Raw genomic sequence first — 265,825 nt, forward strand, 5'->3', positions numbered from 1 at the left:
ACCTCCTGGAGCTGCCAGAAGAGATGAGGTACCTTTTCAAAGTGCAGCTGAGAGTGAGAACCAAGTGACTCTCTAGGCTTCGGACACAAATAGGCTCCTCTACACCTGAAGACAAAGGCAAAGTCAAATGGGGACCAGAATAAATCTTAGACCCCACAGTCCTTCCCATTTCCAGCCCTAATCTACAGACAGGAATGCCCTTCAGGTTTCTTCTCTCCCCCTCTTGACCTACCCCAGATATTTGTGTGGCAGAGGAGGAATCACCATTTACAAGGTGGACAAATGCTAATATTTTTATCTAGAAAGAAGAGTGAGTGTTAACTTTTATTTTTTTCCTTCTGGGGAGTCTGTTGACTCCTTTCTTTTGGGTGCTGCCTATAAATCTTGGAGGAATCATTTCTCCTCCTCAAAAACTGATTCAGAAACTGACTTGGGGAAGGAATTTAATACTTTGAAGTCATGAGATGCATCATCAAGGCTACCCCCAAGAAGGAGCAGAAGAGAAGTTGGTGATGAGAGGGGATTAGAGGTCCTCCCTTCAGTAGGCCTGTGAAAGCCTCATCACTGGAGGTAAAAGCACAAGCAATGCCTGTGGACAAGATGTCATTCATTCACTCAGCAAATGTCCATGGATCACCGGCTACCAAGGTACCAGGCACCATGCTAGGTATTGGGGAAGAGAGACTGAAGTCACAACCCCTGACTGCTCCTCAAAAGCTAGCGGTTGCACCTCCAAGTGGCTGGGTCTGTTCTTACTCTTGGAGGGAATTCTGAGAAGATAACACAGAATTGTAAACCTTCCCTTTTGACCCTTTTGGATTTTATCAGGTGTAAACAAAAAGTAGCTGAACAGTTACTTCAAAGATATGTGTGTATATTCAGTTTTTTGTTGTTAAGCTGATATTTTAAAGATGTCTGAGCTAGCACGCATGTGGGAAGGAAGGCTCTGTCTTCAACTCTTTGACCCTCCATGTGTACCATAGAGGGGGGAAAAGTGGTATTTTCACTTTGATGAGGTTGGTAAATGTTTTTAGATCTTCTGGTATGCATTATGTTTGTTATTACATATTTATTAGAGTGATGTTTTAAGTTAATAAAGTATTAAGAGTATTACAGATTGCCTCTCCTTTAGGCAGGGAATTTGGGGCAGACCTTTGTTTTAGTCTGTAGGGGAAAGCTGGCACTGAAGGAAACTGCAATGGAGGATAAAAGTGAAGCAGACGAGCTAATATCCAGAAGAGTAAAATCCAGTTGCTCTGGTTTCCATATACTTTCTCCTTTGCTCCTACACCTCAGAGATACTTCTTTCATAAGAGAAAAACTAGGAGGTGTACAAAACTAAGCTACTACCTTGTAGAGCCCCTGATGGTTCCACAGGCACATAAGTAAGCTCTTTCCTCTGAAAATGTCAACATATTTTTTTATGGGCCTGAAGGCTTCCAGATGAATAAAGAAATCACAGGTCTTAAGTCTAGGTTTTAGTTTTAGTCACAGCTCTGTCACCAACACATCATGTGACTTGTGTAAATCTTTTGACTTCCCCAACACTGGTTTCCTTGATCAAGTAATATGGAGACAGCTCTGTCATTCCAGTCCAACCCTGACTGCTTTGATTCTGTGGAGACTGGAAAGGAGAAAAAGTGTGAGATTGGTTAGCTGCCTCTCCTAATGCAAGTCACAAATCTAAAGGCCCATGAGGATCTGGGTTATTTCTGGTTCTGTCCCACCTGTGGGAGCTTTTTGCATAAGTCAGTCCTTTAAGAGAATGAAACCAGAATAAAGTCCTGGCCAAAATCCCTACTACTAGTGCTTTAACACCTCCCAGCCAGACATTCAGGGTATGCATGCCCCATGGTGAGTACCAGCAGATTGCCCATTTACAACTCAAATTGATTTCACACATATAATTGAGCACCCAGTATGTGCTGGGCACTCTTCTAGGGGGTGGAGATATAGCAGTGAGGACAATGTCTTACGAAGCTTTACTTATTCATTGTTGAATCCTCAGTTCCCAGAATAGTGCCTGGCACACAGTAGGAGATTAATATTTACTGAGATGTTAAGTGAATAAACAGAAAATAAGCTCCTGCTTCATCCTAGGGGCTGGCTCTGCTCTCTACAGCACAAAGGGAAGAGAGATTGCTTGACAGCCTGGGAAACAAATAGAATCCACACGACTTTCTCTCCAGGTTGGCGGGGAAGGGGGGCTTGAATGCTGCTTTTCTCCGGTTTCTCCAAATCTCAGTCCTTGGCTGTGCTCACCTGATTTCCAGCACCATGTCTTTCCATGTCAGTTTACTCTCATTCACAATTTAAATTTGTTTACTCTGTAATGGAGTTTAAGATAGCTTTTCAGAACTGATGGATGATGAACAGTTGCAGTGTCCAGGAACCACTTCCTAGTGTCCTGGGAGACAAACCTCCCAGTGAATAAAAATGACAAAAACATCCTTCCCACAGAAGTCACCCTGTGTACTGGTTGGTTATTTCCAACCTGGTTTGAAAAGTAAAGAAGTTGCACTGAGGGGTAAGTAGAACTGATTAAAATCTAGGTGCCTGTGTTGTCCTGCTCTTCCCTTATGACATTTAGAACATTTGGTCCATTTTTGTTATCCCTGTGTATGCTCTAAGTGAGGAATTGTAATTTTGATGTTAACTGTATGCCTTTTTTTTTTTTTGGTAAAAAAATGTATCTTGATATCCGCAGTTCAGAATCAAAACAAATTACTGTGCCTGTTACCGTGTGAAATTTGAAGATTGCAAATATCTCTCTTAATGTTATTACTTGACTCTATTAAAAATAGATTGTGAATATTCCATGTCACATTATTCATGAGGCAGGCTCTATGCCTTTTGTCTGCTGGAGTAACAGTAGAAAGGGTAATAAGAGACACCAGAGCACACCTTTGTTTCTTTCACTAAATTTTTAATAACACCTCCAGCTAGCCAGTTGGTGAAGCTCAGCTCTTGCATAAAAGTGGAAAAGCACAGCTATCTCTGAGAAGACCAACTCTTTCAGCAGCTAATTTGAGTTTGTGTTCATCTACACCAGACGTGATTAAATTACCTATCAAGTGTGCTGAGCTATCAGGATTCAGGCCACGTAAAAGGTGAATTTCATCTGATTGATTTGAGACACGAATGGAACAATTGAGTTTTAAAAGCCCCGCCTTAATTAAAGGGATAGAAGAGTATCACTCCCTGGCGACTTCTTGACTGCCATTGCCCTTGAAAACTGGGTGGTGATAGTGATTTGACCCAAGTCACTTTGTTGTGTGCGTGTTTGTTCAACCTGATCATTTAACAGAAAGAAATGAACTCAGAGGAAAACCTGAAAGGACTTCACTACTTTTTACTGGGCATTTCTAGAGCACTGTTTAAATCTGTGCTGCCATATTATTTCTACAGAAAAAACTTTTTAGGAAGTATATAATACATTTATTTTAACCCCCTTTTCCCATTCATTAAGTCAGATTTTAAAAATTAAAAAGTTTAAAGAAATTGCACCCTAAATCCTTCTAGCTTAAAAGCTTATGTTCTTTTTGTATGCATTCCTTTCTAGTTTCTTCCTTTCTAGTCTTTAGGCACATGTGCGTATATTTATATTTTATAATTTTTGTCTATATAGGTCTTTTATTATATGGACACATACTTAAAACAGATATTTCACAATGAGAATTTGGAGAATTTTATAACCAAATTTTATTGAAATCTTAGTATTTTGTTGGGAATCTTATCAATCATTGAGAAAAAGTCTTTTCTGAAGTTTAATGTTAGCACTTTTTGAATAAAACATTTTAGACATACTGGAAATTGCAGAGAATAATATCAGTGTACCCACTGTTCTGCCATATTTACTTCAGATTTTATTTTTGAAATAACCTGTTACAGGTATAGTTGAATTTCTTCTCGGATATGTTCCTCTCTAGCCCCATTTCCTTTCTTTTCTCCTCAGAGGCATCCATTATACCAAAATCAGTATATATAATTGCCATGAATATTTGTATGCCTTTAATTTTCATAATACCATAAATAATATAAAATTATATAAATATATAATATAATATAAATATACAATTATATAAATATATAATTTAGCATATTAACTTCATGTAAATGGAGTATAGTTTATACTTCTGTACTTTTCTGTTTTTTTTGCCTAACGCATTGTTTTTGAGATTTATCCATGTTGATATGTGCAGTTTAGTTCCTTTATTTTAACCACTGCATATGGAATTCCATGGGATGAATGCTTGGTAATTTATTCTCCTGTTGGGAGAGTTTGGGTCATTTCCAGTTTTTCCTATTACAAATGATTCTGAAGCAAACAACCTTTTATGTATCTCTGTTGTGAGAGATTCTTTAGGATGTATTCCTGGGAATGAAAATGCTGGATATTATCAAACTGCTCTTCAAAATGATTGTTCCAATTTACAGTCTCCCCAGCAATGTAGAATTCTTGTTACTCCAAATCTTACCAACACTTTGTATTGTCAAACTTTAAACATGTCTGCCAATCAGATGGATGTGAATGTCATTGTAATTTGCATTTCCTGATTCCTAGTGAGGTTGAGTATCTTTCTATAAGTTGATGGGCCTGACAGATTTCCTTTCCTGTGAAATGCCTCTTCATGTACTTTGTCCATTTTTCTGTTGGTTGTTTGCTTTTTATCAATTTGTTCTTTAAATATATTCTAAACATTCACTGTTATGTTAGTTAAATGTGTTGCATACTTATCCCAGTCTATGGTTTGCCTTTTCACTTTGAAGAGAGGATTTGTTTACTTGTTTTGCTTTTGTGTGTAATCAAATGTATTAGTCTTTTCCTCAATGGTTTATGCTTCTTACATATCATTTACACTCTTTCCCTAGCTGGTGGTCATTAGATTCTCTATATTTTCTTCTAAAAGTGTTTAAATTTCTGTTTGTAATATTAGGTTTTCTTCTTTTTTTTTTTTTTTTTTAGATGGAGTCTCACTCTGTCACCCAGGCTGGAGTGCAGTGGCACAATCTTGGCTCACTGCAACCTCCGCCTCCCAGGTTCAAGTGATTCTCCTGCCTCAGCCTCCCAAGTAGCTGAGACTACAGGCATGTGCCACAACACCTGGCTAATTTTTTATTTTTAGTAGAGACAGGGTTTCAACATGTTGGCCAGACTGGTCTCGAACTCCTGATCTCAGGTGATCCACCCACCTCGGCCTCACAAAGTGCTGGGATTACAGGCGTGAAACATTTGCTTTTTAATCCACTTGTGTGTGTATAGTATAAAGTAGGACCTAATTTTAAAAATTTTCTTCACCATTAGTAATGGATAACCAATTATCCCAACATTATGTATTGCTATTTTCATCCTTTTCCCTCTGATTGTAATGCCACCTCTGCCATATGTCAAGTTTCTATTTCTGTATGGTTCTGTTTCCAGGCTTGCTGATCTGTTCCACTGGTCATTTTGTCTATCTCTATGCCAAAGCTGTAGTGTCTTAAATAATTTAAGTTATAATAAACTCTTAATAGCTAGTAGGGAAGGCTGCCTTGTGACCTGTTTCATCCTCTTGTGACCTGTTTCATCCTCTTAAGGAGTATCCTGGCTACCTTTGGCCCTTCGTTCTTGCATGTGAAAAACTCTATTGGAATTTTGGTTTGTATTACATTTATTATTTAATTTGGGGAGAATTGAAATTATTTTGCTATTGATTCTTCTTATACATAAATATATATTGATTACTTATTTAATCTTCTTTTATGGCTTTCAATAACACTTTGTCATTGTCTGCATAATTTAATTACTTTTTAAACTTATTTTCTTATTTCTTTTTTTGAAAATTGAATTTTGTAATTGCTGATGTATGGGAACAAAATTAATTTTTCTATATGTTGATCTTGTATCCTGCAACTTTGCTGAACCCTCTTTTTTGGTTTTTGCAGATTATTTTAGATTTTCAGAGTAAGATAGCCATAAGATATTCAAGTGATAATAGCTTTATTTCATTCTTTCCATCTTATTCTTGCCTCACTGCACTGGCCAGGGCTGTATTGAATAGGGGCTGAATAATAGGCATCTTTGTCTTATTCCCTTATTCCAGGGAAATATTTTTAGTTTTTCACAACTTTATGTGATGTTTTTGGTAGATAACTTGTTGAAAATGAGATTAGGAATTTCTGTTTCTATTTGGTAAGAATTTCCACTTGTGTATGTGTGTTTTTAATCAATGGGTATTTAATTTTTTTGTATGATTTTTCTGCATCTATTGAGAGAATTAATATATTTTTAATCTTTTATCCTTTAATTTGTCAACATGGCAAATTATAATTTTCTCTAATGTTTTAAATTATCCTTGTATTATTTGGGGAACAAACCCCACCTAGAGGGAACAAATTCCAACTTAGTCATTTAAACAACATTGCTGATTTGGTTTGCTGACCTTTACTTAGGATTTTTGCATTTACACTTACTAGTGAAATTGGCTTATAATTTTTATTTCTTATACTGCCCAAGGTTTAACATGTTTCAAAATGAACAGGGTAACATTTCTTCTTTTTCTGTTTTCTGGATCAATTTGTGAAGGACTGGAATTATATGTTCTTTGAATGTTTGATAGAACTCACCTGGGATTTTTTTGATGAAGATTAGCAAAGAGGAGGGTATATTTAAATTTTAGTTACTATAGGTCTATTCAGGTTTTTAATTTTTTCTTAAATATGCTGTATCACGGCCAGGCACGGTGGCTCACGCCTGTAATCCCAGCACTTTGGGAGGCCGAGACGGCTGGATCACGAGGTCAGGAGTTCAAGACCATCCTGGCTAACACGGTGAAACCCCGTCTCTACTAAAAATACAAAAAAATTAGCCGGGCGTGGTGGCGGGCGTCTGTGGTCCCAGCTACTTGGGAGGCTGAGGCAGGAGAATGGCGTGAACCAGGGAGGTGGAGCTTGCAGTGAGCCGAGATCGCGCCACTGCACTCCAGCCTGGGTGACAGAGCGAGACTCCGTCTCAAAAAAAAAAAAAATGCTGTACCATATATATATATACACATACACACACTATATATATATATATATATATATATATACACACACCATATATACCATATATATATACACACACCATATATATACCATATATATACACCATATATATACCATATATATACCATATATATATATCAGCATATTTATAAGTATCCAAATTAATTCTTCTAAGTATACAAATTAATTGCCACAAACATTTCATAGAGTTCTCTGATTTTTAAAAAATGTCTACTCCACCTATAATTATGTTCAATTTTTCTTTCCGATATTGTTCATTTGTACCTTTATCCTTTTTCTTTAATATTGCCAAAGGTCCCTATTTTATTAGTTTTTGCAGCATATTTTCATTGTCATTCATTTCTATATCTTATCTAACAATACTTCTTATTTGACAGATGTATTATTTAGAAGTACATTTAAAATTTCTAAACATCTCTGGCTTAGAGTTGCAAAATAAAATTCTAAACATGTTTTTTCAGTAATTTTTGTAAGTGATTTATAATTTAATTATATTTTGATCAGAGAACCTGACTTGCATAATATTAATTCTCTAATATTGTGATTTATTTTGTGGCCTTCTCCATGGTCAATTTTTATAGATAATGTGTGCTTGAAAAGAATGTATATATTCTAACTGCCAAGTGCAAGTTCCACTGTGATTAAGCTTGTGATTATATTGTTCAAATTTTCTATATCCTAAATAATTTTGGTCTGCTTAATCAACCAATCACTTAGATAGGTTTTACTCTCTCATGGTGATTATTAAGTTATAAATTTCTCCTTTGAGTTCTTTTTTTCCATGTGAACTTGAGAAAAATCTCCTTTGAATTCTGTTAACTCTTTTTCTTTTACCTATTTTGAGGGTTGTTATTAGGTGCATAAAATTTTGAACTAATATGTATTCCTGGTGAATTATTCCTTTTTAAATCATCATTCTATTGTACTCATTGTCTTTAGTTTTTTGTTTGGTTGGTTGGTTGTTTTTTAAGTTTTTTTTTTTTTTTTCTTAGAGACAAGGTTGCCTAGGCTGGATTGCAGTGGTGCTATCTCGGCTCACTGCAGGCTTGACCTCCCTGGCTCAGGTGATTCTTCTACCTTAGCCTCCTGAGTAGCTGGGACTACAGGCACATACCACCACACCCTTCTAATTTTTGTAGTTTTTGTAGAGGTGGGGTTGCACCATATTTCCCACACTGGTCTTGAACTGCTGGGCTCAAGCAATCCATCTACCTTGGGCCTTCGAAATGCTGCAATTACAAGTGTGAGCCACTATGCCTGGCCTATTTTTACATGGTATTTTTAATGTCCTTTTATTTTTAATCTTTTTATATTCTTGTGCTTTAGGCATATATCTTTGTAAATAGCATTAATTCAATATTATTTACCTTTTTAAAGTCTTTCAGACATAAGTAAAATAAAATTTCCAATTGAAAATATAATTTCTGATACCGTTTCACTATATGTGTGTGTGGTGTACATGTATCTGATCTTTTCATCTCTAAGCAACTTAATCTAATAGGAGTCTGTTGCTGTTTTCTCATTTCCAATGAGCTTTTACTGATAAAAAAAATTACACACACACACAGGAGAGAAAAGTACTCACTCTGCCCAAAACAATATGATGCTTACTGCTTTACTCTGCTAGCCCATTTTTTGATATTCAAGGAAGGATTCTATCTTGCAAGGTTTTTTAAAGCTTGCATTTGTTTTAACTGTAGAGGAGACCCAAAAGCAGGAAGTTAGGTTTGTTTCTTGATGCTAGCTTTACAAACTTCATTGAGAAGTTTTTTAATTTTTGGTAAAGTAGGAAGCCTAGTTTCAATTCTGTCTTTTAACATGAATTAGACAATTTCCTAGGTTGCCCTTTCTGAAAACTGATTGGCATGCCTTTATAAGATTTGCTGCAATAGCAATTCTTCAGTTTTTCTTAGAGTAAGGAAAATATGAGTGGATGCCTCTTGTGACTTTTTGAGAGAGCCAGAAACTATTCTTTCATTAACCTTTAGTAGAATTGTCTGTGTTTCACCTCTTGGATATACCTTCCCAGAGACATCACACAAACTCAACTTCCTCTTTCCCTGTACTAAAAACCACTGTTCATGGGACTCTAATAAACAAGAGTAACAGGTTCTTAACTGGGCTGAGGGAGTCCCACCACAGTGTAATATTTTTGCCTGCCATCTTTGCATGGTTATTGTTTACATCGTATGTTTAGGTACTATATAAAATAACATATAAAATAAAAAGTTTAAAATAAAGGTAGAATCAGATGACCTTCAAAACTCTTTCACTCCAGGAGCTGGGCATTGTGGCTCATGCCTGTAATTCCAGTGACTTGGGAGGCTGAAGTGGGAGAATTCCTTGAGGCAAAGAGTTCGAGACCAGCCTGGACAACACAATGAGACCTGGTCCCTGAATTTTTTTTTTTAATTCCCTGGGCAACAAATTGAGACCCTGTCTCCAAACAAACAAACAAACCAACCAGTGGGCAGTGAACTGGAAGACTCTTTGCAATCCAAATGCTAGTGTCAAAGGTTTAGCTGATCTGATTTCAGGGCACCGACAACACTTATGCTTTGTACATCACTAAGGACCCCTTGGGGTCTATATGGAGGTTTATTTTCCACTGGTCACTGTTGGTCCAAGACTGGCAGGTTCCAGGTGTGAGAAGTGGATCCGAACTTTCGTAGGGAACCTTCTATTAGCTTGGAGAAGCAGAACTGTTTAGTTAAAAACTGCATTGAATTTGGAGGTCAGGGGATCCTTAAATATGGTATATTGATTACTTATCTGCATATAGTTCCAGTTCAAGACCAGGAGAAGACAGAAAGACGGATGTCCCAGATCAATCAGTCAGACAGGCGAAGTTCCCTTTTAGCCTTTTTGTTCTATTCAGATCTACAATTGATTGGATGAGGCCCACCTACATTAGGGAAGGCAGTCTACTTTACTCAGTCTACTGATTTAAAAGTTAATCTCTTCCAGAAACACCCTCAGAGACATACCAAGCAAAAATGTTTAACCAACTGTCTGGGCACCTGAGGCCCAGTCAAATTGACACAAAAACTAACCATCATGGTCTCCAAATTGCCAGTGTATTTATCAGAGTAAAGAGCACTAGTGCTGTAACGAATAACTCCAAAATTGCAGTGGCTTACATAATAAATAAATAATTAACATATCACAGTGAATTTGAGTGTGTTCAGGCTGCTTTCTTCACTGGTGATTGAGAGCTCACAATTCCATCTTGTAATGCTGCCATCTTCCAGGGATTTCTTGTTCTCTCCTGCATTGTCTGCATTTAGCTGGCTGATAAATGAAGACAGAAGGTGTGTAGATGGGATCTTTGTAAAGCCAGACTGGGCAATGTATAGATTACTTCTGGTCACCTTCTTTTGATCAGATCCCAACACAAAATCCCAACCTTGCTGCCAAGAATGCTGGGAAATGTAATTTTCCTTTTTTGTTAAGGAAGAAAAACTGGTGAGCATCTAGCCAGTCTTGGCCAGAGCCCTAAGTAGCTTTTTTTTATTTTTTTTAAAGAGACAGGATCTTGCTTTGTCACCCAGGCTAGACTGGAGTGACACCATTATGGCTCACTGCAGCCTCAACACCCTGGGCTCAAGCAGTCCCCCTGCCTCAGCCTCCCAAGTAACTAAGACTACAGATGTGCACCACCATCCCCTGCTAATTTTTTTATTTTTGGAGAGACAGGGTCTCCTCTTGCCCAGGCTGGCCTGGAGCTCCTGGCCTCAAGCAATCCTCCCACCTTGGCCTCTCAAATTACTGGGATTACAGGTGTGAGCCACCATGCCTGGCCCTTAGCTAGATTTTAAACTTGGGGTTATCCTCTCTCTGAGCTTGTTTTCTTCTTTTTAAAGTGAGGAGGATGTGTCAAATGCTCTCGAAGGGACTTTCCAGCTCTGACCATCTAAGTCCTATGATTCTATCAAAACCTTGGCTGGGCCCTGGAAACACCCAGCTTGGAGGTGGTCTCTCCCAGCCCAAGAGGGAAGAACAAGAATCAGAGTTCCCCCAAGGATTTTCTAACCGACACTTGCAGTGCCTGGGAAATTCATTCACTTCCTCAGGTTCCCAAGAATCAGGATGACAGCCACACCCCTACAGAGTATAGCCTTACCCTAGGTCATAGTGCCGGCACCCCTTCCTGGGTGTGTGTGTGCGAACACTAATGTGGCCATGACACTTCCCCCTTATTTCCTCTCCTTCTGATTCTCATGCTGTGAAAATCTGTCCCCTAGGGCTCCTCCCCTAAGATGTTAGCGTACCATCTGAGAGGGACCGAGACTGTATACATCCTGGGCCCAGATTAGCCTGGAAGAGGGCTTCACAAAAGGCTGGCTTGTGTCAGAGTCATTGTGTTCACAAATTGCCTTCCTTTCTGCATTTTCTGACGATTTGTGATTTACTTGTTTTCTTGTTTATAATCGGACTTCCCATGAGTCAGAGATCATGTCTATCTTATTTACTACTGCATCTCTGGGGCCTATAAAGCAAGTATTTTTTAAATGAATAAATATTACTTAAATGTTGTTAAATTTAGCCTAAGTTCAGTGCAATAGGATTTTGGCTGGGGAGGTGGGAGTACGTTTAAATTCATACATATATTTATGTACTCAGTAATTTTTTTCTTTTCTTTTTTTTGAGACAGAGTCTCACTCTGTCACCCAGGCTAGAGTGCAGTGGCGCCATCTTGGCTCACTGCAACCTCCACCTCCCAGGTTCAAGCGATTCTCCTACCTCAGCCTCCTGAGTAGCTGGGATTACAGGCATGTGCCACCATGCCTGGCTAATTTTTGTATTTTTAGTAGAGGTTTCACCATGTTGGCCAGCCTGGTCTCGAACCCCTGACCTCAGGTGATACGCCCACCTCGGCCTCCCAAAGTGCTGGGATTACAGGTGTGAGCCACTGTGCCTGGCTAGTAATGTTTTTATCTTACAAGGTGGACACTATAAATTTCAGAATAATATGAGAAACAGGCCAACAACAGACTGTATTATCCTAAGCTTGGGGCTCAGAAAGGTTAAAACTAAGAATGCAATTGCTGTTTCTCCAAGCCAGGAAGCATCTGCCATCAGCGTTCAGTTGGATTGCACTTTCTCCAATTATCTTAGAGATATGCCATACTGTACTTACATTAGATGATGATCAGTTTCAGAGTATGAACAGCCATTTCTAAACTGGAGAGTGTAGCTGTCTCTTTTTAGTCCAGCAGAGTCTAAGAGTTACTCCGTATGTGTCTATCAAATAAAGAAAATCTGGATTCCTGAAACTTGTCCCTGAAAAAAGGGCGTAATTGATCTTTCCTTAATTTATGCTTTCAGTTTCACTGTGATCATCGTCCCTTTGAAAAGTCTGGTTTCCTTTGCTCACCACCTCACCTTAAAAATTAAACCCAATTTGTAAGGTAAATCTGCAGCAAAAAATATATATACCATATCATCTATGTCAAAAGTCTGGTGCAGAGTGGGCACTCAAATAACCTGCTGTCATGAATATTTTTATCATTATTGATATCTTCTAATATGAATAACTACCACCACTTATTAAGACTTTGCTCTATGTTAAGAAATGGACTAAATGCTCTGCATACATTTTCTCATTTAATCCTAGCAATATTCCTATGAAATGAAATATCTATCATTATTATCAACATTTTATAGGCGAGTAAACTAAGGCACAGAAAAGCTAACCATCTTTCCAAGGTCACATAGTGAATATGCGACACAGTTGGAATTGAACCCCAGGCAGTCTGGTTTTCAAGGCTGATCTCAGATTATTTGTACTATTTCTTTGGGGTCAGCTCATGTCACTGGTTGATTTTATTTCTCAATTAGGTCATGACAAATTTTTATTCTGGAAACCCTGATAATCTTACTATTCTTATCCTTATTAAATCACATACATTCAATTAAGTCTATCCTGGTGTATTTTTTTTCTCTTAAAAATTCACAAGGATATTTAAGAAATTAGCCACTCATTGCTGATGGCAGCAATTTACAGACCACCTCTCCCAAGCCCAGGACTATTCCATTGCCTGGTGCCCTTTGATGCCATAGCCCAAGTTGTTTCCATCTGCCTGATGGAGACCAGCCTTATTGACTCTAAAATCAGAAGTGCAAATATGTTTTCTGGCAGCATTTGGAAAGTGGGATTACACATTTCATTTTTGATTGCAGATAGAACTCCTTGCAGATATTGATTATTCTTTTTTACTGTAACTTGACCACCTATTTCAAATCCACTTAGAAATTTTTATTATGTTGCCCGAGCACAGTGGCTCATGCCTGTAATCCCAGCACTTTGGGAGGCTGAAGCAAGCAGATCACTTGAAGTTAGGAGTTCGAGACCAGCCTGGCCAACATGGTGAAACCCTGTCTCTACCAAAAATACAAAGCCAAGCGTGGTGGCACATGCCTATAATCCCAGCTACTTGGGAGGCTGAGGCAGGAGAATTGCTTGAACCTGGGAGGTGGAGTTTGCAGTGAGCTGAGACTGTGCCATTGCACTCCAGCCTGGGTGACAGAGCAAGACTCCATCTCATAAAAAAGAATTTTATCAATACAATTGACTCTATCAATACAATTGACTCTACCTGTATACTCCTGCCCTGGCCCATTCCCCAGCCTCACTTTTTATTACTTCTTTTATTTCTGTACTTTTTTTTTCCAATAAGACTAGAAAGACCTGAAATGTTTTGTGACTTAAAAAAAATAGTTCTAGTTCTCTCCACAAATTTTGAAATAATAAGCATGATTGCCATGGCAGACAACCCTACCCACCTAAACCCTTGCTTCCCGTACACTTAAATATAGGCTACAATTATTACTTCTCTATTTAGAGATTATTGTGGTTTCAGTTTTCATTGTGTCCTTGTGGGGTTTGCCTCTTTTCGTTGCCATTATAAATGTCTCTTTTATTCCCCCATGTGGTCACTTTCTTAAATACCTTGTTTAGCACATCTTAAATGGAGTGTGGTTTGACTGTGGTATCTGCCAACCTTAGGGATATTCTACTACTTTTGTTCCCTTCCAATTATAGAAAACATGCGATAATAATTTCGGTTTTGTGAACTGTCGGGGAAGGGAAGAGATCATACATATCTTAAACACCTATTATGTGTCAAGCGTTTTGCCAATATTTTCCCAACTTAACATTCCTGTTAGATGATTGTCATTACACCTGTATTATACATGAGAAAACTGAAACTCAGAGAGGTACTAAATGGTGGAGACAAGATTTGAATCCGGTCTTCTGGGCATGTGCTGGTGAAAAGGCATGAGGTGTGTGGACAAGTTCAGCCTCATGAGGATCAGGCAGTCTCATTCCTAGATATCTGGTTCTTCTGCTCTTCTCTCTACCCCTAATCTACTCCTAACTGAAATAAGGGGTTTCAAGTGGAAATGCTAATACCTATCCTATTCACTTCACAGGGGATGTTATGGGATTTGGTGAGGCAATACTTTAAATTTCAGAGAACAGATACTATGGTTGTCAAAGGCATTATTTATGCTATTTTCTGATAGGCAGTGAGTTGACATTTTGTTCTATATTACTGTTGTTTGTGGAGGCTGGCAAAGCTGAACACCTCTAATTCAGACATCATCCCAAACCTCAGGCCACCCTGTTCTCTCATTTTCATTTACCAAATCTGCTTACACAGACTCCAACTTGTGTATTTTCCCCTCTCCTACTCCTCTGAGTTCTCTCACCAACATGAAACAAAGACAGCACTCTGGGGATGAAGGCCCAGAAACTAGACTCCTAGCACACAAACTTAATAATAAGCTCATGAAACTTTTAATAGTATTTAAAATAGTATTAAAATTTGTGTCAATAAATATAAAAATAGATTAATTCATCAGAGAGTTCCAAGGTGTACCCAGCAAGGAAATAACTTTTAAATATAGAGTGATAGGGTCAAGCACAGTGACTCATGCTTGTTATCACAGCACTGTGGGAGGCTGAGGCAGGAGGATTGCTTGAGCCTAGGAGTTGGAGGTTATAGTGAGCTATGATTGCACCACTGCACTCCAGCCTGGGCAACAGAGGGAGACCCTGTCTATAAGTCAAGAAATAAATACAGAATGATGGTTACAACTTTGGGAGCATTTCACAAATGGAAAAAACTTGTGTATAATAAGTGGCTCTAGGTCCGGGCACAGTAATTCCAGCACTTTGGGAGGCCAAGGTGGGTGGATCACTTGAGGTCAGGAGTTTGAGACCAGCCTGGCCAACACTGCAAAAACCCATCTCTACTAAAAATACAAAAAAAAAAAATTAGCTGGGCATGGTGGCACATACTTGTAAGCCCAGCTACTTGGGACTGAGGCAGGAGGATCACTCAAACACAGGAGGTGGAGGTTGCAGTGAGCTGAGATGGTGCCACTGTACTCTAGCCTGGGTGACAGCAAGACTCCATCTCAACAAAAATAGGGAGGGGCACCTAACAATGTCCATTCCTGACTTATTTATTTGGTCAAAGGATGTGAATATTTTAAAATGATTATTCTTCTCCAGCTTCTCCCTTTGCCTCTGCTATTAGGTTGGTTTCCTTCAACAGCCTGCCAATTGGTCATGGCAAAGAGAAACTGTGCGTGTTAGCATTCTGAGAGTGGTTTGGAGATTTACTCCCACTAAGTTGATAAACTTCCTCCTTCTTAACGGTTTTCTAGACTCTAATCCTAATCATTGCCTTCTTTCCAAATTCTCCACGAATGTTGCTCAGGAAGCACAAGTAGCTGTAAACCACAGAGGCTGGTTCTTACCAACTGTTGGATTCAACCTGAAGCAAACTGGACAGAGCACAACCTATCCTTTCAAGAGCCCAGAGCAACTCCTAAGTGAAGAAAGAGAACTCAATTTGTATTGTGTAAATTTTACCCAGAACAGTCTCAGGAAGTATCACAGCTTCCTGATTGCAAACCTAGATAAAGTCTAAGGCCACAGCTGCTAAGGACAAAAGCCACCAACCCCCCAAAATGAAGAAAATGACATCTAAAGTCTGTATTTGAGAGAAAGTCCTATTAGATATGTGAGCGTTTAAAAGACAATTCAGATGAAGGAACTGGTTTTGTGTCTCAAGCAAACAAAGATCACCTCTGGAAATAATAGAGAACAAGGGAGATCTGAGAGTTCTGACTGCTAATATCATGAAGTTGGTTTCTGCACGATTATTTCATTATAGAGCATTCTGAATCTGATTAAACCTATCATGGATATGGAGTGAGCTGATGGGAGCCCATGTGTTGGAACTCTGAAGTGGAAAGACTTACCCCATAAAATCTCTTCTCTGCTTACCTTGCTTTCAGTGCCTCCTCTAAAATATGAAAGCCACTGTGTTCCATCAATATTAAGAAAAACGTCTCTGTGGCTTAAAAAGTAGATCAGGGCCGGGTGTGGTGGCTCACACCTGTAATCCCAGCACTTTGGGAGGCCGAGGCAGGCGGATCACCTGAGGTCAGGAGTTCAAGACCAGCCTGGCCAACATGGTGAAACCCCATCTCTACAAAAATACAAAAAAAAAATTAGCTGGGAATGATGGCAGGTGCCTGTAATCACAGCTACTGGGAGGGTGAGGTGGGAGAATCACTTGAACTTGAACCTGGGAGGTGGAGGTTGCAGTGAGCTGAGATCATGCCATTGCACTCCAGCCTGGGCAACAGAGTGAGACTTCGTCTCAAAAAAAAAAAAAAAAAAGAAAAGTAGATCAAGATTGATTGCAAAGAGCAGAATTCAAATTCCTTTGCTGACTAGTGTGCCTTTGGACAATTTAATCCTAGTCACTTTATCTGTTGGGAATACATGGGAAGAATAATTCCTGCTTGTAGGGTTATTGTGAGGATTGCAGATACTTGCAAGATGCCAGGCCCAGAAGAAACAACCAACATATAATAGTTATTATCCTATTATTCTTAATCAATGACTTTGAAATGTAACAGGGCTGGCCAGGAGCAGTGACTCACACCTGTAATCCTAGCATTTTGGAAGGCCAAGGCGGGTGGATCACCTGAGGTCAGGAGTTCGAGACCAGCCTGGCCAACATCGTGAAACCCTGTCGCTACTAAAAATACAAGAATTAGCTGGGCGTAGTGGCGCATGCCTGTACTCCCAGCTACTCGGGAGGCTGAGGCAGGAGAATCGCTTGAACCCAGGAGGTGGAGGTTGCAGTGAGGTGAGATGGAGCCACTGCACCTCAACCTGGGTGACACAGTGAAACTCTGTCTCAAAAAAAAAAAAAAAGAAAGAAAGAAATGTAACAGGGCTGGAAACTCCCATTTCTGGCAGTATCATAGATTAGATATCCTGAATAACTCTCTAGATTAAAACAACCAAAATTCTGGGTAAACTATTCTTACATAATTATAAATAAATCACTGATCTGTCACCAAAATAAGGAATTTGTTGATTTCAGAAACAGTAGTGAAAGTAGGAAATCTGGTTGGGGAAACAGGGTTTTTTCAAATTCTGGAGAGTCCTTCCTTCTTTGAGGCTGCATGAAACTGTATGAAGGAGGCACAGAATCAGGAGTTAAAGCTTAGGGCTGACTAAGGTGGAGAATCTTAGGAAACTCACCCTTCTATACCCTCAGTGTAAGGATGAATAGGAAGTCACTCTGCACAGAAGGAGATAATGAAGAAATGCCTATTTCCACCTTGGCGCTGGTGGAGGGGATGGAAATCTTCCCTAACAGTTCGTAAAGCAAGTTGGCCTTCATGTGTGTTTGTGAGAATTCAGTCTAAAATTTTAAACTAACTATAGTTTAACTATAGTCCCAGATTGGTAGCACCTGGGGCAATTGATAGAAACAAAAACAAATTTCTCTGGAAGGATTTCACTTTAATCCAGACCTCAAAGAATTCCTACAGGTTAAGTTCCAAGGAGAACAGACAGCTTATATTTAAAAAAAAAAAAATCACAAGACATACAATGATGTAAACAAGACACCATAAATGAGAATCAATATAAACAAATTTCAGCAAATATAGACTCACAAATATTTCAGATGTTGGAAAACAGATATGAAATAATCCATTATGTTTAAAGAGAAAAAATAAGTGCTTAAAAATATGAGCAGAGAATAATGACAATAAAGAATGGCCACAGAGGGCCAGGCATGGTGGCTCACACCTGTAAGCCCAGCACTTTGGGAGGCCGAGGTGGGCGGATCACCTGAGGTCAGGAGTTCAAGACCAGGCTGGCCAACATGGTGAAGCCCTGTCTCCACTAATAATATGAAAAAAATTAGCCAGGTGTGGTGGTAGGCACTTGTAATCCCAGCTACTCGGGAGGCTGAGGCAGGAGAATTGCTTGAACCTAGGAGGCAGAGGTTGCGGTGAGCCGAGATTGTGCTATTGCACTCCAGCCTGGGTGTCAAGACCAAGATTCCATCTCAGGGAAAAAAAAAAAAAAAAGACCAAGCAGATTTGAAAGTAAATATAACTTGTAGAAATAAAACCAGTACAGATGGGACAAATAGAAAATAAATGGAGAGGTCAGGCACGGTGGCTCACGCCTGTAATCCCAGCACTTTGGGAGGCCAAGGAGGGCGGATCACTTGAGGCCAGGAGTTTGAGACCAGCCTGGCCAACATGGAGAAATCACATCTCTACTAAAAATACAAAAATTAGCCGGGCATGGTGGTGCATGCCTGTAATCCCAGCTACTCAGGAGGCTAAGGCAGGAGAATCACTTGAACCTGGGAGTCGGAGTTTGCAATGAGCCTAGATCGTGCCATTGCACTCCAGCCTACATGTCACAGCAAGACTGTCTCAAAAAAAAAAAAGAAAGAAAGAAAAGAAAAAGAAAAGAAATGGTGAAATGTTACAACTCAAACCAAACCATATCAATAATCCCCATTACATATAAATGCAAATGACTTAACCAGTGCTGTCCAATACAGTAGCCACTAGCCACATTTGGCTATTGAACACTTGAAATGTGGCTGGTGTGACTGATTTTAAAATTGTGTTTAATTTTAATTAATTTAAATTTAAATAGGAATATATGGCTAGTTGCTACACATATTGTATTGGACATGACAATTCCAAACACCCCAATTCAAAGTCAGAGATTATCTGAGTAGATAAAAAAGCAAGATCTAATTATATGTTGCCTTCAAAAAAATTCATTTTAAGAATAGAAACAAAGAGATTAAAACTAAAAGAATGGAAGGAGATATACCATGATAATACTAACTGAAAGAAAGCTGGCCGGGCGCAGTGGCTCACGCCTGTAATCCCAACACTTTGGGAGGCCAAGGCAGGCAGATCACAAGGTCAGGAGTTCGAGACCAGCCTGGCCAACTTAGTGAAAACCCATCTCTACTAAAAATACAAAAAATTAGTTGGGCATGGTGGCATGCACCTGTAGTCCCAGCTACTCGGGAGGCTGAGACAGGAGAATCACTTGAACCCGGGAGGCAGAGGTTGTAGTGAGCCCAGATCGTGCCACTGCACTCCAGCCTGAGTGACAGAGCAAGACTCCATCTCAAAAAAAAAAAGAAAGAAAGAAACCTATATTAATGTCAGTCAAAACAGATTTCATAGCAAAGAATATACCAGAGATAAAGAAGGTCATTTCAAAGAGATAAAGGCGACAATTCTCCAAGAAAATGTCACAATCCTATTTTTTGTTTTTTTTTTTTTATTTTTTTTTTTAGACAGGGTCTCATTCTGTCACTCAGGCTGGAGTGCAGTGCTGTGATCATACCTCACTATGTAACCTCAAACTGCTGAGGTCAAGTGATCCTCCTGTCTCAGCCTCCCAAAGTGCTGGGATTACAGGTGTGAGCCACTGCACTCTGCACAATCCTAAATATTCTTTAACCACTTTATTGAAGTACAAAAAGCTGTATGTATTTAACGTATCCAACTTGATGAGTTTGGGGATAAGTATATACCCATAAAAACATCACTATAATCAATGTCATAAACATGTCCATCACTTTCGAAAGTCATTTCCTGCCCTCTTTATTTATTATTATTATTTGTGTGTATATATGTGTGATAATACTTAACATCTACTCTCTTAGCAGAGTTTCAAGTATATAATACAGTGCTGTTAACATAGGCACTATGCTGTACAGTAGATCTCTAGGATTTATCTTGTATAACTGAAACTTTGTACCCTTTGACCAATACCTCCCCATTTTTCCTTGTTCTACCAAAAATTTACAGAATAATACAAATTCTATAAAAACTCTTCCAGATAAGTGAAGAGAAGGAAATATTTTTAATCACAATCTATGAAACCAGCATTACCCTGATATAAAAACCAGAGAAAGGCATTACAAGAAAACTTCTCTTTTTTTCTCTCTCTCTCTCTCTGGTTTTTGAAACAGGGCTTTCTCTGCTGGAGCCCAGGCTGAAGTGCAATGATGTAACCATAGCTCACTGCAGCCTCAAACTCCTGGGCCCAAGCAATCCTCCTACCTCAGCCTCCTCAGTAGCTGGGACTACAGGCTCATGCTGCCACACCTGGTTAATTTTTAAAATGTATTTTTTATAGAGACAGTGTCTCACTATGTTGCCCAGGCTGATGTCAATCTCCTGTGCTCAAGCAATCCTCCTGCCTCAGTCTACCAATATCTTTCATAAACATAGATGCAAAACTTTGTAACAGTTGTAACCAATCAGATTCAACAATATAAAAAAGATTATACATTGTAACCAGGAGAATTTTATTCCAGGAATGCAAGCTTGGTTTAACATTTAAAAATTGCAGGCCAGGTGCGGTAGCTCACGCTTGTAATCTCAGCATTTTGGGAGGCCAAGGTGGGTGGATCACCTGAGGTTGGGAGTTCGAGACCAGCCTGACCAACATGGAGAAACCTCGTCTCTACTAAAAATACAAAATTAGCTAGGCATGGTGGCGCATGCCTGTAATCCTAGCTACTCGGGAGGCTGAGGCAGGAGAATTGCTTGAACCCAGGAGGTGGAGGATGGGGTGAGCGGAGATCGCATCATTGCACTCCAGCCTGGGCAATAAGAGTGAAACTCTGTCTCAAAAAAAAAAAAAAAAATTTAAAAATTAACTAATATAATTAACCATATTGACAGACTGAAAAACAGAAAAACTATATGCTCATGGATCAGAAGACTCTGTCAGCCAGGCATGGTGGCTCACGCCTGTAATCCCAGCACTTTGGGAGGCCAAGGCGGGCGGATCACCTGAGGTCAGGAGTTCAAGGCCAGCCTTACCAATATGGTGAAACCCTGTCTCTACTAAAAATACATAATTAGCCAGGGGTGGTGGCACATGCCTGTAATCCCAGCTACTCGGGAGGCTGAAGCAGGAGAATCTCTTGAACCTGGGAGGCAGAGGTTGTGGTGAGCCAAGATCATGCCATTGCACTCCAGCCCGGGCAACAAGAGCAAAACTCCGTCTCAAAAAAAAAAAGAAGATAACGATGACTCAGTGTCATTAAAATATAAGTTCTCCCCAAATTGATTTATAGATTCAATTATGTCCCAATCAAAATCCCAACAGGCTTTTTTGGTATAAATCAACCTACTCATTCTGTAGTTTATATAGAAATGGAGTTTATATAGACCTAGAATAACTAAAACAACATAAAAAAAAAACCCCACAAAATTGGAGTACTTACACTGCCAGATTTCAGAACTTATTATAAAACTACAATAATTAAGACAGTATAGTCTTGGTGTAAAGATACACAAATCAATCAGCGTAAAAGAATAGAAAGTCAAGAAATAGACCCAGGCATATCTGGTCAGTTGCTTTTCAACAAACTACCAAGGTAATTCAATGGGGGAAAATAATCTTTTCAACAAATGGTGTTGGAATAATTGATAGCCACATGGAAAGATATCAACTTTGATGCTACATCCTGCCATATTTAAAAATTAACTCAGATGAGGCGTGGCGGCTCATGCCTGTAATCTCAGCACTTTAGGAGGCCGAGGGGGACAGATCAGGAGGTCAGGAGTTCAAGACCAGTCTGGCCAACATAATGAAACCCCGTCTCTACTAAAAATACAAAAAAAAATTAGCTGGGCATGGTGGCACATGCCTGTAATCCCAGCTACTCGAGAGGCTGAGGCAGGAGAATCACTTGAACCCAGAGGCTGTGGTGAGCCGAGATCATGCCATTGCACTCCAGCCTGGACAACAAGAGCAACACTCCATCTCAAAAAAAATAAATAAAAATAAAAATGAACTCAACACTGACCTAAACATATAGAATCAAAACTAGGAAATTTCTGGATGCAAATGTACAAGAAAATCTTACCTTGAATTTGTCAAAGATTTTTAATAGTGTGACACAAAAATCATGACTATAATAGGAAACATAAATAAACTGGACTTCATCAAGATTTAAAAGTTTTGCTTTTCGCTGGGCATGGTGGCTCATGCCTGTAATCCTAGCACTTTGGGAGGCCGAGGAGGATGGATCATGAGGTCAAGAGATGAGACCATCCTGGCCAACATGGTGAAACCCTATCTCTATTAAAAATACAAAAATTAGCTGGGTGTGGTGATGCATGCCTGTAGTCCCAGCTACTCGGGAGGCTGAGGCAGGAGAATCACTTGAACCAGGGAGGCAGAGGTTGCAGTGAGCTGAGATCTCGCCACTGCACTCCAGCTTGGCGGCAGGGCGAGACTTCGTCTCAAAAGTAAATAACTAAATAAAGTTTTGCTTTTCAAAGGACACCATTAAAAAATGAAAAGGGGGTGTGGTGCAGTGGTGGCTCATGCCTGTAACCCCAGCACTTTGGGAGGCCAAGGCAGGTGGATCACCTGAAGTCAGGAGTTCGAGACCACCTGGTCAACATGATGAAACCCTGTCTCTACTAAAAATACAAAAATTAGCAGGGTATGGTGACGGGTGCCTGTAATTCCAGCTACTTGGGAGGCTGAGGCAGGAGAATCACTTGAACCCAGGAGGCAGAGGTTGCACTGAGCCGAGATCGCACCATTGCACTCCAACCTGGGCGACAAGAATGAAACTCCATCTCAAAAAAAAAAAAGGAAAAAAGAAAAAAAAAAGGAAAACTACTGAATGGGAGAAAATATTAGCAAAATATATATCTAAATTCTTATATCTTGGGTGAGTAGGGAAGGTGGGGTGAAAAAAATAAATTCCTACATCTAGAATATATAATTATTACAACTTAATGAGAAGACAATCTAATTTAAAAATAGTCAAAACATTTGAACAGACATTCACCAAAGAAGATATGATTGGCAAATAATCACATGAAAACATTCTCAACATCATTAGTCATTAGGAAAACACAAATTAAAAACACACTGTTATATGCCAGTAGAATGGCTGCAATTAAAAAGTTTCATAAGGCCGGGCATGGTGGTTCACGCCTGTAATCCCAGCGTTTTGGGAGGCCGAAGGGGCAGATTGCCTGAGCTCAGGAGTTCGCGACTAGCCTGGGCAACACAGTGAAACCCCGTCTCTACTAAAATACAAAAAAATTAGCCGGGAGTGATGGCATGTGCCTGCAATCCAGCTACTCGGGAGGCTGAGGTGGGAGAATCACTTGAACCCGGGAGGCAGAGGTTGAAGTGAGCCGAGATGGCGCCACTGCACTCCAGCCTGGGCGACAGAGTAAGACTCCGACTCAAAAAAAAAAAAAAAAAAAAGGCTTCATACTACCATGTATTGGCAAGGATATGGAAAACCCTCATTAACGGCTGGTGAGAACGTAAAATGGTATTAACACTTGGAAAACCCTTTGGCAGTATGTTAAGAAATAGTTAAACAGGCCGGGCATGGTGGCTCACGCCTATAATCCCAGCACTTTGGGAGGCCGAGGCGGGCGGATCATCTGAGGTCAGGAGTTGAAGACCAGTCTGGCCAACATAGTGAAACCCCGTCTCTACAAAAAATACAAAAATTAGCCGGTCAGCATACAGAGTGCCTGAAATCCCAGCTACTCGGGAGGCCAAGGCAGGAGAATTGCTTGAACCTGGGAGGTGGAGGTCACAGTGAGCCGAGATCGTGCCACTGCACTCCAGCCTGGGTGACAGAGCGAGACTCCGTCTCAAAAACAAAATGAGACCAAAAAAAAAAAAAAAAAAATAGTTAAACACACACCTATTATATAATTCAGCCATTTCATTCCTACATATACCCAAAGAAAAATGAAAGCACATGTCTATAAAAAGATATATACATCTAGGCTGGGCACAATGACTCACACCTGTAATCCCAGCACTTTGGGAAGCTAAGGTGGGCAGATCAGAAGGTCAGGAGTTCAAGACCAGCCTGGCCAATATGGTGAAACCCCGTCTCTACTAAAAATACAGAAATTAGCTGGGCATGGTGGTGGGCACCTGTAGTCCCAGCTACTCGGGAGGCTGAGGCAGGAGAATCATTTGAACCCAGGAGGCGGAGCTTGCAGTGAGCCGAGACTGAGCCACTGCACACCAGCCTGAGCGATAGAGTGAGACTCCATCTCAAAAAAAAAAAAAAGAAAAGAAAAAAAGTATATACATGTAAAACGCTTCTGCACAGCAAAAGAAACAATCAACAGAATGAAGAGACAACCTGTAGAATAAAAGAAAATATTTGCAAACTTATTTATCCAGAAAGGAACTAATATTCAGAATAGACAGCAAATTCAAACAACTCAACAGTAAACAAACACATAAAAAGCATTAAAAAGTGGGCAAATGATTTGAATAGACATTTGTCAAAAGAATACATATAAATGGCTAACAGACATATGAAAAAAAGCTCAACATCAGTAATCAACAGGGAAAGGCAAATCAAAACCAAAACGAGATATCATCTTACCCCAGTTGGAATGGCTATTACCAAAAAGACAAAAAAAAAACCAAAAAACAAATGTTGGCAAGGTTGTGGTTATAACGGAACTCTTACACACTGTTGGTGGGAATGTAAACTAGTACAGCCATTATGGAAACAGTATGGATGTTTCTCAAAAAACTAAAAATAGAACTCCCATATGATCCAGTAATTTCACTACTGGATTTTTATCCAAAGGAAAGGAGATTAGTAAATTAAAGGGGTATCTGCACCCTTGTATTTATCACAGCACTATTCACAATAGCAAAGATATGGATTCAACCTAAGGGTCTATCAACAGATGAATGGATAAAGAAAATGTGGTATATATACACAAAGGAATACTATTCAGCCATAAAAAGCCATCATTTGCAGCAACATGGAAAGAACTAGAGATCATTATGTTAGATGAAATAAACCAGGCACTGAAAGACAGATATTGTATATTCTTACTTATATGTGGGAGCTAAAAACGTAGATCTCACGGAGGTAGAAAGTAGGATGATAGATACCAGAGACTGGGATGGGTGTCTGTATGGGGGTAGGGGTGGGGTGGAATTAAGAGAGGTTGGTTAACTGGTACGAACACACAATTAGATAGAAGAAATAAGTTATAGTGTTCGATAGCATAGTAAGGTGACTATAGTTAACAATAATTTATTGTATATTTCAAAATAGCTAGAAGAGAAGATTGGAAATGTTCCCAACAGAAAGAAATGATAACTGTTTCAGGTAATGGATACTCTCAATACCCTGATTTGATCATCACACATTTTATGTATGTATTAAAATATCACATGTGCCGGGCACGGTGGCTCACGCCTGTAATCCCAGCACTTTGGGAGGCCAAGGTGGATGGATCACAAGGTCAAGAATTCGAGACCAGCCTGGCCAACATGGTGAAACCTTGTCTCTACTAAAAATACAAAAATTAGCTGGGCATGGTGGCAGGCACCTGTAATCCCAGCTATTCGGGAGGCTGAGGCAGGAGAATCACTTGAACCCGGGAGGTGGAGGTTGCAGTGAGCCAAGATCGCACCACTGCACTCCAGCCTGGGTGACAGAGTGAAACTCTGTCTCAAAAAAAAAAAAATAAATAAAAATAAATAAATAAATAAAATATCACATGTATCCCATAAATATGTACGATTATTATATACCAATAGAAAAATTTAAAAAAAAATTTAAAGATCTATGTGAATGTTTATAGCAATTTTATTTGTAATAGCCAAGAACTGGAAATGCCCAAATGACAAGACAAACTGTGGCCTATCCATACAATGGAGTACTATACAGCAATAAAAAGAAATGAGCTATTGATAAACGCATGAATAAATTTTCAAATAATTTTGCTCAGTGAAAAAAGTCAGACCAAAAAAAGAAGTTTTATTGTATGATTTTGTACTATACAATTCTAGAATATGCAAAGTAATAATGACAGAAGGCAAATTAATAGTTGCTTGGCAGGGAGTGAGGGTAGGGAAAGATGAGAGGAAAACATTAGAAAGGGGTATGAGGAAACTTTTGGAGGTGAAGGATTTATTCATTATCTTGGTTGTAGTAATCGTTTCATAAGCACATTCACATATCAAAATCTATCAAAATGTACAATTTAAATATGTGCAGCTGATTTTATGTTGATGCCTCAATAAAGCTGCTTTTAAAAATCTCAATGCACTAAAAAGAAACTAAACATAGCTGAAGAAAGAATTAAAAAACTGGATCTAAAGATATCCGCATGTATTAGAGAGAGCTAGAAAGAAGGATGTGTTACAAAGAGACAGACTAGAGTATGAAAGTCAGCAAACAGTTGCAGAAGGAAATAATAATGAGAATGGAAAAGAACAGTATTTCTCAGATCCAGGGAACCCAGTGAATCTCAAGCAGGATATATTTAAGAAACTTTTCACCTAGAGACATTATAGTGAAACTGCAGGATATTCACATAAACGAGAGTGAGAGAGAGAGAGAGGAGAATTGTAAAAGCTTCCAGAGAGAAAAGACAAATCACCTACAAGAAAATGGGCAATTAGGCATATAGTTCACTTTTTAAGAGCAACTAAGAGAATACAATGTTATAATTTCTTTGATGTGTTGAGAGAAAATAGCTATCAACCTAGAATTTCACATCCAGTGAGGTTATATTTCAAGAAAAACAAATTATATAAAGAATATTTTCAGCCCAACACAGTTTCTCATGCTTGTAATCCCAGCACTTTGGGAGGCCGAGGCAGGTGGATCACTTGAGGTAGGGAGTTCAAGACCCCATCTAGTCAAAATACAAAATTAGCCGGGCATGGTGGCACATGCCTGTAATCCCAGCTACTCGGGAGGCTGAGGCAGGAGAAGCACTTGAACCTGGGAGGTGGAGGTTGTGGTGAGCCAAGATCGCACCATTGCACTCCAGCCTGGGCAACGAGAGCGAAACTCTGTCTCAAAAAAAAAAAAAAACCAGGATATTTTCAGGCAAACAAAACAGAGAAAAACAACGAACACATCTGCCTCCCCAATAACTTGAAAATTTACCACCCAAAGAGATTCATTAAAGGAAATCCTAAAGGATATACTTTAGCAGAATAAAAACTGAAAAGCCCAAGATGCAAAAAAGAGTGGTGAGTGGATGGACATGGTGGCTCATGCCTGTGATCCAGTGCTTTGGGAGGCCAAAGCCTGGAGAATCACTTGAGACCAGAAGTTTGAGACCAGCCAGGTGAACATAGTGAGACCTCATTTCTTAAAAAAAAAAAAAAAAGATGTGGTGGCGCCTGTAGTCCCAGTTATTCGGGGGACTGAGGTGGCAGGATCACTTGAGGCCAGGAGGTCAAGGCTGCAGTGAGTCTGTGTGCACCACTGAACTCCAGCCTGGATAACACAGTGAGACCCTGTCTCAAAAAAATAAATAAATAAAAAGGAGCAGTGAATATGGAATATGAGGGCATATCTCAGCAAACATTGACTATGGAACAACAAACTATAACGATGTTCAACTTTTGGAGGGAAAAAAGAGAATTAACATACTGGGCTTATACTAGAATTAAAGTTGTCCAAAGTTCTTGATTATTTAGGAGTAAGGTAAAGATATCAACTTCAGATTTCACCTTAGGTCAGAATGCTAAACAAGCTAGTGTAACCCCTGAAATAAGAAACACAATGCATATACTTTCCAAACAAGTTAAGGGAAATGAAATTGGAAAAAAAAAATCAATTCACGAGAATGCAAAGCAAGAAAGAGAGAAAAAAGCAACAGATACTAACAGGGTCTAGAGCACTTAGATCAGTGCCTGGCATGTTATCATTATAATAATAGTTATATTAAAAAATAAAAATATATTACATATATAATAATTTATTATTATTACTGTTATTTCTTTTTGATAAATCTCTCTCTGTGTCATTCAAGACAGGGAACCTTTAATAGGCAAGGCCTTCTTGTTCTGATAGCTCCTGATGTTAACGAGTGGATGATACTAATTCAAAGACAGGAAGGAATGTGGAGGAACCAAAGAGCTCTATTACTCACAAAGTGTAACCTGAGGCTAGTCATTTCATTATTTGGCCCCAGTTTCCTTGTCTGTCAAATGAGAGGGTTGGAGAAGTTCAAATTGGATGATACTGTATTTTTAAATCCTCACGAACCCAGAGAAAGAGGAAATTTGACTAAAGCCAAAAAAAAAAAAAAAAAGAAAAAGATCAGAAATGGTTACAACATCATAAGCACTCACAAGTTCAGAAGTTCAGTGCTCACCAAATAGGAAGCAGGGGCTCTTCTCTCTCATACCAGAACCTGACCAGTTTGGAGGCTGGCTGAGCAGGGACAAAGCAAACCCCCGTTCAGAGGAGCCTTGCTTGGGAAGGCACCCTTCCAGCCAGTCAGAAGGAATTCCAGAGGCTCTCCAAGGAGCCTGCAGGCTGAGAGCTCTGCATGGAAGCACAGGGTCTGGGCTGCTAGATGGATGCGAAGCTGCCAACCTTTCTCCTAATTATATGAAGAGTTTTCGAATGTACCCCCACTTCGCTGCCCCCCCACCACCACTGAAAGTCTTCAATGTTGAACTTCTTGATTCCTCATACCAATCATCCTTCTAATTCACAGATGCGATAGCCTGCCCTTTATGCATTTCACACACATTGTGATATGATAATGCCCTCCAGATCTAGGTGTTGCAGAGAGAACTGGGTATGGAAGATAACTGGCTTGGTTTCCAAAGATAAATCTGGTCTTTTGTGGTGGCTGCTGAGGGAGGAGGGCAGAGAGCTGGGTTTATCCAAGCCTCTGGGAAAGTTCCCTTGAATGTGGGTGTGGTGGGATTCCTTCTGCTGTTCTCAAGTATGGTTTATCTAATCTGCCTTGAAACTACTCTGCTGACTAACTGCTTTAGCACTGAGAAATCCGCTGAATCTTCTCCTCCACAGCTTTTGAAGATGGAGTCTGCCCTGTCTGAAAGTAATGTCATAAGCAAAAGATATAATACACAAAGATGTTCATCAGAGCATTATTTAAAACAGTGAAACCTTGGTAATATCTGCTCAGCAAAGACATGGGCACATCCGTATGTCATAATGCTAGGGATTTGATATGTGGCAAAGCAAGTTCCCGAGTGGTAAAAATCAATGATACAATAATAATGTTAGCATACATAGGAAAAAAAATCGGAAGAACATACAAGTACACCAAAATGTTAACACTGATTACTTGGGGATGGGCTGAAGTGGGATGGAACTTGGGGAGATTATGGTATATGTGTTATGTACTCTGCAATGTTTGAATTTTGTATAACTTTGCATTACTTTTGGTTCAGAAGGAAGGAAAGAAGAAAGGAAAAGGAAGGAAGGAAGGGAGGGAGGGAGGGTAAAGAAAGAAAAGAAGGAAAGAAAGGAAAGAAAGAAAGAGAAAGAAGAAAAGGAAAGAAGGAAGGGAAAGAAAGGGAGAGGAAAGGAAAGGAAAAGGAGAAAAGAGAAAGAAAGAAAAGAAAGGCAGTGTTAGAAACATTTCTTCATTCCTAGCCTCACTGATGCTTGCTGTGCCCTCTCACTAGCCAAAGTGAAGATTTGGTGCTGATTCAAATTCATGGTCAAATGTTTTCTTGAACCGGGTGCAGTGGCTCACCTGTAATCCCAGCACTTTGGGAGGCTGAGGTGGGTGGATCACCTGAGGTCAGGAGTTCAAGACCAGCCTGGCCAACATGGTGAAATCCTGTCTCCACTAAAAATACAAAAATTAGCCAGGCATGGTGGCGGGTGCCTGTAGTCCCAGCTACTCAGGAGGCTGAGGCAGGATAATCGCTTGAACCCAGGAGGTGGAGTTTTCAGTGAGCAGAGATGCGCCACTGCACTCCAGCCTGGGAGACAGAGCAAGACTCTATCTCAAAATAAAAATAAAAATAAATACAAATACAAATACAAATACAAAAATTAGCCAGGCATGGTGGTGGGTGCCTGTAGCCCCAGCTACTCAGGAGGCTGATGCAGGAGAATTGCTTGAGCCCAGGAGGTAGAGGCTGCAGTGAGGCAAGATCTTGCCACTGCACTCCAGCCTGGGTAACACAGCAAGACTCCATCTCAAAAGCAAAAAAAAAAAAAAAAAAAAAAGTTTCCTTGAGACCCAGAGACACTTTCTTTCCATAACTGCAGGTCTTACTCCACAGTGCTCAATAGCAGCTTCTTGCCTTCATTCATTTGCAATGACTATTTCCAACCAGGCATGTACCTGTAGATATTTATATATTAAAATACTTGAGGTAGCTTGGTGTCATATTTGACCACTGAATTTGAAATTTATTTATATACCATTTTCAGTTAAACTAATAAAGGAGTCATACTATTTTTGAAATTTTAAAGTTTCATTTTTTTAAAAAGTATTCAATATGTGAGGATATTTATTCAAATAGGAAGAATGGAGAATTTCAAGGTGATGAGATTAAAATCCAATGTAAACTATCCATTCAAAACTTTAAGATTCCTATGGGTTGTCTTTAAATTTAAACATATCTACACATGTACAACTGGAAATCTTGGCCCCAAACACTGGCTCTGTTTCCTGGATGTTTCCAGGGAATGTATGTCCTTTGACTTTATTTCTAGGGACTCAGCCTAACGAAACTTGGCATATTTTCATAGGCTTTTTGGTTTGCAATTTATTTCATTCATTTACTTATTTAACAAACATCTGTAGGCCGGGCACGGTGGCTCACGCCTGTAATCCCAGCACTTTGGGAGGCCAAGGTGGGTGGATCACCTGAGGTCGGGAGTTCGAGACCAGCCTGACCAATATGGAGAAACCCTGTCTCTACTAAAAATACAAAAAATTAGCTGGGTATGGTGGTGCATGCCTGTAATCCCAGCTACTCGGGAGACTGAGACAGGAGAAGTGCTTGAACCCGGGAGGCGGAGGTTGCGGTGAGCCGAGATCGTGCCATTGCACTCCAGCCTGGGCAACAAGAGTGAACTCTGTCTCAAAAAGTAAAAAACAAACAAACAAACAAAAAAAACAAAAAACATCTGTTATCATCATTAGTATTAAAAATAGTAGTTTACAATTTAATAGGTATTTATTATTTGCTGGTAGCTAATATTGGTTAACATTTAATATCCATTTATTACCTGCTGTTATTTAGTTAAATGGCTTCTTTTAACCTGGCATTGGGGAAGATACAAAGATGACCTAGACCCTGATGGTATGTAAATAATCCAAATATGGCTCTGTGCTCAAAAGGGGGTAGTGGTGCTGATGTCAGACACCAGGCTATGCAATTCCTCAGCTGAATAAATGACTTCCTATCAAGGAAACTGAGGAAACTTCCTGGGGGGTTGGCAGTATCTTTGAGTCTTTAAGTGAAGGATTTGGTCATCTGGAGAAGAAGGAGCATTCTAAATAAAGGCAGGAAGTCAGAAGTGGGAATGTTCAGAGCACGTGAAGTGTCCTGGGTTGTGTAGGGGCCAGAGCATGTGGTACATGAAGGGAAGACACAGGAAAGAAGGCTAGAAGAGCAGATGCCAGGAAAGTTCCAGTTATAAAGGGCAGTAAATCATTTATCCCAACACATTCATTTGACAGATGAAGGCACTAAGGCTCACAGAGACAGGGGTCCTCTCAGTTATTCAGTGGTGGGGAAGGAATTGGACCTCAAGCTCTCCTGGCTCCCAGCTTGAGCTTTCAGTTAGGTTGGGACAGACCAAGGAGTGTTTTGAATGCCAGGCTAGAGTTAGGCGATTGTCTCATCGCAGAGGGAAGCCACTAAAAGTTTTGAGCAGGATGTGAGTGGCAAAGGTAGGGCAGAAGCTAATTTCCAGGTTTCTAGGCCAACTGACTGGGAAGCTGGAAATTACATTTTGGTAACTGTAATTTCATATTACATGGCTTGTGTAAACAGAGTCTGTTCTAGAAAAATTATTTGTTTAATTAAAGACAATCAGTTGTTACAAAGTAACTATTTGATTGGAAAGTAACCTCTTAAAACAAAAGTCATGTCTTTAGACACAGATCAGTTTTAAAAAGCACACTAGGGTTGGAGAAAGTGGGCACATTCTGTTATAGGTGATTTGCCTTTTTTTTTTTTTTTGAGACAGGGTCTCCCTCTGTCACCCAAATTTCAGTGCAGTGGTGCGATCTCGGCTCACTGCAACCTCCGCCTCCTGGGTTCGAATGATTCTCCTGCCTCAGCCTCCTTAACAGCTGGGACTACAGGTGACCGCCACCATGCCCAGCTAATTTTTGTATTTTTAGTAGAGACGGGGTTTCACCATGTTGGCCAGGCTGGTCTCGAACTCCTGACCTCAAGGGAGCCGCCTGCCTCGGCCTCCTGAAGTGTTGGGATTACAGGTGTGAGCCACCGCACCCGGCCTGCCTCCTCTGAATCTTTGTCTGCCCTTAGGAAATAAAATTTCTATTGAGTCCATGCCCCTACAAACTTTGTATTCTCTTTACATTTGAAAACAAAAAAAAAAGAAATAAAATATTCACTTTTTTTTTGGTGGGGCGTGGGGGACAGAGTCTCACTCTGTCACCTAGGATGGAGTGCAGTGGCGTGATCTCGGCTCACTCCAACCTCTGCCTCCTGGATTCGAGTGATTCTCCTGCCTCAGCCTCCCGAGTAGCTGGGATTACAGGCACCCACCACCGCGCCCGGCTAATTTTTGTATTTTTAGTAGAGACAGCGTTTCCCCATGTTGGCCAGGCTGATCTCAAACTCCTGGCCTCAGGTGATCCGCCCGCCTGGGCCTCCCAAAGTGCTGGGATTACAGGCGTGAGCAATCGCACCCGGCCCACTTCTGAGTTCTTTGCTAGCAGCTTATTGTAGTTGCATTTGTTTTATTTTTAGTTTTATTTTCCTCGTAAGCAGCATCTCCCAGCACTGCATAGTTAACAACAAGGATCAGCGAAAGAGGTTACCTTTGGCCACAGACACACAGTGTCCCAGTCAGCAGCATGAGTCCCACTGCCCTCATGTGTAGAACTACGGGACCTATCACACAATCACGGGGACTCTCAAGGGGTCCAGAGAGAGTCTGAGTTCCAATCCCAGCTCTGCCACTCTCGAGTTCGGAGATCTTGGGCATATTTTGCTGTGGCTCAGAAACTGATCCTCATCTACAAAATGGAGCTAATGATAACTCATCTTGGGTTTGTGCTGGCTGTGAGACTGCTAGACAATGCGCCAACCGAGGTGACCACATTGCTAGGTACGAAGCAGTAGGCATGTTGGACAACACTGAGCTGTATGAATTGGCTCACCAACACCTCAGGAACAGACAAGCCACTCAGAGAACAGCAGCATTTCTGAGTGGTGCTGTTGGTTTCCTAGTAACAAGCGCCTTTATTTCAGATGAGCTCTACAATTGTATGTAACAAAACCACTTCACAGTTTATCTCCAGAGAGTCATTTGTTTTGAGAATATTACAAAGAACTTTTTAAGGAAGATGTGTATTCTCACATCTCTGATTTATGTAAAACCATCCGCCCCAAACCAAAACAGACCCTTTCTCCCTCTGGGTCTGGCCTGCTTCCCAGCTGTTCACCTTCCCTCCGGGATTGTTAGAAGCTCCACTCCGAGTAAAGTAAACAGCTCCGCCAGGCAGGGGCCCCACCCACCATTTTATTTTGCTAAATCACTCCTTTAGCTAATATTTCAGGGACAGACACGCGACGCATCTGGCTCCAACCAAATATTTTCAGTCACTCTAATCCCAAGGCAAATATTTGCCAGTTCGATTGCAGTAACATTGGTAGCATGAAACAGGGAGCCACTTATCAACTTTCAATCCGGACCGGCGCAGCTGCTCGGGCGTCCCGGACCCGCCCCTTTCCCGTGAGCCCCCGCGCAGGCACCGCCCCCACGCTTCCGGCCTCGAGGCCTGCGCTTCTGGGAGGCGAATGCTTGAGAAGGGAGGCAGCGTTCTTGCTGAGTTGCTGGCTTCGCGGAGCTAATAACCTTTTCAGGCAGGTGTTGCTTTTGCTTACGCCCCACGACCTGTCAAAAGGGTGTTGACTGTGACCATCTGGAGGTGTCGTGACATGCCAGGGAAGGGTTAGGAGGCTTCCAAGGACGCATGGTGACAGGCGTGATTTGAGGGGAAAGGCCGGGAAAAGGCCTCCTAAGGCATGTGTCCATTGCTTTAATTGCTACCCTAGGAGACTTTCCATTGGCCCAAGGCTTTTGAGCTGCCGTGAATAAACAGTGCTCTGGGCTTTGTGTCTTATAAAGTCATTTGCATTTCAGTGGGAATGCATATCTTAGCCTATTCCTTAAATTTTCCCGTGTCTGCATTCCCTACCTAAAAACGTGCAGGGCGGTACGTTGTAAGGCGGCACGTTTTAGGCTGGGAATGGAGACATAGGAAAATTGGGGAGGTAGGTTGAGAGTATTAGAAGCAAACTTAATGTCTCATTCTGTGGCAGCATTTCTTAACCTTTTTGGGGTCTTTTGAGATTTAGACGAAAACTAAGAGCCATTTCCCTGGGAAGAGAAGTGTCAACACAGTATTTTGCCTGTAATCAGAGGAACCCATCTACAGACCCCCAGGTTAGGAAACCTTGGATTCTAGATACAGCATGCCCTGATGACCTGGGCTTGAGGACCCAGAATTTCTTGTCGTGCCCAGAGATAGAACTAGGTTGAGGAGAGTCCAAATTATGCGTTGGATACACAATTTAAGGGGCCATACAAAAGTATGGAAATCAAGATGGATAATATTTTATTTATTTATTTATTTGAGACGGAGTCTCTGTCACCTAGGCTTGAGTGCTGAGGTGCAATCTCGGTTCACTGCACTCTCACCTCCCAGGTTCAAGTGATTCTCCTGCCTCAGCCTCCCGAGTAGCTGAAATTAAAGTCACGCACCACCACACCTGGCTAATCTTTGTATTTTTAGTAGAGATGGGGTTTCACCACGTTAGCCAGGCTGGTCTCGAACTGCTGACCTCAAGTGATCTGCCCGTCTGGGCCTCCCAAAGTGCTGGGATTACAGACATGAGCTACCCGGCTGGGCCAAATGGATAATATTTTAATGTAGCATTTTAAACAATCACGTCTGCAAACCGTGGACTGTTGCCTTTTTATTGTAAACAATCTTTTGTTGGAACTAGGGAGTATAGTGAGATGGGTGAGACAGGATTGTCCAAGTGCAGGGTCAGATCTTGTCTTTGATTAAATTTTTATATTTTGTATTTTGTTCATCATGGATTTTAAAAACATTAAATAGTGCATTATAGGTTGGAGTATCCCTAATTGGAAAATCCAAAATGCTCCAAAACTTTTTGAGTGCTGACATGACACCACAAGTGGAAAATTCCACAATTGATCTCGTGTGACAGGTCACAGTCAAAACACAGGCACACAACACACAGTTTATTCAGCATCCCCAAGGGAGTGATGGCGATGCCAAACAACCACAGATTGTCTACATGGGTGCTGAGATAGTGACACCTTTGCTTTCTGATGGTTCCGTGTATACAAGCTTGGTTTCATGCACATTTTAAAAAATATTGTTGGCCGGGTGCGGTGGCTTACGCCTATGATCCCAGCACTTTGGGAGGCTGAGGCGGGTGGATGACCTGAGGCCAGGAGTTTGAGACCAGCCTGGCCAACATGGTGAAACCCCATCTCTACTAAAAACACAAAAAATTTGCCAGTCGTGGTGGCGGGCACCTGTAATCCCAGCTACTCAGGAGGCTGAGGCGGAAGAATCACTTGAACCTGGGAGGTGGAGGTTGCAGTGAGCCAAGGTCGTGCCACTGCACTCCAGCTTGGGCGACAGAGTGAGACTCCGTCTCAAAAACAAAAAAAATTGTATAAAATTGCCGTCAGACTATGTGTGTAAAGTATATATGAAAACATAAATGAATTTCCTGTTTAAACTTGGGTCCCATCCCCAAGATACCTCGTTATGTATACGCAAAACAAAACAAAACAAAACAAAAACCAACCAACCAAACAAAAACCCGTACTGAAATCCAAAATATTCCTGGTCCCAAGCATTTCAGATAAGAGATATTCAACTTGTAAAATATTATTTGTTTTGAATACTGAGCATTTTGCTCCCTGCCCTTTTTAAATTTTGTACTTGACACAGGTGCTTTATTGCCTCACTTTAGTCCCAGCCCTGCTTGTGTCCAGGATGCTATTTTACTAAAAACCTAATGTAACTGATCACTTGCTGTGTGCTAGGCCCTGAGCCCCACACTTCCAGATAACAAGGGTAGTGGCAAAACTCTGATCTGTCAGGAGACATGAGGTCTAGTCCCATCTCTGCCACTTCCTGGGTGGATGACCTCAGCCAGGTTAGTTAACCTTTGTGAACCTGCAGAATGAGAGGGCAAGAGTGGGTACTTTCCAGTTTTGACAATCTGTGGTTAGAAAGAAACATCTACATCAAACTGTTCCCTAGAGAACAGAATCCTTGATAAGCACTCTATTCTACATTTCAGCCCTCTGGGATTCCCTTGATTTGCTTCCTTGATGGAGGGGTTTTACGTACATACCACAGCCCTTCATTTGCCGTAGTGTGAGGGGCTTGACCAGCAGCTATCTTCTGAACTTGAGTACTAATTGTTAAAATCAAAGATTTGGGGAGCTAATGGGTGTGAAGTGCATGGAGATGATTTTATTTTAAGGAAAATGAGACTCAGGCAGATGAAGTCACTTGACCAAGGTGGCACAGTGACAGATTTAGAACTAAAACCCTAGTCTGTGACTCCCATCCAGTGTTCTTTTCACTTCACCATGATGAGATATGATGCTTGACTTCCAACTTTCCTGCAGAGAATTTCCTAGAAGTATTTAAATACATTTTTGTTTTGTTAGTTTCCTTATTATGATGCTACTCCCCTAACAACTCTGGAAGGGACCTAGGCCTGAGGGATTCAGAGCCAAAGTTCCTGATCAGTTTTTTATCCTCAGGGTCTTCCCTCTCCCAACCTCATTTTGGGTGATTTAATTTCTATGGGGATTAAAAAACAAAACGAACAAACAAACAAAGAAACCAAAAAAAACTGTTACAAGGTATATAATCTTAGAAAGCTAATTTCTTCCTTGTTTCTTTTGAAAGGTGTATTTAAACATGGAGAGAACAACTGACGCGTAACAACTCTATGAGGTAGGTACTTTATTATTCCTATTTTCTGATGAAGAAACTGAGGCAAGGCTGGGTGCAATGGCTCATGCCTGTAATCCCTGCACTTTGGGAGGCCGAGGGGGGCAGATCATGAGGTCAGGAGTTCGAGACCAACCTGGCCAACATAGTGAAACCCGTCTCTACTAAAAATACAAAAATTAGCCAGGCATGGTAGTTTGCACCTATAATCCCAGCTACCTGGGAGGCTGAGGCAGGAGAATCACGTGAACCTGTGAGGTGGAGGTTGCAGTGAGCCAAGATTGTGCTATTGCACTCCAGCTCTGGGCAACAGAGCAAGACTCCATCTTGGAAAAAAATAACAATAATAAATAAACCGAGGCACAAAAAATGTCAAGTAAACTTGCCCAAGGTTTCCCAGCTATATATCAGAATCAGGATTCAAATCCAGGCATCCTGGCTCCAGAGTCTGTGCTTTTAACCAGCACAATGTGTGGCCTCTCTTGTAAGCCATTTGGCTTCAGCTTTAACCATTGCAGTGATGGGAAGCTCACTGTCTCAGAAGATTCCTGGTTCTGTTGTTGGGCAGCTTCATCAGTTAGAATGTCTTCCCTTTATTTGTTGGTTCAAGCCATAGACAGTTGTCCAAAATGGTTTCCTGTTATCTAAACAAGAAAGAGGTTCAAAGAAGAGTGATGAGCACAAAGAATAAAATCCCTTAATCTACTCTGCCTTCACTAAACATTCCTGACCCACCTCCAGTTCTGTGGGCTTCCTGAAAAGACACAAAGTTCCCTCTTTGTCTTGTGTCTTTTGAAAGTAAAGTTCTCACTCTATGTGTTTACACTATGTTACAAGATGAATTAAGAGGGCCTACATAGATTATAAAAACAATTAAATAGTACAAATTAAAAGTGTATGACATGATCCAGCAACTTCACATCTAGATATTTGTTCTTCAGAAATAGTCATAGAAGGCCATCTGCAGTAGCTCACACCTGTAATCCCAGTACTTCAAGAAGCCAAAGCGGGAGAGTCACTTGAGGCCAAGTGCTAGAGGCCAACCTGGGCAACATAGTGAGACCTTATCTCTATAAAAAATAAAAAAATTAGCCAGATATAGTGGTGCATGGCTGTAGTCTCAGCTACTTGGGAGGCTGAGGTGGGAGATTGAGGCTACAGTGAGCCATGATCACGCCACCACTGCACATTAGCCTGGGAGACAGAGAAAGACCCTGTCTCTAAAAAATAAAATAAAATAAAATAAAAAAAGTCCTAGGTGCTTACAAGTGTAAATATTCAAGTGCTTTTATTGTATATTATAGGCAATTTAAATGTCCATCAATAAGGACATGCCTAACTAAATAATAAATAATAATGGAATACCCTCACTTTGAAATACTCTGTAACTGTTAAAACAAAAAGGTAGATCTTTATGTAGTAACATAGAAATATGTCAGTAACATAATGTGGAATTTAAAAAGTAATTTTTGAGCCAGGCGCGGTGGTTCATGCCTGTAATCCCAGAGCTTTGGGGGAGGCAGGGGGATCGATCAATTGAGGCCAGGAGTTTGAAACCACCCTGGGCAACATAGCAAGATTCTGTCTCTAAAAAAATATTAATAATAAATAAAAAAATACAAAAAATTAGCCAGGTCTGGTGGTGCTTGCCTGTAGTCCTAGCTACTCAGGAAGTTGAGGCAAGAGGATTCCTTGAACCCAGGAGTTTGAGGCTGCAGTGAGCTATGATCACACTACTGTACTCCAGCCTGGGTGACAGAGCAAAATCCTGTTTCGAAAAGATAAATAAAAATTGAAGATGGCCGAACAGGAACAGCTCCAGTCTACAGCTCCCAGCGTGAGTGACGCAGAAGACAGGTGATTTCTGCATTTCCAACTGAGGTAATGGATTCATCTCACTGGGGCTTGTGGACAGTGGGTGCAGCCCACAGAGTGTGAGCTGAAGCAGGACAGAGGGCATCACCTCACCCAGGAAGTGCAAGGGGTCAGGGAACTCCCTTTCCTAGCCAAGGGAAGCCATGACAGATGGTACCTGGAAAATCGGGACACTCCCACCCTAATACTGTGCTTTTCCAATGGTCTTAGCAAACAGCACACCAGGAGATTATATCCCGTGCCTGGCTCGGAGGGTCCCACACCCAGGGAGCCTTGCTCACTGCTAGCACAGCAGTCTGAGATCAAACTGCAAGGTGGCAGCAAGGCTGGGGGAGGGGCGTCCACCATTGCTGAGGCTTGAGCAGGTAAACAAAGCAGTCGGGAAGCTCAAACTGGGTGGAGCCCACCACAGCTCAGGGAGGCCTGCCTGCCTCTATAGACTCCACCTCTGGGGGCAGGGCATTGCCAAACAAAAGGCAGCAGAAACCTCTGCAGACTTTAATATCCCTGTCTGACAGCTTTGAAGAGAGTAGTGGTTCTCCCAGCATGAAGTTTGAGATCTGGGAACAGACAGACTGCCTCCTCAAGTGGGTCTCTGACCCCCGAGTAGCCTAACTGGGAGACACCTCCCAGTACGGGCCGACTGACGCCTCATACAGCCAGGTGCCCCTCTGAGACGAAGCTTCCAGAGGAAGGATCAGGCAGCAACATTTGCCGTTCTGCAATATTTGCTGTTCTGCAGCCTCCACTGGTGATACCAAGGCAAACAGGGTCTGGAGTGGACCTCCAGCAAACTCCAACAGACCTGCAGCTGAGGGTCCTCACTGTTAGAAGGAAAACTAACAAACAGAAAGGACATCCACACCAAAACCGCATCTGTACGTCACCATCATCAAAGACCAAAGGTAGATAAAACCACAAAGATGGGGAGAAACCAGAGCAGAAAAACTGAAAATTCTAAAAATCAGAGCACCTCTGCTCCTCCAAAGGAATGCAGCTCCTCGCCAGCAATGGAACAAAGCTAGATGGAGAATGACTTTGATGAGTTGAGAGAAGAAGGCTTCAGATGATTGGTAATAACAAACTTGTCTGAGCTAAAGGAGGATGTTTGAACCCATTGCAAAGAAGCTAAAAACCTTGAAAAAAGATTAGATGAATGGCTAAATACAATAAACAGTGTAGAGAAGACCTTACATGACCTGATGGAGCTGAAAACCATGGCACAAGAACTACGTGATGCATGCACAAACTTCAGTAGCCGATTTGATCAAGTGGAAGAAAGGGTATCAGTGATTGAAGATCAAATGAATGAAATGAAGCGAGAGGAGAAGTTTAGAGAAAAAAGAGTAAAAAGAAATGAACAAAGCCTCCAAGAAATAGGGGACTATGTGAAAAGACCAAATCTACGTTCGATTGGTGTACCTGAAAGTGATGGGGAGAATGGAACCAAGTTGGAAAACACCCTTCAGGATATTATCCAGGAGAACTCCCCCAACCTAGCAAGGCAGGCCAACATTCAAATTCAGGAAATACAGATAATGCCACAAAAATACTCCTCGAGAAGAGTAACTCCAAGACACATAATTGTCAGATTCACCAAAGTTGAAATGAAGGAGAAAATGTTAAGGGCAGCCAGAGAGAAAGGTCAGGTTACCCCCAAAGGAAGCCCATCAGACTAACAGCTGATCTCTTGGCAGAAACTCTAGAAGCCAGAAGAGAGTGGGGGCCAATATTCAATATTCTTAAAGAATTTTCAACCCAGAATTTCATATCCAGCCAAACTAAGCTTCATAAGTGAAGGAGAAATAAAATTCTTTACAGACAAGCAAATGCTGAGAGATTTTGTCACCACCAGGCCTGCCTTACAAGAGCTCCTGAAGGACGCACTAAACATGGAAAGGAACAACCAGTACGAGCCACTGCAAAAACATGCCAAACTGTAAAGACCATCGAGGCTAGGAAGAAACTGCATCAACTAATGAGCAAAATAACCAGCTAACATCATAATAACAGGATCAAATTCACATATAACAATATTAACCTTAAATGTAAATGGGCTAAATGCTCTAATTAAAAGACACAGACTGGCAAATTAGATACAGAGTCAAGACCCATCAGTGTGCTGTATTCAGGAAACCCATCTCACGTGCAGAGACACACATAGGCTCAAAATAAAGGGATGGAGGAAGATCTACCAAGCAAATGGAAAACAAAACAAAACAAAAAGTAGGGGTTGCAGTCCTAGTCTCTGATAAAACAGACTTTAAACCAACAAAGATCAAAAGAGACAAGGCCATTACATAATGGTAAAGGAATCAATTCAACAAGAAGAGCTAACTATCCTAAATATATATGCACCCAATACAAGAGTACCCAGATTCATAAAGCAAGTCCTTAGAGACCTACAAAGAGACTTAGACTCCCACACAATAATAATGGGAGATTTTAACACCCCACTGTCAACATTAGACAGATCAACGAGACAGAAAATTAACAAGGATATCCAGGACTTGAACTCAGCTCTGCACCAAGTGGACCTAATAGACATCTACAGAACTCTCCACCCCAAATCAACAGAATATACATTCTTCTCAGCACCACATGGCACTTATTCCAAAATTGACCACATAGCTGGAAATAAAGCACTCCTCAGCAAATGTAAAAGAACAGAAATCACAACAAACTATCAGACCACAGTGCAATCAATTTAGAACTCAGCATTCAGAAACTCACTCAAAACCACACAACTAACTACATGGAAACTGAACAACCTGCTCCTGAATGACTACTGGGTACATAACGAAATGAAGGCAGAAATAAAGATGTTCTTTGAAACCAATGAGAACAAAGACACAACATACCAGAATCTCTGGGACACATTTAAAGCAGTGTGTAGAGGGAAATTTATGGCACTAAATGCCCAAAAGAGAAAGCAGGAAAGATTTAAAATTGACACCGTAACATCACAATGAAAAGAACTAGAGAAGCAAGAGCAAACACATTCAAAAGATAGCAGAAGGCAAGAAATAACTAAGATGAGAGCAGAACTGAAGGAGATAGATACACAAAAAACACTTAAAAAAATCAATGAATCCAGGAGCTGGTTTTTTGAAAAGATCAACAAAATTGATAGACCTCAAGCAAGACTAATAAAGAAGAAGAAAAGAGAGAAGAATCAAATAGACGCAATATAAAAGATAAAGGGGATATCACCACTGATCCCACAGAAATACAAACTACCATCAGAGAATACTATAAACACCTCTACACAAATAAACTAGAAAATCTAGAAGAAATGGATAAATTCCTCGACACATACACCCTCCCAAGACTAAACCAGGAAGAAGTTGAATCCCTGAATAGACCAACAACAGGCTCTGAAATTGAGGCAATAATTAATAGCCTACCAACCAAAAAAAAGTCCAGGACCAGACGGATTCACAGCTGAATTGTGCCAGAGGTACAAAGAGGAGCTGATACCATTCCTTCTGAAACTATTTCAATCAATAGAAAAAGAGGGAATCCTTCCTAACTCATTTTATGAGGCCAGCATCATCCTGATACCAAAGTCTGTCAGAGACACAACAAAAAAAGATAATTTTAGACCAATATCCCTGATGAACATCGATGCAAAAATCCTCAATAAAATACTTGGTGAACTGAATCCAGCAGCACATCAAAAAGCTTATCCACCACAATCAAGTTAGCTTCATCCCTGGGATGCAAGGCTGGTTCAATATACACAAATCAATAAATGTAATCCATCTTATAAACAGAACCAAAGACAAAAACCACATAATTATCTCAATAGATGCAGAAAAGGCCTTCAACAAAATTGAACAGCCCTTCATGCTAACAACTCTCAATAAAGTAGGTATTGATGGGACATAGCTCAAAATAATAAGAGCTATTTATGACAAACCCACAGCCAATAGCATACTGAATAGGCAAAAGCTGGAAGCATTCCCTTTGAAAACTGGTACAAGACAGGGATGCCCTCTCTCATCACTCCTATTCAACATAGTGTTGGAAGTTCTGGCCAGGGCAATCAGGCAGGAGAAAGAAATAAAGGGTATTCAATTAGGAAAAGAGGAAGTCAAATTGTCCCTATATGCAGATGACATGATTGTATATTTAGAAAACCCCATCGTCTCAGCCCCAAATCTCCTTAAGCTGATAAGCAACTTCAGCAAAGTCTCAGGATACAAAATCAATGTGCAAAAATCACAAGCATTCCTATACACCAGTAACAGAGAAACAGAGAGCCAAATCATGAGTGAACTCCCATTCACAATTGCTACAAAGAGAATAAAACACCTAGGAATCCAACTTACAAGGGATGTGAAGGACCTCTTCAAGGAGAACTACAAACCACTGCTCAACGAAATAACAGAGGACACAAACAAATGGAAGAACATTCCATGCTCATGGATAGGAAAAATCAATATTGTGAAAATGGCCATACTGCCCAAGGTAATTTATAGATTCAATGCCATCCCCATCAAGCTACCAATGACTTTCTTCACAGAATTGGAAAAAACTACTTTAAAGTTCATATGGAACCAAAAAAAAGCCTGTATAGCCAAGACAATCCTAAGCCAAAAGAACAAAGCTGGAGGCATCACACCACCTGACTTCAAACTATACTGCAAGGCTACAGTATCCAAAACAGCATGGTACTGGTACCAAAACAGAGATATAGACCAAGGGAACAGAACAGAGCCCTCAGAAATAATACCACACATCTACAACCATCTGATCTTTGACAAACTTGACAAAAAGAAGAAATGGGGAAGGATTCCCTATTTAATAAATGGTGCTGGGAAAACTGGCTAGCCATATGTAGAAAGCTGAAACTGGATCCTTTCCTTTCACCTTATACAAAAATTAATTCAAGATGTATTAAAGACTTAAATGTTAGACCTAAAACCATAAAAACCCTAGAAGAAAACCTAGGCAATACCATTCAGGACATAGGCACGGGCAAAGACTTCATGTCTAAAACACCAAAAGCAATGGCAACAAAAGCCAAAATAGACAAATGGGATCTAATTAAACTAAAGAGCTTCTGCACAGCAATAGAAACTACCATCAGAGTGTACAGGCAACCTACAGAATGGGAGAAGAATTTTTACAATCTACCCATCTGACAAAGAACTAATATCCAGAATCTATAAAGAACTTAAACAAATTTACAAGAAAAAAACAAACAACCCCATCAAAAAGTGGGCAAAGGATGTGAACAGACACTTCTCAAAAGAAGACATTTATGCAGCCAACAGACACATGAAAAAATGCTTATCATCACTGGCCATCAGAGAAATGCAAATCGAAACCACAATGAGACACCATCTCACACCAATTAGAATAGTGATCATTAAAAAGTCAGGAAACAACAGGTGCTGGAGAGGATGTGGAGAAATAGGAACACTTTTACACTGTTGATGGGACTGTAAACTAGTTCAACCATTGTGGAAGACGGTGTGGCAATTCCTCAAGGATCTAGAAGTAGAAATACCATTTGACCCAGCCATCCCATTACTGGGTATATACCCAAAGGATTATAAATCATGCTACCATAAAGACACATGCACAGGTATGTTTATTGTGGCACTATTCACAATAGCAAAGACTTGGAACCAACCCAAATGTCCAGAATGATAGACTGGATTAAGAAAATGTGGCACATATATACCATGGAATACTATGCAGCCGTAAAAAACGATGAGTTCATGTCCTTTATAGGGACGTGAATGAAGCTGGAAACCATCATTCTGAGCAAACTATTGCAAGGACAGAAAACCAAACACCACATATTCTCACTCATAGGTGGGAATTGAACAATGAGAACACTTGGACACAGGGTGGGGAACATCACACACCACGGCCTGTTGTGGGATCAGGGGAGTGGAGAGGGTTAGCATTAGGAGATACACCTAATGTAAATGACGACTTAATGGGTGCAGCACACCAACGTGGCACCTGTATACATATGTAACAAACCTGCACATTGTGCACATGTACCCTAGAACTTAAAGTATAATAAAAAAATAAAAATAAAACATAATAAATAATAAAAATTAAAAAATAAAAATTTAAAAACATAAAATATAATTTTTGTAACTATATTTGTAAAAAAAGTATTTTTATATGGTATGCATTGCCAAATGATTTGGAAGCATATACTTCAGTTTATTAACAATGGTTATCCCTGGGGTGGAAATGGTGATAGAAGAGTGAGAGAACTCTCAGCAGTCAAGATCCACCCCCTTACATTTTAGGCTCAAAGGATAAGGGTTTTCTGTGCACCGAGGCTCAGGTCTGGCACATCCTGGATGCTTAACTAATGTCTGTTAAATTGATTAAGAGAGACTGGATCATGTCTTCAGTATGTATTATGTAATTTAAAGTTTATTGCTGGGACAGTGAACAATCATCTTAAAAATCAAATTCCAAATCAATCTTCCCCAAAGTATCAAAATTGCTTGTCTGCTCTTCAGAATACTTTTAACTGTTTTAATGCATAATATTAAGATAAACTCCATATTTGTTCTGGAGAAGATCATTATTGGCATTTTAAAAATTGGTGCTTGAAGAATCATTTCCATTGTCATCCCAGTGGAGAGACAGCAGTTAAAAAAACCCAAAACTTGGGGGCTGTGCACATGTGGGGCAGGGGACATATAAGAAATCTCTCTACTTTCTGCTCAATTTTGATGTGATCCTAAAACTGCTCTAAAAATAAGTTTGTGTGTGTGTGTGTGTGTGTGTATGTGTGTAAAATAGCTTATATATATCTACTTTTAAAATAGGTTATACATAATCTACTTTTAAGGGGGGTGAGGTAGGAAAGAAGAAGCTGTACAATCAAATAAATATAATTGATATGAAGAAAAACCCCAAAACTTTTTCCCCCTCATTTTAAAAGCTCATTAAGAAAATGTAGAAAATAAGAAAAAGTATAAAGAAGACAACAAAGTTGCCTGTAATCCACACTCCAAAGATAATCGCTGTGAAGCTTTAAATGAACTCATTTCTTGTCTTTTTTGTTTTATCTGCAGCACTTTTTTTTACTACATTTTTAAATTATGATAAAATATACACAGTGCACCAGCTGGGTGCGGTGGCTCATGCCTGTAATCCCAACACCTCATTGAGGCCAGGAGTTCGAGACCCGCCTGGCCAAAATGGCAAAACCTCGTCTCTACTAAAAGTATTAGTACCAAAATTAGCTGGGTGTGGTGGCACGTGCCTGTAGTCCCAGTTACTTGGGAGGCTGAGGCAGAAAAATCACGCAAAAAAATTATATGTACATACGCATACACATATATACACAAACACACATACAATGTAAAATTTACCGTTTTAATTATTTCTTCTTCTTTTTTTTTTTGAGACAGAATTTCGCTCTTGTTGCCCAGGCTGGAGTGCAATGGCATGATCTCGGCTCACTGCCACCTCCGCCTCCTGGGTTCAAGCAATTCTCCTGCCTCAGCCTCCCAAGTAGCTGGGATTACAGGCATGCGCCACCACGCCCGGCTAATTTTGTATTTTTAGTAGAGACGGGTTTTTTTCTCCATATTGGTCAGACTCTTCTCCAACTCCTGACCTCAGGTGATCTGCCGCCTCGGCCTCCCAAAGTTCTGGGATTACAGGTGTGACCACCACGCCCTGCCATTTTAATTATTTCTGAGTGTACAGTTCAGTGGCATTAAGTGCATTCACACTGTGGTGCAACCAGCATGGCTATCCATCTCCAGAACTTTTCAACATCCCAAAACTGAAACCCTGTGTCCATAAACAATAACTGCCCATTATTCCCTCCCCCAGCCCTGGAAACCACTCTTCTACTTTCTATCTCTATGAATTTGACCTTATGTCTCTAAGTACCTCATATAAGTGGAATCATACAATATTTGTCCTTTTGCGTCTTGCCTATTTTATCTTTTTTTCTTTTTTGAGATGGAGTTTTGCTCTTGTTGCCCAGGCTGGAGTGCAATGGCACGATCTCGGCTCACTGCAACCTCTGCCTCCTGGGTTCAAGCGATTCTCCTGCCTCAGCCTACCGAGTAGCTGTGATTACAGGCACCCGCCACCACACCCAGCTAATTTTTTGTATTTTTTAGTAGATACAGAGTTTCACCATGTTGGCCAGGCTAGTCTTGAACCCCTGACCTCAGGTGGTCTGCCTACCTTGGCCTCCCAAAGTGCTGGGATTACAGGTATGAGCCACCATGCCCGGCCATCTCTTGCGTATTTTACTTAGCATTAAGTTTTTAAGGTTCATCCCTGTTGTAACATGTACCAGAGTCTCCTTCCTTTTTAAGGTTGAATAATATTCCATTATATGTATATACTACATTTTGTTTATTCATTCCTCTGTCAGTAGACATTTGGGTTATCTCTACCTTTTGGCTGTTGTGAATAGTGCTGCTGTGCACGTTGGTGTACAAATATCTGTTTGGGTCCCTAATTTGAATTCTGTTTTGAAAATACCCAGAGTGGAATAGCTGAATCATGTGCTAATTCAATGGTTAATATTTTGAAGAACCGTCATACTGTTTTCCATAGCAACTGCACCATTTTACATTTTTGTCAGCAGTGCACAAGGGTTCCAATTTCTCCATATCTACTTGTTATTTCCATTTTTTTTTTTTTTTAAAGAATTGAAACAGGGGTCTCGCTATGTTGCCCTGGCTGGTCTCGAACTCCTGGACTCAAGCAGTCCTCCCACCTCAGCCTCCCAAAGTGCTGTGATTATAGACGTGAGTCATTGTGCCCCACCTATTTTCAATTTTTGATAATTGCTATCCTAATGGATGTGAAGTGGTATCCCATTGTGAGTTGTTTTTTTTTTTTGAGACAAAGTCTCACTCTGTCACCCAGGCTGGAATGCAATGGCACGGTCTTGGCTCACTGCAACCTCTGCCTCCTGGGTTCAGGCGCCTCAGCCTCCTGAGTAGCTGGGACTACAGGTACATGCCACAATGCTCAGCTAATTTTTGTATTTTTAGTAGAGACGTGGTTTCACTCTGTTGGGCAGGCTGGTCTTGAACTCCTGACCTCATGATCCACCTGCCTTGGTCTCCCAAAGTGCTGGGATTACAGGTGTGAGCCACCGCACCCGGCCCTCATGGTGGTTTTGATTTGCATTTCTCTAGTGATTAGTGATGATGAGCATTTTTTCATGTGCATATTAACTCTTTGTATGTCTTCTTTGGAGAAATATCTATTCAAGTCTTTGGCTCATTTTTTAGTTGGGCTATTTGGTTTTTATGTTCTTGAGTTACAGGAGTTATTTATATATTCCAGATATTAATCCCTTATCAGATAAATGATTTGCAAATATTTTTCCCCATTGTATGGGTTGCCTTTTCTCTGTTGATAATGCCCTTCGATGCACAAAAATGTTTAATTTTGATGCAGTCCATTTTTTCTTTCGTTGTCTGTGCTTTTGGTATCTAAGTATACTCTGCCAAATCCAATGTCATGAAACTTTTTCCCTCCATGTTCTTCTAAGAGTTTTATGGTTTTCGGTCTCATATTTAGGTCTTTGATCCATGTTGATTTAACTTTTGTATATGACATAATGTAAGAGTCCAACTTCATTCTTGTGGTTGGGGACATCTAGTTTCCCTGACACCATTTGCTGAAAAGGTTTTCCTTTCCCTATATGCAGCACTTTCTTGATGCCAAATTTATTCTGGCTGGAGCCTAACTAAGCTGCTTCTCTGGGCTGTCCTCCTCCCCAGTGATGTGTGCTCGAGGGATTGCAAAATTATTTGATTGGGAACACAGAGAAAACATAAATTCAAATCTAGGGGGGAAGCATGAAAGCCCAGTAGATCCTAGTGAAAGTGATTACTGAAATATTGACTATAGAGAGCTTACTGGAACCTTGGGTAAACCAGTTTCATTTGTTGTGAAGTAAGGATGATGATAAGATCCACCTTATTTTGTCAAACAATATCATAAATGCTAGTATATTATTATGGCTAAATCATTATTGCAGCTAATGCTTATGCTAAGTATACTATGTGCTAAGTGCTGTGTGTTAAATGCTTTACAGATGTTACCTCATTTAATACACACACAGTTTTATGAGGCAAGTACCATCATTTTTACCATTTACCACCTCTGAGCTTCTTCTGTCATCTGTAAAATGAGGTAAATTATATCTACCTTCCAGAACTGTTGTGAGGATTACATACAAATAATGAACATAAAGGGCTGAACAAAGAACATGCACATAGTAGGTGCTTAACAGATGGTAGCTCTTTTCCTTCAGTCCAGGAAATAATTTCCTTAAGCACAAACTACATTATAAGAGAATTCTGCTTGGTTGCTAGCAATCCTGAATTTCTTCATACTCTTCCTTCCAGGTGAATTACAATGATTATACCGGCCAGATTGGAAAAATCTGGGTATCATTTATTTATGTGACTAGAATCCCTTGTAATCACCTACTTGTAAGGCCAAAAAGCAAAGCAAATTGTTTACTATCAGACACTAGGAAGGCTTCTACAAACATTCATCTAGATGCGAACAAGCACCAGCAGCCCTGAAAACAGCTTTGTCTTTTTTTTTTTTTTTTTTGAGACGGAGTCTTGCTCTGTCGCCCAGGCTGGAGTGCAGTGGCGCAGTCTCGGCTCACTGCAAGCTCCGCCTCCCGGGTTCACGCCATTCTCCTGCCTCAGCCTCTCCGAGTAGCTGGGACTACAGGCGCCCGCCACCACGCCCGGCTAATTTTTTTGTATTTTTAGTAGAGACGGGGTTTCACCGTGGTCTCGATCTCCTGACCTCGTGATCCGCCCGCCTCGGCCTCCCAAAGTGCTGGGATTACAAGCGTGAGCCACCGCGCCCGGCCAGCTTTGTCTTTTGGTCGAATGTGTTAGTGGTGTTTTGACACTTCTTCATTTTGGCTGATAAAATGTCATTTTCTTAAATTCTTTCTCATTTTACTAACTTTGCTCACCTCTCTTATTTATTTTTAAAAATAATAATTATAGTGAAGATGTACAACTGCCTAGGACCAAACCAGAAGAAGGAAGCAGCACTTAAATTAGTTAATATGTTAGTATAGTCCTTAGTGATTGTAGTTATTCCGGGTCACATTTTCTGGATATTTTTTGGACATTCATTGGATGGATCCAGGCCACATAGCTCCTCTTTAGCTGCAGTTAGTAAATTAACTGGCAGTGGAATCAAGTCCTGCTCCTCAGTGGCAGCTGGGCCCTCCCTTGGAGCCTTTCTGCAATCCCCTTTTTTATTGCTAATTGACTTCCTAATTCCTCACAGCAGCTGTTATAAACCTTTTCCACTCTCCTCCATCTCTTTAATCCCCTCCCTGCTCTCAACACAGTGGCAGGTGATCATGCATCCGTGAAGAGTTCTCTTTTCTGCCGCCTTTGGGTTCTTTGCCATCCTCACCTCATCTCCCTAGGGCCCTCATCCCCAGGTCCCCTCTTCTCTGCCCAGGGCAGGCTTCTCCCATTATTTCCTCTCATATAGCTTCAATTTCTCCCCTCTTTTCCCTTGACCCATAAACAAGCTCAAATCTTCCTCGAACTATAGAAGCCTCTACCATGTTTCCCTCAAAGCTAATCCCTTCCTCCTTTCTCTATTGTCAAGCTCTTAGTATTTTTCATTACAAAAGTAATATATATTTATAGTAGAAAAATGGAAAGTACAAATAACATGTTTCAAACACTTGTAATCACACTTCTGGAGGTAACTACTGAGGTTCACATTCTGGTTTATATCTTTCAAATCTTGTTTCTAAGCATATATAATATTCATTTATTTCAACATTGAGAGCATTCTGGATGTTATATTTTGTAATGTGACACTTTTACTGTACCAGTAAGTATTCTACCACGTTATTTTTTAATCATGGCGTTAAACTTTTCATTATATGGATGTATTATTTATTTAGCCATTTTAAACCATAACCACAAGGTTATTCTCAATTATTTGCTATAATTAATAACAGTACAACCTTTGTGATACATCTTTGCACATATTTCTGATTATTTCTTTAATATAAGTTTCTGAAGGGGAATTACTGAGTGCATATTTTAAGTATTTGGATACATAGCTTTTGCAAAACATAAATATTTTGAAAGAGTAGCCTACTGTCATCCCTTCAACTTTAAATCCCATTCACTAAATTCCAAGCAAACGTAACCCTTTCACTATCACTGAAATCGTTCTGTCAGAGTTCAAGGTCAATATTAATTACTAATCACAAGTCTTCTCAGGAATTAGCCTCCCTAATCTCTTTGCAGCAACTGCCACTTCCTATCTTTCCCTTTTAAATGTTTTTCCTTCTGTTTTACTTGGTCCTTCCACCTCTATGGTAACACCTTTTCAGGCTTTTTTCTTGTTCCTTGTTTTTTTGCCTGACCTTTTCCTTATGCTTTACCCTACCCAGATCTTCAACTGTCGAGTTTATGTCAATGCCACTTAAATCTTGGCATAAATGTCAGCACGGCCTGATTTTGGGGTCTGCCCACCTCTCCAGCCTCGTGTGTCACCACTCTCTCCTGACTGCTTCCTCTTCTCCTTGGCTCTTGCATGTACTTTATGGTCCAGTCATTCTCAGCTGCTCCCATTTTCTTGAGATTTTTATGCTTTTGCTGATGTGCTCTGTGCTTAGAAATCCCTTCGTCCGTCTACATTTGATAAAGCTTTACTTATCCTGCAAGATTTCACTCCCTTCTCCTATGGGAGGCTGTGTGTAAAAAATAATGTAAAAAAAAGTTTAAAAGATTTACCTCTTTTGGGAAGTTCCATGACAACCCCCCACTTTCACTCTTTTATGACCCTTCACCCCATTGGAGTGGCTGAGCAGGAGGAGCTCCTGTGTGTTTTCAGGTTCATGCTTTTCTCCTTGCGCTGTATTATAACTGTTGCCTCATCACTGTTCTCCTGTGAACTCCTGGAAGGCAGGAATTGTGTCTTTGAACATTATGTCTCCAGAATGTAGCATGGTGCTTGGTGTCTAATAGAGACCTGTAGTAAACATCTTCCACCCTTTTGTCAAATTATATCCTGATCTTCCTCTGGGGACCTGTCCACTGTCTTCCGTTGAGACATAGGTTTGGATGGGACTGACCTCATCCTACCTCCAAGAATAGGTTCCTCCAATTACAGCAAGTGAGAAGAAAACATACTAAATATTTTTTTAATGAAAAAAAAATACGTTTCTAAACAGGTTCTTGCTGTGTTGCCCAGGCTGGAGTGCAGTGCCCATTAGTGCCCATTCATAGGTGAAATCCCCTACTGATTAGCTTGGGAGTTTTGACCTGTTCCATTTTGACCTGCTCTGTTTCTCCTTAGGCAACTGGAGAATAAACATTTTTTGGAGAGAAAAGCTTCCTTTCTGTTCTGTGGCAGCAATTAGAAGCGATGTGCTTTTGGCTGGGCACGGTGGCTCACACCTGTAATCCCAGCACTTTGGGAGGCTTGAGGCAGGCAGATCGCCTGAGGTCAGGAGTTCGAGACCAGCTTGACCAACATGGAGAAACCCCATCTCTACTAAAAATACAAAATTAGCCGGGTGTGGTGGCACATGCCTATAATCCCAGCTACTCAGGAGGCTGAGGCAGGAGAATTGCTTGAACCCGGGAGGCAGAGGTTGCAGTGAGCCAAGATTGCACCATTGCACTCCAGCCTGGGCAACAAGAGCAAAACTCCATCTTAAAAAAAAAAAAAAAAAAAAAAGGAAACCACAGCCTGTGATCTCTGAATCTCTGAGCAAGCTTTTACATCAGAAAGCCAGATTTTTAAAATTTAATTTAATTTTAATTTATTTTTTTGAGGCAGCTTCTCACTGTGTCACCCGGGCTTGAGTACCGTGGGGTCATCATGTCTCACTGCAGCCTCAATCTCCTGGGATCAAGCAATTCTCCTGCTTCAGTCTCCCGAGTAGCTGGGACTACAAACATGTGCCACCATGCACAGCTAATTTTTTGATTTTAATTTTGTGGAGACAGGATCTCACTATATTGTCCAGGCTGATCTTGAACTACTGGGCTCAAGCAATCCTCCTGCCTCAGCCTCCCGAAGTGTTGGTATTATAGGCGTCAGCCATGGCATCCAGCCAGGAAGCCAGATCTTTTTTTTTTTTTTGAATCGGAGTCTCACTCTGTCGCCAGGCTGAAGTACAGTGGCACGATCTTGGCTCACTGCAATCTCTGCCTCCTGGGTTCAAATGATTCCCCTGCCTCAGCCTCCTGAGTAGCTGGGACTACAGTTGTGCACTACCACGCCTGGCTAACTTTTTGTATTTTAGTAGAGATGGAGTTTCATCATGTTGGCCAGGATGGTGTCCATCTGACTTCGTGATCTGCTGGCCTCAGACTCCCAAAGTGCTGGGATTATAGGAGTAAGCCACTGCACCCGGCCAAAGCCAGATCTTAAAATGCTCCCTGCTCAGAAAAAGCTAGGCTGTCTCTTCGTGGGGTTTATTGGATCATGGAATATGAGGATTGGGAGGGGGCCCTTAAAGATGATTCCCTCTGACCCTCTTAGTTACTAATGGGAAAACTGAGGCCAACAGAGGAACTATGGCTTACTCAGGGTCAAAAAGAAAGTTAGGGATGTGCCAGGATTGGCGCCTTTTTCAGGATGCCCAAGGTGGTTCGCAGCCCTTTCCATTTGAGACTTCCTAGAACTCAGAATGTACAAGGCCAGACTAAGTGTAGTGATAAGGTTTGGGTCCTGCATTATTGGATTAAGAAAGGAAAAGGCAAAAGTCAGCTCACACATACAGTCATTAGCAGGATGGAAGCTCCAGTGTCTGCCCTTCCTACCTAGGATTATTCGGAGTGACACTCCCAGGAAACCCAGAGGTCCTGATGGACATGTCAAGGTCACTTTGAGACCTCATCTTCCTTGACTTCTTAGAAGTATTTGACACTGGTAGCTATTCCCTCTTCCAAACCATTTTTCCTCCAAGGAAGCATAACCTCTTGGTTTTCTTCCTGCTCCTCTGGCTGTTCTTCCTCTGTCACCGTGGATTCTTCTTCCGCCTGATTTTTCTTTTCTTTTTTTTTTTTTTTTTTTTTTTTTTTGAGACAGAGTCTCACTCTGTCGCCCAGGCTGGAGTGCAATGGTATGATCTTGGCTCACTGCAACCTCCGCCTCCTGGGTTCAAGCAATTCTCCTGCCTCAGCTGCCCGAGTAGCTGGGACTACACACCATGCCCAGCTAATTTTTCTATTTTTAGTAGAGACGGGTTTCACCATGTTGGTTAGGCTGGTCCAGAACTCCTGACCTCAGGTGATCCACTCGCCTCGGCCTCCCAAAGTGCTGGGATTACAGGCATGAACCACCACGCCTGGCCTCTTCTGCCTGATTTTAAAGGCTGGTGTCCATCCCAGACCCTCTCTTTTTCTTCTTTGCCATATTTTTCCTGTGCAGTATCATCTGTCCTCTTGGTTTTAATGATTTACATGCTGGTATGTCTCAAATTTACATTTTCTTCTTGTCTCTTTTTTTTTTTTTGAGACAGAGTCTGGCTCTGTTGCCCAGGCTGGAGTGCAGTGGCACTGCAACCTCGGGTTCCCTGGTTCAAGCGATTCTCCCGCCTCAGCCTCCTTAGTAGCTGGGACTATGGGCATGTGCCACCACGCCCAGCTATTTTTTTTTTTTTTTTTTGAGACGGAGTCTTGCTCTGTCACCCAGGCTGGAGTGCAATGGCATGATCTTGGCTCACCGCAACCTCCATCTCCTGGGTTCGAGCGACCTCCTGTATCAGCCTTCCGAGTAGCTGGGATTACAGGCATGCGCCACCATGCCCAGCTAATTTTGTATTTTTAGTAGAGACAGGGTTTCACCATGTTAGCCAGGATGGTCTCCATCTCCTGACCTTGTGATCTGCCCACCTCGGCCTCCCAAAGTGCTGGGATTATAGGAATGAGCCACCGTGCCCAGCACTTCTTGTCTCTTTTTAAACATCAGACTCATATAGTCAAGTTACCAGCTGGGTATCCCATGAGCACCACAGCTCCTACATGGACAAAACTACTCTCATTGTCTCTACCTCTCCTCCCCTCCTAACCCAGACCTGTTTTCGCTCATGGTCTCTGTCTCGGTAAAGGTACCACCACACACACAGCTGTACAATCTTGAAGCTCTTGACTTTTCCTTCTCCCAACCCCCATAGCTACTTCTCTGGTTTAAGACTCCTTCATCAGCCGGGTGCGGTGGCTCACGCCTGTAATCACAGCACTTTGGGAGACTGAGGAGGGTGGAACACGAGGTCAGGAGTTTGAGACCAGCCTGGCCAACATGGTGAAACCCCATCTCTACTAAAAATACAAAAAAAAAAAGAAGACTCCTTCATCATCTGCAGTAGCCTTATAACTGGGTCGCCCTGCTTCAGACTTAGCCCAACTCCAACTTGTTCTACACATTGCAGCCAAAATTAACTTTTTATTATTTTCAAAAAAGTGTTTTTTTTTGTTTTTTTTTTTTTGAGGTAGAGTCTCACTCTGTCACCCAGGCTGGAGTGCAATCATGCGATCTCAGCTCACTGCAACCTCTGCCTCCTGGGCTCAAGCAATTCTCCTGCCTCAGCCTTCTGAGCAGCTGGGATTACAGGTGCCTGTCCCCACACCTGGCTATCTTTTGTATTTTAAGTAGAGACGGGTTTTCACCATGTTGGCCAGGCTGGTCTTGAACTCCTGACCTCAGGTAATCCACCTGCCTCAGCCTCCCAAAGTGCTGGGATTACAGGTGTGAGCCACTGCACCAGGCCAAAAGTGTATTTTTAAATTATAAAATTGATACATGCTTGTAACAATTTCAAACAACATGGTAGTGTATAATGTGAAAACTGAAGGATCCCCTTGCCTCCTGTTCTTAACTTCATTGTATTGAACAGTTTGATGTATTGTCCATCAGTCTCTTTCTGTGCTTACCCAAACAAATATTAATTGGCCATCTACTGTAGGCTATGTGCCGCTTTATTTTCCAGCAATGCAGAACTGCCCATGTTTCTTTGCACATGCCAGGCTCTAGGTCTCCTCCTTGATTTTGCTCATGCTTCCCCTCACCTTCCCTCCTCTAGCCAGTATCTACTCATCCTTTAAGACTCATCTTGTGTGTTGCTTCCTCCTAGAGGCTCCCACACCCAACAGGTAGGTCCTTCTTTGCCAAAGTCACTGCATTCTTCCACAGTGTTATTATGAGCTCTTTTGTGCTGGTGTCTCTCACTGGGATGGAGCTTCATGAGGAACAGACTGCCTTATTCTCCTTGGTATTTCCTTCGCTTAGCGTAAGACCTAGCATAGAGTGCTCAATTTGCATGACTGAATGATTATGGCTCTTTTTACTGCCAAGTCTTCTGAAGTGCAAGTGCCTTGGGTTGGGAGGAAGTTAATCCAAGAGGACAGCACTATGAAGCTTCCTGACAGTCAGTACACAGCAAGAATAGGAGACAAGATGGATGGGTGCCAAAGAATAGGAGAAAGAACCCAAGAGTAAGGAAAAAAGCCTGATAGCAACAAAGGAAGGAAAGGAACTAATATTTATGAAGGATGTTCATATTTAGCACTTTGCGCGCGCACACACACACACACACACACACACATATATTTTCTTTTTAAGATGGAATCTTGCTCTGTTGCGCGGGCTGGAGTGCAGTGGCCTGTGATCTCAGCACACTGAAACCTCCGCTTCCTGGGTTCAAGTTATTCTTCTGCCTCAGCCTCCCAAGTAATTGGGATTACAGACACATGCCACCATGCCTGGCTAATTTTTGTATTTTTAGTAGAGACGGGGTTTCACCATGTTGGCCAGGCTGGTCTTGAACTCCTGACCTCAAGTGATCCACCTGCCTCGGCCTCCCAAAGTGCTAGGATTATAGGCATGAGCCACCACTTTTGGCTGCACTATGCATATGTTTTCTTATTTAATTCTCAGCATTGCCATCCCCAGTTTACAGATGAGAAAATTGAAGACGAGGATGTAAAGTACCTTGTCCAAAGTCAAATATGGAATAGCAGAGCTGAGGTTCAAGCCTATTTCTGTGAGAGTTCCAAGTACAAGTTCTTTTTTTTTTTTTTTTTTTTTTTTTTGAGACACAGTCTCTGTTGCCCAGGCTGGAGTGGTGGCGCGATCTTGGCTCACTGCAACCTCCAGCTCCCGGATTCAAGTGATTCTCCTGCCTCAGCCTCCCGAGTAGCTGAGATTACAGGTATGCGCCACCACACTAACCCAGCTAATTTTTGCATTTTTAGTAGAGATGAGGTTTCACCATGTGGACCAGGCTGGTCTCGAACTCCTGACCTCAAGTGATCCGCCCTGCTTGGCCTCCCAAAGTGCTGGGATTACAGGTGTGAGCCACCGCACCTGGCCTCCATGTACAAGTTTTTATGCACTGTGCACACTGATGATCAGGCAGGTATAATGTGGTCAACACCTACCAATTCCCTAGACCCTTTAGGGATGCCTGAAAAAGGTCTGTGTCCAGCAGCTTCTGAATAGAGACACCTGAAGGCCTTCAGCCTCTGGGGAGATAGATAGTGACAGATTTGACATCCAGATCTTCAGACATGGTGATCCTTTTCACTTCCAAATGCCCTGAAAGGGGTGCTAAGATCCCAGAATATATACCAGTAAGAGTTAGTCTCCTAGGCTCTGGAGGAGGCCAACAAAAACCACCTTTGGGATGTCTCACTCAGCCAAGCTTTCTCTAATCTTCCTCAGGCAGCCGTGTCCTCCTTGGTCTCTTGGTCCCTCCCGAGCCCTGGTTGCTGTGCCATTTTAGGACCTGCCAGCCAGAGTACACATATGGGGCAGAGTCCGTCATCTCTGCAGGCCCAACAGCCTGGGGTCCCAGTCTATTGATACCTGTGCTTGGGTATTTCTTGGCAGTTGTGAGCACCGTGAAATTGAGGAGGACACTGCAGAACTGGGGTCAGGGGCTAAGGAGTTGCTGGAGTATGGAGCTATGTACAGGGGCAAGGCTGATTCACAGGGGATGCCAGCCCTTCAGTCCACAGATGTTTACTGATACTACTTAGGTATTGTTTGGTTTTTGAGGGCAGGGATGCCAGGCCTGAGAGAAGCACTGATAATAGTAACAGTTTCTTTTTATCCAGACTATCTATATGTCAGATACCATACATATACCCTGTTGTATAACCCTTCAACAACTCTGAAAAAGAGCTATTAATAGCTGTATTTTATAGATTATAAAATTAGACGTTAAAAAAACTGAAGCTCAGAGAGGTTGTCCAAAATCATTGAGGGACAGTGTTGGGATTTGAACTCAATCCCACGTCTGTTTATCTGAAGCCTGTGCTAAACTGCCTAGGAGATATAAATTCCATCCCATCACCAAAGAGCTCACAATCCTTGTCTGCTCTCTGCTCACCCATTCAGCATGTTCTCTTGTCATCTCTTATCACTCTGTGCACTAGGCATACTGAAATCCTAGCAGTTCTTGCATGCATTATATTATCTCTTACCTCCAAGCTTTGTACCTTTGTTCCCTCTGCCCAGAATGTCTTCTATCCCTCTTTTCCTGTTAACTCCTTTCTCACTTTCAGGTCTCAGCTTGGCTGTGACCTGGCTGTCCAGTTCTGGGTACTTCACACCCATGTGTAGGGGGCATTTGCTAGTTAGCTCCCTACTTCTATTTCCCTTCTTCTATCTCTCTCTCTCTCTTTTTTTTTTTTTTTTGAGATGGAGTTTCACTCTTTTCACCCAGGCTGGAGTGCAATGGTGTGATCTCGGCTCACCGCAACCTCTGCCTCCCGGGTTCAAGCGATTCTTCTGCCTCAGCGTCCCGAGTAGCTGAGATTACAGGCGACTGCCCCTGTGCCCAGCTAACTTGTATTTTTAGTAGAGACAGGGTTTCACCATGTTGGCCAGGCTGGTCTCGAACTGCTGACCTCAGGCGATCTGCCCGCCTCGGCCTCCCAAAGTGCTGGGATTTACAGGCATGAGCCACCTAGCCCGGACTTATTTCCCTTCTTCTCTTGCAGGCAGTTCTTGGATTCCCATTTTGGAAATTCACTCTACCCCCTCATTGGTACGACTGACTCTCCTCCCCAAGCTCCAGGCAGGGGTCTGATTGTTTAAGCCAATCAACATATCCCATTCTGCCTGTCACTGTGATCAGTTCAGGGACAGAGGTATACTCACAACTACTGAAATGAGGAAAAACTACAGATTTTGAGAGTTAGTTACCGAAAGAGTCATCTTCTTTTCTATGAGACTGACTGAGATAGGATGTAGATATTTGGACTGGCTATGGGCAATCCAGAATTTAACAGAGGAGGGGCTTAAGGAGTGACAGTCTGATGGTAGGGGAATCAGCCACATCATTAAAAATAGGATATTTTGGGCCAGGTGCAATGGCTTACACCTGTAATCCCAGCACTTTAGGAGGCCAAGATGGGAGGATCACTGAGCCCATGAGTTTGAGAACATCCTGGGCAACAAAGTGAGACACCCGTCTCTACAAAAAAAAAAAATTTTTTTTAAATTAGCCAGGCATGGTGGCACGTACCCATAGTCCCAGCTACTTGGTAGGCTGAGGCTGAGGATCACTTGAGCCTGTGGGGGCTTGAGGATGCAGTGAGCCGTGATCACAACACTGTAGCCTGGGTGGCAAAGCAAAAATCTGTCTCAAAAAAAAAAAAAAAAAAATGGCCGGGCATGGTGGCTCACACCTGTAATTCTAGCACTTTGGGGGGCCAAGCTGGTAAGGTCACTTAAGCTCAGAAGTTTGAGACCAACCTGGGCAACATAGTGAGACCCCGTCTCAAAAAAAAAAGAAAAAGAAAAAAGAAAAGAAAAAGAAAAAAAGGATATTTTGGACCTGTATTTATTCATTGTTTACTCTCAACTTTTTCAGACCCTTGGGCAAGGAAGAAGGGTGCTACTTATTCATGGAAGACTTCTTCAAGCCCTAACACACACACAAACACACACACACACACACACACACACACACACACGGTTTTGGGGTCATGCTAATATACTCGTTGGATCACACTTATCTTTTTTTTTTTTTTTTTGAAATGGGGTCTTGCTTAGTTGCTTGGGCTAGAGTGCAGTGGCATGATATGATTGCTCACTGCAGTCTTAAAACTTCTGGGTTCAAGTGATCCTCCTGACTCAGCCTTCCAAGAATGTATTGTATTCTTTTAGTATTTTTTTTGAAGACAGGGTCTCGCTGTGGCACCCAGGCTGGAGTGCAGTGACGAACACAGCTCACTGCAGCCTTGACCTCTTGGGCTCAAATGATCTTCCCACCTCAGCCTCCCGAGTAGCTAGGACCACAGGTATGTGCCACCACGCCTGGCTATTTCTTTTCATTTTTAGTAGAGACAAAGTCTCACTATATTGCCTAGGCTGGTCTCAAACTCTTGGGCTCAAGTGACCCTCTCACCTCTGCTTCTCAAAGTATTGGGATTACAGGCATAAGCCACTAAGCCTGGCCTGTATTCTTTTTTTTCCTTATTTTCTGAATGATAAGTGTCTTATTTATTTATTTATTTATTTTTTTGAAATGGAGTCTCGCTTTGTCACCCAGGCTGGAGTGCAATGGCACAATCTCAGCTCACTGCAACCTCTGCCTCCCAGGTTCAAGCAATTCTCCTGTCTCAGCCTCCGGAGTAGCTGGGACTACAGATGCCTGCCACCATGCCCAGCTAATTTTTGTATTTTTAGTAGAGACAGAGTTTCACCATATTGGTCAGGCTGATCTTGAACTCCTGACCTCAGGTGATCCACCCTCCTCAGCCTCCCAAAGTGCTGGGATTACAGGCGTGAGCCACCGCACCCAGCCATAGCATCTTTTTTAAATTTAAATTTTATTTTAACTAGAGACATGGTCTTGCTGAGTTGCCCAGGCTGGTCTCTTACTCCTTGACTCAAGCAATCCTCCTGACTCGGCCTCCCAAAGTGCTGGGATTACAGGTGTGAGCCACTGCACCCAGCCATGGCCTGTATTCTTGAAAATTACTAAGAGTGTATATTTTAATATTCTTATTACAAAAACAAATGTTAAGTATGTGAAGTAATGGGTATGTTAATTAGCTTGATTTTGCCATCTCACAATGTATACAGATATCAAAAGATCACATTGTACACCATAAAAAAAGTAAACTTTCTTTCCTACCAAATTAGACTTTCACATGCATCATGGTAACTTTTCATAAATACTTCTACTGATTGTGGATTTTGTATTTTATTTTACTGATCTATTTCTCTATTTCCGTTTGACTTTATAATATGTTCTGGTAAGGCAAGTCCCCTTTACTGTTCTTTTTTTATAATTTTCTTAGTATTTTCAGTCATTTATTCTTTTCAGGGATCTTCATAAAATTCTATTAAAAACATTGTTGGGATTCTAATTGGAACTAATCACACACACACACACACACACACACACACACACGCACATTTTGAGGAAACTGACTTTTTTTTTTTTTTTTGAGACATGGTCTCACTCTGGTGCCCAGATTAGAGTGCAGTGGCGTGATCACAGCTCAACCTCCCAGGCTCAAGTGATCCTCTCACCTCAGCCTCCTGAGTTGCTGGGACTACAGGTGCATGCCACCACACACCCAGCTAATTTTTGTACTTTTCATAGAGATGAGGTTTCACCATGTTGCCCAGGCTAGTCTTGAACTCCTGGACTCAACCTATCTGCCTGCCTCAGCCTTCCAAGGTGCTGGGATTACAGGCATGAGTCACCATGCCTGGCCCAAACTGACATTTTTTTAACCTAGTAGGTCTTCTCCAAGAAAATGCCATAGCTTTCTATTACCCAGATTTTGTTTTATATCTTCTAATACATGTTCTTCATTTAGGTTTCAGTGTCTTTGTATTAAATAGATCTCTAAATTTTGGCTGCCTAAATGCAATACTTTCCCCGTTTCCTTTGCTAGTGCTTGCTGCTGGAATAGAGAAAGGTTATGAATTTTAAAATGTTTATCTTGTATCTAGCCACCTAACTAAAGACTGGAAGATCACTTGGTGAGATTAGGGAAGGGGTGGCAGTTGAGTGTGTTGAAAACTGTGAGACACTGTCTTGCCCTAGAGCCTGAGTGGGTCAGGAAAGGAAGCAGACTAAGGAAAAGCAGAAGAATTGACTGTGTGTGTAGGGCATTGTGTTAGTAGAAGTCAGTTCCATTGTGAGGAGCTGTGAGTAACAGTGACCTAAAAACAGTGGAGATTAAACAGAATGACATTTCTTTCTTTCTCATGTAAAAGAAAGCCTACTGTAGGCAATCCAGGTTCTACAGTTCTGCGGAACCCAGACTGCTTCTAGCTTTCCATTCTGCCATCCGTCAGGTGTGACCCTTATACTTATGGTCCAGGATAAATTCCAGCCATCATATCCATGTTCCAGGAAGGATGGAGGAGAGGAAGATGAGATGAAGGGTACATTCTGGGTGTATTTTAAAGAAATTTCTCAGAAGCTGCCACATAATAATTTTACTCACATCTTACTGACCAGAGCTGAGTGATGTGGCCATGTTTTGCTCTAAGGGATGCTGGGAAATATTTTTATTCCAAATCAAGATCCTAAGGTGGTGGTAATAGACATATTAGGGTTGGTAGTCAGCAGTCTCTGTGTAGGCACATTTGTGGGGTGGTAGAGGCACGTGATTTTCTTCTGTAGCTCTTCTTAGCTACCAGTAGAGAAAGGAGAAGGCAAACGGGACATGGTACAGGGGGTTGGGGGGCAGCAGAATATCAGTACCAGGCATGGAGGGTGTGGATGAGAGAATAGTTTAAGCTGTGTTGGAAGGGAGAGAATGCTGTTTGGGGGATGATAGGCTGGGAGAAGGAGGAGGGATCAAGGGACTAGCGATCTCAGAGGGATTAAAAACCAGATAGTGTGGCTGTGGCAGTGGGTGATGGATATGGAAGGGAGATGAGGGTCACTCAATATAAGGAGGGTAAGGCATGGCCTGGGAGGGTCCTCCCACTGCAGACTGGACTGCAGGAATATGGCAGGAGACATAAAATACAGGGAAGCTGGTGTAGCCAGATGGTGTGATCCCCAAGGCAGTTTCCTGAGGGAGGAGAGTAATGGTCTAGAGGAGCACAGGAGTGTGAGAACACTGACCTTACCTGCGGGCCTAATCTGCTGACCCAGGTAGATACACAGGTGCAGCAGAATAAAAAGCCATCACTGAAGATAGCTGATAGTCACACCTGTGACTGGGGGATGACCAGGCCTTAGGGAGGGCAAGATGAGGAGAGAGCATTCTGTGAGAAGATGAAGGACGAAGAGGATTGATTTGCCATGGAATGAGGATCCAGTGTGCATAGATGAAAGCCTTGCAGGGAAAGGGAAAGGGAGCAGCTGTTGTTTGGGAGAGGACACAGAGCAGTGCGGTGATGAGAATGTGAGAAAGAACAAATGCAAAGGCTTATATTTTGGACACTGACTGAAGACTACAAAATGTAATGTCTGGGCTGGGCACAGTGGCTCATGCCTGTAATCTCAGAACTTTGGGAGGCCAAGGCGGCAGGATCTCTTGAGATGAGGAGTTCGAGACCAGCCTGGGCAACATGGTGAAACCCTATCTACAGAAAATTTAAAAATCAGCTGGGCATGGTGGTGCATGTCTGTAGTCTCAGCTACTTGGGAGGCTGAGGCAGGAGGTTGCTTGAGCCCAGAAGTTCAAGGTTGCAGTGAGCTATGATTGTGCTACTGGACCCCAGCCTGGGTGACAAAGAAAGACCATGTCTCAAAAAAAAAAGAAAAAGAAAAAAAGAAAGTAACAAATAACATCTGGATGTGAGGGGTCCATATAGATCTCTAGGTTCAAGTTGTCTTAGAGAAGACCCAAGCTGTGGCCCCAGAGCAACAGACAGGTTGAGGCAGGGCTGCTGCCTTGTGGGCAAACTCAGGGATGGGCTATCAGTGGTCAGCAGCCATACCAGGGATTTCCAAAGGTCTGAATGTATAGCAGTTTCAGGCCATAAAGAGATGCTTTCCTTCCTTGGAAGCCTTCATTGCCTTACCCCTAAGGTATCCAAGATGAAGTTAGCCTCAAAACAACTACTACTCACACTGTTAGCTGCTGGAGACAACTCCGGCTGCTCAACAATGCCAAGAATCATGCTCTTCTAATATCCATTTTGATTTGAAATCTTTTATGTTTGAGATGTACTTTTCTTTGTTGACAATGGGCTGGGTTTGGCCTACTCATTAGGTGTGGAACTCCCGGCTTGTGGTAAAACCTGATTGGAAAACAATTTAAACACATTTCCTGGTAAATGTATAAATATATATAGATGTTAGTTGTTCCCCTCCCCACCACCAGCACACACTGAAGAAGAAGCAATTTGAAGCAATTCAGACATGCTCAGCATCTGGCCCTCATAAAAGGCCTGGGGTGAGTCATGACTGTGCACCAATAGAGAGGGCTTGTCTTCCTTGTGGAGAGGACCGTATTTACCTCCCATTCTGCCCATGGCCCTTTCTATTGCTTTATGATGATAAGTCTGATTTGTGAGCAAAGAGACTGGTAAAATAAGAATATAGGGAAAGGGAGCAAGGAGAAAAGGAAGAGGACCCAGACCGCTACCTATTCAAGGCAAAATCAGCAGTTTTGGGGAGAACAAACTGTTTTTGCTTTTGAGGAGCCAGATAAAAGGCAGCAGAAAGAGCCTTGGCTTGTGAGTTAAGGGATGGCACGCTTCTTCTAGCTGTAGGCCACTCAACCTATTGGCACCTGTTTGTGCATCTGACAAGTGGGACCAATAATGGTTGCCCTATCCAGTTGAGAGGAAAGGAAAACTCTTGTTTAAAAACACTGTTAGGTGCCAGTTGTGGAGTGAGCTCCTTAAACATGGCATCTCATTTAATACTGAAGATAACTCCCATGATGTCATGAAACCATTCTTTGGCTGAAGAAACTGAGAATTGAGAGGCTATGCTGCTTGTCCAAGGGCACAAAGCCTGTCAAGACTCAAACCCATGTCTGTCTGTCTCCAAATTCTGTGTAGTTCCTATTACTTCATACTGATGTTGATGTCGAAGGATACATTAGGATCTCCCGCTGGGAAGGGGAAAAGCACAAGGTAGCAACCCAGTTCCAAGGCCTGGGGGCATCCCTGTGTCCTTGGCCCCCACAGAAGGCTGAGCCCAGCCCAATTCTGTTTCCTTAGAGCACTGGTCACTGCTGTGGGAGCAGGTGGGTTGTTAATCTGATAAACCGCTTCCTGCCAAGGTGGGAGGGGGAGCTAAAGTGTTGCTGTATTGCCATCCCAGTGGCAGGTGGAAGACTCCAGCGACTTTGCTCACAGAAGCACTCTAGGCCTACAATCTGAAAGGATGAGGGCTTTGGGGTCAGTCAGCCTTGGGTGGGAGTCCTGGCTCTGCTTCTTCATAGCAGTGTGACCCTAACTCATCTTACCTTCATTTTCTTCATCAGTAAAATGCAGATAAGAATGCTCCCCATAAAAGGTGGATGTTGTGAATATTAAATGAACTGCTGTGGGAAATGTGCTTACTACTGTAATGCACAACTGAGAAAAGGCAGCTGTTATTCCATGGAGGTGGTGAGCAGACCTCCAGAGGAGCTGCATAGGCATTGAGCAGTTTTTGTGTCCCATCCCTAAGTCCACATCATGGTCAATCATTTGTTTAGTGAATGCATTCTAAACACTCACTGTGTCAGCTGCTGGGGACAAGCAGGTATGAGACAGCATCATCCTTGCCTTTGTAGAGCTCACAGTTGAGCTGGAACCACATGGCAGGGTAGTATCTGTTATAGTCACAGAGGTGACAGGGCCTGGAAATGTAAGCTTGACCACCTCAATGGGGTCTCTTAGAGAGTCTGGCATTTTAAAATCCAAGCCTCCTCTCCAGGTGTAACAGGGGCCCTTTCGTGGAGTTGTGGGACACACACCTTCCTTGGTGGAGACAGGAAAGGCTGGGCTGCCAGCCTGCTGGGTGAGGGGTGGGGGGGGGGGAAGGAGGAGGAGGAGGAGGAGAAGGAGGAGGAGCAGCTGCTGCTGCTGCTTTGGGGGTGGGTGGTTGAACAGGCAGCCCTGGAGGTGCTTCCCACCTGATGCTGGAAAAAACTCACCACCTTTGGCAGAGACAGACTGATGCCTCCATAGCTTAGAGTTTATGGGATACTTTACTTGTTATCTGAGGCATTTATAGACTGTTAGGTGTTGCCATATCTGCCAGGGTTGGTAAATGTGACAAGGACCTGTTCCAGTTCCAAGCCCACTGACTCACCAGTCACCCTGACATTGAGCAGGTCAGTGATCACACTGAACCTCTCCTGAGGCAATAAAGTGAATGGCTGGGTCAAGGAATAAAACTTGGAGAAAGGGCTTAATGCCAGTCAGCTTGATAGGAAGCCTATGGTAAACCTCTCTGGGGATTAAGTAGAGGGTAGGTACAAGGTTCACTCATCTAGGCTTTCCAGATCTACTACATCCAGGCTCTTCCCATCTCACCTTATCCTATCATCCTGCTTGTTCCTCAACAACCAATACCCACACCAAGCTAGCAGGCAGGTTCCTCAAGATCCCCCAAACACATGGAAGGTCATTTCCACCTCATTGATTTTGTTTAAGATCAGATCCCTACTGTTTCACTTTTCTTCAGCTATAATTAGCTCATCTCTCAAGCTCAGCTCTCATTCTGCCTCCCCTAGAAAGCATTCCTTAACTTCCACAGCACACACTGACCTTTCTCCTCTGGATCACCCCATTTTAGTAATGATTCATTAATGGACTCTTTGATTAATTCAGTCAATGCATGGCAAGCCTTACCTGTTCTATATGAAAAAATACTTCCAAAATCTATCCACTTCTCTCCATCTTCACTGCTTCCACTCTAGACATCTCTTGCTTGGATTATTAAAAACCCTTGTAGCTGGTCTCTCTACCCTCACTCTGCCTGTCTCCAACCCCTGCATACTCCATGCACTATCCAGTGGTCTTTTATGAAGGTAAATTAGCTCCGGTCACTCCCCTGCTTACAGTCTTCTAGTAGCTTCTCAAAGTCCTCGCCACAGCCCACAAGTTTCTGCTAATCTAGCACTTGCCTGTATTCCCAGCCTCTTCTCATTCCATCATTCCTTTTGCTCATTCTGCTTCAGGTACCTCAGCTTTCTTTCAGTTCTTCCAAAAGGCCAAACCATTGCTATTGCCTTAGGGCTTTTGCATGTACCGACCTTCTACCTGAAATGGTCTCAGCTCCTCAATGTTTGCCTACTCCTCATCACTTTTTTCTCTGCTCTCAAATGTCACCTCATCAGAAGGTTTTCCTTGAGCACCCATCTGAAGTAGCTCTGGCCCTCTTGAAGTCACATCTTATATCACTATACTATTTCCTTTTATGTCTTAGTCTGTTTTGTGTTGCTATAACAGAATACCACAGACTATGATTTATAAAAAAAGAAATTTATTTCTTACCATTCTAGAGCCTGGGAAATCCAGTAACAAGGTGCTGGCATCTGATGAGGGCCTTCATGCTATATTATTCCATGGTAGAAGGTGGAAGGGCAAACCAGTGTTTGAGACAGAGAGAAAAAGGGGGCCAGCTCCCATGATAAACTCTTTTGTGATAATGGCATTAATCCATTCATGAGGGCAGAGCCCTCATAATGTCATCATTTCTTAAAGGTCTCACCTCTTAATACCATCATAAGTTTCAACATGAGTTTTGGTTTTGCTTGTTTTTTTGTTTTTTGTTTTTTTTTTGTGTTTTTTTTTTTTTTTGACACAGTCTTGCTCTGTCACTCAGACTGGATTGCAGTGGCTCAATCTTGGCTCACTACAACCTCCACCTCCTGGGTTCAAGTGATTCTCCTGCCTCAGCCTCCTGAGTAGCTGGGACTACAGGCGTGTGCCATCATGCCCAGCTAATTTTGTATTTTTAGTAGAGATAGGGGTTTCACCATGGTGGCCAGGCTGGTCTCGAATGCCTGAGCTCAAGTGATCCACCCACCTTGGCCTCTCAAAGTGCTGGGATTACAGGCGTAAGCCACTGCACTGGGCCTTAACATGAGTTTTGGAGGGGACATTCAACCATAGAACTTTATATCACTAATATTTTTTAACTTGTATTTCCTTGTATTGTGTGCTTTTCACCACTAGAGAGGAAGTACCTCCAGATAGAAACAATGTCTTTTCACTGCTATATCCTCAGAGTTTAGAATAGTGCTTAACATATGAACAAAACCAATAAATATTGACTAATCATTTATTAAATGGTTATTAAATGCCTTCTATGTGTGGAGCCTTGAAAATCAGTAATTACTACGACTGATTAGAGATACGAATGCCTATCCTGGAATATGGTTTCTCAAAGGTTGTCCACAAAACTCTGGTGGTCTGTTAAGGAGTTTGCAACTGGTTTGATAGTTTCAGACTAAAGACCGATAAAACAGTTTTGTTCATATACACTTAACTATTTAAAATCTAAGATTAAGGGCTGGGTGTGGTGGCTCACACCTGTAATCCCAGAACTTTGGGAGGCTGAGGCAGGTGGATCACCTGAGGTCAGAAGTTTGAGACCAGCCTGGCCAACATGGTGAAACCCCATCTCTACTAAAAATACAAAAATTAGCCGGGTGTGTTGGTGCGCACCTGTAATCCCAGCTACTCGGGAGGCTGAGGCAGGAGAATTGCTTGAACCCAGGAGGCAGAGGTTGCAGTGAGCTGAGATCATGCCACTGCACTCCAGCCTGGGCGACAGAGCAAGAGTCTGTCTCAAAAATAAATAAATAGCCAGGCGCGGTGGCTCACACTTGTAATCTCAGCACTTTGGGAGGCCGAGGCGGGCGGGTCACGAGGTCAGGAGATTGAGACCACAGTGAAACCCTGTCTCTACTAAAAATACAAAAAATTAGCCAGGCGTGGTGGCGGGTGCCTGTAGTCCCAGCTACTCGGAGAGGCTGAGGCAGGAGAATGGCGTGAACCCGGGAGGTGGAGCTTGCAGTGAGCCGAGATTGTGCCACTGGTCTCCAGCCTGGGTGACAGAGCAAGACTCTGTCTCAAAAAAAAAAAAAATAAATAAATAAATAAAATAAAAAAATAAATAAATAATAAGATTAAGATTTTCTGGCTGGGCGCGGTGGCTCACGCCTGTAATCCCAGCACTTTGGGAGGCCAAGTCGGGCGGATCACTTGAGATCAGGAGTACGAGACCAGCCTGGCCAACATGGTGAAACCTTGTCTCTACTAAGATAGAAAAATTAGCTAGGGATGGTGGCGCATGCCTGTAGTCCCAAGTACTCGGGAGGCTGTGGCAGGAGAATTGCTTGAACCCAGGAGGCAGAGGTTACAGTGAGCCGAGATTATGCCACTGTACTCCAGCCTGGGCGACACAGCAAGACTCTGTCTCATTAAAAAAAGTTAAAAAGAAAAAGATTACCACTATCATAGAAATTTTATTATTTTATTAATAATTGTTCCATGACATTTACTGCAAGGACTGTATTGGCTAGTTCATCATAGCTAATTTCAGTTATTATAGTTTATTTTGAATATGTTTCACATTATTAGTGTTAAAATCTTAGTCATAAAAATCTATTTTTTTTTGAGACAGGGTCTCTATTTGTGACCCAGGTGAGTGTGCAGTGATATGATCACAGTTCACTGCAGCCTCAACCTCCCAGGCTCAAGTCATCCTCTCACTTCAGTGTCCTGAATAGCTGGGACCACAGGCACAAGCCACCATGCCTGGCTATTTTTTTTTTTTTTTTTTCTGAGGCAGAGTCTTGCTCTTGTGGCCCAGGCTGGAGTGCAATGGCACGATCTCAGCTCACTGCAACCTCCGCCTCCTGGGTTCAAGCAATTGTCCTGCCCCAGCCTCCCGAGTAACTGGGATTACAGGCGCCTACCACCATGCCTGGCTAATTTTTTGTATTTTTAGTAGAGACGGGGTTTCATCATGTTGGGCAGGCTGGTCTCAAACTGCTAACCTCAGGTGATCCACCCGCCTCGGCCTCCCAAAAGTGCTGGGATTATAGGCGTGAGCTACTGCACCCAGCTGGCTGGCTAATTAAAAATAATTTTTTTTTTTTTTTTGGTGGAGATGGGCTCTTGCTATGTTGCCTAGGCTGGTCTCAAACTCCTGGACTCAAGCAATCCTCCTCCCTCAGCCTCCCAAAGTGCTGGGATTACACATGCGAGCCACTGCACCCAGGCAAAATCTACATTTTTGTCGTTACTATTGTGTTGCATTATTTCTCATGATTCAAAAGTAGTTCATCAAAGAGTGAAATTAATGATGAAGAATAATATTGTCAGTAGTGCAATAGAGAATAATGTAAGTGTAAATACTTAATAGGGTTACACAATGAATATATACCATGAATCTTTATGAGCTAGGACAATATAATCAGCAGGAGTGCTGATTTGGTACAGTAGCTGAAAAAGAGGAGTTCAAATAGGAAATATAGTGCTGAATATCTGAAAATTGGACTTTATTGGGTTGTGAATGGTCCCTAAGGATATTGTTTCTTGTGATGCTTTGTCCGATAGTGGCAAAGGCCATCAAAGTTAAAAAATTTATGGTTACTTCTCTGGTAAATCAATGGACATTTTCCAGAGTATGTGTAGCATATGGATTAATTTTGTTAATAAAGGTAGAGCAGAGACCAAAATTACAGAGGTATTACTTAAAGTTGTACTTAGAGCAAAAACATATAGAAGTCATACTACTGTAAGGATGCTTGAATAGTCAGCTTAAGTTAAACTAATGACAAGCATAGGGCTTGGAGAGAAGGCACAACAAACCTGGCATAGTTCTTTTATCAAAAGATCCTGTTGAAAGTAAGTAAAGAAAACAACTGGATGTGGAACTGACTTACGGCTCAAGCCAATCCTTATCAAGATGACCACAGACACCTTGGCAAAAAGTTGAGAACAATTTTTTTTTTTTTTTTTTTTTTTTTATGAGACGGAGTTTCACTCTTGTTGCCCAGGCTGGAGTACAATGGTGCAATCTCGGCTCACTGCAACCTCTGCCTCCCAGGTACAAGCGATTCTTCTGTCTCAGCCTCCCAAGTAGCTCGGATTACAGGCATGCACCACCATGCCCAGCTAATTTTTGGTATTTAGTAGAGATGGAGTTTCACCACGTAAGTCAGGCTGGTTGTGAACTCCTGACCTCAGGTGATCCACCTGCCTCAGCCTCCCAAAGTGCTGGGATTACAGGTGTGTGTCACCATGCCTGGTGAAAATAATCTTATTCCTCTGTTTTGGAATAATTACTAATTTGAAAACTATTATGTCTTATGTTTATAATTTTAAAAATTGACGTAGGCTGGGTGCAGTGGCTCATGTCTGTAATCTCAGCACTTTGGGAGGCTGAGGTGGGGGGATCACTTGAGCCCAGGAGTTCAAGACCAGCCTGGGCAACAAAGTGAGACCCTATCTCTAAAAGAAATACAAAAAATTAGCCAGGCCTGGTGGTGCACACCTGTAGTCCCAGCTACTCAGTAGGCTGAGCTGGGAGGATGGCTTGAGCCCTGGGAAGTTGAGGCTGTAGTGAGCTGTGATTGCATCACTGCACTCCAATTTGGTGACAGAGTAAGACCCTGTCTCAAAAAAAAAAAAAATTGAAGTAGAATTCCATTTAAATGTGGTAGACAGAACACATATGTTTGCTCCATACTACCTTCCAAAATTTGTTGGTAATATTTTTTTTTTTTTTTTTTTTGAGATGGAATCTCGTCCTGTCACCCAGGCTGGAGTGCAGTGGGGTGATTTTGGCTCATTGTAACCTCTGCCTCCTGGGTTCAAGCAATTCTTGTGCCTCAGCCTCCTGAATAGCTGGGACAACAGGCACAAGCCACCATGCCCAGCTAATTTTTCTATTTTTAGTAGAGTTGAGGTTTTACCATGTTGGCCAGGCTGGTCTTGAACGCCTGACCTCAAGTGATCCACCCACCTCAGCCTCCCAAAGTAAATACTTTTTTAAAAAGCATAAATGACCTTTGGCTTTAATCTATGATGAAGTATTACGGACAATATTTATCCTGTCAATGTAAACAGGAAGAAACAGGACAAGATGTATGAAACAGCTGTTTTCTGATATTGAATTAGAGGTAGCACAGGATTGTGATTCTTGAGACAGGAGAAACAAATGAAGTGAGCTTTATTATCACCTAGGTTTCTATTTGGAGGCACATTCCAGACCATGGAGCAAGGAGAGAGAACCTAAGCAGAGCACAATCCTCTCACTGAGTTGAAGAGAGAGAGAGAGGCAGAGAGAGAGACAGAGATATTGGAGTAGTTCAGGGAGGCTGAGGCAGCTGAAAGTTGGGAAAAAATTCAGATAAGGGGGTGTTATGCAGAAGTGCTCCAGAAATCTGCACTGGGGTCTCATTAAGTTTTTTTTTTTTTTTTTTGAGATGGAGTCTCACTCTGTCACCTAGGCTGGAGTGCAGTGGTGTGATCTTGGCTCACTGCAACCTCTGCCTCCCAGGTTCAAGCAATTATCCTGCCTCAGCCTCCCAAGTAGCTGGGATTACAGGTGCCCACCACCATGCCTAACTTTTGTATTTTTAGCAGAGATGGCATTTCACTATGCTGGCCAGGCTGGTCTAGAACTCTTGACCTCGTGATCTGCCCGCCTCGGCCCCGCAAAGTGGTAGGATTACAGTTGTGAGCCACCGTGCCTGGCCTCATTTTCTGAATGCTAAGAAATAATACTGGCTGGGCACGGTGGCTCATGCCTGTAATCCCAGCACTTTGGGAGGCTGAGGTAGGTGACTCACTGGAGCCCAGGAGTTCAAGACCAACCTGGGCAACATAGAAAGACCCCACCTCTCCAAAAACTACAAAAAATTACTCAGGCATGGTGGCACGCACCTGTAGTCTCAGCTACTTGGGAAGCTGAAGTGGGAGGATCACCTGAACTCAGGAGGCAGATGTTGCAGTAAGCCAATATCATGCTACTGCACTCTAGCCTGGGCAACAGAGTGAAACCCTGTCTCAAAAAAAGAAAAAGAAAAGAAATAATACCAAGATGTGATGCTGAAAAATTTTCTACATTTGATGAGAATGCTAATGCAAAAATTCAAGAAACTCAATGAACCCCATGCAGGATAAACCTACACACACCAAAGCATATAATCAATTTGCTGAAAAACAACTGATAAAGAGAAAAATTTTTAAAGCAGCCAGAGGAAAAAAAGATACAATATATACAGAGAAACCAAGATAAGAATTACTGCATACTCATTGTCTAAAGCTATGCAAGCCAGAAGACAATGGAATGGTATCTTTGAAGTGCCAAAAGGAAAAAAACCAGGACAATTTGAAAACAAGTGAAAATATCCTTCAAAAATGAAGGCAAAATAAAGTCTTTTTTTTTTTTTTTTTTTTTTGAGACAGACTGTGTTGCCCAGGCTGGAGTGCAGTGGCATGATCTTGGCTCACTGCAATCTCTGCCTCCCAGGTTCAAGCAATTATCCTGCCTTAGCCTCCTGAGTAGCTGGGATCACAGGCACCCGCCACCATGCCCGGCTAATTTTTGTATTTTTAGTAGAGATGGGGTTTCACCATGTTGGCCAGGCTGGTCTTGAACTCAGCCTCAAGTGATCCACCTGTCTTGGCTTCCCAAAGTGCTGGGATTACAGGTGTGAGCCACCACACCCGGCTCTTTTCTTTTGAGACTGATGAAGAGAAAAGAAGACTCAAATTACCAGTATGTAGAAAAAGAGATAACACTGCCAGATGCAGTGGTGCACGCCTATAGTCCCAGCTATTCAGGAGGCTGAGGTGGGAGCACTGCTTAGCCCAGGAGTTCTTGGCTGTAATATGCATGCCAGTCAGGTGTCTGCACTGTTTGGCATCAGTATGGTGACCTCCTGGGAGCATGGGAACACCAAGTTGCCTAAGGAGGGGTGAACTGTCCCAGGCTGGAAATGAAGCAGGTAAAAACTCCTGTGCTGATCAGCGGTGGGATTGTGCCTGTGAATAGTCACCACACTCCAGCTTGGGCAATACAGTGAGACGCTGTCTCTTAAAAAAAAAAAAGAGAGAAAACACTACTAAGATTCTACATTAATTAAGGGGATAGTAAGAGGATATTGCGAATGAGTATGCAAATACATTTGAAAACATAGATGAAATGGAAGAATTCATTGGAAGAAACATGTTTCCAACAATGACACAAGAAAAAACATTCCTAAATATACATATTTTAATGAAAGTATTTAAAGTCATAATTACAAATTGTCTCATAAGGGAAATTCACAGGCTGAGATGATGTCACTGGTGAATTGTATCAAACATCTAAGGAATAAATAATAGAATCCTTCATCCATGCAGAAGTTTCAGAAAATAGAATTGGGCAGTACACTTTCCAACTCATTAGGCCAGTATTACTTTGATTTCAAAACCAGACAAAGATGTGACAAGAAAAATTACAAACCAATGTCCTTCAAACATAGGCAAAATCCTGAAGAAAATAAAATGAATACAGCAATTTACAAAGAGGAAAATGCATCATGATCAGTGGGTCTTATCCAGGAACACAAGGTTAATTTAACACTTAAAATACCAATGAGTATAATTATACAACTTTAGCAGAAATAAGGAGGAAAAAAAACTTGGGTCATCTCTATAGATGCATTAAAAGCCTTTGGCAAAATTCAACACCCATTTATGATTTAAAATGACAAAAACCTTTTAGCCAACTAGGAATACCAGGGAACATCTTCAAGCTGAGGAAGGGTCTCTAGGAAAACTTACAGCTGACATTGTACTTAATGGCGAAAGACTGAGTACTTTCCCTCTAAAATTAGGAACAAGGGGAGGATATGTGCTTTCACCACTTATATCCAGTATTGTTCTGAAGGTCCTAACCAGGGCAGTAAGGCAAGACATATGGGTTGGCAAAGAACAAGTACAATAATCTTTATTTGCTGATGACATGATTGTGTATGTAGAAAGTCCTAAGAATTCTACAAAAGGGACTAGAACTTAGTAGTAGGGAAAGTATTTTAGTCTTTCTAAAAATGGTCCTTATTCCATAGATACTTTTACCTTTATTGCCAACATGAGTAGCTGTCTTTCTTGGGGTGTTGTTACTTTCCACAAAAAAGTCAAGGCATTAATCACAAGTAAAGCAAAGTATGTGTGTTTGCTGGTTTTATTGAATTGATCTTTACGGAAGAGAGTTAGAAAGGTCTTCAGTAATAGTTTTCTCTTGATAATGGTCTGGCTGTGTGTCTCCACCCAAATCTCATCTTGAATTGTAATCCAAATTGTGATCCCCACATGTTGGGGGAGGGACCTCGTGGGAGGTGATTGGATCATGGGGTGGTTCTCCCATGCTATTCTCGTGATAGTGAGTTCTCACGAGATCTGATGGCTTTATAGGGGCTTTGCCCCACTTTGCTCTGCACTTCTCCTTCCTGCCCCCCTGTGAAGAAGGTGCCTTTCTTCCCCTTTGCCTTCTGCTATGATTGTAAGTTTCCTGAGGCTTTCCCAGCCATGTGGAACTGTGAGTCAATTAAAACTCTTTCCTTTATAAATTACCCAGTCTGGGGTATTTCCTTATAGCAATGTAATAATAGACTAATACACTCTCCCATTTGGTAAATTTTCCTTCTCTGCCCTAGAGGATTTCCGAGAGAAATTCCTAAAGCAACAGAGTTCTTTTTCCAAACTCTTTTTCCAGCCTCTAAAGGGCTGCTTGGTGGGTTCACGGTCTCTCAACCTAAAACTAAGTGTGAAGGCTCCAAACAAAAAAATTCTGGACCTTAAAACCAATGCGTGGCTGGCCACAGTGGTTGACACCTGTAAGCTCAGCAATTTGGGAGGCCAAGGTGAGAGGATTGCTTGAGGCAAGGAGTAACATAGTGATTGAGACCTGGGTAACATAGTGAGACCCTGTCTCTACAAAATATAAAGTTAAAAAAAAAAATTAGCTGGGTATGGTGGTGCGTGTCTATAGTCCCAGATACTCTGGAGGTTGAGGTGGGAGGATTGCTTGAGGCCAGGAGTCTGAGGCTATAGTGAGCTATGACTGCCACTGTGCTCCAGCCTGGGTGACAGCGAGACCCTGTCTCAAAAAACCCCACAAAACCAAACCAAGGTGTACTCTGACTCCAACCAGGATCCCCTCCGTAAACTCAGCTCTCCCTCTGGCGGTGACCCTTGTTCTGCAAAGGAAGCCAGGGTGAAGGGGAGGGAATCTCAGTTTAACTCACTCACAGAGGGTGGCCTCCCTAATCCCAAGTGGGTTTTGATTGAGTCCTGTTTTAGCTCCCTCTCTCTCTCCAGACCTCATTGGGCTTTTTGCTGCTTAGTTAGATGAGCTATAGACAAGGAGTTTGAGACCTGGGTTTTAGCAACTGCTCTGCTAAAACTGGCTGATCTTGTGGAAGATAAACCTCATTGAGTCTTAGTTTGTGCTTTTTTAAAAGTGAGATATTTAGTTAGACTAGTGATTTTCAAACTCTTTTTTCCTAGTAGCAAGACTCTTTGTACGAAGAAAATGTTATCTGGATGCCCAGCCCAGAGAAGAGAGGTTAGAGTCATTCTGGTTGACTTTGAAGGTGGACTGTCTTTTCTCCCATTGCGGCCATAGTGAAAGTGACTCTGTCTAAAATTTAGTGTCTTTATTTTTTCCCCCCAAAGATGGATAATGTGTTAATGGGATGATGTGAGAAGGATAAAAGGTAAGGATGTGGGAGTGAGCAAGGCGACAGATCATAGGCTATGCTTTTGCATTTAAAAAATGAAGATGGGTATTACAGAAGATATTACTAAATTGTTTCTCTGAAAAGTCTTATAAATTATGACATGAAATTACATTAAATTATATGTGTATCAACTTCAAAACATTACAGTACCTGAAGTGGACACTGCCTTGGCTGTATGACCCCAGTAATGTAGGGTCAGGTGGGCATCCAGGGGACTGGCTTTTCCTGCTCATCTAAATGATATAAGTTTTCACTGTTGTTAAAACTTCATTTTATTGCTATCTTATTTTTGTCACAAGTCCTTATGAGCTTGGCTGGGTGAAGGGTCACCCAGAAAAGAACCAGCTTCCACTTTCTTTAATTATGCAAACTAGAGCTAGGTGACTGAGAACTTGCTTTTGGTCTGCAAGACATAGGGAGTTTTGCAAGCCCCAAGGGAGTCCAGAATTTCCTCAACATGTTGCAAGGTGGCTGGATGGCTTTCTTCTGAAGTCATGCAATATTGTCCTTCACTTTGGTTATGACTGCAGAGGTGCTGGGAAGCAAAATGAAAACTGTCACCTCGAAGCAGGCTTTTCTTCATAGGCCCCACAGGTGAGGCCAGCTCATTTAAAGGGAATGGCTTGTGCTGCTGCTTTCATCTAAAGGTATTTTGATCCAATTCCACCTCCCAGCTCCTTTATTGGTAATGTTTTCCAAAACACAGTATTTTTGCTGAGGGAAGGACAGGCAAAGGCCTGAACATTTAGAGAGTAGAAAACTGACTGGCTGTGGACATTTCACAAAAGTTCATATTTTGCTAGTTTAATTTGGAAAAGGACACATGAATTCTCACAGAAAATGAGCTTTATTGGGGAACAATAAATTTCATCAAGGCATTTCTTTATCAGGAACCACACAGGCAGCCCCACGCAGTCACTGCCCCATACCTTATCCTTCAGCTTGTGCTGCACAGGAGAGGAGTGGCTGGGATTCCTGACTAGGGCTTTGATGAGAGTGCATGCACACTGGAGCATGCTTCTTGGCCTGGATGGCAAAGTCCCAGGAGCCAGTCCCAACTCAGACTCTGGCCTGTCTAGGTACATTTCAGATGAAAGTCACCCCTGCTCCTTGCCCCACCCTCACTCCAACAAAAATGCGCTTCTAGAAATGCTTACTTTTCTTTTTCTACGAAGGGTTTATAATGTGAGGCTACTAAAGATTTTCAAATTTCAGAATAGTACCACTTACCTTGGGCTAGGTTAATTTTTTAGAGAATTGATCTTGTCCCCTAATGAGTAGGAAGATCAACTGGTTTTTGGACATGACTATAAGCAGAAGATGCCAAATAATACCTTAAAAAGACTCCACTGGCCAGGTGCGGTGGTTCACTCCTGTAAACATTTTTTAATTTTTGTGGGTACATAGTAGATGTATATATTTATGGGTTAAATGAAGTATTTTGGTACAGGCATGCAATGTGTAATAATCACATCAGGATAAATAGGGTTTCCATCATCTTAAGCACTTATCCTTTGTGTTACAAACAATCCAGTTATATTCTTCAGTTATTTTAAAATTTTATTTATTTTTTGAGACAGTCTCACTCTATTGCCTAGGCTAGAGTGCAGTGCCACAATCATGGCTCACTGAAGCCTTGACCGCCCGGGCTCAAATGATCCTCACCCTCCTGAGTGGCTGGGACTACAGGCGTGTGCCACCATGTCCGGCTAATTGTTTACTTTTTTGTAGAGATGGGATCTCCCTATGTTGTCCAGGCTGGTCTCAAACTCCTGGGCTCAAGTGATCCTCCCACCTCAGTCTCCCAAAGTGCTGGGATTACAGGCGTGAGCCACTGTGCCCAGCCAGGGAGCTCTTTCAGATTGGCTCCTGGGTCTGTCTGACATGCTTCTATCCTTTTGTTTTTGAGCACTTGCTTAGTTTCTGGTACTACAAGATGCTCCAGGCTTATCTTGCATTTTCTTGGCTCTAGCCTTAGAACCTAGCCTTTTTCCCAAGAAGCCTGGGTTCTTTTTTATTGGAAAATATTTAGAAACCAAAATCCAGCACAGTACTTTGAACTGAATTCTGCTTCAGTCCTCCCAAACTAATATAAACTTGGCAGGAGTGTGTGGGAGGCAGATGCAGCACCCTCCCAAAGCAGCTGGCCCTGTAGTGACTTGGTGGCAGTTGTCCACTTGGATCCTTAGTTTCTATACTGAGCTACTGGCTCCTCACCTGAGGTCTCTAGACCTGTAGGGCATGTGAGATAACTGAAGAGATATCTCTGGGACAGAGAGGGAAGAAGTGGAGATACAGCAGCTTCCCTCATTTTTTAATTTTTAATTTTTGAGACAATGTCTTGCTCTGTCACCCAGGCTGGAGTGCAGTGGTGCAGTCTTGGCTCCCTACAACCTCTGCCTCCTGGGCTCAAGTGATCCTCCCACCTCTGACTCCTGAGTAGCTGGGACTCCAGGCATACACCACCATGCCTGGCTAATTTATTTTATTTTTGGTGGAGACAGGGTTTTGCTATGTTGCCCAAGTTGGTCTCAAACTCCTGGACTCAAGCAATCAGCCCATCTTTGCCTCCCAGTTAGGCTGCTCGGGGGTCAGGGACCCACTTGAGGAGGCAGTCTAGCCATTCTCAGATCTCCAGCTGCGTGCTGGGAGAACCACTACACTCTTCAAAGCTGTCAGACAGGGACATTTAAGTCTGCAGAGGTTACTGCTGTCTTTTTGTTTGTCTGTGCCCTGCCCCCAGAGGTGAAGCCTACAGAGGCAGGCAGGCCTCCTTGAGCTGTGGTGGGCTCCACCCAGTTCGAGCTTCCTGGCTGCTTTGTTTACCTAAGCAAGCCTGGGCAATGGTGGGCACCCCTCCCCCAGCCTCGCTGCCGCCTTGCAGTTTGATCTCAGACTGCTGTGCTAGCAATCAGCGAGACTCTGTGGGCGTAGGACCCTCCGAGCCAGGTGTGGGATATAATCTTCTGGTGTGCCACTTTTTAAGCCTATTGGAAAAGCGCAGTATTAGGGTTGGAGTGACCCGATTTTCCAGGTGCCGTCTGTCACACCTTTCTTTGACTAGGAAAGGGAACTCCCTGACCCCTTTTGCTTCCCGAGGGAGGCAATGCCTCGCCCTGCTTCGGCTCGTGCACGGTGCGCTGCACCCACTGTCCTGCGCCCACTGTCTGGCACTCCCTAGTGAGATGAACCTGGTACCTCAGATGGAAATGCAGAAATCACCCGTCTTCTGCGTCGCTCATGCTGGGAGCTGTAGACCGGAGCTGTTCCTATTTGGCCATCTGGGCTCCACCCCCCGCTCCAGCCTCATCTCTTAAAAAAAAAAAAAAGTCCAGTAGTTGATGGTCATTTGGTTTCCACTTTTTGACTAATATGAATGATAATGCTATGAACATTTGCCTACGAGTCTTGATGTGAACACATTTCCACTTCTCATGGAATTGCTGGATCATATGGTAAACTTATGTTTATCTTTTTAAGAAACTGCCAAACTGTTTTCCAAAGTGGCTGCACCATCTTACATTCCCGCCAGCAATGCATTAGGGCTCCAGTTTCTCCACATCATCACCAACGCTTATCTTTGTCTGTCTTTTTTATTACAGTCATTTTAGTGGGTCTAAAATGGTATCTAATTTTGGTTTTAACTTGTATTTTCCTAGTGACTAGTGATAGTACACATCTCTTCATATGCTAAGCAATTTGTATATCTTGTTTGCTGAAATATCTATTCAAACGTTTTGTCCATTTTTAAGTTGTCTGCCTTATTTCTGAGTTTTAAGAATTCTTTACATAGTCTAGATACAAGTCCTCTATCAGATACTTATTATGATTTGAAAATATTTTCTCCCAGTCTGTGATTTTTCAATTAATTTTTTCTTTTTTTTGAGACAAGGTCTCACTCTGTCACCCAGGCTGGAGTGCAGTGGTGTGATCTCGGCTCACTGCAACCTCTGCCTCCCAGGGTCAAGAGATCCTCCCGCCTCAGCCTTCTGAGTAGCCAGGACTACAGGAGCATGCCACCATGCCTGGTTAATTTTTGTATTTTTTGTGGAGATGGCATTTTGCTCTGTTGTCCAGGCTGGTCTCAAACTCCTGAGCTCAAGTGGTCCACCCTCCTTGGCTTCCAAAAGTGCAGGGATTTCAGATGTGAACCACCTCCCTGGGCCAACTGATTTTCTTAATAGTTGTTTGAAACAAAATTTTATATTTTAATGAAGTCCAATTTATTAATATTTTCTTTTATGAATTGTGCCGTTAGTGTCTTAAGAGTTCTTCCTAAACCAAGGTCATCTAGGTTTTCTCCCATGTTTTCTTCTACATATTTTATAGTTTTAGCTCTCACATGTAGGTGTGTGATCAATTTTGAGTTTATTTTTGCATATGGTAGGAGGTAAGAATCTAAATTAATTTCTTCTGCATTTGATATCCGAATATCCTAGCACTATTTGTTGAAAAGTCCATCTTTTCTCCATAATTTCATTGGGATTTTTGTCAAAACTTAATTGATCATAAATGTGAAGGTTTATTTCTGGATTCTGTTCCACTGATCTGTATGCCTATCTTTATATCAGTACCACACTGTCTTGGTTAATGTAGCTTTGTAGTAAGTTCTGGATCAGAATTATTTCTTCACTTTCAGAATTATTTTGGCTATTCTGAATCCTTTAAGTTTTCATACAGATTTTAAGATTGGCTTGTCAATTTTCCAAAAAACCTGCTGTGATTTTGATAGGGATTGCATTGTAGATTAATTTGGGGAGAACTGCTATCTTAACAACATTTGATCTTCCAATTCATGAACATGGATTGTGTCTACATTTCTTGATACCTTCTTTAATCTCTCTGAATTTTTCTTTTTCTTTTTTTGAGACAGGGTCTTGCTCTGTTGCCCAGGCTGGAGTGCGCTGGCACAGTCACAGCTAACTGCAGCCTCAACCTCCCAAGCTCAGGCAATCCTCCCAATGTAGCCTCTCAAGTAGCTGGGACGATAGGTGTGCAGCACCATGCCTGGCTAGTTTTTTAAAATTTAATAATTATTATTTTTTATTATACTTTAAGTTCTGGGTTACATGTGCAGAACATGCAGTTTTGTTACATAGGTATACACATGCCATGGTGGTTTGCTGCACCCACCAACCTGTCACCTACATTAGGTATTTCTCCTAATGTTATCCCTCCCATAGTCCCCCCACCCCCCACAGGCCCTGGTGTGTGATGTTACCCTCCCTGTGTCCATGTGTTCTCATTATTCAACTCCCACTTACGAGTGAGAACATGTGTTGTTTGGTTTTCTGATCTTGTGATAGGTTTGCCGAGAATGATGGTTTCCAGCTTTATCCATGTCCCTGCAAAGGACATGAACTCATCCTTTTTTATGGCTGCATAGTATTCCATGGTATGTATGTGCCACATTTTCTTAATCCAGTCTATCATTGACAGGCATTTGGGTTGGTTTCAAATCTTTGCTATTGTGAATAGTGCAGCAATAAACATACATGTGCATGTGTCTTTATTGTAGAATGATTTATAATCCTTTGGTTATATGCCCAATAATGGGATTGCTGGGTCAAATGGTATTTCCAGTTCTAGATCCTTGAGGAATCGCCACACTGACTTCCACAATGGTTGAACTAATTTGCACTCCTAACAACAGTGTAAAAGTGTTCCCATTTTTCCACAACCTCTCCAGCATCTACTGTTTCCTGTAGAATGATCGCCATTCTAACTGGTGTGAGATGGTATCTCATTGTGGTTTTGATTTTCATTTCTCTAATGACTAGTGATGATGAGCATTTTTTCATATGTCTGTTAGCTGCATAAATGTCTTCTTTTGAGAAGTGTCTGTTCATATCCTTTGCCCATTTTTTGATGGGGTTGTTTGCTTTTTTCTTGTAAATTTGTTTCAGTTCTTTGTAGATTCTGGATATTAGCCCTTTGTCAGATGGATATATTGCAAAAATTTTCTCCCATTCTGTAGGTTGCCTGTTCACTCTGATGATAGTTTATTTTGCTGTGCAGAAGCTCTTTAGTTTAATTAGAACCCATTTGTCAATTTTGGCTTTTGTTGCCATTGCTTTTGGTGTTTTAGACATGAAGCCTTTGCCCATGCCTATGTCCTGAATGGTATTGCCCAGGTTTTCTTCTAGGATTTTTATGGTCCTAGGTCTTACATTTAAGTCTTTGTTCCATCTTGAGTTGATTTTTGTATAAGGTGTAAGGAAAGGGTCCAGTTTCAGTTTTCTACATATGGCTAGCCAGTTTTCCCAACACCATTTATTAAATAGGGAATCTTTTCCCCATTGCTTGTGTGTGTCAGGTTCGTCAAAGATCAGATGGTGGTAGACGTGTGGTGTTATTTCTGAGGCCTCCATTCTGTTCCATTCGTCTACATATCTGTTTTCGTACCAGTGCCATGCTGTTTTGGTTACTGTAGGATTGTAGTAAAGTTTGAAGTCAGGTAGCGTGATGCCTCCAGCTTTGTTCTTCTTGCCCAGGATTGTCTTGGCTATGTGGGCTCTTTTTTGGTTCCATATGAATCTTAAAGTAGTTTTTTCCAATTCTGTGAAGAAAGTTAGTGGTAGCTTGATGGGGATAGCATTGAATCTATAAATTAGTTTGGGCAGCAAGGCCATTGTCATGATATTGATTCTTCCTATCCATGAGCATGGAATGTTTTTCCATTTGTTTGTATCCTCTCTTATTTCCTTGGGCAGTGCTTTGTATTTTATTTTCTTAGTAGCAGTTGTAAATGGGAGTTCACTCATGATTTGGCTCTTTGTCTATTATTGGTGTATAGGAATGCTTGTGATTTTTGCACATTGATTTTGTATCCTGAGACTTTGCTGAAGCTGCTTATCAGCTTAAGGAGATTTTGGGATGAGATGATGGGGTTTTCTAAATATACAGTCATGTCATCTGCAAACAGAGACAATTTGACTTCCTCTCTTCCTATTTGAATATGCTTCATTGCTTTCTCTTGCCTGATTGCTTTCTCTTGCCTGATTGCCCTGGCCAGAACTTCCAATACTATGTTGAATAGGAGTGGTGAGAGAGGGCATCCTTGTCTTGTGCCGGTCTTCAAAGGAAATGCTTCCAGCTTTTCCCCATTCAGTATGCTGCTGGCTGTGGGTTTGTCATAAATACCTCTTATTATGTTGAGATACGTTCCATCAATACCTAGTTTATTGAGGGTTTTTAGCATGAAAGGCTGTTGAATTTTGTTGAAGGTTTTTGTATCTATTGAGATAATCATGTGGTTTTTGTCATTGGTTCTGTTTATGTGATGGATTATGTTTATTGATTTGCATATGTTGAACCAGCCTTGCATCCCAGGGAAGAAGCCAACTTGATTGTGGTGGATAAGCTTTTTGATGTGCTGCTGGATTTGGTTTGCCAGTATTTTATTGAGGATTTTCGCATCGATGTTCATCAGGGATATTGGCCTAAAATTCTCTTTTTCTGTTGTGTCTCTGCCAGGCTTTGGTATCAGGATGATGTTAGCCTCATAAAATGAGTTAGGGAGGATTCCCTTTTTTTCTATTGATTGGAATAGTTTCAGAAGGAATGGTACCAGCACCTCTTTGTACCTTTCGTAGAATTCCGCTGTGAATCGTCTGGTCCTGGACTTTTTTTGGTTGGTAGCCTATTAATTATTGGCTCAATTTCAGAACCTGTTATTGGTTTCTTCAGAGATTCAACTTCTTCCTGGTTTAGTCTTGGGAGGGTGTATGTGTCGAGGAATTTATCCATTTCTTCTAGATTTTCTAGTTTATTTGTGTAGAGGTGTTTATAGTATTCTCTGATGGTAGTTTGTATTTCTGTGGGATCAGTGGTGATATCCCCTTTATCATTTTTTATTGCATCTATTTGACTCTTCTCTCTTTTCTTCTTTATTAGTCTTGCTAACGGTCTATCAATTTTGTTGATCTTTTCAAAAAACCAGCTCCTGGATTCACTGATTTTTTGAAGGGTTTGTTGAGTCTCTATCTCCTTCAGTTCTGCTCTGATCTTAGTTATTTCTTGCCTTCTGCTAGCTTTTGAATTTGTTTGGTCTTGCTTCTCTAGTTCTTTTCATTGTGATGTTAGGGTGTTGATTTTAGATCTCTCCTGCTTTCACGTGTGGCCATTTAGTGCTATAAATTTCCCTCTACATACTGCTTTGAACATGTCCCAGAGATTCTGGTACATTGTGTCTTTGTTCTCATTGGTTTCAAAGAACATCTTTATTTCTGCCTTCATTTCGTTATTTACCCAGTAGTCATTCAGGAGCAGGTTGTTCAGCTTCCATGTAGTTGTGCGGTTGAGTGAGATTCTTGATCCTGAGTTCTAATTTGATTGCATTGTGGTCTGAGACAGTTTGTTGTGATTTCTCTTCTTTTGCATTTGCTGAGGAGTGCTTTACTTCCAATTATGTGGTCAATTTTGGAATAAGTGTGATGTGGTGCTGACAAGAATGTATATTCTGTTGATTTGGGGTGGAGAGTTCTGTCGATGTCTATTAGGTCTGCTTGGTCCAGAGCTGAGTTCAAGTCCTGGATATCTTTGTTAATTTTCTGTCTCGTTGATCTGTCTAATGTTGACAGTGGGGTGTTAAAGTCCCCCACTAATATTGTGTGGAAGTCTAAATCTCTTTGTAGGTCTCTAAGAACTTGCTTTATGAATCTGGGTGCATATATATTTAGGATAGTTAGCTCTTCTTGTTGAATTGATCCCTTCACCATTATGTAATGACCTTCTTTGTCTCTTTTGATCTTTGTTGGTTTAAAGTCTGTTTTATCAGAGACTAGGATTGCAACCCCTGCTTTTTTCTGCTTTCCATTTGCTTGGTAGATCTTCCTACATCCTTTTATTCTGAGCCTATGTGTGTCTTTGCACATGAGATGGGTCTTCTGAATATAGCACACTGATGGGTCTTGACTCTTTATTCAATTTGCCAGTCTGTGTCTTTTAATTGGGGCATTTAGCCCATTTACATTTAAGGTTAATATTGTTATGTGTGAATTCGATCCTGTCATTATGATGCTAGCTGGTTATTTCATCCATTAATTCATGCAGTTTCTTCATAGTGTTGATGGTCTTTACCATTTGGCATGTTTTTGCAGTGGCTGGTACTGGTTGTTTCTGTCCATTTTTAATGCTTACTTCAGGAGCTGCTGTAAGGCAGGCCTGGTGGTGACAAAATCTCTCAGCAGTTGCTTGTCTGTAAAGGATTTTATTTCTCCTTCACTTATGAAGCTTAGTTTGGCTGGATATGAAATTCTGGGTTGAAAATTCTTTTCTTTAAGAATGTTGAATATTGGCCCCCATTCTCTTCTGGCTTTGTAGGGTTTCTGCCTAGAGGTCCGCTGTTAATCTGATGGGCTTCCCTTTGTGGGTAACCTGACCTTTCTTTCTGGCTGCCCTTAACATTTTTTCCTTCATTTCAACCTTGGTGAATCTGACGATTATATGTCTTGGGGTTGCTCTTCTCGAGGAGTATTTTTGTGGTGTTCTGTGTATTTCCTGAATTTGAATGTTGGCCTGCCTTGCTAGGTTGGGGAAGCTCTCCTGGATAATATCCTGAAGAGTGTTTTCAAACTTGGTTCTGTTCTTCCTGTCACTTTCAGGTACACCAATCAAACATAGATTTGGTCTTTTCACATAGTCCCATATTTCTTGGAGGCTTTGTTCATTTCTTTTCACTCTTTTTTCTCTAATCTTGTCCTTTCGCTTTATTTCATTAATTTGATCTTCAATCACTGATATGCTTTCTTCCGCTTGATCGAATTGGCTATTGAAGCTTGTGTATGCTTCACGAAGTTCCCATATTGTGGTTTTCAGCTCCATCAGGTCATTTAAGCTCTTCTCTACACTGGTTATTCTAGTTGGCCATTTGTCTAACCTTTTTTCAGGATTTTTAGCTTCTTTGCGATGCATTAGAACATGCTCCTTCAGCTCGGAGAAGTTTGTTACTACCCACCTTCGGAAGCCTACTTCTGTCAACTCGTCAAACTCATTCTCTGTCCAGTTTTGTTCCCTTGCTGGCAAGGAGTTGTGTTCCTTTGGAGGAGAAGAGGCGTTCTGGTTTTTGGAATTTTCAGCCTTTCTGCTCTGGTTTCTCCCCATCTTTGTGGTTTTACCTACCTTTGGTCTTTGACGTTGGTGTCCTACGGATGGGGTTTTGGTGTGGATGTCCTTTTTTTTGATGTTGATGCTATTCCTTTCTGTTAGTTTTCCTTCTAATAGACAGGCCCCTTAGCTGTAGGTCTGTTGGAGTTTGCTGGAGGTCCACTCCAGACCCTGTTTGCCTGGGTATCACCAGTGGAGGCTGCAGAACAGCAAATATTGCTGCCTGATCCTTCCTGTGGAAGCTTCGTCCCAGTGGGGCATCTACCTCTATGAGGTGTCTTTCGGCCCCTATTGGGAGATATCTCCCAGTCAGGCTACAGGGGGGTCAGGGACCCACTTGAGGAGGCAGTCTGTCTATTATCGGAGCTTGAACATGGTGCTGGGAGAACCACTGCTCTCTTCAGAGCTGTCATGCAGGGATGTTTAAGTCTGGAGAAGCTGTCTGCTGCCTTTTGTTCAGATATGCCCTGCCCCTCGAGGTGGAATCTAGAGAGATAGTAGGCCTTGCTGAGCTGTGGTGGCTCCGCCCAGTTTGAGCTTCCCTGCTGCTTTGTTTACACTGTGAACATAGAACCACCTACTCAAGCCTCAGCAATGGCGGACACCTCTACCCCACCAAGCTCCAGCGTCCCAGGTTGATCTGAGACTGCTGGTGCTAGCAGTAAGCAAGGCTCTGTGGGCGTGGGACCCACTGAACCAGGCATGGGAGGGGATCTCGTGGTCTGCCAGTTGCGAAGACTGTGGGAAAAGAGCAGTATTTGGGCAGGAGTGTACCCCTCCTCCAGGTATAGTCACTCACGGCTTCCTTTGGCTAGGAAAGGGAAATCCCCCAGCCCCTTGGTGCTTCCCAGGTGAGGCGATGTCCCACCTTGCTTCAGCTCACCCTCTGTGGGCTGCACCCACTGTCCAAACAGTCCCAGTGAGATGAACCAGGTACTTTAGTTAGAAATGCAGAAATCACCCATCTTCTGTGTCCACCCTGCTGGGAGCTGTAGACTGGAGCTGTTCCTATTCGGCCATCTTCAATTTATTTTTATTTTTACTTTTTGTGGAGACAGGGTCTCACTTTGTTGCCCAGGCTGGTCTTGAACTTCTGGGCTCAAGCAGTCCTCCTGCCTCTGCCTCCAAAGTGCTAGAACTAAAGGCCTGAGCCACCATGCCCAGCCCTCTTGAATGTTTTATAGTTTTCGTTATACAAGTCTTGTACTTCTTTTGTTAAATTTATTCCTAAGTATTTAATTCTCTTTGGTGCTATTGTGAACACAATTTTCTTTATTTAATTTTTGGAGTTTTCTGAACAGAAAAACACAATTGATTTTCTGTATATTGATTAGCCTGTGACCTTGCTGAACTTGATTAATTCTGTTACACTATGATTTTTTGTTGTGTTTAGACCCTTACACAATGAAATGAGGTTAAAAAAAAATTGTCAAAGTGGTCCCAGACCAACAACAGGATGACAGTAGCCTTTGCCCATACAGAGATAAAGTTTAGTTTTTGTAGTCCTTTCCCATAGAGATTGTATGGCAGTAGGCAATTCTATGGCCTACTGCCATACAACCTGAACTGAAGTCCAGAAAGTTTAGGTGACTGGGCCACAGAGCTAATTACTGGTGGAGCCAAGAAGAGAAATTATATCCCTACCTCCTTGCCCACTAAGCTCCCCATTCCAGTGGGCTGCTTCTGTTCCTTTTCCATGATTGGGCTTTAGCAGCTGTCATTTCCTCCAGTGTCCAAGAGTATTTTCTTGGCCTTCCAGTAAAGCTCCCTAAGTTGTCTGTGGCCCCCCTCAACTGCTAACTTGCCTACCTGATACACATTTTGAAAAGCAATCTAAATTCTAGAAATTGTCTCTCCTGCAAACAAACTACAGATTCCATTTAAAGCATTTCCTTGAGTCCAGAAAGTTCTGAGATTTTCCTGTTTTGGACTAGACTTCCAAAGGGCTTCATCTTAAATTGTATTTATTGACCTAATTGTTTACTGATCTTTAGAATTTAGAGTTTAGATTGGGAGGTCAAAATCGTAACTTTCTCAATTTTTTTGGCAAACTGATATTACGGCTGGAATCATCCAGAAAAAGTAGAGATCATTATATTTTCTTGAATATTCATTCAAGTTTCAATTTAATACTTAAACATTCATTTTCAAATAAAAATACTATGTCTTGTAGCTAGGAATACAAAAACTTGGTTATCCTTGTTGGAGTAATGATTCTCCTTTACTGGGGAGGTCATCTCTGCAGTTGGGGACTGAAAGGACTAGGAGATAGGAGATTGAAACTTAAAGAGGTAAAGGTCTGTCTTGGAATAAAACTAGTTATCAGTCACCACCAGACCGTCATGGCGGCTAGAATTCCAGAAACGGTGAATAGAAGTTCATCTTCTATTTTGTCTTCATGGAATATATCTGTGAAGCAAAAAAGGATACTTTGAATAAAACATGTATTGGGAGGCCAAGGCAGGCAGATCACAAGGTCAGGAGTTTGAGACCAACCTGGCCAGCATGGTGAAACCCCCATCTCTACTAAAAATACAAAAAAAACCCAAAAAATTTGCCAGGCATGGTGGCATGCACCTGTAGTCCCAGCTACTTGGAAGGCTGAGGCGGAAGAATTGCTTGAACTCGGGCGGCGGAGATTGCAGTGAGCCAAGATCGCACCATTGCACTCCAGCCTGGGTGACAGAGCAAGACGCCATCTCAAAAAAAACCCAAAAAACAAAACAACAAAAAAGCATGTAAAGTATTTTACTAGCTGTTGTAGTCACTGTGTGTCTTGTTAATATTCATTCAATTTCTTCCCCATTATGTATATTCTACCCAACAAGTTTGTGTGGAATAGACTGAGCTTTGTATTCAACTTGAGGGCTAAGTTTTGACTGATCAAGGTCAACTGGAAAAGCCCTTCTCTTTCCTTCATCCCTGGTCAGAATGATTTCATTAGCTCTTTCCCTTATCCTGTGCCGGAATGATTTCGTTAGCTCACAGCATTCCATGAATTGGTTCAGGGCTGTCCTCAATCAGGATGAAGTTCAAGACTCTCACCAAGGCAGTATGGTATGCTATATATAAAACTGGAGCCTACTGAACATTTTTGCCCCTCTGCTAGACACCTTCTAAGATATCCCCCAATGGCTGTTGTCTCCTGGTATTCATGCCCTTGTATAATCCTCTCACCTTGAGTATGGGCTGGACCTAGTGACTAGTTTCTAACTAACAGAATATAGCAAATATATATAGCAAATATAGCAAAAGTGATGGCATGTCACTTCTGAGATTAGTTATTGATACAAAAAGACTGTGGCTTCCATCATGGGTATCCTCTCTCACTGGCTCACTCCGATGGAAGCCACATGCCATGTTGTGAGGTGCACTCTAGAGAGGCCTATGGGCAAGGGATTAGGGGAGGTTTCTAGACAACAGTGAGAAACTAAGACCCTGAGTTCAACAGTCTATGAGGAGCGTGATCCTGCCAACAACCACATGAGTGAGCTTGAAGGAGATCTTCCATTCTAGCCTTCAGGTGACATCATAGCGCTGGCAGATAGCTTAACTGTAACATCAGGAAAGACCCTGAGCCAGAGGCTCCCAGTTCAGTTGCACCTAGATTCCTGACTCACAGAAACTGTGACATAAAAAATGTTTGTTACTTTAAACCACAAACAACTTTTTTTTTGTTTTGGAGAAATTTGTTAGTAACAAAAGTTAACTAATATACCACAATAACAAAAGGTAGTTGGAAATGGATTATTTTTCTGTTATTCACAACTGAAAGCATATTAATATACTAGGTAGTAATCTTGAAAAGGTTACTAGATATTAAAATCTCTAAACTCAAATGAATTTACCATGGCATACCAAAATAATGCAAACAAAAAAACTTCTATCCTTCTACTCACAACCGTCTTCATTTCTCATATGGAAAATTATGTAATAAGGGCCATTCATTCATAATCCTTTATAATACTGACAAACTAATCTGGGCCAAGATTTACCTTTGATTACTTAAGCAAATGAACAATGTAAATAAATAATGAACATAGGGGAACTGTTAAGTCCACTTAAAACATCTACTGTTGAAAGTCCTTAAAACTACTTTAACACCATCTGTTTACATACAAGTTTAAAATATGCTAGTTAAAATGATTTTTAATTGGTATCTATTCATTACAGCAGGTTTAGAAGGACTTCTGGCTAGGCACTGTTTGCTCTCAGTCTGAAATAGAAACCTCTTTTTTTTTTTTTTTTTTTGAGACAGGGTCTTGCTCTGGTGTCCAGGCTGGAGTGCAGTGGTGTGATCATGGCTCACTGCAGCCTCGACCTCCTGGGCTCAAGAAATCCTGCCTCAGCCTCCCGAGTAGCTGGGATTACAGGCAGGTGCCACCTGTAGGCAACCATATCTGACTAATTTTTTTATTTTTTGTAGAGACAGGATCTCTACAAAATTGGGCAACTTTGTTGCCAGACTGGTCTTGAACTCCTGGGCTCAAGTGATCCTCCCACCTTGGCCTCCCAAAGTGCTGGAATTTTGGGCATAAGCTACTGCACCTGGCCAAGAAACCTTTCAAGATGTCGTGGACTGAGGAGTATGAGTGGTTTAAACTCCAACCTCTCCATATTCTTTAAGGGCCTTTGAATGTTACGCTTATACAAACCAACCCAAGCTCACTCCTTCAGTAAAAGCCTTTGCTATATAGTGTCCTCAGAGTAGCAGGATCACTTGAAAAGACCATTGGGTATAAATTGGGGGGCAGTTACAGTGCTAATTTTTTGTTTTTTTTGAGACGGAGTTTTGCACCGTCACCCAGGCTGGAGTGCAGTGGCACAATCTTGGCTCACTGCGACCTCCACCTCCTGAGTTCAAGTGATTCTCCTGCCTCAGCCTCCCGAGTAGCTGGGATTACAGGCACCTGCCACCACACCCAGCTAATTTTTGTATTTTTTAGTAGAGACAGGGTTTCACCATGTTGGCCAGGCTGGTCTCAAAATCCTGACCTCAAGTGATCCGCCTGCCTCAGCCTCCCAAAGTGCTGGGATTACAGGCATTAGCCACTGCATGCCCGGTCTGGTATTCTTTCTTAATCACCAAAATCACCTCTTTCAAATATCCTTCCTGTATATTTAGAGATTTGATTAAAGATTGCTTTATAGGCGGTGGCTCACACTTGTAATCCCAGCATTTTGGGAGGCTAAGGTGGGCAGATCACGAGGTCAAGAGATCGAGACCATCCTGGCCAACATGGTGAAACCCCATGTCTACTAAAAATACAAAAATTAGCTGGGCGTGGTGGTGCGTGCCTGTAGTCCCAGCTACAGGGAGGCCGAGGCAGAAGAATTGCGTGAACTGGGAGGCAGGTGTTGCAGTGAGCTGAGATTGCGCCACTGCATTAAAAAAAAAAAAAAAAAAAAAAAAGATTGTTTTAGAAAAATTCAAATAATAAAAATAAATATTAAATGACAGACATCAAGTATGCTTCTGGGAAAGAGATAGGATTAGAGGCAGAGGTGAAGGGGGAATTTTCCATTTATATTTATGTAATCTGTATTGCTTAATTTTTATTTTACAACATTTTGTATTGCTTTTATAATTTTAAAAAGGTTAAAAAAAGAAAATCTCCCTGAGAGAATCTCATTTGTAGCTTAGGATGAATTTCCTCAATTACAACATTAAATCAGTACCTATCTGAGCATGCACTTTGGGACTGTGTGAAATGGAAGGAATAGATGGAAAGTTATGATTAAGGCATGACAAGGAAGGGAATATTCTGATGGGCAGTTCTGAAAGAGGAAAGGGTTTGGGATAGTAGGAGAGGACTGTGTATCTGGCAACAGGGTTAGGATTCAACAAAGTCAGACTTGTAAATTCACCTGCTTATCTGTACATGAAATGACTAAGGTATTGGCTGGGTAGGGGTGATTTCACTGAAAGGGGCAGTAGGATGAGGATGTTCACAATGGATCACTGCAGTAGCCGGGTTGAAGTAAACTGCTACTTCCTGGGAAGAAACTTATCAGATGGGACATGTGGGATAGCCTACCCTTGAGTATGAAACTGATAATGCGGAGTTTCCTGGACTGCAAAAAACAGAACTGTTGTAGCCTACAAGAGAGGAATTCAACAAATATGGGGCACAAAGTAAGTAGACGGGAAGTGACGGAGGCAGCTGAGAACTAAGGGATATCATGTCCTTCCTTAGCAAACTGAGGGCATCTTGAAGTCTGCACTTGGTTTTTACAATTTCCGATTAAAAGAAAAAAACGAATCCACATAGGCAACAAATGAAGAATAAAAACCCAAATAAAACACAATCCAACTTACCACTCTGGTAAACAGCTGGTTCTAAATATGCTGGTTAAACTTTCAAGGTCTTCATTCTTTAGATGTAATTCTTCAAGCAGGGTGTCTAGAAACCGTGTAAACACCATACCTTCCTGAGAATGTTTCTGAATGCCAAGAATTGGGGTCAGTCTGAAACAACCAAAAATACTAAATGCATATCCATGAAATGATAAGGGCAAAGGGACTCCTATCTTCAACATGGCAGAGAAAATTTTATGAGAATAATAATGTCTCTTTGATTTAACAAAACTCCCAGAGAGAAGGCTTTCCTAACAAAGGCAGAAGAGAAGTCTCAGGAAAAGACTGAAAGATCAAACATTAAGTATGAAAGAAGTACAAAAGCCTAAATCTATGTTTGTTCTTCTTCATGCCAGCAAAAACTACTAAAATTCTGCTCAGAAAATGAACTCTTTCCATTTGGGAAAGGGAGGTTACGAAAAGGAGTTTAGAGCTGAGAATTGTTTTAAAAACATACTTATATTAGATGTTTGGATTATATCACCTACAAAGACAATAGTAAACAAACAAGATTACCTTTTGAATGAAATTTTGTTTTTTTTTTTTGAGGCAGAGTCTCGCTTCTGTTGTCTAGGCTGGAGTGCAGTGGCACAATCTTGGCTCACTGCAACTTCCACCTCCTGGGTTCAAGTGATTCTCCTGCCTCAGCCTCCCGAGTAGTTGGGATTATAGGCGCTCGCCACCACGCCCAGCTAATTTTCGTTTTTTTGGTAGAGATGGGGTTTCACTATGTTGGCCAGGCTGGTCTCTAACTCCTGGCCTCAGGCGATCCACCAGCCTCAGCCTCCCAAAGTGTTAGGATTACAGGCGTGAGCCACCGTGCCTGGTCAACATTTTTATATTTATTTATTTATTTATTTATATTATTATTATTATTTTTAAATTTTTGGGGATAGAGTCTTGCTCTGTCACCCAGGCTGGAATGCAGTGGTGCAATCTCAGCTCACAGCAACCTCCCGGGTTCAAGCAATTCTCCTGCCTCAGCCTCCTGAGTAGCTGGGACTACAGGTGTGTGCCACCACGCCTGGCTAATTTTTGTATTTTTAGTAGAGATGGGGTTTCACCATGTTGGCCAGGCTGGTCTCGAACTCCTGACCTGAAGCAATATACCTGCCTTGGCCTCCCAAAGTGCTAGGATTACAAGCATGAGCCACCACGCTTGGCTAACATTTTTCTTTTTAAAACACTAAATAAATGAATTACGTCTTGTAAGGCACTTCATACCAATTCTGTAAGAAACAATATGCTTTTTTCTCTAATCATTTCCAGTAAGTACTCCTAAAGATTGACTCTGCACAATGGAATTTTAAAAGTAAACTGAAATGTGATCAGTACATGATTTTTAAAAACTGAGCAATATCTATTCTAATTACAAAGATTAAAGACCCTGACTTCTCATAAATATATATATTTTTTTCTCTGGACAGTATGCGTCTCAGAGTTCTTACAAGTTACATTCCTAGAAAGCTTTTTGGGAGAAAAGTCTTTTCTCCCCAAATAGTTTTACGCTTCCCACAAAGCTCTGTCAGATATTTATTTAACCTGGGCATATTTAATAAAAATAAAATAACTCTCAAATTTAAATAAATAAAGCTCAAGAAATCAGAGCAGATCAGTTCCATAGTAGTCAGTGTGGAATGTAAGTGTTTTCTGAGAGGCAGATTTTCTTCCTTGCTTAGCCCATCCTATACGGAAAGTAGAAGTAAAAGGGAAATTTTGTCAGAATTGTCCAAATATGGCCAGGACTTCCAGAGGAGGTGGGAAATTCTCTATATCCCTGAAGTATTTTAGCAAGAACTGGAGATGAGATGACTGCAATAGTCCAATGAAATCCATAGAATTCTAACTGGGAAAATTGCTATTGTGCATTCCTTTACCATCTCTCCTGTATTTCTTTGCAGCTAGGGGATGGAGTACCAAGTTCTCAGACTTCATGAGCTTTGTCTGCACATATTCCCCAAAGGTAGTTCATACTGAGAAATAGGACTACCCAAGTATTCCAATGCCAAGCCCAAGCTGGGTATAGAGGTAAACCTAGAGTTGTGGCCAGCTTTTTTTCTGAGGCATTTTCCTGTAGATAAGGTAGAACCCAGAAGCTAACTCTAGCTTTTCCAATACTTAGGTGATATCAACATTTAAAATATAAGTTGCTACTTCCCCATAATAAGACCAAGAATAAGGGATGGGATAACACTGGCTAAAATAAAACCAAGAAGTCCAAGTCAGGCGGTTCAAATATGCCAACTCCATAGAAACCTAGCTTTTGTTTATATTTAAAGTGGTACTGGCCGGGCGCGATGGCTCATGCCTGTAATCCCAGCACTTTGGGAGGCCTAGGTGGGCGGATCATTTGAGGTCAGGAGTTCAAAACCAGCCTGGCCAACATGGTGAAACCCCATCTCTACTAAAAATAAAAAAATAAAAATAAAATTAGCCTGGTGTGGTGGTGGGCACCTGTAATCACAGCTACCCGGGAGGCTGAGGTAGGAGAATCACTTGAACCCAGGAGGCGGAAGTTGCAGTGAGCAGAGATCACACCACTGCACTCCAGCCTGGGCAACAGAGTGAGACTCCATCTCAAAAACGAATGAATGAATGAATGAATGAATGAATGAATAAATAAAGTGGTACTTATTCGACACATCCAAAACAACTTCTCTGACTTTCAAGGAGATTAGTATTTGCCTTATATGTGAAAATAAGGTTTTCTCAATTCCTTCTCAAAGTGCCATTAGTACTTAACCTAAATGTCCAAACTTAAACCTAAAATTTTAAATAAATGGTGACTACCAGATTTCTCAATCTGTGTGCCTGTATGAAAATAGCAAATGTATTTTCCAGTTTCATCCATGTCCCTACAAAGGACACGAACTCATCATTTTTTATGGCTGCATAGTATTCCATGGTGTATATGTGCCACATTTTCTTAATCCAGTCTATTGTTGTTGGACATTTGGGTTGGTTCCAAGTCTTTGCTATTGTGAATAGTGCCGCAATAAACATACGTGTGCATGTGTCTTTATAGCAGCATGATTTATACTCCTTTGGGTATATACCCAGTAATGGGATGGCGGGACATGGATGAAACTGGAAAACATCATTCTCAGTAAACTATCGCAAGGACAAAAAACCAAACACCGCATGTTCTCACTCATAGGTGGGAATTGAACAGTGAGAACTCATGGACACAGGAAGGGGAACATCACATTCCGGGTACTGTTGTGGGGTGGGGGGTGGGGGGGCGGGGACAGCATTAGGAGATATACCTAATGCTAAATGACGAGCTAATGGGTGCAGGAAATCAACATGGCACATGTATACATATGTAACAAACCTGCACATTGTGCACATGTACCCTAAAACCTAAAGTATAATAATAAAAAAAAAAAATTAAAAAAAAAAAAAAGAATAGCAAATGGAAAGAGTTATTACAGAGAAACAGCTGTAAGAGCTGCCCCTCTATCAACTTCCTTAGTTACAAACTATTTTAGGAATAATAACACTTCTCTAGAGAACTTGTAAGGCTAAAATGATTCTATAAATTACTAAACCCAAAAATTAATAAAATTTCTGTTTATAAAGAAATCCTTGGATTAATGAGAAACTTTAGGTAGGAGGAAACAAACACAAAAGGAGAGCAAGGACATAATCCCACTACATGTTCCTGAGCCTATGGCAAATATTGCTCATCCATCAGGCATTCTTTTCTTAATGAGCTTGGACCTGCTTTGAGAATTCTCAAAATAGACTCTGAACAACCATTTCAACTGTTTAGGGCTGTCTCTTGAGATGAAACCTATTCCCTCCCAGTCTAACTACAAGCCCTAGAGGAACTATGTACACAACCCAATTCTTTTTTTTTTTTTTTTTTTTGAGACAAAGTTTCGCTCTGTCGTTAGGCTGGAGAGCAGTGGCACGATCTTGGCTCACTGCAACCTCCGCCTCCCAGGTTCAAGCAATTCTCCTGCCTCAGCCTCCTGAGTAGCTGGACTACAGGTGTGTGCCAGCACGCCCAGTTGATGTTTGTATTTTTAGTAGAGAAGTGGTTTCATCATGTTGGCCAGGATGGTCTCGATCTCTTGACCTCGTGATCCGCCCTCCTCGGCCTCCCAAAGTGCTGAGATTACAGGTGTGAGCCACCGCGCCAGGCCTACACAACCCAATTCTAATCCTAGCCCTGCCAGGAATGCTTGTATGACTTGGGGCAAGTTGCACCTCAAAGCCTTAGGGTTGATCTATAAAATGGGGTCGATAATACTAAAGTATCTTAAAAGATTATTACAAAATTCAAATGGGATACTGTAGAGGAATAGCTCTTTTTATCAATTATAGTATTGGTTATATTATCAACTAACATTTACCATGTGCTACTTATGAGTACTTACCATGTACTATGTTCTAAACATGAATTATCTCCTTTAAATGTACGGAGATCCTAAGGGATGTAGTTGTCACCTCCATTTAACAGACAAGGAAATAAAGGCATAAAAAATAGAAGTATCTTCCCCAAGGTCACAAAGATCGTAAGTAGCAGGTTGGGGCTTTGAACCTAAACAATTTATCTCAAAAAGCCCAAACTCTTAGCTAATATGCTAGCTTTCATTCTTTGTAGGCTATAAAGTGCTATAAATTTAATTGTTACTTGCTTGACTTATGTGTACTGAGCCCTCAATGAACATGCAGAAGGAATAGAATGATTTAAATTTGCTTTAGAGAACTAGAGGACTACAGATGTAAAAATGGCAAGTAGTTGAGAGGCAGAAGGAAGTGCTGATAGAGAAATCACACAAAGTCTGGTGTCTGGTAGAGACAAGAATATCAACTTGGGGCCTAGAGATTTCTACAGCAAGTCATCAAACAAATAGATAGCAATCCTCAGGCATCTGGAGACAGGATTTCCTGACTATTCTTAACACGTGACCCCTAACTGTTGCTGCATAATTATACTCTTGGAAAGTTTAGTCAGTAAGGAAATAAGATTTCCTTTAATCTTATTTATTCCCTTGTATTTCCCTTTTAATCTTTAACTAAAAAGACTCCTCCCCCACCAGTCCCTAACAGAATATAAATGATTATAGATCTATATAATACAGTTGTCTCTCAGTATCTGTCGGGGATTGGCTCCAGGACCTCCCGTGGAAATCAAATTCTGAGGATGCCCAGGTCCTTGATACAAAATAGCATAGTATTTGCATATAACCTATGCACATCCTCCTGTATACTTTGAATCATTTCTACATTACTTACAACATCTAATACTATGTAAGTGTTATGTAAATAGTTATACTGTATTTTTAAGGGGAAAATGACAAGAAAAAATGTCTGTATGTGTTCAAAGCAGACACAGTTTTTTCTTTCCCTGAATATTTTAATTTTTTTTTTTTTTTTTGAGACAGAGTCTCACTCTGTCACCCAGGGTGGAGTGCAATGGTGCTATCTTGGCTCACTGCAACCTCCGCCTCCTGGGTTCAAGCAGATTTTGGGCCTCTGCCTCCTGAGTAGCTGGGACTACAAGTGAGCGCCACCATGCCCATTTTTTTTTTTTTTTTTTTTTGAGACAGAGTCTCACCCTGTCACCCAGGCTGGGGTGCAGTGGCTCTATCTTGGCTCACTGCATCCTCTGCCTCTTGGGTTCAAGTAATTCTCCTGCCTTAGCCTCCTGAGTAGCTGGGATTATAGGTGTCCGCTACCACACCCAGCTAATTTTTGTATTTTTACTAGAGACGGGTTTTCACCATGTTGGCCAGACTGGTCTTCAACTCCTGACCTCAAATGATCCGCCCGCCTAGGCCTCCCAAAGTGCTGGGATTACAGGCTTGAGCCACTGCACCTGTCCAATTTTTTGTATTTTTAGTAGAGACAGGGTTTCACCACGTTGCCCAGGCTGGTCTTGAACTCCTGAGCTCAGGCAATCCACCTGCTTCAGCCTCCCAAAGTGCTAGTATTACAGGCGTGAGCCACTGCACTGGCCCTTTCCCTGAATATTTCTAATCTGTGGTTCGCTGAATCCACAGTTGCAGAACCCCTGTGTACAAAGAACTAACTGTATTAGCTTTCTAAGAGTTATAAGTTGAGAAATTATTTTTGGAATTAGGCGATGTATAAATGAATAAATACTGTAATAGTTCCTGTGTATTTCTAAATATTAATCCAGTGGACTACTTTTGGAGTCATGTAAAGTTTGTATTATTTTTAAGATGCTGAACCCTGAAAATCTGATGTATAATATAATTTTATGAATGATTCATTCAAGAGTATTATGATTTGCTTTTATTTCCAAAGTAATTTACATTCAAAATTGAATAAGGTCTATATATAATCTTTATGTTTTCAAGATTCATTTAACATGCTTTATTACTTAATAGCACAGATTCCTTGCCCCATCTACTTTATTTTTATTTATTAAATTTTATTTTATTTCAGTGGTTTTGGGGGAGCAGGTGGTTTTTGCTTACATAGATAAGATCTTTAGAGGTGATTTCTGAGATTCTGGTGCACCCGTCACCTGAGCAGTATACACCGTATCCAATGTGCAGTTTTTTTAATCCCTCACTCCCTCTCACCCATCAACTTTATGTTTTATTACTTAATAGCAATTAACTACCTGCATGCTTTTCCAGTCTGCTGCTTACTGGGCATTTTCTGAATTCCATGTTATCTCTGTAGCAAGAGGCTCTGTCTCTCCTTGCATAGATGAATCAGAAGCGAGATTATAACATTTTATCCGCCTACTATGGTTTTGATCAACTATAAGAATTGGTTGTAGCTATTGCCAAAGATGCTACTAACTATTGGGATTCTTTTTAGGGCACATACTACCCTAATGATAGGTGTCATTGGAGTAACTCGAGTTTAGGACCTATCTGATGTAGAGGTCCAAGCACTGAGCTTGGAGATAAGGTTCTATTTAGAGTGTGCTTTTGTTAGTAGTAACCATGGAAGAGGACTTTGTAAACCACAAAGCACCTAGCAGCGCAGTCCCTATATATGCATAGAACCAGGCCCAATGAAAAATGAACAGACTTAATACCAGAACTGTTCTTTTCATGGTCAATAATGACCTCCTAACTTCCACTTCTGAAAGTCTCTTCTGTGTTCTCTTCCTAGTTAACTGCAGTATTGGATGTTTCTGATCACTTCCTCCCTTCCTAGAATTCTCCTCCTCTTAGTCATGGTTTTTCTCCTACCCCTGATTCTTTATAATCTCTCTTGTTGGCTTCTCAATGTAATAGAATAGGTCAATGGACAACCTATGGTCCACAGGCCAAATTGGGCTTTCCATTTATTTCAAATATAGCCATAACCATTTATTTACATATTCCATAGTTGCTTTCCTGCTACAACAGCAGAATCAAGTAGTTGCAACTGTAGTGCCAGCAAAGACAAACATATTTATGATCTAGTCCTTTACCAAAGTTTGCCAACCCCTGTGCTATTATATACAGCTTTAATTATTATTTTTTGAGACCGAGTTTCGCTCTTGTCACCCCGACTGGAGTGCAATGGTGCTATCTCTGCTCACTGCAACCTCCGCCTCCTGGGTTCAAGCAGTTCTTTAGCCTGAGTCCCGAGTAGCTGGGATTACAGGTGCGCCACCATCACGCCTGGCTACTTTTTTTTTTGTTGTTGGCCAGGCTGCTCTTGAACTCCTGACCTCAGGTGATCCACCCGCCCTGGCCTCCCAAAGTGCTAAGATTACAGGTGTAAGCCACTGTGCACGGCCTTACAGTTTTAATTTAAAATGAATAACTCAGTCATTAATGTAATGCTTTATATACTATCGCTCTGATGATTAGAGCAATTACAACAGGAGATGAGAAATCTAAAGGAACCATTTAGCTCTAGGATATTCACAGGCTGATCTATGAAAAATCTCTCCCATACTGTACCACTTACGGATGGAGGATACTTAGTAACCAAAATTATCTCATAAAAGTTCCAGCTGGAGAGAGTATTTTCCCTGGCTCATTCTATTCCAATCATACTGGCCAACCATATCTCAGTTTGTGCTGAGGTTAAATTTGCCCTCACTTTAGAGGCTTGCTTGGGGATATTCCCCCTCAGTTCTCTGCATGGTAGGATCCTTCATGTGATTCAGTTTTGTTTAATGTCAACTTTCCCTCTAAAATCCATCCTCAGTCTCACCTCTCTACTTCCTTTCTTTGCTTTTTCTCCATCATCATTAATAATTGTCTATTTGTTTGCTTGTCTATCTCCATCCAAAAGAATGTGAACATCATGAGGACAATGACTTCATATATTGTGTCCACTGTATCCTTCGTGCCTGTTACACTGTAGATCATCAATAATTACTTGTTGAAGGAAGAACTAGTTTAAGAGGACAATTATTTATTGTGATTACTGAAATGTTTTTCTCCTTCACAAAATTTTCCTCCTCTCATTCGAAAGATTGAGATGAGGCCTTGCTGTGTCGCTCAGGCTGTAGTGCAGTGGTCCGATCGTAGCTCACTGAAGCCTTGCACTCCCGGGCTCAAGCAATCCTCCTGCCTCAGCCTTCAAAGTATTAATAGCTGGGACTACAGGCATGTGCCACCATACCTGGCTACTTAAAAATAATTTTTTTTAGTGTCTTGCTATATTGCCCAGGCTGGTCGTGAACTCCTGGCCTCAAGCAATCCTCCTACCTCATCCTCCTGAGAGACTGGGATTATAGGTGTGAGCCACTGTGCTGGGCTCCCCTCCTTTCATTTTTAGAAGAATGGAGGAAACATTTTCTTCATTCCCCCTTCCCCAGGCCACACATTCTGCATCTTCCTGCCAGAATATTTCAGAACATCCAGGTGTGAGATGAGCTTTAAATTCATCAGGCATTAAATCATGACCTACCTCTTGTTACTGAAATTCTCTTCCTCACTTCCATTTGTCCTGGAATTCAGTGTTGTCTGGGAAGCTCTAAGACTGGCTAAGCATGAATAGTGCTATGTGCCACTGAGCAGGCTTAGGCGTTAGCTTTAATTCACTTCCAGAACTCCAAAGGAAACTGTAGAGCAAGGGGCTGGGCCTGGAGTGGTTGCTTGGTCCCTTTCTCAGGAACAAAAGTACTTAATTAAGCCTTATAGGTGAAATATGAAAGGAGAGGAAATTCTTTTCATGCTAAATGATATGAGATTTACTTGGCCAAGGGAAGAAGCAATTTAGGATATCTACATAAAGTTATTTTTTAATTGGCAAATAAAATTGCATATATTTATGGAGTACAACATGACGTTTTGAAATATGTGTACATTGTGGAATGACTGCATCAAGCTAATTAACATATGCATTACCTCATATACTTATTTTTATGTGGTAGGAACACTTAAATCTATTGTTTTGATGATGATAATAATGGCTAATATTTATTGCTTTCTAGGTATCAGATACTTCTTTTTGTTTTGCTTTGTTTTTCTGTTTTTTTTTTTTTTTTTGAGACAGGGTCTCACTCTGTCACCCAGGGTGGAGTGCAGTAGTGCAATCAGAGCTCACTGCAGCCTCAATCTCCTGGCCTCAAGCAATACTTCCACATCAGCCTCCCAAAGTGCTGGGATTACAGGCATGAGCCAATGCACCTGGCCCAAGTTTTTTTTTAAGATTCCACATATAAGTGAGATTGTGCAATATTTGTATTTGTGCCTGGCTTATTTCACTTAACCTAAGTTCCTCCGGATTCACCCATGTTGTCACAAATAACAGGATTTCCTTCTTTTTAAAGCTGAATATATGCCACTGTTTATATGTACATAATATATATACCATATTTTCTTTATTCATGTATCTGTTGATGGACACTTTGGCTGATTCTGTATCTTGGCTATTGTGAACAATGCTGCAATGAAAATGGGAGTGCAGATGTCTCTTTGACATACTGATTTCATTTCCTGTGGATCTATCTTATCTATCTATCCATCTGTCTTATTTATCTACCTACCTACCCACACACCCACCCACCCTTCAGTGGGATTGCTGGATTATATTGTAGGTATATACATATATTTTTTTGAGACAGAGACTCACTCTATTGCCCAGGCTGGAGTGCAATGGCATGATCTCAGCTCACTACAAACTCCACCTTCCAGGTTCAAGCGATTCTCTTGCCTCAGCCTCCTGAGTAGCTGGGATTACGCACACGCCACCACGCCTGGCTAATTTTTCTATTTTTAGTAGAGACAGGGTTTCACCATGTTGGCCAGGCTGATCTCGAACTCCTGACCTCATGATCCACCCACCTCGGCCTCCCAAAGTTTACAGGCATGAGCCACAGTGCCTGGCCTATTTTTAATTTCTTGAGGAACCTCCACATTGTTCTCCATAATGGCTGTACTAATTTACACTCCCACTGACAATGTTCAAGGGTTCCCTTTTCCAGGTATCTTCACCAATGCTTGTTATCTATAGGTCTTTATTTCGATGTAATTCTGGCTATCACTCTTCTTGCATGGGGTATATTTTTATTTTTTTTAGGTAAATGAGAATAGTAGAAAGCATCAGCAAAATGAAGACTCAACTGTTTTGGGGATTTATACTCCCTTTCAGTCTCCTTCTATTAAGAATTAAATGAGACCCAAAGCCCCCACCCCCGTGTTTTTTTTTTAAAGTCTCACCAAAGTAAGCAGAATAGACCCTTTCTTAATATAGTGATTTGGTCTCTTTTCACAAAACTGCTAATAAACTACCTTCATGATTTTGAAGGATGGAGATTCTACACTTCTATGTGTAGCATGCTGCAACAGTTAATAAACCTTAAATTCTAGACATTGTTTCTCATATATAATCTAAATGTCTCTTGCAGAATTTTATTTTCTTCTTCGTGGAACTTTTGTGGGTGTTTTTGGTGGGGGGGTACAAAAGCTCTTGAAGTTACTCCTTCATATTCTTGAAAATGGTTCTCAGTTAATTCCAAGTCTTTTTAATCTTTCCTTATAGATGCCATCTCACTACTCCCTATTGGGATTGGTGTTTGCAGTGGTGTTCTTTCCTATACTCACTTCTAGCTTATCATTTTCCTAAAATGTAGTGCCCCATAATATAAATATTGTCCAAACTGTCCAAATTCAGTACTTCAAAATATAAAACAAAACATGTCCAACCCCACAGAAATATATCATAAAATAGACTGGGGGCAGTGGCTCATGCCTGTAATCCCAGCACTTTGGGAGGCCGACATGGGTGGATCACTTTTGGCCAGGAGTTCAAGACAAGCCTAGCCAACATGGTGAAACCCCATCTCTACTAAAAATACAAAAATTAGCTGGGCATGGTGGCGCATGCCTGTAGTCCCAGCTACTTGGGAGGCTGAGGCACAAGAATCACTTGAACCCTGGAGGTGGAGGTTGCAGTAAGCCGAGATCGCGCCACTGCACTCCAGCCTGGGTGACAGAGCAAGACTCTTGTCTCACAAAAAGAGAAACATATAAAATAAAAATGTTTGCTTTCAGGTTATCTTTGAAGTACAATTGCAAGATCTTACCAAACACCTGCTTCCTCTTTTTTTTGTTAAATTGACTCCCCAGGCTCCTCTTTTCTCCTTATTCCTTTATCTGTGCAGTATAAATTATGATATACTAATTACTTACCTGTTTAATTTTTTCATTAATGAACAACTCCTACCCCATTATACAATGAAAGGGACTCAAGCCTCTATTCCAATCTTGCAACTTCTAATAGTGAATATCAAATAAAACCAGGATGGGAGTGGTGACTTACACCTGCAATCCCAGTGCATTGGAAGGCTGACGTAGGAAGACTGTTTGAGGCCTGGAACTTGAGACCAGTCTGGGCAACAGAGCAAGACCCCATCTCTACTAAAAATAAAAAAATTAGTTGAGTGTGGAGGTGCACGCCTGAAGTCCCAACAAGAGGCTGAGGCGGGAGGATCGGTTTCCACAACTTGTAAACTTGACCCCAGGAGTTCAAGTTTACAGTGAGCTATGATCATGTCACTGTACTCCAACCTGGGTGAAACAGCGAGACAGACCTTGTCTCTAAAACATAAACAAAACAAAACCCCATAATAACATGGTGGGCCCAAATAACTTCTATGTAAATAAAAAACAGTAATTTATACTACAGCTGATATTTAATGTGTTTTATGCAGGAAATACTTATTAAAATAACCAGCAGAGAATGTGATTGGCTATAAGTAAAAACAAAAGATTTCTGTTGAAAGTTATTTCTTTCAAGTGCTTTTAAGTATGAATAAAAACCTCAAAAGGTGACACTTAAGATGGCTTAACACAGGCTATCTGCTGGTGAATATAATTTGAAAACAACTCACATAATAAAAACTTACAATGTATAAATCACAAACAAGAGGAAACTGCTCATGAAACCTCCACCGATTGAAACCTCATTTCTGAAAAGACAGATATCCTTCTATAACAATTCTTTACCATATGGTAAGTGGCGTAACAACAAAAGCAAAACGCCAAGTGTCAAACTGCATCTTATTGATAAGACCTTTATTTAGCTGACTGCTCCACATATGCTACACATCAAAAGGAAAGAATGTAAATCAGGTTAGGACAAGTACCCTCCATTTGTTATTACTGAGCTATCAAACAACATCTGGTTAACCAGAATTATTATATACAGTAGTAAGAAGAGTTTCCAAGTTTGGGCAAGATAACTGAATCAAGAGAGAGATTTTTAATTAAAAGTTGGCATTTTTATTAAAACCTTCTATCCAAGGATTTAGAGCTGTACAAACTCTTGACTAAACCTTAGAAGTAAGGTACCCATAATTTTGGAAGTCACCAGTTTGTATTCTGTCAACAGAAAAATACATATAAAGAGTTAAAGTTGTGGTTTATTGAGCAAGTGGAGCTAAACTGATGAATCTCTATGTTATTTATGTCGTGGAGTACAATCAAAGTCAGTAACGAACTTGGATTTCTTTTTTTGAGACGGAGTCTTGCTCTGTCGCCCAGGCTAGAGTGCAGTGGCACGATCTCGGCTCACTGCAACCTCTGTCTCCTGGGTTCAAGCGATTCTCCTGCCTCAGCCTCCCAAGTAGCTGGCATTACAGGTGCCCACCACCATGCCTGGCTAATTTATATATTTTTATTAGAGATGGGGTTTCAGCGTGTTGGCCAGGCTGGTCTCGAACTCCTGACCTTGTGATCCACCCACCTCAGCCTCCCAAAGTGCTGGGATTACAGGTGTGAGCCACCGTGGCCAGCCGTGAACTTGGATTTTTAAGTGGCCTTCCCCATTCCGGTCCCTATTGTCTTGCTCACTGCACTCATACTGAACCACTGGAAACTCCATGCTGTAGCTCCACAATCTGAATTATCCTTTCCTGAATAATCCTAGGTGATATGTGTGAAGATCACATCAGGCACCTTCCTAAAATGATATAGCACAGATAGCCCCAAACCTGACTTTCAAAACTGGGCAGAAGTAATAACTCTCTCAAAGAAGGATTTTCCTGAGTGTTCATAATTTATTTCCAAATTTGCAAAATCAAACGAGTAGGCAGTTGTAAAACAACACGGAACAACACTCCTCATACTCAACATAATCTTACAGAATAAAGAGCTGTGAGAATGTCTATGTGAATAAAATGTCACCAGAAAGCATGCTTCTGTATGGTTTGGGGTTGGAGGAAAGGACAGGAAGTGAAAGGCCACACACTTTTCTGTACCTATCAGATTTGAGAAATTACTGGGTTCATGCAGAGTTCTGCTGCAGTAGGGAAACCTGTTCTGCTGATTACCATGCATAAAGGTGATGAAGATGTAAAGACTGCTAAAAGATAACATTGGGCTTAAAAGAAAATTTTTTTAAACACTCACTGTCTCGCCCTTCAGAAGTTAGGGCTGGGAAGGAGAAGGTAGGAAGACTATTTCTGTCAAACAGCCATACCTTCAATGTGTACATTGCACAGGCACTACGTTTATCACTTTAACCAATTAAAAAAAATGGGTATTATAATACCTGACACTTTGAAGGCTTACAATTGAACAAACGCAAAAGCCTTCTGGGATAGATGAGGCACTAATTAATAATGGGTTGGGTAAGTAAACAATCTAAAAGATGAGGTTTAACAGCTTAGTCTTATTTTAGAAGGCTATACGGTTATATTTGAGGAAATCACACTTAATTTTCCCAAATGTGTTTTAGGTGCAACCTATCCAGTCAGTTTCCTTTTGAGAGCTGAAGTACCTGAAGCTTTGGAGATGGTAAAGGAATTATCCAGGGTCATACTGGCTAAGAAGAGTGCTAAAAGTGGAGACCTTTATCACAAAGGTATCTTGTTTATTTGCTTATCTATCAAGCCCCAATATTTTCTTCCTGCATGACAGTAACAACTGTCACCTTACCCATATTTTATCTTCTTCTAAAACTTGAGTAGAGATTTTTCCCTTTTCTACAAGAACAAGTGGTAAATGATAAAGGATTAAACCACAATACCTGTTTGCACACCCATACAACCAAAATTGAAATGAAGAGCTGTGACCAGTAACACAAAGGGTCAAAATGTCACCTATTTTCAGAAATTGCAGGGCTCCATACAAACCCCAGACATTTTGCAAAATGCCTCTCTCAGATATTGAAAAAAAAATTCTGATATATACTTTCAAAAGGAATTTTATCTGTATGTTAGATAAAATATACAATATATCCTGCATGCTCCTTAGCATGAAAGTAATTACAATTTCATGTTTAATATTAACTCTTTCTCTACCTTGCTTGTTTCTTATTGAGGAAGAGGCAGAAGATTCAACTCCATTAGTGAGACTCTGAAAACATCTGTCTCATCTATGGCCCCTGGCTTCCTCTGCAAAGTAACACAATAGCTCCCTGGGCATAGAGAAAGAACCTGTCACCCTGTTGAAGAGTTTTTGTTTTTCCATAAAATAACATGGACTGGGCCACGTGCATAGCTAACTACTTTGTGGTACTTTGCTAAACCGCTGTTATTGATGTTGTTTTTCAGTAAACATGGTTTTATAATTGACAAGGAAATAAATGCCAAGAGGTCAGAGCTAAATTTAAAATTCAGACACTTTTTTAAAGAGACATGGTCTGGCTCTGTCACCCAGGCTGAGGTGCAGTGGTGCAATCACAGCTCACTGCAGCCTCGAACTCCTGGGCTCAAGCAATCCTTCTACCTCAGCCTCCCAAATAGCTGAGACTACAGGCAAGCACCACCACATCCGGCTAAAACAGTCAGATACTTTAAAATGGATGGTGGGAAACTTTCTAAATTGGAGCTAGAGAGCTTTTCCTGAATGCCAGTTCTTTCCTAGTTGTTCCCTTTGTGGCAGGAAAGATCTCAACAACTCAGTCAAACCTAAGAAGCTATCGTGATTTCCAAGTTTGTTAAATTTTTTTTTTTTATGAGACTGACTTGTTGGTCTTCAACCTTTCTGTGAAGCTGCAGGAAGTGTTGAGGCTCAAGTGACTTTCTTAAGGTCATGTAAGTCAGTAAAAGATGAACAAATAACCCCAGAAGTACTCCCACTAGTCTACACTTCTAACCGCTAGACCACACAAGTTCACATGTCTGATTCATTTTAAGACTGAGTAGATCTTACAATTTTCAAAGACCCACTTGGATATACTCTTCAAATAATTTTTGAAATCTGTCATAACCAAATAAAACATGCAAATGAAAACCAATAATTCTGCTGTTTCTAATTCATCCTTCCTTTGTGATAGTCAAGAGGAACCTTTCAACACTATTAACGATTTTAGAAGAAAGCTAAGTACCTCTAACCAAGCAAATCCTGGTATATGCAGCTAAGTCAACTGATTTAGCACTTCTCTACTTAGCACACCAATGTGCACCAGAATTAAGACAGTGGTTCTCAATTCTGCCTGCACAAATTAGAAGCACTTGGGGAACTTAAAAAATTCTTATGCCCATGCCCCACCCAAGACCAATGAATCAAAATCTTTGAATCAGCCATTAGTATTTTTTTAAAACCTCCCCATGTAATTCTGGTGTATAGCCAGTGTTGAAAACAACTGATGTGAAGCTGTGTTAAATTTCTGAATTGAATACATTTATGTAGTTCTGTTTGTTTGTTATACTTGTTAACTACACTTTTGGAAGAAATCGGATAGTAAAGAAAATGAGATTTTTATATAAATGTGTAACAAAGCAGAAGGGCCCAATGAGAGGTCTTACTTAAGGGCGTTTATACAAGGGAGGTACTATTTCTGCCTGTGGGGTGTTAAGGAAGGCTTCTAAGGAGTTGGTAACATTTGAACTGGATCTTGAAGGCTAGAATAGGCAGATATGAAAAGAAAATAAATTTCAAGCATAGGTCAAGTCCTATTAAAGATGCTTGTGGGGGAAACAGTGGACATAATGTGAAGACATAAAAGGGGAAATAAGGTGAATAGGTAAGTTGGGGCCACTTCTGAAGGGCCTTGAATTTCATGCAAAACTGTGTGGTGGGAGCTGGGAAGTCACTAAGTTTCTGAACAAAGGCCTGCCTTGATCAGAGTTAAGCTTCAGTGAGATGATTTTTAAAGTTAGAGGGAAGGATGGACTAGTTGAATGAAGAGACACACGGCGAGGAGACCTGCTTGGGAGGGCTATAATTGCAGCAGTCTAGGCAAGTAATGAAGGCCTAATGTGGGTTAGTAGCAGTGGGAATGGAGAAAGCTAACTGTATACAGAACTAAAAGGACTTAGCAATTGATTAGATATGAGAGATAAAGAGAAGCACAATTCTGGGTAATTAGGAGGATACCAGTGCCACCAAAAGGGGCCATTTGAAAGGCAAAATGACTTCATCTCAAATTTGAGAGTTTGAAATGCTTGGGAGATGTCCAAATGAAGGTGCCCAGCAAAAAATTAAAAAATTTTGGTCTACAATTTAGGAGAGATGTCAGAGCTGAAGATACCATTTTGGGGGAGAAACACAAGAATTATTTGATTAGGATGACCAATTTTCTTTCTAAGGTAACTCTGCTTTTCTTATTATATTTGTCTTTATTTTTTGAACTAATATCTCATTAGTACTCTTCCAAACCTCTTGCATCCTTGCCTTAGCTTTTCTACCTAGCAAAACCTACACCGAGATAAATGTTGCAATCTGCTTTCTCCACACCTATAATAGATGGCTGGAAACTACTGGTGGTATGGGGATATGGGGAAGAAGGGAACCCTGAAGGTCGATACCACTACAAATCCACGATCTGTAGCCTCATCTGGATACTTAATGTCACTTGTCAATTTTCTCTCACCCTGAATTAGCTCCTTTTCTAGATCCTCTCAATGACTACTCCATTATCATTACAGTTGACCCCTGAGCAATGCAGGCATTAGGAACACTCACCCCCTCCCCCATGCAGTTGAAAATCTGTATATAACTTTTGACTCCCCAAAACTTAACTATAAATAGCCTACTGTTGACCAGAAGCCTTAGAGACAACATAAGCAGTCGATTAACACATATTTTATGTTATATGCTTATAATAAATATTACATATTGCATATGTAAGGGTATGTATTAGATCCTTAGAATAAAGTAAGCTAGAGGAAAGAAAATGTTAAGAAAATCATAAAGAAGAGAAAATATATTTACTATTCATTAAGTGGAAGTAGATCATCATAAAAGTCTTTATCCTTGTCTTCACATTGAATAGGCTGAGGAGGAGAAGGAAAAGAAGTGGGGTTGGTCTTGCTATCTTAAGTGTGGCAGAGGTGGAAAAATATCCGCATATAAGTGGACTTGTATAGTTCAAACCCATAAACCCATGTTGTTCAAGGGTCAATTGTGTTTTCACTCTTTATACAACTGTAACTTCTGTACTCTTAGAAGAGAACCTCATACCCTACTTCACTGAAAAATGAAGTTGTTAGGCATGATGTAAAAATCTCTCCCTTCTACCTATAAATGTATCTGCAGCCACGCTGTTCTTCACTTCTTTTCTTCCTGTCTCAGAAGATGTAGTATTTCTCTCCCGTTCACACTATTCCATCTGCCTGTGCCATGATCACATTTCCTTGTGCCTCCTCTGAGACCTGCCCTGTTCCATCATGTGTATCTACCTTGCCCGCAGCTTCAAATTATTTTTCTTTATTGGCTCCTTCTCCATACCGTATGCTTAAGTCTGTTTCTATCCAAAACAAATGGTTACTGTTCAATCTCTTTCCTACCCTTATCATCAGGTTCCTCAAAAGAGAAGCCAACATTTACTGACTCCACTTCCTTATCTTAACTTGAGATGCAGGGGTTCATATACTCCTTCAAATTATAAAAAGGGCTTTTATTTTTATTTATTTATTTATTTATTTTGAGACGGAGTCTGGCTCTGTCACCCAGGCTGGAGTGCAGTGGCGCGATTTCGGCTCACTGCAAGCTCCGCCTCCTGGGTTCACGCCATCCTCCTGCCTCAGCCTCTCCGAGTAGCTGGGACTACAGGCACCCGCCACCATGCCCGGCTAATTTTTTTTGTATTTTTAGTAGAGACGGGGTTTCACCATGGTCTCGATCTCCTGACCTCGTGATTCGCCCGCCTCGGCCTCCCAAAGTGCTGGGATTACAAGCGTGAGCCACCGCGCCCAGCCTTTTATTTTTTCAAATGTGCATTTTTCCCCCCCGGAAGAAGGAGTATAGATTTTACTCCAACTTTCAATGTATAACCTTCTATCTCAATATATAACCTTGGCTGCAAAGAATTAGCTAGTGGCACTTAATTTTATATGTTTGGGAACTTGATTTTGGAGCATGTAAAAGTTGTGTAAGTCTTAGTGTTTTAGAGCAACATTTTTTTTCTGCACTGAAACTAGAATAATACTAGTTATAACCTGGCAGTTGCTTTATTCTCATGAAACATTTTTGCAGTGCAGCAGATTTGTCACTCATTGCAATGAAAAACCTGTAAGTGATAAAAAACATTATAATGTGGGGCCTCAAAACTCACTGAAAAGAAAATCAGTAAATAAATAAAATGGAAATATTCCTGGAGATTCAATTACTGTAATGTCTTTTCACCACCACAGAAATTGCAGGTGTTCACCAAGCAGTTTTGAGCAGTTTCTGAAGTGCTTTTGCTGCACTTGGAATTTTCAACGTTAAGCCTTGTGTATTCTGATATGTTCCCATCTTTAAGGCAGATTATACTTGAGCTGTACTAAAATGACAAACAGCCAAATCTCAAACTCATTGAAAGTGAATGGTGGGACAACACAAACAGCCAATAGTGAGAACCAGAAAATTCCAGGCTCTTTTTCACCATTCTGGCTTGTAAAATCTGCTTTAAAACTTTGTAAAAATATTTAAACAAGGAATAAAATGGAAGTATTTGAATTTTGCTTCCAAAAACCACAGGACTTTATTGGTTAACTGGAATTATCAGAATGAGAAAAGCCAGAGGCAGAAAGAATATTTAAAAGCTGTTGAGTCTCTATAATATACAATCTAAATGGAAGTGTTTAACAACAGAGAAGAAAACACAGTCAGTGATCAGGATCTTGAATTGAACGAGCACTCTTAATACACCTGGGAATAATTCTTTTCTCCTTATAACTTTCATTCAAGTTTGCAAGGCTATTTTTTAAAATACATTCAGTAAAACTAGTTAAAGGAAGGTTTGCCTCTTGAGTAAAAAATTTCCATTAGGATCCATTAATATTTGATAAATGCTTCCAATTCAACGAACAAATATCAACATGTAAAACATTTAAAGAATTCTCCAGAATTGTATCTGTGATGCATCAGATAAATAACTAAAAGACTTAGTGCCACCTCTATCGACCTGGTGATTAACTGCTCTATAACCAATTCTTCTATTTTGTCAGTCCACAGAAGAGAAAACAGTTAACGTCCATGGAAGATAAAAGCAATATTTGGAATAAGGTTTTGAAACAAAGAAACATTTAAAAAAGTTAAAGTATTTACTAGTTTTATAACTAATGAATTAAAAGATAATCTCACATTAACATCTAACTTTGTTTTTTGTTAATTTTATTAAAGATTTTATAAAAATTGTATTTGGAAAAAGGCAATGCTGGATTTGGTTAAAAGTAGCAATTCTTTTAAGGCTAAATAGTCATATCTTTATCAGACTGTATTCACATGGGAAAATATGAATCATTATAGAGATTACATCTCTATAATGAAAGTCTTTTCTTCAGTCACAATAGTAAGCAACTATTTTTGTTTTTTTCACGTACAATGCAATTTTACCAGTGTTACCAAATCTATGCCGTAAGTCCATAATATCAACAATAATTTATCCAAGTTTTTCCCATCCATTCATTCTTTTGATGTATCAACAAATATTCACTGAATGCTTACTAAGTGCTAGAGTAAGTGCTTGGCACTAGGAAGACGAAAGTAATCCAGACAATGTCCTTGACTGTATGGAGATTATGTTTTGGTAAGAAAACTGCTTCAAATTCACCTCACTTACTATAGATATCTTTCCTGGTTTAGCACTGTTTACATATTGTCCAAACACAATATTGGATAAATGGAAATTCTCTTATTCTCATGTAGAAACTTACGTGTGTGTGTGTGTGTGTGTATATGCTTTTTTTTTTTTTTTTTTTGGTAAATTACATGTTTATGTTCCTAAAACCGACTTGTGGGTCATGGAAGGTGAGAAGGCAGGGGAAGGTAAAGTCATGAATATGAGAAAATAAATGTTAGTCACCGTAATTAAACACAGTGGCTGTACAACTCAAGCTCAGAAATGCCGAAATTAATTCTCCTAGGGGAATAATTGACCTGTGGAGAAAGGGGGGTAAGAATCAATCAGAGCCAGAATGAAACTAATAATACAGTAATGAATGTAACAGTAATGAAAATTAATAATACAGGTTTTTGGGAGCTGAAATATACAAGGTTTGGTTCCTGCACTTTTGAAATTAAGAACAGAGGCAAAATGTTACCAAATAACACTGACATTTAAGGCAAGGAGAGAGAAATATGTGGCAGATATGTAGGAAAGTGGGTGAAAGGAGTTAGGAAAGAAAAAGAGGCAAATACACCTTTGATGTCATTCCCAGTCTCTTCATGGGCCACATTCCACCACTTACTCTCTAGTTCTTCCAGCCTTGCCTGTCTAATGTTTCCTTCCCCTCTGCTACCAAAGTGTTCAAACTTCCACTGTCCTGAGAATCTTCTGACAATTTATCATATCATATTGGATTATAAACCCCCTCTCCTTTCTGCTTTTGCCAACCATAAGAAAAGAGTAGTTGGCATTTGCTCCGTCTAGTGCCCCAACACCATATGTAATACTATAGCAGCCTTTGCAATCTGGTCTCCACTCCTATCATTCTGTAGAAACTGCTTTCTTGAAGGTTACCCACACCACCTAATTGCCAGGACCACAGCCCTTAGTCCTTATTCTCATTCTCATTCAGCAGAGAGCAACTACTTCATCTCTAGAAAGGTAGTTACTACATTTTGCTTGACACTTAAACTTACTTTGGACTCTTTAACAGTGTTCTGGTTGATTACATACCTGTCTGAGGCACACTGCAGTGCAAAGTACATGTTTTGAAGTCAGATAGGGTCTGAGTCTGAATCTCACCTCTGACCTTGGGCAAAGTATATGTTTTTACAGAGCCTATTTCTTCCGTTGGTGAGTGGAACACTACCACTTACCAGACTGAATTGTGAGAATCAAATGAAATAATGTAGAGTCTAGCATGGTGTTTGCATTTAGTTGGTGCTCAAAGTGTCTGTTTCCCCTCCCTCCCCTTTTCTGCTTTCTCTGTATTCTTCAGGCATCCTTGGCCTTGATCCAGCTGTCCCACAAAGTTCTGTCCCATCTTGACTCTGCATTTAACATCCTCTGCCTCTTGCCATCTCATCCATCCCAATGCTGATACCAAAATCTAGGTCTCTGATTTTCATCACCATTCTTCAGCTCTAGTTCCACATTTTCAACTCCTGTCAGGGAGCCATCTAACTGATAATCTGCCTAAATCTTAAATTGAACAGGAAGTCTCAGCACTTGCAAAACAGGTATAAAACCAAGTGCATCGCCAGGCACGATGGCTCATGCCTATAATCCCAGCACTTTGGGAGGCCAAGGCGGGTGAATCATCTGAGGTCAGAAGTTTGGGACCAGCCTGGCCAACATGGAGAAACCCCGTCTCTACTAAAAATACAAAATTAGCCGGGCATGGTGGCGCATGCCTGTAATCCCAGCTACTTGGGAGGCTGAGGCCGGAGAATTGCTTGAACCTGGGAGGCGGGGGTTGCAGTGAGCTGAGACTGTGCCATTGCACTCCAGCTTGGGCAACAAGAGCGTAACTCTGTCTCATAAATAAATAAATAATAAATAAAAACAAATGCATCATCTCTTCCAGTCAGTTCTTCCTACCTACTTCCCAGAAGGCATCAGTATCTTCACAGCTACCTGTCTTAGTATCTTAAAATTATGTTTGACTTTCCCCAGCTTTTCAAAATCCTGTGGATTCTAGAGCTGTAGTGTTTCTCATAATTTGTCTCTTCCTTTTCATTTCATTGCCTCATTGCTCTTTGTTTAACTAGGCTGTTACTAGTAGAGGCTTTGAGAAAATCAATTCCATAAAAGGTGGGGGCAAGATACAGAATGCAAAGGATTAATGAGAAGCACTGGAATTACTGAGAGCAGACATGCTCTTCAAGAAGTTTGGTAGGTGAGTGGATGATAGCCTGATGTCAAGAACAAAGGATAGATCTATTTGTTTTTCCTGTTTTGTTTTTTTAAAATTTAAAGATGAATAGGCTGGGCATGGTGGGTCACACCTGTAATCCCAGCACTTTGGGAGGCTGAGGTGGGGGATCACTTGAGTTTAGGAGTTCGAGACCAGCCTGGGCAACAAAGTGAGACCCCATCTCTAAAAATTTTTTTTTTTTTTAAAGCTGAGCATGATGGTGCATGCCTATGGTCCCAGCTACACGGGAGGCTGAGGCAGGAGGATCACTTGAACTCAGGAGGTTAAGGCTTTAGTGAGCTGTGATTGTGCCACTGTACTTTAGCCTGGGTGACAGAACGAGACCCTGTCTCAAAAGGAAAAAAAAAATAAAGATGAGCCAGCCCCTAAAAACTTTAAGTACAGTGAGACAAGCATACATTAATCAAGTAATCATACAATTAAATATAAAACTGAAAACAGGATAAGTACTAAGAAAGAAAAGTATATAGTGTTGTGAAGGCCTATGTATAGAGATATTTTATCTAGTCAGGGAAGTCAGGGAAAGTTTCTTGAGGAGGAAACACTTCCTCAAGTTCTGAAAGATGAAGAGGAATTAACCAAGGGAAGAGAGGAGAGAACGTTCTGGACCTGTGTGCTACAGTGGTAAAGACTATGAGAAAGATATGAAAGAAGGTCAGAGTGACAGGAATGGGAGAACAAGGTAGGATGGTGTGAGATGAGGCTGGAGAAGAAAGAAGGGCTAGACCACAGGGGTATGTAGGCCACAATAAAAAGTTTTTCTTTAAGAGCAACTGAAAGCCTTTGAAGGGCTGACGCAAGGTGGAAGACAGGATCAGATTTGACTCCAGATCTCTGCAAGACTAACCTTCCTAAAACCAGATTTTATGATGTTATTCTACTCAAAACTTAAATGAAAGGAGGATCACTTGAACCCAGGAGTTTGAGGTTACAGTGGGCTATGATCACGCCACTGCACCGCAGCCTGGGCAACAGGGCGAGATCCTGTGTCTAAAACAAACAAATGAAACTCCACAAAAAACAAAAACAAAAAATTTAAATGGCTTTCATTACCCACTGAATTAAGTTTATCTGCTATTAAAGAATTTATCTCAGGGGCAGGGTGTGGTGGCTCACGCCTGTAATCCCAACACTTTGGGAGGCCAAGGCAGGCAGATCACTTTAGGCCAAGAGTTCGAGACCAGCCTGGCCAACATGGCAAAACCCCGTCTCTATTAAAAATACAAAAATTAGCTGGGTGGTGGCGCACACCTATAGTCCCAGCACTCGTGAGGATGAGGCACGAGAATCACTTGAACCCGGGAGGCAGAGGTTGCAGTGAGCCAAGATCATGTCACTGCACTCCAGCCTGGGCAACAGAGACTGTATCTGAAAACAAAAAAAATAATCTATCTGTACAATAGACCCAACCTTTCCTTCTAGTTATCAGCCTTATCTTGCTTTTTTCACGCTATAGGTACTTCCTAGAATCCTCTCATCTGTTCTATTTCTTGAAATCCTTTCTGTCTTTTGAACCCATCAACTTTGTATGCCCCCCAAACAGATCTTTTACTTCTGTTATAACCTCCCAATTGAAGTCTTTTACTTCTTTGAATCCCAATAATATTTTGTGCCTTTTCTTTTTTGGCATTTAACACATTCAATTTTTTATTGTAGCTACTTGTGCACATGATTTCTCCCTTTCCTCAACCTCCAGTAGGCTGTAAAGTGTTTGAGGGAAAGGGATTTGTTTAATCTTTGTATTCCCTACAGGGTCTAAGACACAGTCTTATTCATAGCATTGCTCAATAAACATCTGGGGTGTGTGTGTGTGTGTGTGTGTGTGTGTGTGTGTGTGTGTGTATGTAATTCTTTTTTTTTTTTTGAGACAGAGTCTTGCTCTGTCACCCAGGCTGGAGTGCAGTGGCGCAATCTCAGCTCACTGCAACCTCTGCTTCCTGGGTTCAAGCGATTCTCCTGTCTCAGCATCCTGAGTAGCTGAGATGACAGGCGGTCCCCACCATCATGCCTGGCTAATTTTTGTATTTTTAGGAGAGACGTACTTTAACCATGTTGGCCAGGTTGGTCTTGAACTCCTGACCTCAGGTGATCCACCTGCCTTAGCTTCCCAAAGTGCTGGGATTACAGGTGTGAGCCACTGCACCTGGCCCATTTTTTAAATGAGAGAAAAAAAGTAGAGAATGAAAAAGGACAATGGGCCAGGTGTGGTGGCTCATGCCTGTAATCAGCACTTCAGGAGGTTGAGGTGGGCAGATCACTTGAGGCCAGGAGTTCGAGACCAGTCTGGCCAACATGGCAAAACCCCATATCTACTAAAAATACAGAAAAAAAAAAAAATTAGCCAGGAGTGGTGACACACACCTGTAATCCCAGCTACTTGGAAGGCTGAGGCAGCAGGATTGCTTGAACCCAGGAGGCAGAGGTTGCAGTAAGCCGAGATCAGGTCACCTGTACTGCAGCCTGGGTGATAGAGAGAGATTCTGTCTCAAAAAATAAAAATAAAAAAAGGAGAACGTTATTCCAGAGCTATTTTTTAAAAAATTCCTTAAATGTGATTTGAAGAATCAGAAACTCTCACATAAAATAACTTTCTAGACTTTTCTATTCATTGTTGATACTTATTCCCAGAATAAAATATAAATAATAGGCTGGGCATGGTGGCTCACACCTGTAATCCCAGCACTTTGGGAGGCTGAGGCAGGTGGATCACTTGAAACCAGGAGTTGAGACCAGCCTGGCCAACATGGTGAAACTCCATCTCTACTAAAAAAATTTAAAAATAAATAAATAAAATAAAATGTAAAGAATAAATTGGATGAGGAAAAAAAGGCCCACAGTGGGAGTGAGGATTCTGTAAGTAAAACAGTTTTAAAACATATTTTAACATTTAAAAAATTAATTTACACATTTCATTTTGCTCTTTACTACCTTTATTATAATGTGCAGATACTAAACCACTCCACGTTCTCCTTTTGCATTTGAGGAAAAGTTCCATATCTTTGACATGAAGAGCAATATAGTTTGAGTATCCCTTATCTAAAATGCTTGGGACCAGAACTGTTTTGGAGTTCGGATTTTTTAGAATTTCGGAATACTTGCATTATACTTACTGGTTGAACATCCCTAATCCAAATATCCAAAATCTGAAACACTCCAACGAGTATTTCCTTTGAGCATCATGTTGGTGCTGAAAAAGTTTTGGATTTTGGAGCATTTTGGATTTTGGATTTTTTTTTTTTTTTTTTTTTGAGACGGAGTCACGCTCTTTCGCCCAGGCTGGAGTGCAGTGGCGCAATCTCGGCTCACTGCAAGCTCCGCCTCCCGGGTTCACGCCATTCTCCTGCCTCAGCCTCTCCGAGTAGCTGGGACTACAGGCGCCCGCCACCACGCCCGGCTAATTTTTTTGTATTTTTTAGTAGAGACGGGGTTTCACCGTGGTCTCGATCTCCTGACCTCGTGATCCGCCCGCCTCGTCCTCCCAAAGTGCTGGGATTACAAGCGTGAGCCACCGCGCCCGGCCGGATTTTGGATTTCTAATACTTAACCTGTATAATGTAAACTAAAGTCTGCACTAGAAAGATAAGGCATCTTGGGGGTGTTCCTCTCATTTTCTTAAATGAGTACTCTGAAATCTTTCCATAGAAAGAGTGACTGACTAGTATTTCCCTGCCAAGCTTATGATGGAGATACCTAACAAAGTATAACACTTGGACAGTGTCACCATGGAACTCCGTTTGCAAAATTAAATTGTTTCCTATGCTAAATATACTCATCTTTATCTCTTTCCAAAGCCTTTGATATATTGCATGAGAACAGTTTCTTACTTTTTACACCTCATACTTGAATTAGCACTACCAACTTGATTTAACCTGGATTTAGTCCAATCCCTCATACTGCCAACAATAATAGTCAATGAAGTTAAGTAACTTGTACAAGGCTACACTGATAGTTAGGAACAAAAATAGGATATATCCAGAATGAGACTGAGTTTAGGGTTTCAAGAGACCTTTGTATAGTTAAAGGTAGTCTATGGGGTAGAATAATTATATTTAAAAAAAAACATAATGTTAAATAAAAATTAATGACATAAGGACAAGGTGGGAGGATTGCTTGAGCTCAAGACCAGCCTAGGCAATGTGGTCAAACCCTATCTCTACAAAAATAATAATAATAATAATAATAATAATAATAATAATAATAATTAGCTGGGCATGGTAGCATGCGCCTATAATCCCAGCTACTTAGGAGGTTGAGGTGGGAGGATTGCTTGAGCCTGGGAGGCAGAGATTGCAATGAGCTGAGATCGTGCCACTGCACTCCAGCCTGGGTGACACAGAACCTGTCTCAAAAAATAATAATTACATAAATTAAAATTGCATTTATTTAATTTTAGGCACAAAGCTAATGTCCCCAAATTTGAAAAACCAAGAGGCACGTGAGGTTAGTACCATTAAAGGACTTCTAAGAGAAACAAAAAAAGTAGACAAGAAGAATATACTATTAAGAAGTATGTCACTATGAACTTTCCATTTCAGAACTACTATCTAGAAAACAGAGATAAAAACTTTGATTATAAGAAACTATGATAGCCAAATAAAATAAAATGTTTTTCTTATAACAGATGGTTTATGTCCTGTTAATGTTTGCATTTAATGCTTTAGGTTTACCCATTAATAAGGAAGCGGGGATGCTTTCCACTGATATTTCTAATTCAAAAGAAAAAAGTTCTTTGTAACTCACTTTGTGGTGATATATTACACATAGGTTTGTTTAAAGGGCTGGGTTACAGTGACTTTACAACTTTATATCTAATTCCTGTTTGTGACAGATCTATAGAACAGCTTGGCAGATGAGTGCTAGAAAAGCTTTTCTTCATCATTGTTGCCTTGTAACAGTTCTCTCAGAATAGTGTCTCCAGCTTTTTTACAATACTCTAAGATTGAAATGTAATCAACTATGGCTTCCACATACAATGATTATCACACCCTTATAGTGGCAGAGCCCGATGCTGGGGGTAACAGTTCCCTTAAGCTTCATGCTTCCTAGCTCTGAGGGAGCTCAGTTAGGATGTGATGATGGCACTAGCAGATCTAGGGACTGGCTCCTAAAATCAAGGCTGTGATTTGCAAGGGCCAACTGCTGCTAACTGCTGTCATCACCACCACTGCTGCTGCTTGGGATAGTGAAGTTGGAGTGCACATCTTTTTGCTCAGGATCCTTGGTGACTTTTAATGTGGAGTATGGCCTGAAGTTGGAGACACTCAACTACTTATGAATAAAAAAAAGAGTAGCATTATAAAACTGCCAAAGATATATAGGGAATTCTGTGGGGAAAATTATTGTAGAAAATTGGCTTTGATTAAAAATTTAAACAAGTATTATTTCTTTAGAAACTAGCTAGATTCCCATATAGCTCTGTTGGCTGAGGGTAAAGTTATTTCAATTTAAAAATATGTTTGTCTTACATAAACTCTCAGCAATAAGTATGGGAATGTATAGAAATAATCTAATTATTGCTTAATCCTCAGTAAACAGGTAAATATTTAAACTTCACAATGACAAAGGTGATAGGATAGTAAATATCATAAGATAACAAATTCAAGATTTATATAAGCAAGAAACAAAAAATGAATTTTATGGATACTGAGGAATCCAAAAGAATACCAGTAGCTACTGTTCAGATATTTATATGGTTTCAAATTGAACACTATGAACACCGTAACCTTTGTTTGTAGCTGGAAAGTACTCATTTTGCGTGTATAGTAGAAATTCCTAAAACATAAGAAATTGATGTTACATGTCCATGAAAGCCTAAAATCAATTAGATTATGCATATTTAAGTTTTGGGGAAACTGCATATATAAGCCTTTAAAATGACTACTGGGTGTGAAGCAAGATGAGATAATTTGTAAAGTTCAATCTTTGGAGCCCTCATACATTGCTAGTGGAAATGTAAAATGATAAAACCACTGTGGAAAATACTTTGGCAGTTCTTTAAAAGGTTAAACAGAGTTATCATATGACCCAGCAATTCTACTCCTAGGTATATACCTAAGAAAACATAAAACATATGCTCCCTCAAAAAAATCTGTACATGAATGTTTATAGCACTGTTATCCATTAAATAGCAAAAAATGGAAATAACCCAAATGTTTGTCAACTGATGAATAAACAAATGTGGTATATCCATACAATGGAATATTATTTGGCCATAAAACGGAATGAAGTACTATTACATACTACAAAATGGATGAATCTTGAAAACATGTTAAGTGAAAGAAGCCAAATACAAAAGGTCATATATGATTCCATTTATCTGAAAAGTTCAGAAATAAATAGGTAAATCTGTCAAGATAAGAGAATGGATTTATGGTTGCCAAAGGACTGGAGGAAGGGAAATTGGGACTGAACTAATAGATAGGAGGTTTCTTTTTTGGGTGACAGAAATGTTCTGGAATTAGATAGTGGTGATAGTTGTACAACATAGTGAATATACTAAGAACCAGTGAATTGTATATTTTATATATTTTAAAATATACAAATGGTGAACTGTATATTAATTTTATCTCAACTTTAAACAGCTCAGTTAAATATAAAAATTCCATAATTGTAAGGAAATATAAAAAAGTAATTTCAATGATCTTCAAATATGGTCTCAGATACCTAACATTAAATTTGGACTGTTAAGGGAAAGAGTTGGGAATACTTGTAACCAATAAATTTCTAAGGAACCATCTCTTTGTTTTTCATGGTATGTTCCCAGATTTTTCTGAAGAAATTAGTGATAGGCAGGCTTTAAAAAAAACAGCCTGCTGAGGCAAAAGCCTTAGTCACATCTTTCCATTCAGGCCTGGTAGCCCTAGGGAAGTGACTCTCCAGAGTATCTATCTGTATGATGGTTACCTAAAGTGGCTGCCCATGTCCAGTGATGGCTTTTGTTTAGCGATCATAGTCAAGTTGAGCTTGTTTAAATACCATTTCCCAGGACTTACGTGCTACTCCCCGAACGATAGGAATACTCAAAGCTTTTAGAGAGAATAAACTATTGTATGGTCTCTGCCTAGGAAGCAGGCCACAGTTCACTGGAAACAGCCAGTTCAGATAAATAAAATGAAAGCAGACATTTTTGGAGATGGTCTTGAAAGCTTTCCATTAGAGAACATCAAGGGCATAGAACTAGGAATAGCATGTATCCATGTTAGACTACTACAAGTCACTTTATCCTCTGTCCTTTCTGAGTAATACAAAGTATTCATCTCCTTCATTGGATAACCAAATAATTCACACAGAACACAACACACACCTCTCTCCCTAGCCACCAAGAGACATTTGACTCCTATGATATAGTTGACCATAGACCATCAGAATACAAAGTAGTGGCTTATTTACAAAGCTTTTATATTAAACTTGGGTGGAAAAGTTACATTTTAAGTATAAGCACTCTTGAGGAAACCTGATTCCCACTTCTGGCACACAGGCTGCACATAAAGGAACTCAGGCCAGTCAAGCTGCTTCTCGATAGCATTCTATATGTCTTCTCTTTGGCTGCCAGTTTTGGTCTGGACGTTTCCCTGTATTTCTCAGTTTTAGGTCACCATCAGCACAGTCCACTCTTGTGTTACAGGCTCAAGTATACTGACAGAGGTCACAGAAGACTGGGGAAGACCAAGAGCAAAGGGAATAGGGAAGGAGTAAATGGGACAGAAGCTGAGTGATGTGTCCTATGGCTAGAAAATCTTCTCAAAATACCAGTTAAATCTTCTCAAAAAAGCTATTCTGAATACTGTGACCATGATTAAAAGTGCTTCTTTACTTTCTGGTTTCTTATATTGTAGGTAACATGGAATTATGGGGAATATAAAAACAAATATATACCTTGATACCACATCATAAAATATAATTTTATGCAATTCATTATGGTCCTTTTTTGTTTTTTTTTGGGGGACAGAGTCTCACTCTGTCACCAGGCTGGAGTGCAGTGGCACAATCTTGGCTTACTGCAACCTCTGACTCCTTGGTTCAAGCGGTTTTCCTGCCTCAGCCTCCCAAGTAGCTAGGATTACAGGCACATGCCACCACACCCAGCTAATTTTTGTACTTTTAGGAGAGATGGGATTTCACCATGTTGGCCAGGATGGTCTCAATCTTCTGACTTCGTGATCCACCTGCCTCGGCTTCCCAAAGTGCTCACAGGCGTGAGACACTGCGCCCCGCCTACTGTCCTTTCTAACTTCAAAATATATAAATACATAAATAAGCTTTACACAGTACAGTATATAGGTACCAAATATTTATAGAAGACTATCTTTTATTTTGAGACAGTCTTGCTCTGTCGCCCAGGCTGGAGTACAGTGGCGCCATCTCAGCTCACTGCAACCTTTGCCTCCTGGGTTCAAGTGATTCTCTTGTCTCAGCCTCTGGAGTAGCTGGAACTACAGGCACACCCCACCATGCCCGGCTAATTTTTGTATATTTAGTAGAGATGAGGTTTCACCATGTTGGCCAGGCTGGTCACAAACTCCTGACTTCAACTGATCCGCCTGCCTCAGCCTCCCAAAGTGCTGGGATTACAGGCATAAGCCACTGCACCTGGCCTATAGAAGACTATCTATATATACTTACATACATTTTATTAAAAGTCATGCATCAAAGATTGTGGAGAGAGCCTAACATCTCAATAGGGCATATTTAGTTAAGAAAATCAGGTTCAACTCTATATTATTTCACTATATAGTACCTTTTCCAGGAACAAAATCAGATCTAAGAGTAAAGTCTGATAAACTTCAACTAAGATGCAAAATTACAACCAAGTACTTAAGCAATAAATCTGGGCAATTATCAGGTTATTTTATTGCATTTCTAATGAGTTCTTTTAAAAAAAGCCAATCAATTATCACTGTTATATATGTTCCATGTGTAAGGAGTGCTTGAGAGTCTTTAATTATAACATTTATTAAATAAGAATAAGAGGACATTTTTAAAAGAATTAAAGGAACATTAATTCCTTCATAAATGTATAGTGCTTAAGCTCTGCTTTAAAAGGTCTTTCCATGTGCTCTTGGGTAACCACTTAGGGTCTGAATTCATAGTATAAATATCAATAAATGTTGCAATCACAATAGTAATTCAAGTCCCATGGAATCAGTGAGAAACCTAAATGAAGTGGGAATGGGTCATGATGTATTTTCTTATGGGATGCATTTCATTGAGTGTGCAGTGATCAACTGTACCAACTCTGATCAGATTTTTTTCTGAGATATGCAAATACAATTTCCATCAGTATACATTGATAAATTACATGTTATGGTCCAAATTATTATTATTATTTGAGATAAGGTATTGCTCTGTTACCTAGGCTTGAGTGCAGTGGCACGATTATGGCTCTCTGCAGCCTTGATGTCCTGGGCTGAAGCGATCCTCCCACCACAGCTTCCCTAGTAGCTAGGACTACAGACCTATGCCACCATGCCTGGCTAATGTTTTTATTTTTTGTAGAGACAGGTCTCACTATGTTGCTCAGGCTGGTCTTCAACTCCTGGGCTCAAGCAATCCTGCCTCAGCCTCCCAAAATGAGCCACTGCACCTGGCACAGATTTTAAAAATGTTAATACATCTGTGAAAGAACAACGAAAGTCACCAGGAGAAGATGGCTTGCTACCAAAACTCTTTATTTCCTTTAAGAATAAAGGTGTGAAAATTCAAGACTCAGTTTTATTTATGTTATCCTGGACTATCATGTTTTGGTCAAAATGTTGATTTTTTTCCCCCTTTAACAAGAGTTAGACTTGTGGCATTATAGCAACATACTAATACAATTATATATAGGTGTATGTATGTATCCTCTTCTAAGAGTTCACATGAGGAATTCTGAAAGCTTTCATGGATTAAACAAATGCTATTATAGTAATACTAAAACTTAGCAATATTCATATATAAAGAACAGTTCTATTAAACATGTTATATTCATCTTAAGTGACAACTGCCATTTAGAATCTTTTGCCTAGCTATAAAGACTTATAAGCAGTTTGTTTTTAAACATGAATTCCAGAAATGTCTACAAGTTGTGACTTAAAAATTCCATTGGAAATTTGAGAGTAGATGTGAAAATTTTCTGAATAGGATAATTATTTTTAAAAAAGACATACACCCATGTATGCCTATAGTCAATGTTAGTGGCAATAAGCTAAAAGGCTGAAAGATGGGGTTACTTCTCCACAAATAATGTGTGCATGTGTTTCGTCCTTTCTCTTTATATGTGCATGTCTCTGGGTTTCTAAAGTCTCCATATTTTTCACTGTAAAGCTATTTATCCAATGCTGGCCCTCATGCCTGCTTTTGCTTTCCCCAATGACAAAATGCCTTCTCTAAAGTGTAATTGTGAAACTGTAAGGGGGAGAAAAGGGGTGGAAATACATATTAAAGTATAATTATACTTTATAGAAGTCAATGGAGTTTTAACATGATGAATATGTATTTTAATTTTATCCCTAACTTGTACAGTAGTATTTGCTGTAAAAAGGTGACAAATGGACAAAGCTGGAGATAAAAAAGTCTATCAGTTGAGCCACAGATTTCCAGTGGGGGCAGAAATATGAAAAGCTAAAGGGGAATTTCTGAGAAAAGAGGAAATAGGAAAATAATATGGGGCAGGAGACAGAAGTCTTAGGAGCTGATGATCAAAAGAATAGGGAGATTCAGCTAGTGAAGATACAGAATGTGCAAATGCAGAATGAAAAGAATCTGCAAGGAAGGCCTAGAGCAAAAGTTAGAATTATCAGAAAACAAGATTTCAAAGGCAAAAACCTAGGAAACACCACTTGTCTTGGTGTCTATAGTGACCAAAGATTTTTAAAGAAGCCAAAAGGGTTTCCCCTAACTGGGGAAGATTTTAGTTGTCCAGTTGACCAATGACTAGGAGAAGGAAGGTTAGATCTAGAGGTAGGGATTAGGGCATAACGAAAGAGAGAAGGGATGCAAGGTGAATGACAAAAGCAAATAGTGTTTACTGCTACAATTTCAAGATTGAGTGCCCTAGGCCGGATGCAGTGGCTCATGCCTGTAATCACAGCACTTTGGGAGGCCGAGGCGGGTGGATCACAAGGTCAGGAGTTCGAGACCAGCCTGACCAACATGGTGAAACCCCAACTCTACTGGGCATGGTGGCAGGTGCCTGTAATCCCAGCTACTCAGGAGGCTAAGGCAGGAGAATCGCTTGAACCCGGGAGGCAGAGGTTGCAGTGAGCTGAGATTGTGCCATTGCACTCCAGCCTGGGCAACAGAGTCAGACTCCATCTCAAAGAAAAAAAAAAGATTGATTGCCCGATTGCCCAATATGAAACGTGCGATACACTACAGTAAAATGTGTGCAATTTGTTCCGTGAATTGAATTAAGGCACAATTTTTACGGGTCACTGACTCTTGAAATAAGAGGTTCCCTACATTATATCCAAAGTTAAAAAGAAGTCAAACAGTGCATAAAAGGACTAGCAAAGCTTTCAGTATTTTGTGCCACATGGATGCCTCTATTAAAATAAAACACTAGAGAGGTTTACTTTTGTATGGAATAATCATATGAAATTTTAATGGTTGCCTTTATTATTTCATTTTCCATACTTTTTCAGTTCTTTGCTATATATTTTAGATAAGATGTGGCAAAAACTTAATCCAAAAACAGTAGGACTTAATGTGTCTTCAGTAAGCAGTGCTCATGACGATAATACTTTCAGTAAGTGGCTTAGAAAGCAAGATTCTGAGATTAGTGCTGAGCCTAGGCCTCTGACTTGTCAACCAAAAAAGTTACTTCTCCCTTTAGTATAATGAATTGCAGAAGTACAGTTAAACAGTTGTCTATAAGGGTTTATTAGCAGGCATATGATCTGGTGGGTGAGCAGAGATACTGATATTTTCTTTGCCAGTGACCAAAATATTTACAAATTTCATAAAATGGAAAGAACTTTCTAAAAAATTAATAAGATCTGTTTCACAAATTACCAATTCAGCTAGAACACTGAATAGTAGAAATGACAAAAGATTTGTTCTTATGGTTGATAAAAAATTTATATCAGGGTATTCAAGTAAAGTTATTTTCTATGTTCCGATTTAATGAATCATGTGAGTTGCATCTAGTTGGGTGACACAGATTCTGGCTCACTGAAGCCTACTCTAATGCTTCTCAGCACAGCCTTCCTAGGGACAGTAAAGCCAGAATAACATGTCAGACTGAAGTAATATCAAAGAAAGAGAAAACAGGGCTGGAGAGGCTATGAGATTGATTCATAACACTTTTTGACCTGTGAGTGTCTGGTAAGTTTTCAATGTCCTATGGGCTTCAATGACCTCTAACAAGCACCAAGCAGCAACAGTAATGCAATAATGAATGATCCTCAAAAGAAGAATTTTACAATTCAAGCTGAAAAACACTACACTTATTAAATAGTTTTAACGCTATTGATAAATAGCCTTAGAAACCACTAGTGGTTTCTTAAAAGCTGAATGAGTATTAAATGTTTTATACATGCTTTTGTAGTAAGCATCTGGTTTAGTTCCTTTAAACCTATCAGATTTTAAAAATGTACATTAATTTGAAAAACTTTTTTGGTGCTAATAAAGTATGTTGAAAAACAAAATAATATTAGATACGTAAAAATACAGATGTAAAATAATAAAACCCAATGTTAATACAATAGACTACTAAAAATGAAACTAAAAGACTATTCTGTATATACTCCACATGAGGATATTTGTCTCTTTCAAAGATGATAACAGGCTGGGTGTGGTGGCTCATGCCTGTAATCCTAGCACTTTGGGAGGTAGAGGCAGGTGGATCTCTGGAGTCCAGGAGTTCAAGACCAGCCTGGGCAATATAGCGAGACACTGTCTCTACAAAAAATACAAAAATTAGCCAGGCATGGTGGTGTGTGACTGTAGTCCCAGCCACTAGAGAGGCTGAGGTGGGAGAATTGCTTGAGCCTGGGAGGCAGAGGTGGCAGTGAGCCGAGATCACGCCAGTGCACTCCAGCCTGGGTGACAGAGCGAGACCCTGCCTCAAAAAAAAAAAAAAAAAAAAGATGAAAACAAATAGTATTTGTAAAGAAGGTATTCAGAAGAAAAGATGGTAAAAAATATAGGAATAATTACATATCACTTTACATAAAAATTGTTTTCTTACATAGGAAAGGAAAATAAGGCACAAAATAGAGGTATGATATTTTCCAAGGCAGTTTACAAAATCAGTGGATCACTTTGTTTTTCCCTAATCAATATGCTTCACATTTAGTATTTAGAGTTAAAATCTGAGAGAGTACTTACAATGACAGCAACACCATAGCAATTAAAGTCCATTCCGCAGGTTTGTGTATAATATTTCTATTTGTTAACCTGAAAGATAGATAACATTTATCCAAGGAGTGTTACCTTTAAATAAACTTTCTATTTCTTTCTAGATAACATCAGATTTATAATAATGTGCCAAAGAAGCACTGTTGTTTTTTAAATACTTGTTATATTTGACAGGAAAGAGTCAATAGTATAATAATGTGGCTCAATAGTCACTATCTGATAATGGCCATCTCAAAAGGAAGTGTTCCAGCCCCACTTTTATATGTTTGTAATAATATTACTACTAGACAAGATAAGCATATAAGAACAATGTGGGAAACTAAATTGCTTGATTAAAACACACACATCCCCAGCAAACATACTCATAATATTCTCTATGCTTTCCTCTAACCAAGCAATTCCTCCCCTCCCTTCCCCTTTCCCTCCCTCCCTTCGTCCCTCCGTCCCTCCCTCCCTCCTTCCTTCCTTCCTTTCTCTCTCTCTCTCTTTCTTCTCTCTCTCTTCTTTTTTTTTTTTTTTTTAAAGAAATGGGGTCTTGCTATGTTGCCTGGGCGGCAGTGCAGTGGCTCTTCATAGGCATGATCATGGTGCACTGTAGCCTTGAATTCCTGGGCTCAAGAGATCCTCCTGACTCAGCCTCTTGAGTAGCTGGGACAACAGGTACATGCCGCTGTGTCTGGCTTAAGGTAAGCAATTTCTGATTTTAATTTTACTTCATCTTCTGTACTTTTCCATCTGGTGCTAGGTTGGTAGCAGGCAATTAAGGCATGTTATAATCCGTAATTTACAGAAATGAGAGTTGGCTTAATAAATTATAAGAATAGGTCTTTATTAAAGAAAACATAAGTTTTTAAAAAAATCAGAAGTAAATTTTATCACTTAGCCATTAATGGCAACAAAAAACTCTGTAGTCATCTTAGATTCTCAGAAAGCATTTAGAAAGATCACTCTAAATTTAAAAATTATATAAATCAATAAGAAAATATCAGCCAATACATAAATGGTAAAGGATATGAACAGGGAATTTATAGAGGAGGAAATTTGAAATGGATAGTAAAATTTGAAAAGCTCAATCTCACTAATAATTTGAGAAATTAATATAAAGACAATAATTCACTCCATCCACCTGGAAAAATGAAAGACTGACAATACCAAGCGTTGGTGAGGATGGGAAGAAATAGTGCCTTTAACACACCATCGATGTGAGCAATTGAATGACAATTTGGCAATATCTAATAAAGTTGAAAATGCATATAAACAGCCCAGCTATTTATATACTTCTAGATATAAAGCCTAAAAATCACTTATACATAAAAAAATGTGTGTGAAGGTTGTTAATGCAACTCTGCTTATAATAGAAAAATAAACTGTGGCATATTTATAAAATATTAAATAGCTGTTAAAATGAATAAACTAGATTTACATATTTTGCTCATCATAATTTTGAATGAAAGAAAGCAAACATCGTATGGCATTTTTTTTTTTTTTAGACAGAGTCTTGCTCTGTCACCCAGGCTGGAGTGCAGTGGCATGCTCTCAGCTCACTGCAACCTCCACCTCCTGAGTTCAAGCAATTCTTCTGCCTCAGCCTCCCAAGCAGCTGGGATTACAAGCATATGCCACCACGCCTAATTTTTGTATTTGTGTAGAGGTGGGCTTTCACTGTTGCCCAGGCTGATCTCTAACTCCTGGCCTCAAGTAATCCACCCGCCTCGGCCTCCCAAAATGCTGGGATTACAGGTATGAGCTACGGTGCCCAGCTGGTATAGCATTATTTATATAAATCAAGAACAGACTAAATACTAAATATTGTTTACGGCAGTAAACATATAAAAAAAAAAGACTAGAAGGATACACATCTACTTCACAGTAGCAGTTGCTTCTGGGGAGGAACGAAGAATGGATTGGGCAAGGGAACAAAGGGGACTGACTTCATGCCCTCTTCCTCCTTTGCATCAGCTATTCCGTCCATCTGAAACGATCTTCTGCCAGGTAAGTTTCCTTATGTCATCTTTGCAATAAGGCCTATCTGGACCACAGTATTAAAAAGTACAACTTGCCCTCTACCTCCCAAACCCAGTACTCCTGACCTCCTTATTCTGCTATATGTTTTTCTTTTTTTTTCATACCACTTATTGCCTTCTAATATATAATTGTTGTTTATTTTCTGTTTTTTCTTGTCAGAGGGCAAGAGTCTTTGTGTACTTCACTATTTATTCCAAGTTTCCAAAACAAGTGGCTGGCAGTCAGTAGGCATTCAATTAATACTTTCTGAATAAATTAATTATTATTATTATTTTTTTAAAGGATATGTTTTTATTTTATTTTATTTATTTATTTATTTATTTTGAGACACTCCAAGTAGCTGGGACTACAGGCGCCCGCCACCACGCCTGGCTAATTTTTTTTTTGTATTTTTAGTAGATACGGGGTTTCACCATGGTCTCGATCTCCTGACCTCGTGATCCGCCCGCCTCGGCCTCCCAAAGTGCTGGGATTACAAGCGTGAGCCACCGCGCCCGGCCCTGAATAAATTAATTATAATGTTTTCTTTAAAATATATACCTGAATCAAATTTTAGAAAATATTAAAATCTATTAATTCTGAGTGGAGGATATATTTTGTTACATTAATCTGAATTTTCCCCATCATTTTCCAAAATTTAAAAAAGCCTAGATGATAGAAAAAGGAAGTACAGTATATAATGGTTAAGAGTCTGAAAGATATGGGTTTAATATCCAGATCTGTCCTCAGTAGTGTTTTATTTTGGACACATTGTTTGATGGCTGTGAAACTTACTTTGGTAAAATAAGGACAATAATATCATCCACCTCACAGGGTTCTTGTGAGGATTAACTGTACAAGAGACAGCCATACTGCCAAATCCAACGGACATTTCGCAACCCTCATCTTAATCTGTCCAGCACTTGACAATCACTCCCTTCTCCAGGAAACATTTTCTTCACCAGGTTTTCACTTGCCTGGTTCCCCCACCTCTCATGAGCAGTCTCATTGGACCTTTTAATACTGGAGTGTCCCAGGGCCTCTGGCCTTAGGTCTCTTCCCTCCTATATAAACAAACACTCTTTCCCTTGGTGATGTTATCCAATCTTACGACTTTAAATATTAGAAACTATATGCTGACAACTCTCAAATGTGTTACCTCTAGTCTGGACCTCCTCCTTGAATTCCAGATTTCTATATCTAAGGGTCCACTTGACACTTCTACTTGGATGTCTAATAGGCATCTCAAAATTTGGTAGAGCCAAAATTGGGCTCCTCATCCTTCCCCCAAAACTAAGGATGGTGTGACACTCTTATCTCAGTAAATGGCTGACCCTATCCTTCCAGAATCTAGTTGCTCAGGCCACAAATCTTATGGTTAAACTTGACTCTCTCACATCCCATGTCCAGCCAGTCATCAAATCTAATGATTCCACCTTCAAAATAGGATCTGATCACTTCTTATTACCTCCACTGCTTTCTCTTCAGCCACACCATTTCTTACCTAGATTACCAAAATAGCCCTGGCTATTTATAGCTGTATTGGTCTCTCTGCCTCTGCCCATCTGTTGTAATTGTCAACTTGGCAGCCAAAATGATGCTGTTAAAAAATGTGTGTTAGATCATGTCATTCCTCTGTTCAGAACCTAGCAATTACCCTTCATCTCGCTCAGAGTAAAGGTCAAAGAATGATCATAGCTACAAGGCCTGTACAGTCTGTACTACACCCAACCCCAATCCCATACTTCTCTGACCACATATCTCTCTACTCTTGCCTCTGCTCATTTCTCTAGCCTCACCAGCAACCTAAATATTCTGTGAATACACCAGGCCTGCTCCTGGTTTAGAGTCTTTGCACCTGCTATTCCTTGTCTGCTGTAGTTTCACAGACAGCAACACAGCTTGCTCCCTTACCTCCTTTCGGGTCTTTACACAAACAGTATCTTCTCAATGAAGTCTTCCCTAACCAGCCTATTAAAAAGTGCAACTTTCTCCCTCCTTAGTACTATCTGATTTCCCTGCTTCAAAGGAAAAGGGCATATTTTTGTACTCCCTCTATTAGAATGTAAGTTCCATGAGTGAAGGGATTTGTCTGTTTTGTTCACTGATGTACCTGTAGCAAATAAAACAGTATCTAGCATATAGCCAAAGGAGCTAGCTCAAATAAGGATAAGCATATAGGAATAAAATGACAAAAGAATAGAATTTCCTTTCCTGGCCGGGTGTGGTGGCTCATGCCTGTAATCCCAGCACTTTGGGAGGCCAAGGCAGGCAGATCATGAGGTCAGGAGTTCGAGACCAGCTTGGCCAACATGGTGAAACCCTGTCTCTACTAAAAATATGAAAATTAGCTGGGTGTGGTGGCACATGCTTGTAATCCCAGCTACTTGGGAGCCTGAGGCAGAATTGTTGGAACTCAGGAGGTGGAGGTTGCAGTGAGCCAAGACTGTGCCACTGCACTCCGGCCTGGACGATAGAGCAAGACTACAACTCAAAAAAGTATTTCCTTTTCTATTATACTCAAATCTCCTAGAGTTAAGACAGATTTAAAATTTCATAATTCACTTATACATTCACCAAAAATGTATTTAGAGTGTCTGCTGTATTATCACTGTTCCAGGCACTGGAAAGAACACAAATAAGAGGTTTTGCTTTCATTTCATTTCGAAGTACTTCTAGTAGCAAACTAGCAAAATTTCACCTGTTTTCATACTTTTCCTATTGTTGAGCCAAAATAATTTCCAGCACAGATGCTAAATGAATGTATTTACTATTGTTTGAGTGACAATTCAAAAGGGAAACAGTAATATTTGATAGAAAACATTTAAAAAGCAGATTTTTCAGGACAGGTATGGTGGCTCATGCCTGTAATACCAGCACTTTGGAAGTCTGAGGCAGGCACATTGCTTGAGCTCAGGAGTACGAGACCAGCCTGGGCAACACGGTGAAACCTCGTCTCTACAAAAAATACAAAAATTGGCGGGGCATGCTGGTGTGTGTCTGTAGTCCCAGCTACTCAGGAGGCTAAGATGGGAGGATTGCTTGAGCCCGGGAGGCAGAGGTTGCGGTGAGTTGAGATCACGACAGTGCAGTCCAACCTGGGTGACAGAGTGAGACTGTCTCAAAAATAAAAATAAATGAAAAGCAGATTTTCAAAACATAATCTGAAATTCATACAGATTGAAATACCTTGATTCATCACTGATTAAATTTAAAATGGACTTTTGTGTAAAAATAAATTTTAATTCAAATCTAATTTAGAAAAATATCTTGATTCAACACGGATGACAGTGAATCATTATCAAGCAGATTCTGATGGAACCTGCTTTTACACTATGACAGGTAAACCAATGTAACATTCCAGATAGCAGATTTGTAATGCAATTCAGTGGAAAAGACAGCTCTATTCACTGGGGAAATTCTCATAGAGCCGAAAAAGCTGCTTTTTATTTAGGTCCCAAAATAGGCTCTCAACTCTGGCTACATATTAGAATCATCTGGGGGGGCTTTTAGAAAATACTAATGTCTGAGCCCAACCCTAGCGGAATGAAACTCAATCTCTAGGGTCGAGCCGGACATCTATAGTTGTTAAAAGCTCCCCAGGTAATTCTGATGCACAACTGGCTTGAGAATCACTGTTCTACAAGTTCCTATTATTGATTGCCGTTTCAGAGAGAAGGATATGGTTATTTATGTCACCTCTTTCCCACTATCAGTATTGATTGAAAAGATTTCTCAACAATAGTTACTGTCATCAATATGGCATTTTTCCAGAAGCTTCACCTGGCAGCCCTAGCCTACAAACTGTTGCAGACCTGCCAACGTTGTCCAGAATCTGGAATCTGAAAATTTCAAATCAGCTGTCTTATCAGAGGTCATTCTGTATTCTAAGCTTGAATACAGGACTTTTCTGAAGGACAGTGAAGCCAATTTAAGCAATTTTTATCAAAGCTACAGACTTTGACTTACTAAAGAGTAAAGATTTTCAAAAATAACACCAAGGTTTTTGGAACAGAATTTTATAACACCTCCTACCAAAATAAAGCATACTTTTATGGGCTTATTTTCCCAAAGCTTTTTATTAAATTTCAAACATATATAAAAGTAGAGAAAATATAAAATAAATTCCTATATACACATCACAACTTTGACAATTACCAACTCCCAGCTAATCATGTTTCTTCTGTACAACCCCACATTCAGCACTACTGCTAATCTAGATAATTTTGAAGCAAATCTCCGATGTCATATAATCAAGTCTTTAAATAATGCAGAAAGTAACTAGAAGGGACTTAGAGCCAGAAAACAGGAATGACAGAAAAAAGTCATAATAGTTTATAAGAGGAAAAGGGCATTTGAATGTCTCCTCATATCTGCAGTGCTGGGATTACAGACATGAGCCACTGGGCCTGGCTGTATTTTTCATTAATAATAATAATATTTTAAAAAACACAAATTAGTCACTACTTATCAATTCTATGGTGGAAAAATAAAGAGGTCCTTAGATGTAGGAGAAAAAAAAAACAACTGTGAAGAATCACTACAATAGAAATGTCACTATTACCAGTCTCCATTCAGTAAAAGTTCTAAAATCATTGACTGGCTGCCAGAAGGGAGCAGGCAGGAAAACCAAGGGACTGGGAAGGTCAGTGAGGTATTTGTCCCAAAGTTATTATTTTTTGCATTATGCCCTGCAGCAGTAGGTTCTCAGCTTTGACTACCCCTTAAAATCACCTAGAGAGCATTAAAATCCTGTCCCTTGAATGCCATATGCCAAACCAATTAAATCAGAATCCTTGGGGATGTGGGGGTTGGGGGGGGGGAGGGTAGGACCCAGGTGGCAATTTTTAAAGGCTCCCTAGGTGATTCTAATAAGCTTCCAAATTTGAGCAAATCTCACTGATGAGAAGTATCTGGGGTAGCCTAACATTTTTTCCCTAGTTTCTAGTAACTTTTGAGAACCTCAGAATAGTTTTTTAAAAGAGACATGAAATTAGATCTATAGAAAAATATTGTTCTAAAAAATATAGACAAAGTAAATTAAATTGCTAGTTAACTTATTCTACATAAGCTAGATAAAAAATGTGTAGTTGGAGACCATAGGGCTTATTCTAATCTTTTCTGATATGTACAGCATAACTTTATCAGTTTGCTCAGAATGGTAATTAAATAAGTGTTGTCTGCAGGAAGGTGAATGGCAAGTCCTTTGAAAATCAATGAAATGGTCAGGAGCTGTGGCTCTTGCCTGTGCCTGTAATCCCAGCACTTTGAGAGGCAGCAGGATCCCTTGAGGGCAGGAGTTCAAGACCAGCCTGGGCAACATAGTGAGCTAGCCCCCTATCTCTACAGAAAACTTAAAAAAAAATTAGCCAGGCTGCTGCTTGAGCCCAGAAGTTAAGGCTGCAGTGAGCCATGATCGCATCACTGAACTCTAGCCTGGGCAACTGAGCAAGACCCTGTCTTTAAAAAAAAAAAAAAAAAAATCAGTGATCAGCCTCTGCCTGATCTGACCTTCATCTTCCCTCACTCAACTTTATGTTAGTATGATGATATTCACTCCCTGATAAATCTTGAACAAATCCTAAACTTCAGTGTTTCCATACTGTGTATATCTATTTAAACTTTATCATCAGTGTAGACAGTTGTTAAATACTTCTTATCTCCTTTTGGATGCATGGTTCTGTGATAGGTATAAGACAGTGTACCTAAAAAATGTCTCTCGTCATTACTAACAGGACACACAGCATGCAGACAAGTTCAGCTTTGGACTTGTTATTTTGCTCAAATCCTCTTTTGGCAAAGGCCAAGGCCAATCTGAGGATTGACATCCCTGAACTTGTGAGTGATCAATAATCTTCAAATTGCATAGTTTTCATGACACCTAATGAGGGTAAAAATCTTAGTAATTAGAACAATCATATCATTCAGTTTATCATTACCTAAACATTCACTTTCAAATATAAACATCCTAGATAAAATGAAGTGAAAATGTCTTTATGTGCTTGTTTTATCAGCCAACTGAAGAGTAAAATACCACAATAATTAATGATGCCTGTGAAAGCTTAATTTTAAGTATAAAACAATCAGTAATAACTTTCAATTATTTAGGAAAATAGATTGATAGTTAATACAAATATTGAATACACTAGATTACTTTCTCAAGAACATGTCTTGGGAATAGGTTAATAAAAATTTAAATAATCTAAAACAGAATAATAGACATTAGATTTTATAATAATGCAAACTTTGCAGAAATGTATTACCTACTAGTAGTCACAACATTAAAGAAAATAACCTTGAAGACCTGTATTTAAATTTCTGTTGGGGAATTGATGATGAATGAAAATCAATGTCCCCTCAAACTATCATGAGTTGGAAAAATTCCTAAATTATATATAAACAACAGATATATAATAATCTAAATATAATATCTAATCATGATATAAAAAAGTGTTAAGATAAAACTTAGAGAAAACTGAGATATCCCAAGTACATTTTGTTTAGTCAAAGTTCACTACAGAAGACTCTAGAAGAATGTTTTAAGACATCTATAGTTTTGAATCTATGAAGGTTTGATAGTTTAATGTAAATTATTACAAATTATCCTTTTCAGCAGCTGAAGACAATTCTTTGAAGAAAAATAATTTTTGAGGTTTGCCTTAAACTATGAATTCTAGATACAAAGCTCTTTCTAGTAAAAGCCTTATTGAAAAACTTTTTCCTGAATTACTTTTGGCATACAAAAAGGTTACCGATGTTTTTAAATGTGCCAGTTTAAAATGATTGTCTACTAGGTGTTACTAATGTACAGTATGTGACTGCAAGAGAAATCTAACAGCTGACCGTGCCAAGAAACTGTTCCTGTACTATAATTTTACACTTCTAAAATCTGACTGCTATTGTTGACAACAATAAACTATAATAATAAATATATATGATAAATTTCTTGGATGAATTAATTCTTCCACCATAGAAGTTTATTCTGTGTCATTGCAATATTAGCCACAGGCAAATGTTAATTTTAATATTTGGTCACTGGCATTTGGCTGAAATGTGTATTTGGTACACCTCTACTAATAAGGCATTTAGAGGCTTATTGCTATGCTTCTTGGTAGACAGAACCTAGTCTTAGCCTGATTGAGTATTTTTATCTTGATAGTTTTAGGAAAAATCACAACAGTTTCACTCACAATTGATATCAATTCTCTATTCTCCCTTCCTTTATAGTTCTTAGCACTTTAAGTCTGTTCTGTGTAATTCAATATTAAATTGCCCACTGTCTTGTACTGTTTACTGTACTTACATGATCTTCACACAGGAGAGTTCTTCCTTTCGGGTAGCATTATGTTTCTTTTACATTACCCATAGTGCCTGGTGCAGTGTGGGTCAGCCAATATATATTTACTATTTCACTTAAACCCACAGTATTACTGGTTTTGTGTCATAGATATAATTTTCCTTCTCAATTTTAGGCTATTCCATAAATAAACTATCCAAAGTGAAATATATAATGGCTTGAGCAAATAAAGGTTGCATTCAATAGAAGAGAGAAATAATGTTGTTTAGTGGAGGAGAAAACAGAATACCATATTTAGATCTGTGACATTGAAAGATAAGTCACTTACTTTCTCTGTGCCTTTGGATTCTGCAAGGCAATAAATAAAGTCAAAATAATTGAGAAGGATAATTGTAATATAAATACTAACCTGAAAGTTCGAACAAGATTTTTAAGTTGTGTGTAAATATCTCCCAATGTAATCTGAAGAGGAACCAGAAGTCCAGGCAATCTGAAAATTAAAAAATTACATTTATTTTAAAACAAACTTAATTATATGGAAACATTTTTTTGGGTCATGCCTAGATCTGAATTTTCCATACGTAATAATGGCATTTAGGTGGAAGCAGTCATTATTTAAAGGTTAACCTAGGTTATGATTGGTGAGAACTCATAAGGAAACATTCATAGTAACCCCACACTCCACTTTGTAGTCTGTTACTGAGTGTGAAGCACTGAAACGCAAAATCATTTTGGCAGCTATTTAAATTCTTGTCCCTAGTTTTACTTACCTGTTTATTTTCAAATATTGGACCAAGATGGAAAGAACACAACTGCCCCCAAAATGGTCCAATCTGAGAGTGTGGTGTATTTTTCCTTACTGAATCCCCATGGTGAGTGAAAATTAGTACCTTTTTAGGAAGCAATTTGACAATATATATTAACAGTTTAAATGTGTTTGACCCAATAGTTTTACTATGAAAAAAATTTAATCTAAGGAAATAATCAGATGAACATAAAAAATATGCTTGTTGCAGAAATAGTTTTAGTAGTGAAAAATCGGAAACAAATGTGTATCAATAGGTGATTGGTTAGATAAATTATGATATACCCACTTAATAGAATAAGACATTTAAAATAATGTGAATCTATTTTTTAATATAAAGAGGTATTCATGATAGATGTGAAGTGAAAAATGTACATAGTATCATCCTATTTTTATAAAAACATGTATTATATAATAGCATTGTACTTCATATATAATACATATCAAGCATATTTCATTCCTCCTAGGTTTATCCACAGAGAGAACCAAATAGAATGAATATACGTATGCCATATATATGTCAGGGATATACATCAAAATATTAATAGTAGTTATTGTTGAGTGGTGGGATTACAGGTAATTTTTACTTCCTTCTTTAAACTATTTTGTACTGCCTCATTTTCTAAAGTATGTGTTACTTTATATTTTTTAAGCTTCTTTTTAAGACCAGTGTGATAGTATAAAAAAGTTTCACACGTTCCAAAATAGAAAGAATAGTAATAATCCCATATATCTATTTCCAGATTCAATTTCTTAATTTTTGCTTCATTTTTCATTCCCTTCAGCACCCAGGCTGGAGTGCAGTGGCATAATCCAAATGTCAGGCAATAACAAACGCTGGTGAGAAATGTGGAGAGAAGGGAACCCTCATACAGTGTTGGTGGGAATGTAAATTAGTACACCCACTATGGAGAACTGTTTAATCACAAGCATAATCATAGCTCACTGCAGACTCAAACTCTTGTGCTCAAGCGATCCTCCACTTCAGCCTCCTGAGTAGTAGCCCCACAACACCCGATTTTTATTTTTATTTATTTTTTTGAGATGGAGTCTCACTCTGTTGCCCAGGCTGGAGTGCAGTGGCGCGATCTCGGCTCACTGCAAGCTCCGCCTCCCGGGTTCGGGCCATTCTTCTGCCTCAGCCTCCTGAGTAACTGGGACTACAGGCACCCGCCACCACGCCCGGCTAATTTTTTTTGTATTTTTAGTAGAGATGGGGTTTCACTGTGTTAGCCAGGATGGTCTCGATCTCCTGACCTTGTAATCCGCTTGCCTCAGCCTACCAAAGTGCTGGGATTACAGGCATGAGCCACCACACTAGGCCTAATTTTTATTTTTATTTTTGTAGAGATGGGGTCTTACTATGCTGCCCAGGCTGGTCTTGAACTCCTGGCTTCAGGTGATCCCCTTGCGTCAGCCTCCCAAAGTTCTGGGATTACAGGCATGAGCCACCACGCCTGGCACATTTTTTTCTTATTTTGTAGTAATATTTTAAAGTAAATCCCTGTTGTCGTGTCATTTGACCCCTAACTGTTTCCATTTTTATCTCTAAATACAAAGGCACTTTCTTATATAATCACAATAAAATGATCATAACCATCCAAATTAACAATTCCTTAGTGTCATCTAATATACAACGTATTTAATTTCCTCTGATACTCTGAAATAAACACTTTTTGCAACTGGTTGGTTCAAATAAAAAACCAAAAAAGGTCTAACTTGATAATGAGAAAAAAACCCAACAGCTTTCATAAACAAACAACAAAAAACTCCTATACCATAATTAGTTTTGTCTTCACTCTTCTTTATGCCTTGGTTAATGTGAAATGTTTTCCGTATTTTCAAACTGCTACAAAATAAAACTTCATATTCACAACCCTTAAATAATGACTGACACACTTTTCCATGTTTTCTGCTAAAATAAGAAAATGCAGATTGAAAAGTTCAACACAGCCCTCATACCTCTGGAAAAAAAAAATCTTCAAGTTCTTTTTGAAAGAAAAACCAAGATAGCAATTTTTAAATGTCATTTATGACTCGGCTAATTACAAGACCAATAATTTCCACCACGGGAAGTTTAAAGCTAAAGTGCAACGTTGAGCTGAACAAAAACTCATGTTGCTGAGTGTGAAATGGTTCTAAGGATATGCATGCAGAGTGAGTTAACAGAGCCTTAAAACTTTGTAATAACATCTTATTTACATCTGAAACTGCTGTGACACATTTACCGCAAATCAGTATTTAAATGGGTCTAGCTTTGATATTTTTTCCCTGACTTCACTGATTAGGTGGGAGTAAGGTAGTTTGGTCTTCTAAACCCACAATCTCAACCTTCCTCTTTATGATGTGCCTCTGTGTCCTCTACACAAAAATTTGTATTTCTTGGATACAATATCTTAAAAACCCAAATTTCTCAAGTGAAGAAATCCATGTAAACTTTTCACATTATTTTTCAAAATGTTCAAAATCTGAGGATAATACTTACACATTATGAGTTCATAAATGTCAAGTTAATTTAAAACTACTACAAAGCTGGAATGGCAATTATATACTTACACTTTACTCAACTTTTCAAGTACGATGCGTTTTCTAATCTGGTTCTGGGAACTTGAGTCTATCAGTGGAAAGGTGGAATCATGCTGAATCATATTTTTAAACAAAGCAAAACAGAATCATAAGTTTACATGCTTTCTTTGATAAGTAGAACAATAAACATTAAAACACAAAAGTTTGTATCTGTGGCATAGTAGGAAAATAACTAGACTTGAGAATTAGATTTAAATTTGAGTATCAACTCAGTTGTTAGGCTGTAGTGAACTTGCTTGAGTCATTTGCCCTCTTTGGAGAGTTAGTTTTCTCATCTTTATAATTGGGACATTAATACCTCCTTTATTAAATAATAAAATGTAAACAAAAAGATTTTGTAAACTGCTAAGTGCAGTAGGGGATTAAAATATTAAAATTAGCAAATACTATAAATATATTATGAGGAGTTCAGTCATTATGTCATTTGACCCCTAACCATTCTAGAAATGGCAGACAAGATAATTCAAACCGACTCTCTCTCTGAGAACAAAAAAGTTGGGGGAAAACAATCCACATTTGTTTGAAACACATTTGTTAGCATCAGAGAGCTAACGAGGCTATAAAGAATTACAGTCTGAGATCCTGGAGAAGGTAATTACAGATAGAGCACTAATTTTCTATTTAGATATTGAGAAATTGAGCAGTTTTTCTAATAAAAAGAGTTCAGGGTATCCTTCAAGAAGGGAGGGGTACGGGCAACCTTCCCCAAATATGAGACCAGGACTTGGAAAGACCGTACTCTAGGAATAACAATAAGAATAGGAAATAGCCTAGTTCTTTCAGGCAGTGAATCCCACCTTGAAATCATCTTAATCTCTGATTACATTACAGTGACATGGAACTGCTACAAATCATAAAAGCAAATATAAATCTATTCTAGAGGAAGATAACATCATCCTGAGTCTCCAGTTATGTCTGTAATTTTTAGTATACAATGTTTGGCATGTAATAAAACAAGACAATATGATAAAAATCTGAAACAGCCTACAGAGATCAATCCTCAGGGAATCTAAATAATGAAGTTATCAGCATTATTTAAAATAAATGTTTAATATATTCAAAGAAAAATTATAAGGTTGAAAATTTTTGACAGATAACTGGAAACTACATAAAATAACAAAATGAAAACCCTAGAACAGAAAAATACAGTATTTAAAATTAAGAACTAATGGGTAGACATAAAAGCATAGTAGAAATGGCTGAAGAGAGAATGCTGAATAAGAAAATATCCAGAATGAAGCACAGTCACCACTCCCCAAACACATAATGTAAAGCACAAAGGAGATTAAGAGACCTACAAGATACAGTAAAAAAAAGACTAAAGAGAAGAGGCAGAATGGAATAGAAACAATATCTAAGAGATAACTGGGAACATTCCAAAACTTACAAAAAAAAACCTTAAAAGAAGCTAGAGGAAGAAAACACAATACTTTCAAAAGAGTAGCAATAAGAGATAGATACAAATGGAAGCCAAAAGACAAGGGAATGATATTTTCAATGGGCTGAAAGAAAATAACTGCTCATCTAAAATTCAATATAGAAAAATATCTTTCAAAAGTGAAAGTAAAATAATTTTCTGCCTAAGAAAAACTGAGAAAATTCATTATCAACTGATACTAAGAGAAGTATATTCTTCAGGTGCAAGGCAAATGATCTCAGATGAAGAATGGGGATAGAAGAAGGAATGAAAAACAATGAAAGAGTAATTAATTGAATAAATCCAGCTGAGTATTGGCTATAAATAATCTTGCAATATATTTGAAATTTAGAGAAAATAAAAATATCCAATAATAGAACATAAGTCAAGAGGGATAGATGGAGTTAAATCATTCTAAGGTGCTAATTGTCCAGGAAGCAATAAAAGTATTAACTTACATTAAACTTTAATAAGACAAAGATTCAGGTTTTAACACTTAGGGTAACCATTTAATGATCAATAAAAGAGTATATAAAAACAATTTAACAGAGGCTAAAAAATGGAATAATGATTCAATGCAAAAGAAAGCAAGAGAGAAAAGGAAGACAGAATAAGTGGGACACATAGAAAGAGGAGTGAGATGGTAGATTTAAACCCAAATACGGTATACCAATTGTGACATGAAATGCGAATAGATTAAATTCTCCACATAAAGGACAAAGATTATCAATCTAGACAGATTGTCCTTGATCATATTAATACAAAAATGTTAATGTCAGCAAAGTAGACTGTAAAGACAAAAAACAAATAGAAAGGTTGCTCCATAGTGATATGAGTTTCAATTTACCAGGAAGACATAACAATTTTACATTTATACCCAATAACATGGTCTCAAAAAGTAAAATTTGCAGAACTAAAAGTAGAAATAATCAATCTACAATTAAGGTGAGAGATTTTAACTCATCTTTCTCAGTGACTGATGGAATGAGCAGACCAAAACCAAAACCAAAACCACCACACCCCAACAGTGCTTCTCAAATGTTAATGTGCATGCTCATCTTCTGGGGATCTTGTTAAAAAGTAATTCTCATTCAGTAAATATGGGGTGGAGATAAGAGTCTGCATTTCTAACAAGCTTCTAGATGATGTTGATGCTGCTGGTTCTATGGACCACACATTGTATAGTAAGCACTGTATTAGTCTATCTTTGTGTGTTTCTGAAAATTTACGTAACAAAAAGTTTTTAAAAATTGACTACCCACAGGCCAGGGATGGCGGTTCACACCTATAATTCCAGCACTTTGGGAGGCTGAGGCAGGTAGATCACTTGAGGTCATGAGTTCGAGACCAACCTGGCCTGGCCAACGTGAAACTGCGTTTCTACTAAAAATACAAAAGTTAGCCAGGCATGGCATGGGTGCCTGTAATCACAGCTACTTGGGAGGCTGAGGCAGGAAAATCGCTCGAATTGAGGAGGCAGAGGTTGCAGTGAGCCAAGATGGCACCATTGCACTCCAGACTGGGCAACAGAGAAGATTCCATCTCAAAAAAAAAAAAAAAAAAAAAAAAAAAATTGGCAACCCACAAAGAACATCAGAGGAAAAGATAGTTCAATGGGTGATCTTCTAAACATTTAAAGAACTAACATTAATTTTAGACACATTCTTCCAGAAATGGAGGGAACATTTCCCAACTTGTTTTACCAAATGATTACAACCAAAACCTGATAAAGATATTACAAGAAAGGAAAATTATAGGCAGTGCCAGGTATCTTCATTCTGAACAATTTTCACCCTTTTCCACCTGTCTTTGTACTTCAGAAGGCTGATCTGTATGGGCTGCATCAATGGGCTTCCTTGCTCTCTGGCTTTTATCTCAGTTTTGCCAATGAAGAATAAGAAACTGGATGGTGCAGAAGAGTCATTCCTGCTTGGTCCACTATACGCAGCACTTCCTTGGCACAAGACCTCATGGTCCACTCCTACCTTTTTCCTTGAGGTCTAGGGGTGGTGAGGGCTCTCAAACTATGATTAGTGTATTCTTCCTTTGGTTTCCTTCATTCTGACCACACTTTGGAAAACAGTCCCACAATTAAACTTTCCTCAGATTAATTTGTACCATATGATTTATGATGAGACCATGACCAATTCATATGCTAATGTCACTTATTCTGAAAATATGTGCAAAAATTCAAAGGCAAATATTAGGAAGACCAAATCCAGTATTATATAAAAAGGCTATTATAACTCAATCAAATTGAGTTTATTGTAAGAATGCAAAGTTGGTTTAATATTAAAAATAAATGTTAGGTCTGGGAAAAAATGGCAGATAGGAGGCAGGACTAACTTGCAGTTCCCACTTGGTCGGACACAGCGGCATGTGGAGACTCACATCATGAACTTTTGCTCCAAGAACTACTGCAGAAACATACCAGAAAAGGCAAGGAACTGTGAGTCAGCTTGCTTTCTCAGCTGGGAGGCCTGTAGCCTGGGGCAAGTTCTCAGCCCTGCTCACCAGCTGCCTGGAAATAAACTTGGTACTGTTGTGGGGGCATGGTGGGAGTGAGTCTGGCCTTTTAGGCTGCAGGCTGTGTAGAAGCTGGGTGAGGCCTGTGGTTGCCAGCTTTCCCCCACTTCCCTAGTGACCTGTGTGACGCAGCAGAGTCAGTCATAATCCCCCTGGGAACATAACTCCATTGGCCTGGGAATCACACAATGGTACCCCCACCTGATGGTCTTTCTCTACTGGCCCTGGTAGCGAAAGACAAAAGACTTAATCTTTTGGGAGCTCTATGGCCCTGCCCACTGCCTGACCCCAGAGCAAGCTTGTATCCTCCCTATCCTACTGCAGCTGATGCACTCGAAAGTACCACCTTCTGGCTGGAGGCCAACCAACACAAAACCAGTGCACTTAAAAAAAATACAATTAAGGACCCTCACAGAGTCCACTTCACTCCCCTGTTACCTCCACTGGAGCAGGTGCTGGTATCCACAGCTGAAGACGGATCACATCACAGGACCCTTTGCAGACACTCCCTAGTACCAGCCAGAAGCTGGTAGCTCTGCTGGGTGGCTAGGTCCAGAAGAACAATAACAATCGCTGCAGTTTGGCTCTCAGGAAGCCCCATCCCTAGGGGAAGGAGGAGAGCACCAAATCAAGGGAGCACCCTGTGGGACAGAAGAATCTAAACAGCAGCCCTTGAGTCCCAGATCTTCCTTCTCACAGTCTACCCAAATGAGAAGGAACCAGAAAAATAATTCTAGTAATATGACAAAACAACGTTCTTTAACAACCCCAGAACATCACACTAGCTCACCAGCAATGGATCTAAATGAAGACAAAATCTCAGAATTGCCAGAAAAAGAATTCAGAAGGTCGATTATTAAGCTAATCAAGGAGGCACCAGAGAAAGGTGAGGTCCAACTTAAAGAAATAAAAAAAAATGATACAGGATATGAATGGAAAAATCTCCAGTGAAATAGATAGCATAAATAAAAAACTATCACAACTTTGGGAAATGAAGGACATACTTAGAGAAATGCAAATGCAGTGGAAAGTCTCAGCAATAAAATTGAGCAAGTAGAAGAAAGAACTTCAGAGCTTCAAGATAAGGCTTTTGAATTAACCCAGTCCAACAAAGACAAAGAAAAAAGAATTTAAAAAAATGAACAAAGGCTCCAAGAAGTTTGGGAAACATATTTGAGGGAATAATCAAGGAAAACTTCTCCGGCCTTGCTAGAGACCTACACATCCAAATACAAGAAGCTCAAAGAACACCTAGGAAACTCATCATAAAAAGATCATTGCCCCGGCACATAGTCATCAGGTTATCGAAAGTCAAGATGAAGGAAAGAATCTTAAGAGCGGTGAGGCAAAAGCATCAGATAACTTATAAAGGAAAGCCTATCAGATTAACAGCAGATTTCTCAGCAGAAACCCTATAAGCTAGAAGACATTGGAGTCCTATCTTTAGCCTCCTTAAACAAAACAACTGTCAGCCAAGAATTTTGTATCCAGCGAAACTAAGGTTCATAAATGAAGGAAAGATAGTCTTTTTCAGACAAATTCTGAGAGAATTCACCACTACCAAGTCAGCACTACAAGAACTGCTAAAGGAGCGATAAATCTTGAAACAAATCCTGGAAATAATACCAAAATAGAATCGCTTTAAAGCATAAATCTCACAGGACCTATAAAACAATAAGACAATGAAAAAAAAAGCTGTTCAGGCAACAAATAGCACGATGAATAGAATAGTACCTCACATCTCAATACTAACATTGAATGTAAATGGCCTAAATGCTCCACTTAAAAGATATGGGAAGGCAAAATTAATAAGAATTCACCAACCAAGTATCTGCTGTCTTCAAGGGACTCACCTGACACATAAGGATTCACATAAACTTAAGGTAAAGGGTAGAAAAACATATTCTATGCAAATGGACACCAAAAGTGAGCAGAAGTAGCTATTCTTATATCAGACAAAACAAACTTTAAAGCAACAGCAGTTTAAAAAGGCAAAGAGGGACATTATACAATGATAAAAGGACTAGTCCGATAGGAAAATATCACAATCCTAAATATATATGCACCTAAACCTGGAGCTCCCAAATTTATAAAACAGTTACTATTAGACCTAAGAAATGAGATAGAAAACAACACAATAATAGTGGGGGACTTCAGTACTCCACTGACAGCACTAGACAGGTCATCAAGATCTGTTCCTGAATGATCATTGGGTCAACAATGAAATCAAAGTAGAAATTAAAAAATTCCACTGTGGTCTGAGAGAATATTTGATATAATTTTGATTATACCCTAGAACAAATGGATTTAACAGATATTTACAGAACATTCTACCCAACAACAGCAGAATATACATTCTATTCATCAGCACATGGAACAGTCTCCAAGACAGACCATAAGATAGGCCAGCTGAACTTTGTAACAATTCCAAATGAACAGGAAGTCTCCTGGCCAGAACTCAAGGGAGGGTGTGAATCTGGTGTGCAGACTCCACAGGCTGGGAGACGTGAAAGCCCTACTTGTTCTCACAGGTGAGAGGCTGGTAGCCTGGGGCAAGTTCTCAGCCCTTCCCACCCACTGCCTATAAACAAACTTGGTGCTGTTTGGAGGGACATGGTGGGAGTGAGACAGGTCTTTTGGGTTGCATGCGAGCTGGGTGAGGCCTGCCACCAGCTTCCCCCCACTTCCCTGACAACTTGCATGACACAGCAGAGGCAGCCATAATCTTCCTGGAATAGCTCCACTGACCTGGGAACCACACTCCCATCCCCCACAGCAGCCACAGCAAGCCCTGCTCAAGGAGAATCTTGAGCTCAGACGCACATAGCCCTGCCCCATGATGGTCCTTCCCTACCTACTCTGGTAGCTGAAGACAAAGGGCATATACTCTTGGGAGTTCTAGGGCCCTACCCACAGCCTGATCCTCCCTATATTACCACAACTGATGCTCTCTTGAAAGTGCCACCTTCTGGCAGGAGGCTAACCAGCACAAAAATAGTACATTAAACAACCAAAAGTAAGGATCCTCACAGAATCCATTTCACCCCCCTGCCATCTCCACCACAGCAGGTGCTGGTATTCATGGCTGAGAGATCTGCAGACCTGACCTAAGAGATTATCCAAGTGGTCAATAAGCAAATAAAATAGTGCTGAATTTATTAATCATCATAGAAATGTATTATAATCGTAAACCAATACTACCAGAATGGCTAAAACTAACAATATCAAGTACCAGGGAGGACGTGGAGTCAAGGAAACTCCCATTTAGTAGTAGTGGAACTGTAAACTGGTACAACCACTTTGGAAAACCGTTTGGCATTATCTAGTATAGTTGCATATATGCCTATACGATAACCCAGTATTCCCAGACCTAGATACTTCAGAAATACATATGCATATTAGCAGAGAGATAAGTACGAGAAAGTTCCTAAGAATATTGCTCATAATAGCCCCAAACTGAAAATAGTCTAAATGTCCATTAGCATAAATAAATGGTATATTTATATAATGGAATACTATGCAGCAATAAAAGAATGAACTACAGCTATATGGAACAACACAAATGACTCAAAAGTATAATACTGCATGAAATAAATTGGACACTAAGAATATATACTGTAAAAAAAATGACAGAACTAATCTGTGCTAATATTAATTTTGGAAAGAGGTGCTGATTAGGAGGGGATATATATGAGGCTTTTAGTTTACTTGTAATGATCTATTTCTTGGCTTGGGTAGTGATTACATCAGGACATTCATATGTGAATACTCAAGAAATCATATAATTACTATCTGTGTTGTACTTCAATGGAAATGTTTTAACATGTTATGTAACATTTTTGGAAAATGTTATAAATTTTAAAAAGTCAAATTTCAGGAATTATTTTTTCCTTTTTAAGGCTAAAAAGCACAAAATGATAAAATAAGTGATGTTCTATGGTAGGTTTATGCAGCTCAGTGACAGAGATCAATGTTTCTCCCAGCTTAATATAAGTTTTGGATGATGTCTAATAATATACTTGAAATGATTTGAAGTAGGGTGCTGGGCCAAGCAACACTCTATAGAAATATATTTCTAAATTCTTTACTACATTTCTACTTCTACCCTCTTTCCAAATCTCCAATGTGCTTTTAAATTTAGAGCCACATTTACTTAGGAATATTTGAGAACAAAGTTTTGTGGTAAAAACAAGGTTATTACCCATTCCTCTTCATGTTAAATGACTTCATTTTCCAGGGAGTACACATCAATCAAAGATGGGTAGTAGAAATATTAAAAGATACTCTCTAAATCTCAGTGGCACATTTTCAGTCTCTACATATGGGTACTATTTACTGAGTACCAATTATATGTCATGTACTGTGATAAATGCTTTACACACATTATCTTTAAAACGAATAACAATTGAGCAAGAGAAGCTATTAATAGTCCCATTTACAGATGAGCAAACAGACCAAGAAACTAATTTTTCATACAGCTAGTAAATGACAAAACAGATGTTCAAATCTAGGTCTATCTGAATGTGCTCTCCATTCTCTTTGTCCATTATTTCCCAATAAGTCTCCTTTACAAACTATTTTCATCTATAATGTTTTAAATGGACATGCTTGCTAAATATTTTCCAATGTAACTAGCAAGTCTATTCCATGGCATGTACTTCCATTAAACACACACACAGACCCCATGTATAAATCTGAAAGAATATATACCGAAGAAAAAGCAAGCCTCTTCAGAGGCTTCATTTATTATATGAAGAATTAGGGAAAACTTTGTCCTACCATTTTAGGCTATTTTTACATTAGAAAAAAATATTGCACACTGATGAAAATTTACTAGGGGTAAACGTCAACTTATTTGTAAAATAGTAATGCCAACAGTGGAGATGGCACTGTAAACCAAAAGGCAGAATGACTAAAGAAACTATTTGAAAATTTAACAATTATCTCTTCAATATCCTTCCTGCTCCAAGATTTGCTGTGGTGAGTTTTCCAAATGTTAACGGCCTGGAAAAACTCAATGTCTGTAAGACATACCTCTTCTGAGTCTTGTGACTTGGTGGTTTCTTCATCCAAAACATACCGTCCTCTATAAAACTCCCTGATCCTCAGATTCAACTTTTCAGTTTCTTTTTTCAAATTCTTGTAACTCGGCAGTGGTTTAGTGGCTGTATCTGAGCCCCTAAAAGGTAAAGACTCATCCAAGCTGTTCTGAGATTCCCTCCAGGCAGGGGAATGGCTATCTGGATCTGAGATTATGTCATCTTCATCAAGTTCTTCTTTAATCAGAGAAGCTTCGGGTTTCAGACACACAGAAGCATAACTCTGGCCATACAAAAACCTCAAAGTTTCTTCTGTCTTCCACTCAATCAAAGTCTCCTTCAAAACTTTAAGTAAGTTTCTCTTTCCAACTTCAGGACACACCTGCACTGAATTAGAGACTGACCTAGACACTTGGTTTGATTTGGCAAATTTTCTCCTAAAATGCTCTGCACTTTTCTTACTTATGCCTACTAGAGTTATTTCTGACCTACTGTATTCACTTTCAGAATTTTCTGAAGCTTTTAATCTTTCAGGCAAAGTCCTATTTGAAGAACTCTGAGTATTTACTTTCTGTAAAGGAAGTTCACATGTAGCATCTTTCTCCTGACTATCTAATTTGCAATTGCCTAACTGCTCAGTGACATCTACTACTGTCTGTTCTTTGTCTTTGTGTTTGGAGTTAGCTTTGTGACCAGCTTTCTTTTTCATTATGCTTTTTTGGTGCAGCTGTGGTCTAATACTTGTTGAATTTGGTCTGTTTCCTGGTAGAATGGAGGAAACAAAGTCTTGCTCATTCTCACTGCTACTATCACTGTGAGTGCTAGAAGAATTAGATTCATACTGCTTTTCAAAGTGGCTAGGATTGTCAATATCTGATGTTTTAATGGCTTTACTGCATAACTGTACTTCTTCTCCAGAATGGCCACTGTAGAATGAAAGAGAAATAAAATAACTAAATAACAAATAGCAAATAAAACCTGAAACAACAGGAAAGTAAAGTACCCCATAGTATTTATACATTGTAACTTTCAAGGTAGAAATTTTTATTCCCTAGACAAAACCTTATTTCTAGGTTCTGATACAGAAATTTCAGAAGAAGCCTATAATTTCAGTACATCTATTAATAATATATTTTTTATATAGTTCTCCTTCTGTCTTCTTCCTTTGTCTTTTTCCCCCAATTATTTTAAAATTGTTACAAGAGTACAGCAAAACTTTTTTAAAAACTTGATAATGCTATCCTGCACTATTTGGATTTGCCTGTTGTTGCAAATATATATATAAATATATATAAAAATATGTAAAGTATATATAATATATAAATATATAAAAAATAAAGTATATCTTTATATGTACATATATTTACATATATAATATATACTTATACATATATAATGTATACTATATATAATATATAAAGTATATATGTAGTTTAAAAAATATATAATATGAAAAATAATATAAACAAAGTCTCACTGTGTTGCCCAGGCTGGAGTGCAATGGTGCGAACTCAGCTCACTGCAACCTCTGCCTCCTAGGTTCAAGTGATTCTCCCACCTCAGCCTCCCAAGTAGCTGGGATTACAGGTAGACACCACCACACCTGGCTAATTTTTGTATTTTTTTAGTAGAGATGGAGTTTTGCCATGTTGGCCAGGCTGGTCACAAATTCTCGGCCTCAAGTGATTTGCCCACCTTGGCCTCCCAAAGTGCTGGGATTACAGGCGTGAGCCACCATGCCCGGCTGACCTTTTTATTTTTTATTTTTCTATTCTATTTTATTTTTATTTGAGTTGGAGTCGTACGTACTCTGTCACCCAGGCTGGAGCGCAGTGGCAAGATCTCGGCTCACTGCAACCTCCGCTTCCTGGGTTCAAGTGATTCTACTGCCTCAGCCTCCCAAGTAGCTGGCATCACAGGTGCACACCACCATGCCCAGCTAATTTTTGTATTTTAGTAGAGACGGGGTTTTGTCATGTTGGCCAGCCTGGTCTCAAACTTCTGACCTCAAGTGATCCACCTACCTTGGCCTCCCAAACTGCTGGGATTACTGGCTGACCTTTTTTAAAAAAGTTTTTCTTTTGAAAATTTTGGCTGAGTGTGGTGACTGACATCTGTAATCCCAGCACTTTGGGAGGCCAAGGCAAGTGGGTCACCTGAGGTCAGGAGTTCAAAACCAGCCTGGCCAACATAGTGAAACCCTGTCTCTACTAAAAATACAAAAATTAGCCAGGAGTGGTGGCGCGTGCCTGTAGTCCCAGTTACTCAGGAGGCTGAGGCAGGAGAACTGCTTGAACCCAGGTGGCGGAGGTTGCAGTGAGCTGAGATCACTTCACTGCATTCCAGCCTGGGTGATGGAGTGAGACTCTGTCTTGAAAAAAAAAAAAAAAAAAAAAGAAAATTTCATTATCGATTTCTTAATTAAAAAAAAAACAGGAATTGTGTATAGATTGGAAAAGATAAAATGATAAAAATAAATGGGTAAACATTTTCTAATTCTGGTTGATTGTTGTACAGAAAATTCTACAGGATGAAAATCACAGGAAAGTCATAGCAGAACAAGTTAGCAAATCAACATTTTTCAATAAAAGATATTTAAATTTGAAAATCCAGAGTTAAAACAACATGCTAACAATAAAAGACAAAAGTTTTCCCTGACAATGTTCTTCAATTTTCAGATTAGATTTGATTAAGATGAAGAATTACGAAAGAGGGAAGGCAACAGTAGCTTTGCCAATACAAACTTGAAACAAACAAGGATGCTCTCAAGCACAGACACATATCGAAACTTTAAAAGGTCAGGATGAAAAAGACTCTGGGTCAAGAAGTAAGCTGTGGGGAAATGTAAAGGAAAAAAATATATATCTATATAAAAGTTGAAAGCAAGATTGTGGATGGGAATGAAGAAAAAAGATGAAAAGTTAGTTTAGTCTTAGATACCATCTTTTAGTTAGAATCTAGCCTATATAGCCATGGGGCTGTCTCTTGCATCAGAAGAAAAGTAAAAATTGGTGTAAGCTCAAAAAAATTAGAACAATTTAACTTTCATGTATTTCCTACTTTCTCTTGGAGTTTTAAGGCAATTATGTTTTTATACTACTCCGAAGCTATAAAGATATACATCAATAAATAAATATCTCTTATTTGTGCTCAACGCCCTGTGACTAAGGTAGTAACTATTAACTAGGAACATTTATTCTGAGAGTTAAGGGATGTGTTTTGAGAGATGGCCATGGTCAGGCAAACAATACCATGAGGAAAGTTTAGAAAGAAAATCACAACTTGGAATTTACATTAATGCTTTAGACGCTCTTTCAAATAATTAAGTAACTGGTACATTACTGGCTTTGAAATCCTATAGGACTATAAAAACCTTTCAAAAAATGTAATAGGCACAATCTAGTTGACAAAGAAGCACGGTATCTGAGATGGAGGCTGTGTTTATGTCATATTTCAACAGGTTAAATTAGATTTCCTCGGGAGGAACAGCTGTACAATAAATCATACAGATCAAACACATCATCTTACCATCACAAAAGAAAAAGCTGAACAAGTCAAATATTTCTTTGTGTGGGCTAGAATGGGACACTTATATAATGTATCAGCACAGGAAGTCCAAGAGCTCATATTACCTGCTTCACTCCTAATGTTTCTATTAACATAAATATATAAATGGTAAATGATACTGATTCAACTATACCTTTGTTCTTCCTTTAGCAGTTGAAAATCGGGATGCCTGTAACAAGAACACAGAAATAAAAATTAGGCTGGGTGCGGTGGCTCATGCCTGTAACCCCAGCACTTTGGGAGGCTGGGCAGGTGGATCACGAGGTCAGGAGATCAAGACCATCCTGGCCAACATGGTGAAACCCCATCTCTACTAAAAATACAAAAATTAGCTGGACATGGTGGTGCACGCCTGTAGTCCCAGCTACTCAGGAGGCTGAGGCAGGAGAATCGCTTGAACTGGAGAGACAGAGGTTGCAGTGAGCCGAGATTGCGCCACTGCACTCCAGCCTAGCGACAGAGCAAGACTCCATCTTAAGAAAAAAAAAGAAAAAAATTAAAGGACAAAGTACTGTGAAACTCATCAACAAGAAATCTGGATTAGTCTCTCTCTTACCTAAACTTTACTCACTTTTCAGGGTTAAGTTCAAATTCCACCAGCCCAGTAAAGTTTTCCTTGACTAACTTGGACTAAAGTAAATCCCTTCCCTAAATTCCAGAGTCATCATTGTCTGTACAATTAACATAATTAATCACCAGCTCCTTTAAGGCCTACTACTAGAACCATTATCTAAATGTTTAACTTTTCTTTTTCTTTTTTTCTTTTTTTTTTTGAGATGGAGTTTTGCTCTTGTTGCCCAGGCTGGAGTGCAATGGTGTGATCACGGCTCACCACAACCTCCACCTCCTGGTTTCAAGTGATTCTCCTGCCTCAGCCTCTCGAGTAGTTGGGATTACAGGCATGCACCACCATGCCCGGCTAGTTTTGTATTTTTAGTAGAGATGGGGTTTCTCCATGTTGGTCAGGCTGGTCTTGAACTCCTGACTTCAGGTGATCTGCCCGCCTTGGCCTCCCAAAGTGCTGGGATTATAGGCATGACCCACTGTGCCTGGCCAATGTTTAACTTTTCATATGTTTAAGTCTGGTTTCTTAACTAGACTATAAGATCCTTAAAGGCAGAGACTGTTTATAATTCTGTTGGATTTCCTTTACATGGTCAGTAAGACTTTTTGCATTAATTTCTGAGAAAGTAGTTACATTGGAGTAGTAGCAACCCCCTGCTCCCCACTGCCCCCACCTCAGCCTTCCACAGTGCTAGGATTACCAGGTATGAGCCACCGCGCCTGCCAGACCTTATAATTTAGTAGAAAACAAACGTATATTCTAAGAGCTTTACAGATATTGATCCTCCTAACAATGATGTAGCTACTAATATTATCCCCATGTTATAGATAAGGAAACTGAGTACAGAGAGAATAAGCAATTTGCCCAAAATCACACAGCTAGTAAGTGGTGAAGCCAGGAATCAAATCCAGACAGTAAAGCTCATAATAACTACACTGTTATTCAAGACAGTATGTGTGAAATGCCATGAGAGATGTATAAGCTGCTACAAGAAATCAGAGAAGAAAAACTTCCTCCTGAGCCAATCAAAAGGAGTTTCAGAGAGGTGTCATTTCAGCTGGGCTTATAAAGATGGATACAGTCTGTATATAAAGGCATTTGAGGCTAATCCCATGAATCTCCACTCTGGGGTATTTACTCTACAAACCTCTCCCTTTTTTCTCTTTTTTTTTTAAAGCATGTAATCATGTTTAAATCTACCCAATCTCTTAAAAAAAAATCCTTTGATCATAGAGCCCCTCCTCATTTCATCATAAGCCTTTATTAAAGAAGTCTGCCCTCATCATTTTCAACTTCCATATTTCCTACTCAGTTATCAACTTTCTGCCTTCTGGAATCTGTACTCATTACTCTCCTGAAATGGCTCTCACTGAAATCACCAATTACTATAGGACTGCTAATAGATATTTTTCAGGCTTTTTTAAGATAGAGGGAAAATAATCAATATGAAAGGATATCTCAAAGGAGGCAGAATACAAATAAATCATAAAGCAAGGCCCAGGAGAGAAAGTGGAATCAGTAAGATAAAGGAGGGTACTTTATCAGCAATGAGGCAGAGAGATGAGAGCCTATATGAAGAAAATAATGTTGAAGGAGTTTCTGCTGGATGCCCTCAATTGGTTCAGTAAAGTGGGTTAAACTCTCTACTATGGTTGGTTCAAAGTTTGAGAGTAGAAAAGGTCTATTCTATAGTCAGTAAGAAAGAAAAAAAAGGTGGGAAAATCATAGTAGAGAGAACAGGGCCAAAGGAATACAAAGAATGTAGGCTTGGATATCAGGCAGACCTGGGTTTAAATCCCGAATCTATATATAACTAAGTGTCCTTGGGTGAGTCACCATACCACTCTGAGCCTCAGTTCCACCATCCATAAAGTGAGTAGCATAATATTTCCCCAGGGATGCTAAGAGGACTGAATTGAATGAGATAGCTTATCTAAAGCGCTAATGGTCTTATTTGAGAACTTTCCCCAAAATGTTCAGCAAGCTAAATAGGAAAAAAGTATGATTGGAGGTTGGGAAGGTTGACATGGCAGGTTAAGGGAGAAAGAATCTATAATTGTTTAAGAGGACACTGTAATCGCTGACTGTAGAGCTCAAGAAAACAAAAGTAAGAGGGTCTGCCAACTCAGAAGAATAGAGCTAGGCTAGAGATAGGAGGTCAAAATGAGGTCACAAAGCAGACTCAGGAGTGATAGCTACAGATTGAGATAGAGGTTGTGGTCAGAGACGGGAAGCTCTTATTTCAAGATCTTGAAGGCAGAATAGTTCCAAACAAGAATGAGGTCCAAGTGTAGCTCAATCAAATGGTAACCAAAATATATAAACACTGTAAATTATGAATGCAATTTAAGACAGCTTTATGCAACATCTCCGGCTATACAACTTGTTATTTTTTGAGAATTAAAAGAAAATTATATCTTTAAAGAAGGCAAGGGAAAAAGCATAAAGTAGGCATCACCTACCATATGCTAGGTGGATTTTTTATATTGTGGTGAAATTTACCGTTTAATACATTTTTAGGTATATAGTTCAGTAGCATGAAGTATATTTACACTGTTGTGCAACTATCACCACCATGCATCTCCAGCACTTTTTCATCTTCCCAAACTGTCTGCTAGGTGGTTTTACACATTATTTCATTTAATCCTCACACAATTTACAACTCTATTTTTATTTTTTTTGAGACAGAGTCTCACTCTGTTGCCTGGGCTGGAGTGCAGTGGCACAATCTCGGCTCAATGCAACCTCTGCCTCCCGGGTTCAAGCGATTCTCCTGCCTCAGCCTCCTGAGTAGCTGGGATTACAGGCGCCCGCCACTATGCCCAGCTAATTTTTTGTATTTTTAGTAGAGACAGGGTTTCACCATGTTGGCCAGGCTGATCTTGAATTCCTGACCTCGTGATTCGCCCGCCTCGGCCTCCCAAAATGCTGGGATTACAGTTGTGAGCCACCGCACCGAGCCTTCAACTCTATTTTTATAGATGAGGAAATCGAAGTTTTGAGTGGTTAAATGACTTCCTAAGATCACATAGCTAACAAGTAGTAAATCTAGGATTCGATTTAGGCCAAGCTCTTTCTATATCCTGTTGCCTCTATTTAGTGTTAGAAAAGACCCAAAAAAGTTGTAAGGTTACCACCTTTGCTTAATCCCTTTCACAGGAACTCAATATACTTTACAAACTATTTTCTTCTCCTTTGTGTAATTTTTCTAAGAACTAAACTCAACATTGTTTCTAGATGTTAACCATCTTAAAGGAACCTTAAATACCTTCCCTCATCCCCAATCTATAAAGAATAGTACCTGACACTGAAATAAACTAGATTAAAGATTCAATATAAAATTCCAGTTTGTTTTTGCTATGTGCTATTTTAGAAAGAATGAAGCACCAAGTTACAGTGCTCTTTCTTTTTATCCTTTCTTAGATGAAATCCAAATTCCTTTCGTTTGAAGAGAAAGTGCCATTTCTCTTCCAGCTAAGTATTTTCTATTATCTTCCCACAATTTTTGTTGTCCTGAAGATAGTTATGAAAGCTCAATTTAAAAAACAAAAATATGTAACCATCCTAGTTAAAGAATGCTTGTAAGCTGTTTCTTTATAAACATTTTCATCTTACTTTCACTAAGGTATAAATTAGATGATTGGTTTTCATTTCAGCAAAGTAAATCTAAAACTAGAAATAACTTATGCCAAATAACTTAGTGGATATATGTACATATTTATATATATGTGCATATATATCACTTGGAATATGTATGTTATATATAAACCAACAGAAGCGGCAGGTATGGTGAGAACTTTTCAAATCTATTTTGAGACATGTCAAACCCTGTTTCAGAAGCTTTTATTCTGCATACCAAGCAACAGAGGTGGCTGTTCAGGAAGAGGTTATAGTTGTTCTGCAGAGGTTTTTGGCTTCCGCACCTCTGAGATTCTACTGTTTACTGCCAAGAAGCAACGTGTGAAATCCCCTACTCTGGACCAGATGATGGCGCTTTTAGCTCTGTCAGCATTAACCATTCACCCCAATTTCATCTTTAAAATCATAATTTGATTTTCAACATTGTCCTTCTTTCTTAGATTTGAGATTTTAGGTTACAATTCAGGAGACTTCCCACCTTCAAAGGCTTGTCAGAGCCTACATTTAACCAAATAGGATTTATAACTGCAACTATATAATTACCTATATGAGCACACTGTCTCAGAGCATCAAAACTCTATGTGGTCTGTTTCTGGCCACCAAGTGGGTGAAAAATTTCTAACTCACAAGATGAGAAGCATCACAGTGCGTCATGACCCAGACCATTCTAGGTCAATGTTTTGTCTCTAACAGGGTATCAGGAGACATTTTGTGAGAACCACTGTTAGTCTCCATGACATTACAGATCTACTCCAGATATTTCACATACCTTAAAGATGAGGAGCTAGAAAATCTCCAAGGCCCTTTCTGACTCCAAAACCTTGATAAAAGTATGGAGGTAGAATTTATGAATTTGTCTAAATCTTAAATTTATTTAAACATCTGTACCAATGAGGTAGTGAGCTTACTGTGATATAAAGATATTACTCTTACAAATTTTAAGGGATATTGTTCGGTTTTGGTATTATAAAATCTGCTAAATAAATTTATACAAGCATACCTTGTTTAACTGTGCTTTCCTTTACTGAGCTTTGCAGATACTACATTTTTTACAAATTGAATGTTTGTGGTAACTGTGTCTGCCAGTTTATCAGCACCATTTTTCCAACAAAATGTGTTCTCTGTGTCACAGTTTGGTAATTATTATATTTCAAACTTCATTATTATCTGTTATAGTAATATGTGGTAATTTTTGATGTTACTGTTGTAATTGCTTTGGGCTACCATGAACCAAGCCCACATAAAATGTCAAACTTAATTGATAAATGTGTGTGTTCTGACTGATCCACCAACCAGCTGTTACCCATCTCTCTTCCTTTTCTCAGGCTTCCCTATTCCTTGAGACACAACAATATTGAAATTAGGCCAATTAGTAACTTTACAATGGAAGACTCACTGACATTGAATACTGCTTTTCCTTTAAATTTTTTTTTTTTTTTGAGACTGCAACAAGACAAGACCTCTGTCTCTCTGAAAAGCTAATTTTTATTTATTTATTTATTATTTTGAGACAGAGTCTCACTCTTCACCCAGGCTGGAGTGCAGTGGCACTATCTCGGTTCACTGCAACCTCTGCCTCCTGGGTTCAAGAGATTCTCGCACCTCAGCTTCCCGAGTAGCCGGGATTACAGGCATGAGCCACCATGCCCGGCTAATTTTTGTATTTTTAGTAGAAACGGGGTTTTGCCATGTTGGCCAGGCTGGTCTCAAACTCCTGACCTCAGGTGATCCACCTGCCTTGGCCTCCCAAAGTGCTGGGATTACAGGTGTGAGCCACCACACCCAGCCCTCCCCCCCTTTTTTAAAATTTATTGAGATGGAGTCTCACTCTGTTGCCCAGGCTGTAGTGCAGTGGCGCCATCTCGGCTCACTGCAACCTCTGCCTCCTGGGTTCAAGCGATTCTCCTGCCTTAGCCTCCCAAGTAGCTGGAATTACAGGTGCATGCCACAACCTATTTTTGTATTTTTAGTAGAGATGGGGTTTCACCGTGTTGGCCAGGCTGGTCTCGAACTCCTGACCTCAAGTGATCCACTGGCCTCGGCCTCCCAAAGTGCTAGATTACTGGTGTGAGCCTCTGTGTCCAGCTGTAATCTAAGATTCTATCAGTTGTGAGATCCATTTCAATTGCACAGATGTTAAACATGTAAAAATGTATGCAACTTAGAATAAAATGCATTACTAAATGCAAAAAAAAAAAAAAAACCCAAAAAACAAAAAACAACAGCAACAGCAACAACAACAAAAAAACCCTTACTAATGGCCTCTGAATGTTCAAGTAAAAGGAAGAGTCACACATCTTTCACTTTAAATCAAAAGCTAGAAATGATTAAGCTTAGTGAGGAAGGCCTGTCAAAAGCTGAGACTGGCCAACAGCTAGGCCTATTTTGCCAGTACGCAAGTTGTCAATGCAAAAGAAAAATTCTTAAAGGAAATTTAAAATGCTAGTCCAGTGAACACAAAAAAGCAAAACAGCCTTATTGCTGGCATAGAGAAAGTTTTAGTGGTCTGGATAGGTTAAACCAGCTACAACATTCCCTTAAGCAAAAGTCTAATCCAGAGCAAGGTTCTAACTCTCCTCAATTCGGTGAAGGCTGAGAGAGGTGAGGAAGCTGCAGAAGAACAGGTAGAAGACAGCAAAGTTTGGTTCACGAGATTCAAGGAAAGAAGCCATCTCCATAACATAAAAGTGCAAGTTGAAGCCCCAAGTGCTGATGTAGAAGGTACAGCAAGTTATCCAACAGATCTAGCTAGGAGCATTGATGAAGATAGCTACACTAAACAAATTTTCAATGTAGACAAATCAGCCTTATATTGGAGGAAGATGCCATCTAGGGATTTCATAGCTATAGGGGAGAAGTAAATATGTGGCATCAAAGCTTCAAAGGACAGGATGACTCTCTTGTTAGGGGCTAACGTAGATGGTAACTTTAAGTTGAAGCCAGTGCTTATTTATCATTCTGAAAATCCTAAGGCCTCTAAGAATTATGCTAAATCTACTCTGCTTGTGCTCCATAAATGGAACAGCAAAGCCTAAATGGCATCTGTTTACAGCATGGCTTACTGAATATTTTAAGCCAACTGTTGAAACCTACTGCTCAAAAAAAAAAAAAGATTCCTTTCCAAATATTACTGATTATTAACAATGTACCTAGTCACCCAAGAACTCTGATGCAAATGTACAAGATTAGTGTTTTCATGCCTGCTAACACAATATCCGTTCTGCAGCCCATGGGTCAAGGAGTAATTTCAACCTTCAAGTCTTAAGACATACGTTTCCTAAGGCTATAGTTGCCATAGAGTGATTCCTCTGATGGATTTGGGCAAAGTAAATAGAAATCCTTCAGGAAAGGATTCACCATTCTAGATGTCATTAAGAACATTTGGGGCTGGGCGCAGTGGCTCATGCCTGTAATCCCAACACTTTGGGAAGCTGAGGTGAGTGGATTACTTGAGGCCAGGAGTTTGAGACCAGCCTGGCCAACATGGCAAAACCCCATCTCTACTAAAAATACAAAAATAAGCCGGGTGTGGTGGCGCATGCCTGTGGTCCCAGCTACTTGGGAGGCTGAGGCATGAGAATCACTTGAACCTGGGAGGTAGAGGTTGCAGTGAGCTGAGATTTCGCCACTGAACCAGGGAGGCAGAGGTTGTAGTGAGCCAAGATCAAGCCGCTGCACTCCAGCTTGGGTGACAGAGTGAGACTGTGTTTGAAAAAAAGAAAAAAAGAACATTTGGGATTCATGGGAGGAGGCCAAAATATCAACATTAACAAGTGTTTGGAAGAAGTTGATTCTACCCCTAATGGATGACTTTGAGGGGTTCAAGACTTCAGTAGAGGTAGTCACTATGGATATGGTGGAAATAGCAAGATAAGAATTAGAAGTGGAGCTTGAAGATGTGACTGAATTGCATCAATCTCATAATCCAACTTGAACGGATATGCAGCTGCTTCTTATGGATGGGCAAAGAAAGTGGTTTCTTGAGATGGAATCTACTCCTGATGAAGGTGCTGTCAACATCGTTGAAATGGTAACACAAGATTTAGAATATTCCATAAACTTAGTTGATAATCAGCAATAAAGTCTGAGAAGACTGACTTCAATTTTTTTTTTTTTTTGAGACACAGTCTTGCTCTGTTGCCAAGGCTGGAGTGCAGTGGTGTGATCTAACTCACTGCAACCATGGACTCCTATGCTCAAGTGATCTTCTAGTCTCAGCATCCCAAGTACCTACAAGGACTACAGTTGTGTGCCACCACACCCAGCTAATTTTTTATTTTTTAAACATTTTGTAGAGATGGGTCCCACTGTGTTGCCCAGGCTGGTCTCAAATGTCTTGCTTCAAGTGATCCTCCTGCCTTGCCCCGCAAAAATGTTGGGATTACAGGCATAAGTCACCGCTCCTGGCCTGACTCCAATTTTGAAAGATGTTCTACTGTGGGTAAAATGCTATCAAACAGCATCTAATGCTACAGAGAAATCTTTAGTGAAAGGAAGTCGATCAATGCAGCAAACTTGGGGTTGTCTTATTTCAACAAATTACCACAGCCACCCCAACCTATAGACACCACCACCCTGATCAGTTAGCAGCCATCCACATCAAAACAGGACCCTTCACCAGCAAAAAGATTAATACTTGCTGAAGGATCAAATGATCAGTAGCATCTTTAAGCAATAAAATATTTTAAAATTAAGGTATGTACATTATTTTTTAAAGATATAATGCTACTGCACATTTAAAAGACTACAGTATAGTGGAAACATAACTTTTGCATACACTGGGAAACAAAATCCATGATTGCTTTATTGCTTTAGTATAGTGGTGGTCTGGGACCAAATCTGCAATATCTCCAAGGTATGCCTGTACTTACTGGCTTTCACAATAATGTAAGAAAGACCAAATTAGGTCAAATTCAATATTCTGTTTCCAAATGGTGTGTAAGGTCATGGCATCCTCAGTGATGCCAAGTTCAAATTGTTCAGGACATGCTCTAAAACATCCCTGGTTTTTCTTCATAATTTAAAAGCTTTGATCTATATTTTATCAGCCTTCACTTTTACAGACTAAAGAGATCAAATTATTAAAGTCAGTAACTTTATTCAAAATTCTTGAGACAGATCTTTCTACAAGATAGTATAAGTTTCTCTAGTCTTAAGCAGATAATTTTAATTTTCATCATTTTAATAAATATTTCCTTATGTAGAAAACTTTCTCTATAGTAGCAATGACTAATGACACAATTGGCTTAGAACTGTAAATCATTAGAACCAAAGGGAACTCGGAAGTTAAATGCAACTTTTTCTTTTTACAAATGAGGAAACTGAGACTTAGTGTTGAGAAGCAGGTTTCCTACAGTAAAACAACCAAAAACCTGAGCTTCAAACTGCAGATCAGGACCCATCAATTAAGTAGGTTGCTGCCAGTGTTTTAAAAAAGCAACAGGGTAGAAAATATCAGAGGCATTTCATGTAGTAAGAATAATATTGTTTCACAGAAGTTTTGCTTTAGTTTTAGTTATATGCATATATGAGATCCTAATGTAAAATGCACTTATTATAGTGGTCAAAAGTTTGGAAGTCATTGCAATAAGATATCTAATCTTTTGGGTGGATTTAACAATTTATTCTTAGTCTTGTTCTGTCGCCCAGGCTGGAGTGTGATCTCGGCTCACTGCAACCTCCACCTCCCGGGTTCAAGCGATTCTCCTTACTCAGCCTCCCAAGTAGCTGGGGCTACAGGTGTGTTCCAGCACTCCTGGCTAATTTTTGTATTTTTAGTAGAGATGGGATTTTCTCATGTTGGCCAGGCTGATCTTGAACTCCTGACCTCAGGTGATCCACCAGTCTCGGCCTCCCAAATGCTGGGATTACAGGTGTGAGTCACCACGCCTGGCCATAAAAATTTATTATTATTTTAAAATTATGATTATTAAAATTACTATTATGATGCAATGTATTATTTATCATGACTCATTGTAAGCTAATAAAAATATCTCTGCATTAAATATTACATGCCACCATTTAAAAGAGGCATTTTTTTCCCTCCCTAAAGGAAGACTGGCTCAGGATATTGTATCCCATACCATATGTGAACAGACTTTCTTTAAAATATCACATTTCTGTAGAGCTTAAATGTGCAATAGCTAGACAAGCTTTTAAAAATACCAAATTCTAGAATTCTGATCCTTAGCACAGGTAAAAAGATGTCTCTGAAAAAACAGTGACCTCTAGTGGATTCATTAAATAGCATGGACATAATCCCTGCCCCTAAGAATTTGGAAATTAAGGTAACACAAATGCATCCAGATATAAAAGATACTGATATGGTTATACACTGACAAGTGTTATATATAATTAAGGGCTACAGTTACGCTATACAATGAGGCAGATGCATATATATAGATTATTCACTGTTTCCTTCTAATCAAGTGGAATATAATGAATAGAATCTTGGTCTCATACAGATTACTAGTTTAAGAAATACACTTAATGAAGGGGTTGGATTAAATCTCTCTAAGGACCCTTTTAGCTCTTTAATTATGATTCTTTCTTCTTTAATTCATTTTGTACACCAATATCAGATTAAATTCTGCTCAAAAACATTTGATGGCTCCCTAGTACTTGAGGGTTTACCACACTCAGCCTGGCCCTTTGTTACTTACCTATTGTTATATTCTCGTTTCCCAAATTTCAAGTGGGCCAATGTTCAATATCCCAACCCATTCCCACAAGTTTATTTTCTCACTTTTGCTCACAGTGCTCATTATGCGACATCCTAACCTTGCTAATTTATAAGACAGGGCCCCATTAAAGTCAACACAAACTTGTTTAATTCATGTTCTGCCATCCAGTGATTGTTAAATTCACAGGTTGGGTTTTATACTTGTATATGTGTATGTGTGTAGCCTGCCAGGTACTAAGCACTTACTGCACAATTTGAATGTAAATTGATTCATTTAGATTAGAGAAACAAAGGCCATTTTTTTTTTTTTTTTTTTTTTTGAGACGGAGTCTCGCTCTGTCACCAGGCTGGAGTGCAGTGGCACGATCTCAGCTCACTGCAACCTCCGCCTCCCAGGTTCAAGCAATTCTTCTACCTCAGCCTCCTGAGTAGCTGAGACTACAGGCGCATGTCACCACACCCAGCTAATTTTTGTATTTTTAGTAGAGACAGGGTTTCACCACGTTGGTCAGGATGGTCTCGATCTCTTGACCTCGTGATCCACCCCCTTCGGCCTCCCAAAGTGCTGGGATTACAGGTGTGAGCCACTACGCCCGACACAAAGGACATTTTCATTTTTCTTTTATAGTGAGGTAGTGAAGGGTATATAGCTAAGGTAGAATTTCAAGAACTGCAAATATAAAGTAAAAGGGCTTCAAGTTTTGGGAAAAAGTGAGCATTCTGAATACAGGAAAGTAAGATTTTAGGAAAAACTTAGAAGAAGACCTGTTTTACTTCATTTTATTTACTTATTTAATTTTTGAGACAGAGTCTCACTCTGTGGCCCGGGCTAGAGTTCAGCAGCACGATCTTGACTCACTGCAACCTCCGCCTCCCAGGTTCAAGTGATTCTCCTGCCTCAGCCTCCTGAGTAGCTGGGATTACAGGTGCCCGCCACCACACCCAATTAATTTTTGTATTTTTAGTAGAGACAGGGTATCACCATATTGGCCAGGCTGGTCTCAAACTCCTAAACTCAAGTGATCCGCCCACCTTGGCCTCCCAAAGTGTTGGGATTACAGGCGTGAGCCACTACACCAGGCTGGAAGATTTGTTTTAAATTAGCTAAAGGAAGTACCAATACCTATGCTTGAAGAAAACAGAGATGGCAGGAAAGGTAGTTTGGTAAATGGTTTTGAAGCAGTTGAGGTAGATATGAGGATGGCACAAAGGGTTAAATTTAAGATGTAGAGAAAATATCTTTGGAAGCAAAGTTCAGGATAACTTGAGGAAACACCGGTTTCAGTGGGGAATAAAATATGTTGCTCTCAGAGAACTGGCGAAGTAGTGGGCAGCCCTAGTGACAGAAATATTAAGAAAGGAGAAAAAGAATAAGTAAAAAAGTACTTTTAGCTTCCCAGTCATGTTGAACAATGCCAGAGTCTTTTATTTTCCCAAAAAGAAAGCTGACAGGCTGGTGGTGAAATGATGAACAATTTAGTCTTCATTATGTTTAACTCAATTATCAAGGGCCACACAGTGTTAAGTTTTCCATATCCTAAACCACACAGGATTGGATCGGCAGGCAAGAGGGGGGGTCTGCCATCACAGGTGCTGTGATGTGCTGTCAGCATAATTGATGTTATTTGAATTAAGAGTGGTGTTACATCGCCTTATGCATCAGAAAAGACTTCAAAGTTTTTGGCTTTTTTTTTTTTTTTTTTTGAGCCAGACCTTTTTAGTTAACCTGCATCTCATTATGTTTAGGTCATTAGTTTATTTAGCATAGTTCCTACCTTACCACAAGTAACACTGCCTTGTGTTGTTATAATACACTCTTTCAAACATGAATTTATTTTGGGCATTATCTCACTAACCATTTCATTGGAATTTCTAGGCAATACAGTTTAATTACCATAACGATAACTTGTTACCTTTATATTATCATGCCATTTCACCCTCAATAATAAAATTTTCTTGACTTTAGCATCTAGTAAAACATTGCAGGTATTTAAATCATTTCCCAAGAGGCTAAACTCCAGCATTGCCCATAAACTCTTTTTACAAAAAAAAAAAAAAATTACTTTTTAATTGTCTGTCTTTAAACTAATAAAATAGTGTACTGATTTTTATAAAGATTAAATGAACCTGAACTTTCTAACCTTCCTCACAGCAGAGTTCACCTGGATCCTAAGACCCAGTAACTTCTGAAAAAATTTAACATTCTTCCTCCAGGATTATTACATTAACAGGATTCACAGACATAACTAGCATCCCAGGACACTGGAGTTAAAGTTCTGATTTTGCAATTAAAGCTAAAGCAACAAACAAATAACATTTGTATGTATACATTTTCTGATTTTAAGTGTAAAATCCTTAATAGCTATGCTTAAAATATAACCATTTCCCCATAAAGTATATAAAATGGTAACTTTTTTACAGAAAACTAGACCTACTCTCAGCTAATCTCATAAAGCAGAAACAAATTATTAGAATAGAATATATCAACAAATGTATATACACAATGACTTAAATTACCTCTCTTCTTCTCGAACCCATACTGGAGTTTTGGGAATTTGTGCTTCAAAAAACTTAGATGCTTGATAACAAAAATTGCTGCAAAAAGACTGAAAAGAACATTATAAATCGTTTTTTCTTCTTATCGTGAAACATTACCTACATACAGTTGAGAGTATAAAACATAAATGTATAGTTCAAAGAATAAAATGGAAACCTACAGATCTACCACTCAAGGTAAGAAACAAGATACTGAACCTTTGAAGGCCTCTATGTGCCCCTTCCCAACTGCATCACCCTCCACATTCCCCAGAAGTAACCACTATCATAAATTTGGTGTTAATCATTCCCTCATTTCCCTTCAGTTTTAGCACCTGTGTACATATCTCTATTAAAAAATATTCAGTTTTGCCTATTTTTAAACATTTTTTTGAATGGAATAATATTGTTATACATTCTTATCTTACTTCATTCACTTATTAAATTTTATTTTTTTTAGGGACAGGGTCTAACTCACTGTAGCCTCAAACTCCTGGGCTCAAGCAATCCTCTGGTCTCAGCCTCCTGAGTAGCTTGGACTACAGGCATGCCACCACACCTGGCTATTTTATTTTTTTTGTAGAGATGGGGTCTCGATTTGTTGCCCAGGCTGGTCTCGATCTTCTCTCCCTGGCCTCCCAAAGTGCTGGAATTATAGGTGTGAGCCACCGTAACTAGCCACTTCTTTTGTTTAAAATTGTTTTTAAGATTCATTCAAGTAGTTGTAGCTTATTAATTTTCACTGTGTACTACATTCCATTGTGTTAGTGTATTACACTTTACCATTTATAGACAATTGAGTTGTTTTTAATTTTTTTGCTATCACTACAATGTTACTGTAAACTTTTTCTTTACAATTAAAAAATGTTTAAAATTGTAGTAAAATATACATAATATAAAATTTATCATCGTAGCATTTTTAAGTGTATAGCACAGTGGCATTAAGTACCTTCACACTGTTGTGCAACTATTACCACCATTCATCTTTAGAACTATTTTTATCTTACAAAACTGAAACCCTATACACGAACTTCCCATTCCCACCTCTCCTGATGATCATTCTACTTTCTGTCTCTATTAATTTGACTTCTCTAGGTACCTCATATAAGTGAAAGCATACAGTATTTGTCCTTTTGTGCTGGCTTATTTCACTTAGCATATTATCTTCAAGGTTCATCCACCTTGTACCATGTGTCAGAATTTCTTTCCTTTTTTTAAGGCTAATATTCCATTGTGTGTATATACCACATTGTTTATCCAGCTATAAACATTTTTATACATACATGCTAGTATACATGTGTAAGAATTTTTTTAGGGTTTATACCAAGGAATAGAAAGGCTTAATTATAGAGAATGTGCAGAGACTTCACCACACAAATGCCAAACCATTTCTCAACAAGGCTGTACCAATTTTCATTCCCACTAGTTGCAAAAAGATTTCCTAATACTGGCAATTTTGTGGGCTGTGAAAACATAACTCAATGTGTTTTTATTTGCTATTTCTCTGATTACTGATAATATTTAGCATCTTTTCATATGTTTATTAGCCATTCAAGTTCCTTGTGTAAATTTTTCTATTTGTCTTTTTCTTATAGATCATATATTCTAGATGTGATTCTATGGTCAGTTATATGTGGGAAATAACATTCTGCTTTGTGGCTTCTCTTTTCATTCTTTTTTTTGAAACTTCTGATGAACAAAAGTTTTACATTTTAATATAGAAATGTTACTAGTTTCTCCTCTTTGGCCTATAATTTTCCATCTTATTTTATGAAGTCTCTCTACCCCAAGTTTATATCTTCCCATATTGTCTTTTTTTTTTTTTTTTGAGACAGAGTCTCACTCTGTTGCCTAGGCTGGAGTGCAGTGGTGCCATCTCGGCTCACCACAAGCTCCACCTCCCGGGTTCACGCCATTCTCCTGCCTCAGCCTCCTGAGTAGCTGGGATTACAAGCGCCCGCCACCACGCCCGGCTAATTTTTTTGTATTTTTTACTAGAGATGAGGTTTCACCGTGTTAGCCAGGATGGTCTCGATCTCCTGACCTCGTGATCCACCTGCCTCGGCCTCCCAAAGTGCTGGGATTACAGGCTTGAGCCACGGCGCCCGGCCTATTGTCTTTTTTTTGAAGATAGTGTCTTGCTCTGTTGCCCAGGCTGAAGTGCAGTGGCATGATCTCAGCTCATTGTAACCTCTGCCTCCCAGGTTCAAGCAATTCATGTGCCTCAGCTTCCTGAGTAACTGGGACTACAGGTGCGTACCACCACATTTGGCTGATTTTTGTACTTTTTGTAGAGACAGGGTTTCGCCGTTGCCCAGGCTGGCCTCCAACTTCTTGAGCTCATGTAATCCGCCCACCTTGGCCTCCCAAAGTGCTAGGATTACAGGTGTGAGCCACCACGCCTGGCCTCTCCCAGTGTCTTCTACCTTTTACATTTATGTCTTTAATCTACCTAAAATTGATCTGTGTATATAGACTGAGATAGGCATCAATTTTCATTTTTTCCATTTGCATAACTAATTGTACCAGTATAATTTATTGAAAAATCCATCCTTTCTCTACTGATCTACAATACTCCTGCTGTCATATATCAAGTGTCTACATATGTGGTTAGTCTGCCACTCTCTATTCTGTTCCATGATTTATTTGCCTAGATTTGTGCCAGTATGCACTTTTAACTTTTAAATGTTCAAGTCTTAATTGAAGCTTAAGCAAAAAAATTTTTAATACCTTGATTGAAATATTTACAAATAAAATCAAACTTAACATCACTATTTTCTAACCAGTAAGATTTTAAACAGTTTCTTTTAGAATCCTATTTAATATCATTAAAAATTAATTGCCATTCCTTGTTAGGATAGTGATTAGTAAAGAAAAAAAATTAATTGCCACAATGAAAGCCTTTAAACTCACCTTTCTTTCAGTAATATCATAGACTTTATTGGTTTTGGTAGAAATTTTATATTTCTGTTTTGGTACCTAAAGAAAAGAAAGTACAGCTTACAAAAGAATCCAAATAGTAAACATGAACCTTATGTTACAAGATTAAGTCATCTACATATCATATCATTGGCCAATCCATGCCTTTAGTTCATGACCTTAGGTTTCATTTCTTATTCTTACAACAAAGTATTTTGCTAAATGAAAATAATAAAAGCCTATATTTTAAAAAAATTAGTTACTTACAATTCCCAGCTTCTTCTGACATAAAGGATAACCACAGAGTTTGACAATAGAACGTTCATCCACGACATCGCTGTAGTGAGCAGGTGTAATGAACCTCCCCTAAAATGAAATGAGAGGGTTATTTCCTCCTAGTTTAATAGAAAAGTTCATTTATCAGCTCTCTAAGCCTCATCAATCTTATCTGAAAACACAGGGATAGCAATAGTACCTTCCTCATAAGTTACAGGTTAGAATTAGAGAAAATAAAGCAAAATCAGAGAAGTGCTCAACATACAGTAAGCATTCAAAAAAAAGTTATTATTAAAAAAATTTCTGCCACAGTACTCTGCATATTTGTAGATTATATAGTTAAATAAAATAATTCTGAGGCATGAGGAAGAAGTGATGCTATAGCTATACACAAGCTAAATGACGACAGTATCTTTTATTTTTTAAAAAGTATTATTTAAAAAATTAACTAAATCACAAAGTAATATAATTTTACCTATTTTTTAAAGCATAATCTTTAAAAACAAAGTATTTCAAAAGTGTCATTGTGACTCCAGAACACAGTTTGTGCAAAATTTTCCTACTTCTGAAAAATCTGTACGGAGCAATGAGGTGATGGTTATAAGCTAACATCAAATATTTTCCTTTGACATCTTCATGATCAAATATTTTTGATTCTTGTTCATAACTTTGAGATCTTTTAACAAGTTTTTCTGTTTTCACAGGGACTGAAATACTTTTAATTGAGAGTGATGTAAGTTTTATGTTTCAAATGAAGCATATTTGCCTTTGTCTTTTCTGGTGTCATCATATATGCAGATTCTGATGCAGTTACCTGTGTCAATAAAAATATGAATTGTCATGTTCACATTCCTGCTTAGAAAAAGATCTGTGAACTATACTAAGAAGTGTTTTTGTAATAGAAGCTTTGAGTTTTAATTTGCCCTCTTAAGGATTACAAGAATATAAAAGAAATTTCCATTCAAAATTTTAATGTAGTAAAGCTGTTTAAAAATTTTTTTATTCTCAAATTTTTATTTAGACAGGGTCTTGCTGTGTTGTCCAGACTGGTCTGAAACTCCTGGGCTCAAGCGATCCTACCGCCTTGGCTTCCCAAAGTGCTGGGATTACAGGCATGAGCCATCATGCCTGGCCTAAAAAAAAATTAATGCGGGCCGGGCGCGGTGGCTCATGCCTGTAATCTCAGCACTTTGGGAGGCTGAGGCGGGCAGATCACGAGGTCAGGAGATTGAGACCATCCTAGCTAACACAGTGAAACCCCGTCTCTACTAAAAATACAAAAAAATTAGCCGGGCGTGGTGGTGGGCGCCTGTAGTCCCAGCTACTCGGGAGGCTGAGGCAGGATGGCGTGAACCCGGGAGGCGGAGCTTGCAGTGAGCCGAGATCGCGCCACTGCACTCCAGCCGGGGCAACAGAGCAAGACTCCGTCTCAAAAAAAAAAAAAAAAATTAATGCGGAATTCTCCCGTTTTATGTTGTCATAAATGATCTGTATTTCAGGTTTTTGAAATATGAAAATTGATGAAATTACATTGACAAAAATAATATTATTCTGTTACTTAAAATAACACAGAATATACAAAACTGGAATTGCAATCATTAAAACAAATTGAAGAAAATCAAGTGATATTAGCAGACTGGTTAAAAGAACTACAACTAAGGGTAAAATATACTTTCTTTTTCTTTTTTTTTTTCTCCCCCATCCTCATTTTTCTTCTTTTTTTCCATTTATTACTTATTTACTTATTTTGAGACAGACTCTCACTCTTGTTGTCCAGACTGGAGTGCAGTGGTGTGATCTCAGCTCACTGCAACGTCTGCCTCCTAAGTTCAAGTGATTCTCATGCCTCAGCCTCCTGAGCAGCTGGGATTACAGGCATGAGCCACACCTGGCTAATTTTGTATTTTTAGTAGAAACGAGGTTTCACCATGTTGGCCAGGCTGGTCTCGAACTCCTGACCTCAAGTGATCCGCCTGCCTGGGCCTCCCAAAGTGCTGGGATTACAGGCATGAGCCATTGTGCCTGGCCTCTTTTGCTTTTTAATTGACAATAATAATTGTATATATTTGTGGGGTAGTATGTGATATTTTAACACATGTATACATTGAGCAAATCAGGCTAATTAACATATCTATCACCTCACATATTTATCATTTCTTTGTGGTGAGAAATTTGAAATCCATTCTTACTAATTTTGAAATATACATTACCTGTCATCACCTTGTTATGAACTTGTTATTTTTCATTAGTGCATTTTAAAGTCATTATACAAGGAATGCATGATAGTTGTTTATTTTAAAATGCATGAATTATATAGATTGTTATCTGCATTTAATGACTCAGAACAAATTCAAAGATTTTAATAATGCAAAGAAGTTTCATGCTGCACAGATTTAGAGATGTTATACTACAAAACTAATAATTTGTCAACTTAACACATACACACTCCATTAGGAACTCTTCCGTAATATTCTCTTCTAAAAGCTGTTCAACAATATGTAGAGCTTTTCTCTCAAATTCAATCTTCTTTCTCACAGCTGCTTCTAGTTCTGCTTTCCTAAAATTTGAAAGAGAAAATCTACTTATAAGCTTCATGTCCAATATTCCATGTTTTAAAATACAGTATTAACCTAACTCACTATTTTGCCACTTAAATTTAAATATATTAAAAAATTTTTTTTGAATAAAAATATTTCTTTTTAATTGTAGAGACAAGGTCTCACTATGTTGCTCAGACTGGTCTCGAGCTCCTGGCCTCAAGCAATACTCCCACCTCAGCCTCCCAAAGTGCTAGGACCACTGGCATGAGCCACCACATCAGGCCAAATTTCTGTTTTCTAATACTGTTACTTTTGATCCAATACTTTTCAAAAAGGAAACAAGCTACTTTTTGCACTGCACATACAGAAGTCTTTATATACTCTTTGTCTGGTTAATGTCTACTTAGCATGCAGGTCTCAGCATAAGGCTTTCGCTGAAAACTCACAGCCAACCTCCCTGCCACCCACCTCCAACTAAATTAGACTTCGTTATTCCTTCTTGTAACATCACAGTCTTTTCCTTCATAGTGCTTATCACAATTTGTAATTATGTATTTGTTTATGTTAATTAACTAATTATTTATTCCTCTGTTCCACTAGACAAGAACTGTGTCTATTCTGTTCACCATATCTTCAGAGCCTAACACAGGTCTGGCATATCTTATACTCAGTAAATAATTTTTGAAAGAATGAGTAAATTAAGACCAAAGCCAATATAAGATTAGTGAGTCTTCACAAAATGAAAATCATAGCTACATATACTTTTAATCCCCTTCACATTCTACTCCTTTTCTAGAAACTTTGTGTGATATGTGGTAATATCTTGTCTTTTTAGAACCAGCACTAGTACAAGACAGCTTTTTGATGAAAATCTGCACTTGATGTAACAAAGAACAGAAAAGTTTTCTTGGAGTGACAGCGAAACTCGGCGAGTCTCTGGCATATAAAGCAATAAAAGGAGAGTGCACCTGAAGCGGTGAAAAACAAACAATTTCTACAGACACTCATGCCTTCACTAGCAGTCTGAGTGCTTAGTTTGGTTTTCTTAAAGCCTAGAGTAGAGGAATGTTAACAGTCTATGTGAGAATTTATAGGCCTTCCCAGATCTTTCCCTTCCCTCTCATGATAATTTTCTCTAAAAAAAAATGGTAACCATTATTGTTTTAAAATTGGTACAAGTAATATAAGTAGATATGCCAACGTAGTTGTCCATGTAGCTGTCATACCTTTTAGAAGCATCTTCTTGTTTCAAAGTACTTGTCTGTTTAGTACCTACAATAAAAATACAGTCATGTGCCACATAATGATATTTCCGTAAACGACGGACAGCATACAGACAGCGATCTCATAAGATTAAAATACTGTGTTTTTACTGTACCTTTTCTATGTTTAGATATACAATTGCCTACAGTACTTAGTACAGTAACATGCTGTGCAGGTTTGTAGCCTGGGAGCAATAGGCTGTACCATATAGCCTAGTGGGTTAAGTAGGCTATACCATCTAGGTTTGTGTAAGTGCACTCTATGATGGTCACACAAGGATGAAATCGCCTAACAACGCATTTCTCAAAATGCATCCCCGCAGTTAAGCTACACATGGTGGCAGTAGGTCAGGTCTACACAAACACATTAGGTACAAGATAGATTCCTACACAAATAACAAACTGTAGACCAACTTTTCTTCTTTTCCACATATTTTATGTCCAATCGTGTGTAAATCAAAATGAAATAGGAAGGGAACGCAATTTGTTTTTGCAAATTGATTACTGTCTAATTTTTCTTGGTTAAAATGTATCTCTTTGGGGATTGAATTTTCTTCTGTATCATAGTTGCTTAATTAACCACTCTTGAAAATCAGAGATCTGGGTACTTTTAGGGGAAACCTCTCTCCGTCTGCCAAACGTCCTCTCTGGGGGAAGAGGGGAGTCCGGCACCTCAAAGAACTGGGCACCCAAGCAGTCTGGAAAGGAGGACCGGTCCTAGGTTCAAGGCCAGCTGCCAATTCTGCCCTAGTCACTTGCCCGGAAACCCGGGGACCCCAGGCCTGGGTTCCCGGCGCCTCCACTGTCCTTTCTCTGAAGCTGGGGCCACAGCCCGCGTGAGGGAAATCTTGGAACACTGGCGTAAAGGGGTGATGGCCGGCCAGGAAATCTTTCCTAGGAGGTGCGGACGGCGGTGGGAAGCTTTCGGCCTTCTCTACCTGGGAGAACCCCTCCCCTGAAGCAGACTTTCAGGAGCGCCCGCGCGCTGCGGTCTAGAACTCGAGATCGGGGCCCAGCTTCAGGGTCCAAAAATGGGAAGAGATCCTTGCTCCTACCTGCGGCTTTTCGAGAGCGACGGGGAGCCCCGACCTTCCGGCCGGCAGAAGACTGCCCAGCGCAGTCCGCCATGGGGGAAAGTAGTCTGCGGGACCGGGACAAGCTCCGGCGTCTCGCCCCGAGGCTCCGCCTCCGTACGCGTAGCGCGGGGCGGGGCCAGAAGAGCGGGCTAAGCGGCCGGAGGAGGTGGCGGCGGCTGGGAGAGGCGAGGGATCTGGCCGGTAAGTGGAGTCGTGGAGAGGTTCAGGGTGGCCACGGCTCGCAGTTGGCCGTGAGCCGCAGCAGACTTGGTGCTGCGGGCCGACTAGGCCACGCGAGGTGGTGGAGCCTGCCCACCTAGGCGAGCAGGAATCGGAAGACATGGCTTCCTCTGATGCCGCCCGCACGCGCGCTGGGGTGTTACTCGCCTTCCAGCGCGCTGCGGTGATTACCGGGCTGACCCGCGTCCCTACTGAGGGCTTGGGGCCGAGGCTTGCCGCCGGGAGAAGCGATGATCTCCTCCTGAAGGCCGCCGTTGCCTTATCTCCGTGTGATACAGTGATTTCACTAGCTGGATTGATCACTTTGGGGACTGCAACTCCTTAAGAGAAATGGGATGGAGGGCATCTGAATCTTCACCCCCTATAGATAAGCTTGTGTTGCACCCCAATTTTTGTGAGGTGAGACATTAAAAATAAAAAATCCCCTAATGATTAGAATGTTGATTTCAGGTCCACCTTTCGGAATTTTTTTTTTTTTTTTTTTTTTTTTTTTTTAAAAAAAATGCTTTTTTTTTTTTATAAGTCTTATTTTTGTTTTTCCTCTTGGGAGTGCTCGAGAGTTTTGTGTTTTTTTTCCTTCAAAGTAGCTTTCAAAACTATGCTCCTAGAAAACTTAAAAGATGCAATAAGGGCTTCTAAAAAAACACTTTATTTTCTTAGGCAAACATACTAAGATTCAGTAATAACATTTCAACTTTAAAACTTTACATTTTCTCCTAGCATGCTATTGGACCAAAAAACACAACAACAAAAACTTTCCATTTTCTTTATTGTATATGCTAATAATTTATCACGCTGAAACATAACTTTTGAATACTTAAATGTAATATCACTGATAGTTAACAGTGTGTTTTGTGTTTGTAGATTTTAACATCGAAACTAGGAGAAATAGGAATGGCTGTAGAGGAACTTCAGTCTATAATAAAGAGATGTGTAAGTATTTTTTTAATTTTTGTAAAATACCTTTCAAAATATGGGAAGGGCACAGATTGTTTTTAATTATATTTGTGGTCACTCAAATTATCTTCTTTAATCCTTACTTTTTTTGACCTGTAAAGAGCATGAGTGGGGGAGGCAGATTGGATTATTTCTCCAGGTGACATACTTATCTAAATAACCTTTTACATTTTAATCCTGATCCTTTTCATAGATTTCACTGGTACAGTAGATTTCAAGGTCACTTATTAAAGTATTTATTAGGGTAATCCTAATTTTGCTACATGTGTTATTTATGTTACATTTATCTAGAATTTAAACAGATTTCTTTTTTTCATAGATAAATCAAGAAGTTATTGTATTTAATTTTTATTTACATATACATTTGTTTTTTTGTTTTTTGGGTTTTTTTTTTTTTTTTGCCAGCAAATCCTAGAAGAGCAAGACTTTAAAGAAGAGGATTTTGGCCTATTTCAGTTAGCTGGGCAAAGATGCATAGAAGAAGGGTACACAGACCAGCTATTAGAAATTATTCAAAATGAAAATAATAAGGTGCGTACAATCTTGGTGTTTACTTTTCAGACTTGGGAAGAGAATAATCACATGACGCTATTCATCCAGTCATTTATCCATCAAACATTTAAGAATCTACTTAAGTTTTCACAATAGGGAACTGAAAACAAAAAAAGAATTAGAAATATTCAGGCCAGGCGCAGTGGCTCACGCTTGTAATCCCAGTGCTATGGGAGGCCGAGGCAGGCAGATCACTTGAGCCCAGGAGTTTGAGACCAGCCTGGGCAACAGAGTAAGACCCTGTCTCAGAAAAAAAAAAAAAAGAAAGAAACAGTCATATACTTGAAGGTGCTTACCATCTGGTCAAACAGATAAACATGTAAACAACTAACAATAATGAGGCAAAATAAATAAGTGCTATAGTTGAAGTAAAGAGTTTTTAGAAGAAACAGAATTACTTCTAGTTCAGGGAGTCCAAAAATGGTGTTTGAGTCATTAATTTACATTGAGAAATATACATATCAAGCAGGCTAAATATTCATTTTGGGTGATCAGCCCATTCTCCTCCAGCCAAATGTGTATGGAAAACCAAATTTTATTAAAACAGTATTTTATGTGCATAGAATCAGAACAGGAGGAAAGCGATATGTCATTATACTAGCCAGTATCATCCAGTTACAATAGTTTTAGAAATCATCCTCCACAATGGAAAAGGATCTTATTTGTGGATCAGGAATAACTTTTTCCTGGGACACTGTTGGCAACATCCTGCCAAATTTTGTGTCTTTGGATACTCCTTATAAGGAAGATGGCTATGGTTTGGCTCTGTGTCCCCACCCAGATCTCACCTTGAATTGTAATAATCCCTATGTGTCAAGGGTGGGACCAGGTGGAGGTGATTGAATCATGGGGGTGGTTTCCCCCATGCTTCTCATGATAGTGAGTGAGTTCTCACGAGGTCTGATGGTTTTATAACCATCTGGCATTTCGCCTGTTGGCACTCAGTCCCTCTCCTGCTGCCCTGTGAAGAGGTGCCTTCCGCCATGATTGTTAAGTTTCCTGAGGCCTCACTAGCCATGTGGAACTGCATGTCAGTTAAACCTCTTTTCTTTCTAAATTACCCAGGCTTGGGTATTTTTTCATAGCAGCGTGAGAACAGACTGATACAAAGACCATCTTCTTTCTAGGTACACACTCTTTCTTCATTTGCAGTGCTACTTATTTATTAGACGTTTTCTTTCTTGATATCACATTGTAATCATGTTGACCTGTGTTTCTCTCCAGGGCATCTGATTGGATTTGGGGGGTTCCTAATACTTTTTAATCATACATTATTATAGCATCTCTTAGTAGTTCAAATGGCTTATACCCTTCTTATTTTTTATTAAAATAATTAGGACATTTTATTTAGTTTTTGATATATGTTTATGATAACTTTTAACCCCCAATATAGGTGCTTTGATTTTTTTCTTGATTTTTTTCTAATTGTGTTCTCAGAGGATAACCTTCTAAAGTACTTAGCTTTTAGCTAATAATAAAAAATTAATAACAACGAATATTTATTGCATATTTACATGTACCAGATGCTGTCTTTAGTCCTTTACATTTATTAACTTAATTAGTCTCTCCAAAATCTCAGAAGGTAGGTGTTCATTTTGACTGAAAGGTTAAATGACTTGCCCAAAAGTAAGTCAGGTTTTATGTAATATCCAAGATTCAGACCTGTGTAGCGTTTTTGGAGCTCCTAACCACTCTGCTTTACCTCTAGTTAGTGCTGTATGGCATATGGTTTTAGGGTAGAATACAGGAGATTGCTTGATTGAGAGGGTGAGGCATCAAAAATCACTGGGTTTCTAGCCTCTAAAAGGATAACATGATATCAAACAGAAAAAGGCAACCTAAGTAGAGGGAAAAGTTTCCTGAAGGAACAAGTGAGTTGACTTTTAGAAATTTTGAGTTTAAGTACAACAGTCAATTGGAAAATAAGGTTTTGAGCTCAGTAGAGATGTAGGAATTAAGATGTAGATCTCTGAGACACATATCTGTGAGACTATTACCTAAAGATTGGGTAATTGAAGCATTGAGGGGTGAAAAAAAAAAGAATTTACGTGAGTTCACAGAAAAGGGGCAGAAGAGAAGAGGCCCAAGATCCCATCTTGAAGAATTTAAGAAACAGGCAGAGAGGAGAGGCCTGCCAAGGAGATGAGGATCAGCACCATATCAGTGAGGCAGAAGGAAAAGGGAAGTATAAACAAAGTATTTTTCAGGCATTGCATGCCTCAGCGTTTTATTTTTAGCATGCTTCTGAATAGCTAATGGGATAGATTTAAACATTGTGAGGCTTAGTCTTAATAGTTTGAGAATCAACTTTGCAATATGTGGTCAGCTAAATGCAAAGGTTTAGATACTGATAAGACAATGTTCAAAACTGACTACAGGCCGGGCACAGTGGTTCATGCCTATAATCCCAGCACTTTGGGAGGCCGAGGCGGGTGGATCATCTAAGGTCAGGAGTTCGAGAGCAACCTGGCCAACATGGTGAAACCCTGTCCCCACTAAAAATGCAAAAATTAGCCGGGCGTGATGGCACGCCCCTGTAATCCCAGCTACTCGGGAGACTGAGATGGGAGGATTGCTTGAACCCGGGAGGTGGAGGCTGCAGTGAGCCAAGATTGTACCACTGCACTCCAGCCTGGGAAACAGAGTGAGACCCCATCTCAACGACAACAACAACAAACTGACTACAATTTAATTTTCTTTCCAGGTGACACTATCCAAATTGACCAAGATTTACTATTATCTTCAACTTTAAGAGTGAATTAAAGAAAAAACATAAAAATAAAAAGATTTACTATTTACTGCTTTGTGAGAGACCATTCACGTACTATTTATTACAGTATATTATAATTGTTGTAGTTATTGTTAATCTCTTATAAATTAAACTTTGTCACAGATATGCATGTATAGTATTTATATATAGCATTTGGCACTATTCATGGTTTCAGGCATCCACTGGGGGTCTTGGAATGTACCCCCTGCAGATAAGTGGGGAGACTACTGTATTCTATACTCTATTTTTATTATCTTACAAGACTGGGGTCAAGATGAGGTATTATAGGTGTCTTATTCCTAGATCAGCTTTTTTTAAAAAAAAAATTCTAATTTTTATGGGTACATAGAAGGCATATATATTGATGGGTACATGAGATGTTTTGATACAGACATGCAATGTGTAATAAGAATATCATGGAGAATGGGGTATCCATCCCCTCAAGCATTTATCCTGTGTTACAAACCAACCAATTATACTCATTTAGTTATTTTAAAATGTACAATTAGTGATTGACTATAGTCACCCTGTTGTGCTATCAAATAGTAGGTCTTATTCATTACTTATAGCTATTTTTTTTTTTTTTTTTGGTACCCATTAGCCATCTTCCCTGCCTCCCACTACCGTTTTCAGCCTCTGGTAATCATCCTCCTACTCTCTATGTCCGTGAGTTCAGTTGTTTTGGTTTTCAGATCCCACAAAAAAGTGAGAACATTCAATGTTTCTCTGTGCCTGACTTCTTTCACTTAACATAATGGTCTACAGTCCCATCCACGTTATTGCAAATGACAGGATGTCATTCATTTTTATGGCCGAATAGTACTCCATTGTGTATATGTACCACATTTTCTTTATCCATTCATCTGTTGATGGACACTTAGGTTGCTTCCAAATCTGAGATACTGTAAACAGTGCTGCAGTGAACATGGGAGTGCAAATATCTCTTCAATATAGTGATTTCCTTTCTTTTTGGTATATACCCAGCAGTGGGATTGCTGGATCATATGGCAGCTCTATTTTTGTATTTTTTGAGAAACTGCCAAACTGTTCTCATTAATGGTTGTAGTAATTTACATTCCTACCAACAATACCTAAAAAAAAAAAATACAAAAAATTAGCCAGGCGTGGTGGCAGGTGCCTGTAGCCCCAGCTACTTGGGAGGCTGAGACAGGAGAATGACGTGAACCCAGGAGGCGGAGCTTGCGGTGAGCTGAGATCGCACCAATATATATCGCGACAATATATGAGGGTTTCCTTTTCTCCACATCCTTGCCAGCATTTATTATTGACTGTCTTTTGGATATAAGCCATTTTAACTGGGGTGAGATGATATCCCATTGTAGTTTTGATTTGCATTTCTCTGATGATCATGATGCACACCTTTTCATATGCTTGTTTACCATTTGTATGCCTTCTTTTGGGAAATGTCTATTCAAATCTTTTGCCAATTTTTTAATAGGATTATTAGGTTTTTTCCTTTAGTGTTGTTTGAGCTTCTTTTCTATTCTGATTATTAATCCCTTGTCAGGTGGGTTAGATCTGCTTTTTCTTTATTTATATATTTTTTTGAGATAGGGTCTGTCTGTGTCACCCAGGCTGGTTTGCGGTGGTGTGATCACAACTCACTGCTACCTCTGCCTCCCAGGCTCAAGCCATCCTCCCACTCATCCTCCCAAGTAGCTGGGGCTACAAGCGCGTGCCACCAGGCCCAGCTAATTTTTGTATTTTGTACACAGGGTTTGGCCGTGTTGCCCAGGCTGGTCTTGAACTCCTGAGCTCAAGTGATCCACCCACCTCAGCCTCCCGAAGTGTTGGGATTACAGGCATAAGCCACCATGCTTAAAAAAAAAAAAAAAATGGGGTGCGGTGGCTCACGCCTGTAATCCCAGCACTCTGGGAGGCCAAGGCAGGTGGATCATGAGGTCAGGAGATTGAGACCATCCTGGCTAACACGGTGAAACCCCATCTCTACTTTAAAAAAAAAAAAAAAAGAAAAATAGCTGGGCGTGGTGGTAGGTACCTGTAGCCCCAGCTACTTGGGAGGCTGAGACAGGAGAATGACATGAACCCAGGAGGCAGAGCTTGCAGTGAGCCGAGATAGCGCCACTGCACTCTAGCCTGGGCAACAGAGCGAGACTCAGTCTCAAAATAAATAAATAAATAAAAATGTATTTAACTTTAAAAAATAGAGACAGGGGCTCACTAGGTTGCCCAGGCTGGTCTCAAACTCCTGGGCTCAAGTGATCATCCTGACTCAGCCTCCTGAGGTGCTGGGATTAGAGACGTGAGCCCCTGCATCCAGCCAACCACCCTGCTTTTAAAGAAGGACTCTAGAATGTAAACTCTAGGAGGGTAGTGATCTTATCCAGTGTGTTCCTCACTTTATTTCTAACCCCTAGAATATTATAGTGTAGGCTTGTTAAATACTGATGAGTTAAAGTACAAAGCAGGCCAGAGAAGTGGAATACATTGTTGATACTTTTGAAAATCAGTGGTTTTGATAATGAATGTGAATTAGTAATTATAAAGATAAACTTTTACTTGTGTGGTAAGCATTCTGAAATGTCTTTGAACATAGAAGCCACTTGTATGTAGGAGAGAAAATTAATGAAGTTGTATCCCTTCTTTTTATATAAATTACAATGATTGTCTTTAGAGACTCCAAGGAACTTTAAAAGGTACACGAGCATTGGCTGGACTTCTTTATGAATAAGGGGAGCAAAATTCTCTGTGGAAGTTAAGTACCTGTATTAAGCAAATTAACTCTCTTGTCGGAAATAGAGGCACTATTTAAATCTTGGGAAACACCAACTTGCCTGATAAAAAGTAAAGACCCTTTTGCCTTTCCTCAGTGAACATATTAAAAACTATTTAAATATGTTGATGTCTGTTAGTAGCCAACCCTGGAAAGTCTGTGGTGAAATGTTATATAGGCCTCACTTGTCTCATCTTCCTATTTCAGAGACAATTCTGAGCTCTTCCAAGATAGGAAAGCACACCGCGAGAGTCCTATAGATGGCAGTGTTTGCTTTACTCTGAAAATGTTTTTGCAGGTCATCATCAAGAATATGGGCTGGAATCTCGTTGGTCCTGTTGTTCGATGCCTTTTGTGTAAAGATAAAGAGGATAATAAAAGAAAAGTTTATTTTTTGATCTTTGATTTATTGGTAAAGGTAAGTTAACAAAACAAGGTTCTCTTTATCATAACACACAGCAGTATTTTATAATTCCTTTTAATGTTTATTGTTTGGTAAGAAAGCTTTTGGTTCATGAAAGTACATGCAGAAAGGAACTCGTTGGAGAAAAGACCCAGTCTTATTGATTGGATAGGCAATTCCATTTCAGGATTTCCCAAATTTTCTGGAGAAAAGAATCGTCTAACCTCATATTAACCTCATATCAGACCCATTGATTCAGCATCTCCAGAGAGAGACCTGGGAAGCTATATTTTAACAAGTAGCCTTATTGTATAGATGTGGAATACCAGCTTTAGAGAGGTAGTTCAAGGTCACATTTATCTTTTGGCAACATTGGAACTAGAATTAAGATCTCAGTCCTCTTTCCTTTGTGGTATGTTCCCTAAAAGAAAATGGAAAGCCTAGAATACAAGTGATTAAAAATGGAAGTAGGAATAGGGGTAGAACACAGATCAGTTGTGACTAACAACCTTAGAAAGAGACCCTGGGTAAAAGGCTGGTAGAGTTTAAAGTCAATATTTGATGGCTAAGAAAGATAAATTCTGAGAAAAAGATACTATAAGAAACTGCTTAGTGATCAGTGCAAATATACTCAAATATATATTGGAAGGAGAGCTCCATCTGTGTGAGTTATTGACTATGGGAGCTGGGAGCTTTTAAAAAACCAGTCAAGTGAGATGATAAGATATGGCCAGTCAGAAAGCAATGCAAAGTTTTACTTGTTCAAAAAATACAAAAGAGATTCCAGACTAGTCTAAATAGGCTTGCAGCATGGGATTGAAAGGTCTCACCTGCTGGAGCCCCTGGTAATCTATTAAGGCAATTTCAGAGTAGACAGGTGAAGCTCAAAGGAAACCTGAGCTTAAAGATCCATTGACTTCTTGCTTCTTTTTAGTTTTATAGTTACTTGACCATCACAGATTCTGTGTTTTGCTAGAGCGTATTTTTTCAACAATTGTATAAATAATTTTAATGTTAAGCAAAAACATAATTGTATAATATTTTGTCAATATATGCCTTCTTAAAAATAGTAATAATGTGGCTTTAAATACAACTTGTATTAAACAGGTTCAATTGTGAATATTTTTATAGTTATGCAATCCAAAGGAATTATTGTTGGGTTTGCTTGAACTAATTGAAGAGCCCTCTGGAAAACAGATATCCCAAAGTATTCTTCTTTTGCTTCAGCCATTACAAACAGGTAATGAGAATTTTGATATCAGAGTACTTCTTGTTGTATCTCTAAGTGCCTTGATGGTTACCCCAAAATGTCAATACTACACCAAAGTAAAGTTTACAGTTAATTAGTGAGTACTCTGCTTAAACCAATAATAGCAATGCCAGTGTGAATCCTGCTGCTCATAGAAAGATTATAGTATCTGGCCAGAGTGGGTACCCAGTAAATATTCTGTTGAATGTCATACTATTTTTCATGTGCTATATTGAAACCTATACCTTTTTGCCTAACCTTCCTATATGCTGCTTAAATCTAGAATTTTCTCTGTAAACATATTTCAAGGATTACCTCTGTGGTGTCTGCAGTACTAAATCTAATAGCATTATGGTAGTCCAGAAGAGTATCAGGCAGAGCATTGCTCAGCTTTGGCTTTGGGAGGTTGGATTGGGCATAGCAAGGTACTACTGAAGAATGAAATGAGGAGATATGGGATGATAAGGCTCCATGGCTGAGTGCAGTAACAATATTGGTAGTAATGGGTCTTGGCAACCAAGGCAGACAGTATACATGGGAAGAGGTTATTTTTCATTTTAGGAAATTCGTTTATCTCACAATCTGATAGAGGGACCTAGAATCAGAAATGAAATTTGTTTTAAATATGAATGCCTACCAGCTTCATACCACCTGTAATATTCAGTCTTCTAGGGAAAAAAAAAATCTAATAATACCACCTCCTATTTGTATAGTGCTTTATAGTTTACAGTATACTCATATTTTGTGCTTATAACAACCAAAAAACATGGAAAGAACATGTTTCTGTCTTAAGTACATAGCCTGTTACACATAGTCTGTTATAAACATAACCTAAACAACATTTCATGGCGAGATGCTGTATTATTTTATGCACAACTAAGAAGAAAAAAACACTGCCAATTAGACTGTGATGTGTCATCTTGATTTCAAGAGTTGTTAAAATGTGGGAGGAGGAAGTGTCTTATAATTCCACATTTGCCGAATTTCTTGTCCCATGTTTAGCATACTTGATGAGCAACAACTTGATCTCTGTTTTAGTGATTCAGAAACTTCATAACAAGGCATATTCAATTGGATTAGCATTGTCTACACTTTGGAATCAGCTATCTCTTCTTCCTGTTCCATACTCAAAAGAACAAATACAAATGGATGACTATGGCCTTTGTCAGTGTTGCAAGGCCTTAATAGAGTTCACTAAGCCTTTTGTGGAAGAAGTCATTGATAACAAAGAAAACTCACTGGAAAATGAAAAGTTAAAGGATGAATTACTGAAATTGTAAGTATAATTTTAAGAACATCACACAGTGGACTTAAGTAATTGATAGTTCAGTTATTTTATGTTTCTTCACTTTGACATGTAAATAGAAATCTAGTTTCAGATTTTGAATTTTAGAAGAATGTGGGGTTCAACTGATACAGCATGGGAACTTGAGACATTTATATTTAAAAAAATTATAGGCCAGTTGTAGTGGCTCACACGTGTAATCTCATCACTTTGGGAGACTGAAGTGCGAGGATTGCTTGGGGCCAGGAGTTTGAGACCAGCCTTGGCAACATAGCGAGACCACCATCTCTACAAAAAAATTTAAAAATTAGCTAGATGTAGTGGCATATACCTGTAGTGCTACTATTTGGGAAGCTGAGGCTAGAGGATGGATTGAATACAGGAGTGTGAGGCTGCAGTGAATGATAATTGGCCACTGTACTCCAGGCTGGGCAACAGAGCAAGACCCTGTCTTTAAGAAATTAATTAATAAAATAATTATAAAACCAAAATCCATTCATTTACTTTATATTCTTCTTTGTATTGCCTTATTCATCATAGTAAGTGAATAATGAAAGCGGGGGAAATAGATAATGTAGCTCAGGGTGAATGTGGGAAATAGATATATGTAGCTTTGTGGAGAAATTGTGTTTTACTCTTTCAAAGAAAGCAGCAGAAAGACCACCAGACAGAACATCCAACTTGACCACAAAAATAGTAGTTGAGTATCCACCCAACAGCATTCCCTCCATGGGTACTATAGACTAAACATCTACTGTTCAGTATGGCTGTAGCACTTGACATATGGCTGGTCCAAATTCAGATATACTTTAAGTATAAAATATCCCCTGGATTTTGAAGACTTGTTGTTTAAAAAAAAAAAAAAAAAAAAAAACAGTAAAATACCTCAATAATTTTTATATTGATAACATGTTGAAATGACAATATTTCAGATATATTGGGTTAAGATAAATTATTAAAATCATCTCTCCCATTCTTACTACTTTTTTCATGTGTCTACTAAAAGATCTTAAATTATATATGGGGCTATGTTATATTTCTATTGGACAGTGATAGACTAGATTATTTAATTACATGGACCAGTAATTTTTAAATTTTGGCTACTTGGGAGGCTGAGGCAGGAGGATCACTTGAGGCCAGGAGTACAAGACCAGCCTGGGCAACATAGCAAGACCTCGTCTCTAAAAAATAGAATATAAAATAATATTTTAATTTTGGAGACTAATACTATTTTTAGCTTCCTACTTGTCAGGTTAGGACATTAAAAAAAAAATTTACAGCCAGACGTGGTGGCTCACGCCTGTAATCCTAACACTTTGGGAGGCCAAGCTGGGAGATTGCTTGAGCTCAGGAGTTTGAGATCAGCCTGGGCAACATAGTGAGACCCTGTCTCTACAAAAAATACAAAAGTTAGCTGGGCACAGTGGTGTGTGCCTGTAGTCCCAGCTACTTGGGAGGCTGTGGCAGGAGGATCCTTTGAGCCCAGGAGTTTGAGGTTAACAGTGTGCTATTATTGTGCCACTGCACTCCAGCCTGGGTGACAGAGACCTTGTCTCATAAAAAAAGTTTTTTACCATTTACCCATTATTTCATAAAAGAAAAGGTATTTTAACTAAAGAAATAGGAAAGGCTTAATCACAAAATAAAGTTTGGTTTTCTAAATAAAACAAATAGAGCTGTGTGAAAAAATGACTATATTTCCTGATTTTTTTCTTTGAACTAATGAAAACAACATCATAGACTAGCACCAGCCCTCACATTCAAAATTCAATGGAATAGTTCAGATGTAGAAGTCAGTCTTAGCAAGTTGAGTCTAGCCAGGTGTTCTCATGTTCTCCCCATTACTAGTACGAACGACGTTACATCACCAGTTTTATAGACCATTGAGTTATTGACGCTTGTCTTAATCCATTTGTGCCGATATAACAGAATACCTAAGACTGGATGATTTATAATGAACAGAAATTATTGGTTCACAGTTCTGGAGGCTGGGAAGTCTACAATTAAGGCGCTGGCATCTGGCAAGGGCCTTCTAGCTGTGTCATAACGTGGCTGAAGGTAAAAGGGCAAAAGGCAAAAGTGAGCTGAACTTGCCCTTTTATAACAGCGTTAATCTCATCCGTGAGAGTGGAGCCCTCTTGGCCTAATTCCCACCTCCTTATGGCAGTTAAATTTCAACATGAGTTTTGGAGAGCAGAGTCATTCAAACCGTAGCAGTGCTTATGTAATTTTTCAAGTAAAATTAACTTAGATTTGAAGACCTAGGGATTTTATACTTGGAAGTGTTGATTTCATAGTTACCTATTTCTTATGCCTTAGTTGTTTCAAAAGCTTGAAATACCCTTTGCTGACAGCACAATTCCTTGAACAGTCTGAAGAAGGTGGAAATGATCCTTTCAGGTATTTTGCATCAGAAATAATAGTAAGTACAGCTAATTTAATCTGCTATAATCTCAAATGTTATCCCACTATATTCTCAGTACTGCACATGTAAATTGATACATTCATTAATAAACAAATATGTATTTTTTGTAGAACACACATAAACAAAAGATGGAAAATAAAACAGCAATAATTTTATTATCCAAAGATAAATATTAACATCCTCCAGGCTTTTTTCTTATATACTTATTTATAATAATACATATATATAAATTTTTCAAAGATTATATATATATATATATATATACTCTTGTAATCTACCTTTTTCCTCTTCAACAGTATGTTATGAATATTTTTCCATTGGCTTAATAGTGTTCCATGGTATGGACTTAGTATAATGTATTTCACCTGTGCCATATAGTTCAACATTTGGATTGTTTCTAATTTTTCATTATTGTAGGACAACTCCAAGTTTCTTTTTTTAACTGTTAAGTCTGTGATAAGTAACCTAGTAATTAAATTTTTGCATACTTTTCAAATTATTTCCTTAAAACTCCTAGAGTGGAAGTTCCATGCCCCGTGATAAATATTTTCAAAATAGCTCCATATTTAAGTAAATTTTATTTTAAAAGCAATTTGGCTTTATGCATCAATAGTATTTTAAAATGTGCTCAGATTCTGTATTAGAGAAATAATCTGAAATATTAAAAAATTTATTTTAAGTTGATGTTTCTGAATTTCAAAAGAGAAAGTCCGTGTGGCTGTGTAGTTTTCTTCAGCCATGTTCAGCTGCATGAGTGCAGGTGCAGCATAGGAGTAACATTTGCTTTAATTAGGGTGGGGTTTTGAGAACAGGGTAAGTTTTTTTTGTTTTGTTTTGTTTTTTATTTTATTATTATACTTTAGGTTTTAGGGTACATGTGCACAATGTGCAGGTTTGTTACATATGTATCCATGTGCCATGTTTTGCTGCACCCGTTAACTCATTATTTAGCATTAGGTATATCTCCTAATGCTGTCCCTCCCCCCTCCCCCAACCCCACAACAGTCCCCGGAGTGTGATGTTCCCCTTCCTGTGTCCATGAGTTCTCATTGTTCAATTCCCACCTATGAGTGAGAACATGCGGTGTTTGGTTTTTTGTCCTTGCGATAGTTTACTGAGAATGATGTTTTCCAGTTTCATCCATGTCCCTACAAAGGACACGAACTCATCATTTTTTATGGCTGCATAGTATTCCATGGTGTATATGTGCCACATTTTCTTAATCCAGTCTATCGTTATTGGACATTTGGGTTGGTTCCAACTCTTTGCTATTGTGAATAGTGCCGCAATAAACATACGTGTGCATGTGTCTTTATAGCAGCATGATTTATAGTCCTTTGGGTATATACCCAGTAATGAGATGGCTGGGTCAAATGGTATTTCTAGTTCTAGATCCCTGAGGAATCGCCACACTGACTTCCACAATGGCTGAACTAGTTTACAGTCCCACCAACAGTGTAAAAGTGTTCCTATTTCTCCACATCCTCTCCAGCACCTGTTGTTTCCTGACTTTTTAATGATGGCCATTCTAACTGGTGTGAGATGGTATCTCATTGTGGTTTTGATTTGCATTTCTCTGATGGCCAGTGATGATGAGCATTTTTTCATGTGTTTTTTGGCTGCATAAATGTCTTCTTTTGAGAAGTGTCTGTTCATGTCCTTTGCCCACTTTTTGATGGGGTTGTTTGTTTTTTTCTTGTAAATTTGTTTGAGTTCATTGTAGATTCTGGATATTAGCCCTTTGTCAGATGAGTAGGTTGCAAAAATTTTCTCCCATTGTGTAGGTTGCCTGTTCACTCTGATGGTAGTTTCTTTTGCTGTGCAGAAGCTCTTTAGTTTAATTAGATCCCATTTGTCAATTTTGGCTTTTGTTGCCATTGCTTTTGGTGTTTTAGACATAAAGTCCTTGCCCACGCCTATGTCCTGAATGGTATTGCCTAGGTTTTCTTCTAGGGTTTTTATGGTTTTAGGTCTAACATGTAAGTCTTTAATCCATCTTGAATTAATTTTTGTATAAGGTGTAAGGAAGGGATCCAGTTTCAGCTTTCTACATATGGCTAGCCAGTTTTCCCAGCACCATTTATTAAATAGGGAATCCTTTCCCCATTGCTTGTTTTTGTCAGGTTTGTCAAGATCAGATAGTTGTAGATATGCAGCATTATTTCTGAGGGCTCTGTTCTGTTCCATTGATATATGTCTCTGTTGTGGTACCAGTGCCATGCTGTTTTGGTTACTGTAGCCTTGTAGTATAGTTTGAAGTCAGGTAGCATGGTGGCTCCAGCTTTGTTCTTTTGGCTTAGGATTGTCTTGGGTATATGGGCTCTTTTTTGGTTCCATGTGAACTTTAAAGTAGTTTTTTCCATTCTGTGAAGAAAGTCAGTGGTAGCTTGATGGGGATAGCATTGAATCTATAAATTACCTTGGGCAGTATGGCCACTTTCATGATATTGATTCTTCCTATTCATGAGCATGGAATGTTCTTCCATTTGTTTGTGTCCTCTTTTATTTTGTTGAATAGTGGTTTGTAGTTCTCCTTGAAGAGGTCCTTCACATCCCTTGTAAGTTAGATTCCTAGCTATTTTATTCTCTATGTAGTAATTGTGAATGGGAGTTCACTCATGATTTGGCTGTTTGTCTATTATTGGTGTATAGGAATGCTTGTGATTTTTGCACATTGATTTTGTATCCTGAGACTTTGCTGAAGTTGCTTAGCAGCTTAAGGAGATTTTGGGCTGAGACAATGGGGTTTTCTAAATATACAATGATGTCATCTGCAGAGACAATTTGACTTCGTCTTTTCCTAATCAAATACCCTTTATTTCTTTCTGTTGCCTGATTGCCCTAGCCAGAACTTCCAACACTATGTTGACTAGGAGTGGTGAGAGAGGGCATCCTTGTCTTGTGCCGGTTTTCAAAGGGAATGCTTCCAATTTTTTGCCTATCCAGTATGATGTTGGCTGTGGGTTTGTCATAAAAGCTCTTATTATTTTGAGATACGTTCCATCAATACCTAGTTTATTGAGAGTTTTTAGCATGAAGGGCTGTTGAATTTTATCCAAGGCCTTTTCTGCATCTATTGACATAATCATGTGGTTTTTGTTGTTGGTTCTGTTTATGTGATAGATTACGTTTATTGATTTGCATATGTTGAACCGGCCTTGTATCCCAGGGATCAAGCTGACTTGATCATGGCAGATAAGATTTTTGATGTGCTGCTGGATTCGGTATTTTATTGAGGATTTTCGCATCAATGTTCGTCAGGGGTATTGCCCTAAAATTCTCTTTTTTTATTGTCTCTCTACCAGGCTTGGTATCAGGATGATGCTATCCTCCTAAAATGAGTTAGGGAGGATTCCCTCTTTTTCTGTTGATTGGAATAGTTTCAGAAGGAATGGTACCATCTCCTCTTTGTACCTCTGGTAGAATTCGGCTGTGAATCTGTCTGGTCCTGGACTTTTTTTGGTTGGTAGGCCATTAATTATTGCCTTAATTTCAGAACCTGTTATTGGTCTATTCAGAGATTCAACTTCTTTTTGGTTTAGTCTTGGGAGGGTGTATGTGTCCAGGAATTTACCCATTTCTTCTAGATTTTCTAGTTTATTTGCGTAGAGGTGTTTATACTATTCTCTGATGGTAGTTTGTATTTCTGTGGGATCGGTGGTGATATTTCCTTTATCAATTTTTATTGCATGTATTTGATTCTTCTCTCTTTTCTTCTTTATTAATCTTGCTAGAGGTCTATTTATTTTGTTGATCTTTTCAAAAAACCAGCTCCTGGATTCATTGATTTTTTGAAGGGTTTTTTGTGTCTCTATCTCTTTCAGTTCTGTCCTGATCTTAGTTATTTCTTGCCTTCTGCTAGCTTTTGAATTTGTTCGCTCTTGCTTCTCCAGTTCTTTTAATTGTGATGTTAGGATGTCAGTTTTAGCTCTTTCCTGCTTTCTATTGTGGGCACTTAGTGCTATAAATTTCCCTCTACACACTGCTTTAAATGTGTCCCAGAGATTCTTGTACGCTGTGTCTTTGTTCTTATTGGTTTCAAAGAACATCTTTATTTCTGCCTTCATTTCGTTATTTACCCAGTAGTCATTCAGGAGCAGGTTGTTCAGTTTCCATGTAGTTGTGCCATTTTGAGTGAGTTTCTGAATCCTGAGTTCTAATTTGATTGCACTGTGGTCTGAGATAGTTTGTTGTGATTTCTGTTCTTTTACATTTGCTGAGTAGTATTTTACTACCAATTATATGGTCAATTTTAGAATAAGTGCGATATGGTACTGAGAAGAATGTATATTCTGTTGATTTGGGGTGGAGAGTTCTGTAGATGTCTATTAGGTCCACTTGTTCCAGAGCTGAGTTCAAGTCCTGGATATCCTTGTTAACCTTCTGTCTCATTGGTCTGTGTAATATTGACAGTGGGGTGTTAAAGTCTCCCATTATTATTGTGTGGGAGTCTAAGTCTCTTTATAGGTCTCTAAGGACTTGCTTTATAAACCTGGGTGCTTCTGTATTGGGTGCATATATATTTAGGATAGTTAGCTCTTCTTGTTGAATTTATCCCTTTACCATTATGTAGTGGCCTTCTTTGTCTCTTTCGATCTTTGTTGGTTTAAAGTCTGTTTTATCAGAGACTAGGATTGCAACCCTTGCTTTTTTTTTTTTGCTTTCCATTTGCTTGGTAGATCTTCCTCCATCCCTTTATTTTGAGCCTATGTGCATCTTTGCATGTGAGATGGGTCTCCTGAATACAGCACACTGATGGGTCTTGACTCTTTATCCATTTTGCCAGTCTGTGTCTTTTAATTGGGGCATTTAGCCCATTTACATTTAAGGTTAATATTGTTATGTTTGAATTTGATCATGTCATTATGATGATAGCTGGTTATTTTTTCTGTTAATTGATGCAGTTTCTTCATAGTGTCACTGGTCTTTACCATTTGGCATGTTTTTGCAGTGGCTGGTACCGGTTGTTCCTATTCATGTTTAGTGTATCCTTCAGGAGCTCTTGTAAGGCAGGCCTGGTGGTGACAAAAATCTCTCACCATTTGCTTGTCTGTAAAGGATTTTATTTCTCCTTCACTTATGCAGCTTAGTTTGGCTGGATATGAAATTCTAGGTTGAAAATTCTTTTCTTTAAGAATGTTGAATATTGGCCCCCACTCTCTTCTGGCTTGTAGGGTTTCTGCTGAGAGAGCCGCTGTTAGTCTGATGGGCTTCCCTTTGTGGGTAACCTGACCTTTCTCTCTGGCTGCCCTTAACAGTTTTTCCTTCACTTCCGCCTGACAACTATGTGTCTTGGGGTTGCTCTTCTCGAGGAGTATCTTTGTGGTGTCTCTGTATTTCCTGAATTTGAATGTTGGCCTGCCTTGCTAGGTTATGGAAGTTCTCCTGGATGATATCCTGAAGAGTGTTTTCTAACTTTGTTCCATTCTCCCTGTCACTTTCCAGTGCACCAATCAAACATAGATTTGGTCTTTTCACATAGTCCCATATTTCTTGGAGGCTTTGTTCGTTTCGTTGCACTCTTTTTCCTCTATTCTTGTCTTCTTGCTTTATTTCATTAATTGGATCTTCAGTCACTGATACCCTTTCTTCCACTTGATTGAATCGGCTATTGAAGCTTGTGCATGCGTCATGAAGTTCTCGTGCAATGGTTTTCAGCTCCATCAGGTCATTTAAGTGCTTCTCTACACTGTTTATTCCAGTTAGCTATTTGTCTTACCTTTTTTCAAGGTTTTTAGCTTCCTTGTGATGGGTTAGAACATGCTCCTTTAGCTCAGAGAAGTTTGTTATTACTGACCTTCTGAAGCCTACTTCTGTCAACTTGTCAAACTCATTCTCCATCCGGTTTTTATCCCTTGCTGGCAAGGAGCTGTGATCCTTTGAAAGAGCAGAGGTGCTCTGTTTTTGGAATTTTCAGCTTTTCTGCTCTGGTTTCTCCCTATCTTTGTGGTTTTATCTACCTTTGGTCTTTGATGTTGGTGACCTACAGATGGGGTTTTGGTGTGGATGTCCTTTCTGTTGATGTTGATGCTATTCTTTTCTGTTTGTTACTTTTCCTTCTAACAGACCTCTCAGCTGCAGGTCTGTTGGAGTTTGCTGGAGGTCCACTCCAGACCCTGTTTGCATGGGTATCACCCGTGGAGGCTGCAGAACAGCAAATATTGCTGCCCGATCCTTCCTCTGGAAGCTTTGTCCCAGAGGGGCACCCGCCTGTTTGAGGTGTCTGTTGGCCCCCTACTGGGAGGTGTCTCCCAGTCACGCTACGCAGGGGTCAGGGACCCACTTAAGGAGGCAGTCTGTCCATTATCGGAGCTCGAATGCCATGCTGACAGAACCACTGCTCTCTTCAGAGCTGTCAGACAGGGATGTTTAAGTCTGCAGAAGCTGTCTGCTGTCCTTTGTTCTACTATGCCCTGTCCCCAGAGGTGGAATCTATAGAGGCAGTAGGCCTTGCTGAGTTGCGCTGGGCTCCGCCCAGTTTGTGCTTCCAGGCCTCTGTTTGCAATGTGAGCTACTCAAGCCTCAGCAATGGCGGACGCCCCTTCCCCTGTCCAGCTGCAGCCTCGCAGGTCGATCTCACACTGCTGCACTAGCAGTGAGCAAGGCTCCATGGGTGTGGGACCCACCAAGCCAGGCACAGGAGGGTATCTCCTGGTCTTCCAGTTGCTAAGACTGTGGAAATAGCACAGTATTTGGTCAGGAGTGTACCGTTTCTCCAGAAACAGTCTGTCACGGCTTCCCTTGGCTAGGAAAGGGAAATTTGCTGACCCCTTGCACTTCCCGGGTGAGGCAATGCCCCACCCTGCCTCAGCTTGCCCTCTGTGGGCTGCATCCACTGTCCAACCAGTCCCAATGAGATGAACCAGGTACCTCAGTTGGAAATGCAGAAATCACCAGTCTTCTGTGTCAATCTTGCTGGGAGCTGCAGATGTGAGCTGTTACTATTTGGCCATCTTGGAAGTGACTCCTTTTTTTTTTTTTTTTTTTTTTTTTTTGACAGAGTCTTGCTCTGTTGCCCAGGCTGTGGTTCAATGGCACGATCTCAGCTCACTGCAACCTCCACCTCCTAGGTTCAAGCAATTCTCCGGCCTCAGCCTCCCAAGTAGCTGGGACTACAGGCACCTGCCACCATGCCTGGCAAATTTTTTGTATTTTTAGTAGAGTTGGGGTTTCGCCATGTTGGCCAAGCTGGTCTCAAACTCCTGACCTCAGGTGATCCACCCACCTCAGCCTCCCAGAGTGCTGGGATTACAGGCATGAGCCACTGCGCCCAGCTACAAGGTGATTTTAATGTACAAAGTGACTTTAATGATGGACATAGAATTTAAGCTGGGTAAGGAGTAAAGTTAGGACATACTAAATGCAAGAGACAGTGAAAAGGTGATTGGATCATTAGGTTGTAGAACCTGGTGTGGGTGACAGATGTTTGGAGTTAGGTTACTAAAAGGGGTGAACTGAAAAAATAGGTGTAAAGAATAGGATGCTTGAAAATAGTATTATGGAAAGATTATAGTTACTAGTATCAGTGTCTGGGGTGTGATCATGAGAGGGTGTTCTAAAGGACAGCATAGTGGCCAAGGTCATTGGACTAGAGAAAATTAAATACCTGAGATTTCAGAGTATCAGAAGATCTTTGGTTGTACATTTAAATCACACAGAATTATAATATTGGAAAGCCACGTGATGGGGTGACCTTGGGGTCTACTAACTGCAACAAGGAGGGGTAGAAATGGTAAAGTCATAAAAAATGAGTTTCAGAGTTGAGGGATTTTTAGAGAGGATGGAGAGAGAATGGTGTAGAAGCAGCAAGGAGAACAGATGTATTCCCAGGCTCAGTGGTACAATGGGTATAGATGAAAAATACAGCAGTCTTTTGAAGGGTTGCAGAGAAAGCAGCTGTTTTCAGATGAGAGCCAATTTTCATTTAGGAGAGATGGAAAAAGGGGTCAGATGAAGGGATGCTAGAAGTTTATGGGAATAAATTCTGAAGATGAGAAATGACTTGGTGACTGATATAATTAGGAATACATAATTTAATAAGGTTAATGCTGATGGTCACGATAATAGTGAAGAGGCTGTGAGGGATGAAGTAGGAAAGGTGAAGGGTTTTCTCTGGAGCACACAAAAGTCTGGGGGCTCTTCATTGTTGCCAGTGCTAGAGCACAGTATCATCTCCTGGAGGTAGTATAAGCACCATCACATATGATATGTATTTTGAGAAGACAACTATGAAAGTTGGAAACTATTAAAGAAATCTGGTGATGTAGAAAAACCAAACTCAGTTTCTCCTAATATAGTCATAACAAGTTTCTGACACCAGATGTATGGAGTTCCCTGCCCTGCCCCCTGCCCTTCACGGCAAGCAAGCAAGCAGTTGTACAATGGACACCAGTTGGGTGTCCTCTAATTCAATTCCAACATTATCTACCTGGAGATAGTGTCAGATTTCACAGGTTGAGGGCTGAATCCCTCAAGACTGCCCCCACTTCCAATGCCAGTCTCAAGCCCTAGGATGTTTTACCTGTGCTCTAACAGACTGGCAATAAATCAGGATGCCCAGGCCCCCCTCCTTGGGTTTCATTAATTTGCTAGATTGGCTTACAGAACTCAGGGAACTGCTTACTTACATTTAGTGGTTTACTATAAAGAATATTACCAAGGATACAGATGAAGCGATGCATAGGGCTAGGTATAGGGGAGGGGGCACTAAGTTTCCATACCCTGCCTGGATGCACCACCCTACTGGAAACTTCGTGCGTTCAGCTTCCAGAAGCTTTCTGAATCCAATCATTTTGGGTTTTTATGGAGGAATGATTGATTACATCATTGACCATTGGTAATCAACTTAATCTTCAGCCCCTCTCCCTTACTGGGGTGGGATGGGGGTGGGGCTGTGGGACTGAAAGGTCCAACCTTCTAATCACAGGGTTGGTTCCCTTGGCAACCAGCTCCCATCCTGAGGCTATCCAGGAGTCCCAGCTATCAGTCAACTCAATAGCATAAAGACACTTATCACTTTGGAGATTCCAAGGATTTTAGGAGTTATATCCCAGGAAGTGGGAACAAAGAGCAAATATATATTTCACAGTATCACATATGTTAAATCTGGGAGTGATGTAATCAAACTGCGTTTAGGATTCATTGCTTTAAAGGAAGATGACTAACTGGGATAAAATTGGAAGTAGGGAAGCCTTGAGAGTTAAGTAAGAAATGATGGGAGCCTGAGTATAGATGTATGGATAGTTTTTGTTTCCTTTTTTTAATTGACTAAATTTATGACATATTCTGTTAGTAGGGATATAGTTTTAAAGATGAAGAAAGGGCAGATTTGAGAACTTTATAGTAGGTAAAATTGGCAAAATTTGGTCATTGATTGGGTTTAGAATAAAACATGGATGAGGGTTTTTGCTTGGATAACTGGGCAGATGAAGGTGCCAATACTTGAGATAGAGAATACAGAGCAAGAATCTGGGGGTCTTGTGCTTTTAAAAAAATGTATTATAAAAATTTAAAAACATTCAGAAAAGTACTAAAAATAATATAGCACATGCCCATGTACCCATCACCCAGCTTCAATAATTATGAACATTTTGCCAATTTTGTTTTATCTATCCTCCTTCTTTTCTTGCTGTAGTATAACAAGTCCTAAACATAATTCATCTGTAAGTCTTTAAGGATGCTTCCCTAATGATAAGGGCTTTTTTAAGAAAACAAATAACCACCATGCTATTGTGACACCTAACAAGATTTTATTACCTTTTGTAAAAATTTTTTGAGAGAGGGTTTCACTCCCATTGCCCAAGCTGGAGTGAAGTGGCATGATCTTGGCTCACTGAAACCTCTGCCTCCTGGGCTCAAGCAGTTCTCCTGCCTCAGCCTCCCAAGTAGCTGGGACTGCAGGCACACATCGTCCTACCTGGCCAATTTTTGTATTTTTGGTTAGAGATGGGGTTTCACCATGTTACCCGGGCTGGTCTCGAACTCCTGGACTCAAGCGATGTGGCTGCCTTTGGCCCCCCAAAGTACTGGGATTACAGGCGAGAGCTACTGTTCCCGGCCTAACACCTAACAAGATTAACAATAATTTTTTAATATATATCTAATAACCAGAGAGAGAATAGGTTTTTAAGGAATTTAAATATATTTTAATATGTAAATATATGTATATTTAATATAGAATTATATGTAAATGTGTATATATAGTTTTTGAGATAGGGTCTCACTCTGTGGCCTAGGTTGGAGTGCAGTGGCACAACCATGGCTCACTGCAGCCTCAACCTCCCTGGCTCAAGTGATCCTTCCACCTCAGCCTCCTGAGTAGCTGAGACTTACAGCCATGCCCAATCATGCCTGGCTAATTTAAAATTTTTGTTTTGTAGAGGTGAAGTCTCACTATGTTGTACAGACTGGTCTTGAACTCCTGGGCTCAAGTGATCCTCCCACCTTGGCTTCCCAAAGTGCCGGAATTACAGATCTGAGCCACCATACCTGGCCAGGAGATACTTTGAATAAGAGGGGGTGAGATTACCTAAAGAGGTGACAAGAGAAAAGGGCTCAGGAGTGAACTCTAGAGAGTACCAGCACTTAAAATGAGCCCAGGAAAGAAGTCAGAAGTGGTAGAAATACACAGAAACTGGTGTAGTAGAGTTTCAGAAGGATAGAGGTGATCAGTACTGTTAAATGCAACATAGAGGTACGCTGAAAAGCGTCTATTGGATTTAGGAAGTAAGACGGCATTAGTAATCTTAGCAAAAACAGTTTAAGTATAGTGTTGGAGACAAATCAGAGTGGAGTTGATAAAAGAATGAGTGACAGATGAGAAAAAGGAGATGACTAGTGTAAGCTATTCTTTAAAAGAGTTTAGATGAATAAGGAAGGAGAGGTAATAGCTAGAAGACATGAGCTAAGGGTAGGAAGGTAATGGAGATGGGAAGACTTGAGCATGTGAGCATGTTTATCGCTGTTGGGGTGCAAACTGTTGAGGGAAAAATACAAGTGTTTATGAGATAACTGAAATAATGTGGCTTATGAGCAAATGGCTGGACATAGTATCAAGGACATAAGGAATGTCCTAGAGAGGAAAAACTAATGGGTATCAAGGTAAGAAAACATGTTGAGAAATTTGTAGCAGGAATGGGATCTTACAATTGAGGGGAATCAAACCCACTGGCCTCAGATTTCTGGGTGAAGGAGAGATGATCTCTTAATAATGAGGAGGTAGAAATAGGCATTGAGTAAAAGGGCTTAAGGAAACTGGTAAAGGTTTGGAATACTGAGGGGAAAGGAAAGAGATGGTGGAAGACGGTGGAAGCATGAGTCAGGAGTACTGAGCACTCAGTGGTGCTTGGAAACCACAACTGTAGTGGTAACAGTCTGTATTTTTTTATCCAGCAATACTCAGCTCCCTGTGTGTGGAATTAGAGAAGGTAGATTGTAGTTATTTTTCCAAGGCTGGCTTTTTTCTGGGTAGATACTGCTGAAGGAAATACAGGATGCAGATAGTTCAACTGGTCAATAATCCACGATTCAGGTTGGATAGGGAAAGAAGGGGAGTTAGCAGGGAATGCCTAGGTAGGTCAAAATGAAGGAATCACAGGACTGGAGAAGTCAGAAGTAGAAAAGCAGATTGCTAGGAGAGAGAGGATGAGAGATTTTGGTCAGAAAATGGGATGTTGGAGTTTAAAGTATCAAATACAGAATAGTTCCAGATGTTCAGAGATCTGGCATGGGATTAGGTACTGAAATGGATTAGAACTAAAGGTCACTAGAATTTAGAAATTGGGAACCATGAGAGTGGATGCAACGACTTGCTGCTTGATTGAAAAATAAATTAATAATAATAAAAGACCATGAGACTAGCCTGTTACAGGGGTTATCTGCATGAACATTCAATTTTCCCAGGATCATAGCAGGAATTGGGTAGAGAAAAAGATTATGAGAAGGTGCCAGAGTCTTCAGTGAATGTCAGGAAATTACCAGGAAGTCAGCATATGACAGAGAAAAGGACAGTATGTTATCTGCATCAAAGGAGAATGTGTTTTTGTTGAAAAGTACAGAAAAAGCCAATACTACAATACTATGCTAAGCCCCTACCTGTACTCCCCTACCCAACACCTGCCTTCTAGGCCCTGTGGTATAAAAGGTATGAGAATGAGCATCTCCTACCAGAAATCAGACAGGTTTAGTTAAAGCAGTGAAGCAGAACAAGCATCCTGTGAAGAGACTAAGGATGTAGTTGAGTGGTTCTAAAATCTCAGTAGAAGGAACATTGCAAGTAGAAAGAGCCAGCAGTAAGGATGCACATAGCAGTCTAGAAGTAGAGGTGAGACCAGCTAGGAGATGAAATGAGATGTCTTCTGTTCTGTGCTGGAGAAGTACTGGTAAGTGTGGTGTGGTTGGGATTCACGGGCCTCAGCCATCCTTACTTTGGTACAAGTTATTTTGGTACAGAACTACTGGAATGTCTCAAAGGCTGTAGTACAGGAACATTCCTGAAAGGACAAAAGCTGCCATGAATATTGAGAAGTTGTATGGTGGCAGGTACAACCTGGGTCTGAGCAAGACTGCTGGATGGTGTGTGGATAGATAGTGAAGACCCAGATTTGGGAACAGATTGGACCTCAGATATCCAGAGCAGCACTGTAGAATCTAGTTGCATATAATCATGTTTTAAAAAGGGTATCTTAGGCTGGGCATGGTGGCTCACGCTTGTAGGCCCAGGCCTTTGGGAGGCCAAGGTGGGCAGATCACTTAAGCCCAGGAGTTCAAGACCAGCCTGGGCTACATGGCGAAACCCCATCTCTATAAAAAATACAAAAAATACAAAATAAAAAAAAATAGTGGGCATGGTGGCATATACCTGTAGTCCCAGCTACTCAGGAGACTGAGGAGGGTGGATTGCTTGAGCCTGGGGAAGTCAAGGCTGCAGTGAGCCATGATCATGCCACTACACTCCAGCCTGGGTGATAGAGTGAGACCTTGTCGCCAAAAAAAAAAAAAAAAAAAAAAAAAAAAACAGGGCTACCTTACTCTGGAAAAAACACATGTAGCATTGGCTGAATAAAGAAATGGAGCTTCATGATTAAGGATATTTGGAATCAGAGTGCAATAAACTTTTTGTCTTGTAGCTATAACAAGAATGCATGGCTTTGAAAATCACTGCAGTAGTATATATTTAGCATCTGGTCGCTGAATAGCAGTCTCTTGTGACTGAGGATGATTTTCCATGGTTCTTTTTTGTATTCTGAAATGACTAATGGAACCATCTGGGATCAGCAGATTTTAACTCCCTGAAGGCTGGAAAAGACTTACTTGGCTTTATGATTCCCCACAAAGTCAGGCCCAGCACCTTGCACTTAAGGGTTTATTGAATAAAAGAATGACTTGTGTGGAAGTTATTCATTCTGCTTTAGCTATTTTTGTCATTCATTCCCTTTTAACTCTTATATGGTAGTTTGTTGTGACTTTAACTTTCTTACGCTTTTTTTGTGGAGCTGCTCAATAAATATTTGACATAGGTATTATGCCATTTTATGGCTCATCCAGTGTCACACAACTAGTAAATTGTAGAGCCAAAACTCATAATCAATGTCAGTGGATTCTGAAGGTAGGTGCTTTCCGGTACACTAGAATTAGTACAAGAGGCATAGGAGTGATCCTGTTTCCTGAGCATAAAGCTTTATTTAGCCCTGTGGTCCTACCCACTCATGCAAGGATGCTTCTCTTTCTCATCTCACATGAGAACCCTGATGACTGAGAGAGAGATCAACAGTGTTTCCTCAGGCCCAGCTGCCCTGCCCAGTGTTCCTGCATCCCACTCTCTACAGGCAGACAGTGTTAGTGGAGGGTTGTTCCTAGAGTATTCTTCATCTTAGTTGCTTTACCCTTCATATATTTGTATGTCTCACATTTCAGATTGCTCTCAAATATCCCTGAAGCACTTTTTTAAAAAAAAAATTGTGGTGAAATATACATAAAATTCATCATTTTAAACTTTTTTTAAACTGTGATTCTGAATTAATTTAGCATACTTCTGATGTATAAAATGCTATGTAAAATACGATTTTGCTGTTGGCTTCTGTATTAGTTTTTCATTGCTGTATAACAAATTCCTACAAACTTAGCAGTTTAAAACAGCATACCTTTGTTATCTCACAGTTTATGGATCAGGAGTCCAGTCACAGCTTAATTGGGTCCTCTGCTCAGGGTCTCACTGGGCTACAGGCCAGTTGTTGACCGGGCTTGTAGTCTTATCAGAAGCTTAACTGGGGAAAGATCCACTTCCAGGTTTCCTCCGTTGGCAGAATTCATTTCCTCCAAGCTGTAGGACTGAGGTCCCCATTTACTTGCTGGCTGTCAGCCAGGGACCACATTTAGCTTCTAGGAGCTGCCTGTAGTTGGTCCCTTGCCATGTAGTTCTGTCCATGAGCCTTCTCATAGCATGGCAGCTTAGTTCTTTAAAGCCAGCAAGGGAGAGTTTCTGACTCTCAGGGAAGGCCTGGACCCCCTTTAAAAATATACCTGATTAAGTTAGGGCCACCCAGGATAGTCTCCTTTCCTAATAACTCAAAATCAACTGATTTGGGACCTTAATTACATCTGCAGAAACCCCTTCACTTTTGTCATATAATCTAATCATGGAAGTGACATCTTGGCACATTCTGTTGGTTGAAAGCAAGTCTCATAGGTCCCACTCACACTCAAAGGGAGTGATTACACTCCCCTTGGTGAGAATACGGAGTTTGAATACGGGGTGGGGGGGCATCTTAGAGTCTGTGTACTATGGTTTCTTGTTTTATCCATTTCATAGGGTTTTTTATCAGCAATTGGACACCCTTTCCCCAAAATGATTTTTAATCATGGAAGGAAAAAGAGAACTTGGAATTACCTTGAATTTGAAGAAGAAGAAGATAAACAATTAGCAGACTCAATGGCTTCTCTGGCATATCTAGTATTTGTACAGGGCATCCGTATTGATCAGCTTCCAATGGTCTTAAGGTAAGAGTTAGTGTTTGGTTTATTCATGTATTCTAAAAGGAATTTCATAAAATTCTCATTTATCTAATGTCTAATATATGCATATTAACATACTAATACATTTTAAATAAATAATAAAGGCTATTTTTAATAAGAATGATCCCAGCTATAATCTGTTAAAGATAGCAGTAGACAAGTAATGAAAGCGGGGAGTGTTGAAATAGGTGTAAGGGAATGGTGGGGACAAGAATCAGAAGATGATAAACTGGGCTTGGTTTTGAGGTTTTTGAGACCACCCTGGAACTAGCCAGGTACCCAGGGGTATCATCATCTTTCCACTGGATGACTGCTGTAATCCTGAGTGGATATTTATATATCCACTTTTACTTCCTTTTAATTTAACACATTCTCAACATATCAGAAAGTGAAGCCTTAAAAGAAGTCCCTTACTGAAAACCCTCCAGTGGCTTTTTATTGCTTTAAGAATAAAGTCTTAATGCCTCTGCATAACTTCTGAGACAAACTTATGCCTGGTCTGGTCCCTGCTTAATTGACCTGATTCATCTCCTACCACCTTTCCTCGTTTACTATGCTCCAGTGACACAGACCTTTTGTTTCTTGTTTAAATGTTATGAATTTTCCTGCTATTTGGCCTTTGTATATGCTTAAAATTCTCTTTATCTTTAAATGTCACTTTCTGAAGAAGGCCTTCACTCACCACCCAATTTAGGTTGAATCCTTCCATTATAATTACCTTGACCTTGTCTTCTTTTCCCACAATGTTTATTAAAATTATTTTTAAAATGTATAATTTTATAATGTAATACCTTCTGGACTTTGAGTTCTATGATAATAAGGATTGTGTATTTGTCTTATAGGCATTGGGTATTTGTGTGAGTTTGTATATTTATATATGAATATACCTAGGAGTATATTTATGTAAATGTTGCAATAATGGCTATCATTTGCATGTTCACCATATATGAAACATTATGCTAATAACTTTATATGCATTATCTCATCCTTATAATAAGCCTGTGAAATAGAGCATTCTCTTATTTTACAGATGAAAATAACAGGCTTAGACAAGTTAATATACCACCAAAGATCTAACTACTTTGTGGCATAGGTGGGATGCAGATAGCTCTGTCTGACCCCAGAGCCTATACTCTTAAGCATCACATTCTATCACCAAAATAAGTTATACAGCATATGTGTATTAATTTGCTAGGTCTCCTGTAAAAATGTGCTACCAACTGGATGGTTAAAATAACAAATAGTTTGTCTCATAGTTCTGAAGGCTCCTTCTGAGGGTTGTGAAGGAGAATCTTCATGCCTCTCCCTCAGCTTCTGGTGATTTGCTCACAATCTTTGATGGTCTTTGGCTTGTAGATGCATTATCCTGTTCTCTGCCTTCATGTTCATATGCTTTTCTCCCTGTGTGCTTGTGTCTGTCTCCAAACTTTCCTTTTTCATAAGGACAACAGTCATATTGGATTAGGGCCCACCCTAATAATCTCATTTTAAATTGATTACCTCCATAAAAACCCGTCTCCAAATAAGGTCAAATTCTGAGGTACTAGAGGTTAGGAGTCCAACATATCTTTTTTGGGGGAGATACAATTCAACCCATAACAGTATGTATGTGTGTACATATCTCTGTGTGTGTATAATACATATATTTGTTTTGTTTCTATTTTAGCCCATTGTACCTTTTGCAGTTTAATATGGGGCACATTGAAGTCTTTTTGCAAAGGTAAGATCGTTTAGATGGTATCTCAAAGTGAAATAGTCATGTTAAAATAGTCCTTGTTAAGATCAGCAGAGACTGCCTTTTCTTTGCTACGCTTTAATTAATTAATTGGTTATTTTATAAAACAGCGAGGCAAATAACTCATGAGAGAGACAGAAATGAGTCAAAGAGGTTTTACACCAAAGTCTCTTTTATTTTAAACCTAATACAGTATTAAGATTTTGTCTTAAGGGCTTTTCCAGTCATCTGTTTCTAAGGTTTCTTCTCTTATTCCAAAAGTTGGTAAATTAAAACACCTCTACCCCACTGCATCCTCCTCCATCTTAAGGAAGGGCAGTCAATAAAAGAAGTTCATCCATATTTTTCCTTCATGGACATAGTCTGTGAATTGCATCAAAAGGAAGGAGGTGTCTTGACTTCCACCTTTTATAATTTAGATTAGATTATTGACAGTGATATCATTCAGTTACAACTCTTCTCATTTGAGGTGCTAAGCAGCAGGACTTTCTATTTAAAAAAAAAAAAAAAAAAAAAAAAGCCAGGCATGGTGGCTCATGCCTATAATCCCAGCACTTTGGGAGACCAAGGCGAGAGGATTGCTTGACCCCAGGAGTTCGAAACCAGTCTCTCTCTCTACAAAAAATATAAAAAATTAGCCAGGCGTGGTGGCGCATGCCCATTGTCCCAGCTACGTGGGAGGCTGAGGTGAAAGAATCACCTGTGCCTGGGAGATCTAGGCTGCAGTGAGCAGAGATCATGCCACTGCAGTCCAGCCTGGGCAACAGAATAAGACCCTGTCTCAAAAGAAAAAAAAAAAGGAAATTACAGAGTAACAGGTATACGTAATTTCTAGACAGAAATTAAAGAATTTCGCAAAACTGTATGCTTTGTTTTCTTTCACTATAACATGTAACATGTTTAAATTATCCCCTGAGATCAGTTAGGGCTTTGCAATTATCCTCTAGGAACACTAGTGACAGTTTATCAATCCCATCTCTTACCAGGTGAAAGAAGATTTGTAACATGGCAATGTCCAAAGCCTCAGCATACAAGGCAGGAATTTCCAAGGGTCTCCTGGCACAAGTAGTTACTAACTCTGTAAATTTGCTGTATTATGTATATCTTAATGATTTTATATTCATTACATTTAGTTTGTGTTGTTCATACAGTGATAATATGTATAGTTTTGATTCTAAGTCCTATATTCTTGAGATTTCCAAACTGCAGAGTCATCATTGAGTCTTTTTTTGAATAAAAAGAATTGGAAAGATTTTACAGATCAGTTGGAATATATAGCATTGGTTATATCAGGTATAGTTGGTTTCTTAGCACTTGTTGTTGAAGATCTATTGTTTTGAAGTTAGGAAATAATCCCTGAGTAGATTTATTTTGGTCAGATTTAGCAGCCTTAGTCAAACCAAAAGACAGATCAAAGATGGATTAAAACTTTTGATCAAGTTCTTCAACAGAATTTTTCCTTAATGATATGCATTTTAAAAGTGTTAAAATTTCAATTTTTGCTGTGTTTTTCATAGGATGAAGTATCATTCTAAAATAGTTTACAAATTCATGATAAATTTTAATATTATTTTTCAGAACAGAAGAGTCTGTTATCTCCAAAGGATTGGTAAGATGTTTGTTCCCATTATAACTTAAATACATAGTTATGTCAACAAATAACAGCTATTGACTTCACTATATATGTATCTGCATATATTTTAATCTGTAGGAGCTGCTGGAGAATAGTTTATTGAGAATAGAAGACAATAGTCTACTTTACCAGTACTTAGAAATCAAGAGTTTTCTTACTGTACCTCAGGTAAAGAAAATATGTATTCTAATATTGAAAATAGCCCTTTGCCTGTTCTGAACTTAAAGTAAGGTCTTTTCTGATTCCTTTCCCACTCTGCAACCTTTGAAAGCTCTGGTGTAATGCTGTCCAATAGAACTTTGACAATATGAAAGCCACTAGCCAAACTGAACACTTGAAATGTGACTAAGGAACTAATTTTTTTTTTTTTTTTTTTTTGAGATGGAGTCTTGCTCTATTGCCCAGGCTGGAGTACAGTGGCGCCATCTCAGCTCACTGCAAGCTCCACCTCTCGGGTTCACGCCATTCTCCTGCCTCAGCCTCCTGAGTAGCTGGGACTACAGGCACCCGCCACCATGCCCAGCTAATATTTTTGTATTTATAGTAGAGACGGAGTTTCACTGTGTTAGCCAGGATGGTCTCGATCTCCTGACCTCGTGATCCACCCACCTCGCCCCCCAAAGTGCTGGGATTACAGGCATGAGCCACCACGCCCAGCCGGAACTAAGTTTTAAATTTAAATTTTAATTTATTTAAACATGAATAGCTATTAGAGGCCACCATTATTGATAGCACAGCATCCAGTAGAAAAGCATAACTTTCTTCTTTTAACACTTTATTTCTGTAGGGATCTTGGAAAATGAAGCTCCTTTATGTTTCTCATAACTGAAGTTCTCAGGACTCCATCTAAGGCATCCACTGACTCATTACCAGAAAGACTAATATACATTTTGTTTTTCCCTCTTATGGTTTATTTTGTCCAGTACTCTTTGTTAGTTATGATATCCAAGGAAACCCTTAGATTTCAGTGTGGGAACCGGTTTTCCTAATATTTAAATAGAAAAACATGGTTTTTGTTAACATATTGTTTGATTGTTTTTAATTAATAAATATTTCTGTAGATTTGATTTCATTTTCTTGCCACTGTAGACATAATCGAAAATTATCATTTGCTTTTATAAGTACACTGTGTGACACTCTACTCAATATCACTTAAAAAATCAATTGTAGGCCGGGCGCGGTGGCTCACGCTTGTAATCCCAGCACTTTGGGAGGCCGAGGCGGGCGGATCACGAGGTCAGGAGATCGAGACCACGGTGAAACCCCGTCTCTACCAAAAATACAAAAAATTAGCCGGGCGTGGTGGCGGGCGCCTGTAGTCCCAGCTACTCGGAGAGGCTGAGGCAGGAGAATGGCGTGAACCCGGGAGGCGGAGGTTGCAGTGAGCCGAGATCGCGCCACTGCACTCCAGCCTGGGTGACAGAGCAAGACTCCGTCTAAAAAAAAAAAAAAAAAAAAAAATCAATTGTAGTTAGCTTTCTGGAATGGAAGGCTTAGAGAAAAACCAATTTACTTCACTTTTAAATCTCCTACCCTCACTTCTTTGAATTTTTAGTATCCTATTGATGTATCATAGTTGTTTGTTTACAGTCAGTATAATCTGTTTACATCTGAATTTTACATTTTTTTATTTCCAGGGCTTAGTGAAAGTAATGACACTTTGCCCCATTGAGACACTGGTATGTAAATGTTTGGTGACTAAAGAATAATGAGTTACAGTGAGAAAATTTGACAAATAATTTAATCTTCTTTTTAAAAATTTTAATTTGTGAAATTTTTATATATTTAGGAGGTACAAGTGTGGATGTGTTACATGCATAAAATGGATAGTGATGAAGTCTGGGCAATCTTTATTCATTTTATATAATAATATTATTTGTTCCATTTTAGAGGAAAAAGAGTTTAGCTATGCTTCAGCTGTATATTAACAAGCTGGATTCACAAGGCAAATATACATTATTTAGGTATGTATCAAGCATGGCTAATTGCTAAGTGTGTGGTTGATTAAAAGTCATGTTAATGCCATGTAATTGTTTTAGGGCATAGTATGTTGGTATGTTTTACATGTAATTCAACTCTGGTTGGAAGCCATATTATAAATTCTCAGTGATGGCTAGAGAAAGGGTTAATCAAATATTTCAGATACATACTATATATATGTCCATATTTTGTATGAATAATAGTATATATTGCAGTTCAGTCAATTGGAATACTCTTAAATTTGAAATAGACTTAAAAATAATTAAACTGAGATTGATGATGCTCCTGCTGGAACTTTATGTATGTCACTGATCTCCATTACTCACAGTTCAAATTGATGGCTCTAGAATTACAACTTTGATAGGCTATGCACTATGTTAATAGTAAGAGTTTACTAATAGTGCTCTTTGAGGTGGATAAGATTCTAGCAACTCTCTAAGTTAAAGATTGGTAAACTTTCTAATTTTCTGTGAAGAGCCAAATAGTAAATATAGGTTTTATGGGCTATATAGTCTCTGTTGCAACTGCTCAACTTTGACTTTGTATTGGGGATGGGTGTGTTCCAGTAAAACTTTATTGATAAAATTGGGCAGCAGGCTGGATTTGCTAAAATGTCTTACTTGGGATTGGCCAATATTGGCACTGTTCTTTTTTGAGGGGTGCAGCAGTGTGATCATGGCTCACTGCAGCCTTGACCCTTGACCTCCCAGCTTCAGGTGATCCTCCCACCTCAGCCTCCAGGTAGCTGGGACTACAGGTGCATGCCATCATGCCCAGCTAATTTTTTTGTGGAGACAGGGTTTTGCCATGTTGCCCAGGCTGGTCTCAAACTCCTGGGCTCAAGCGATTCACCCACCTCAGCCTCCCAAAGTGTTGAGGTGATACGCATGAGCCACCATGCCCAGCCAACACTCCTGATCCTATCTTTTCTGGTTTTCTATTGACAGAGCAAGTTTACGAAATCTCAATTCTTAGATATTATACCAGCTTTCCTGTTCTGTTCTATCTCTATCTCTACCAATAAATCCCCACTTTTTCTTAAGCTAGTCATATCTAGTTTTTTCTTTGCAATTAAGCTACTCTAGCACTAGACTACTTTCACAGGAAATAATTTGGGGATTTTTTAGACCATTATATTAGTGCCCTTTCTTGCCATGTTAAATTATTGTAACTATGTTCATAAAAATATTCAAATTTGGTTTGATAGAAATGGCTTGTTGGAAGATCCAATTATAAATAAGTATTTGCCGGCTGGGCGCGGTGGCTCATGCCTGTAATCCCAGCACTTTGGGAGGCTGAGGTGGGCGGATCACAAGGTCAGGAGTTCGAGACAAGCCTAGCCAACATGGTAAAACCCTGTTTCTACTAAAAATACAAAAAATTAGCCAGGCATGGTGGCAGGCGCCTTGTAATCTGAGCTACTCAGGAGGCTGAGGCAGGAGAATCGCTTGAACCCAGGAGGCGGAGGTTGCAGTGAGCCGAAGTCGTGCCATTGCACTCCAGCCTGGGTGACAGGGCGAGACTGTCTAAAAATAATAAAGATAAATAAGAATTTACCATTTAGTGAGAGCAATAACTATTACAGGTGACTTTGTAATTGGTTGATCACCTTGCTAATTACCATTACTGTGGGTTTTTATTCCTAGAAATAACATATGGCCTCTTTGAATTTGTAAAACTTTTATCACCATTTAATTCTAATGCTGTCCAGGATAATTTCACATCTAATGTAATTTTGCTTTCAAGGTGCTTACTGAATACAAGTAATCACTCAGGTGTGGAGGCTTTTATTATTCAAAATATCAAAAATCAAATTGACATATCATTAAAGGTAAGAACATAGCCAAAGTGTCAATTACCAATTTATTTCATAGGGTATATTTATTCATATGTAGAATACATTAATGTGAGTTATTGCTCTATCTCTAGTATTACTATTACTTAAATACTATTAAGGCATATTTTTTTCCCCTATTTCTACTGTGTTTTAAAAACTCTGAATTTGGAAATTTTGTTAATTATAAATTTAAATTGTATTCTTTGAGCTTTTTTTTTTTTTGAGACAGGGTTTCACTCCTATCAATCACCAGATTGGAGTGTGGTGGCACGATCTCGGCTCACTGCACCCTCCACCTTCTGGGCTCAAGCAGTCCTCCCAACTCAGCCTCCTGAGTAATTGGGACTACAGGTGCCCACCACTGTGCCTGGCTGAATTTTAATTTTGTAGAGATGGAGTTTCACGGTGTTGCCCAGGCGTGTCTTGAACTCCTGAGCTCAAGTGATCCACCCACCTTGGCCTCCCAAAATGCTGGGATTACAGGTGTGAGTCATCACACTGGGCCTCTTTGAGCTGATATTGTGGCTTATTTTTGCTTTGTTATATGCTTCTGAAAATGAATGGAAACTTAAGTCTCTTCTGTTTCTGAGTGCTCAGTAATTCTAAATGGAAAACAGAGTGACCAGTGTTCTCAAACTGGCAGGGTTTGTTCCTGGTGTCTGGAAAGTGAATGAAAGTATGGAAATTAGGGCCGGGCGCGGTGGCTCACGCTTGTAATCCCAGCACTTTGGGAGGCTGAGGCGGGCGGATCACGAGGTCAGGAGATCGAGACCACAGTAAAACCCCGTCTCTACTAAAAATACAAAAAAATTAGCCGGGCGTGGTGGCGGGCGCCTGTAGTCCCAGCTACTCGGAGAGGCTGAGGCAGGAGAATGGCGTGAACCCGGGAGGCGGAGCTTGCAGTGAGCCGAGATTGCGCCACTGCACTCCAGCCTGGGCGACAGGCAAGACTCCGTCTCAAAAAAAAAAAAAAAAAGTATGGAAATTAAAGTTAAAAAATGTATTTTAAATGTGTAATTCTTTATTTTTGTAGTGTCAAGGTATTAGAAAAACACATGAATTATCAAGCTATTATTTAAAGCCTTTCTCAATTTTTCGTTTGCTTTTCAGAGAACACGTAACAACAAATGGTTTACAGGACCACAGTTGATTTCCCTTCTTGATTTGGTACTTTTTCTCCCAGAGGGTGCGGAAACAGATTTACTGCAAAACTCAGATAGGTGAGGTGACCATTACTAAAGTTCACATAGTAAATTCAGAATAACATGTGAGACATCTGCTTAGGGGACCTAAAGTAATACAATGTCTTTTCCTGTGATTTCATGATCTATGGCTAATACATTAAGTTACATATTTTTCATATTTAAGTGATTTGATAATGTGTAGAAACAAAATAAAAAGCTCCTCTTTCTAGATGAATGACCAACCCTATGATTTGATAGCTTTTATGTACCCAGCATTCCATAGAAATTTGCAATGACAGCATTTGGGACTTAAAACTAAAAATCTGTGTATGTAATTTATGTGTTTAGGTTTTGTTGTTTTATTGTTTTCCAGGTCATTTTTTTTTTTCATGTATAACATATAATCAGTTTCAGTATATGGGAATGGATATTGAGAAATGGTTAAAAGCATTTAAAAAGTAATCTTAAAATTCAGAAAGCAAGAGATGATGCTCTCAAATATTAAAGATAACAAGGCTTTCTTTAAACAAGGATAATAATTTTCACAATTGTATGATTTGAACTTAAATGGAAAACAAGAATGATACGTTATTACTACTCAAAAAGATATTAATGGAAATAGTTTCTATTGGCAAACCTTATTATAAAAATATGCCCAAAGTTTTAGCTTATTGAGATTGCTGTTGACTATATAAAACCATACTGTAAGTAATATATATTTTTAATTAACAGGATTATGGCTTCGTTAAATTTATTGAGGTATTTGGTTATCAAAGATAATGAAAATGACAATCAAGTAAGTGAAGTATTTGAAAAGAAACTGTGAGTATATTCAAAAGGCATAAGGAATGTTTCAGATATTCAGTACCTAAAGCCAATATTTAATATTTTACCCAGCTATGGCCGGGCGCAGTGGCTCACGCCTGTAATCCCAGCACTTTGGGAGGCCGAGGTGGGCAGATCATGAGGTCAGGAGATCGAGACCATCCTGGCTAACACAGTGAAACCCCGTCTCTACTAAAATTACAAAAAATTAGCCGGGTGTGGTGGTGGGCACTGTTGTCCCAGCTACTTGGAAGGCTGAGGCAGGAGAATGGCATGAACCTGGGAGGCGGAACTTGCAGTGAGCCAAGATCGATGGCGCCACTGCACTCCAGCCTAGGCAACAGAGCAAGACTCCATCTCAAAAAAGGAAAAAAAATTATATATCTATCTATCGATATCGATATATATATATAGAGATATCGATAGAGAGATCTCTATCGATATAGAGATATCGATAGAGAGATCTCTATCGATATAGAGATCTCGATAGAGAGATCTCTATCTGTATCGATAGAGAGATATCGATAGATATCTATATCTATACATATAGAGATATCTATCTATCTGTATCTATAGATATAGAGATATCTATCTGTATCTATAGATATAGAGATATCTATGAGTCTCTTTTTTATATAGATATATTTATATTATAGTTATAAGATTATTATATATAAGAGATATCTATAGAGATATCTACCTATCTATATCTATAGATATAGAGATATCTATAGAGATATCTACCTATCTATATCTATAGATATAGAGATATCTACCTATCTATGTCTATATCTATAGAGCTATCTATATCTATATCTATCTATAGAGATATCTATCTATATCTATAGAGATACCTATCTATATCTATAGAGATATCTATCTATAGAAATATCTATATATAGAGATATCTATCTGTATCTATAGAGATACCTATCTATATCTATAGAGATATCTATATCTATAGAGATATCTATCTATCTGTATCTATATCTATAGAAATATCTATATCTATAGAGATATCTATCTATATCTATATCTATAGAGATATCTATATATCTATAGAGATATCTCTATATCTATAGATATCTCTATATCTATAGAGATATCTATCTATATCTCTAGAGATATAGATAGATCTATCTATATCTATATAATTTTACCCAGGTATAAAGGCCGGGAAGAGTGCCAACAATTATTCTGAAACCTGAAGTTAATTCCCAGGAGCATTTACTACCCCACATCCAGCTTTCCTTTCCCTTTCCATTTCCTATTGTATGTCTGCTTTCTTGCTGAAAGCACTTAGTCCTGTTGGGTAGATAAGTTGCAGGTCCTAAGTCAACTAACCTTGTGGAGCTCAATATACATATGGTGTCTTGTTCAGTTTCCTCCACCTATAGTTCATGAGCTATATAAAATCATCTGATATTTTACTCTTATTTTTTTTTTTGCACACAAAACAATAAACATTTTCTAAAAATACATACAAACAAAAAGATGCATATCAAACATATTAGGAAGGTTGCACATGGGAAGATGGGGTATAGAAATGGGGGGTGGGAATTAAAGAAAATAAATGAGAGAGGGACTTTGTATGGATCAGTGATAATAACTCAATCCTCCATTTGACAAAGAAGGAGGAGAAGGAAGAGGAAGAAAAAGAAAGTGGGATAAAGGATCAGAAAGGGAGGAAAATAGAAAAAATTAGAGTATGACTCCAGGGTAGACCTCTTTTGTTGTCACTGGGTTGGTTGGTTGGTCTGTTGTATTTTTCCTATGTTTCGCCATGTTGGCGTCGAACTCCTAGCCTCAAGTGATCCACCCGCCTCGGCCTCCCAGAGTGCTGGGACCACAGGCGTGAGCCACCACGTCCAGCCCCCACATTGCGTCTGGCCTCCGTGGTAGACCTCCCAGACGGGGCGGCCGGGCAGAGATGCTCCTCACTTCCTAGACGGGGAGGCGGCTGGGCAGAGGCGCTCTTCACTTCTTCCCAGATGGGGCGGCCGGGCAGAGGCACTTCTCACTTCCCAGACGGGGCAGCCGGGCAGAGACGCTCCTCACTTCTTCCCAGATGGGGCGGCCAGAGGCGCCCCTCACTTTTTCCCAGACGGGGCGGCTGGGCAGAGGTGCCCCCGACTTCTTCCCAGATGGGGCGGCCGGGCAGAGATGCTCTTCACTTCTTCCCAGACGGGGCGGCTGGGCAGAGGTGCTCCCCACATCCCAGACGGGGCGGCCGGGCAGAGGCGCTCCTCACTTCTTCCCAGACGGGGCAGCCGGGCAGAGGCGCTCCTCACTTCTTCCCCGACGGGGCGGCCAGGCAGGGGCGTTCCTCACCTCTTCCCCGACGGGGCGGCCGGGCAGAGGCGCTCCTCACCTCTTCCCCGACGGGGCGGCCGGGCAGAGGCGCTCCTCACCTCACAGACAGGGTGGCGGCCGGGCAGAGGCGCTCCCCACATCCCAGACGATGGGCGGCCACGCAGAGACGCTCCTCACATCCCAGACGGGGCAGCCGGGCAGAGGCGCTCCTCACATCCCAGACAATGGGCGGCCAGGTAGAGACGCTCCCCACCTCCCTGACGGGGCAGCGGCCGGGCAGAGGCTGCAATCCCAACACCCTGGGAGGCCAAGGCAGGCGGCTGGGAGGCGGAGGCTGCAGCAAGCCAAGACCACGCCACCGCACTGCAGCCCAGGCAACACCGAGCACCCAGTGAGCCAGACCCCGTCTGCAGTCCCAGCACCTCGGGAGGCCGAGGCGGGCAGACCACTCAAGGTCAGGAGCTGGAGACCAGCCTGGCCAACATGGCGAAACCGCGCCTCCAGCCAAAGGAGAAAAACCAGGGAGGGGTGGTGGCGCGCGCTGGCAATCCCAGGCAGGCTGCAGGCCGAGGCAGGAGAATCGCGGGAGCCAGAGGCAGGGAGTGTGCAGCGAGCCGAGTACACTCCAGCCTGGGCAACAGAGGGAAGAAAAGAAAGAAAAAGAGGGAGGGAGGGAGGGGAAAGGAAGGGAAAAGGAAGGAAGCTAAAACTTAACAAGTTAATAGATCTCAAAACCAGGAGCTATCCAAATGGTGCAGTGATAAGCGTAGTGCCCCAAGTACATTTTTCTTTTAATTGGTATTCACATAACTAGATATAGTAATAAATATATTATTAAATAGTGAAGTCCATTGTGAAAAGCAAGGGCCATGTTTTTTTTTTGTTTGTTTTTTGAGCTTTTAACACGTTTAATAGTAGGCAGTCAATCATTGTTGAACTAAATAACTCTTTCATTCTTAACAGACTGGATTATGGACAGAACTTGGAAATATTGAGAATAATTTCTTAAAGCCACTTCATATGGGACTTAATATGTCAAAAGCACATTATGAAGCAGAAATTAAAAATAGCCAAGGTTGGTAATGTGCAATTTTGTTTTCAGTTAGGTCTAAAAAGTAGTCCAATTTTGGAACTGTCATTCAAATTTAAGAACTTTTTAAAAATCTTAATTTAGAGACCATAACAGCTAAGCCATTTTATTTATAGTTAAAATTCTTAGCAGATCTATAAGCTAATTTACCTAAAATCAGGTTAATGAAGACTTAAACCATTGTAAAGCCTCAAGGTCTGATTGAGAATCTGTATTACAGCTGTTTCCGTTCAGGTACCATTCCTTTGGTATTGCTGGGTCCACTCTCCATCTCACCCTCAAGTAAATCCATACAAATTATGAAAAGAATCTTAGATCCAGAATTTTTTTAAGTCAATTCTATAATAATCGTGTGATCTCTTCCATATATCTGTGGTGGTGCTTTTATAAGCATTACCAGAAATTTTGTTTTTAGTATAATGGCTATAATTCTGATTATATACTGAAGAAAATAGTTTCATGAATCCTATACATGCCAAAATAATGCTATTTATCTAAAGAAAATAGCACATGTTGCAGAATTTTGATATTTCATTCTATTTGCTTATAGCTTAAATATACCCTGAGCTGTTAAACAGTGGACTTAATAATTTATGCAAATAACTGACAAGTTTTAAGTTAGTGAATGAAAGTAGCTTATACATTTGTTATTGAAATCTGAGCGTTAAGTGTCACACATGATATTTTTTCTTCTCTTACAGAGGCCCAGAAATCTAAAGATCTTTGTTCTATAACTGTAGGTGGAGAAGAGATCCCCAATATGCCTCCTGAAATGCAGCTTAAGGTGATCTGAAATTTTCTTTTCTTTCCTTTTTCTTCTTTAGAAACGGGGTCTTGCTATCTTGCCCAAGCTAGAGTGCAGTGGCATGACTGTGGCCCACTGCAGCTTCAACTCCCTGGGCTCAAGTGATCCTCCCACTCAGACTCCCGATGAGCCAGGACTGCAGGTGCACACCACCATGCCTGGCTAATTTTTAGTAGAGATAGATAGGGTCTCACTTATGTTGCTCAGGCTGGTCTCCAACTCCTGGCCTCTAGTAATCCTCTCACCTCAGCCTCCCAAAGCACAGGAATTACAGGTGTGAACCACTGTACCTGGTCTTAAATATTCCTAAGCTACCTCCAGCTGAAATCTTTTCTATGTTTTGCTTTGTTTTGCTTTAAAGGCAGCATTAATAACATTACTTTTTCTTGGTATTGCAGGTCTTACATTCAGCTCTTTTCACATTTGATTTGATTGAAAGTGTTCTAGCTCGAGTGGAAGAACTCATTGAAATAAAAACAAAGTCTACCTCTGAAGAAAATATTGGGATAAAGTGAAAGTTCCACTTCCTAAATAAAAACTAATAAAATATAGTACTTTCCATTATGATTTATTTAATACCTTTATAAAAATTTTTCTGTAAAAATTTACTGCTTAAAAATAAATGTAGCTTTTCTCACTTATCAATTTCTATAATGATACACTATAGAACAGGTTTTTTTGGTTTTAAAGTTATCTAATGGTAAATAATGCCCACATATGTCCTAAATACTACTTTTGAAAATCCAATACAAACTAATAATTTTATAACTTCATAAAATGTAGTTGAATTGTCTATATTCATTCCTACAGTTTTAGTGAGCTTATAAAAATACTGATACACTTTCTGCTGCAGTTAGATGCGATGTAACATTTCAGAACTCCTAGTGTCAAGTTGGCTATCACACCAGTGTAAAGAAGCCAGTTGACTTTTCTTAGCTTCTCTTTTCCTGGCTCAGGTGGAGTCTTTGGGAGCAGAGTCCCATCACCACCTCTCCAGCAGAAGTTATAATAGGAAAACATCTGCAAAGATTAATTTTAGAAATACTTGCTACCTTTATAGAAAAAAACTAAAAAGTATACATGACTTTAAGAAACTGATTAGAAAATTCTGATTTTTATTTCCTACTAAAGATTTGTCCATCTAAGAAGCCACACCTGAGTTTTATGATATATGTACCAATCCTTTGCTAAACAGCGTTAAATCTCGCAGCGAAACTCCTAAAATAAAATCACTTTTAATTGTATACATATTATTTCAAATTAATATAAATGTCTTTAAATAATAGATATTTGAATATTATAATTCAACAGGTCTAATTATTTTCACATTTTTTGAGAAGAACATTAAGTTGGTACTCTAATTTGGGTTAACTGAATCACTATTCAGTTTTATCTTCTGAAGTGTTTTCCAAACAGGACTTTGCTCAATGATGTAAGCTTTAGCTGTTATCATTCTGTAGCAAATGCTTTCTATGTATGGTTTGGAGGTAGTCTGGAAGAAGATATAAAGATGCAGCATTATTTACAGAAATAAGGTATTTTCACAAGGTCACATTTAAAAATACCTTTCTTTCAGCAAATCTCTTGATCATCTTTGTGCTAAATACTATGTATGAGTTACTAGAATAGTCAACAGGAAAATACTTAGTTTCTATTCAAGAAATTTTAAACATGCAAGCCAAAAAGTAGAATACTATAAAAATTGCTTTAATGGGGATATGCTCCAAGTATAAAAGCAAGGAAGACCTAAGTCTGCGTAGGGGGTTGGAGTTATCTGGGCACACTTTGCAGAGGACAAAAAGCAAGAAAAGAAAGTGGACAATTGGTAGATGACATTCCATAAGATAATATGTTTGCACTCTGACAGTTTGACTTCAATCTGACCAACCCTTATAACTTTAGAATTTGAATGAAGATATAAGTAACCAATAGGGCCAGCCAAATGCTCTTTTGGCCCCAAGTGAGTCTTAAATGGTAGTGGCTACTGGAAGTAAATTGAGAAGACTTGAGAGACTTAGGCTTGGGAAAAAGTTGCATCCTGAAACAGCAACTCCCTCAGGGGAACAGAAGCAAGATATTTGCCAGTCTCGCTCAAAAGGGTGACAACTGGAAGTTAAAAACCTTAAAATATATGTGTGTATGTGTCATATTCCCCAGGTGACTCACCTTTGCTATAGTGCACATAAGATTAATAGCATTTACTGTGTTATGTACTGGAAGTATTCGTAAGTTACAACCCAGGAATCTGAAAAACAATTCATGTTATACAGATCATATAACTTGCTGACATCTGTTCTCTTAAGTGGAAAGAAGAGACAAATGTCTATTGTTTGTTATTTGTCTATGCATTCATGCCCTGCCTTACTCCACAGAGGATTTGAGATGGCTTTATAGCCAGAACATCACTGACTAAAAAAGTGTTCACTTTTGGCTTGGTCTTGGAGAAGCCCTTGAAACATCATGAACCCTGTCACCTCGATTCATAGAATAGCTATTTGGCCCTGTTTCATTAAATTTGATAGGTTAACATCACAGTGTTCATCATCTAGCAAAACAAAACTCACCTAAAAGAATTAAGAACTGAAATAAATACAATAAAAGAGAAATAAGTCTATAATGCTATTCTTCCATACCTCTGCTGAATCCTGAACATCAGTTTCCATTCTTCAGGCCCATGGAGGGCAGCAGACAAAACCAAAAAACTATTTTGGTGAATGTTAATAAATTTCTCAATTTTGGCTAGAAATATTTCTTCAGTTGACAGAAGACATTCCTTAGTATCCATTAATAAAAATGCAACTCCTAGGAAAGGTGAATTCAATATAAAATGTCAGTTTGTCATAGAGAGGAAATTTTGTTATAAACTCAAAATCAACCAAAATAGCTGTAAGTATACCATATGTGTCCAAGCCCTAAACATAAGGAATAGAAATTACTATAATGGAATTCCTACACAACAAAATGATTTAGGTAGTTCTTTGAAGTGCTCTGTATAAAAGAATGACTTGTGCTAAATAAGAGAAAAACTTTTTTGGATCAGTAACTACTTTTTTTTTCCTAGATGAAGACATTGTCCACATGAAGATACTGGGTAGTTTTTCATTAAAAAGATGAATTACATTTAAAAAGTTAATTTTTCACGTTATACTTTTAAAATATGTACTAGTTTATTATAAAGGACACTACAAAGGATACAGATGAAGATATGTGTAGGGCTAGGTATGTGGGAAGGGACATGGAGCTTCAATGCCTTCTCTGGGCCTGCCACCCTCCAGACACCTCCATGTGTTCAGCAACCAAGAGGCTTCTATAATTATTTTTAAAAGCTGGAAATCAGCTAAAGAAAGTCTTAAGCAAGCCTTCGGCTGGGTGCAGTGGCTCACGCCTGTAATCCCAGCACTTTGGGAGGCTGAGGTGGGCGGATCACAAGGTCAGGAGTTCAAGACCAGCCTGACCAACATGGTGAAACCCTGTCTCTACTAAAAATACAAAAATTAGCCGGGTGTGGTGGCATGTGCCTGTAATCACAGCTACTCAGGAGGCTGAGGCAGGAGAATGGCATGAACCAAGTAGGCGGAGCTTGCAGTGAGCCGAGATCGCACCACTGCACTCCAGCCTGCACAACAAAGCGAGACTCCATCTCAAAAAATTAAAAAAAGAATTATATGAATTAATATGGTCAGTGAGCAGATATCTGCAATCTCTGAAACAGTGTCAGGCCCATTAAGAATGGTCCTAAAGGGAAACTTGATTATAGCTCTTCAAACGATGTGGGAGACAGTCTGAGGAAAGTGATTGTGATTACATACTAATTGAGTAAACTTGAGCAACTTATATAAATAACCTCTCTGAACATAAGTTTCCTCTTCTGAAACATGGGAATAAATTTTTTGTGAGATTTGGCAGAAGGATTAAATTAGATCACGTATATAAAGTAGCCAAGGCAAATATTCACCAAATATTTTATTTCTCCCTGGAGCGTTCTGTATTTAACCAGAAGAATGAGTTTGAGGCTATACCACTTTCAGCCTGGAGATCTATTCTAGTTTTTTTTTTTTTTTTTGAAAGTGCTTGTCTTCCACGACCCTTGTAAATTGGATTCCTAGGTATTTTATTCTCTTTGGACCTCTTCAAGGAGAACTACAAACCACTGCTCAATGAAATAAAAGAGGATACAAACAAATGGAAGAACATTCCATGCTCATGGGTTGGAAGAATCAATATCGTGAAAATGGCCATACTGCCCAAGGTAATTTATAGATTCAATGCCATCCCCATCAAGCTACCAATGACTTTCTTCACAGAATTGGAAAAAACTACTCTGAAGTTCATATGGAACCAAAAAAGAGCCCGCATCGCCAAGTCAATCCTAACCCAAAAGAACAAAGCTGGAGGCATCACACTACCTGACTTCAAACTATACTACAAGGCTACAGTAACCAAAACAGCATGGTACTGGTACCAAAACAGAGATATAGATCAATGGAACAGAACAGAGCCCTCAGAAATAATGCTGCATATCTACAACTATCTGATCTTTGACAAACCTGACAAAAGCAATGGGGAAAGGATTCCCTATTTAATAAATGGTGCTGGGAAAACTGGCTAGCCATATGTAGAAAGCTGCAACTGGATCCCTTCCTTACACCTTATACAAAAATTAATTCAAGATGGATTAAAGACTGACATGTTAGACCTAAAACCATAAAAACCCTAGAAGAAAACGTAGGCATTACCATTCAGGACATAGGCGTGGGCAAGGACTTCATGTCTAAAACACCAAAAGCAATGGCAACAAAAGCCAAAATTGACAAATGGGATCTAATTAAACTAAAGAGCTTCTGCACAGCAAAAGAAACTACCATCAGAGTGAACAGGCAACCTACACAATGGGAGAAAGTTTTTGCAACCTACTCATCTGACAAAGGGCTAATATCCAGAATCTACAATGAACTCAAACAAATTTACAAGAAAAAAACAAACAACCCCATCAAAAAGTGGGCGAAGGACATGAACAGACACTTCTCAAAAGAAGACATTTATGCAGCCAAAAAACACATGAAAAAATGCTCATCATCACTGGCCATCAGAGAAATGCAAATCAAAACCACAATGAGATACCATCTCACACCAGTTAGAATGGCCATCATTAAAAAGTCAGGAAACAACAGGTGCTGGAGAGGATGTGGAGAAATAGGAACACTTTTACACTGTTGGTGGGACTGTAAACTAGTTCAACCATTGTGGAAGTCAGTGTGGCGATTCCTCAGGGATCTAGAACTAGAAATACCATTTGACCCAGCCATCCCATTACTGGGTATATACCCAAAGGACTATAAATCATGCTGCTATAAAGACACATGCACACATATGTTTATTGCAGCACTATTCACAATAGCAAAGACTTGGAACCAACCCAAATGTCCAACAACGATAGACTGGATTAAGAAAATGTGGCACATATACACCATGGAATACTATGCAGCCATAAAAAATGATGAGTTCATGTCCTTTGTAGGGACATGGATGAAACTGGAAATCATCATTCTCAGTAAACTATCACAAGGATAAAAAACCAAACATTGCATGTTCTCACTCATAGGTGTGAATTGAACAATGAGAACTCATGGACACAGGAAGGGGAACATCACACTCCGGGGACTGTTGTGGGGTGGGGGGAGGGGGGAGGGATAGCATTAGGAGATACACCTAATGCTAAATGACGAGTTAATGGGTGCAGCACACCAACATGGCACATGGATACATATGTAACAAACCTGCACATTGTGCACAGGTACCCTAAAACTTAAATAAAAAAAAAAAAAAAAAAAAAAAAAAAAAAAAAGGAAGTGCTTGTCTTCCAAAACTGCTAGAGTCTATTTGCAACCCTCCAGATAAAATCCTTTACCTCTACCTTTTTAAAAATCACTTCTGTCATTTCTCAAGCACAGGTGGACCTTCCCCCTCCCCATCTCCCCAGCCTTCTCTTATCCTAATCTAATTCCTTACTGGACTTTTGTCCATGACTAACAGTTGTACCAGTTGTCATTTCATGAAGATTTATTTGTCCCCATGATTCTTTTAGTTAATATTTATATTATATCCAGCAAACTCTTATACAAATTAATGGAAAACATTCTATGTTTTTTTTTATATATGAGTTTTGACAAATGTTGTGTCCTCTGTTAACACAAGTCAGACTTTAAGTATAGATTGTTGGGAAAGTGGCTTTTTCTCTTTTCATCTCAGTTCCAAAGCAAGTAGTTTTTTCTCATCTTCTACCAGACTCCACTAGTTCAGCTTTATTTTAACAATTGTAATCTAAAAAGGAATATATTTTGGAATTGACTATATGCACTGTGTTTGTAGTAGTAACAAAGTTTTACACATTTACCCTTCCCAAAAGATAACACCTTATTACATGGTTACTGAACTATGAAGTCATTAGAATTTATACCAACATATTTCATAAGAAACTTAAGGCAGTGAGCAGATCTACCGTACCAGAAAGAGAAAATATAATTGATCCATTTTCCACTGAATCTGAATATCGAACTTTGTGGCTTCGATTTTCTAGGGCAGTTGCAACTTCATAACCCTTTTTTAAAAAATATCAGAAATACAAATTTAAGGCATGCTTACAATTTTATTAAAGCTAAAGAAAAAATTAAAAGTTTAATAGGTTGTTTTATAACTACCACTTAAAGATATGATCATCAAAAGACAAATATGCTTTCTATGGAGAAAAAAACTTTAAAAAAAGCAAAAACATTTAGTTCTACTAAAACATTTATTTCAAGTTTGGGAGTCAGTTACGTACTACAGTTACGTTACTTAGGAATAGAACTTAAAGACAGCATTAAAAAACTGTATAAACCAGAACAAATGCAAATTTCTTTTTCTTTTTTAGAGACAGATGAAGTCTCACTTTGTTGCCCACGCTGACTTCAGACTCCTGAGCTCATGCAATCCTCCCAAAGTAGCTGGGACTATAGATGTATGCCACCACACCCAGCTGCAAACTTCGTTTTGAAAAACAACTTGGGTGGTGGCTCACGCCTGAAATCCCAGCACTTTGGGAGGCCAAGGTGGGCAGATCATTTGAGGTCAGGAATTTGAGACCAGCCTGACCAACATGGTAAAAGCCCAAAATTTGCTGGATGTGGTGACACATGCCTGTAGTCCCAGCTACTTGGGAGGCTGAGGCAGGAGAATCACTTCAACTCAGAGGTGGAGGTTGCAGTGAGCCGAGATTGTGCCACTGCACTCCAGCCCAAGTGACAGAGCAAGACTCCACCTCAAAAAAACAAACAACTTGGAGGCTGGGCATGCTGGCCACGGAGACCTTGGAGGCCAAGGCTGGTGGATCATTTGAGTCCAGAAGTTCAAGACTAGCCGGGGCAACATGGCAAAACTGCTTCTCTACAAAAAATACAAAAATTAGCTGGGCATGGTGGCACATGCCTGTAGTCCCAGCTACTCACAGGCTGAGGTGAGAGAATCACTTGAGCTTGGGAGGTTAAGGCTGTGGTGAGCCGTGATTGCACCACTGCACTCCAGCCTGGGTGACAGAGTGAGACTCTATCTCAAATAATAATAATAATAATAATAATAATAAACAACTTGAAGATGGATTCTGACATGCATTAATGTATAACTATGGAAAACAGGTGGTTGTATATTTCTTAAATAGTTGACAGAACCACATAGTGCCAGACGTATATAATACCATCACAGAAGATGACCAATTTTACAATTCATCAGTTTACATTACAGTTACTTTAGTATACTTTTAAAATGTTTTACGCCTTAGGTGAGTCATAAAACATGTAAGAAAACAGCTATAGGACTCTTGGTTTTAATACTAACTATTTCAAATATCACCTCATTTCCTATTCCACCCAGGCAATTAAATCATATTACCCACAATACTAAAATCTAGGTGGTTAATAGTTTTTCCTGATAGGTTAAAACTTAAACTTGGCCAGGCACAATGGCTCACACCTGTAATCCTAGCACTTTGGGAGGCTGAGATGAATCACTTGAGCCCAGGAGTTTGAGACCAGCCTGGGCAATGTAGCGAGACCTTGTTTCTACTAAAAATTAAAAAATAAATAAAAATAATAAATAAAACTCAAACTTGTTAGTTTCCAGATAGATAAAAATCTCTTAGGTAGATTAATTTTATTTTCTATTTTGCCTCAGAACATGTATATGTTAAGCACACAGGCTGAAATTACGTATAAAATACATGCTTCCTTTCTTTTCTAAAGAGTGTTTTGTGTCACTCAGATAGATCCTGACGTACAGTTTAACTATGGCTCTTTTCTTCTGCTGTTTTAAAATTATATAATGCTTCCAGCAATGTCAGATTAAGTAATTTAAGCCAACCTGCCTGATGAAGGCAACTAGAAAAGCTGGACAATCTTTTAAAATCTGCTTGAATACACCAGAGAGCTAACAGGATAGTAAAAAATTATAAGGCCAAGATCTATACAGAAATTCAAATATATGAGCAAGAATTTAGGTCACTTTTTTCCCTGAAGGCATCTGCCAGCTCAGAAAGAGGCAGAAGAGAGGCTGAACAGATCTTCTGACGAAAATAGAACAGCTCTCACAGGGACTATAGCCCAGCTTCAAACCATTTCAATCTCTGAAATTGTATTAAGGTGATAACTGAATTACTAGTGCTTCCAAGCACCTTGCAGAAGCACTCTCTAAAGCAACCTTTCCCAATCAGGTCTCCTCATCTGTATTATGGAACAAAGAAAATGATCTGAGTGACTATTTTCTCAATTCTCTCATAGCCAGATGTACAGGAGACAATTTAATTCAACACTCTAGATGTATACGATACAACTTAATTCATCATATAAAAGAGATGCCTTAGGAGTTGGGTTGTCAGATTTAGTGAATAAAAATACACAACACTCAGTTAAATGTGAATGAGTAACAACGCAATTTTCAATATAAGTATGTCCTATGCAATATTTGGGACATAATTACAGTAAATTCACTGTTTATCTGAAACTCAAACTTTTTTTTTTTTTTTTGAGACAAGGTCTCACTCTGTCACCCAGACTGGAGTGCAATGGCATGATCTTGGACCGCTGCAACCTCCGCCTCCCAGATTCAAACAATTCTCCTGCCTCAGCCTCCTAAGTAGCTAGAATTACAGGCATGCACCACCATGCCCGGCTAATTTTTGTATTTTTAGTAGAGACAGGGTTTCACCATGTTGGCCAGGCTGGTCTCAAAACTCCTGACCTCAAGTGATCCACCCACCTTGGCCTCCCAAAGTGCTGGGATTATAGGCGTGAGCCACCGCACCTGGCTGGAAATTCAAACTTGAGTGTCCTGTATTTTATCTGGCAACCCTACTTAGGGCATCAGGAATTTAATTTTCTTACAGAATTAAAACCTCTCAAGGCGAAGATAGCACTATTCTAGGCTTCAAATTATTTCTACAATTTTTCAAATACAAATTCCAACATACAATAAAAAATAATCAGACATACAAAGAGACACAATTCCATTAAAGAAAACTATCAGAAACAATAGAGAACAGAAACAGGCCCACAAGGGATCCATGTAGTGAAGCTATCAAATACACACCTTAAAACAGCCTGTTTACTATGATCAAGAAGATAAAACCTAGCTTGAGAATTTTGGCAAAGAACTAGAAGATATGTTTAAAAATGTAAAAAACATGAGTTAAGAAAGCTCCCTAAAATTTGATTCAAACAGGGCCAGGCACAGTGGCTCATGCCTGTAATCCTAGCACTTTGGGAGTCCAAGGCAATGGATTGCTTGAGATTAGGAGTTCAAGACTGGCCTGGGTAACATAGTGAGACCCTGTCTAATTAAAAAATAAACAAAAAATATACAAAAAATCTGAGAAATCTTTAAAATAAAAAGCAGTGTATTAAGCAGACAAGTGAAGGAAGAAGACAAATATGAGAAGAGTATGGACAGAAAGAATAACATAGGTAAAGGCATTCAGACCTAAAGGTATGGTTCTTATATGGTGAGTGTGTAAGGTATACACAAGTCAGCTAATCTGGGTACAATGTTAGGAATAATTGCTGGCAGATCATAAGCACCCATATATATCATGCTAATGAATTTCAATAATATCCTATTATCAGGAGGAGCCAACTAAAAGAATAAAATAATGGAATGCTAAAAAAAAAAAAAAAAAGAAGGTAAAATTAGAAAGTACTGAATTGAGAAAACAGTAAGTTCAAGAGCTGATTCATCAAAATGACCAGGAAGCTCAGTATAGATTTTTCAAAATACGTTTCATAGAATATTAGTCCTATGAGATATTAAAAGATGCTCCTGATTGAAATAAGATTCAGAAATGCTGAATATTATTTCATCTTTTTGGGGTTTTACAATGCATTTGAGAGCATATTAAAGCCTCTGAATAATAGTGTAGTAAAAAGAAAACCAAACCAAAACAAAAAAAACACTTGTTTAACTTTGTTTATATCAGCATCCCAAATAAAATCCATACAATACTCCTTCCTGCATATGTAACATCTATTAATAATCTTTAAAACTAGTATTATGTCAGCCAGGTGCGGTGGCTCAAGCCTGTAATCCCAGCACTTTGGGAAGCCGTTCCCAAAGTTGTGGGGGTGGGGGCAGGGATCAGAGTTCGAGACCAGCTTGGCCAACATGGTGAAACCCCGTCCCTACTAAAAATACAAAAATTAGCCGGCGTGGTGGCGGGCACCTGTAATCCCAGCTACTTGAGAGGCTGAGGCAGGAGAATCACTTAAGCTCGAGAGGCAGAGGTTGCAATGAGCCAAGATTGTGCCACTGCACTCCAGCCTGGGCGACAGAGCAAAACTCCATCTTAAAAAAACAAAGAACAAAAACTAGTATGTCTATCACTCATAAGAAAGAAAATGTAAATAAAAACAGGAATGAAAAGGGGCACTTAACAGTTTATTAGAAAATTTAAAGAATGACAATATGAAACTTTTCACCACAGAAATGTAAATGTCATAAAGTTCAACTTAATACATTTAGAAGCCTCTATAAAATGGGTAAATGTTTATAAAAACATAATTTATGAAAATGGACTCACAACAAAGTATAAAACAAAGTACAGCAAAAACCATAAAACCACACCTTACTATGGAACAATCATTTCTTGCCCCTTCATTCCAGACATCAGCTGGTGTCCATAAGATAAGTATCAGGGCAATGGAAAAGTCTTGTGAGCTGAGGAGTTTAAAACGGTTGTGAGCTGACCACCTACTCTCAGGCATTCAACTTTCCATCTCTCCCTCTCCAAACCGTAAGGAGACAGTCTCATTCCAGTGCTGCCAAGGCTAGGATATCAGTTTCTGGTTCTTTAGCTCTCAGAAAGCCTTAACTAATATATATTTGCATATCTTTACTGTTTCTGGAATTCCTTAACATCTCCATTAGAGTGCTTACAGAAGGAAAAAAAAAAGAACTTTAGAAAATCTCCAACCTTCAAAGAATTAAGGAAGTCGGATATTGAAAATGAATGCAAAAAGTCTATTAATTTATCTTTAAAATACATTTAGCTTATGCACTTCCTGCTCCCCACAACTAATTGTGGATAATCAAGCTAAGAATCTTTAAAAATATTGTTCTATATGAAAGCTGCTTTTAATTTTTTTAAGTTAAAGATCAGTGGGCCACATGCCCCTTTACCTTAAGAGATGAGCTAATAATAATGGTGGTTGTCCATTTTATTTTTTCTTTTCCACTTTCAGCCATCTGTCTGTGATCAACCTAGCTTCTAACGAACAATCTGAGAAAATTAAGAACACAAAGAATACAAAGAAATATCTGATGAATAAGTAAATTAAAGATGGAAATAAAACTAGGGTATTGGAGACATTTTAAAGAATATTTGAACATCAAAATTTGACAACAGAAAAAGTATCTGTCTTGTTATACATTTAGCCTATTCAATATTATGCTTCCCATTAACAAGTATCAAAAGCAATCATTCCCACTTCAGCACACTAACTTTAAAGAAAGAGGACTTGCATCAAGAACATGCAAGGTCTGAGGTTTTTATCCTACCTGCAAGCTAAAAAGTTAGCCTGCCAGAGTTTCACTTATACAGATAAAAGACAGACTCAGAGACAAAGGACAGTTTTTCACTCAGAGCAATAGCAGTATAGCCACAGTATCATTATTTTCTTATACTAGTTCCTCAAGCCCAATTCCTACAGGGTGATGGGACAAAGGCCAGGTGACATCTGCACACACACTGTGGGTTGCATTATAGGAAAGAAACCCAGAGCTTAGGAAACCTGAATCTTTTGTAAGCAAACCTGCCTTCTACTATGGAGGGAAATACTATATCTCACATAGGGAATATGTGAGGTGAGACCTGAATATTTGCTTTTTTTTTTTTTAAAGAGGGTCTCACTCTTTCACCCACAGGCTGGAGTACAGGGGTGCGATCCTAGCCTCAAACTCCTAGGCTCAAGCAATCCTCCTGCCTCAGCTTCCCAAGTAGCTAGGACTACAGGTACACACCACCATGCCCGGCTATTTTTTTTTTTTTTTTTTTTTTTGAGATGGAATCTTGCTCTGTCGCCCAGGCTGGAGTGCAGTGGCGCAACCTCGGCTCACTGCAAGCTCTGCCTCCCAGGTTCATGCCATTCTCCTGCCTCAGCCTCCCGAGTAGCTGGAACCACAGGCGCCCTCCACCACACCTAGCTAATCTTTTTTTGTATTTTTAGTGGAGACGGGGTTTCACTGTGTTAGCCAGGATGGTCTCAATCTCCTGACCTTGTGATCCACCCGCCTCGGCCTCCCAAAGTGCTGGGATTACAGGCATGAGCCATCACGCTGGCCAATTTTTTTTTTTTTTTAACTTGTTGTGGAGATGGGGGTGGGGGGGGGTCTCCCTATGTTGGCCAAGCCAGTCTTGAACTCCTGGCTTCAAGCCACCCTCCCACCTCAACCTCCTAAAGTGTTAGGATTACAGGCATGAGCCACTGCACCTGGCCAATATCTGCAGTTCTAAGAGGTACACAGGTGATGCTGATGATGCTGGTCTGGGGACCACACTTTAAGAACCACTGCACTAAGAGAAGGAAGAGTATTCTGCAGAACAACAACAATGCCCCATACAGTGGCAACCAGGTATACAGTAAAATAAAATTGCATTTAATTTAGCGTGCTAAAGTTTATAATATACGTATGAGGTGGGAAGAAAGAAAATTGCCATAAACTTAGTAGCATGAAATGGAATCTCACTGTGCTCTAAATTTGCTACTTTTCTAATTTCATTGAGACTGAAAACCCTAAAGTCATGTTTCCACTTATGTCTTTTGCCCATTTTCCTATTAGTTTTTTCTTTTTCTTATACATTTGTAGGATTTCTTTATATATTATAGATATCAGTCCTTTGTTGGCTATGTATTTTCTACCTGTTTGTGACTTGTCTTCTGTGCCACCGCCCCCCCACCTTCTTTAGGGTAATTCTTGATACACACAAATTATTATTTCCAATGTAGTTAAATTTATCAATCTTTTCATTTATGGTTAGTAGGTTTTGTTTCTTATTTAAGAAATTTTCCTGGGCAGCCATCTTGTTCTTGCTGCACACTGGAGTTGGAGGACCTTCTCTGATTCAGATTAACCAACAGCACAAATCAAGAAAAGTTAGCCAAACTTCCGCATCAGGTCCAGAATGAGGGCAAGGGTACAGCTCACAGAAAGAAGATGGTACAAAGAACAGCTACAGCTGATGACAAAAAGCTGGAGAAGAGCTACAAGCTGCCCGACGGCCAGGTCATCACCATCGGCAATGAGCGGTTCTGGTGTCCGGAGGTGCCGTTCCAGCCTTCCTTCCTGGGCATGGAATCCTGTGGCACCCACGAGACCACCTTCAACTGCATCATGAAGTGTGATGTGGACATCTTCAAAGACCTGTACGCCAACACAGTGCTGTCCAGCAGCACCACCCAGACATCGCCAACAGGATGCAGAAAGCAATTACTGCCCTGGCACCTAGCACCATGAAGATCAAGATCATTGCACCCCAAGAGCGAAAGTAATCGGTGTGGATCGGCGGCTCCATCCTGGCCTCACTGTCCACCTTCCAGCAGATGTGCACTAGCAAGCAGGAGTATGACAAGTTGGGCCCCTCCACTGTTCACCACAAATGCTTCTAAATAGACTGTGATCAGATGCATAGCTTTTGCTGCATGGGTTAATTCAGAAGTATAAATTTGTCCCTGGCAAATGCATACATCTCATGCTAGCCTCATGAATCTGGAATAAGCCTTCGAAAAGAAATTGTCCTTGAAGCTAGTATCTGATATCAGCACTGGATCATAGAACTTATTGCTGATTTTGACTTGTTGCTGATTTTGACCCTTGGTATTTAATACCCTGTACATATCTTTGATTTCAACCCTTAGTACATGTGGCTTGGTCACTCCGTGGCTGAGGTAAGAACATGCTTGCGGAAGACAAGTCTGTGGCTTGGTGAGTCTGCGTGGCCAGCAGTCTCCGATCTGTGCAGGGTATTAATGTGTCAGGGCTGTGTTCTGGGATTTCTCTAGAGGCTGGCAAGGGCTCCTGAACCAGTTGTTTCTGTCCTTTCAATCTGTCAGACAATCTGGAGAGTCACAGCTGTATCTAGAAAAACTGTCCGCCAGAAGCAAAAGTAAATACCCTATGGAGGAAGATATCATCCAGAGCCTCAGGTTACAAATTAGTGTTATAATTTTGCAATCATAACATCCAGCACACAATAAAAAAAAACCCAGGCATACAAAGAGTTAAGAACAGACTGAAAACCAAGGGGAAAAAGCTGACTGTAAAGAAGAGACCAAGGGGAGACTGAAATACTGGCATTGTCATATCCAGACTATAACTGATTAATTTGTTCAAAGCAGTATATGACAATTGGAGCATTTTGGCAGAAAATTTGAAACTGTAAAAGTAAATAAAATGGAAATTCTGGAAATGAAAAACTACCAAAATTGGAAACAATTCAATGGATAGGTTAAAGAGCAGATTAAACACAAGTGTGGAATGTAGGTCAGAGGAAAAACATCCAGACTGAGGTAGGTTAAGCAAAAGGATAAAGAACACAGAGAAAAGCATAATACACATACAAGGCATTATTAGGCTTGTGAAATGGTCTAACAGAGAGATAACTGAAGTCTGAGAAAGAGAAAAAGAGAATGGAGCAGGACCAATACATAAAAATACAGTGACCAAGTCAATTTTCCAAAATTGACTAAAGACATCAAGTTGTAGGTTCAAGAACAATAATAAATCTGAACAGATTAAACTAAGCAACAGATTAACAAAGTAAAACCAAAAGCCAAAAAATATATATATATAGTCAAAGGAGCCAGTGAAAAAAACGTGTATTTTTTTTTTTTTTTTTTTTTGAGACAGAGTCTCACTCTGTCGCCCACGCTGGAGTACAGTGGCACGATCTCGGCTCACTTCAACCTCTGCCTCCCAGGTTCAAGCAGTTCTTCTGCCTCAGCCTCCCGAGTAGCTGGGATCACAGGCAAGTGCCACCACACCCAGCTAATTTTTGTATTTTTAGTAGAGATGGGGTTTCACTATGTTGGTCAGGCTGGTCTCGAACTCCTGACCTCGTGATCCACCTGCCTCGGCCTCCCAAGGTGCTGGGATTACAGGTGTGAGCCACCACGCCCGGCCTAAAAGGTGTATTATTTTTAAAGGGAAACAATAAACTGGAAAGTGACTTCTCAATAGAAACATGGTAGCTAGGAGGCAACTGAATAGTAACTTTTAAGTAGTGAAAGAAAAGAATTGGGAAAACATATACCACACAACCATTAACCAAAAGAAAGTTGCTACCATATGTTAACTTGCATCCACGTTAAGAATGAAGAGAACCGTAAGTGGTAAATAGATGCATAAATGTAAGACTAAATAAATATGTATTTTCCTCAGTTCTCTTAATTTCTCTAAAAGATTAATATATAAGGCAGTAATTATATTATTAGGTCAAGTGTGTGTGTGTACGTGTGTGTGTGTGCATGCGTGCACATATGCATGTGAGTATATCGGGAGGAAATGGAGCTATATTGGTGCAAAGTTTCTCTATTTTTCCAGAATTAAATTAGTGTTAATCTGAAATAATTAAGATGCATATTATAGTATCCAGAGAATGCACTAAGAAAATAACAAAAAAAATTTAGAAGTCAGAGGAATCAAACTGGTATACTACAAAATATTCATATAACACAAAAGAGGTAGTAAAGAAGGAACAGAGGAACAAAAAAGACATGAGACATCTAGAAACTAAATAGCAAAACGGCAGACTTAATAGTGGTGATGGTTGTACCTCATAGTGGATATACTAAAAATCACTGACTTGCACATTTTAAAATGTATTTAATGTCACGTGACTTATATCTCAATTTAAAAATTTTTTAAATAGCAGTCAGCAATACTGAGTAATTACATTAAAATGTGAATGGATAAGATTTTACAGTCAAACCAAAATCCAACTATATGTTGTCTTTAGATTCAAGGATACAAATAGGTTGAAAGTAAAAGAATGGAAAAAGATATATCATGCAAACAGTAACCATAAGAGAGCTGGAGTGGCTATACTGATAAAAAAACAAAATAGACTTTAAGATAAATATCAACTGAGACAAAGAGGGATGTTATTATAATGATAAAAAGGTCAATATATCAGGAATATATAGCAATGTATATCCTGATATATACATTCCTTATATATTATACATTCATCTAACAGAGCTCCAAAATACATGAAACAAAAGTCATACAAACCACAATAGAATTAAATTAAAAATCAATATAAATAAAAAATTTGAGGGAAAGCCACAAATACTTAGAAATCAAACACACACTTCTAAGTAACCCATAGATCAAAGAATAAATCATAATGGATGTTAGGCAATATTTTGAAATGAGTGAAAACAAACATAAAACAAAAATTTATGAAATGTAGCTAAAGGAGTACTTAGAGGGAAACATATAGCTTTAAAAGACTAAATTAGGCCACGTGCAGTGGCTCACGCCTGTAATCCCAACACTTTGGGGAGCCAGGGCCAGTGTACTGCTGGAGCCCAGGAGTTTGTGCCCAGCCTGGGCAACAGGGCAAAACCCCATCTCTACAAAAAATACAAAAATTAGCTGGGTATGGTGGCACACAACTCTGGTCCCAGCTACTTGGGAGGCTGAGGAGGATCACCTGAGCCTGGGGAGGTTGAGGTGACTGCTCCACTGCACACTAGCTAGACTGGCGACAGAGTGAGACCCTGTCTCAAGAAAAAAAAAAAAAAAAAAGAGGCTAAACCGGAAAAGAAGAATGATGTCAAATTAATACCTAATTCCATCTTATATTAAAAGAGGAACAGGCCGGGCATGGTGGCTCATGCCTGTAATCCCAGAGTTTTGGGAGGCCGAGGCAGGCAGATCATGAGGTCAAGAGATCAAGACCATCCTAGCCAACATGGTGAAACCCCATCTCCACTAAAAATACAAAAATCAGCTGGGCGTGGTGGCACGCACCTGTAGCCCCAGCTACTCCGGAGGCTGAGGCAGGAGAATCGCTTGAACTCAGGAGGCAGAGATTGCAGTGAGCCGAGATTGCCAGCCTGGTGACAGAGCAAGACTCCGTCTCAAAAGAAAAAAAAGAAGAACAAATTAAAACCAAAGCAATGGGAAAAAAAGGAATAAAGATTAAAGTAGAAATCAATGGAATAAAAATAGAAAGAATAAAGAAAATAAACAGTTCTTTGAAAAGATCAACAACATTGATAAACATTGAGCTAGACTGTCTTTACAACAAATGGTGTTGGAACAATTCAATATCAATATGTTTTAGAAAATGAACTCGGATCCATTCCATACACCATACCCAAAACTTAACTCACAATGACTCACAGGCCTACACGTAAAACATAAAACTGTAAGTCTTCTAGAGGAAAACAGGACATAATAATTGTGACCCTGAGTTAGGTAAATAATTTTTAGTATGACACCAAAAACACAATCCATAAAAGAAAAATTGATAAACTGGACTTCATCTAAGTTAAAAACTTCTCTCTGGCTGAGCACGGTGGCTCATGCCTGTAATCCCAGCACTTCGGAAGGCCAAGGCGAGCAGATCATGAGGTCAGGAGATCAAGACATCCTGGCTAACAGTGAAACCCCGTCTCCACTAAAAATACAAAAAATTAGCCGGGTGTGGTGGTGGGTGCCTGTAGTCCCACCTACTCGGGAGGCTGAGGCAGGAGAATGGTGTGAACCTGGGAGGAGGAGCTTGCAGTGAGCCGAGTTCACACCACTGCACTCCAGCCTGGGTGACAGAGCAAGACTCCATCTCAAAACAACAACAACAACAACAACAACAAACTGCATTAGTAACACCTACATTTATAAAAATGTTTAAAAAGACACTCTTAAGGGGAATAAAAAGACAAGCTAGAGACTGGAAGAAAATATCTGCAAAGCAAATATCTGGTAAATGACTTGTATCCCGAAAATATTTTTAAAGACCCTTAAGGCTTGGGCTGGGCATGGTGGCTCACGCCTGTAATCCCAGCACTTTGGGAGGCTGAGGCGTGCGGATCACTTGAGGCTAGGAGTTCGAGACCATCCTGGCCAACATGGTGAAAACCCATCTCTACTAAAAATACAAAAATTAGCCGGGTGTGGTGGTGCGTACCTGTAATCACAGCTATTCAGAAGGCTGAAGCACGAGAATCGCTTGAGCCCAGAAGGCAGAGGTTGCAGTGAGCTGAGATCATGCCACTGCACTCCAGCTTGGGCAACAGAGCAAGACTTTCTCAAAAAAACAAAACAAAACAAAAACAAAAAGAAGACACTCAAGGCTCAATAGTAAAAAACCAAACAACCCAATTAAAAAATAGTCAAAAGATTTAAGCAGGTTATTTACCAAAGAAGATATATAAGTGGCAAATAAGGACATAAAAAGACAGTCAACATTAGGGAAATGCAAATTAAAGCTACAAGATACCACTACATACCTATTATAATGGCTAAAATTTAACAAACTAACAGTATCAAGTGTTGGTGAGGATGTGAGGAACTAGAACTCTCATACAGTACTAATTGGAAAGTATATGGGACAAACACTTGGAAAATAGTTTGACATTTTCTTAAAAAGGTAATCATATACTTACCATGATATCCAGCCATTTTACTCCTAGATAATTTACCAAAGAAAATAGAAAGCATACATCTATACAAGGATTTACACATGAATGATTTATTTGTAGTAACCAAAAACTAGAAACAACCCAAATGCCCCCCAACAGGTGAAAGGACATTGTAATATATTCATACAATGGCATATTACTCAGCAACAAAAAGGAATGAACTATTGATACACACAACAACCTGAGTCACTCTAAAAAATTATGAAGGAAAGATGCCAACCCCCATCCCCAAAAGCACAGCACATATTGTATAGTTTCTTTCATATAAGAAATACAAACTATAGGCAGGGCGCGGTGGCTCACACCTGTAATCCCAGCACTTTGGGAGGCCAAGGTGGGCGGATCACGAGGTCAGGAGATCGAGACCATCCTGGCTAACATGGTGAAACCCCATCTCTACTAAAAATACAAAAAATTAGCTGGGTGTGGTGGCAGGCACCTGTAGTCCCAGCTACTCGGGAGGCTGAGGCAGGAGAATGGCATGAACCTGGGAGGCAGAGCTTGCAGTGAGCTGAGATCGCACCACTGCACTCCAGCCTGGGCGACAGAGCAAGACTCTGTCTCAAAAAAAAAAAAAAAAAAAAGGAAAGAAACAAACTACAGTGACCAAAAAAAAACCGAAGAAGGGATAATGGGAAAAAAAAGTGGTATTACAGAAGGGCAGGAGGAAAACTTTGGGATGGGTATATTCACTATATTGATTGTAGTAATTGTTTCACAGGTGTATACATGTGTCAAAACATCACAGCATACATGATATGTTATACATACATATGTTATATATACATGCATGTTATATATGTTATATATAACATACATGTTATATGTTATATATTCGTGCATGTTATACTGCATATAAATTATACAATATAGACACACACACACACATGCCTGACTCATACTGGTTTTATTTTTTGAGCTGGAATCTCACTCTGTCACTATGGCTGGAGTGCAGTGGCATGATCTTGGCTCACTGCAGCTTCCGCCACCCAGGTTCAAGCGGTTCTCGTGCCTCAGCCTCCTGAGTAGCTGGGACCACAGGTGTGCACCACCACGCCTGGCTGATTTTTTTGTATTATTAGTAAAGATGGGGTTTCACCATGTCGGCCAGGATGGTCACTCCTGACCTCAGGTGATCTGCCCACCTTAGGCTCCCAAAGTGCTGGGATTACAGGTGTGAGTCACCATGCCCAGCCATCTTACAGGTTTTTAAATAGCTCCGAAAATGTTCAATAATGATAAGTGTGTCATTTTAAAATTAGCAAATTCTGTTGTGTCAGAAGAGAAGTACAGGAGTCCAACACCAGGGCTACTTAAAATATTTCCTATGGTGAGATTCTGATATCTGCAGCAAATCTGGCTACTCCAATGCCAATTGCTTACTATTGCTGCTATAGAAACTAAAATTAATGTCAGGCAGTTGAAATCAAGCAAAGAAAGCAAAACTAATCCCTTGTTATGCACAGTGAAAAACAACCTCTTTGAAACACTTTGATATTCACTGAAAAAGTCCCAGAAGTTACCATATCCCAATTATTTTCCAAAAGGAAAAGTATCTTCAACCTTTAGATAAAATAATCTGCACTGCTTACAAATCTAGAAAAATACCACCTTTGCTCTTACAGCATGTTGTTTCAGTGGTAAAATTTCTTTTTAAATTTCAACTTTTATTTTAGATTCAGGGGGTACATGTACAGATTTGTTTCATGGGTATATTGTGTGATGTTGAGGTTTGGGGTACAAATGATCCTGTCACCCAGGTAGTGAGCACAGTACCCAAAAGGTAGTTTTTCAGCCCTTATCCTCCTTCCTCCCTCTCCCCTCTAGTAGTTCCCATTGTCTGTTGTTCGTATCTTTATGTCCATATGTACTCAATGGTTAGCTCCCACTTATAAGTGGGAGCATGTGGTATCTGGTTTTCTGTTCATGCACTAATTCACTTAGGATAATGGCCTCTAGCTGCATCCGTGTTGCTGTAAAGGACATGATTTCTTTCTTTTTATGGCTGCATAGTATTCCATGATGTATATGTACATTTTCTTTATCCAAGCCATGATTTAATTCCTGCTTTTTCCATGAATTAAAAATATCCTTTGTCTCTGTCTGAGGCATCTCATATATTCTGCAAACATCTATAAAACAGTAACAGGCTAGCTTATTAGCTTGCAAGTAGATAAGACTTTTCACAGTTCTTGGCAGGCATTATCTACTAAAGTTGAAGATACTCGTAACCTGTAACTCAGCAACTCCACTCCTAAATGTATACGCAACAGAAATGCATGTGATCTGTACTAAGAGACTTATACAAGAATGCTCATAACAGCATTTTAAAAAACTTCATTCTTCATGCTTTTGTTTAAAGTTTCTTTTTAATCCTACCTCTCAAGGCTAGAATGGTCCATTGTTAGAATTGGTGGTCACAGTATGAACTCATTGTTTATATACAGATGAATACACACAGAAATATTTTATAGATACAGTCATGCATTGCATATTGACTGTTCAGTCAACAATGGACTTCATATATGACTGGTGGTGCCACAAGATGATAATACTGTAGTTTTACTTTTTTTACATTTAAATATGTTTAGATACGCAGGTTGCCTACAGTATTTAGTGCATTAACATGCTATACAGACTTGTAGCCCAGGAGCAATAGGCTATACCATATAGCCTAGATGTCTAGTAGGCTACACCATCTAAGTTTGTGTAATTACACTCCATGATGTTCTCACAATGACAAAATCACCTAATGATGCATTTCTCAGAACACATCCCCATCATTAAGCAATGCATGACTGTATGTGTATATACCCAGATTAGTACACACACATCTATTTCTTTACTGTTAGCTGAAAGGGCCTAAAACAAATGACACCCTAGCACCTGGGTGCTAGCAACAAGTACACCTAGCACCCAGATTTTGGTTTCTAAATAGCATTCTCCAAAAAAGGAACCAGGGCTCCTTGGAGAAATGGCTGATTGTAGGACTGGGACAGGAAACATACAAGATGAGTCCAGAGAATTTTATAGTGCCAAAAAGTAAGAAAGTACTTAAAAACAAAAACAAACAAAAAACCCCAACACAGATGGCATTGATGGGGCATGTCATAAGAGCAGAGGAACCAACTGAAAGAGCTCCCAATGGCTAAAGCTGGAACAATTTGAGCAAAATAAAATAGCATTATAATCCAAAGTATAAAATGAATATCCATGAGTCTATACTGATATAAAGGTTTGAACAAACCAATAAATGGAGAAGAGACAAATCTGTGCAGAATAATTCCAAATAATTTATGTATACTCCAACCTTAAGACCAGGAGCATAGAGCTGGGCACAGTGGCAAGCACCTATAATTCAAGCTACTCGGGAGACTGAAGCAGGAGGATTGCTTAAGGCCAAGAGTTTGAGGCTGCAGTGCATTATGTTTGCACCTGTGAATAACCACTGTACTCCAGCCTGGGCAACATAGCAAGACCCTGTCTCTAAAAATATTAAACAGTGGGGGTGGGGAATATAACTCCCCATTCCTTAGGTGTGGCTGCACACCCAGGAGGTGGAGGTTGCAGTGACCTGAGATCCCACCCCTGCACTCCAGCATGGGTGAAAGAGCGAGACTCTGTCTAAAAAAAAAAAAAGAAAAAGAAAGAGAAAGTCACTTTCAGTGATGGTAAGTTAATATCTCCCAAGGTGATTTCATTCTACTTTTCAACAACTTTAATAATTAGAAAGTTCTTCCTGCTGAGTTGAAATCAGCTGCTCTCTAATTTCCTCATTTATTGCATGAATGAATGAATGACAAGTTAGCTAGCTCCATGAGAGCAGGGACACATTCTGATTCTGTTTTACCTTACTCAGCACCTCCACTCAGTAGACACTCAAAGATTTGTGAATGAGTAAATGGTAAGTTGGCTGGGAGAAGGGCTTCAACTTCTATAACCCCCACACACACACACTTACTAATATACCCACATAGCTATTAATACATATATGCAAAGTTTACAAGAACTTTTTGGAGTAGTTACTGGTATGTATGTGGATATGTAGGTTTGTGTCTATCAGTTAGTAATCTATAAATATTCATTTAAATCTAGTAATATGTAAATATTCATTTAAATCTTCACACCCTTATACATAGGTTTTAAAAACAATTTAACTAAAGCCAAGAGAAGTAAAGTAATCACGTACACAAATAAGTGAGAAAGGAGTTGGGGTCAGTCGTGTCCCAAGTCCCTGTTAAAGGTGAGGAATGAATCAGAAACCTGGGGCTGGGGCAGTGCCTTCTTAGCATTTCTGGGGAAAACCTCCTCGACCAGCAGCCAAGCGGGGACTGTGTGGCTTTGGGCAAATCACGTCACCTCTGGTTGGGCTGCATCCTCACCTGAACAAAAAGCTTCTAAACGGGAGCTGAACGCTGAGCATGCAGGGACAGAGGGGAAGGGCAGGCGCAGGGGGTGGGACCGGGAGACCAGAGGATGGAGGAGGGACAGTCCTCCATGGGCAGCTGCAGGACGACAGAATCTGGACAACCCCCGTGACACGAGTTTAACCTGTGTAACACACCTGCACACGGACTCCTGAATCTAAAATAAAAGTTAAATTAAAAATAAAAACAAAAAGCTTGGGCCCAGTGGCCTCTTAAACCTTTGCCAGTTCCAAGGCCCTTTTATTCTGGGCTTTTGTTGCTACTGTTTTGTTTTTTCCAAGCTCTAGAGTGTTTGCAAATTTAAGTTTAACACTGCCCCATCATCTCCAGCAAGTCACTTTCCCTGCTCAGTCTCCTCACGGGTCCAGTGAGGTGCCGGCCTACAAGGTTCTTCAAAGTCTCTTCCATTCTCTACTTTTCGGAGTGACCAACAAAGCCTGAAGCAAATAAAATTTACACTCGCAGGTGGGTGACGGACTTCTGACAGGGAAAACCCCGAGGGAGCCCTTTCCACACCGGAAAAGGGAAAATAGGGTGGGCAGGATCTCCTCCCCTCACCCGCCAAAGCCCTGAGGTAAAGCTCTGAGCTCGGCAAGTCAGAGAGCACTATGCCGGCGAAGAACGAAGAAAGAAAAACGTGAAGAGACAGGTCTGCCGAGGCCTCATCCCCAGCGCTGCAAATCCATCTGCTCACCAGGTCCTCAGAGACTGCTCAGGGTTTCCCAAACTTCCAGAACATTCCGCGGGCAGTGAGAGGCGCCGCCGGCGGGGCAGAGTGCCCAGGATGCCTGGGGCAGGGTTCCGCAGCCTCTGGGCTTCTGCGCAACCGCAGACCTCGCAAATCTTTCCCGCGCTTCTGGCTCTCTAGAGCGAGGTTTGCAGGAAGCCGGAAGTGGTTAAGATATCTTCTTAACCACTTCCGGCTTCCTGCAAACCTCGCTGGAATTGAACAATGAGAACTCATGGACACAGGAAGGGGAACATCACACTCTGGGGACTGTTGTGGGGTTGGGGGAGGGGGGAGGGACAGCATTAGGCGATATACCTAATGCTAAATGACGAGTTAATGGGTGCAGGAAATCAACATGGCACATGGATACATATGTAACAAACCTGCACATTGTGCACATGTACCCTAAAACCTAAAGTATAATAATAAAAAAAATTAAAAAAATTAAAAAAAAAGATACAAGATCTGTAGGCCTGGCGCAGGGGCTCATGCCTGTAATCCCAGCACTTTGGGAGGCCGAGGCGGGTGGATCACGAGGTCAGAAGTTCGAGACCAGCCTACCAACATGGTGAAACCCTGTCTCTACTAAAAATGCAAAAATTAGCTGGGCATGGAGGCGCATGCCTGTAATCCCAGCTACTCGAGAGGCTGGGGCAGGAGAATCGCTTGAACCCAGGAGGCGGAGGTTGCAGGGAGCGAGATTGCACCACTGCACTCCAGCCTGGGTGACAGGGCAAGACTCCGCCTCAAAAAAAAACAAAAAACAAAAAACAAAAAAAAACAAGATTTTTGCTTGTTAGACTCAGCTGTCCGGAATTGATTTTCAGTTTTCTAAAATTCAGGCTCAATTCTTGGTTTGCTATCATTTGCAACATAAAATCAAAGTGGCCTTCAGTTTATCCAAATTATGAAAAAGGTAGATTTTCATGAGTGGCTATCAAAAGGACATACAGGGGCCTGTGTGTTTGCTTCTTAAGACCCCATTATGTTCAGACCTAATTGAAGCTCAGCAATTTATTAAGTGTCACAATCATAAAAATGTAAAAAGACAAAGACCACTACTTGCCTTGAGCCTAATGGTTAGGATACAAAACTATGTGCCTTACTTTGTAAAACAGGTATTCCCGTAAAAAGAAAGGCGCTCCAGGAAAAATCCTTTGGAGCACACTTGTGATGTGCTGTTAATTTTTCCCTGCGATAACCATTTTGTATGTTTGGCATTTTGTATAACTGATATTAAAATTAGGTGCACTCTTGCTGCCTCATTTGGGCAGTTTGTTAAGCCACCGCGCCCGGCCTCTATTGTTTACTAATTACCTGGTCTAAAGTATTTTGTTATCATGGCCATAATGGACAGACAATTCCTCCTGTCTTCAAATCTCCAGAACTTATTCCTCATCTTCACTTTCAGCTGAAGTGAAATAGTTACAGCTAATATTTCATAAATATTTATGATTTAATTTTAATAGTATTTAGTATTTAATATTAAATACTATTTAAGTGAGATAAATAAAAGCATCCAGAAGTGAAGTTCCACAGATGTCCACCTGCCAATCTACCAACATCTATATGCACAGATTCTGCTTTCTTTCCAACTATAGTAGGTGAACTGTGTATAATCCTATGTAAGGCCAGCCCTCAAATGGACAACAGAGCCCATCTCCTCTTGCTTACCCAAGAATATAGCTCCACCGGCCAGTCGCGGTGGCTCATGCCTGTAATCCCAGCACTTTGGGAGGCTGAGGCAGGCGAATCACAAGGTCAGGAGATCAAGATCAGCCTGGCCAATATGGCAGAACCTCATCTCTACTAAAAATACAAAAAATTAGCCAGGTGTGGTGGTGCACACCTGTAGTCCTAGCTACTTGGGAGGCTGAGGCAGGAGAATTGCTTGAACCTGGGAGGCAGAGGTTGCAGTGAGCCAAGATCACGCCACTGCACTCCAGCCTGGGCAACAGAGCAAAACTGTGTCAAAAAAAAAAAAAAAAAAGAAAAAAAAATATATATATCTCCACTAATTATTTCCTGACTCTTACAATCTTCAATTTTTTCCTCTCCACTGAATATTCTCAATTGCAAATAAATATGCCATTATTTCTGTCATCTTAAAATCTCTCCATCTCCTCTCCCACTCCAGCTAACAATCTGTTTCTCTGCTCTCTTTACAGAAAAACTCAAAAGGACTGCCTGTAATTTCTGTTGCTAATGCCCTTTTTCCCCATTCTTTATCAAATTTATTCCAATCAGACTTTTTCATTTCCACCATACCACAGAAATTGCTCATGTCAAAGTCATTGGTAAATCCAGCAAACAGCTGTCAATACTAATTTTACTTGGTCAATCAGTAGTACTTGTTACAGCTGATCATTCCCTCCTCCTGGAAAAACTTTCTTTCCTTGGCTTCCCGTATCATGCTCTCATGGTTTCCCTCCAACCTCACTGGTCATTTATCAGCATCCTTATTGGTTCTTCCTCAAAACCCAACCTTTTAATCTTGCTTGGAGTGCCGCCAGCTCAGTCCTTGGACCTCTTTTCTTCTCTGAGTATATTTGTTACTTTGGTGTCCTCCTTAACTCATAGTGTTAGATATCATCCATGTGCTGACAAATTCCAAATATCTATCTACAGCCCTGGCCTTTCCCCTGAACTCCAAACTGGTATAACCAATTGCTGTTTAATATTTCCAGTAATAGACATCTCAAATTTCACATGTCCAAAACTGAACTTCTGATTTCCCCTTCCAATGCTGCACCATCCATAGTCTTCTTTATCTCAATTAAAGATTACACATATTTTATTTAAATACTTTGACTGTCTTACATACCCTTCTCATCCATCAGGAAGTCTTGCTGCCTGTACTTTCAAAATATATCCAGAGTCTGACCACCTTTCTGGTTTGAGCCACCATCAACTTTCACCTGGATTATTACAATAGACTCCTAACAGGTTTCCCTGTTTTCACCTTGCCCCAAGGTCTTTTTTCAACATAGCAACCAGGGTAATCCTTTGAAACAGAACTCAGACTGTCTTTCCTTAGCTTAAAACCATATAATTGCTCTCAAAAAGAAATAATAAAAAAACAGGCCAGGCGCAGTGGCTCAACGCTTATAATCCCAGCACTTTGGGAGCCCGAGGCGGGTGGATCTCCTGAGGTCGGGAGTTCAAGACCAGCCTGACCAATATGGAAAAACCCTGTCTCTACGAAAAATACAAAATTAGCCGGGCATGGTGGTGGATGGTTGTAATCCCAGCTACTCAGGAGGCTGAGGCAGGAGAATTGCTTGAACCAAGGAGGCGGAGGTTGCGGTGAGCTGAGATTGCACCATTGCACTCCAGCCTGGGCAACAAGAGTGAAACTACGTCTCAAAACAAAACAAACAAACAAACAAACAAACACCATCTAATGGCTCTCAAACCTCTCAGAATTAAAGCTAAAATACTTATGATAGCCAACATGGTCCAATTCCCCCACGTATTGGTCCATTCTCACACTTCTATGAAGAAATACCTGAGACAGGAAAACTTATAAAGGAAAAAGGTGTAATTGACTCACAGTTCCACATGGCTTGGGAGGACTTAGGAAACTTACAATCACGGCAGAAGGCAAAAGAAAAGCAGACACCTCCCCCCACAGGGCGGCAGGAAGGAGTGAGTGCCGAGTGAAGGGCAAAACCCCTTATAAAGCCATCAGATCTCGTGAGAACTCACTCACCATCACGAGAACAGCATGGCAGAAACCACCCCCATGATTCAACTATCTCCACCTGTTCTGCTCTTGACATGTGGGAATTATGGGAATTACAATTCAAGATGAGATTTGGGTGAGGACACAGCCAAACCATATCATCCCATTACCCATCTGGCCTCATCTGCTACTATCTCTCCCACTTGCATCCTCTGTTCCAGGCCCATCAGCCCCCTCCTTGCTTCTTTTACCCGTCGGGCATGCACCTGCCTCAGGGATTTTGCACCAGCTTTTATGTCTGGCATGCTCTCTCTCCCCAGTGTCTTCATAACTATCTGTCCTCCTTCAAATCTTAACTCAACTATCATCTTTCAAAATAAAGCCCACCCTGACTTTCTCATTTAAAATTGGAACCACTCCTAATGCCAGGCACAGTGGCTCATGCCTGTAATCCCAGCACTTTAGGAGGCTGAGGTGAGTGGATCAGTTGAGGCCAGGAGTTCAAGACCAGCCTGGCCAACATGGTGAAACCCCCGTCTCTACTAAAAATACAAAAATTAGTTGGCTGTGGTAGTGCACACCTGTAATCCCAGCTACTTGGCAGGCTGAGGCAGGAGAATCGATTGAACCTGGGAGGAAAAGTTTGCAGTGAGCTGAGATCGCACCACTGCACTCCAGCCTGGGCAACAGAGTGAGACTCTGTCTCAAAAATAAATGAGTAAATAAAATGAAATAATAAAGTTAATTAAAAAATAAAATTGGAACCACTCCTGATCCCTCTTAGTCTCCTCTATGCTTTTTGTTTTTGAGACAGGGTCTCACTCTGTCACCCAGGCTGGAGTGCAGTGGTGTACTTGGGCCACCCATCCTCAGATGATCCTCCTACCTCAGTCTCCTGAGTAGCTGAGACTACAGGTGCATTCCACCATACCCAACTGATTTTTGTATCTTTTGTAGAGACAAGGTTTCGCAATGTTGCCCAGGATCTCCTGTCCTTTTTTCGTAGCACTTCTCACCTTCTAACATACTATCTAATTTACATATTTATTATTTCTATTGTTCATGGCCTTTCTCTTCTCACTACAATGTGAAGTCCACAAGAGCAGAGATTTTTGTCTGTTTGGTTCGCTGGTGAATCTTTAGCACCTATTACAGAATGGTGTCTAGTACCTATTAAGCACTAATAAATATAAACAAACATTGAAGCGTCGATCATCCTCATATATAAGGCCCCTTCTGGCTTATGTCTTAGTGATAACATAATCAGACTTCATTGAATGTTATCAGCCATAAGATATATAGTACCAATGGGGGCTTCTATTTTGATTAAAATTCTTAGCTTTATTACTTTTAGGCTTGAACTACTTTATTTCAAGCTTTAGTCTTCTGGGTCCAAGCTAATTAGTTTGTCTGAGAAGTATTTGCTAGAAATAAAAGTTTAACAGCTAAGTTTGCTAACAAGTTTTCATTTGGGAGCTCATGTATTACTACCAATCATTTGTTACTAGAACAAATAAGGCTGTTTGAGTTGTGCTTTTAAAGGTGCCTATGCGATTCAGGTCCAAATATATTGAAATTGAATACACAAATGTATTTGGCAACTCTATAACAGCCCAACTCTCTGATTCACTACTCCCTAGAATTCCTGCACAGGAATATGTTCAATTTACATTCCTGCTTAAGAGTCAAAACATTCCTAATTCAACAGCTGCAAGAAAGTTATAATGAAAAATTAACTCCATAAATTATTGATTCTTGGATTGAAAATGTATACCTCAACTTGAAAGCGTAGAATCAATAAAAAATATATATTTCATAAACCTTGCAATGCCATATTTCCACATTAATTGCAAAATGACAAGCTATTAGGAGACTGTGCAAAGAATAACTTAGTTTTCTGTGTGAGATGCCTCAGTTTCACAAGCAGTGGCAAGCCCTCTAATCTTCCTAGTCTGAATGCATGGATCTATGATAATGAATGAACTTCAATATTTTTCCCTTTTAGTCAATTGCAAACATTGACAAGAACTTTCTTTTGAGACTCCACTATCTCTTTTTTTGTTTCCTGCTTCATCCTTGCCGTTTTTGACTTTGACGTTGCAACCTGTCAAAAAGAAACACACACACACACACACACACACACACACACACACACACACACACACACACAGAGGGAGACAGAGAGAAAGAGAGTAAGGGAATTGTAGGGGAAATCTGATGAAAGAGAAGTGGCTGTTTTCAAATCCAGCCCTTCACCAGTTTTCTTTGATATGGGAAATGGACACAATACTATATCCTTAGATCCTGACTATGTATATAAATTCTTATTTTTAAATGGTTGGATTTAAACAACTTATTATTTTGAAAACAACAGGCTCAGTTCAATTAAACCATAAGTTATTTTTAAAATAGCTGGTTTGGCCAGGCATGGTGCCTCGTGCCTGTAATCCCAGCATTTTGGGAGGCCGAGGCGAGTGGATCACTTGAGGTCAGGAGTTCGAGACCAGCCTGGACAACATGGTGAAACCCTGTCTCTATTAAAAATACAAAAATTAGCCAGGTGTGGTGGTGTACACCTATAATCCCAGATATTTGGGTGGCTGAGGCAGAAGAATTGCTTGAACCCAGGAGGCAGAAGTTGCAGTGAGTCAAGATTGTGCCACTGCACTCCAGCCTTGATGACAGAGCAAGACTCTGTCTTAATAATAATAATAATAAAAAAATAGGCTGGGTGCGGTGGCTCACGCTTGTAATCCCAACACTTTGGGAGGCTGAGACGGGTGGATCACCTGAGGTCAGGAGTTCGTGACCAGACTGGCCAACATGGTGAAATCCTGTCTCTACTAAAAATATAAAAAATTAGCTGGGTGTGGTGGCACACGCCTGTAGTCCTAGCTACTCAAGAGGCTGAGCACGAGAATCGCTGGAACCCAGGAGGCAGAGGTTGCAGTGAGCCGAGATCATGTCACTGCACTCCAGCCTGGGTGACAGAGCGAGACTCTGTCTCAAAAAAAGAAAAAAAAAACTGGTTTTTTGGCTTCAAAATCTTTTCTATTTTCAAATAGGTTCAAATATGTATGTATATGGCTCAGATAATCAAAGCAAAACATATTTAGTTTTCTAGATTGTACTTTCCCATGTCACTGGTTCCATTCACCCTCTTTGACTAAATCCCTCCCTGGTTCTTAGCTGACTGTCATGATAATGCCTTGTGCTTTAGCTGCTGTTGGTGTAATGCGACTACTGGGCATAGCTATGATTCAGTGGTGAATTCCTGAAAGTTTAGACATTTTGACAGATTCTTGGTTTTGGCAAGAGGAACTGCCTTCAGTCCTCCATCATACTGTAAAAACAACTAAGATGAAAACTCAATGCACCAAAAAACAGCTAAATCTAAGAATAAAAATTCCTAAATTTAAAGCATATTGAGCTACATAAAGAAAGGCCTACCTAGGCTTCTCTTCAAAGCTAGTCAGGTTTTATCATATGAATCAGACACTGTCTGAAAAAGGATAAAGGTACATAATTACCTATTTGCCACCTGCCTCAGATCAGGGGGTCTATACCAGCTAGGAACTTCGTGGTTATCACTTTCCCTGGTAGGCGCTGCGGTTTTGAGGCAGCCAGAGATGTATGAATCACCTCTTCTTCTCTTCCTCCCTCTACCTCCATGAACCCTCTCCTGTTGTTCTACATCCATAGAGAGAAGAGCTCAAAGGAAACAGCTGAGCAGGAAGTAAGGAGCAGACTACATGTTGAGAAATGTAGTGCCCCAATATATAGCACCATAGTTAGGGGCAGAGAGAGGATGAACCTAAGAACAATGCAAGATGGGAACTGTAGTTTTTTGTGTGTTCCGTCATTTTAGAGTTACAAATGATCAGACAATGGGGTGGGAAAAGCCAATAGAGGGAAACCACAATAGGTGAATGCCTAGTAGACATGGAAATTGAAATGAGAACTGGCATATATACAAGTGGATAAGTAGCAGAACCAAGAGAAATATATACATTTTATCTGTTGATAAACACTAAGTTTGAAGACTCTTATTTATGGAAAAGTAAGTAAAAGAACAACAATGACAAAAAGCCAGCATGGAGCCTGTGAAAATAATACCTCAGAACAAGGGAAAGGAAATAACCACATAAAGAACCAAAGGAAAAGCATAAAAATGATCTACTGCAAGACCAAAAAAAAAAAAAATCTTCAAGAGACTACTTGCATCTGCAATAGAGCTCAAAAAGCTATTCATGTTCTACAAACATGCATCTATAAAGTGGAAGAAGAAAGAGGTTGGAATGGAAAGCCGATACAATGTTATGAATGAAATAAGGAAGGATTGAAATAATACAAGAATGCAACTATAGAATTAAAATCTATATTGGCAATAAAGACTTGATTCTAGGAGAATATTGAATCAGTAAGGAGGACTATTTGAGCACTCCAGAATGAAGAGAGAAAGAGCAGAGGTAGGTGGCTGAGATAAAGGTAAAAAAAGAAAAAAAGATAATTGGTATTCATGAAGAAGAGACCAAAACAAATGGAAGAAAATTAAATATGTGATGGGAAGAACAGTTTCTTGATGAGCAAAAAAAAAAAAAAGCCCATAGATGGAGGTAAAAAGGAATAACCATTTTTCCTGCAAAATAAATGATGAAAGCCTACATCTAGACTTGGCCTGACAATGTTTTTAAATTACAAGGCTATGGAAGATGACTTACAAACATCCAAGAAGGAAATAAAATATGTTACCTAGAAAGAACAAAAACATCACGTCAGTCTTGGACTTCTTTGCTGCCACATTGAATTACAGGATATAATTATTCAAAGCTATTTTTTTCAGTAACTAAGAGAAAGAAAGAACTGGCAGTGAGCACTAAAACAAGTTAATTGAAGACATAAATCTAAAGTATAAATATGGCCACAAAGCTAAGTTCAGGTATTCTGCACTTATTTATGCACCTCTTCATATCCTGTTGATCCCCCATCCCCCTGGTCTAAGCACTTGCTCTGCTTCCCAACCTAAGTAGCCCTATCAAAAGCTCATGCCATTCCTGCAATAATAATTCCTGCCTCAATTGCTATTTTATCTCCTGACACCACCAGGTGGCTCAGCCTTTCCAAGTGGGTGTTAACGCATGAGACTTTGGCATGGCCTCCATCATATGTGCTACAGTGGGAACTATCATGGTCCAGTGGGATCCATGGAGGCCCTAGATTCTCCAGTAGCTGCGATAAAGAGGCCCATGCCACAATCTAGAAATGTGGGAAAGTTAACTTCTGTGGGACAAAATTTGAGCCATGAGAAAACGAACATAAGGAAGAGTGAACAGATAAATTGTTTACCCTTCCTCTTTCTGAGAGACTGTTCCAAGATTCAAAGGTTCCATTGGCCTCTCCAGAGATGTGGCCAAGCAACCAACTATTTGTAGTGGAGCTGAGGGGCAACAAACCTTGTATTTGCTTCCCTCCTTCTCCGTTTTATGTTACTTTCCCCTCATTATTGCTTCCCTGGGTTTGAACCCTCCAATAAAGCATTAGTTCCACAAACTTGGCCTTGGGCTCTGTTTTCTGGGGAACCAGGCTAAAACAAAAGTCAAAATGACTCATAAAAGAGAAAACACATACAAATAAAAATGGAAACAGAACATACCAAAACTTATAAGACATTAGCAAAAGCAGTTGTACAACAGAAGTTTATAGCAATAAACACATAAAAAATAAGTAAGATCTCAAATAAACAACCTAACATTAACACCTCAAGGAAGAGCAAACTAAGCCCAAAGTTAGTAGAAGGAAGGAAATAATAAAGATCAGAGCAGAAATAAATGTGATACAAACCAGAAAAACAATTGAAAACAGCAATGAGGCCAAGTTCAGTAGCTCGTGCCTGTAATCCCAGCACTTTGGGACGCCGAGGCAGCTGGATCACTTGAGGTCAGGAGCTCGAGACCAGCCTGGCCAATATGGTGAAACACCGTCTCTACTAAAAATACAAAAATTAGCCAGGTATGGTGGCGGGTGCCTGTAATCCTAGCTACTTGGGAGGCCGAGGCACGAGAATCACTTGAACCCAGGAGGCAGAGGTTGCAGTGAGCCCAGATTGCACCACTGCACTCCAGCCTGGGTGACCGAGTGACACTCTGTCTCAAAAAAAAGAAAGAAAAAAAAAGGAAAAGAGCAATGAAATTAAGAGTTCGTGTTTTGAAAATATAAACAAAATTGACAAGCCTTTAGCTAGAGTAAGAAAAAAAGGAGAGAAGACTCAAATTAATAAAGTCAGAAGTGGGCCAGGTGTAGTGGCTCACTCATGTATATTCCAGCACTTTAGGAGTCCAAGGCAGGATAATTACTTGACACCAGGAGTTCGAGACTAGCCTGGACAACATAGTGAGATCCTGTCTCTACAAAAAATAAATAAATGAATAAAATTAACCCAGCATAGTGTAATGCATCTGTATTCCCAGATACTGGGGAGGCTGAGGCAGGAGGATCACTTGAGCCCAGGAGTTCACGGCTGCAGTGAACTATGATCATGCCACTGTACTCCAACCTAGGTGACAGGGTGAGATCCTATCTCAGAAAAAAAAAAAGAAGGAATCAGAAGTGAAAGAGGAAGCATTACAATTGATAACACAGAAATATAAAACATCATAAAAGACTACTGTGAACAACTATACACCAATAAATTCGATAACCTTGAAGAAATGGATGAATTTGTAAACACATACAACCTACCAAAGCTAAATCATGAAGATATAGAAAATTTGAACAGACCAATAATGAACAGGAAGATTAGATTGGTAATAAAAAGTCTCTCATCAAAGGAACCGATGGCTTCACTACTGAATTCTAGCAAACAATTAAAGAATTAATGCCAGTCCTTCTTAAATTCATCCAAAAAACTGAAGAGGAGGGAATACCTCCAAACTCTTTTATGAGGCCAGCACTACTTTGACACCAAAGCCAGACAAGGACACTACAAAAAAAGAAAATTATAGGCCAATGTCCCTGATGAATATAGATGCAAAAGTCCTCAACAAAATATTAGTAAACTAAATTCAACAGTATCATTCACCATGACCAAGTGAAATTTATCTCTAGGATGCAAGGATACTTCAACATACACAAATCAGTAGATGTAATACACCACATTAAAAGAATGAAGAACAAAAACCATATGATTTTCTTTAAAGATCCAGTAAAAGCATTTGACAAAATTCAACATCCTTTCCCAATAATAATAAAAAAAAACTCAACAAACTTAAAATAGAGGTAAATTACTTCAACATAATGAAGGCTGTATATCAGAAACCCACAGCTAGCATTATACTCAGGGGTGGAAAACTGAAAACTTTTCCTTTAATTTAAGATCAGGAACAAGACAAAGATGCCCACTCTTACCACTTCTATTCAACATAGGACTGAATGCTCTAGCCAGAGCAATTAGGCAAGAAAAAGAAATAAAAGCTATCCAAATGCCTTTTTGTCTCTATTTATAGATGACCTGACCTTATATATAGAAAACCCTAAAAATGCTACTAAGAAACTGTTAGAACTAATAAATGAATTCAGTAAAGTTGTAGTAACAAAAATAACATAAAAATAAGTAGCATTTCTATACACTAACAACAGAATGTCCAAAAGAAGTCAAGAACATAATCTCATTTATAATAGTATCAAAAAATACTTAAGAATAAATTTAACCACGGAGGTAAAAGATATGTACACTGAAAACTATAAAACATTGGTGAAATAAATTAAAGACATATGTAAACAAAGATATTCTGTGTTTATAAACTGGGATAATTAATATTGTTAAAATGTCCATACCACTCAAAGCAATCAACAGATTCAATGTAATCCCTATCAAAATTCCAATGATATTTTTCACAGAAATAGAAAAAAAATTCTAAAATTTGTGTGGAACCCCAAAAGACCCTGAATAGCCAAAGCAATCTTGAGCAAAAGGAACAAGCTAGGGGCATCATGCTACTTGATCTCAAAAATATACTACAAAGCTATGGTAACCAAAACAGCATGGTATTGACACAAAAATGGACATAAAGACCAATGGAACAAAATAGCACAGAATACATTTATGGTCAACTGGTCTTTGACAAAGGTGCCAAGAACACACAATGGAGAAAAGGCAGTCTCTTCAATAAATGGTACCAGAAAAATGATATCCACATGCAGAAGAATGAAATTAGACCCTTATCTCAGTACAAAAATCAACTCAAAATGGATTAAAGACTATAACATAAGACTGAAACTGTAAAACTCCTAGAAGAAAATATAGGGAAAAAGCTTCTTGACATTGATCTGGGTGACAATTTTTTGGCATTAGCCCCACAAATACAGGCAACAAAAGCATAAATAGACAAATGGGATTTTATCAAAGTAAAAAGCTTCTGCACAGCAAGAGAAACAGTCAACACAGCGAAGAGACACCTATGGAATTGAGGAAAATATTTGTAAACCATACCATCTGATAAGGGGTTAATAGTCAAGATCTATAAGGAGCACAACTCAATAGCAAGAAAACAAATAATTTGATCGAAAAATGGCAAAGATCCTGAATGGACATTTCTGAAAAGAAGACATACAAATGGTTAACAGGTATATGAAAAGGTGCTCAACATCACAAATTACCAGGGGAATGCAAATCAAAACCACAATGAGCTATCACCTTATACCTGTTAGAATGTCTTTTAAAAATTTGTTTAATCATATATATTTATTATCTAAAAAACATTTCCACAGATCAACTTTCATTGAACTAGTGTAAAAATATCGCAGGCATTTTCTGTAAACAATATTTCACAAACATATTCGCAATCATATTGTGCAATGGGACCTATGTGTACAGCAGGGAAAGGAATGCAGTAAGCGATTGTCATAAAGAAAATTAGAGTCTTTCCCAACCAAAAAGTAAAGAGTTTCAAAAATAGTAATTCAGGGTATACTAAAGAGTCTGGCCCCATTTTTTGATGTATGACTGCTAACACCTTGTATACCTCATCACTCCTTCTTCCTATTCTGCCCATCTGGGAAAGCTGATAATAAAGCCTGAGTGTTTTCTTCCTTGGTACCAGCCGGAAGTTTAAACCTTGTCTAAGTACTCTCACTCCAGTCCCACCCAGTAACCACCATAATATCCTAAGCCATCTAGATACCTTTCCCTACTCTACAATAAACATTCTCAAAACACTCCAGTGTATGATATCATCATTCTTGTCATCCAAACCCAACTTTAAGTGGAGTTCAACCACAGTTCCAGTGGAGTGGTTGTAAGTACAAATTAACAAAAATGCTACGGGTGAATATATAAAGTTTCTAGTTTACGTACCACAACAAACAAACAAAATCTCATTGTATGTGTTCATTCTTAAGAGGAAATTCATCAACACTGATGTTTTCAAAGTATTTCACAGAGCACTACAAGCATAAAAAAGACTGTTATTTTATTTGCAAATTTTCTTTCATTTCAGTCTTTTTCCTATTCCTAATATATTTGTATTTTCATTTTTTGTAAATCAAGGTGCATGCCATGGATCTTATATAGCACCAAAGAAAAAGGCATGTAGAAATACAATATGGTGCCTATTCATCAACTGTGATACATGTTTTCGGGTGTCAGTCTGAAAGTCCATTTCTATGGGATTTTCATTATACCTACGTAAGTATCTTAGGGCAGAGTGCAGACAGAATAACTCCAGTGCAAAGTATGATTATGTGTTCCCAAAATTGTTGTTTGATTCTACAATAGAAAAAAATTTTTATAGTAAATAGATCCTTCAATCTTAAGAGTCTAGTAGTACATTGTTAGTGTCTATTATGAAGTATCCTACTGGGATGTGATAAAACTTTGTTGGTAAAAGGAATGGAATTCATTCATAGCTATGAAAAAAGATTCAATTTTATTAATTAAAACATGACAACTATGATACATTCTGAATAAAACAGAAGCAAAATGTAACACTAGCAGTTAAGTGTGATTCCTATTCAAGACCAGCTGTTCTGGTTCTTTTGATTAAAGCCTCCTTTCTGATAACTGTTCTGTCTTCAATTTCAAGAACTTTTTTTTTTTTTTTTTTTGGTCAATCTTTGCTATACAACGGCTATCACCATTGAATGGAGAGGGTAGCCACCATTTCCCCTGCATTATTTCTACCATAATCAGTCCACAGTAATATACTACTGTCCTCCCATAAAAATCCCAGCCTCCTAAGGTCCTGGCCTGCTCTATTTCAGTTAGTTGGTAAAGCATTCCTTTCCTATATCCCACAGTGGCCCTCTGTCTGGAGAAGGGTCCCCAGAATGCAATCAGCATGATGACTAACACAGTCTTACATTACTCTCTGCCCCTCACAAATGCGAATTCAGACAATATTTAATTTCAAAAGGCAGTTTCCTTGTTCTTCCCAGAACATGGATTGAAATAAACATTACCTAATGACATCACCTTTTATCCTATTGATTATTTCCCAGAGATACCATGAAAGGCCTGTAAGAAAGGCATAATATCAATAGACTTCAAAGTTCAGATGGAAAGTTATAGATAGTAAAGGAGCCTTTTCAAGAAACCTCAAATCTTGGAGAACTGGAGACTTAGTTCAGATGTAGAGTATATTGTGAGAACTGCTTTTAACATTTATCATATCATTACATTTGTAAGTATTCTTTCCAGTGTGGTTTTTTTTTGTAAATCATGAGAAGATACCTTTGATTAAAGATTTTTCTGCCTATACTGTATTTGTCTTCTCTCCAATATAAATCCTCCCATGACACCAAAATCATGAATGTTTGACCCAAAACCTTATACATTCATTACATTTGTGAGGTTCCTCTCCAGTATAAATCCTCTCGTGATCCATAGTTTTGGTCCCTGGGTCAAAGCTTTAGCATGTACATTACACTTGTGTGGTTTCATCAAAGACGTATATTTTGATGCCTGGTGAGTTCTGAGGCCTGGAAAAAGCCTCTCCCACATATGTTATAGTTATATGATTTCCCTTTAGAATGGTCTTTCTGATGTCAACTAAGGCTTGAACTCTTGATAAAGGGTTTGCCACACTCATTGCATTTGTAAGGTTTCTCTTAAGTATGAATTCTGTGGTGACTAGAAGGCCTGAACACAAACTAAAGGCTTTGCTACACCCATTACATTTGTAAGGTGTTTCTTCAGTATGATTTCTCTGAATTGAAAGATGTGAATATATGAAACAATCTCATTATATTTGTAAAGTTTCATTTTGCCCTAATGTGTGCTTTCTGCTCTGGTGTGAGTAATAGAGAATAGATACCATCAGTCCATAGTTTCAGCAATGTGAGTTTTGACACTAGAAGGGATTCTTTGGTGAGGTGAAACTGAGGAGCCATGGTTGATAGATTTCTCAGCTTGATTACAGTCATACATTTTTCCCTTCAGTTTGAAATAGCTGCAGTTCAGGCAGATGTGACTGAGAGCTTAATCCAAGCTGAATTTTAATAGACTGACTCCCTTAAATATGAGCAAACAGCCAAGGAATGCTTCTAATTTAAAATAGACTGAAACAAACATATAGAAAAAGGCAAATTGGAGGAAATACAGTGTGCAGAAAGTTTAAAACTTAAAAAAAAAACCCTCTATCTTCAGATAGATAAGGAAAACATTGCATCCAAGGAACAAGAACAAGATACTCTTAAGAAGGAATATTTCAAAGAACAAAATCAACAGCTCTTAAAATTTAAAAATACAATAGCAGTAATGAAAATGAGAACTTGAATGGAAGGGCTGAGAGAAAAATTTGAGGAAATGTCCCAAGGAGTAAAGTACAAAGACAAAGAGACTAATAGGAGAGAAAAGGTATTAGCAGTCCCATACCTAAATAACAGGAGTTTCAAAAAGACAGATCAGAGAAAATAGAGCGGGAAGAAATCCTCAAAGGAATATTTAAGAGAATTTTTTAGAACTGAAGGACATGAGTTTCCAGACTAACAAGGCCCATCAAGTGCTTAGCACAATGGATGAAAATATACCCACATTAAAGCACATGATTATACTGCCTTTTAAGGCCAAAGAGAAAATCCTAACACTCTCCAGACTACTTACAAAGAATCAAGTTGTTTCTGATTAAGAATTTTATATATGGTTAAGCTATCCTGTATGTGCATGGGTTAAATAGGTTTTCTGATTTTCTTTTTTCTTTTAAATTTTTTTTTTTTTTTTTGTAGGGAGAGAGGTCTTACTATATTGTCCAGGCTGGTGTTGAACTCCTGGGCTCAAGCCATCCTCCCCCGCCTTGGACTCCCGAAGTGCCAGGATTATAGGCATGAGCCAGTGTACTCAGCCTTTTCTGAGTTTCAAGTTCTCAAGAATTGTACCACCCATGCACTCCTCAGAATGCTATTGCAGGAAGTACTTCAACTAAACAAGATATAAAGCAAAGAGGAAGATATGAGACAGGAAACAGGGAGCTTAATAAGGAGAGAGATGAAGCAATCTTCATGTTGAAAGTGAAGGGAGATCCAGGAAGACAGCACTGCGGTACTCCTGAAGAATAAACTATTCAGATTGGAACAGGTTCAGAGGCTCCAGGAGAGAGAGTTCCAGTAAGAGAAATTGAAATGCATACCTGGTATGTTTGAACATACTGGAACATACATAGATAACTGAGGAAGAGTTTAGGTGTGAATAAATGATGTTTACATAGAAAGCTAAGAAAATAGGCAGAAAGAACAGTTGCTAACTCCAGAGAGAAGAAAGGAAGAAAAAGCAATCATTGTTACTGGCTTAGCAGTTTTCATAATTATAAAAATGTAAATTCTAAATTCTGGAATAACTAAAATTATGATACAAGTATGCTGGGTCATGGAGGTAAGGAAATGAAAACCAAATTCTCATCTTCCAAAGTGAGACAATACATAATGCCTAAAACTGAAAAGCATGTTGTGACGAATTCTGTCATAGGGAGTTCATGTTATTTAGAGAAATGGCAACAAAGAAGAAATAGTTGGGAGGCTTGAAAGTGGTTGTTGTAGAAAGTGGGATTTGAGAATGGATGGAGCCAGACAGGGACTCATTTTTGTCTGCTTTTTCACTAAGACTTGCAGAGCAATTTGATTCTTTTTTAAATTTAATTTTATTTAGTTATTTACTTATTTTTTGAGACAGAGTCTCGCTCTGTGGCCCAGGCTGGAGTGCAGTGGTGCAATCTCGGTTCACCGCAACCTCCGCCTCCCAGGTTCAAGTGATTCTCCTGCCTCAGCCTCCTGAGTAGCTTGGATTACAGGCGTTCGCTACCACAACGGCTAATTTTTCTATTTTTGTAGAGACAAGGTTTCACCATGTTACCCAGGCTTGTCTCAAACTCCTGACCTCAAGTGATCCCCTGGCTCAGCCTCCAAAAGTGCTGGGATTATAGGCATAAGCCACTGCGCATGGCCTGATTCTTTAAACTATATTTACATATAACTTTGATGAAAATAAAAACTAAAACTAATGGGTCTTTTTTCTAGCTAATTCTTTAGTTTAAACCCATTTTTAGCCAGACTCAGAGACACATGCCTGTAGTCGCAGCTGCTTGTGAGGCTGAGGCAGGGTGATAGCTTGAGCCCAGAATGGGGAGGCTGCAGTGAGCTATGATAGCACCACTACATTCCGGCCTGGGCAACAGAGAGAGACCCTGTCTATAAATAATAATAATAAACCCACTTAACTTGTTTGGCGTGCTACAAAATTTAATGTTAATTGAAAAGTTATCATGTGTCTTTTGAAGACACAATGAGATCCACCCTTTATGTTTCAATTACAATATTTACAATTATAACAAAAGTCGTTAGGAGAAATAACCCCATTGTTTTAAGTAATTTTTATTAAGTTTTTATTATGAGCAATTACTATATGTTTATTGCTAAAAAAAACTCTTAGGAAGAATAGTATAACAAGATTGACTCCCAAAACCCAGAACTAACTCTTGATAGTAATATATTCATATATACTTTATCAATTAGGACTAGGTTTGGCTACATGTAAGAGAAAATCCAAATCGATAGTAGTTTAAACACACAAAGTTCTGTTCCCTCATGTAACAGCAGTCCAGACACTGGTATCTACACTTGCTATAGTAGTTTCATGAGGTATTGAGGGACCTAGGCTCCTCTCAGCTTTCTACTCCGCCATCCCTGGGGTCTGGCCATCACCCTCCTGAACACTGACAGAGCTCCAGCTATCACGTCTGTGCTCCGGGCAGCTCAATAGAGGAAAGAGGAGAAGATGTCTTTAAGGAAATTTTAGGAAGTACCACTCTACACTTTTCCTTATACATACTAAGAAATTTAGGCCAGGGCCAGGCCACAGTGGCTCACGCACTTTGGGAGGCTGAGGCGGGTGCATCACTTGAGGCCAGGAGTTCGAGACCTGCCTGGCCCACACGGTGAAACCCCATGACATAAAGAAGTACAAAATAAAACATGTTCATCTATTTAATTGATAAGAGACAAAATTATAAAACCTAATGTTGGATGGAGTGCAGTAAGATTGGCATTGAACTCATATATTATTAATGTAATAAATACATTGTAAATTGGTACAAAAATACAACATTTTTTGTCTCTACCAAAAATACAAAAATTAGCCGGGCGTGGTGGTATATGCCTGTAATCCCAGCTACTTGGGAGGCTGAGGCAGGAGATTGCTTGAACCCAGGAGGCGGAGATTGCAGTGAGCCAAGATTGCAACACTGTACTCCATCTAGCCTGGGCAACAGAGCAAGACCCTGTCAAAAAAAAAAAAAGAAAGAAAGAGAGAGAGAGAGAGAAAGAGAGAGAGAGAAAAAGAAAGAGAGAAAGAAAGAAAGAAAGAGAGAGAAAGAAAGAAAGAAAAGAGAGAAAGAAAGAAAGAAGAAAGAAAGAAAGGAAAGAAAGAAAGAAAGAACGAACGAACGAACGAACGAAAGAAAGAAAGAAAGAAAGAAAGAAAGAAAGAAAGAAAAGAGAGAGAGAGAGACTTAGGCTAGGCTCAGTGGCTCATGTCTGTAATCCCAGCACTTTGGGAGGCTGAGGTGGGAAGATCACTTGAGCCCAGGAGTTTGAGACCAGCCTGGGCAACATGGTGAAATCTGGTCTCTACAAAAAAGTACAAAAATTAGCCGCATGTGGTGGTGCAGGCTTGTAGTCTCAGCTACTCAGGAGGCTGAAGTGGGAGATCACTTGAGCCCAGGGAGGTCAAGGCTGCAGTGAGCCATGATCATGCCACTGCACTCTAGCTGGGCAACAGAGCTAGTCTCAAAAAAAAAAAGTTTAAGGAATTGGCACATACAATTGTGAGTGCTGGCAAGTCTAAAGTTTGTAGAGCAGGCCAGCAGGCTGGAAAGTCAGGCAGGAGTTGATGCTTTGGTCTTGAAGTAGATTTTCTTCATATCCAGGAAACTTCAGTTTTTGCTTAAGGCCTTCAACTGATTGGACGAGGCCCAGCTATATTCTTGAGGGGAATCTCTTTTACTGAAAGTCAAATGATTGTCTAGGTTTGACACATCTACAAAATACCTTCACAGTAACACCTAGATTAGTGTTTGATTAAATCCTTGGGTACTTTAGCTTAGCCAAGTTGACACATAAGATTATAACAGCAGTCTTTATCATAGATTATGCTACATGTATACATTAGTATCAAACTTCTTCACTTGATTGTGAGCATTCCCAATACCATCAAATGTTCTTATTAAATGTCATATTATCAAAGTAGCTTAATATCCCAACATACCAAAATAAAGTAATATTTAATAATTTCCATATTCCATAACCTTTAGAATGTTATATATACATATATGTATAAATCTTAGCAATTTCAGATTATTCATTAAATTTCTAAAAATGAGATTACCGAGTTAACAATCATGATTTATTTTTAAGGCCCTTATCCCTATTGCTAAAGTGCTTTCCTGAAAGTCTGTACCAATTTACAATATATTTATTACATTAATAATATATGAATTCAGTGCCAATCTTACTGCACTCCACCCAACATTAGGTTTTATAATTTTGTTTCTTATCAATTAAATAGACAAACATGTTTTGTTTTGTACTTCTTTATTAACTAGTATATAAACTATTTTATCATTCGCTGTATTTTTATTGGCCATTTCTATTTCTTCTTTTGTTAACTTTGTCTATTTTTTGCCTAGTTTTTCTATTAGCCTGTTAGCATTCTTCTGATTGATATATGAGATATTTATATATTAATAATATAAATCTTTCTCTTTTTTTTGCAAATAATATTCCTAATTTGCTTTCCTACTTTTTCTCTTTTATTTTTTATTTTTATTTTTATTTTTTTGAGATGTAGTCTCGCTCCGTTGCCCTGGCTGGAATGCAGTGGTACGATCTTGACTCACTGCAACCTCTGCATCCCAGGTTCAAATGATTCTCTTACCTCAGCCTCCAAAGTAGCTGGGACTACAGGCGTGTGCCACCATGCCTGGCTAATTCTTGTATTTTTAGTTTCACCATGTTGCCCAGGCTGGTCTAGAACTCCTGACCTCAAGTTATCTGCCCACCTCGGCCTCTCAAAGTGCTGGAATTACAGGCATGAACCACCAGTGCCCAGGCTTCTTATTACAAGGTTTTTAGTATGTAACTCATTCAAAGAAACTATACACACTTCAACTTTTTACTATGGCACTCAAAACTAATGAAGATATATTATTGGTAACAAAAATAAAGGGAACTGAAACATGAAAATGAGATTATTTTCATAGGTAAATTAAACATCATTCCTATGGATGACTCAGGTAACCAGTTATATCTTTCCAAAAAAAGTACTTGGGAAAACTCAATTTTTTTTTCTAAAAATTCTTACATATGTAATGTTTTCTTCACTTAGCAGTATTACTAACTTTAGAATCTATCGATTGAATTGTCATTTCTAAGAAGGTTTCATTTCTTTTTTTTTTTTTTTTTTCCGAGACAGAGTAGAGTCTCGCTCTGTTGCCCAGGCTGGAGTGCAATGGCACAATCTTGGCTCACTGCAACCTCTGCCTACCACGTGATTCTTGTGCCTCAGTTTACTGAGTAGCTGGGATTACAGGCGCATTCAGCCATAGCTGGCTAACTTTTGTATTTTTAGTAGAGACTGGGTTTCACCATGTTTCCCAGGCTGGTCTTGAACTCCTGGCCTTAAGTGATCCTCCTACTTTGGCCTCCCAAAGTGCTGGGAATACAGGCATGAGCCACCTCGCCCAGCCTAGAATAATATTATGTTTGAATTTTAAGATGATCAATATTTTTTAAGAAAAAATTTATGGGAGAATCAACTAAACAATGATCTTTTGAATTCTTTCCTACTTCTAAGGAAATTAAAAAATTAAAAAGCAGCAGATAAGGGTGTTAAATCTGTGATGGCAGTAATAGCTGCATGACGCTGATATGCTGTAAATAAATCCTTGTGGTAATTTAAATGAACTCAGCCATTTGTGCCACATATGACACCCCAGCGTGTTTTCCTTTCCACCTTGGTAATTTTTAGATGTTATCTCATTTACTATGAAAAGCACAATCATCCCACACACAGTTTTTGCATTGAGTTTTAATGTAATCTGCACATAATTTTAGCTTGATATTGAAAATTAGAAGTGAAACTGAATTCTAAGCAAGTTATCTGACTGACCAATAATTTAAACTTGTATGGTGTAACAGTACTTGGAATTGTTTTTCTACTTCATTTCAATTGGTGGTGAGTCTGTGATTATCTCCAATAATTTTTTAGATTGTCAGCAAAGCATCCAACTTGTTTTCATTTGTAATTCCTAAGTGAAAACATGAGCTAGTGGCTGGGTATGGTGGCTCACACCTGTAATCCCAGCACTTTGGGAGGCCAAGGCGGGCGGCTCACGAGGTCAGGAGAGTGAGACTATCCTGGCTAACACGGTGAAACCCTGTCTCTATTAAAAATACAAAAAAATTAGCCAGGCGTGGTGGCAGGCACCTGTAGTCCCAGCTACTCGGGAGGCTGAGGCAGGAGAATGGCATGAACCCGGGAGGCAGAGCTTGCAGTGAGCTGAAATGGCACCACTGCACTCCAGCTGGGCAATGGAGGGAGACTCCGTCTCAAAAAAACAAAAAACAAAAAACAAAACAAAAAAACTCAAAGGGCTAGTATGTATTCACTTATTTACCTATAGTATCCCCACTTATCAAATTTATTATTGTTTATTGAATCTATTTTTATTTTCAAAAAGTTTTTGTTTTTTTTTTCCTTTAATAAAGACAGGGTTTTGCCATGCTGCCCAGGCTGGTCTTGAACTCCTGGGATCAAGCGATCCACCTGCCTTGGCCTCTCAAAGTGCTGGGATTACAGGCGTGAGCCACTGCGCTGTGCCTAAAAGTTTTTCTTGTATGGTTCTTTCTCCAATGCTTTTTAAATTATGAGTCTGGTTTAAAATCTTTTATTTTTTTCCTACTGCATGCATTTTAATTTTTGTTAAAAAGCAAAAATTTCTCAATTTATCTTTTGTCTTTTCATTCTGTTTATGATATTTTAGGCATATCTTAGTTCTAAATTTTAAACAGCCAAATTTCAATCTTCTATTTTATGATTTGGGTTTCATGTGTTTTTCCCGGTTTCATGTGCATTCTCACTGAAAGATTATATTAAAATACCACTTGTGTTTTCTTATAGTACTCTTTTAATTTTGTTGTTTCAAGTTAAATTTTGTCATGTATTGAGATATTTTTCTTATTTGACCTATTAATATGGGTGTACTATACAAGTAGTTTTCCCATAAAATCACCTTGCATTTCTTAAATAAATTGCCATGTATTATTATTTTAATATATTGCTTTATCTTTTAGGAATTTTGCATTTATTAACATAAGTGATGTTATTCTATAAATTTCTCTTTTATGCTATCTTTAGTCAGATTGTGCTGAACATATTATGATAGCTTTTTAAATCACATCTGCTGGCTTTTCTTCTTTCTCCATATTCTAAAATGACTTAATAGTGACACTAGTTAGCACTATTTTGGACACTTTCTCAGTTTCTTCCAAGGTTAATAATCTGTGTAAGTTTTCTCTTTACTCCATTTTGGTAATTCATATTTCCCTAGAAGTCATCCATTTCCATCAGGTTTTCAACTGTATTTGTACGTAGTTGTGCCAAATACTTATTTTCTTAATTTCCATATGTCCTCTCTAATATTGTATACTTAGGCTTTCTCTCCATTAAGCTAGTGTGTGGACTGTTTTAAGAATCAGCTCTTGGCCAGACGTGGTGGCTCACGCCTATAATCCCAGCACTTTGGGAGGCCAAGGCAGGCAGATCACGAGGTCAGGAGACCAGCCTGGCCAACATGGCAAAACCCCATCTCTACTAAAAATACAAAAAAATAGCCAGGTATGGTGGTGCATGCCTGTAATCCCAGCTACTGGGGAGGCTGAGGCAGGAGAATCACTTGAACCTGGGAGGCAGAGGTTGCAGTGAGCTGAGACTGCACCACTGCATTCCAGCCTGGGTGACAGAGCAAGACTCTTTCTCAAAAAAAAAAGAAAAAAAAAAAGGAATCAGTACTTAGGCAGGGTGCAATGGCTCATACCTGTAATCCCAGCACTCTGAGAGGCCAAGGCAGGAGGATTCCTTAAGGTCAGGAATTTGAGAGCTGCCGGGTCACCTCTGTCTCTATCAAAAAAAAAAAAAAAAAAAAAGAACCAGCTTTTAGATTTATCAGTTCTACTTTTTCTGATTTCTAATTAAGTTCCACAATAATTCCTTTCTTCTATTTGATTCAATTTGATGTTATTTTCTGATTTCTTGAATTTAGAATTTTCTAAATTTCTTGAATTTTCTCCATAATTTAAACCAGAAAACTGTAGAAAGGTATTTTACTTACTTTCTTAACTTAAAAGTTATCAAAGGAACAATTTTGGACAATTTAAATTTAGCACAGTTTATTTGAGCAAAGAATGATTCATGAATTGGGCAGTACTCAGAAGCAGAAATGGCTCAGAGAGCTCCAATCTGCAGCTTGGGCAGTGAATATTTATAGACAGAAATGGGAAGTACAGTTGGCCCTCTATATTTGTGGCTTCTGTATCCAGAGATTCAACTAACCATGGAATATATATATGTGTATTTTTTTTTTTTTTTTTTAGATGTTTCACTCTGTCACCCAGGCTGGAGTGCAGTAGCACAGTCTCGGCTCACTGCAACCTCCATCTCCCGGGTTCAAGCAATTCTCCTGCCTCAGCCTCACCCTCAGCTAGGATTACAGGCACACGCCACCATGCCTGGCTAAGTTTTGTATTTTTAGTAGAGACAGGGTTTTACCATGTTGAACAGGCTGGTCTTGAACTCCTGACCTCAAGTGATCCTCCCGCCTCAGCCTCCCAAAGTGCTGGGATTACAGGCATGAGCCACCATGTCCAGCCAAAAAAATATTTTTTTAAAACCCAATAAGAATATCAATAAAGAATAATATTATACAAATAAAAAATACAGTCTAACAACTATTTATATAGCACATACATTGCATTAGGTATTATAAGTAATCTAGAGATGATTTAAAGTAGG

The 265,825-nt window shown here is 39.6% G+C and overlaps 4 protein-coding genes and 1 pseudogene across 11 annotated transcripts in view; 3 read left to right on the top strand and 2 right to left on the bottom strand.

Moving 5' to 3' along the window:
- GFI1 (growth factor independent 1 transcriptional repressor) overlaps window positions 1-2,814 on the top strand; it is a 13,886-nt gene extending 11,072 nt beyond the window's left edge. For 3 of the 4 annotated variants that reach the window (XM_058439580.1, XM_032155356.2, XM_032155355.2), the window contains exon 7: window positions 1-2,814. This exon is cut by the window's left edge and continues 336 nt beyond it. The gene's annotated coding sequence lies outside the window, so the exon portion shown is untranslated. The other variant, XM_032155358.2, reaches the window with a different exon arrangement.
- A 34,630-nt stretch (window positions 2,815-37,444) lies between these two features.
- On the bottom strand, window positions 37,445-176,272 carry RPAP2 (RNA polymerase II associated protein 2). 3 transcript variants are annotated; one of them, XM_058439575.1, is made up of 14 exons: window positions 176,139-176,269; window positions 175,048-175,093; window positions 173,724-173,838; window positions 171,273-171,371; window positions 171,000-171,065; window positions 168,069-168,157; window positions 154,799-154,834; window positions 151,094-152,024; window positions 142,087-142,169; window positions 139,135-139,215; window positions 129,395-129,463; window positions 93,409-93,558; window positions 67,729-67,787; window positions 37,445-38,072 (listed from the first exon to the last, which is right to left on the bottom strand). In XM_058439575.1, exons 1-13 carry the CDS (start codon window positions 176,209-176,211, stop codon window positions 67,733-67,735), a joined length of 1,893 nt encoding a protein of 630 aa, XP_058295558.1. In that variant the 5' UTR covers window positions 176,212-176,269; the 3' UTR covers window positions 37,445-38,072; window positions 67,729-67,732. The 3 variants fall into 3 exon arrangements, with proteins under 3 accessions (XP_058295558.1, XP_032011250.1, XP_058295561.1); XM_032155359.2 differs by lacking the exons at window positions 37,445-38,072; window positions 67,729-67,787 and adding an exon at window positions 88,372-89,498 and having other exon boundaries at window positions 176,139-176,257; XM_058439578.1 differs by lacking the exons at window positions 37,445-38,072; window positions 67,729-67,787; window positions 93,409-93,558 and adding an exon at window positions 113,587-114,140 and having other exon boundaries at window positions 176,139-176,272.
- Window positions 176,273-176,286: 14 nt separating this feature from the next.
- Window positions 176,287-217,768, top strand: GLMN (glomulin, FKBP associated protein). Of its 3 annotated transcripts, none has more exons than XM_032155360.2 (19): window positions 176,287-176,360; window positions 177,264-177,332; window positions 177,762-177,887; window positions 183,732-183,851; window positions 184,968-185,076; window positions 186,124-186,361; window positions 188,690-188,792; window positions 203,605-203,792; window positions 205,474-205,527; window positions 207,121-207,151; window positions 207,254-207,343; window positions 208,813-208,854; window positions 209,066-209,139; window positions 210,902-210,986; window positions 212,103-212,212; window positions 212,909-212,972; window positions 216,278-216,389; window positions 217,106-217,188; window positions 217,608-217,768. In XM_032155360.2, the coding sequence occupies exons 2-19, from the start codon at window positions 177,294-177,296 to the stop codon at window positions 217,722-217,724; spliced, it is 1,785 nt and encodes a 594-aa protein (XP_032011251.1). In that variant the 5' UTR covers window positions 176,287-176,360; window positions 177,264-177,293; the 3' UTR covers window positions 217,725-217,768. The 3 variants fall into 3 exon arrangements, with proteins under 3 accessions (XP_032011251.1, XP_032011252.1, XP_058295562.1); XM_058439579.1 differs by lacking the exon at window positions 176,287-176,360 and adding an exon at window positions 176,771-176,798; XM_032155361.2 differs by lacking the exon at window positions 208,813-208,854.
- An 86-nt stretch (window positions 217,769-217,854) lies between these two features.
- On the bottom strand, window positions 217,855-231,021 carry CUNH1orf146 (chromosome unknown C1orf146 homolog). The gene is made up of 6 exons (XM_032155362.2): window positions 230,932-231,021; window positions 228,907-229,006; window positions 223,714-223,807; window positions 219,843-220,011; window positions 219,376-219,454; window positions 217,855-218,701 (listed from the first exon to the last, which is right to left on the bottom strand). Exons 2-6 carry the CDS (start codon window positions 228,970-228,972, stop codon window positions 218,567-218,569), a joined length of 543 nt encoding a protein of 180 aa, XP_032011253.1. The 5' UTR covers window positions 228,973-229,006; window positions 230,932-231,021; the 3' UTR covers window positions 217,855-218,566.
- Window positions 230,941-231,392, top strand: LOC116467966 (actin, alpha skeletal muscle-like; annotated as a pseudogene).
- Window positions 231,393-265,825: the final 34,433 nt, after the last annotated feature.

Source organism: Hylobates moloch, unplaced genomic scaffold (assembly GCF_009828535.3).
Source record: "Hylobates moloch isolate HMO894 unplaced genomic scaffold, HMol_V3 SCAFFOLD_5, whole genome shotgun sequence".
Taxonomy (NCBI): Eukaryota; Metazoa; Chordata; class Mammalia; order Primates; family Hylobatidae; genus Hylobates; species Hylobates moloch.

Coding starts and splice junctions, on each gene's coding strand:
- RPAP2 (XM_058439575.1), bottom strand. CDS start 176,211: ATGGCGGACTGCGCTGGGCAGTCTTCTGCCGGCCGGAAGGTCGGGGCT. Junction 173,839..175,047: donor CAAGAAGATGCTTCTAAAAG/GTATGACAGCTA, acceptor TTCAAATTTTAG/GAAAGCAGAACTAGAAGCAG. Junction 171,066..171,272: donor GTCAGAAGAAGCTGGGAATT/GTAAGTAACTAA, acceptor TCTTTTCTTTAG/GTACCAAAACAGAAATATAA.
- GLMN (XM_032155360.2), top strand. CDS start 177,294: ATGGCTGTAGAGGAACTTCAGTCTATAATAAAGAGATGT. Junction 203,793..205,473: donor CAGCTTCCAATGGTCTTAAG/GTAAGAGTTAGT, acceptor TTTCTATTTTAG/CCCATTGTACCTTTTGCAGT. Junction 212,213..212,908: donor TTACTGCAAAACTCAGATAG/GTGAGGTGACCA, acceptor TTTAATTAACAG/GATTATGGCTTCGTTAAATT.
- CUNH1orf146 (XM_032155362.2), bottom strand. CDS start 228,972: ATGGCTGAAAGTGGAAAAGAAAAAATAAAATGGACAACCACCATTATT. Junction 223,808..228,906: donor TTATTAGCTCATCTCTTAAG/GTAAAGGGGCAT, acceptor TTTTTAAAAAAG/GGTTATGAAGTTGCAACTGC. Junction 220,012..223,713: donor AATTATATTTTCTCTTTCTG/GTACGGTAGATC, acceptor CACCTTTCCTAG/GAGTTGCATTTTTATTAATG.